At 38.5% G+C, this 238356-nt stretch overlaps 3 protein-coding genes and 1 non-coding gene across 10 annotated transcripts; 3 read left to right on the top strand and 1 right to left on the bottom strand.

The window, feature by feature from the left end:
* The first annotated feature begins 51660 nt into the window (after positions 1–51660).
* On the top strand, positions 51661–174921 carry XPO4 (exportin 4). 4 transcript variants are annotated; one of them, XM_004774332.3, is made up of 24 exons: positions 51870–52061; positions 54814–54857; positions 79087–79192; positions 84608–84749; positions 89210–89348; positions 100791–100907; positions 101646–101799; positions 124057–124169; positions 128848–129005; positions 129260–129434; positions 146823–146999; positions 147607–147749; positions 148258–148403; positions 149241–149418; positions 154315–154474; positions 154923–155092; positions 155915–156089; positions 158733–159026; positions 160084–160264; positions 164566–164684; positions 166233–166363; positions 166909–167026; positions 167555–167647; positions 170184–174921. In XM_004774332.3, exons 3-24 carry the CDS (start codon positions 79099–79101, stop codon positions 170379–170381), a joined length of 3375 nt encoding a protein of 1124 aa, XP_004774389.2. In that variant the 5' UTR covers positions 51870–52061; positions 54814–54857; positions 79087–79098; the 3' UTR covers positions 170382–174921. The 4 variants fall into 4 exon arrangements, with proteins under 4 accessions (XP_004774387.2, XP_004774389.2, XP_004774388.2 ...); XM_004774331.3 differs by lacking the exon at positions 54814–54857 and adding an exon at positions 84343–84497 and having other exon boundaries at positions 52044–52061; XM_004774330.3 differs by lacking the exon at positions 54814–54857 and having other exon boundaries at positions 51661–52061.
* A 4671-nt stretch (positions 174922–179592) lies between these two features.
* On the top strand, positions 179593–204101 carry EEF1AKMT1 (EEF1A lysine methyltransferase 1). Of its 3 annotated transcripts, XM_004774326.3 has the most exons (6): positions 179593–179701; positions 189049–189211; positions 192533–192615; positions 199917–200197; positions 202104–202246; positions 202616–204101. In XM_004774326.3, the coding sequence occupies exons 2-5, from the start codon at positions 189056–189058 to the stop codon at positions 202238–202240; spliced, it is 657 nt and encodes a 218-aa protein (XP_004774383.1). In that variant the 5' UTR covers positions 179593–179701; positions 189049–189055; the 3' UTR covers positions 202241–202246; positions 202616–204101. The 3 variants fall into 3 exon arrangements, with proteins under 3 accessions (XP_004774383.1, XP_012902259.1, XP_004774384.1); XM_013046805.2 differs by lacking the exon at positions 202616–204101 and having other exon boundaries at positions 192536–192615; positions 202104–202270; XM_004774327.3 differs by lacking the exon at positions 202616–204101 and having other exon boundaries at positions 202104–202270.
* On the top strand, positions 182491–182597 carry LOC123389811. Its single transcript, XR_006604461.1, has one exon. It is a non-coding gene; the product is annotated as a U6 spliceosomal RNA (small nuclear RNA).
* A 3320-nt stretch (positions 204102–207421) lies between the features above and the next one.
* IL17D (interleukin 17D) lies at positions 207422–229482 on the bottom strand. Of its 2 annotated transcripts, none has more exons than XM_045072400.1 (3): positions 227841–229482; positions 226771–227066; positions 207422–209046 (listed from the first exon to the last, which is right to left on the bottom strand). In XM_045072400.1, exons 1-3 carry the CDS (start codon positions 227853–227855, stop codon positions 208728–208730), a joined length of 630 nt encoding a protein of 209 aa, XP_044928335.1. In that variant the 5' UTR covers positions 227856–229482; the 3' UTR covers positions 207422–208727. The 2 variants fall into 2 exon arrangements, with proteins under 2 accessions (XP_044928335.1, XP_044928334.1); XM_045072399.1 differs by having other exon boundaries at positions 227428–229479.
* Between the last annotated feature and the right edge of the window lie 8874 nt (positions 229483–238356).

Here is a 238356-nt window from a genome sequence, read left to right as displayed (position 1 = left end):
GCTGGGTAATTTCTGTTGTTGTTTTAGTTCACAGATTCTTTACTCTGTCCCCTCTCTTCTACTCTTGAGCCCATCCACGGAGCTTTGTATTTCAGTTATTGTATTTTGGGGACCACAAAATAACATTTGATTCTTTATATCTTCTGCTGCTTTGCTGAAGCTTTCTACCCATTTTCTTTTCTTTTTAAAAAAGAACACAATTGCTCTTTGAAGCATACATTGTGATTTCAAATCTTAGGTAAGTCTAATATCTCAGCATTGTTGTCTAGTGATTTCTTTCAAAGATCTTCCTGATTCTTGGTGTGATCCTCAGTTGTGAACCTCACATTTTGCATTACATTCCGAGACTTTGGATCTTCTGTTTTAGCTGGCTGTCATGGGCATTGTTCCGGCAAGGAAAGAGGGACATAACTGCTTCATTATTGCCTGGTGCAGGCAGAAGTCAGCCTCTCAGCCTCTTTTTGATATGCAGGGACAGGGACGTTTCCTTGTTAACTGTTGAGCAGGGGTGATGTATCTGCTGTCCAAGTTGTGTCCACTGACATCTTGTTGGGGTGGCCTCATTATCACTGAGAAGTCCTGACTCTGTGCAAAGCCTCCTCTGACACCATCCTAGTGATGGGGGGAGAGAGATGCCTCATTATTGTCAGGTATCGGACACCAAAGTCCAGGTTCCCCATATTTTTCACTTAGACTGCCAAGTTGGGAAAGGCATCACCAGCCAACGGGGATGAATATCCCAGTCTCCTGCTTGAAGTTCTCTGAAATCACCCCAGCAGGAATGTTGAGGAGCCTCATTTCAGCCTTGCAAGAGTAGAATTGTAGGCTTCCACTTTGCCTTTGCTGGCATGGCATTTTAGGGTGAGCGTGTGGTGCCACAGTTTTCTCTGGCAGTTGGCTGGAGTAGAGAGCGATTATGGTCTAAAAGCTGTCTTGCTAGTCTACCCCACTAGCTAGAGAGAGCAGGCTTTTGTTGGGACTTTTTTTGCCTGTGCTTGTTGGCATTTCCAGGCTGTTGGCTTCTAGCTCCAAGTTTGGAACACTGAGGCAGAAAGAAAACCCAGAGAACTCACTACTATGTCATTCCTTGGAGACTGAGGTCCCTAACTGCTTGGCTACCACCTCTCTACCTTTCAGTGCTTTTTGTTTTATATGTAACGTCTAAGAGTTTTTGTTATATTTAACAGGAGGAATAGGGAAAAGTATGTATATGCCATCTGAAAGTGGAAGAGGGTTTCAAGTTCAACTTCAGTTTTAACTAATTAAAACTCAAAATTCAGTTCCTCAGTCATGCCAGCCTCATTTCACATGCTCAGTAGCTACACATGGTTAATGGCTACCATACTGGATAGCTCAGATCTGAGACAATAGGTTCTCTAGTTTTGCATTAATCCTTGCACTGACAAACATCTTGCTGAATTATTTTTTAAGATTTTATTTATTTCAGAGACAGAATGGAAACAGGGGGAGGGGCAGAGGGAGAAGGAGAGAATCTCAAGCAGATTCCACCCTGAGCACAGAGCCCCAATGCAGATCTCCACCCTGAGATCATGGGCTGAGCTGAAATCAAGAGTTGGATGCCCAACTGACTGAGCCACGCAGGTAACCTCTTGCTGAATTTTAAGATAAGGATAAGCTAGCCTTCATCTCTTATGCATCATTTACACTTGGGCAATGGAGAGACCACACCCTCTCTCAAGGAGCAGAGTCAACTGAAGTGAAGATCTACGGTGCAACCAAAACTACCTTTGGTTCAGCAGCATCATTGACTATTCCTGCTACACTGCTTTGACCACATGGTGTTTCCTAAAATCACCAGTTTCCTTTTCTTTAAGCTGATGACTAATGTCTCCAAAAGGATCATGATAGCTTATAGCAATAAGTCAAGACTAGAAGACATGCAGCATGTCTACTACAGCAACCTCTCACTTGTCTTGTCAGACATCACCAATCGATCAAGAAACCCATTCCGTCTGAACCCAGACCTGGCCTCAAAACCCAGCTCAGTGCTTGGAGAAGTTATTGATTGATCAAACCAGGCATCAAGATAATATCTTGTTAACACCCTTAGCACAGCAATGGCAACCTCTTGAATTCCCCTCTTTCTCCTTTGATCCTATTACATCTTTCCTCCTGTGAAAGCCTCGGTGCTCATTTATTCCTTCCACTGACCTCTAACTCTTACGTCAGTATGATCATAGGTGCTCACATTTTCCCTGTCCATAAAAATGAACCAGCTTCAGTGATGCCTCTGTCGCTTGTGTTTTTAAATTCTTGAAGCAGGGCCATATAAGAGAAAGAGTCCTGGGCAGGGAGTCCAGGGCCTTGATTCTAAGCCCAGCTTTGAATAACTTTGGGTAAGTTAGAACTTCTCTCAGATTTATTAGTTACACAGGTCAGAGAGAATCTGGCTTTTATGTTATTCTTAAAAGTCTTTTGCTTCTCTCATATACTAGTTGTGCTTGTATTTTGCATAGGTTTTCCCAAAAAAGCATTCTAACCAAAACAAGTTTTAAGACCACTAGTTTACATGATTGGTAAAATGTTTTCTTTGTTGTTAAAAGCTAATTTTAAGGTTTATAAACATAATAAATGTATATAGTTTTGAAGAGATTTCAAAAAAAGAAGTCTGTGTCCATCTCTTACCATTTCCCACTCCCCAAACACAACCAGCTATCATGTTTTTCTGTTATTTCTTCTAGTATTTCCTTTGTTGGTAATAAGCTTCTAATGCTATTTCTTGACTTACTTATTTCAAATATTTTTTATCAATAGCATATTATGTTCATTCTCTTACAGTCCCCTTCCCAACCTCTGTTTCCTACAGAGTTCTACTACAATTTTTTGTTAAATCAATTGTCAGTGTAAATACTACTGAGACTATGCTATGTACTCTTTGAGCCAAATACTATATTGTGATTATGTTTTTCTTTTTATATAATTTTTTTCCTCTTTGACCTAATTGCCTCACTTTTTCGTTTGCTCTGTTTTCTTTGAGCCTGCAGGTGGTTTTGTCTGTCCACACATCCTTTCCTCCTCCCTCCGTCTCCCCACCCCCGCTCACTCCCTTCCTCCTGCCTGTCCTTCCCTCCTTGCCTTCCAACTGTTGCAGTGGATCTGTCAAATGCCAGACTGTTTTCCAGGAGCACAAATGCTTTGTCCACCTCCTCCCAGTCCAGACTGGCCGCCCTCCAAACCTGACGAACAGCTCATCTTGGGGAGGAATTCTCTTTGTCACTTTTCTGTGTTGGATCCCATTTTTGCCAAAAGCTGTATCTTCCTTTTTCTTGATTTATACCTAGAAAACGTTTGGAGTCCTAGTTTGTCTGAAAATGTCTTTTTTCTACTTGATTGAAAATATGGGGAGGCATAAAATTCTAGGTTGAACATTCACATGCATTTGGAAGGCATTAATCCTTTGTTTACCTGCTTCTAGTCTTAGTGTCAGAAGTCTAATGCCGTTGGGATTCTCACTCCTGTGTAAGCGGCCTTTCCCCTCCCCACCTTTCTCTCCAAGCATTTAGGATCATCTCTGCATGCCCAGTGTTCTACATTTCATGATTATGTTCCTTGGTATACATTGTTTTTCATGTATTATCCTGAAAACCATGTAACTTTCAACCTAGAGGTTTGTATCCTTGAAAATTTCTGGGAAATTTTCTTTCATTGCTTTGAACGTTATTTGTTCTGTTTCTCTAACTCCGATATGTTGGATCTCCTCAATTGCTCCTCCAGTTTTCTTAAGTTTATATACTAACCTCCATGTCTTTTTTATTCCACTCTCTGGAAGATTTCATTGACTTTAGATTTTATATTAAACTCTTCAAGGGCTGGCAAGCAATATCTTTTTTAATTCCCAAGAGCTCATTCTTACTCTCTAAACAATCTATTCTTGTTTTATGTCTTCAATATTTGTGTTTATTAGCACTCTTATTATTTCAGGTTTTTTCTGCTGTTTGCCAAATTATCTCTGGGTATCTTTTTGCTATCATTTTTGATACTTGTGTCTTTGTTTTATTCTTTCTCTTTCATGTTGAAAGCTTTCCTCAAATGACTCTGGCCATCTTTTTTTTTTCAAAAAGTAGCTTTAGGGGCACCTGGCTTCCTAGTTGGTGGAACATGAGATTCTTGGTCTCAGGGTTGTGAGTTCAAGCCCCAAGCTGGGTGTAGAGATTACTTAAAAATAAATCTTTTCTTTAAAAAGGTAGTTTTAGGGACGCCTGGGTGGCTCAGTTGGTTAAGCAGCTGCCTTCGGCTCAGGTAATGATCCCAGTGTCCTGGGATCAAGTCCCACATCGGGCTCCTTGCTCAGCGGGGAGCCTGCTTCTCCCTCTACTCTGCCTGCCATTCTGTCTGCCTGTGCTCGTTCTCTCCCTCTCTCTCTCTCTGATAAATAAATAAAACTTTAAAAAAATAATAAAATAAAAATAAATAAAAAGGTAGCTTTAGGGGCGCCTGGTGGCTCAGTGGGTTAAAGCCTCTGCCTTCGGCTCAGGTCATGATCCCAGGGTCCTGGGATCGAGTTCCACACCGGGCTTTCTGCTCAGCAGGGAGCCTGCTTCTCCATCTCTCTCTGCCTGTCTCTCTGCCTACTTGTGATTTCTGTCAAATAAATAAATAAATAAAAAGGTAGCTTTAATGAAATATAATTGACACAAATACATAAAGTTCACCCATTCAGAGTGTAAAATTAAACAGTTTTCAGGATATTCAGAGTTGCACAAAAATCCCAACAACTTCGTTTGATTTTTTAAAAGATTTTATTTATTAATTTGAGAGAGTGTGTGCAAGAGAGAGAGAGAGAGAAAGAGAGCATGAGCAGGGAAACCAGGAGGGGCAAAGGGAGAGAGGGAAGCAGACTCCCCACCAAGGAGGGAGCCCAGTGTGGCGCTCGATTGCAGGACCTGAGCCAAAGGCAGATGCTTAATCAACTAAACCACCCAGGTGCCCCCAGACATCATCACAATTTTAGAACATTTTAATTTTCACTCCAAGAGAAACTCTGTTCCCTTTGGTGATCACTCCCATTTTTTTTTTTTAAACCCCCCTCCCAGTTGCCAACCTGAGGCCTGCTTCCTCCTCTCTCTCTCTGCCTGCCTCTCGGCCTACTTGTAATCTCTGCCTGTCAAATAAATAAATAAATAATCTTAAAAAATTTTTTTTTAATTTAACCCTTACATTTAGCTCTATGATTTATTTTTAGTTTATCTTTGTGAGTGGCAAGATGCAGGAGTATGATTTCATTAGTGTGCTTGTGAATATTGACCATTTGCTGAAAAGACTATTCTTTTCCCAATGGATTGTCTTAACATTCTTGCCAAAAATTAACTGACCATAAATTTAAGGATTTATTTCTGGACTCTCCATTGTATTTAATTGAACTATGCATCTATCCTTTTGTTATCCATTCTTGTTTAAAGTATCAAGCACTGACAGCTGAATAGGAGCCCCACCTGGCGGGGTCGGGGTGTGTTTTATTTATGACTGAGGTCTTTCTGTATTTGCAGGAAAGACTGCACTTGCTGACTGGTGGTCATACAACCAACTGCAGGCATTCTGTGGACTTAGGTCCCAGCAGAGATGGGCTCATAATGTGCACCCCTTTCTCTACCTTGAGATCTCTGCCTCTGTTGCTTGTACATTGGCCATGATCTCCCTCGTGAGTCAGGAATCTTCTGCAGTGTGAGAAGCTTGAAGTCTACCTAAAAATGGTTCCCCATTACTCAGCAGCTGGCACTGCCAGGATATTTATGATTCTTAAATAAACCATTGAACCCTCTTTACTCAGTGCCCATTCCTTTGCTTTCAGTTCGCACCAGGAGCACTAATTATTTCCTCAGGACCAAAAGTAACCAGCTTCTTCTAGTGTTCTTCACCAACCATAGACTTTAACACACTACTCTATTTCAATGTATTACACTGATTTAAACATCTAAGATGTCTGGATGTATCTACATTTTCTTTCTCCCCTAATACCACTAAAATGACAGAAAAGAGATTTTTTTAGGTTTATCTTTTTAGGGCACCTTTAGGTTCACAGCAAAATGGAATGGAAAGTACAGAGGTTTCCCATGCACCCTTGCCTCTACACAGGCATAGCCTCTCACATTATCAACATCCCCCACCAGAGTCCTTTTGTTACAATCAATGAATCCACATTGACACATCAGTATCATTCAAAGTCCATAGTTTACAGTAAGATTTGACTTGGTGTCATACATTCTATGGGTTTTGACAAAGGTATAATGACAGGTTTCCACTATTATGTTATACAGAATAGTTTCATGCCCTAAGAATCCTTCGCCTGAGTGACTCATCCTCCCTCCCCATAACCTCTAGCAGCCACTGATTTTTTTTTTTTTACTGTCTCCACAGTTTTGTTTTTTCCAGAATGCTATATAGTTGAATATAGATAGATTAGCTTCTTTCCCTTACTAGTATGCATTTAAAGTTCCTTCTGGGCTTTTCATGGCTCATTCCTTTTTTGTGCTGAATAATATTCCATCGTCTGAATTTACCATGGTTTATTCATCTACTCACCTACTGAAGGACATTTTGGTTGCCTCCAAGTGTGGGCAATTATTAATAAAACTGTTTTAAACACCCATGTATGGATTCTTGTGTGGACATACAGTAGTCTCCCCTTATCCATGGGGGACGTGCTCCAAGATCCCCAGTGGATGCCTGAAACCACAGACAGTGTATGAGTCCTAGATACGCTATGTTCTTTCCTGTACATCCACAGCCGTGATCATGTTTAATTTATCAAAGAGGCATTGTAAGAGATGAACAATAATAACTAACATTAAAATACAATACACATAACAATACACTGTAATAAAAGTTATGTGAACATGGTCTCTTTCTCAAAATATCTTTGTGTACTATATTCATCCTCCTTGTGTTGGTGTGAGATGATAAAAGGCCTATATAATAATATATAATATACATAATAAGACAAAGCGAGGTGAATGATGGAGGCATTCTGATAGAGAATTAGGTGACCGCTGACCCTCTGAGAGTATGTCGGAAGGAGGATTGTCTGCTTTAAGACCACGGTCGATGGGGGGTAACTGAAGCCACAGATGAGGGTAGACCACTGTACTTTTCAACTCTGGGTAAATTCCAAGGAGCACAATTGCTGAATCGTATGCTGGGAGGATGTTTAGTTTTGCAAGAAACTACCAAACTGTCTTCCAACGTGGCTGTATCACTCTGCATTCCCACCCGCAATGAATGCATTTCTGTTGCTCCACATTCTCACCAGCATTTGCTATTGTCAGTGTTTGGAATTTTGACCATTCTAATAGGTATGTAGTGTGGTATCTCAGTATTGTTTTAGTTAGCAATTCCCTGATGACATATAATATTGAACCTCTTTCCGTATGCTTACTGGCCATCTATATATCTTATTTGGTGAGGCTTCTTTTCAGACTGTCTATTTTAAAATCAGATTGCTTGTTTTATTATTGCTGAAATTTAAGAGTTCTTTGTGTATTGTGAATAACAGTCCTTTAGCAGATGTGTCTATAGCGAGTAATTTCTTCCAGTCTGTGGCTTATTGTCTCATTTTCTTGAGAGAATCTTATTGTCTTGCACAGTGAAGAAATTTTTAATTGTAACAAAATTCCACTAACCAATTCTTTCTTCCATGGATCATGCCTTCAATGTTCTATCTAAAATGTCATTGCCAGGGGCATCTGTGTGGCTCAGTGGGTTAAAGCCTCTGCTTTCGGCTCGGGTCGTGATCACAGGTCCTGGGATCGAGCCCCACATCGGGCTCTCTGCTCGGCGGGGAGCCTGCTTCCCCCTCTCTCTCTGCCTGCCTCTCTGCCTACTTGTGATCTCTCTCTGCCAAATAAATAAATAAATAAAATCTTTTAAAAAAATAAAAATAAAAATAAAATGTCATTGCCAGTCTATGACCCCACACCTCTGTGAACATGAGAACATGACTCTAGAAGCAGTGAGGAACTTGGGGGCTGGGGTACCGGGGGGCTGAGGACTGGCACCATCTGGAAGCTGTGCACATGCTCCACTCTGCTCTCTGTGCCTGCATTCACAGACAAACGTGACTGGATGACAACAGAAAATGGTATTGGACCAGTGGGAATCGGCAGCTTTGCACAGGAAGCTTTGGGAGATGTTTATTGCAATCTGCCTGAAGTTGGACCAGATTGAGCAAGGTAAGTTTGGTGCTTTGGAAAGTGTGAAAGCTATTAGTGAACTCTATTCTCCTCTGGTCAGAAATAACTGAAATGAATGAAGCTCTTGCAGAAAATCCAAGACTTGTCAACAAATATGTTATGAAAATGGTTGGCTGATCAAGATAATACTCAGTAATCCTTCAGAACTGGGTGAATTAATGAGTGAAAAAACATATGGAAAATACATAAAATCTACTGAGGAGTGAAAATGGAACCCCTAAATAAACTAGCATAAAGCGACTTAATCTAGTAGAGTTGTCTTGAATTAGTTGTGCATAGAGGTTTTAAAATAGCAACTTAACAATACGTGAAACTATATTAAAGGAGGAAACCACCCCTTAAATTTCTAATGATTGCATATAAACATGACGTGCATCTTTTTTGCAACACCCTATGATTTTTAGGCTAGACTCCAGTTATAACATTCAGAATCCTAAAATTATCTGTGTTTAAAAACTAGTTATAAAAATTACATAAATCAAGAACAACATTGTAATCTTAAACCTTAGGGAATATAGTCATTTGCTTATATCCTGGATTGCTTACCCCAGATTGAGGTGGAAATGCTCAAATTATCTTCCCATTAGAAATGCTAGCACTGGAGAAAGGTTTGTGAGTTGTGTAGTGTCAGATAAAGAGCAATACTGTCTTTAATTTTGCAATATACCGCCCTTGCTGGTGCTGTTTTTATGCAAAGAAGCAACGGGCTTGTAAGAAGAGAATTCGTTTAATCATAAACATTCAACTTCCTCATTAATTATGGTTTTTGTTTTGCTGTTACTATTTCATTCCGTGCTAGTATTTGTGACAATAATAATTTTAACTTAGGGGAAGTTAATTTTGTTTTTGTTTTTTAAAGTAGGCTCCACACCCACGGTGGAGCCCAACTCAGGGCTTGCACTCACCACCCTTAGATCAAGCCCTGAGCTGAGATCAAGAGTTAGACACTTAATCATCTGAGCCACCCAGGTGCCCCTGGAAAGTTATTTTTTAAGAAGAAATTTAAACCATAATAATGAAAATTTCCAAGAGAATATTTTTAAAAAGTAAATAAAATGTCACTGCTATACCCAAGCTCATCTAGATTTTCTCCTATTATATTCTATGACTTCCCTAATTTCATGTTTTATATTTAGGTTCATGATTTTTTTGGCAAAAAAAAATTTTTTTGTAGAAGAGTGTAAGGTATCTAGATTTTTTTTTTGTATGAAGATGTCTAATTGTTCCAGCACCACTTACTGAAAAGACTGTCTTTGCTCGTTTCATCTTTGTCAAATATCAGTTGGTGGGCAATATATATGTGGATTTATATCTGTGGTCTCAATCTCATTACACTGATTTATTTGTCCATTCTTGTGCCAATAGGATATTGCTTTGATTACTGTAGCTTTATAGTAAGTCTTGAACTTAGGTAGTGTCAGTCCTCCAACTTTGTTCTTCCCCTTCAGTACTGAGTTGGCTATTCTGGGTCTTTTGCCTCTCCATATCAACTTTAGAATCAGCTTATTAATATCTGTAAAATGATGTGCTAGGATTTAGATTTGGATTTGGATTGTACAGGATCTATGGATTAAGTTGGGAAGAACTGACACCTTGACCACAATTGTCCTATTCATGAATATGAAATATCTTTCCATGTATTAACTTCTTCGTTATTTTCATCAAATTTTGTAGTTTTCCTCTGTAGATCTTGTATATGTTGTGTTAGATTTATACTGGAGTATTTCATAGTTTTGTGCTTCTATTGTAAATGGCAATATATTTTTAAGTTACAAATTACAAGTTTCACATTATGCTTGTTCATTGCTGATATATAAGAAAGCCATTGTTTTGTGAAATATAATTGACATATATGCATATATATAATTGACATTTATACATTGTATTCATTTTAGGTATACAACATAATGATTTGATATATGTATATACTGGGAAATGATTATCACAATAAGTTTAACTAATATTCATCACCACACATAGTTACAAGCTTTCTTCCTTGTGATGAGAACTTTTAAGATCTATTATCTTAACAATTTTCAAATATGCAATACATTATTGTTAACTATCATCATCATGAGATACATTACATCCCCAAGACTTATATATCTTACAACTGGGACATTTTTATATGTTGACCGGTTTTACCCCTTACTTTTGTATATTAACCTTGTATCCTGCAAACTTCTATAATTGCTATTGGTTTCAGGAGTATCTGTATAGATTTTTTCAGATTTTCTACAGAGACATGTCATCTGTAAACAAAGACCAGTTTGATTTCCTTCTTCCCAATCAGTATAAATGTATTTCTTTTTTTTTTAATTTTTTAAAAGATTTTATTTATTTATTTGACAGAGACACAACGAGAAGAAACACAAGCACAGGGTGATTGGGCTTTCTGCAGAGCAGGGAGCCTGATGCGGGGATCGTTCCCAGGACCCTGGGATCATGGACCTGACCCGAAGGCAGATGCTTAACAACTGACCCACCCAGGTGCTCCAATGTATTTCTTTTTCTTATGTCAACTGAATTAGCTAGAACTTTCAGTATGACATTGATAAGCAATAGTGAGGGATATCCTTGACTTGTTCCTGATCTTAGCAGGAAAGCTTTGAGTTTCTTACCATTAATTATGATGTTAATTGTATGTTTTTATAGATGTTCTTTATCAAGTTGAGGAAGTTCCCCTCTATTCCGATTTTGCTGAGGTGTTGTTGTTTTTTTTAAATTTTTTAAATTGTTATCATGGATGGGTCTTGGATTTTGTCAAGTGAGTTTTTTCTTTTTTGTATCTCTTGATTATGAGCATGTGATTTTTCTTAAGCCTGTCGATGTGATGGACTACCTTAATTAATTTTTGAATGTTGAACCAGCCTCATCTACCTGGGATAAATCATACTTGGTTGTGATGTATAATTCTTTTTATACGTTGTTGGATTTGATTTGCTAATATTTGTTGAGGATTTTTACATCTATGTTCATGAGCGATATTGGTCTGTGCTTTCTTCTCTTTTTCTGTGCTGTCTTTGGTTTTGGTGTCAGGGTAATGCTGGCCTCATAGAATAAATTAGGAAATATTCCCTTGGCTTCTATCTTTTGGAAGAGATTGTAGAGAATTACTATAATTTCTTCCTTAAATGTTTGGCGAAATGCACCAGTGAACTCCTGTGGCCTGGTGCTTTCTGTTTTGGAAAATTAACATTGATTTGATTTCTTTAATGGATATAGGCCTATTCAGATTTTCAATTACTTCTTGCGTGAGTTCTGACAGATTGTGTCTTTCAAGGAAATGGTCCATGTCAACTAGACCAAATATATTCTTTTTCTTAAAAGATATTTATTTATTTATTTGCTTATTTACTTAATTTAGAGGAGTATGTGGAGGGGCAAAGGGAGAGGGAGAGAATCTCAAGCAGACTTCCCACTCAGTGCAGAGCCCACCACAGGGCTTGATTCCACCACCCTGAGATTATGACCCAAGCCAAAATCAAGACTGACTGAGCCACCACCCAGGCACCCCCCCAAAATGGATTCTTTTAATGTCCATGCTCTATTGATGTCCCTCTTGCATTTCTGATATTGGCAACTTATGTTCACTCTCTTTTTTTCTTAATTAGTTTGGCTGGAAACATACTGATTTGATCAATTCTTTCTAAGAACCAGCTTTTGGTTTTGTTGATTTTCTCTTCTGATTTCCTATTTTCAATTTCATTGATTTCTACTCGAATATTTATCATTTATTTCCCTCTTCTTCCTCCTTCCCCTTCCTCTTCTCCTCCTCCTCCTCCTTCTTCTTTCTTCTTCTTCTCCTTCTCCTTCTTTCCTAGGGTAGAAGGTTAATGCTTTCAATAGTATACATTTCCCTCTTATCACTGCTTTTGCAGCATCCCACAAATTTTGGTAAATTGTATTTTCATTTTAATTGGCTTCAAATATGTTTATATTTCTACTGAGCTTTCTTCTTTGACCTATGTGTTATTTAGAAGTGTGTTGGTTAATCTCCAAGTATTTTGGCATTTTCCAGCTCTTTCTGTTACTGATTTCTAGTTTATTCTATTTCTGTTCTCTTAAATGTATAAAAATATGTTTTATAGCCTAGATTATTGTCTATTTTGATGAATGTTTCATGCAAAAATAAAGAGGATTTGGCTGAAAGTTTGTGTTAGAAACTACTCAAATCATCTCCCCAACTGCCCTTCTCCCAACTGAAAAAGCCAGGAAATTATTCTCTGAGTACGATAAACTAGAGGGCTGTGATGTTACAAGGCATGGTTTCAGACAGAGCTATAGGACTGTCCACAGTGGGATGAAATGGATGTATGTTCTGTTCTCACTCAATTTTCAGAATACTGGCCACAAGGCCATCATCCTCTGGGCAGGAGATTGGTGTTCTTCTCCAGGCCCTCTCAATAGTCTAGAAGGAGTGACATGAATATACTGATACTGAGATTCCCCAAGTAGGGGGTCAAGCCAGATTACTTTACACTGAAGCTTTACCACACACTCAGAGCTTTTGTCGGCATTTTAGTGCTTAACTCTTATGTATGAACCTTTGAAGAATAATGTGAACCTGAGGAAAGCTTCTAACTTGGAAGATGCAGACAGAAACACACAGACAAAAAAGCAACCAAAAAGAGAGAAAGAGAGATTGTGTGAGAAGAAATTTTCAACAAATTATCACTAATATTTTCAAAATGATAAGAAAAGATATTGCAACCCTGAAAAGGAACAGGAGGCTGTATATTATTTTTTAAGATTTATTTATTTATCCTAAAGAGAGCGTGCTAGGGGATGGGGGGCAGAGAAAGAAAGAGAGAGAGAATCTCAAGCAGATTCCCCACTGAATGCAGAGCCTGATCACATGATCCTGACATCATGACCTGAGCTGAAAATAAGAGTCATATGCTCAACTGATTAAGCCACCCAGGTGCCCCCAGGATACTGTATATACTTCTTTTAATTTCAGAGAATAAAAGAGAGATCTTTGATACTAATAAATAAACAAACAAACAAACAAATAAATAACAATCATAGCAAAAATGTATAACTCAGGAGAAAGTTTGAATAATAAAGTCAAGGAACTCTTCCAGAAAAAAAAAGATCCCAAAGATGAAGACATGGAAAATAAGAGAGAAACATAAAGAATTAGAAGATATGCCCATGTCTAATTTCTGAATCACAGGAGTTCAGAAAGAGAAAAAAATAATAATGGAGTTGAGGAAATACTCAATGCCATAATTCAGAAAAATTCCCTAGAGCTAAACAATATGCTTCTAGATTTAAAGGAAATGAAGTGCCCAGAAAAACGGATAAAAAATAGGCCCATACATGGGATGCCTGGGTGGCTCGGTTGAATGTCTGCCTTTTGCTCAGGTCATGATCCCAGGGTCCTGGGATGGAGTCCCACATCAGACTCCTTGCTCAGTGGGGAGCCTGCTTCTCCCTCTGCCTGCAGCTCCCCCTGCTTATGCTCTCTCTGACAAATAAATTTTTAAAAAATAGACCCATACAAATGTATATCATCACAATATTTAGAATATTTGGAACAAAGAGAAAATTCAACAAGCTTCTAGAGAGAGAGAAAACAGTTACTATACAAAAGATCAAGAATCAGAATGGCTTTGAATTTAACACCAATTCTAGACATTAGAGAATAATGGAACAAGGTCTTCAAAATTTGTAAAAAATAATTGTTTCCAACCTTTTTAAATGTTTATTTATTTATTTGTTTGAGGGGTGCCTGGGTGGTGCAGTCAGTTAAGCATCTGACTCTTAGATCCAGCTCAGGTCATGATCTCAGGGTCATGAGATGGAAGCCAACATCAGGCTTTGTGCTAGGCAGTGGAGCCTGTTTGGGATTCACTCTCTTTCTGTCTCTCTGCCCCCACAACCACCCCTGCTCTCTTTCTCTCTCTCTCTCAAAAACAAAAAAAAAAGACATTTCAGATATTGAAAAATTCAAAATATTTTCTTCCCATACAATCTTTCTCAGGAAGTTACTAGAAGGTGCACTTCACTGAAAGAAGAGATTAAACAAAGCTAGAAGAGGACATACGGTCCAAGAAGTAGATCCAATAGAGGGAAAAAGGAAAGGGGATAATTGGGATGATGTTAAAACAATCCAGAATGACAGCCATGCACCATGTGCAGATGACAAGTCATTCATGTGGGATAGCTCAGAAGGCTCTAGTACAGACTTCTGTGGGAGAAGTTCTTTCACCCATCTGGAAAGGAGATTGTGATACTTGGTGAATAGTACAGGATTGGATTTTGGTTAAGTATGTAGAAAGCTAAGCAAGTATTAATTCTAGGGAAAACTAAGGGTTGTGCATAAAAGTAAAAATACAGTGGTTCATTTGAAGATAATACTTACATAGATATAATAATGACATGTTAAATGTTGATTGTGATAATACTGTATTAGGAAGATAAGGGAATGGGAAGAACATGTGTGGATAGCAGGAGAAAAACATTTTTATCTTCCATAATGGGAAATATTTGCATCATACCTAAGATGGCAAAGAGATGCTGCCTTACAAGGACGCAATTTGGAAATAAGTCCACTGTCAGATGTATGTATTGAGAATATTTTATCCTATTTTCTTAAAGGTGTCTTTTAAAGAGCAGGTTTTAGTTTTGATGAAGCCAAATCTCTTATTTTTTTTTCTCTAATAATGCTTTTGTTGTTCTATTTGAGAAATCTTTTCCTTGTCCAAGATCATTCACCTGTGCTTTCTTCTACAGTCTTTTAGCTTTAGCTTTAGCACTGGGATCTGTCAAAGTATTTTTTGTGTTTAGTGGTTTTTAAAAATATTTTATTTATTTATTTATATGAGAGAGAGTGTGTGGAGGGGAGAGACAGAGAGAGAGAGAGTGAGAGAGCACACATGGGGGTGAAGGGGCAGATGGAGAGGGACAAACAGACTCTCTACTGGGCAGGGATCCTGAAGTGTGTGGGACTCAGTGTGGGGCTCAATCCTAGGATCCTGGGATCATGATCCAAGCCCAAAGCAGACACTTAACCAATTGAACCACCCAGGCATCCCCTGTTTAGTGATTTTTGTTAAAGTGAACATGTCTTCCTCCCCCATTGACTTCCTGTGCCTAGCACATAGTGGGCACTCATATTTTTTGTTAAATTCACATATTCATCTACAAGCTCTTTCAGAGCAGGCCCTGTATGTGACAGGGTTGGTTTCTCCACCCCCCCCCCCCGGTCCATCAAGACCCAGTGCCAAACACAATGCTATACACAATATAACCCTCAATACATAAGTTCTTAAAGAAGCCAAGGGCAGAGGCCATACCTATGTTTCTCTTGTGTCTGTGAAGCCAGGACAAGTCTCTGTTCTACCCCAGGACCTCAGGATGTGGTAGGTGGGTTTCCATAGATGAAGATAAGAGTCTCATCCTGGATATACTGCATATGGCTGGAGCAATGAACATGGGGTGGAAGTTGGCCCTAGGGTCAATCTTCTAGTCTTATCTTCCTGGGACTTCATATGCTGTTCAGATGCTCATTGCTGGTCTTTGGTTTGCATGCTCTGAATTTTAAGGACAGCTTAGCTTGTAAGCTGAGACCATTTCTTTTCTCTCTGGTAAACTTTGATCTTGAACTTTATCTCACAGTAGCTTGGAGTCTCTTTTCAAAATAAACACCACGTGGGAGTACAAACAAAGTCAATATTAGTAAATCGTTAATGGTTGGACACAAATTTTTTACTTTCATCAGCTAAAATACAAGGTAGAAAATCAACCACAATCATATGATACAGCCACCAGCTTCCTGCTAAGAAAAACTAAATCTCCACTGGCTCTAGTCACGGTCAAGCAAGGTCAGGAATTGGAGGAATACTGAAGGTAGAACCAGGAAGACACAAGTTCTACCATCCCAGATTTCCTTGTGACACTTGGCAGCTTTGGATTTAAGCAGGGCTTTCAGACCACAGTATGTTCTTGTTTTTGTTTTCATGGAAGAAGGAATGATATGAGAAACATAAGAAATGAGAGCTGTGGGAAGTCATCACTGTCAATCAGCAAGCCAGGACTTGCTTTTTGCTGGTGGCTTATATTTGCCTATATTCTGCCTTCTTCCCTCAGCGCTATCTGGTGTGGCCCTTTTTGGGGCCATTGACCAGAAGTCAACTGCATTTTAATTCCTTCTGGAAACAGTCCCAGTTTGACACCTTCCATGATTTCACATTGTCCAAAGATAAGATTCAACATTGGTCCAGCACCAGAGACCTTTAGAATCCCACTCCAAATACTGCATTGTGGTGATGCAATGGAATAATCAGAAGCTCTGGCTTCAGGAGGACCTGAGTGTAAGTTGCTGGTCTGTCTGAAGCTGCATGATCCTGGGTGATTTTTTAAACCTGAAAGAGTTGCTTAACACTTCTGAGGCTCAACCTCCTTAATATAAAAATAAAGATAATAGTACCAATGGGAGAATTAAATGAAAAGCATAAGCAAAGTGCCCAAGACATAACAGATGCTACCTAACAAGGAGTCAGACCCCTTCCTTTCATCTCTGAACCCTCTTCCAAACACCTGTGCTGTAACGATACCAAAATCTTTTATGAATCTTTAAATACACATGTTCCTTCAGACTTCCATTATGTTTGCATACATTTCCTTTACCTGAAATGCTGTTTTTTCTAAATTTTCATTCTGAGAACTACTGCATGCACATGAACACCCATCTCAAGTTCTAGCTCCAAGATGAGGTCTTCCCCATGCATGCCTCAGATGCATGTTCTCTTTTCAAGGCTCTGTAGCAGTTGTGTTCCAAGTGGGAAGTTTATAGCAAGACAGGCCTACCTCAAGAAACAAGAAAAAAATCTCAAATAAGTATTCTAACATTACACGTGATTAAAAAAATTTCTAAAAAATGAAACTAAGAGCTTTGAAAAGACAAGCAAAATTGATAAACCTTTATCTAGACTCATCAAGAAAAAAAAGAGTGAGGACACAAATAAAGGAAATCAGACATGAAAGAGATGTGACAACTGACACCACATAAATACAAAGGATTATAAGAGAATACTATGACAAATTATATGCCAACCCAGAGGAAATGGATAAATTCATAGAAACATATAGTTCTCCAAGACTGAAACAGGAAGAAATATAAAATCTGAATGGATCAGTTACTAGTAATGAAATTAACTCATTATAAAGAAGAACTCCCAACAAAATTCTGGGACCAGATGGCTTCACAAGGGAATTCTACCAAACATTTAAGGATGAGTTAACACCTACTCTTCTCAAACTGTTCCAAAAAATATAACAGAAAGGAATGCTTCCATATTCATTCTATATGGCCAACATTACCCTCATACCAAAATCAGACAAAGCTAGTACAAAAAATAAAATTCCAGGCCAATAGCCCTGATGAATATAGAAACAAAAATTCTCAACAATATTAGCAAACTGAATTCAACAATAAATTAAAAGGATCATTTGTCATGACCAAGTGGGGTTTAGTCCAAGGATTCAAGGATGGCTCAACATCCAAAAATCAATCAGCATTATACACCACACTAAAAATCATATTCATCACAATAGATGCAGAGAAAGCATCTGACAAAATTAAAAATCCATTCGTGGTAAAAACTCTCAACAAAGTGGATATACAGGGAACATATCTCAGCTGAATAAAGACTATGAAAAACTCGCAGCTAATATTGTATTCGACAGTGAAAAGCCAAAAGCTCTTCCTCTAAAACCAGGATCAAGATAAGGATGCCCATTCTCACCACTATATTAAACATAGAACTGGAAGCTAGCCACCACAATCAGACAAGAAAAAGAAATAAAAGGCATTCAAATTGGTGAGGAAGAAGAGAAAACTCACTATTCACAGATGACATGATATTACATCAGAAAACCCTAAAGACTCTACTACTGCTAGAACTGATAAATGAATTCAGTAAAGTTGCAGGATACAAAGTCAATATAGAGAAATCCACTGCATTTCTGTATACTAATAATGAAGAAGCAGAGGAGAAATTAAGAAACAATCCCATTTACAATTGCACCAAAAATAATAAACTTAAACAAGGAGACCTGTCCTCTGAAAACTGTAAGACATTGTAGTAGAAAGAAATTGAAGATGACACTAATAAATGTAAAGATAAACCATGATCATGGATTGGAAGAATTAATATTGTTATAAGGGCCCATATTTGGGTCCATACTACCCAAAGCAATCCATGGATTCACTACAGTCCCTATCAAATTATCAGTAGCATTTTTCACAGAACTAGAATAAAGGATCCTAAAATTTGTATGGAATCACAAAAGACTTCAAACAGCCAAAACTGTCTTAAGAAAGAATGAATCTGGAGGCATCACACCCCCAGGTTTCAAACTGTGCTACAAAGCTACAGTAATCAAAGTAGTAAGGAATTGACAGAAAAATAGACATAGAGGTCAATAGAACCGAATAGAAAGCCCAGAAATAAACCTGCATTTATGTAGTCAATCAATATATGACAAAGGAGGCAAGAATATACAATGTGGAAAAGACAGTCTCTTCAATAAATGGTGCTGGGAAAATTAGTCAGCCACATACGAAGGAATAAAACTTGACCACCTTAACACGCCATATACAAAAATAAACTCAAAATGGTTTCAAGACCTAAATGTAAAACCCAAAACCATAAAACTCCTAAAAGAAAACATTGGCAATAACTCTTTTTTTTTTTCTTAAGACTTTATTTATTTGACAAACCGAGATCACAAGTAGGCAGAGAGGCAGGCAGAGAGAGAGGGGAAAGCAGGCTCCCCATCAACAGAAAGCCCAATTCGGGGCTCGATCCCAGGACCTGGGATCACGACCTGAGCCGAAGGCAGAGGCCTTACCCCACTGAGCCACCCAGGCGCCCCAGCAATAACTCTTGAACATGGGTCTTAGCAATATTTTTTTGGATCTGTCTCCTCAAGCAAGGACAATTAATGCAAAAATAAACAACTGGGACTACATTAAATTAAAAAACTTTCACACATCAAAGGAAACCATCAACAAAATGAAAAGGCAACCTACTAAATAGGAAAGATATTGGCAAATGATATATCTGATACTGGGTTGATATCCAAAATATATATAAAGAACTCACATGACTCAACAACAAAAAACAAACAATCCAATTTTTAAAAAATGAGCAGAGGGACTATATAGACATTTCTCCAAAGAAGACATGCAGATGACCAACAGATACATGGAAAGATGCTCAACATCATTAATCATCAGAGAAATCAAAATCACAACAAGATAGCACCTCACAGCTCTCAGAATGGCTTGTATCAAAAAGACAAAATGTAGTAAGTGTTGACAAGGAGAGCGCCTGGGTAGCTCAGTCAGTTAAGTGTCTGCCTTCATCTGAATTCATGATCCCAGGGTCCTGGAACTGAGTCGAGTGTCAGGCTCTCTGCTCAGTGGGAGTCTGCTTCTCCCTCTCCCTCTGACACTCCCCTGGCTTGTATTTCCTCACTCTCTTTCTCTGCCAAATAAATAAAATCTTTTTAAAAAAAGATGGAGGTAATCGATTGATTAATGAATGAAGAAGATGTAGTAGACTTATATAATGAAATATTACTCAGGTCGTAAAAAGGAAAGAAATCTGACACATGCTATTAAACAAATGAAATTTGAACACATTATGCTAAATGAAATAAGCCAATCACAAAAAGACAAATACTGTATGAGTCCACTGATACGAGGTACCTATCGTAGTCAAAATCATAGAAACAGAAATTAGAAGGGGTTGGTTGCCAGGAACTGGAAGGAGGGGGAATGGGGACCTGTCCCTTCCTGGGTACAGAGTTTCAGTTCAGGAAGATAAACAATTCCGAAGATGGATGGTGAAAATCCTTAACAGGATTGAACTGTACACTTAAAAATAACTAAGGTGGTGAATTTTATAGTGTGTGTGTTTTACTACACTTAGAAATAAAATAAATCAATAATCCTCCAGGGGACACAGGTGTGTGGAGGAGGAGTTGTGGTCACCTTCTTATGGGCCACAGTCATCATGAGCCTTCAGTGGGGTCAGATCAGCTACCCAGAATCCCGTGTCAGCGTTGCTGGTTTCTGGTGTCTGATACCGAAGGGTCAGGCCCCTTCAGAAACTCAGACCACTTTTGTGCCAGAGGCGTACCTGGGAAGTGTCTCATGCCACTGTGCACAATTGGGGACCCAGCTGCTGTGACCTCACAAGGCAAGAAAAGCGAGAATGAGCAAACAGAATATGTAGATGGGCCAGAGTGTGTTTTTTGTGGGCAGAGGATATCTTAGTCTGTTTATCTTCTTGTCTCTTCTAATAAGACAATGCCTTTTCTGACTATGCTGTTGGAAAAGTCTCCCCACCTGCTCACTATGATCTTAGAATCCAATTACTCAGTCATTGTTCCTCAGTCTCTCCTTGTTTTATTTCCTCTTTCCTTGGGGTTGAATCTGTGCTTAACTGTGTGTCCTGAGAGTCAATGATTAAGACTGCCTGTGTGAAGAAGGAAATGTTTTCCTTCTCTTGACAAAATTATCATGAAAGATGTTGGAACAAGGATATTTTGGTTCAAGTCTCAGATCTGCCACTTTTTAGTTCTGGGATGCTGAGCAAGTCACCCCATTATCAAAATTAGGCCAGTATCTTTTTTCATTTTACTGGGTTTTGAATATCCTGTTAAGCATATTAGTGTTTTTGGTTCAGTTTAACAAGTGCTTATTGATCACCTACTATGTGACTGGGATCATCCAAAGGAAGTTGTCCTCCCTTGGTTTCTTCACTCATTTGATAAATATGTTCTTACACACCTTCTATGTACCAGAAAGCATTCTAGGTGTTGAGGATACCCATGAAAAAGGCAGACATGTTTCTTGCCTCCCGCAACTCCCAGTGGAGTAAAGCATTTAGAAAATGATAATGCAACAGTCTAAAAAGTGTGCCAGGGTGCTGTTGGGAGCACAAGAGATACCTGGTACCTGAGCCAGACTGGAGAAGTGAGAGAAGGCAGGTCAGCAGAAGTGATGTCTGCACTGAGACCTAATGACAACTAGGAGATGACCAGCTAAGGGGGTATGATGTGGGATGGTAGTGTTATGTCACATTATGGCTGGAGCTTTGTAAGGCCAACAGAGATTTAAGGCCAGAGACACAGGCAGGGGCCAGACCTTATGAGTCTCGTTAAGGAAACTGAGCAGGGTTAGTCAACGTTGATTTCTATTGCAACTCAAGAACTCTACCAGATTCCAATTGAACCACAGATCCATACATCTCAATGCCAGCGAGAAGCTCCAGAGATAATTGATTTGGAACCAAACCTTTGGGCAAGTGAAGTATTATTAGCCCTATTTTGTGAATGGAGTGGATCGCTCAGGCTGAAGAAGCATAAGAAACCCATCCAGTGTCACAGTGAGAGAAGACAAGAACTCAGGACCAGTGAGTCACTCAATGGACCAGTGAGTCACTCTGTTAGGGTCCGTGATCAAAGGAACGAGACTGATACAAAGCGAAGGTCAAACAAAACTTTATTTCACGCCAAGCATCAAGAATCAAACTGACTGGTCAGGGCTATCTCTTACGAAAAGGCGAGGACGATGTTCCTGACAAGGTCACTCCCAAGAAGGCCGCTCCGGACGAGGCTGCTCCAGATGAGGCTGCTCCGCAGATGAGGCCGCTCCATGATCGGAGCCGCTCCCAAGAAGAGGCCACTCCCAAGATGAGGTCGCTGCTCCATGAGGTTGCTCCCCAGACAGGGCCGCTCCCAAGAAGAGGCCATTCTGGACAAGGCCGCTTCCCGGACGAGGCCGCTCCCAACGTCAAAGAGGCAACGATGACAGCGATGATGACAAGGAGGACAACCCGGATGACACAAACCCTGCTCCCCACGATACCACTCTGACAAGGCTGCCACCCAGAGGAAGCCACCGCTGCAGACAAGGCCGCTCATGGCTCGGGGTGGTGAGGCATTTTGCGGCAAGGCTGCTGGCAGCTAGGGGCCATTGGCATCTCTGGACCACTGGCGTCTTGGGACCGCTGGCATCCAGGGGCTGCAGGTGTCAGGATCGCTGACCACTGGGCCGCTGGACTACTGGTGTCTCGGCACTGCTGACGTCTAGGGGCTGCAGGCGTGGGGACCACTGACCACTGGACTGCTGGACCACTGGTATCTCGGGACCGCTGACCGCTGGGCCGCTGGACCACTGGAGTCTCAGGGCTGCAGGCGTCAAGGGACCGCTGACAGCTGGGCCGCTAATGTCTGGGCAGCTCGGGCGGCTGCTCGGGACCCCCGGTGGCTGGAGGCTGCAGGGGGCGGCTTTCGGGGCCACTGGAGGCAGGACCGCCGGAGGCAGGGCCTCAGGCGGCTGGAAGCTACAGGCCGGCTGGAGACTGCAGGCGGCAGCTGGGGACCCCGGGAGAATGGAGGCTGCAGGCCCCGGCTCGGGGCGCCGGAGGCTGGACCGCCAGAGGCGGTTATAGCTCTTACAAGAGCTGTTACAGCTCTACTACTCTACTATTCACTGTTGACTCCCCTGCTCTCCGCCGACTCTCTGCGGACCCTCCTGCAGCAGCAGCCCCCTGACAGCCCGGCCGGAGTAACCTTTATGGGGGTGGTTGAGCCCCGCCCCTACATAGGCGGCCAATTGAATTCCAATTTCCCCAGTAGATATACATACGCCTCACTGATTGGATGTCTCCACTCAGTCGGCCCCACCCTTATATCCAGGGTCCACAAGCAAGTTCCTCTGGGAGGGGCAGACCCTTACAACTCCACTGCCACCGTTTAGTTATCCCATGTGTTTTTCAGTATAATACCTCACTTTGATAACAGAATCATTTTAGTAGAGATAGTAATACAGAATTTAAGCCTATGAGTTGAAAATAATGAGAGAAGAAAGCCATGTTCACTGATAAGAGAGGGAAAGTGCCAAATAGTACTTCTTCCAATATTTAGAACAACCCTTTGGAATTTTCTACATTATTCTCCCCACCTCCCCACCAGGTCAGAAAATAGTTCTCACCTTTCTCAAGAAACAAACAAAGGAGCATAGGGAAAGGGAAGGAAAAATAAATAAGATAAAAACAGAAAAAAATGCAATTCTGGAGGAAGACAACCATGAGAGACTCTTGACTGCAGGAAAAGAACAAGGGTTGCTGGAAGGGAGGAGGGCGGAAGGATGGGGTAACTGGATGCTGGGGATTAAGGAGGGCATGTGATGTGATGAGCACTGGGTGTTACATGCAACTAATGAATCACCGAACTTTACTCTAAAACTGGTAATATACTATATGTTAACTAAATTGAATTTAAATAAAAAATTAGAACTAAATAATTCTGATCTTTCTTAACTTCCCTTTTCTTACAATTCCTCCTCATACCCAACAGATGCTTCTCTAGTGTTGAACCATCCAAAGAAAGTTACCCTCAGGGACTTCAGCAGCTCAAACCAGGAACTGAGGGCCCTGGGATGGGTGCTTCTAGAAAAGCCTGGGTTGGGAGCCATCTTGTGGTCAGGGCGCTGCAGAGCATAGCTATTTAATGAGGCAAATGCTTTTGGTTTAAAAAAGGAACAAGCTGTATAGCTAAAACATTTCCCAAAGTGATAAAAATGTTCAGAGGAGTTGTGTGGTTTACAGCAACTCCCAAGAAACCCTTTTTCAAACAGAATTTATCTCTGGTCTCTGTGGAAGGCAAACAGTCTGGGTTTCTGCTAGAGCACTGTTGCTATGATTGAAGAAATCATGACTTAGGCCAGACTAACAGTTCTCAAAGTGTGGTCTATGGGAGCAGGGAGGCCCAGGAGGTCCCCTTTTCCAACTACATATCTGGGGGAGGCTGAACTTTTCCATCCACGTCAACCAAAACAACATAGCACAACAGATTGAATGTGGGGGCAGAAATAAGAATCCAGCTGTCTTCTCTTAAACCAGATATTCAAGAGATTTGCAAAATATGAAACAATGATATTCACCCCATCACCATAACTTCCCCCCCCCCCTTGGAAAAGATAGGTATTTTGCAGAAAGCATGTTGTTTATGTTAACATGTAATGATTTTTTAATTTTTTCAATTAATATTTTTAAAATTTCTAAATTTTAATTTCTACATGATAAATATTGATAGATACAACGCTTTTCCACTCCCTCACTCGACCACACACAAAGTTCTGCAGGGTTCTCGCTAATTTTTTAGAGTGCTTAGGGGTCCTGAGCACAAAAAATGTGAGACCAGCTGGACTAAAGCAACATCTTGTCATCCTGAGCATTCAAAACACCTCAGAACACGGAGGTTCCGAGTGAGTGGTTCTGCACTTTTTGAGGCCCTGGCCCAAAACCACATAAACGTGGAGCATCAGGTTAATCTGCTGTGGTCTTTCCACCAACCTATGCTTTGAAGGCCCAACATTTGACGTTTGGGTTGTTCCCTGTGAGACACTGCCCGTGTCCCTAGAGATGTTTGCCCCTCCCCGTCCCTGGTCCTGTTGGGCACATGCTCCCACTTCACTGCTCCAGGAGACCAGCTGTGTGTGGACTCCATGGCCTCACGTGGTACTAGTGGGCCTTGCCTCACACCAGCATCCTGGGACTTCCGGCCCCCACGCCGCACGACCCAAAAGAACAGGGAAGTCAAACGCCTGGAGGGAGGCCTTTGATCAATGAGATTTAGGAGCAAGCAGACGCCATTTCCTTCCTCCCTACCTGCGGTGGATGTGCTGAGTAACGTAAGGGGCTTTCTAGAGACTGCCCCGGAGCTGGAGTAGTGGGGTGTGGTGGGTGCCAGTGGTCCCAGCTCCTCGGCCACCACAGTCAAGCCTCCACTCAAAACTCTAGTTCTGTGAAGCCAGGCTGAGGCCGAGTTTACTATTTCACATTCTCAACATTCTCCATATCCACCAAATGCAAATGACCCACAAAAGAGAGCCGCATTTTCCTTAGTTTGCCATTTTTTGACCCCAAGTGACAAAAATTAAAGCAGCAGCTTCTAACACTACTATCACCTGAGAACAAAGGTTTAAATTTCCCAAAGTGACATTCTTTTTTATTATGCAAAATATTATTGTTTACTGAGCTGGGTATCCAGGTTCTCTCAAAGCTCTCAAAATGGAATGTCTTTATCCTTAAAGGAAATTTTTTAAAAAGATTTTATTTATTTATTTATTTGAGAAAGAGAGCATGCACGCACAAGCAGGTGGGGGGAGGGGCAGAGGAAGAGGGAGAAGCAGGCTCCCTGCTGAACAGTGAGCCCAACTCCAGACTCAAAAACCCAGGACCCTGGGATCATGACCTGAGCTGAAGGCTGCCGCTTAACCTGAGCCACCCGGCAACTTCAGGAATTCCCTCTTTTTTAAGTTTTTATTTATCCCATTTACATTTTTTTAAAGATTTTATTTATTTATTTATTTATTTATTTGTCAGATAGAGAGAGAGAACACAAGTAGGCAGAGTGGCAGGCAGAGGCAGAGGCAGAGAGAGAAACAGGCTCCCTGCTGAGGAAGGAGCCTGATGTGGGACTCGATCCCAGGAACCTGGGATCACGAGCTGAGCTGAAGGCAGTGGTTTAACCGACAGCCACCCAGGCATCCCACATTTACATTTTTTTAAAACCTTGAGGTATAACATATAATTGTCATGTCACAAAAACTCACCCTTACAATATCCCATTCACTGCTTTTAAGAAGTTTTTCTAGTTGTGCAACCATTACCGTAATCCAGCTTTAGGATATTTCCATCACCCTAATAAATTCCTTCACACCCATTCACCATCATCCAACACCTACACAATAGTTCTGTTCCATAGTTCACCCTTTCGCTTTTTCTTTCTCCTCCCTTTCATGTCCAGGTCCACTGTGTTCCAGTGAATGGTCAGTTCATGTGAGCAGCAAGCATGGCTGTGGGGCTATGGCCACTGGCAGAGCAATCTCTCTAAATCACCTCCAGGTCTGTGTCTCAGACACTCAACAGAGAGTCACAAGCCTACTCTCCTCTGTGGTTGAAGAGCCTTATTGATTGCCCATGGAGTAAAGTGCCCTTTCATCTGAGTTGGGTCAGCCTCTCCTTGTCAAATTGCTCTTTGCCAGTCCATCCCCTTCAGTAACAGTGGATGCCCTGGTGGGCTCAGCTGTCCAAAGACTGCTTGCTAGACAGCCCTTGCTCAGTCCTCAAAAGGCTTACTTTTCCTTGAAAAACAATTCATTCCTTTCCCGCTTCTTCTTGCTCCTCGTCCTTCTTCTATTTTTCCTCCCTCTCTTTCCCCTACTTCCCTCCCTCCTTCAACAAAGCTACAGAGCACCCACTAATGCCAGACCTGGTGCAGGAGACAAGAAAATGAAATAACTAAGGCACAGTCCTGCTATCAGGGAGCTCACACTTAGGGAAGACAAACACATAACCAGTTACTTTTTATAAAATCTTTTTAAAGATTTTATTTATTTATTTGACAAAGAGAGAGAGAGAGAGGGAGCACAAGCAGGGGGAGCAACAGAGGGAGAGTGAGGGGCAGACTCCATGCTGAGCAGAAAGCCCAACACAGGGCTTGACCCCAGGACCCCGAGATCATGACAGGAGATGAAGGCAGATGCTTAACTGACCAAGCCACCCACCTGCCCTGACAGTTACTTTTTTTAATGTGATAAATTCTGGGATAAAAATAATCAGGGTATTATGGAGATAATGAAAAACATTTTTAATATTTTGTAATTTCCCTTTTAGTTTTTATTGGAGGAATAAATGAACAAATTTTTAATGTACAGAAATTTAAAAATTTTTATGTCAATTGAGATGTTTAAATATGTGTTCTCATCTGTCCAGAAATTAAATATTAATTAATGTTGCCTTATTTTCATGTTTACATTTAACTCATTGATGCATCTAAAACATAGTCTCATGTATGATATGAGAAGACACTCCAACTTAATTTTTTTCTAAGAACTTATGTGTTTAGTATACAATGAACAACTGCAAAGTGACAAGAAAAACAACAGCATCCTGACATGAAAAATGGGTGAAGAATATGAACAGGAAGTTCACAGAAGGAAAACAAGGCACTGATAAATACATGACAAATACTCAACCAAATTGTCACCATTAATTGAACAAATGCAAATTAAAACACTAAGGTACCACTTTCCCCCTACTGTTATGGCAAAGACTAAAAACAGTGGCGTTCAGATTCTAGCATGGTTATATTGAAATGGACACTCCTGCCCTATTGATAAACATGGTTACAACTTTTATGAACACAGATTTGGTCATAATTTCAGGGTCCTGTGATGGAGCTCCACGTCAGTCTCCCCACTTGGCAGGAAGCCTGCTTATCCCTCTCCCACTCCCCTGCTTGTGTTCCTTCTCTCGCTGTCTCTTTCTCTCTCTGTCAAATAAATAAATAAAAAATCTTTAATTAAAAAAATTCATGCACATGGTAGTTATTTTAACACTTCTTTAGCAGTATTTTTGAAAAGCAATTATATGTCCAGTAATATGAGGACAACTGAAAATATTACGGTGTGAGTCTTCTGCCATATTGAAATTTCATGAATCTTTAGAAATCCTGTTTCCAAAGCTTTTTTTTTTGGGCCAAAGTCTTAGTTATAAAATATATAATTTTATAAATATATATATGTGTATATATATATATATATATATATATATATATATATATAGTGATATATAATCACTATATAATGTTAAGTCTTAAAAAGGCAGAATATGGGGTGCCAGGGTGGCTCAGTGGGTTAAGTCTCTGCCTTCAGCTCAGGTCATGATCCCAGGGTCCTGGGATTGAGCCCCGCATCAGGCTCTCTGCTCAACAAGGAGCCTGTTGCCTTCTCTCTCTCTCTGCCTGTCTCTCTGCCTACTTTTTATCTTTGTCTGTCAAACAAATAAATAAAATCTTTTTTAAAAATGCAGGATATAAAGTTATAGATGTATACTGTGATCTTAATAATGGCATGTAGAGAAAAAAAGAGGAAGAAATATATCAGATTTTTCAATGTTTGAAAAGAAATATGACAAAGTTAAAAAATGGTTGTATCTTCGGAATGGTACAATTGTGGGTGGTTTTTTTTTCTTCCTCCATCTTTATATTTTCTATCTATTTCTAGATTTTCTTTTTCTTTTAAGATATTATTAATCTAGGGGCACCTGGGTGGCTTAGTTTGTTAAGCAGCTGCCTTTGGCTCAGGTCATGGTCTTGAGGTCCTGGGATCAAGCCCCATGTCTTGCTCCCTGTTTGGTGGGAAGTATGCTTCTCCCTTTCCCTCTGTGTTCTCTCTCTCGCTCTCACTCTCATTTATTTGAGAGAGCAAGAAAGAGAGTGTGCATGCACAAGCCTGCTTCTCCCTGCTGAGGAGGGAGTCCCTGGATACCAGGACCCTGGAATCTGAGCCAGGCACCCCCAGGCACCCCACAGTACATTCTTATCACTAGGTTTTTTTTACTACCTCACTGATAATAGCAGAGTATATTGCACATTTGCAGTGTTGTTTTGGCATGTCCTTGCCAGAGATTTCTAAATCCTGGACAAGAGATCAATGTTGTCTGTCAAGCCAAAGCACAAGGTTGTGATCTATGAAGTCTGTCAATGCTGCCAGAAGACTGACCCTCAAGACAGTAATACAAGTAGAAGTTAATAAAATTTTACTTATAAATATGACATTACCAGTAGTAATGCAGTTAATGCAGTAATTAATCATCCAAAAGGCATTTAGCCTCACTACATTATTATAAATCTTGTAATAATTTCTTTAAGACAAGGAGATAAGCCCAGTCTACTCAGAATGATAAACAACTAAGTATAAACTAGTGCATTGGAGTGTGTGACAATATGTTTGTCACACTCAAATCCTTATCCTTTGTTCCTTCCTGGGGAGAAGGTATACATGAGTAGGGAATGAAGTGTCTCACTTCTGGGCCTCCAGTCTGCTCAAGGGAGGAGTAGGAAGTACCTCAGCTGGTGAGGGATCTCTTTGAGGCATAAGCTGGCCTGGAATAGATCAAGTCTTCTGGCGGTCAGCTGTGGGGCAGACATTCATTTCTCTGAATCACTGTGGGAAGAACTGGCTGAGGCCCCAGGCTGGCTCCTCAGAGTGGCTCTTGCTTAAGTCAAATCATGGCATATAGTCAGCTCCTGGTGGGCTTCAAATGCAAAGCCCTTCAGGTTCTTGAGTATTGTCCCTCTCTTTGCCCCCACATTCAAGACAGCAAGGACCCCTTCTGAAACAAACATCCTGGATCAGGTGCCAGGCTTTTGGTGACCCAACCCAGAAGTTTCTGATTTGTTCCTCCTCTTTCTCCATCTGTCCCATCCTTTTTTACCCACTATGCAAAAGCCCCTTTCTTCGTCTTCTTTCCCAGAAGACTTTAGATGATCCCTTAAAACCAGAACCCAAATCTTTAGCAACCCACACTACCATGGATTCCTCTCTCCTCTTGAGCAAGGATGGCTCAGACGTGTGGGCACATCACTTCCTTTATGATAGGTTGGTACTTCTGCCAGTCAACCCAGGGTCACAGACTTGTGTGAAAGCATAGGTCCCCTCTATGCCTGTCCAGGAGTTCCCTACTGAAACCTTAAGTGCTCAGCTTGCCACTGAAGTTTGGTCTGCAGCTCCCACTGTGAAGGCCACTGAAAGGGTTGGAACAACCACTGAGTATCTTAAGCTGTTCTCCCACAGGCTCAAACAGAAAATAGAAATAAGGGTAACAGAAAATAGTTTCTAAAAAACAGAAAGGGGCGCCTGGGTGGCTCAGTGGGTTAAGCCGCTGCCTTCGGCTCAGGTCATGATCTCAGGGTCCTGGGATCGAGTCCCGCATCGGGCTCTCTGCTCAGCGGGGAGCCTGCTTCCCTCTCTCTCTCTCTCTGCCTGCTTCTCCATCTACTTGTGATTTCTCTCTGTCAAATAAATAAATAAAATCTTTAAAAAAAAAAATAAAAAAAAAATAAAAAACAGAAAAAGTCATATCCTTGTACACAAATCCTTTTTCATATCTCTATATCCTTAAGAACATTTTTAAGGCTCTCATCACATATTTTTGAATTGATTTCCCAGAAGGGTTGTGCCAATTTATATTCCCATGGAAGTGTTAATTTTAAAACATCTCTTGTAAATGCTGTCTTTATCTTACTCTTAGAGAATTTCATTTCTTCATTTTGAGTAAATACACATGATGTTTCATGTAGGTTTTTCTTTTCATTCTAGAATTGTAGCTGAGGCCCAAAGCCATGGGCAAAGTTTGTTAAGAACTCCACATTCTATGTTCAGGGAGACTTCAAAACCCCTCTGGACCTCCAAGAAGTGCCAGGGGGCAGTCCACCTCATCACTAGTCAGCTCTCCAAACCTTCTTACTTCCCCAGTCAGCATAAACCTTTTTGTTCACCTGTTGGGCTTCAGTTCAACCAGAGTTTTGCTCATCAGGAAACTGTGTCATCTAAGCAGAGCAGAACAATGAGGAAGAGATGAAGGGTGAAAGAGGGAAGGCAAGAAGCAGTTCACAGTGATCGCTTGGCTGGACTTCTCCCCTTCAGTGAAGTAAGACTATGTTGGTTGAGTGGATGACAGCTTAACCCGAGACGGCCTAGTCAAGAAGCTGCCCACTGGGCCAGGCATAGGAGGTGTGGAGGACCAAGGAGAGCAGGAGCTGGACTTCTTGTACAAGAAGTTCAAGCAGGAGCTGAACTTCCCATGTCAGGGGCTTGTGCAGATTCAGTCCTCCCAGGGTGTGAACCTCTTGCCACAGAACCCCTCCCATGCACCCATGCAGCCCCAGGGTTTGGAGGGCCACCTCGAAGAGCTCATGTCTATCAGTTTTGAGCAGAGAGACAGTGGTGACCACCAGAAGGGGAAACTTAGCATGAAGTAAGAAGTGAAACCCAAGCACCCCTCACCTGAATGAGCCCATTCCAATTTTAGTACTCAAGGGTCTGCAACATTCATAAATGTTTATAAGCTTCAGCTCTGAGTCCTGGATCTGCACCTAACAGGCAGTCACAGAAGGAAACCTCTGTCTCTTATACTCTTCTTTCTTTCTCCAACATCAGAGATGCCAGCAAAGAGAAAAGGTGGGGCTAATGCCCCCTTTACCCACTGCCCATCTAGGGCATAAAGACATTTGGCAGCATGCATTGAAAGTAAAGAGTTTGACCAAAATGTCTTCAAGGGACTGGCTACCCAGGGTGAAAGGTAACTTGTTTTTGGTCAAATTACTTGGGGATGGGGGGGGAGGCAGGCATATATACATATATTTTATGTTATGTTCTAATGGATTGAAATCAACTAGATTATAAAGTTATGAAAAGGTAGAACATTTGGGTGGCTCAGTTGGTTAAGCTTCAGACTCTTGATTTTGGCTCAGGTCATGATCTCAGAGTTGTGAGATAGAGCTCAGCATCAGACTCCTCGCTCAGCCGCAGACTCTGCTTGGGATTCTCTCTCTGCCTCTCCCTCTGCCCCTCCCCTCAGTCACACATGCATGCTCTCTCTCTCTCTTAAGTAATAAATATGTAAAATCTTTTTTAAAAGTTATGAAATGGTATATAAACATGGTTCTCAAACTGTGTGTTGAGGTGCCCAGTGCACAATCAACTCCTAGGGTCAGCAAGGGGAATTCAAAGTTTTCTCTTATTGAATTGACAAATTGATAGGAAAACAGAAGTGATGCCTGTTGGACACCACTCTGCTAACTCAGGGTAGCTCATAGTTTGAATATTAGATCACACTACCTTCCTTGCAATGACATATATCTTTGCAAAGCTGGGAATTTGGGGAAGTGCCATGATGAAAAACAATAATCTTGTGAAGATCAGTGTGGAATGGGAAATGAGTGGCAGCAGCATCCGGTCTTTTTCCAAGATTTGAGGAATTGTGCAGTGCCCAACAAACACACACATCCATTGGCAATTGTGGTTACTTAAGGATAAAATAAAAATAGCACTTTTTCTTTCAATTTAAATGAATTTTTTTTTCAAATGGCTACTGGGATTTTAGAACACAAATGCTAAATTGCTTGGAACTAACTACATAATAAATGGTACTATTAGGTATTTCTTTTGGCAGGGGAGCACTGAGAAAATATCACTGAAACACTAGTGTACACAGACTAGAAGGTACAGTAGTAAGTAGGTCTCTCTTGCACCCAGAGAGGCAACCACAGACACTCATTTCTTGTATGTTCAAAAGATACTTAATACACATAATAATAATTAACTTTTATTTAACTTTTACTTCATGTCAAGGACGCTTCTAAGTCTTGTATTTATTAGTGAGTTTAATCTTCTATGATACAAGTACTATTATTACTCCTATTTTAAGGACACAAACGCTCAGAGAGGCTAAGTAACTGCCCAAATCCCACACCCAAAAATGGCTTCAGGGTCAGAGCTCTTTGATCTACTCTATATTACCTTTGTGCCAAGTTTGGCTATTATCTTAAAGATTTTATTTTTAGGTAATCTCTACACCCAACCTGGAGCTAGAACTTATAACCCCAAGATGAAGAGTTGCATGCTCTGCCAACTGAGCCAGCCAGACACCCATCCCATGGATATTGTCTTTTTTTTTTTTTTTTTTGGACGTTATCTTTAAAAATATGTCAACTTGATAGGGAAAGAAAATACCAGTTGTTTGAGTATTTGTAAAGTTAAGCATTTTTTAGTTTAACAACAGATCAAAATTAATTAATTAATTTAATTTAATGTCTAACATGGAGCCCAATGTGGGCATGAGCTCTTGACCCTATGATCATGACCTCTGCTGAGATCAAAGGTCAGATGCTTAATTAACTGAGCTACCCAGGTGTCCCTTGAGCATCTTTTTCATATGTTTACTGGTCATTTATATTTATTCTTTCTGTGACTTGCCTTCTATGTGAGCATTTTTAAATTTTAAAATGTCACCACTTTCTAGGGTGTCTGTAAAAACATTAATGTGCTAATTACTTTGAAGTGCCCAATCAGGCAGAAATGCCAATTATTGTGCTAACTGGAATCGTCGGCTCCTCTATATTTCAGTAAGCCAAATTCATTTTTTTCAAATTAGAAGTTTATTTTCTAGGGGCACCTGGCTAGCTCAGTTGGCAGAATATGTAACTCTTGGGGCGCCTGGGTGGCTCAGTGGGTTAAGCCGCTGCCTTCAGCTCAGGTCATGATCTCAGGGTCCTGGGATCGAGGTCCGCATCGGGCTCTCTGCTCAGCAGGGAGCCTGCTTCCTCCTCTCTCTCTCTGCCTGCCTCTCTGTCTACCTGTGATCTCTCTCTGTCAAATGAATAAATAAAATCTTAAAAAAAAAAAAAAGAATATGTGACTCTTGACCTTGGGATTGTGAGTTTGAGCTCCACATCAGGTATAGAGAGTATTAAAAAAATAATAAAATCTTAAAAAATGGTTTAGAGGAACAGTTACTTTCCAGAGACAAAAATTAATCTTGAGCTTTTCCTTTATCACTTCTAATTTAAAACGGTTATTTGAGAAAAATAGAAGAATCTCCCTACTTCAGAAAAGAAACCTTAAAACATTTGTCTCTGACAATTAAAGATTGTGAGTGCTGCAGGAATCACTTAAGGCTACTTGTTTTTTTAAGAAGTGATTTTTCTTTTCAAAGTCTGAGGAAGAAATCAATGTTATGTGATATTTTCTTGTGTAAGTTTCATTGCTATTTATAATTTATCTTTGCTGATTGTTCTTTATTTCTCCATGTGGGAATCTTATTTCCATGTCTTAGTTGAACTGAAATAGTTTTAAATTGGCATTGCTGAGGCACAGATCTATTTTTTTTTAAGTTTATTTATTTATTTATTTATTTATTAGAACTTAGTAATTTATTTATGAGAGAGAGAGAAAAAGATTGGGGGGAGGAGCAAAAGGAGAGGGGCAAACAGACTCTGCACAAAGTGTAGAGCTTGATCTAAAGACCCTGAGATCATGACCTGAGCTGAAGGCAGATGCTTAAGCAACTGAGCAACCCAGGAGCCCCAGGCTTATTTATTTTAAGTGACCTCTACACTGGACTCAAACTTACTTACCTGAAGATCAAGAGTCACATGCTCTCCCAACTGAGCCAGCCAGGCACCCTGGATTGAGGCCTACATTTAGCAAATAGAGGCCATCTGAGTTCCAGTAGAGAAAGCAAACGAGGACCTCAACAATTATTGATATATGTAAGGAATTGAGTCCTGAAGATAAAAATAATTTAAATGAAATTTTTTCTAAATATTATTTTAAAAAATTTTTTAAAAAGATTTTATTTATTTATTTGACAGAGATCACAAGTAGGCAGAGAGGCAGGCAGAGAAAGAGTGGGGGTGGGGTAGGGAAGCAGGCTCCCTGCAGAGCAGGGGGGCTCAATCCCAGGACCCTGGGATCACGACCTGAGCCAAAAGCAGAGGCTTTAACCCGCTGAGCCACCCAGGTGCCCCCTAAATATTATTTTTAAACAGTCTAACAGACACTCCCCCCTTTAAAAAAAAAAACAGTCTAATGGACATTTCCTTTTATTATGTTACTAATTGGTCCAATTAACTAACCTGTAGCACTAACAATCACATATCAGTTGTGATCTAGACTTTCAAGGAAAGATTGTTCCAGAAAAGCAGGCAGGGGGTGGGGGGAAAGAGGAAAGATTGTTACCATAGAGATTTTTCAGATAACTTCTTTTTTTAAAAATCCATTTGCTTTATAAAAATATAAAAGATTCGTTTTTCCAAATAAATCTGTCTTTCCCAATTCAGTCTGTGGACTTTAGGAACCAGTAAAATAATGTAGGTGAGATCACCAGGTATATAAATACTAGGAAAGAAACTATGATAATGCAGTTTATAGGTGGATCCATGAATTTTTAAAAATTATCACTTATTTTTATTAAAAAGAAATAACTAGAACCCACCTGTGAGATTTCAAGAAGGCTTTAGTACTTAGAATGAGAAATACTTTAAGGCTAGGGAAAGAAAATAAAATTGTTGCCCCAAATATAACTGCAGGTTTTCTTCCTAGTTAAATTAGTTGCCTTTCACCCCAGGTTTTGAACTTAAAGAATTGCTGAACTAGAGATGAAGTTTCAGTTAGAGGCAGCCTGGTGTTTACCTCCTCCAGCAGCCTGGGAGATATCTACAAAGATTGTTAACCGTTTTGATAAGTAGGGATTCAGAACCAAAGTCTTTAGAATGCCCTAAATGGCATTCGTTGTTTTGCCCTGTACTTCTGGCAAATAATTTTTCCAGAGATCACCTGAATTTTGTTGAGTAGATTTTTTTTTTTTTTGCTTGTTTCTCTTCTGTGCCATGGAGGTTTATGCCAAATAAATACCTGTAAATAGAAACCTGTTACAAATCTTCTTTCTTCACAATAGGTTACATGATCACAGCTGAAACAAAAACAGAGATACTAATATAATAAGAATACTTGTAGAAATTCTTTTATGCAGATATATTTAGTGGTTTGATTTCCTTTACTCTAGAATATACAGATAACTGTTACCCTTACCTACTATCCACTAGGTTATTTATACTGAATTCTATTTAGTATTTTAGTCCAGAAAGTACCATAGTTTCTCTGCGAGCCAAATCAAAGCAATAAACAGCAGAGGGAGCTGGTGAAGTGCCTTTGCAAGTAAGATCTGTGCTCACTCTAAGGGTACACGAAATTTTTTGGCATGACATTTTCATGGAGTGGAAAATAGGAATTCTTTATTAAACTACCTGCAAATTGCAATATTTTCTTTTAGGTATTTTCTTTTATATCTATATATTCTAAGAAGGTGCTGTTGAACCTACATTGTCAGAAAAATACTGTGCAGATTTTTGTAATGTTAAGGCAAATCTGCATCATATCCACCACCACCACCAAAAAAAAACCTGCACAATTATTAAGGGACCTTTGAATGCCATGGCTTACTCTGTCCTTGAGCCATTATGGGCACCTAATGTTTGTTCATTTCAGAATGAATCAATAAAAACATACTGAGCAGCCTTATGTACAATGTATGTATTGAGCATCACTTTGCACATACTGAAAGCTTAAAACTGAAGATTGAATATAAAATCCATGGGTGTCTCTAAATAAAGGTATCATAAGTTTTTTCAGGACAACAGTATAAGGCAGGTAGGCTTATCTGATTCTGTTCATAAACTCTATAGATCATTACTTTCATCAAAGTTGAAATTTGTAGGCGTGCCTGGCCAGCTCAGTCAGTAGAAAATGTGGCTCTTGATCTTAAGGCTGTGAGTTCAAGCCCCATGTTGGGTGTAGAGATTACTTAAAAGATTTTTTTTTAAGTTGAAATTTGTCATATTTACCCTCCAGAATTAGATGAACTTAGAACTTTGGAGAGAGAATTACTTTGAGATTACAGAAAGAACACACTTTTACTTCAAATAGGACTCCTCCTTTTAAGTAAATGTGTAGGGACTGAGTCAGGAGAGCTGGCTGGGGCCATCTTTGATAAGAGGTGGACTTGAGCTCTGTTGGAATAAATAGAGTGAAAATCTTCACAGGAGGCAGAGAGGGTGTTACATGTGAGGGGAACAAGAGTCAGGGGGTGGAGGCCCACATGCATGTGGTGTGGCTGGTCTCTGGGACAGTGGGACCAGCCTGGCTGAGGTAGATCATGACTTCGGTAGGTCAAAACAAAGAAACGAGCTCTTGCCAAATACCATGTTCCTTCACACTAGACTCATCTGGAATGTATTCACTAATGCAGCAGTCCTCAGAGTTTGTTTTGTTTTTGTTTTTGTTTTTGTTTTTGTTTTTGGAATGCCTCCGCATTCTTAAAAGAGTATTCAAAAGGGTCCCCCCTGAAAACCAAGAGACCCTGTCTCCATGGAAAACTTTGCTTACAAACTTTGTTGGCATCAGGCCCACAGTCATGAAACAGAGCTTTCCCCAGCGTGTAAAAAATCAGACTCAGAACACCCTGCCGTGTGGAACTCACTCTCCCAGGAACCACCGAAAAAATTAATGAATGGAGAGAAAAACAGAAACAAAATTAGAGAAAACAGAAAAAACAACAACTGCTTTGTTGTTCAAAAAACCTTGCCATGGTTGTAGGTCCTTCTCAGTGCCTGTGTGACCCGGAGGCTTTAAAAGGATCAGAATATTTAGGGGCTGCTCAGCTATATATTTAAATTTGCTGTGTATATGACACATCAGGCTCCAGAGTCTCCCAGTGCTAGCGTTTGTGTCACCTGCTTCTGGTATGAAGATGCTCTCAGGGCCCCCAGGTGTGATGTTCATATAGTGAGGCTGACTTACATAAGCAGTGTTGCACCTGAGGTGGAGATTTGTACACCAGCGGTTCTCGTAATCATAAGCGATGGGGATTTGATGATGACAGTGGGCAGCAGTGGGAAAGAATGGTCTTTCCCAAGCTTCTCTTTCACTTGGAAACACTTTAAATGTTCAATTCCTGGCAATTCCTTTATTTTTCATGAGAGCATATTAGACTATAATTTTTGTTTTATTTTAATCATTTGAAAATGTGGTATTTTAACTTTAAAAATTAAAATCATGTTCCCTTCAATAATCTGAACATTAAAAAAAAATCAAGCATTAAACCAATTAAAATGAAAGGGGGCAAAACCCTTATTGATGAATCCAAAGAGCTTTTGTGTATGTGGATTATATTTATTGGTATCTACTATGTAAAGAAATTAAAATTAAGAAATGATTATTATTGTTATTTTCTTTAGGCAAAGGAAAAGAGAGAGAGAGAGAGAGAGATTGGATGAGCAGGGGAGGAGGAGCAGAGGGAAAGGGCATGGAGCCTGACTCAGGGCTCCATCTCACCACCCTGTGATGGTGACCTGAGCTAAAATTAAGAGTTGGAAGCTTAACCAACTGAGCCATCCAGGAGCCCCAAAATTGAGATGTTAAAAAAATACTAATTTATTTTTTATTTTTAAAAATAAATATTTTAAAACAAAACATTTAGTGAGGAGTGACATTATTTTTTACATTTTTATAAGTTTCTTTAAGTCTGACTTAATAAAAAAGAACTACATTTTCATATGTGTCCCTACATTCAATGCACAGGGATATCACATACTCAGCCCTTGGAAAACCTCACTGTTCACACTGACAGAAAAAGAGTAAAAAGGCAAATAATGTCTCAGTTTTATTATGAAAATAAATTTTTCCAATTATTTTGTTTAAGCAAAATCATCGAATTTCACATGAAAAATGGGATGTTTAGATTGATCTTCTAAAACAGAAATTCAGGGGCGCCTGGGTGGCTCAGTCGTTAAGCATGTGCTTTTGGCTCAGATCCTGATCCCAGGGTCCTGGGATCCAGCCCCACCTTGGGCTCCTTGCTCAGCAGAGAGGCTGCTTCTCCCTCTCCCTCTCCTCCTGCTTATGTTCCCTCTCTCCCTCTCTCTCTGTCAAATAATAAATAAAATCTAAACAAATACATACATACATACATACACACAATAAAAAAGAAATTCAATTATGGTTTAAAAAAGAACCCATAGGAACATAAAATTTACCATCTTAAGTATTTTAAGTATTCAGTTCAGTAATGTTAAGTATGTTAACAGTGTTAACAGTGTTGTGCAACAGATCTCTAGAACTTTCCAGTCTTAAAAAACAAACTCTGTGCCCCCAACAAACAGTTAGCCATCCCTCTACTTTGTTTCTGTAAGTTTGACTACTTTAGGTACCTCCTATAAGTGGAATCATACAGTATTTGTCTTTTTCTTCTCTTTATTTTTTAAAAGACTTTATTTATCTGTTTTAGAGAGGGAGAGACAGAGAAAGAGAGCTACCATGAGCAGGGGGAGTGGCAAAGGAGGAGGGAGAGAGAGGAAATCTCAAGCCGACCTCATGGTGAGCACAAAGATTGCACAATCACGACCTAAGCTGAAACCAAGAGTCAGATGTTTAACTGACTGAGCCACACAAGCACCTCAGTATTTGTCTTTTTCTAACTGGCTAATTTCACCTGGCACAATGTCTTCAAAGTTCATCCATGTTATAGCATGTATCAGAATTTGCATCTGTTTGTTTGTTTGATTTATGCATTTACTTCAGAGAGTGAGTGCACGACTGGGGGGCGTGGAGAAAGAAGAAGAGGGGAAGCAGACTCCCCACTGAGCAAGGAGCCCTATGGGGGCTAATCTCCAGACTCAGGGGTTATGACCTGAGCCCAAACTAAGAGTTAGATGCTCAACCAACTGAGTCACCTAGGTGCATACCAGAATTTTCATCCTTTTAAAGGAGGATTAATATTTCATTTTATGTCTGTACTACATTTTGTTTATCCATGCATACACTTTCTTTCAAGAGTTTTAATGCTTTTAGGTCTTCAATCCATTTTAAGTTAATTTTTGTATATGGTGTAAGAAAGTCCAACCTAATTCTTTTTTGTCCCCAGCTTTATTGAGGTATAAAATTGTGCAAGTTGAAGATGTAAAACATGGTGATTTTATATATGTATGTTTATATGTATATATATCTTGCAAAATGATTACTACAATAAAGTTACTTAACACGTCCATCCCTCACATAGTTACAATTTGTGTGTGTGTGTGTGTGCAAGTCAACTTCTTTTTTTTTTTTTGCACGTTTTTCCATCCAGTTTACCCAACTCCCATTTGTTGAAAATTGTCCTTTCCCCATTGAAAGATCTTGACACTCTTTTTTTTTTTTTTTTTAAAGATTATTTATTTAACAGAGAAAGAGAGAGAGAGGTCTCACAAGTAGATGGAGAGGCAGGCAGAGAGAAAGAGGGAAGCAGGCTCCCTGCTGAGCAGAGAGCCTGATGCAGGACTCAATCCCAGGACCCTGAGATCATGACCTGAGCCGAAGGCAGTGGCTTAACCCACTGAGCCACTCAGGCGCCCAGATCTTGGCACTCTTGTCAGAAATCATTTGGGGCACCTGGGTGGCTCAGTCAGTTGAGCATCCTACTCCTGGTTTTGGCTCAGGTCCTGATCTTAGGGTCATGAGCCTGAGCCTAGCATCAGGCTCTGGATCCTGCTTGGGATTCTCTTTCCCTCTCCCTCTTCCTCTCCCCCCTCCACCTGCTTGCACTCTCTATCTCAAAAAAAAAAAAAATCATTTGATCACATATATGAAGGTTCATTTCTGGGATCTCTGCTATATTGTGTTCATTTACATGTCTGTCTTTGTGCTCGTGCTTTGTGATTAAGTTTTGAAATCAGGAATTGCTTTGCTTTTTCAGGACTGTTTCAGCTATTTGGGATCCCTTGTGATTCCAGGGGACTTTGTGATTAAGTTTTGAAATCAGGAATTGCATTGCTTTTTCAGGACTGTTTTAGCTATTTGGGATCCCTTGTGATTCCAGGGGACTTTTAGAATGGGTTTTTCTATTTCTACAAAAAAAGTATTATTGGGATTTTGATAGAGATTACATTAAATCTATACATCATCTGGGTATTACTGACAACTTAGCAATAATAGGACTTCCAATCCATGAACATTCCCATTTATCTGTGTCTTCTTTCTTTCAGCAGTGTTTTGTGGGTTTTAGTGTATAAATCTTTCACTTCCTTGGTTAGGTTTACTCCTAATTACGTTTTTCTTATTGATGTTATTGTAAATAAGTTTATTTTCTTAATTTCCTTTTTAGATATTTCATTGTTAGTACATAGCAATGCTGCTGAGTTTTTATTGTTGACTTTATATCCTGCAACTTTGCTGAATCTTTAGGATTTTCTTTATCTGACATCATGACATCTGTACACAGAGATAATTTTACTTCTTTCTCACCAATTTGGGTGAAATCCCAGTTCTGCTATTTCTTTTTTTTTTAATTTTAATTTTTTATAAAATAATATATTTTTATCCCCAGGGGTACAGGTCTGTGAATCGCCAGGTTTACACACTTCACAGCACTTACCAAAGCACATACCCTCCCCAATGTCCATAACCCCACCCCCCTTCTCACAACCCCCCTCCCAGCAACCCTCAGTTTGTTTTGTGAGATTAAGAGTCACTTATGGTTTGTCTCCATCCCAATCCCATCTTGTTTCATTTATTCTTCTCCTACCCCCTTAAGCCCCCATGTTGCATCACCACTTCCTCATATCAGGGAGATCATATGATAGTTGTCTTTCTCTGCTTGACTTATTTCGCTAAGCATGATATGCTCTAGTTCCATCCACGTTGTCGCAAATGGCAAGATTTCATTTCTTTTGATGGCTGCATAGTATTCCATTATGTATATATACCACATCTTCTTTATCCATTCATCTGTTGATGGACATCTAGGTTCTTTCCATAGTTTGGCTATTATGGACATTGCTGCTATAAACATTCAGGTGCACGTGCCCCTTCGGATCACTACGTTTGTATCTTTAGGGTAAATACCCAGTAGTGCAATTGCTGGGTCATAGGGCAGTTCTATTTTCAACATTTTGAGGAAACTCCATGCTGTTTTCCAGAGTGGTTGCACCAGCTTGCATTCCCACCAACAGTGCAAGAGGGTTCCCCTTTCTCTGCATCCTTGCCAGGATCTGTCATTTCCTGATCTGTTAATTTTAGCCATTCTGACTGGTGTGAGGTGATATCTCACTGTGGTTTTGATTTGTATTTCCCTGATGCCGAGTGATATGGAGCACTTTTTTCATGTGTCCGTTGGCCATCTGGATGTCTTCTTTGCAGAAATGTCTGTTCATGTCCTCTGCCCATTTCTTGATTGGATTATTTGTTCTTTGGGTGTTGAGTTTGCTAAGTTCTTTATAGATTTTGGACACTAGTCCTTTATCTGATATGTCGTTTGCAAATATCTTCTCCCATTCTGTCAGTTGTCTTTTGATTTTGTTAACTGTTTCCTTTGCTGTGCAAAAGCTTTTGATCTTAATGAAATCCCAATAGTTCATTTCTGCCCTTGCTTCCTTTGCCTTTGGCGATGTTCCTAGGGAGATGTTGCTGTGGCTGAGGTCAAAGAGGTTGCTGCCTGTGTTCTCCTCAAGGATTTTGATGGATTCCTTTCGCACATTGAGATCCTTCATCCATTTTGAGTCTATTTTCGTGTGTGGTGTAAGGAAATGGTCCAATTTCATTTTTCTGCATGTGGCTGTCCAATTTTCCCAACACCATTTATTGAAGAGGCTGTCTTTTTTCCATTGGACATCCTTTCCTGCTTTGTCGAAGATTAGTTGACCATAGAGTTGAGGGTCTATTTCTGGGCTTTCTATTCTGTTCCATTGATCTATGTGTCTCTTTTTGTGCCAGTATCATGCTGTCTTGATGATGACAGCTTTGTAATAGAGCTTGAAGTCCGGAATTGTGATGCCACCAACTTTGGCTTTCTTTTTCAATATTCCTTGGGCTATTCGAGGTCTTTTCTGGTTCCATATAAATTTTAGGATTATTTGTTCCATTTCTTTGAAAAAGATGGATGGTACTTTGATAGGAATTGCATTAAATGTGTAAATTGCTTTAGGTAGCATAGACATTTTCACAATATTTATTCTTCCAATCCATGAGCATGGAACGTTTTTCCATTTCTTTGTGTCTTCCTCAATTTCTTTCATGAGTACTTTATAGTTTTCTGAGTATAGATTCTGTGCCTCTTTGGTTAGGTTTATTCCTAGGTATCTTATGGTTTTGGGTGCAATTGTAAATGGGATTGACTCCTTAATTTCTCTTTCTTCTGTCTTGTTGTTGGTGTAGATAAATGCAACTGATTTCTGTGCATTGATTTTATATCCTGACACTTTACTGAATTCCTGTACAAGTTCTATCAGTTTTCGAGTGGGGTCTTTTGGGTTTTCCACGTATAGTATCATATCATCTGTGAAGAGTAATAGTTTGACTTCTTCTTTGCTGATTTGGATGCCTTTAATTTCCTTTTGTTGTCTGATTGCTGAAGCTAGGACTTCTAGTACTATGTTGAATAGCAGTGGTGATAATGGACATCCCTGCTGTGTTCCTGACCTTAGCGGAAAAGCTTTCAGTTTTTCTCCATTGAGAATGATTTTACGGTGGGTTTTTCATAGATGGCTTTGATAATATTGAGGTATGTGCCCTCTATCCCTACACTTTGAAGAGTTTTGATCAGGAAGGGATACTGTACTTTGTCAAATGCTTTTTCAGCATCTATTGAGAGTATCATATGGTTCTTGTTCTTTCTTTTATTGATGCGTTGTCTCACATTGATTGATTTGCGGATGTTGAACCAACCTTGCAGCCCTGGAATAAATCCCACTTCATTGTGGTGAATAATCCTTTTAATGTACTGTTGAATCCTATTGGCTAGTATTTTGGTGAGAATTTTCGCATCTGTGTTCATCTAGGATATTGGTCTATAGCTCTCTTTCTGGATGGGATCCTTGTCTGGTTTTGGGATCAAGGTGATGCTGGCCTCATAAAGTGAGTTTGGAAGTTTTCCTTCCATTTCTATTTTTTGGAACAGTTTGAGGAGAATAGGAATTAGTTCTTCTTTAAATGTTTGGTAGAATTCCCCCGGGAAGCCGTCTGGCCCTGGGCTTTCATTTGCTTGGAGATTTTTGATGACTGTTTCAATCTACTTACTGGTTATGGATCTGTTCAGGCTTTCTATTTCTTCATGATTCAGTTATGGTAGTTTATATGTTTCTAGGAATGCATGCATTTCTTCCAGATTATCAAATTTGTTGGCGTAGAGTTGCTCATAGTATGTTCTTAAAATTGTTTGTATTTCTTTGGTGTTAGTTGTGATCTCTCCTCTCTCGTTCATGATTTTATTTATTTGGGTCCTTCCTCTTTTCTTTTTGATAAGTCTGGCCAGGGGTTTATCAATTTTATTAATTCTTTCGAAGAACCAGCTCCTAGTTTCGTTGATTTGTTCCATTGTTTTTTTGGTTTCTATTTCATTGATTTCTGCTCTGATCTTTATGATTTCTCTTCTCCTGCTGGGTTTAGGGTTTCTTTCTTGTTCTTTCTCCAGCTCCTTTAGGTGTAGGGTTAGGTTGTGTACCTGAGACCTTTTTTGTTTCTTGAGAAAGTCTTGTACCGCTATATATTTTCCTCTCAGGACTGCCTTTGTTGTGTCCCACAGATTTTGAACCATTGTGTTTTCATTATCATTTGTTTCCATGATTTTTTTCAATTCTTCTTTAATTTCCTGGTTGACCCATTCATTCTTTAGAAGGATGCTGTTTAGTCTCCATGTATTTGGGTTCTTTCCAAACTTCCTCTTGTGGTTGAGTTCTAGCTTCAGAGCATTGTGTTCGGAAAATATGCAGGGAATGATCCCAATCTTTTGATACCCATTGAGGCCTTATTTAGGACTGAGGATGTGATCTATTCTGGAGAATGTTCCATGTGCACTAGAGAAGAATGTGTATTCTGTTGCTTTGGGATGAAATGTTCTGAATATATCTGTGATGTCCATCTGGTCCAGTGTGTCATTTAAGGCCTTTATTTCCTTGTTGATCTTTTGCTTGGATGATCTGTCGATTTCAGTGAGGGGAGTGTTAAAATCCCCTACTATTATTGTATTATTGTTGATGTGTTTCTTTGATTTTGTTATTAATTGGTTTATATAGTTGGCTGCTCCCACATTAGGGACATAGATATTTAAAATTGTTAGATCTTGTTGGACAGACCCTTTGAGTATGATATAGCATCCTTCCTCATCTCTTATTACAGTCCTTGGCTTAAAATCTAATTGATCTGATATAAGGATTGCCACTCCTGCTTTCTTCTGATGTCCATTAGCATGGTAAATTCTTATCTACCCCCTCACTTTAAATCTGGAGGTGTCTTCGGGCTTAAAATGAGTTTCTTGTAGGCAGCATATTGATGGGTTTTGTTTTTTTTTATCCATTCTGCTACCCTGTGTCTTTTGATTGGGGCATTTAGCCCATTAACATTCAGGGTAACTATTGAGAGATATGAATTTAGTGCCACTGGATTGCCTGTAAGGTGTATATTGTGTCTGTTCCTTTCTGATCTACCACTTGTAGGCTCTGTCTTTGCTTAGAGGACCCCTTTCAATATTTCCTGTAGAGCTGGTTTGGTGTTTGCAAATTCTTTCAGTTTTTGTTTGTCCTGGAAGCTTTTAATCTCTCCTTCTCTTTTCAATGATAGCTTAGCTGGATATAGTATTCTTGGCTGCATGTTTTTCTCGTTTAGTGCTCTAAATATATCATGCCAGCTCTTTCTGGCCTGCCAGGTCTCTGTGGATAAGTCTGCTGCCAATCTAATATTTTTGCCATTGTATGTTACAGACTTCTTTTCCCGGGCTGCTTTCAGGATTTTCTCTTTGTCACTAAGACTTGTAAATTTTACTATTAGGTGACGGGGTGTGGGCCTATTATACTGATTTTGAGGGGCATTCTCTGCACCTCCTGAATTTTGATGCTTGTTCCCTTTGCCATATTGGGGAAATTCTCCCCAATAATTCTTTCCAGTATACCTTCTGCTCCCCTCTTTCTTCTTCTTCTGGAATCCCAATTATTCTAATGTTGTTTCGTCTTATGGTGTCACTTATCTCTTGAATTCTCCCCTCGTGGTCCAGTAGCTGTTTGTCCCTCTTTTGCTCAGCTTCTTTTTTCTCTGTCATTTGGTCTTCTATATCGCTAATTCTTTCTTCTGCCTCATTTATCCTAGCAGTGAGAGCCTCCATTTTTTATTGCACCTCATTAATAGCTTTTTTGATTTCAACTTGGTTAGATTTTAGTTCTTTTATTACTCCAGAAAGGGTTTTTATATCTCCCGAGAGGGTTTCTCTAATACCTTCCATGCCTTTTTCGAGCCCAGCTAGAACTTTGAGAATTGTTATTCTGAACTCTAGATCTGACATATTACCAATGTCTGTATTGATTAGGTCCCTAGCCTTCAGTACTGCCTCTTGTTCTTTTTTTTATGGTGAATTTTTCCACCTTGTCATTTTGTCCAGATAAGAGAATATGAAGGAGCAAGTAAAATACTAAAAGGGTGGCAACAACCCCAGGAAAATATGCTTTAACCAAATCAGAAGAGATCCCAAATCATGAGGGGGGAGAAAGGGGATAAAAAGAGGTTCAGAAAAAAAGAAAGAAAAGAAAAGAATTAAAAAAAGAAAACAAATAAAGAAAAGTATAAAAAAGAAAATATATATATATTAGATGAACTAGTTAAAACACGTTAAAAAAAGAAAAGGGTAAAAGTTAAAAAAATTTTAGCAGAAGAAGAGAAAAAAAAAAGAAAAAGAAAAAAAATTAAATTAACTGCAAGACTAAAGAATCATAGGGAGAAAGCCATGAGTTCTGAGCTTTGCTTTCTCCTCCTCTGGAATTCTGCTACTCTTCTTGGTATTGAAACTGCACTCCTTGGTAGGTGAACTTGGTCCTGCTGAATTTCTTGTTGATCTTCTGGGGGAGGGGCCTGTTGTAGTGATTCTCAAGTGTCTTTGTCCTAGGCCGACTTGCACCACCCTTACCAGGGGCCAGACTGAGTAATCCACTCAGGTTTGCTTTCAGAAGCTTTTGTTCCCTGAGCACTTTCGGTAGAGTTCCGGAGGACGGGAATACAAATGGCTGCCTCGTGGTTTCTGGCCTGGAGGAGCCGAGATCCCAGGGCCCCACTCCTCAGTGCACCCTCAGAGAACAGCGCCCAGTAACTCCCGTCTGCCTGACCTCCAGCCGCACTCCAAGCTCACCCAACCTGTGACAGGTTCAAGATAACCCCGAGCTGTGAGCTTGCTGTCGGCTCTGTCTCTGTAGCCGGCTTTCCCGTTCCAATACCTGCAAACTCTGTGACACTCAGACACCCCCGATCCTTCTGTGACCCTGCAGGACCTGACGCCACGCTGACCCCGCGTGGGCGTCACCCCGGTTTAGCCTCTGGAGCGATGTTCCTCAGCGGAACAGACTTTTAAAAGTCCTGATTTTGTGCTCCGTTGCTCCACTTGCCGGGAGCCGGCCCCTCCCTCGGGGTCTATCTTCCCGTCGCTTTGGATTCACTTCTCCGCCAGTCCTACCTTTCAGAAAGTGGTTGTTTTTCTGTTTCTAGAATTGCTGTTCTTCTCTTCGATCTGCCTATGGATTTGTAGGTGTTTGCAATGTTTAGATAAGCTATCTAGCTGATCTCCTGCTAGCTGAAGTAGTCTCAGCCTGCTACGTCTCGGCCATCTTGACTCCTCCCCCCCCCAGTTCTGCTATTTCTGAGGCAAGTAACTAGGGTGCTTTATGCCTCAATTTCCTCATCTGAAATTTGTGAAAATAATAGAATAATTATTATATCACAGAGTTATTGGGAGTATTGAATGAGTTAGATGAAAACAGCTTTAAAAAATAGCTTTGTCCTTCATGTAGTAATAGTTTGTAAACATTAACCACCATTTTGTAATATTCTTAAATTGATTGGAATGTTTACTATTTTACAATGTGAAAATTCTTATATATTTAAATAATCCATATGAGACACCAACTGTGTGTCCTTCAACTCTTTTTTTAAAAGAATTTATTTGAGAGAGAGAGTGAATATAAGAGCGAGAGTGAGAGAGAGCATGAGTGAGCAGAGGGAGGACAGGGAGATGCACGCTCCCCACCGAGGAGGGAAGCCGATGTGGGGCTTGATCCTGGGACCCAAGGATCAAGACCTGAGCCAAAGGTAGATGCTTAAGAACTGAGCTACCCAGGCACCCCTACAATGCTATTCTGATATAAGTATTCAGAATTAGTGCAGACTCCACAAATCAAGGACCCAATCCCATACGACTGCCTCTACTTTAGATGCCTGTTTCAAGTCTTAGGAACAACCCATACTTTTGACCCACTGGGATTCCTACAACCCTCTGATTAGATTCAATCATTTGCTAGAATGGATCACAGATCTCAGAAAAACACTTTACTTACATTTACCAGTTTATTATAAAGGATACAAGTGAACAGCCAGATGAAGAGGTACATAGGACAAGGTCTGGAAGGTCTCTATCACAGGAACCTCTGTCCCTGTGCAGATGGGGTGTGTCACTGCAGGTGGATATATTCACCAACTTGGAAGCTCAGCAAATCTCATTGTTAAAAAAGTTTTTATAGTGTTCAATATCCAGCACCCCTTTTCCTCCCTGGAGGTTGAAGAGTAGGTCCAAAACCAAAAGAACCAAAGTTCCTAACTTTTGCACCTTTAGGTGACCAGCCCCATCACAGGGCCATCTGGGGGCCCCACCTTTTCACCTCATTAGCATAAACTCAGGTGTGCTTGGAGGAGGCTTGTTATGATTAAGGGAAGACGTTCTGTCACTGAAGAAATCGAAGGGTTTTAGCAGCTTCTTGTCAGGAATGAGGGCAAAGCCCAAATGTATTCTTTATTATACTACAGTTGGAAAGAAGTAAGAGAAAATGAATTAATTAATGACTGTTATTTTAAATAGCCTTATCTCAAACTTTTCGGAAGCAAAGACCATGACTTCAATTTTAATTGTCCTATAGTGTCAACCATTGTGCCAAACAAGTAATCAATTGATAATAGTATTACCTTACAATCATGAAATGCTTCATAGCTTTATAAGTCATCTCAAATGTATTATCTTCTTTGAATCTCACATACTAGTAATGGTCAACACTTTACAGATGATCAAACTCAGGTCCTGAGATGTTAAGTTACTTAGCCAGTAAATATACCTTAGACGAAGCAGAGATAAAATACAAATTCAATTCTTCTGATTTAAATTCCAGCCTTTGTTTACTTCACAACAAAAGATACTAAACTATAAGATAGGTGACTTGTTCTACCTGGGTTGGTCCTAGATCATTTAATTTCTCTGGGTCTTATTTTCTTTATCTGAGAAATGATCATTAAAGGATTTTCATTTCCAAATCTTAAGATTCTATTATCTCTAAATTATCTTCTGGTTTTAAAGTTTTAATATCATTTAAAATACCACAAAAGTTGGTTTTTCCTTTGCACTGAAATGTCAACAGTGGAGATAATAACCATATTTCCACTTGAGAAATATTCCTGGAAAGCCACTAATTTAGGAAAGACACAACATTTAGTAACATTGGTAAATCCCACTGGTTTCCATTAAAAAAAAAAAAAAAAGCAAACACCAAACACCTGTGTTTCTAAGAAAAAGTATGTAATATACTTTACTAATAAGTTTTGGTGAAGAATAAGTAGGGATAATTTTGACTCCCATGACATCATACTTGTTAAAGGAGTACTCTAAAAGTAGAGGGGATGTATTTGTGTAATATTCTTGATTTCAGGAACATTTCAACCAGACATCTACTTCTTTTTAGACCATTAACATTTCTCTCTTAGAAATTATTTGAATCTAAAAAAAAAAAAAGAAATTATTTGAATCTGCACAACTTTCTTCTCCTTTTTTATTACAGGATATGAAAAGCTTGTGGTAGGCTGGAATACTACTTCTTAATTCTCTGCAAGAGAGCATTATTATTGACTAAATAAAGAAATAACACGAGCCAGGCATTGGAGGGGAGGTTAAGCTGGTAAGTAATTTCTACTGTTTTCCAACATTGAGATTCTACAATTTCATTTTTTACCCCCCCTAAAATTCATGGTCCTCAGTAATATGAGATGTCTATAATCCATTTTATAAAGCCTAATATACTAATTTGAAAAGAAGCCTACTTATCTCCACATTTGATAAAATACTTTCTACCCTCCTTTTAAAAAAGTGTCTCCATGCAAATTTCTTATGTAATTACACAAAACAAATGCTTTGGAACAGAAGACTCAATCTGAAGCATTATAGGCCTCAAACATTTAATGTCACAAACTATTCATTTGCCTACACTTTGCAGATAGATCACTGATGTACAGTAATTACTCTTGCAGTGACATTCTGTAATCCTTTTCTGGACTGCTATACTTAGTCAAATATTTATTGAATGCCTACTATATGTCATGCAGTATGTTAATCATTTAGCTTCACACAATTCTTAAAATAAAAAAGGCCATTCACTGTATTTTGGTTAACTTTACCCTTTTGTAATGAAATAAAAGCTACTTCCTTTATTTCTCACGCAATAAAAACCTCATTAATTCACTTTCTCAACTCCCAAGTTGCAGATATCAAATACAAGAAATGTGTTTTTTAAAAAACAACCTGTTTTGCTTTTTTTTTTTTTAAGATATTATTTATTTCAATCTCAAATAGGTGGAGAGGCAGGCAGAGAGAGAGAGAGAGAGAGAAAGGAGGAAGAGGAAGCAGGCTCCCCACTGAGCAGAGAGCCCGATACGGGCTCGATTCCAGGACCCTGAGATCATGACCTGAGCCAAAGGCAGAGGTTTAACCCACTGAGCCATCCAGGTGCCCCAACAACCTGTTTTTCAATGGCGAAAACAATGCAGTTCTGTTGCAGTGACATTAAAAACACAACACAACACAACACAACACAACACAACACCCTGGGGTGTGGCTCAGTTGGGTAAACCTCTGCCATCTGCCTTTGGCTCAGGTCATGATCCTAGGGTACTGGAGCCTGCTTCTTCCTCTGGCCCTCATTCATGCTTGCTCTTCCTCAAATAAACAAAATATTAAAAAAAAAAATTCTCAGGGTGCCTGGGTGGTTCAGTCCGTTAAGGGGCTGCCTTAAGCCCAGGTCATGATCCCACGGTCCTGGGAAGGAGCCTCACATCCAGCTTCCTGCTCAGAGAGCTCCCTCTCTCACCTGCTGCTCTCCCATTTGGGCGCTCTCTATCTCTCTGTCAAATAAATAAATAAAATCTTTAAAAAAAATCTCAAAAGTACGCTTTACTTATAACTAGGAAGAATAAATATAGAAAGATTTCAACTGAGGAAAACTTACAAACACTGAAATGAATTTGACTTTCTGCACAGTCCCAGAAAGCAGACCAGCACCAAAAGATCAAAGTCATAGGAAAGTAGGTATCAGCTGAAAACAAAATAAACCTCTCTTCTGAACAACTTTTCTAATAGTTAAAGCTGGTTTGAATACTGAAATAGCTGCTCTCAGGACTACTTGCTTGGATGTTGTAAAGGAGGCTGAAGCACTAGAGGGAAAGTTATATCACTATATAAAGTATCCATCAACATGGATTCCGTAACTAACATTGCTATTACAACTTTCTTAAACCCGACAAAACGGTTGACGAGGAGTTCTTTCTGAATTCAAGAAGCAGGGTATTCAAGGTTAGGATTCCTGTTATTTCACTTTCCCGTATGACATAGCCCTTGAAAAGAGCTCGCAATGATCTCCTGTCCAAATAAATTTGGAGGAATCTCCTGCAGGACCTCCCATTAGGAAAAACAACCTTACGAACCTTTCTATCTTGGAATGCTTCCCCCACCCCCGCCCTTTCTTTTTGGCAAGGAGAGACGGAGAATTAGGACTTGGGAGGACAGAGATGTTCTCAAAGGCGCACTCTTAGGAGAGGAAGTAGGGAGAGCAATTCCAAGTGAGATCCTACACTGTGTGGAGAGTGGAAGGGCCGGGACGAAAGGAGTGAAGGGTAGAGAACAGAGAGCGTGCCGCCGTCGCGTAATAATGCCTGGTGATGGGGCGGGGTGTGTTCCGGGTGGAGGGAACCCAGACGCTCGTGGGCACAGGGGCTGGAGAGGCGGAGAGGACCGGGCGCCGGACAGCACGCATGCGCGGGCCCGAAATCGCGGCCGTCACGGTCTGGGTCAACGGCCCGGGTCTTGCCTGGCGCCGCTCTGCGGGCGCCTTCTGCTCCAGCGAGGCGGCTGGGCACAGCCTCTTCTCTTTCCCGCCGCCCAGGCCAGGCCAGGCCCACGGGGCCGTAACACCGGCGTCGACGGCGGCTGAGACGGCCTCTGGGAGCGCGTGAGGCTCCGGGGTCGCTGCGGCGATTGGCCGGCCGCGGCGCCCGCTCCCATAATGCAGCGCATGGCGCGTCATTGAAGAGAGACCATGATGGCGGCGGCGCTTGGGCCCCCAGAAGTGATCGCTCAGCTGGAGAACGCGGCCAAAGTTCTGATGGTGAGTACACCGCGACCCCCGCACCCCAGTATCTGCGAGACCTTGGCTGGCACTGCCGTGCCAGGCGTTCCCGTCCCCCGGGCTGGCGACCGGCAAGGGCCTCCAGGGAGCCCTGGAAGTGGAGGAGGTGGCGGTGGCGTGGCGCAGGATTCTCCATCCTACTTTCCTTCCCTCTTGGTTCCCCCTTCTTCCTGGGGCTCTCCACTTCCTCTAGGTGTCTGGCACTCCGGTCGGGCGACGGAATAGGGTGTTGAAGGAAAGAGGGTTTCCTGTGCCACGGTCTTCACGGTATACCCTGTCCCACAGACTGGGTCGAGAGCGAGGCGCGGTTGTGAGGTCGGGGTCATCTCCGCAGGGCTTTGGTCGGGGGCAGTGTGTGCGCCGCCGAGGAGTTGCTGCCAGAAGGGAAGGAAGGAAGGGATGGCTCAGCCCAGGTGCTGTTAGCAGTCCTTGTTTCCTTCGAGGATGTGGGTACTCAAGCTCTTTCTCCGACCTGCAACCACCTCTGGGGTAACCGCAGCCGCCAGCACGTGGAAGGACCGGCAGGAGGAAGGGAGGGGAATATTTGGGACCAAGGTCATTGGGGCAAAACTTTATTAAGTACCAAGTTCCCTGTGGGTCGCGCATTGAGAGCGGAGTCTAAGGGGCTCCTTAACACTATTCAGTGAACAATTTGATGAGTATGTTATTTGCCCAGGGAGTTTAAGAAGGCTGAGTTAAAGGATAAAAAAAGTATTCCACGCAGGGAGTAGAAGTAAGGATAAACTATATTCAATAAACTGTATTTTCTGGCTCGGTTTTGTTTTTGTAAATTTTGGTTTCCGTGTTCGTAGTTGTTTTTTTTTTTTTGGAAGTTTGAGGCTCGGTTGATTGCTTGAATTGATCCAGCCTTTCTAAGAATCGAATATCGAGTGCGGCTAGCTTCGTTTTATTTTATTGATTAATTGAACTTTTTTTTCCCTTTTGGTTCGTTGCTTGGATTATATGTTCGAGCATCACGTTTAAAAGTATTTGAACTAATTCTAGCATAGTATGTAGTACCACTTATCAAGTTTTGTTTTCACACACAACATCAGATAGCTTAGGAAATTTAACTAACGAAATTGAGAAGTCTAATAAAAGCAGGGTTTGCTTGCTTCCTTATGAGCAAAGCTAAGTGAATCGTTTTGTCACAAAACTGAGTAAAATTTTCAAACTCTTCCAAGTCCAGAAAAAACTAGCTAGTGTTCTCAAAATTCCTGACGTGGTATTTCCTGAAATATCTGAAAAATTTCTGGGAGCCAGGGACCCTATTTTCATTAGACTCTGGAAGCAGTATGTGACCCCAAAAAACACTGCCTTTGTTCTTACATTAATAAGATAAAATTAGTGTCCTTCATTACTGGCCTGAGTATTAATTAGCACTTGAGTTTGCCAGCACCAGTACCGTCCCTCTTCCTTGGCAAAGCTGTTTTATCATCTGTAAGGGAGTAGCTGAGAAGAATAGCAATAAGTTCTGTTTATTGAGTGCATACTACATCCAGATACTATGTGCGATGGTTTTACATACTTTATTAATCCCTGCAACAGCTTTACAAGGTTGAAAGAGAGTTTACGTGGCCCAGATTACATAATTACTAAGTTGATGATTTAGGTTCAGAAATGAGATCTGCCTGACTCTAAAGCTGAGTCTGTTTCTGCTGTACCTCACCACCTCTTAGATATGTTGTGTAGATATCCATTTACATACTTTTTATTTAATCATTCTAGAGGGTAGTATTAAAAAAATTATTAAAAGTAGGAAATTTGTTTTTTGAAGTTTCCACTTTATATTCACAAATGTGGACTACAAATGTGTGGGAGTAACAATTACTGCATTATTTCTAAGTATGAAAGCTGTATTCCAATTTATTATTAGTAATAACAGCTCACATTTATTAAATGCTTACTGTGTGTGGAGCATTCTGCTAGGTGCTTTTACGTATGTTGCCTTATTTAATTCTTACTAACTATAAGGTGGTAATTTTTTTTTTTTAAGATTTTATTTATCTGCTTGACAGAGATCACAAGTACGCAGAGAGGCAGGTGGGAGGGGTGGGTCCGGGGGAAGCAGGCTCCTTTCCGACCAGAGAGCCATACTCAGGGCTCCATCCCAGGACCCTGGGATCGTGTCCTGATCCGAAGGCAGAGGCTTTAACCCACTGAGCCACCCAGGAGCCCCTGTGATGTGGTAATTGTTAACTTTCATTTTCATTTTATAGACTAAGGGGCAAAAACATGTAAATGCTAAGTAATTTACCCAAATTTGCAAGCAAAGTAGTTAAATCTTCAACTATTAAGCATTAGAATATTTTTAAAAAGGTTGAATGATTTTAGCATTTATCCATCTGTGGGTCAGATGGATAGCCATCTGAGGAAATCTCATTTATAGGAAGTTGCTATATATTTTAATTGTTAATGTGTTTTGGGATTCAAAGTAATTACTGATATCTTTCACAATCGTTTTGCTTAATTTTTCCATTTGGTATCCATATATTTCTTTTATGAAATTTGGCATAGAGTTTTAGTGTGCAGAATAAACTCAAGACATCTCTTAGTACAGAGGTCAGAGGTCTTAGTCCACAGTGGATATCAGAAGGAAATTGTAAGCAAATTTTTTGATGCAAGCATACATATTTGGAAATAGGGTTTATAGTTTTATCAGCATTTCTAAGGAAGTAGAGACCCTGAAAAATAAGAACCTAGTCTAAGCATTCTCCCTTCCATTCTACAGATGGGGAAACTGAGGTTCAAAGAGGTAGAAGTGACTTGCCGAAGGTAGGTCACAGAACAAATTAGTGAGAAGAGTGATCCAGAACCTAGATCACCAGACTTCTGTTTCGGAACTTTAAAAATTTTTTACTCACCCATGTTGTTTCTCGAAGTCAGTATATTATAATACTGTAAATGTTACATTTTATTGCTTGATGGGAAATTTTGAAATGTGTTTTTGGATATTGCAGTTGCTTCATTGTAAATATCTACACTCAGTCCTATTTAGGTTATTGGGTAAATTGCCAAATAGTGTATTAGACCTTTATAGTGAAAAAAAATATTTATTGATTTTATAGATCTCAACATAAATGGTGATTATCCCCCCACCACCTCAGTTGTAATAGGGAGTATTTTCTGTAGATGCTTGCTAGAAAATATATTTGAAGGTGAACAAACTAGGAGGAGGATGGACTTTTGTAGGTTAGCAGTTGTGCAAGTGAAGTTATCTATTTTGAAAGCATTGTGCAGTTGGAAAGTTAAATAGGTCCTGAACATTTCTTCTGCAAAGAAGATTCCATTTGTTGGCTTTTGGTTAAGACACCTAACCCTAAATTTTTGAGAGTATATTAGATATATACTAGAGTAAGTTAAGTTGACCACACTTCAGTGCTAACAATCTTATCAGTGAGAATCTTCTTTGTAACTGCTTGAATTTAGTAGGTTACATTATAGACCTGAAAATTTGGTGGTGTAGACACATTTTCTGTTATTTAAAACTATAGCAGTAATACCGGAACATATTATTTTAAAATACAGCAACAGCACACAAATACACAGAATAAAAAATGAATCTCTCTCTTCTTCGTTCCCCACTCTCAGTCCGCCCTCCCTAAGCAATCTGTATTAAGGTTCAATATACCCTTTTTCCTGTGTTTTTATAATACACATTATATAGTTTTCTTTTTTTCACATGAATAAGAATACTATCAATATCCATAATTTAGGAAATCTTGCAGATACCTTTCTGAATAGTAAGAAATTCAAGCTGTGCAGAAAGGTGTATAGGGGAAAGTAAAAGTTCCCTAAGGTCCCATTTGCTTTTCAGACATGACTGTTTCTTGAGTACACATATTAAAAATCTCTAAACAGGGTACCTGGGGGGTACAGTTGATTAAGTGTTCCACTCATGATTTTGGCTCAGGTCATGATCTCAGGATCATGAGATCGAGCCCTGAGTTCATCTCCTTGCCCAGCGCAGAGTTGGCTTGAGATTCTCTCTCTCTCGCTTCTGCCCCACTTGTGTGTGTGTGCGTGGTGTGTGTGGGCGTGTGTGCTCGCAAATGCCCTCTCAAATAAATAAATCTTTAAAAAAAATCTCTAAGCATATAAGAGCATACATAACATTTTTATTTTTTATTTTATCTTTTGATTTTAGAGACATAATGGAAAAGTTTAGTGTCCTTTTAGTATTAATATCATATTTGAACAATAAACCTGAAAAATGGTTTATTTTTTTCAATTTCCTTGGTATTGTTTTCCTGGCTTGCTCGAGCTGTTAGGAATTGTCCTTTGTTGAGTGTGTGTGGTGCCAATATGTTGCAGAGTACATATGTTAACTGATACTTCAAAGAAAAATAGTTTACTGTGGTTGTTTTAAAACTAAAATTGATTTAATACATGTAAATGCAGCTTTAATGGGAGTGATTTTATGATTGGTTTTCATGGTTTTTATTGTAGTAGAATCTGGTTACTATTTTGAAAGCTTCTATAAAATTGTAGTGAGATATAAAAAATTCCTATTTCATTCTCCCATCAATTCTGTGAAGCAAATAGATATAAATTTTATAAAGAAGTTCTGAGATTCAGAGATGGTAAGTGATTTGCCTGTGTTCCCATAGCTGGTTTGGATTTGGAGTTAAGTCTGGTCATTCAGTCATTCTAGAGCATTTCTTCCATATGTATTTGCTAGGCATAATGCTATGTATGCTAAGGAGATAGGAGAAAGACATTGTTTTGAGTATAGTCTAATGGGGGAGAAAGGCAAAACTATTAGTTGTTAGATGGCATTATGGAAGTATATACTAGTGCTCTGAGGGTACAGAGGAGGGACATCTATCGCAGACTGAGTTGGGGATGTAGAAAGGGCTTCTAGGTGATCCTTAAGTAACAGGTGATCTTTAAGCTGAGTAGTCAATGAAGGACAAGTTGGAATTTTCCAGTTGGGTGAGGGGTGAGATAGATATTTGTATAAAGGCCCAAGAGAACCAAATGCCATGCTTGGGGAATATTTGAGCATTTATTTATTTATTTAAGATTTATTTATTTTAGAGAGAGCATGAATAGGAGGAGGGGCAGAGGGGGAAGGAAAGAAGCACAGTTCCAGCTGAGTGCGGAGCCCGGTGAGGCAAGTCTGGATTCCATGACCCCAAGATCAAGAGTTGGACGCTCAACTCCCAGGCACCCCTTGTGCATTTATTTAGTAGATATTTCCTGAGCCCTCCTATGTTTAAGGTACAGTGCTTTTATTTTTTTTGTAACCAATCATAAATTTAAGAATTTTGATTGTAGCACTTACTTTTATTGGAAAGATGCATTATATTGAGTAAGCATTTTTCTTTCTTTTTTTAAAAGATTTTATTTATTTGAGATAGAGATAGTGAGAGAGCACAAGCTGGGAGGAGGGGGAGAAGTGGGCTCTCAACTGAGCAGGGAGCTCAATGCCGGGCTCGATGCCAGGACTACGGGATCATGACCTGAGCCGAAGGCAAACACTTAAGCAACTGAGCCACACAAGCACCCCCATTTTAATTTATTTCACTTTTGTCTCTGTTGTGGCACTAGTAATTTTTTCCAAAAAATTAGTGGGGAATTTTTATTTAAAGTTCAATTAAATATGTATTTTACATTTGGACTCATAACTCCACTAATTGAAACATGGCCAGTGATCCAGAGAAATGTGAAAAGACCTTTGAAAAAGGCAGTTGATAAAATTTAACAGCCTTGGGCGCCTGGGTGGCTGAGTGGGTTAAAGCCTCTGTCTTTGGCTCAGGTCATGATCCCATCAGGCTCTCTGCTCAGCGGGGAACCTGCTTCCTCCTCTCTCTGCCTGCTTTGCCTAATTGTGATCTCTGTCTGTCAAAATAAATAAATAAATAAATAAATAAATAAATTAATTTAACAGCCTTAAAATTTAACAGCCTTAAAAATTCAGTAAACTAGGAATTGACTTAAAAAATACAATAAGTTATTTCAGACCACTAGTAAATGGTGATATTCTTAAGAGTTGAAATAGGGAGTTGTAATATAATTATTACTTAACACTTGGAGAGCGAGCTGATACAGTAAGATAAGAAAAAGGAGTAAGTGCAAATATTGGAAAGGAAAGTAAAAAAGATAGTTATTTGCAGGTGATATCCAGAAAAAGAAGTCCAAGGAAATTAAACTATTATTGGAGTATGGGGACGCCTGGGTGGTTCCGTTGATTAAGCAGCTGCCTTCAGCTCAGGTCGTGATCCCAGGGTCCTGGGATCAGAGTCTCTTATCTAGCTACTTCCTCAGTGGGAAGCCTGCTTCTCCCTCTGCCTGCATTGCCTGCCACTCCCCTTGCTTGTGCTCTCTTTCTCTGACAAAGAAAGAAAATCTTAAAAAAAAAAAAAAGAAAGAAACTCTTAATAGTTGTTTGGTAATGTGACCAGATATAAGAGAAATAAACCAATTGTGAGATTTCTTTTATATCAACAATAATCAAGTTAAAATTGGGAAAAAAAAAGACTATTACTTCAGTTATAAAAAACCGTGGGAATAAATTATAGGACACTATTAAACATTAAACACTATTAACCATGCAACTTTTTATGAAGAAAACTAAATAGTTTATTTGAAGAATACAAAAGGAAATCTGAATTAGATGAAGGCTATGTTCATCATTTCAAAGAATTAATTTGGTAAGGTGGCAATTCCTCCCTCATTGATCTGTAAGTTGCATGTAATGTCAATCAAAATCTTTCTTTCCTCTTCACCCTTTTTTGAGGTGGGAGAAAAATGTGACTAATTAATTAGAAAGTATATCTGGAAGAACAGTTGTATGAGAATAACATTTTTAAAAAAGGAAAATGAAGAGTTGGGGGGACTTGATGTATAGTTATTAAGATTTATTCAAAAGCAATAGTAATTGAGGGGCACCTGGCTGACTCAGTGCATGGAACCTATGACTCTTGATCTTTAGGTTGTGAGTTCAAGACCCATGTTGGGTGTAGAGATTACTTAAAATCTTTAAGAAAATAAAATAAACAATTTTTAAAAAGTTACAGTAATTGAAACTTTGTAGTGCTAGCATGGGAAAAGAATAGAAAATTGAAAGACTGGTCTAAAAACTACTTTAATTAAAATGATATTTCACATTGTGAAGGTAACATAAGAAAAAACAAACTATGCTTTAATGCTAGCAGAGGTATAAAAAGTTACAACTTTTAGGGGCACCTGGGTGGCTCAGTGGGTTACAGCCTCTGCCTTTGGCTCAGGTCATGATCTCAGGGTCCTGGGATCCAGCCCACATCAGGCTCTCTGCTCAGCAGGGAGCCTGCTTCCTCCTAGCTCTCTCCACCTACTCGAAATCTCTGTCTGTCAAATAAATAAATAAAATCTTAAAAAAAAAGTTACAACTTTTTGGTAGATCGTTGAATCTCAAGAAATGTAGGTCGAATGTATTGTAGTGTTACTTTTTTTTTTCCAAAGATTTTTATTTATTCATTTGACAGAGATCACAAGTAGGCAGAGAGGCAGGCAGAGAGAGAGGAGGAAGCAGGCTCCCCGCCGAGCAGAGAGCCTGATGTGGGACTCCATCCCAGGACCCTGGGGATCAGGACCTGAGCCGAAGGCAGAGGCTTTAACCCACTGAGCCACCCAGGTGCCCTGTAGTGTTACTTTTTTATAGAAAGATCAAAATGGACATGGGAAGAACCTCAAATTGGGGGTAAAAAATGAAGGACAGAATATATGATCTTGTTTTTGCTTTCTAAATAAAATCTCTGCATATATCTGTATATGTATAGAAGCAGAATTGGAAGATATATACTAAATTTTTAAGAATGGGGGTCTAGAGAATGGGATTGGAAGTGGGAAGAGTCCTTTCTACATTTCAGTATAGTCTGAATTTTTTACAACATAAAACATCAGATCACACATAATTAATATGTCATTCTGATAAATTTGAATGTTGCATGTATTTTTAAAATCTGTGATTACTTTCTTGACTATTCTGTATTTATCTCAAAATTAAAAGCTGTCTCACAGCTGAAGCTGAATAGAAACCGCATTTGTAAATCAGGTCCCATTTCTGCAGTTTTCTTTAATCAGTGCTAGTTAAGGATAATCTTGCTAGCAAATAAAAGGAAAAAAAAAAGGATTTTGAGAAAGAGCTATTAGAAAATCAATAAACTTTATTTTGGAGAAGGGATATGGATTTATTCTCATGCCAAGTTCTATTCACTTACAGTCATGGGAAAAATTAGGCCCATTATAAAATGACAAAGAGAATATTCTAGAGTAGGGACTTTCAAAATTTAGAAGGTGCATAATCATTCTTAGGGTGTTTTTTTTTTTTTTTTAAGACTTTTATTTGATAAAGAGATTGACAGCAAGAGAAGGAACACAAGCAGGGGAGTGGGGGGTGGGGAGTGGGAGAGAGAGAGGCAATCTTTTTGCTGAGCAGGGAGCCCTGTGCAGGGCTCCATCCCAGGACTCTGGGATCATGAGCTGAGCTGAAGGTAGACGCTTAACCGACTGAGCCACCCAGGCACCCCTAGATTTATTGTTAAAACTAGAATGCTGTCTTCTGTGTAAGGGTACTGATTTACTAGGCTATGTCTCATTTCACTCTCCTATCTTTAATGGCTTCCATAATAGGGGTCTGAAAGCTCAGCGTGGTTGTTGGCCCCAGTCTCATCTTCCAGCCATAAGCCTGATCCTGTCTACTTTTTTTTTTGTTTCCCAGCCAGGGATGGCTACATGATTTGTGGGGCCTCATGTAAAATGAAAATGTGGGGCTCCTTGTTCAAAAGGCAGGGAAGAGGTGCCATTAGAGGCTTTAAAATACAACGCTCTTTCCTTTATGTTTTATACTCACAAAATGTAATAGTAATAATGCTTTCTGGGTAGCAGCAAATTTATAAATTGTAAAAGTATTTTCGTTTAATTTTATGTGAAATTGTGATTGGTCATAAGATATTTTTGGCTTTTCTACAAATTTATTAGGTCATCAAAATTTTTACTTTTAGCCATTTTATTTTCAGTTGCTATAATTGAAAGTGATGTCATTCGCTCTTGGCAAATGCAAGATTGTTAATCTTAAAAAATATTTTATTTATTTATTTATTTATTTAAAGATTTATTTATTTATTTGACAGAGATCACAAGTAGGCAGAGAGTGAGAGGGAGAGAAGCAGGCTCCCTGCTGAGCAGATAGCCTGATGCAGGGCTCGATCCCAGGACCCTGGGATTATGTACGGAGCCGAAGGCAGAGGCTTTAACCCACTGAGCCACCCAGTTGCCCCTTATTTATTTGACAGAGATCACAAGTAGGCAGAGAGGCAGGTAGAGAGAGAAAGGAGGAAGCGGGCTCCCCACAAAGCAGAGAGCCCGATGTGGGGCTTGATCCCAGGACCCTGGCATCATGACTTGGGCCGAAGGCAGAAGCTTTAACCCACTGAGCCACCCAGGTGCCCCAAGATTCTAAGTGTTTTGAGTAGGATCTTTTTATTGTTGCAGCTATTACTAGAGTTAAATTTTATAGGCTGTGACAACTATGGGATACATTTCTGATTAATTATAAATACAAATTTTAGCTGATGATTCTTACAGAACTTTTTTTTTTTCTTTAAAGATTTTATTTTTTTCTTTGACAGAGACACAGCAAGAGAAGGGTACACAAGCAAGGGGAGTGGGAGTGGGAGAAAGGGCTTCCCGCTGAGCAGGGAGCCCGATGCGGGGCTCAGTACCAGGACCCTGGAATCATGACCTGAGCCTAAGGCAGGTGCTTAACAGCTGAGCCACTCAGGTGCCCCAGAACTTTTTTTTTTAAAGACTTGGTACTGAAATTAGTTTTAGATGTAACTTTATACAGTATTTTAATGTTTCTTTTGACAGTTCTTGTTACTTGTAGAAGTTATAGAAGAAACCAAAAGTAGCTTGCTTAATGGTTTATTTATGATTAAATTTATATACAATGAAAGATGTGTTTTTATGCATCCTGCCGTAGTATCCTTCAGTTATAAAAGAAAATAAAATTGTCTCTCTGATTAATACATGGTCTGTCCAGAGCTTTATACTAAAACAGTGCCTTTTCTGTTGAATGCAATGATTTCTAAATTTAATTTTTATTTCCAAGCCTGGAGATGCTTGCTTTGGTGTAGAAATTTTGAAAACCAGAGACTCTAAACTCTGAAGGATTCTAACAACTCCCTGAAATGCTTTAGTGTAGTGTCTGTTTGTATAATTTTCTTCTGTAATTTGCTGACAAAGTTTACTCCTTGAGTTCTTGTAAGTTCTTAGACTGGAAGGTTATTGTTTGTGTAGGTATCTTAGGGACAGGGTTGGGTCATGAGCAGGCAAGTGACTTCCCATGATGGTAGGTCCTGGAGTAGCTGCTAGTTGGGCCCAGCTTTGTCCATAGCCACTTGGGGCTTGCAGCACTCCACAGACTGTCTTGAGGCATGTGCATGTGTCCCAGGCCACCATCCTGTCTTCACATCTCCTACACATGCTCTCTTGTCCCATTGGGCTTCACCTAAAACACAAGTTCAAAAATAAAATTATTAAGAATTTCAAAATGGCAGGCGCCTGGGTGGCTCAGTGGGTTAAGCCGCTGCCTTCGGCTCAGGTCATGATCTTGGGGTCCTGGGATCGAGTCCCGCATCGGGCTTTCTGCTCTGCAGGTAGCCTGCTTCCTCCTCTCCCTCTCTCTGCCTGCCTGTCTGCTTGCTTGTGATCTGTCAAATAAATAAATAAAATCTTAAAAAAAAAAAAAAGAATTTCAAAATGGCAGCAGCAGAGTATCATGTTAAACATAGATCACACACTCTTGAAGCTAGCCTTAGGCTACAGCTTGCCAGGCATTTTGAGTTACTCCTTTCTTCTGGAACCTTACATGTATGTATTCCCTTCTCTTGGAACATTGTTCTCCCCATTCTGCCTAGTTAATGTTAACTCCAGATTTTAATGTAGTTGTTTACTTTCTCAAAGAAGCCTGACCACTCTTAGGTCAAATTGGTTTTTTCATAACATCGTCTGCTTTAGTAATACTTATTTATACCTGCCACTTTATGGTATTTATTTGATTGTATGACTGACTCATCTACTGGATTGTAAGCTCCATGAGGAAAGGGCTTCTATTTGTTTTTGGTTGTCATTGGCTCACTATTGTGTCTGAAGCATCTAGCACATTGCTTGCATATAGTAGGCATTTGGTAGTAATTTATGGACTGAAATATAGGAACAGATTACTATAGGGGAAGGCCTAGAGTTTAGCAGTAGGTTTCAGAGACAGATTATGCAGGTTTGAATTGGGGTTTTATTGATGCTTGCTTTTTGCAAGGTTTTGAGTAAGTTTTTATCTTTCCAGCTTCTTAAAACCCTTCTTCTATTGCTTTTTTATTGTCTCAGCCATACCAGCCCTCTTTTCAGTCTTTCGCTTTCCTGTTCTTCATCCTGCCCCAGGATCTTTCATATGCTTTTTTTCTCTGCCTAGGATGTTCTTCACTTTCACCTAATCCTTAAAGTCTCTCCACAGTCACTTTGAGGAAAGCCTTTCTTAGCTTTCCTGAAGTGAGATTCATCTGTCCTACACTTAGATACTGTGTAGTTCTTTCATAACATCTACCATATTTGAAATTTTACATTTATTTGTGTGATTAACGAATACATGTTGGTCTCCCTAGACTCTAATATGTATTAGTTCAAGGACCTTGTTTACACATACTATTTGCTCAGTAGTATTTTTTGAGTGAAAAAAAAAAAAAAAGGATGAATAAACGAGGGAGTACTATGAGATGAACCTAGAGAAATAGTCAGGGAGTGGGTTATCATAGGCCCTTACTTGCCATAATAATTTAGCTTGAATTCACCCAGTAGTGATGACTTGACAGACCTCTGGTTTGATATGTGAAAATCTGACTGAGGGAAGCAAGATGGGAGGTAGAAAGACCAGTTAGGAGGCTGATGAAGTTATTCAGCAAAGACTTGATGAAATTCTGAACAAAGGGTGGGGGAGGATAAATTAATATTTTTTAAAAAGTTCTAATGCCACAGTGACTCTAATGGGAAAGGAGAATGACTACATATTTGGGGGAAGCTGGGAATACCTTGTTGTAGAGCTTGTAGAAGCTCAAAATTTCTCAACTTTTTTCTTAAAATGGTCAGTGGAAATTTCATTCTAATTTGTAATATATCCACATTTTAATATAAAATTATTTGACCCCAATCTTTGAATAAGATTAATAATGTTAAAAAGCTGGCCTGTCTTTGTTCTTTGGTTTTGTGGCAGGGGTTAGAGAAACAATTAGAAAACAGCAGTAGTATGGGTAGTGAGCTACTCAGATGAGATATTAGAAAAACCACTCTGTTGCTTATATTAGTAAGCACATGTGGAAAATTATTGAAATTTAGAAATTGAAAGGCAGTATAACAAAGAGGTTGTAGAGCCAGACTACTTGTATTCTTCTTGGCTTCCGACCAGCTGTGTGACATTTGGCCAGTTGATAACATTGCATCAAAGCACATAAATCAAGGCAACCTTAGGGTATGCACTTAATAAGTATATTGTTGAGTTAATTAAATTTCTTATAGAGTAGTGCTGATAGAACTTTCTGGTTGATGGAAATATTCTCTATCCACACTTTCTAGTATAGTAGCTGGTAGCAACATGTGACTGTTGAGCACTTGAAATGGGCTAGTGCAGTGGAGCCACTAAAATTTTAATTTTAGTTAACTTAAATAGCCACACGTGGGTAGTGGCTGCCATATTGGGCAGCATAGATCTAGAGTGTGGCTGGGTGTCTCTTTGCATTCAACTTCTGATTGGTAAATATTGATTCCAGATTTCAAATAATTCTTGGAGTCTGTCATTACTTCTGGTTGTTGCATTCCTACTGTTAAAATGCAATGTACACTAATTTAGATATCAACCGCTGCATCTTTAATAGATTTTACCTTGTGTCTGGGTGGCTCAGTCAGTTGGGTGTCTGCCTTTGGTTCAGGTCGTGATCCCAGGGTCTCAGGAGCCAGTTCTCCCTCTCCCTCTGCTTGCAGCTCCCTTTGCTAGATGTGTGCATTCTCTCTCTGTGTCAAATAAAATAAAATCTTTAAAAAATATATAGATTTTACCTTGTTATCCTGATTCTTGCACTAGAATCATCAAAACACATACTTTTGGAAACATTAGTGGTACATAACATTGATGAAGAGAAGATGGCCAAATTCTTTGCTTCATAATTATAATTTTCCTGTTTAGGTTTATAAACAGCAATTAGAATGATCAAAACAATGAATTTTTCATCACCTTTACATACATACCTGCCTTTTAACATTTGTCCACTTATGAACTATATCTTTTTTTTTTTTAATGCAGACCTCATAAAAGAGTAAGAATAAAAAATAGTGTCACATATCCACCTAGCAAATTTTTTTTGTTACAGAATATTGGGTAATGAGGTAGTTCCTCTGTAATGACTGGATGAGAATACCATCATTTCCTTTTGTCCTTGGAAGTATATGGTTCATTTACTGATTCTTGTGTTTGAGAGAACTAGGGTAAGGTTTCTCATCCTTGCCATTATTGATATTATTGTGGTCCGGCATGTGCATCCTGGGAAGTTTGGCAGCATCTTTATCCTTGATCCGTAGTTACCAGTAGCACCTCCCAGTTATGACAACCAAAAATGTCTCTAGACACTCAGGCAGCCCCTGGGGGATAAAAATTGCCTTAGGTGAGAGCCAGTGATGTAGAATATCATCATCTGTAGACTCAGGGTCTGAGATTATGTTTATATGATCAATTTTATCATCAAACAGTCTATCTGTTAGAATTTTCTGCAGTGATAGGATTTGCTTTGCCTAATCAGCTAGCCACTAGCAACATTTGGCTATTAAGCATTTGAAATGTAGCTGGTGCAACTGAGGAACTAAATTTGTAATTTAAGTTAATTTAAACTAATTTAAACAACCACATGTGGCTAGTGGCTACTGTATTGGACAGTACAGGCCTAGAGTGCTGTTATTGTGTCTTTTCTGTTCTGTTGATGATGCTGTTCTGTGCATCATCTTCTGATTCACCTCATAATTGTGTCTTGTCTGTTTTTTTCTCTTTCTCATTTTGGGTGGAAATTTTAAAATTCTGAATTCTCAGGACTATTGAATGTAATGTTAAAAAAAGACTTAGGAATGTGGTGTTTCCATATTTCTTTGATATGTTCTTGAAAGGTCATGCTATATCTTGAGCAGTGTAGTAAAAGAAAAATAGAGGCTAATGTAATAGGGTTGATTTGTTTTGCTATTGGATTATTTTTCTAGGTGATTTCACCATTTCTTGTTTTTAATTTTGTTGTTAGTTTAGCTATAGTATAGTTGACAATAGTTGCTGAGTTCTGATGAAATAGTCCTTAGAATGGTGAAAATGGGGGCACTGTGCATTAAAGCCTCTGCCTTTGGCTCAGATCATGATCTCAGGGTCCTGGGATCGAGTCTGTCATCATGCTCTCTGCTCAGCGGGGAGCCTGCTTCTCTCTCTCTCTCTCTCTCTGCCTGCCTCTGCTTACTTGCGATCTCAATCTCTGTCAAATAAATAAATAAAACCTTAAAAAAAAAAAAGAATGGTGAAATGGTAAAATGTTTCAAGATCTAAGAAAATATTATTACTAAGATTCCATTATGAATCCTAGACTTATAAAAGGGTCTGGTGGGTTCATAAATGAGTTCAAATCAGAATGAGTTTTATTCTGTTTTTTTTTAAAAATAAATTTTCTCTTTAGTCTTTGAAATACCTCTTAAAAAAAAAAAAATCAGGGTGCCTGGGTAGCTCAGTCAGTTAGGTGTCAGTCTTTTGATTTCATGTCAGTTTATGATCTCAGGTCCTAAGATCTAGCTTTTATTGGGCTCCTTGCTGTTCATGGAGCCTGCTTGAGATTCTCTCTCACTGTCTCTTTCCCTTTGCTCCTTCCCATCAGGTGTGCACTTACTCACACTCTGTCTCTCTTGCTCTCTCTCCCCCCTCTTAAAAAAAAAAAGGAGAGAGAGCAGAAATCACAAAATACCAAGCATTATAAATAGTTATTTAAAAAAAAAAACAACAAGTTTGCTAATTAAGGAAAAAAACTCCAAAAATTAAGTCCACAAGACTCTGATGGTATACTGACAATTATGGATAGTTTAAGGGAGTGCCTTCATTGTCTCAACATTATTGTGATGTTTGCTCTTTTTTTTTTTTTTTTTTTTGATTCTTTTTTTTTTCAATCTGGTTAAGGAAGTTTCCATTCCTATTTTGCCAAAAGTTTAGTCATGGATCTTATTAAACATGTTTCTGCATTTTTTTTATAAATACCTTTCTCCTTTAATATGTTAATGTGGTGAAAGACGTTAGTTTTCTGATGTTAATCCAACTTTGCAGTCCTGTGATAAACTAAGTTGGTCATAGTGTACATTATTTTTATTTTTAAAAAATCCATTGTTAAAAAAAATCCATTGTTGTATTTGGTATGTGAACTGTCTTAAGATTTTTTCCATCTCTGTTCATGAGTAAGCTTGGCCTGTAATTTTCTTTTCTTACACTGTTCTCATCTGGTTTTGGTATCAGCATATTTGTGATGATATATGCTGACTTCCTAAAATAGGTTGAAGAATGTTCCCTCTTTTGTATTCTCTTGAAATCTGTGTAAGATTGGAAAGATTTATTCCCTGCTGTTTGGTAAAATCTGGATTAGGGGCTTAAAGAAAAAACATTTAAAACTGATTCAATTTATTTAATAGTCGCAGGACTGTTTAAGTTTTCCATTTCTTCATAAGTTAGTTTTGCTTTATTTTTCTAAGAATTTGTCCATATTACATAAGCTATGTTTATCAGCATAATGTTATTCTTTTGGTATCTCTTTATTATTCAAGACCTTTGTAGTTACAGTTTCTTTAATCTTGCCTGCTTAAATTCTTGTGTCTCTTCACCCCTCTTGCCAGAGTTTTATTTATTCTTTATTCCAAAGAATGGCTAATAAAACTAATAAAGAAGCAACTCTGAGCTTTTTTTGTTTCTATTTATTGTATATATAATTTCTGTTTCATCATTTTTTGCTCTTTGTTATTTTCTTCATTTTATTCTTTTTGGGTAGGTTCTGTCATTTTTCTAAGTTCTTAGGTTAGAGGTTTAGCTTACTTGTTTTAACCTTCTAAAATTTCCAATGTAAACATTTAAGGCTATGCATTTTCCTCTTTTACTTGATTTACATATCACAGATTTTTGATATGAAGTATTTTGGGTCAGTGTTTTCTATTATTGTTTCTTCTTTCATCCTTAAGTTTTTTTCTTTTTTTTTTTTTCTTTTAAGGTTTATTTATTTGAGAGGGAGGGGAATGGCTGCAGACTGAGAGGAGGAATCCTCAAGCCGACTCCTGGCTGAATGGGGGCCTGATTAGGGCTTAATCCGAAGACCCTGAGATTATGACCTGAGTCGAAATCAAGGGTTAGACACTTAACTGACTGGGTCACTAGGTACCCTGTCTTTGAATTTTTTTAGTTTTCATTTTTAGGCAGGTTCTAATTTAATTGCTTTGTGATAATGTGTTACATATGTATCAATTATTTAAAATTTGTTTGAATATGCCTTATAGCCTAGTATGTTGTCAGTTTTTATTCAGCATGTATTTGAAAAGAATATGTGATATCCAGTTAAGGGCCAAGGTGTTTATGCCTCTTAAATTAAGCTTGTTAAGTCTTTTTGTCTCCATAAACTAGCAGTTACAGACAGAGATATATTAATGGATTTGTTGGTAGTCCTCTCATTTTTGCTTTATATATATTGGAGGCTGTGTATTTACATACTACTTCAGTTAACCCTTTAATGATTATTAGATGGCCCACTTCTTTTTAGTAATACTTGACTTTAAATTGTTTTTTTTCCCTTTTGTTATCATAGTTATATCAATTTCATTAACTTCTGATGATAATTTGCTTGGCATGTTTTTTCCCAGCCTTTTCTTTTCAGCCTTTTTATGCCCTTGGGTTTTTTGTATGCACGAAGTTGGATTTCCTTTTATCTAGATTGAGAATCTCAGGGGTTTTTTTTTGTTTGTTTGTTTTTTGTTTTTAAATCTACAGTTAGTTTATTTATATTTATTTGTGATTGCTGATAAGTTATATATTTTTGTTATTTTGTGTATGTGTATATGGTTCTTCCTTTTGCTTTCTTTTGAGGTTTGAGAATCTTTTGTTTCTCATTTCATAGTTTGGGTGTTGTAATGTATATATTTTCTATTTTCTTGACCATGGCAGATATTTTAGTATGCATACTCAATTTAATCTGTATATGTTGTCCCAGAACAGTGCAAGAATTTAGAACTACCTCTCCTGATTTATGTTCTGTATATTGTCCAAAATCTTAAGCACCTTTTAATTTCATAAATTAATCATTTAAAAAATATTAGTATTCAGATTTAGTCCCCTAATTAATTTCTTTGTCCATAGTCCTTTGCATTCAAGACTTTCCATCTGGGATTCCTTTCCTTCTTGGAGTATATCCTTCAGAATTTCCTAAAGGAGGAGTGTTTCCATAGTTAAGAGTTTTTATTTAGGGAGCCTGGGTGGCTCAGTGGGTTAAGCCACTGCCTTTGGCTCAGGTCATGATCTCAGGGTCCTGGGATCGAGTCCCACATCAGGCTCTCTGCTCAGCGCGGAGCCTGCTTCCTCCTCTCTCTCTGCCTGCCTCTCTGCCTACTTGTGATCTCTCTCTGTCAAATAAATAAATAAATTCTTTTTAAAAAAAAGTTTTTATTTAGCTTTTATTTGCATGACCATGTCTTCAATTTCATCTTAATCCTTGAAAGATGTTTCCTGGATCTGCATTTCTAAGTTAATAGTTACTTTTTGTTAGTACTCTGTAAGTGTTACTCTGTTTTCTCTCTAGTCTGGTTTTTCCTTGCTTTAAGAAATCATTTTCAAACTGTTACTTCTTTGAAGATAATCTTTCTTTTTTGGCTGTCTTTCAGATCTTCTCTTTAATTTTTGATTCTTCAGTTTCACTGTGGTATCAGTAATATGATTTTTTTTTCTTTTTTTATTCTGTTTGGATTCATTGGGCTTTCTTACTTTGAGCTTTAGTGTTTCTCATAAATTTTGAAATTTACTTACCAATTTGGAATACTTCTGCCATTTTTGAATCTTTATTTTTCAGTAAAGATCCTGGCAAAGGAACACTAAAAGGAGTAATTGAACAGTGTTACACTGGGGTAAGGTCTAAGGGAATCGCAGTGTTGCATTGGGGTAAGTTCTAAGGGAACCGCAGTGGATAGGGAAGCTTTTGTTAGGCCCTGAATGTGCAGGGAGGGAGAGTGAAGAATTTGAGAGAGCTGCAGCTGTAGTAGAGAGCAGCCTGACTGGAGTTGTGGCTTTTGGTGAAGAAAAGGTGCCACATGCTGGGGCTAGGGGAAGAGGGTGAGGAAGCCTAGATGATATGGTTTTGTGTAGGTTAGTTTCCTGGGGCTCTAACCTTTACTTTGTCCTCCAAGACTTTTAATGTTTGTACCTCTCTACATTTTGAATAATTTTTTGTATCTCTTTTCAGTTTTCTCCTATATTTAAAAAAATGCCTTTTTTTTAATATATATATGTGTGTGTGTATATATATATATGGATATATTTATTTATTTATTTTAAAATATTTTATTTATTTATTTGACAGAGAGAGAGGTCGCAAGTAGGCAGAGAGGCAGGCAGAGAGAGAGGGGGGCAAGCAGGCTCCCCATTGAGCAGAGAGCCCAATGCGGGCCTCAATCCCAGGACCCTTACTGAGATCATGACCTGAGCCAAAGGCAGAGGCTTAACCCACTGAGCCACCCAGGCGCCCTCTTACGTGCCTTTTAATCTATCCATTGAGTTTTTAACATTTTTTGAGGCATATACAATAAAATTCACAAATCTTGGGTGTCTAGTTTGATGAGTTTGGGCTGTTGTATATACTCCCTGTAACCACCATCTAAGTGAGATATATGTTTATAAAATGTTGAAATTTTTCTTGTATGTTGTTCCTAAGAGATCTGTTGTGTTATCTTGCTACTTACTTTTACCATTTTTAAGTACTTTCATATAGTTGTACAGCCTTCACCACTATCTCCAGAATTTTTCCATTATCCCAAACTGAAACTCTGTACTCATTAAATAATAATTCCCCATTTCTCCCCTCACCCCATCCAAGGCAAGCACTATTCTACTTTCTTTCTCTATGAGTTTAACTGTTTTAGATACCTTATATAAGTGGAATTATATGGCATTTTTCTCATTTCTTGCTTATTTCATGCATCAGATTGTTTCCAAGATTCATTCCTGTTGTAGCATGTATCAAAAATTCATTCCTTTTTAAGGCTGAATATATGCCATTATCTGTGTATGTATACTACCTTTTGTTTATTTATTGCTCCATCAGTGGACATGTGGTTGTTTACACCTTTCGGCTTTTGGGAGTAATACTGCTATGGACATTGGTATATGGTCTGTTTGAGCCCTGCTTTTCATTCTTTTGAGTATATACCTAGAGGTGGAATGCTGTCTTGTGTGCTAGTTCTGTGTTTAATTTTTGAGGAACTAACATACTATCGTTCATAGTAGCTGCATTAAAAAAAAAATAAATGTTGGGGTGCCTGGGTGGCTCAGTCAGTTAAACACCTGCCTTCGGCTCAGGTCATGATCCCAGGGTCCTGAGATCAAGCCCTGCATCCAGCTCCTTGCTCCATGGGGAGCCTGCTTCTCCCTCTGCCTGCCACTCCCCTTGCTTGTGCGTGCATATGCGCGCGCTCTCTCTCTCTGTCAAGTAAATAAATAAAATCTTAAAAAAACTAACAAACCAAACCTACATGTTTTACATTCCCACCAGTAATGGACAAGGGTTCCAGTTTCTCCACATCTTTGTCAACAACTGTTCCTTTCTTTCCTTGTCTTTCTTTGTCATTCTTCTAGATGTAAAGTACAATCTCATTGTAGTTTTGATTTGCATTTCCCTAATGAGTGATGTTGGGAATATTTTTATGTGCTTACTTGCCAGTTTGTATGTCTTTGGAGAAAATGTATATTCCTGAGGTGCCTGGGTAGCTCTGTCAGTTAAGTATTTGCTTTCTGGTCAGGTCATGATCTCAAGGTCTTTGAATTGAGCCCCGAGTCAGGCTCTCTGCTCAGCAGGGCATCTGCTTCTCCCTCTCCCTCTATGCTTTCTCTCCCTTTCTCATTTAAAAAAAAAAAAAAATCTTGAATATAAAAGAAATATATATTCGAGTTCTTTGCTCATTTTTAAATTGAGTTCTTTGTTTCTCTTTTGTTTAGTTTTAGGAATCCTTTATAGATTCTGGTGGTTACTCGCTTATCATATGTATGATTGGTAAAAAATTTTCCCATTCTGTGAATTGATTTTTTGTTCTGTTGATAGTATCATTTGATATACAAAGGGTTTTTTAATTAGGTTTGCATCATATAGTTTTAAGTTATTTTAAACATTTGTACTGTGTTTCTGAACGTTTCCAATATTTAAGAGTTTTGTTGGTTTGATTGCTTAATTTATTATTTTGCAGACTCATGGTGACATGTTTTCTCACGTGTTTAAAAGTTTTTGAATATTAGCTGTGGGAGGTGTTTCTAGAAAAGTCTGAAACCTGGATTATAGTGCATGACCAACACAGGACTACTTTAAATTTATTGGCTTGAAGTTTTTGGGCCACATGGGTACTGTTGAAATGAAGCAGAAACTTGTTTGAAGGCTTGTTCATGGTTATCAGTTGTAGTAGTTTTCTACTTTTACCTATCACTAAGATCCAGGCTAGGAAGTTTCTTTCTCCCTCTCTTCTTCCTCCCTCTCTGTTTTTCTTTTTGTTTTTAATGGTTTACCTGTACTAAGTTTTATGTTTACCTGTACTCAGGTTTTGTTTTTTAATGGTTTACCTGTAATAAATTTTATGTTTACCTGTACTCAGGTTTTTGTTTTTTAATGGTTTACCTGTACTCAGTTTTATGTGGAGGGATGTCCTGTTAGTTCCCATCTTAGGAGATTCCTGATTATATCTTGTGTCTTTTTTACCTTTGGGCAGCCATCAGAATGGAAATTCAAGGTCACCTGGGATTGGCAGATGTCTCTTGGGTAAATGCATAAGTGCCGTTTTTAATCTTTGGATCACTGCTTTGGTTTAGTTTTAGCTTCTGAGGATTTCTTAATTTGTTGTAAGCTCAGGAGTACATTAAAAATGTAGAGATACTTCATCCACCATTTTTATTTGGTTTTAGCTGGAGAGGAGTTCAGAGTATCTTGAACTGTTGGGGCCCAAGGAAGGCTCCCTCATTTTAAAAATGCAATGTTTCAAATAAATGGAGAAATATGAGCAGTTTAAATCATAACCATGTACCCATCTCCTGGATTAACAAAGGTTAATATAGTCATTTTACATATAATCTTAAAAATAATGTCACAGATATAATTGAAGCCTCCTTTGGGTCCCTTTTAGATACTGTTCTCCAGCCTCTGCTTCTTCATAATCATAATTTTAAAATTGTTTGTCCTTACCATCCATGTTTTTACATTTTGCCCACAAAGAAAAATAAAAACTACCATAATTTAGAGTTTCTGAAATTTTATATAGATGATATGTTATATATATTCTGTCATTTGGTCTCTCCTCTGTCAATTTCTATTGTGAAATGATCACAATTAATATATGTCAACATACATAGCTACTAAATCTTTTTCTTAAGATGAGAACTTTTAAGATCTATTCTCTTAGAAACTTTCAAATACACAATATTATTAATATAGTTACCATCCTATACATAGCATCCCCATAGCTTACTTATTTTATAACTGGAAGTTTGCCTTTTCACCCCCTTCACCCATTTCATCTTCCTCTTCCTCACAGCCACCAATCTGATCTCGTATCTATGAAGAGCTGTTTTTTGTTAGAGACAACGTATAAGTGAGATCATTCTCTTTAAGTAAATGTCTTTCTCTCTCACTTCACTTAGGCATACTGCTTTCAAGGTCCTTTTTCCTAGTTAATTTGACTCTTTTGGGCCTTTTCCTTACTTGTCTTGGGATCTCCTTGTCATATTCTGAGATGAACCATATGGTTCATCGGTATTTAAATTGGAATTGTATTAATTATCATAGGTTAATTTGAGGAGACGCATGTGTATTTTTAACTGCAGTTCTCTTACCAATTATAAGATGTATTCATCAGCGTCATTAGATGATTTGCCTGGAGAGATCCTTGACTGGAAGTTTCCCAAATACTGCGCTACAGAGATAGGATTAGAAACCTGGGGATTTTAAGTCAGTATCCCATTCTTTTAATTAAAGGGGACTCTAAGATTGTTTAAAAGGATTTTTAAGGTAGTGTAAACCTGTTTGTAAGCAGAAAGCACAGTGCCATTGCTTAGCATAACTTTAAGATAAAAAGAGAGAAGAGAGGAGGGAGGAAATGAGGTGATAAGTGAGCAGGGAGCCAGTGGGACAGGAATGGGAGAAGGATTTAGATTTCAGAGAAAGTTGAGGGGGAGGGAATATTTTGTTAGAAATTGGAGAAGGATATAGGAGATCAGTCCTTTTGAAAAGGAAGATACATAAAGGAGCTAGTTAATCATACAGGAAGGCTTTCACTTTGGGAAAGAAAAGAAAGATCATTTTCTGAGAGATTGGAATACTGGGTATCATGAGATGAGAGGTTTGAGAGAAAAACAGATTTGAAAGGACAGTTTTTGGGAGTGTGCTAGGAAATCACAAGAGATTAATTAGGGCACATCTCTCAAATGAGTTTAGCTGGAAAGGTCCAGTATCTGGAATTTAGTCTTTGTGGAACACTTGAAATATTGATATGATAATATCATTATGTGTTATGGTTTTAAATTTAGGTAGGAGCATTGGTAAGTTCCAAAGGTTTAAGGAAAGATTGTAGATAGAAAACTAAAAATTGAACAAATTCTTAACTTAAAGTCTTCCGGGAATGAATGAAAAGTTGCCAGTAAACATGTTTTTAGGTAGTACATCTGTGATTTTCTCTTTTTTAGTGTATGTGCTGCCAAAGGGAGCACCATCTGTGATTTTCTAATTTGAACATTAAGCCATGCTCTCTCTCTAACAAAAAGAACAATTAGAGCTAAGAAAATTCTTATTATGAGCTCTATGACATAGCTTCCAGTTTTGTTTTCTACTTTTGTTGCTTGTTTCCTTTCTACAAGTTGTGCCTGATTTTTCAATCTTTGACCATTTTTTTTTTAACACAGTCCTATAAATGTTGGTATTTATAGTAAGCCAAGAATATTACTCAGATTTCTCTAATAGCTATCTGATAGAAATTAGTCTCAATCATGTCTCCTCATTAGTACTAAAAAAGAGTCAAATAATGGGCTTTGATATCACACAAATGTAAGGTGAAATTCTGGTTATGATATTTATTGTGATCTTGGGTATGTGACGATCTGCAAATATAAGTTTCTCCATATGTAAAAGGGAGGAAATAATTTGTACAGGGATGTTGCGTGATTAAATAAGAGCGTATGTATGTAACTTAGCAGTCTGCATGAGGAATAATTAATGCTTTTGTTGTTAACCAGAATAAAAGTTACTGTAGCTGCCCAGGGAAAGAAAAAGTCTGAAGGTCTCATAGGATTTAGCAAGTGGGATTTTTTGAGGATAGATTAGCATGATGACAGAGAAACCAGAATGCAGTTAGTGGCAGAAGTGATAGACTGTCATAATTATTTGCGCGATTATTTGATCAATGTCTGTCTTTTCTAAGACTCAGAATTCTGTAAGGGCAGGGGTAATTTTCCCTGTTGTTACACACTCAGTTTCTGGCATGGTGCTTGAAGTTTAGGTAGCCTTAGTAAATATTCTTTTAATAGAAATTATTTAGGTACTTTGGTTTTCCCAAACCCCTCATATTAAATATGTCATTTAATCCATTTATTAGTGTATTTTGAGTTCTAGCTTCAGATGCCCTTGGCTGTGTGCTACCAATGGTGTTTTCTCAGGGTTTTTTGTAAATTGAAGGTGGCCTGGATAGGCTATGGAATGAATGGTGCAGGCTGGGCGAGAAACACCAGTATATTGCGTTAGGAATTTGTGAGCTTCAGGTTTCTTGCTAGCGTGACTCCTTAGAAAAACCTCAATTTTTCCCTGATGTTGACTTTGTTGTCCTGAAGAAACCCAGAATTGCTCACCTGCTGTTTCCTCTTACCATTACTGTACTCTGCTACCACCTACTATTTCTTTCAGCTCTTCTGATTCATTTGACCACACTTTGTAAGTGTGAGCTTTTTAAAAGTTTTTACTATTTATTAATGACAATGAAAGAACATTAATAGACAATACAAAAAGACTCTTTTATTTTACTATTATTTCTTTACTGAAAGTTTACAAGCTATGTAAAACATCTAGCATTGGGTGCTAGAGGAGGACTTTTAGGGGGAATTTACTTCCTTTCTATCTCCATGCTTTAAACACAGTAAGTCTTACATGGTACTGAGCCATCTAAGTGTAGTTTCTGTTAAAGAGTTAGGGCACTAGGTTCAGTTTCCACCTCTGTTTCCTCTTTGACCGTGAGCAAATTGATTACTCCATTCCTCAGTTTCCTCATCTGTAAAATGGGGATAATGATAGTTTGTACCTCGTAAGGCTGTTATTAGGATTAATGAGATTATATATGTACGTTCCCATCCATCTATTTGAAAATAATGCTTTGCAATGCTGAGTACTCAGTCTTGTTGTGTTGCCTCTCCTTTTGGTATGTGCAAGGCTCTAGGGCTCTAGGAATTTAGAGATGAGTAAAGTTAAGTTTCTGGTATCAGAAAAGTCAGAGAAAAGGAAAGAGGGGGAAGCAAATACTTGGGAGTACATTATGGTAAGTTGGGTAGTAGAGATACACCTGTAGTGTATCCTACAAGGTGAGAGAGACACATCATTTGTGTTCAGGCTGACTAGGGAGAGGTCAGAAAAAGCTGATGAAGGAGAGACTGAAGCAGAATTTGAAGGATGAATTCTGATTTCTTTCTTTCTTTTTTTTTTTTAATTTAATTTTATTTTTTCAGTGTTCCAAGAGAGTTCTGATTTCAAAAGAGGAAGGAGTTTACAGGTGGAGGTTCCATAGGTCATACTATGTAGGGACTTTGGAGGGAAAAATGTATATTTTTGGTTTAGGCTCCCTGCCTGCTGAATCTTTAGGGGCTGGGAATCTGTTTTGTGTTTTGTTTTTAACAAAAAAACTTCAGCACTCAGCAGTGCATAGAACTTGCTATTTGGAAACCACTGCCAAGTCATTTTCAAAAAGAATTAAAAGCTTTGGTTTTGGGAAACTAAAGTGAACACCATATTGCCATTTAATGAATCAGTTGATGATTTTATTGTTTTTATGATAATGTTCAACCAGGTGATTGAGATAAACCAACTTTTAGATTATACTTCACTACTTAGGAAATCTGATACTTTATAAATGAAATAGTTAAGTTATATTGAGACCTGTACTTTATTAGAGTGTCTAAAGGTCATTAGCCTTAGGAACTATTTTTGTTTGTAGAGTAACTGGCATGATTATTTGCAAAATTGTATATGTACTGCTTTTCAAGGGTGATGAGATGAATGTTTAAATCAGAATTACCTGGGCAATCCATAGTTGTTGATTTGTATTCATAGCAGTATAACATGTTGCAGTGATGTTTAATAATATGCCTGTGTTTCTGGGGTATAGTCAGCAGATATTAATGAAAATATATCTTGCGAAAACACAAACTTGTTGAATTTAAAAAGACGGTGAGAATGAAGAATTTGCAAATGGAAGGACAAAAATATTTATATTTAGCATAGATTTCACAGTATTTTATTAATAAAGACTTTTTTCAAAAAACATTAAGGAATTTAACACAATTCTTTAATAAAAATATTTTCATTTTTATTAGAGAGCTGTAGAGGGTGCTGTATCATTGGGAATAGTATCTGAATTGGTTTTAGCTAATTACAAGAATTCCTTTAGGCCAGACTATCAAAGTTGGTTAATTTCTCATAGATACACATTTCTGCTCACTATTTTAACTAAAATTATAGTGACTAATGTTGCTATAGTTTATTATAATGGTCTAACATACTTTATTGCAAAATGTTTTTTATCTTCCAGATTATTTGAATCTAGTTGAAATTTTGATCTCCCCATTTTCTATTGGTTACAGTAGCAAAGGTTTATTTTCCTACCATCTACCCTGACTCTCCCCGCCCAAATTGCGAATTCTGGTATTTAATTGGTAGACTTATTTAAGCAATCTCTTCTCTTCAGATGGGTCCCAATCAGTCTAAGATAACCATGCCATATAATGAGAATATATATATTTTAGGTTCAAAAGAATATTTATCTTTAGAGAAAAGAACAAAATGGAATTTTAGAACAAAATGGAACTTTAAAACCTGATAGACTTTACAGGTGGTTTTTGTTAAGCCAGAATTCTGGCTTTTTCTGATTTATTTATTATTCAGATAGGAGTTTTATAAATCCCAACTTCACTGTTCCCTAGTTTTTCTGGTTTAATGGTGATTTTAGAAAACTTGATATGTAGAATTATCTGGTAATAACTTTTATTTTAAAGGATTGCTGTTAGAAAACACATTTTTAGTAACTTAAGGATTCATTTTCACCAGTGCTGAAGAATTTAGAGATTATTTGAACTTGATGAAGTGATATATTTTAGAATAAAAAGCAGTAAGTTAGCTATGTTTAAAAGATAAGGAAAATGTTGGGTAAGTATCTTCTAAAATGTAGGCATCTTTAAAGGCTTCTCATCCAAACTTTGCCAGGAATTTCTTCCTTTTTCCTGAAACTATATTTTAAATATTTATTAAGAAGTTTTATACTATAGTTTCTTTAAAATAAGAAGCAGGAATTTGTCCTTTCATTACCACCACCCATCCCAAGTGAAAATATTTTCTCTTTCTGTGGGTTAAAGGTTTGCTGCTGTTCAAGCTTTCTTATTAAACAAGTGTACTCTGTTTTTTTGTTTTGTTTTGCTTTTGTTTTTTTAACTCTCAAGGCACCACCTTCCATGGTTAATAATGAGCAACGCCAGCATGCAGAGCACATATTCTTATCATTTAGGAAATCAAAATCACCATTTGCGGTTTGCAAGCATATTTTGGGTAAGTATTCGTTTTAAAAATAATTTTGCAGAATCAGATCTCATTTTTCTGTCTTGAATGTTTTTAAATTTTTAAATTTAAATTCCTTTTAAAACAAGCAGGTTTGTATAGTTAAAATTTTCCATTAATATTGATTCTATTGAAGTGGCTTTAAAGATATTCCATAAAGCCAGACAGAGAAATTTGTTTTTACTTTGAATTTTCTTCCCCTGAATATAGTATTCAGTAATTTATTATTCAATAATTTATTCAGTAATTTTTTATTGACCATAACACAAAGGCTATTAATGGTGGTGGGGGGGGGGAAGTCTAACAGTTTTTCAGTTGTTCAAGCGTGCTGTCACTTATCATAGGAAATGTACTATAATATAGCTTACCCTAGTGTTTTAAAATTATGATTATTTTGGAGGTTTCAACAGTTTTTCTTTTAGTTTTTTTCAGAAAAAATTTTTTTAACCATGTAGCTTATACTCAGCTTTCTTAGCAAATATTAGTTCTGTGTAGGTTATCACTGTATATTTTTAAATGAAGCATTTTTACTCTTGTAAAAATATTTTACGGGTACTCTTTATCTGACATATGTACAGAAATGATCTGTTTCCTTTAAAAATAATCACAAAAGTTTTAACTCTTGTCCAAAAATGGCATTTTCTTAAATATTATACACACAGTTTTCTTCCTCTTACATGTTTTTCAAAAACAGTAAGAGAAAATTTCATTGGTTATTGTTATTTTATAACTTAATTATTGTTGGCTCTTTTGCTTAATCGGAGCTATTTTTTATAACCCATATTTGAGGCTCTGAGCTATCCTTGACTACAAAGTTGATTAGTTGTGTATTAAGACCTAAAATTTATGACCTTTTATTCTTGTGCTTTTAGAAAGACTCATCTGTTAGCCACCAGCACTCTGGTTTCTAGATTGAAATAGCCTATAATTAAAATCATGTTAATAATGCTTTATGTAAAGGGCTTATAAATAAATTGTCAGATTGTAGTAGAAAGAGTATTGCTGTAGGTATGGTGAGATCGGGATACCTGCACAGTATCAACTTAGGAAGTCATTTAGCCCGTTTTTCATCTGTAAGAGGAGAACATTGGTACCCTTTTCCTTCATGGACTTGGTTGCCTTAAGCTGTTAATGAGGCACAAATGTAGTAACATTTAAAACTGCTTTGTAAACAGTCTAAGTGACCCCATTACCTGATTACAGAAGGCATTTAAAAAATATGATAACCTTAAAAAAGTGCTCTGTTCTCTTTTTGCAAGGAGCTAGCAGTGGTGGTGAAGGTGGCTCTGTCTCATTCAGGAGTTAGATCTTACCATTAGAGGGACAGTTTTAATAACCACCTTTTAAATTCTAAATGAGGCAGTTTTGGTCTTTTTTTTTTTTTTTTTTTTTTTAATGGTCAATTTTTATACTTTGGGGTGAATTTGTTTCTGGCACTAAGAAAATTTGTTACCATATGCCCATGGAGAATATTTGATTTCATGTTAAATTATAAAAAGCAAAACTAAACATCACTATTAAGAATTTAAGGGAGGCTTCATCTTTACTGCCTTGAGATTGTCCAGCATTTAGAAATTAGATTTAGAAAGCCATCGTATTAAACTAGTCACCTAAAATAAATTGAGTCTGGTTTTTATGGCTTATGCCTTAACTACATTAATTAGGATTCCATCATTTTCATCTGACTTTCTGTTGTAATTCAGTTGTCATTCTGTACTAGTTGGGAAATAGTTGATCTAAGTTTTAAGTATTTTATTAGAGTGTATTTATTTATACAATTCTTTCCTTTTTAGAGTATGTATTTTATGAAGTACTATTGCTTTGTTATGATTTGAGCTTGTTTTAGAATACTTTTGTTTTCCTGATAAAAATTTCTAAAGAATAGTATTGCTAGTTCTGGCTGTGCTTTTAAAATCAGTTTGGGTTTTGAGACATTAACTATTTAAAAGGTTGAGTGCATGTATTATAAGCATAATCTAATCATTAATGTACTGCAAAGCCCTGTGTTACATTAATGTTTACATCTGAACTTCACAGAAAATCTTTCAACTCCTTACTCAGTTGCCACCAGCACAGAAGGGTTAATTCCTCTAAGAAGACTTCTCATACACGTGGCAGTCAATCGCAATTCAGAATTTTCACATTCTTATTTAGGGATAATATGTCATTTTTATACAGTGGGTAATATTCTGATAAAGGGGAGACTTTCTCTTTGATGCTTCCCTTCTCTGGCCTCTTAAAATTCTTCCTTCCTTCACTTAAGTTTTATGTTGCTTGTTTTTCCCCATTTCTTTCTCTTCTACACTTTTATTTTTATTCTAGGTTTACTTTTGCACTCTTCTCTGTGTGTGTGTGTGTGTGTGTGTGTGTGTGCGCGCGCACACACACGCGCATGCGCGTGTTCATGTTGCATGCCTGTGCATTTTATCAGAAGACTTTTAGACTTCAGAAGTCTGGCACTTAAGGTTTTGCTAGTTTGGTCTGGTCGAATGTGTGTTCCCAAATCCTGCAAGTTCTGTTCTTGTTTAAGAAATACCTCCAACCAGTGAGAGATTGGTTCAACGCTTCTGGGACTAACTTTGTAGCATTCTTCTATCCTTCCCTCAGAGAGAAATGGATTTCTTTAATTTCTTATCTCAGAAGTGGTTGAAACAAAACAAAGTGAAACCCAAGACTTACTGTTGTTTGGTGTGCCTATGTATCATTAAGCAGACTCTGGAGCTTCTATTGCCTGTGCTTTAGACAGAAATCTTTAAGGCTAGAGGTAAATGTATATAGTAGCTGATTATCTCGGCCTTGACTATTACGGTTTTAGTATTCCTCTGAAAATATTTTTGATCAGAATGTAGTGCTCTGCCTCTCATTATTTACTTCAATTTATTTCACCTCTCATTATTTACTTTAACTTTTGTCTTCATGGTTCTGTGTAGTTTCAGATGGCTGACATGATAGAAATTAATTTTATTTACATAATTATTATTAAAGAAAGTTACTGTGGTGGGAAGTGAAAGCTTCCTGCCAAAGTGGCCCAAAATAATTATCTAGACAGTGTCCTGGTCAGTGGAGAATCATCCTACAAGTATCAGAAATTCCAAGTAAATTGTGATTTCCTCATGAAGACTTTGCAATTTCAAGCATCTTTAGAGCAGAGAGCAAGAATAAGAGCTTGTTTGTCCAAGTGAAGTCCTAATCTTCTGCTGGTAGCTTCTAGAGTTCCATAGAGCTTCTGCACATTTATATTACGTGTACATACAGTTTATGAAGGCTAATCATAAGTTTTACGAGAAGGTATAATTCATTAGGTTAGGAAGATTCTTCCTTTTAAATTTGGAATTCAGCTTTCTTTTTTTCAGATCCTCCATTCTTAGAGACAGCTTCTTATGGGAGTAGTAATTTAGCTATGCCTATTTAATATCAAACAGAGGTATCTAAGAGTTATCTTGGAAACTTTTGAATGTCATTCACCTTCTGCAGTTATTTCCTCCCCCAACCCTTGCAAAAAAAGGAGGAGGAGGCAGGAAAAATGGATTGGGTATAAGTACAAACAGAAATAAGCATGTTTCATTGCTTATGAAAACAAGAAGGTACTTGCTTGGTCTCTCTTCATTGGCATATGCCTTTAGGGGCGGGTTAGTATAGCTCCAGAAACATTTACCAGCCATGCTTATTGAATTTCTTCTCTTAATCTCTTGGTTCATCAACACTTTCTTTAGCTGTAAAATGCAGAAAATGAATTAGATGATCTTTGGAATAGTATTTCCAAAATTCTGTGAGTCCGTAAGATTTTGCTTCTTTGTTAAAACTCATAGTTAAGGATTTCAGGTTTCTTGTCTTTAAAATTTTTACCATTGCAATAGAAAATGAAATTAGGCCATCAATCATCATTCATTTTCAGGAAGAGGTTTATAATAAGAGACTACCTAACTTACCTTTATGAAGCAGTACCATATTTTTCCTTAAGTGATCTAAATAGATAGAGCTAGTTTCTGTTTCAAATCCTCTTTGAATAAAACATGGTTTGTTTGTTTTTTACTCCTAGAACTTTAAACATCTTTTTATAATAAGTTTACATTTTTGGAAGCTATTGCTTTATTTATTGATAATTTTTTAAGGTTTCTAAATTTTTGTGAGTTCTGATTATCATCTCAATTAGAATTCATGTTAAGATAGCATGGAATAATCAAACTTAAAAAGAAGAAAGTCCGAATTGGTTCCTCTTATTAGTTTTTATAGGTTCAAAACTCATATGTAGTAGTCTAAATTGATAGAAATTTATGTAGGATATACCTTTTCTCATGCATTTTTATAGCTTATTGTGTCAAGATCACTTAAAGATTTTTAAATGACCTAAGCTTGAGTAGGAGAGAAAATGATGTGCCTGACTATATCTTCATGCTCTTCTAATAAATTCTTGAAGGTGCCATTCTATGCCTAGAGTTAATTTCTCATGGCTTTCAGATACTTATGTCTAGTGATCTTGGCAAATAACCTGCAGTCTAATCATAGACTTTTCATGGATTTCACATGATGGTTATTTTTTAGGACTTCACAAAATTTCTATTTTTTCTTGACTTCATTTTGACTGTTTCTCCCTTTTGATAATGCTGTTTGGAAACCGATTGTAGTGGTATTGGTGAAAGAAAGAAAAAATAGAAGATTAAAATATTTCTTATGGATGTTAATTTTCTATTTTTTCTTTCCCTCCTGATTTAGTTTTTAGTTCAGAAACTATAACTTGCTAGTTAAGGCTGGGTTTTTCTAAGTGTAGCTTTGGAATTTTACTCAGTTTGAACAATATTGCAATCAGAAAATTCACAAGAACTTCTCACCTTGTGTAAATGTGACTCATTTTTGTTTTCTTTTCTTTCTTTTTTTTTTTAACATTTTGAGAAAAGTAAGCTGAACGTGATAGTGTTTATTTCTGAACTTGCTATTGGAGATGGGCCATCCTGCTGAAAGCTCAGTCACTTAACAAATATTTTAACAGCATGGCTCATCACAAATAGTGATGTTCAAAGACTAGTTTAAGATATTTTGCAGATACAAAGCTCTATTTTGCACAGGGTGAGAATCTCTTAGGAAATTTTCTGATTGCTTTATATTTTTATTTTTATTTTTTTTAAAGCTGTGTTATTTTTTAGTTCTTCATGCTTTGGAAGTAACAGTTGAAGAGAGGTGAGGAAAGTTTGTGAAAATTGTGATCGGTGATTAGCTGCCACCTGCCTGGGGTGTCTTCTGAGAGGAACTAACCTCTTTGTGGTGCTAGAGCAAGGTCACTGGATTAAAAAAGGAACAGGTAACCATCTTATTCCTTGTCTGAAAAGTTCTGTTTTTAAATTAATAAATGCAAAATGTTCAAAGGAAGATGAACTGCTGTTTAAAGAAAGTTTCTAATTTTCTCCTCAGAAACAAGTAAAGTGGACTATGTCCTCTTTCAAGCTGCCACAGCCATAATGGAAGCAGTTGTCCGAGAGTGGATTCTCTTGGAAAAAGGTAGCATCGAGTCACTGCGAACATTCCTTTTAACATATGTCTTACAGAGGCCTAAGTAAGTATGTGGTGGAGGTACTGCTAAAATACTTGTGCTGTGCTTCTCTCTCTCTCTGTTTTTTTAATGATAATGATAATGATGTTTATGGTTAAGCTCTGTTTGGAACTCCTATTTTAAAAATCACATGGTTGTGAGTTGTTTTTGGTACTTAATGAAATACTACTTTTTCTTTACGCTTACAGTACTAGGTTTTGTTTCTTTGAAAAGATGATGCTGGATGTTAGGGATTTTTTTTTTTTTAAGAATTTATTTATTCATTTGGCAGAGAGAGACACAGCAAGAGAGGGAACACAAGCAGGGGAAGTGGGAGAGGGAGAAGCAGCAGCCTTCCTGCTGAGCAGGGAGCCCGATGTGGGGCCGAATCCCAGGCTCATAACCTGAGCCGAAGGCAGAACCTTAACGACTGAGCTACCCAGGTGCCCCGGGTGTTGCGTTTTTTTTGATGTTGGTTTAGTTCCAAAGATTTTGATTATAAATAAAAGTTGATCTTGGGCTCAAATGAAAATACTTTGTACTTACTTGTTCTTTTGGTACTTAGTAAGTATTATAAGACATAGGTGAGTATCCTAAGACAGGTGAAGAGGGAACCATCTGTGTTATGTATATATGTACATAGAAATGCACGTTAATAAGGCTGTAGAAGAGAAAGAACCAAATTTTAATAGTTTCTTTTGGAAAATGGATCAGTTTTAAGAAATGGGGTAAAAGTAAGTTTTCTTTTTGTGTCATACACATTCTGTCTGAATATTTTATAAGATTTGTACATTCATTGCCTATATGACTTTTTTAATATGATGAAAATTGTCAGTCACACTATTTGGGGGAGAAATTCATATACCAGGGTGCCTGGGAGGCTGTTAGGTTAAGCGTCCGACTTGATTTCAGTTCAGGTTTTGATCTCAAGGTTATGAGTTCAAGGCCCGCATTGGGCTCCATGCTGGGCATGGAGCCTACTTAAAAAAAAAAATGAAGAAGTAGCAAATGCATTCTGCTACTTACCTTTTTTTTTTAAGTCCCCCAAACACCAAGTTGTCTTTTGAGAAGAGGCAGTGCACATTGTATGTATGCCATTTGCATAACTGGACAATTGAATTCGAGGAAAGTGTTATGTAATCAGAAATGTTGGTAATTAGGAATTTCAATTAGTGGCATTAAACATACATAAAGCTTTAAAAGTAGAACATACATTTGTTCCTACTGATTGTTCACTAGCATTCTCTGAATTCATAATATTTAATAATAATTACTGGCACAAATTTAGCACACAGTTAAATGCTGGTTGCTTTACAGATGCAAGAATGCATGAGAGAAAAAAGGCAAGATTTACTTAGCCTATAAACATTACAGGTGTAATGGGTAATGTTTTCTATAGATGAGTGAATATAGATGTGTGTAAAGGGAGAGTTTGGCTTGTTTTTCCCCGTTTTAATAGCACAAGGAAAAATTGACCAGTTTTCAAACCTTTCTCTTCTCCTTCACACTGGTTTTCTTTATTTAAATTTTAATTTGTGTGATATGATGAGGCCATTTGGGTGTGATATGATATTGTCTTGCCCTGGGGCTGCTCATTGATCCCATCCTTCCCACTTGGGAACCACTGAAATCTGAACCACACACTTAATATATGGTAGACTTAGAGAGAGAGAGTGAGTGTGTGTGTGTGTGTTTACACGTGCTCACATGTGATCTCTTGTATTATCCAAGAATAATCTCATTCTTATTTTTTTTTTAAAGGAATTTATTTATTTATTTGAGAGAGGGAGAAGAGAGAGAACAAGCACAGAGGGAGAGGGAGAAGCAGCCTGCCTGCTGATGCCCGCTGAGAGCTCGTTGGAGGGCCTGATCCCAGAACCCTGAGATCATGACCTGAGCTGAAGGCTCAACTGACTGAGCCACCCAGGCGGCCCCCACATAATCTCATTCTTAAATAATTTTCATTAGTTCAGAAGCTGTTTTGGAGCTGATTGTAGGGTTCTACATTGGTTCACTTACATATTTTCTCCCAAACTGTTTAAAAACAAAACTCTCAGCGAAATTGTAAGAAGAGTACAGTAAACACACACATACTCTTTTCCTAGTGGGGATTCAGTTAACATTTTGTCACATTTGATTTCTCTTATATATGTGCATTCCCCCCCACCAACCACCTGAAAGTATGCCACAGAAATCGTGGTACTTCATCTTTAAATATTTGAGCATCTCTCCTGAGAGCATAATCTCAATACTCTTGATATAATTGACATATCTGTGTTAATCTAATGTAATTCTGATTCTACATTTTCATTTCCCCAGTTGTCTGAATTATGTTACTGATATTCTTTTTCCTTTATGTTACTTGTTTGATCCAGAATTTAACCACAGATTATATGTTGTATTTAGTTGTCATGTCTCTTCAGTCTCTTTTAATCTGGAATAATTCTACCCTTCTTTTGTTTCTCATGACACAGCCATTTTTGTCTCGTAGAATTTCCTACAGTATGGACTCAAGTCAAATGAAAACCATTGGTATACTGCATAGGTAGAATGAATATTGAATATGAATATTGTGTTTATAATGTTACATACTTCTCATTTGGTGCACAGAATTTTTTCTGTTTTTTTTCCTCCTAATTGAGATAACATTTGCATAGAGTAAAATGGAAGGTACACTTGACAGTATAGCAGAGTGGTTCAGAAAGGGACTGATTTCCACTTCTGCCACTCTGCACTGGCAGATTACCCTCTTTGTGCATTAGTTTTTTTAATTGTTGTTGTTTAATTAACTATTAGAGTTAATACTATTTTACTCAAAAGATAGCTGTGAGGATTAAATGTATGTATTTCTGTGAAGGTGGTTTATAGGAAGCCTTGCATACTGTAAGATCAACAAACATTAAACATTATTATTAATTTTCCTATTAACTTACAATTTTTGCCAATGGACTTCCTTCAAACTTGCTTTATGGGGGCTCCTGGATTGCTCAGTTGTTGAGCATTCGACTCTTGGTTTTGACTCAGCTCATGATCTCAGGGTTGTGGGATCAAGCCCTGCATCAGGATATCTGCTCAGTAGGGAGTCCGCTTGGAGATTCTTTCCCTCTATCCCTCCCCGCAATTATACACACACACATGCACCCCCACCCTCAAATAAATAAAATCAGCTTTATGTACATTTCCTAGGAGTAATCAGTGTATTTGAAATTATTGTATTGCTCCAAAAGTACAGAAATTCACTTTGATCAATTCATATTCTTCCACATAGTAGGATCTCTGCATTTATTTGTTTAATGAATACTTCAAGTCTGTATTTTGAAGGAATGCTTTTCACTTCAGTCTTGACAGGGAGACATGTTTGTTTGTAAATACCCATCATGTGTTGGGGGAGTCCTCCTTAGTAATGGGCCCCCAACCATGTTCAGGGAATGTTTTTAGAGAAAGTGGCATCACAGTCTTGGCAGAGGATATCAACATTTAGAGGCCAGGAACTGCATGTGCATTGTGCCAGGAATTGAAAGAAGCTCAGTATTTCTGCAGTTTGGAGTATGTGTGGGTGGGGGGAGATTAGAGAGGGCAGCAGATACCTGACCATGAAGGGCCCCAATCGGGACACTTTCCAGGGCTAAAGAAAACACTATTTGTAAGTAATGATGTGAGACAACAGGTAAATTGGGAGTGTTCAAAGAAAGCTGGGCAGGATCCCACTGCTTATAAGCCATATTAAGGAATTTGGAGTTTATCCCAAGGGCACATGGTTGTCGTATCCTATGGCATTCTAGAGTCTGGATTACAAAGTTCAGAGTTAGTTTTCTGAACCTTACCTTTAAGAAGAGATTGCAAAAAGACAGATCTCTGTTTCCTTGTGGTCTAATAGACTTTGTAGAATGCCTCTACTTGTGATCAGTCAGTGCTTCTGCCATCACACTGAGGAGCACAGTTTAGATAGGAAATTTTAAAAAGTTTAAAAAAAATTTGTATGTGTCCATAATGTATCATGAGCAGCTAGCATGTTGCCTTTTCATATTATAGGGAATGAATTTAAGATTATACTACTGGTTGGAGATGGATATAGATCAGAATTTCTGATTGACAGAATAATAAGCTGGCTCTTAATGAACTGACTTGCATCTATTGAACACTGCCTAAAGCAGCTAACACTTATCTAGCACTTAGTATGCACTGGACATAGTTTTAAGAACATTTAATCCTAGTGACACCCCTGTTCTGTTTACCCCCTTTGAACAGATGAGAAAGCTTGAGGCTGTGAAGCTATCTTGCTTAGGGTCACATTGCCCGTAAAATAATAAGTGCAGATTCAAATCTAGACCTTACGGCTTTGGACACTGTGCATAACCAATAGGCTATACTACCCTCATATATAAGCAGTGCTATTAGTAGCTTCAGACATAGTGAGAAATTCGGGAGTATCTTTATAGTAGATTCACGTAAAGATTTTTCACAAGGATTTTTATGTTTTACAGCCTCCAAAAGTATGTTCGGGAACAGATTCTATTAGCAGTAGCAGTAATTGTAAAACGAGGATCCTTAGATAAATCAATTGACTGCAAAAGCATTTTTCATGAAGTCAGCCAGTTGATAAGTAGTGGCAATCCCACTGTGGTAAGTACGCTATCTGTATTTATAAATATTTAAAATTTTTATTTTGTATGATATAACAGTAATGAAATCTGTGTTAAAGAACAAGTGCACAGTCTAAAAATCAAGCAATTTTCATTTGTTCATATTTTCTTTTAGTCCTTTGTGTTTACATACTATTGATATAGAATACTTTGCTTTTTCCTTTGACTCTGTTTTTCCGTGTTGGCATTGTTCATAATCATCATTTTAATGGTATAAAATACTATAAGCCTTTACACTGTAATATTCTTAAACGTTTCTTTTCTGTTGAGTGTTTTTCCTCATTTAATAAACTGTTGACAACTACTAATGATAATAGAAATGTTTGAATAAAATATAAAATGATATGTCATATAACAAAAATTATTTAAATGTTGCTGTACTAATGAATCAAGGTATGCTTTGACCACCAGGTGTTAATTGAACACATTTGAGATCCCTTTTTCTTGACTTAATTACTCTGGGGAACGTGTTTTTTTTCCCTTTCAGTATTCTGTCTACCTTTTGAGAACTAGTCATGCCTAGAGAGTGACTGGTGGTAGCCTCCTGTCAGAGGCAGGAGGAGTTGGAGTTGGTGTTAGTGATCAGCTGTGATCTGTGGTTAGAACTTTTGACTGCTTTAGCTGAAGGATATTGTGGAGTTGGGTTTTGGTAATACCTGGCTCTTCTGATTTTCACGTGTAAATCTTGAAATGTTTTGGGCGGTTTTTCATTTTACCAATATCTTTAATCATTGGGAAGATACCTATGTGAGGCTATACACGTTAGAACTTCTTATGAATTACTTTACATCTTCAGTGGCCCCTCAGGGAGCGGTACGATTTTAATAATGTATTTGATGTATGAGGTTAGGGTATAGGTACATTTTTGGAGGACTCTAACATTGTCACTTACTTTCTGTAGTATCTTGGATCTCCTGCCCCTCACACCTCTTACCATAAACCAGATGCGCACTCTTCTCTTTGCTCTAGTCATCTGTCCCCCACAATGGCTTGGATCGCCAGCCTGATACACCAGGGTCTCAACTGAAGGACTGCAAAAGGAAGTTGTCAGGACTTTGGAACTTCCTCTACATGTCCAAAGTATATTTTGTTTTTCCTTTGGAATACACCAGTGGTTATATGTCTGTTCTTTTTCCTTATCAACTTTATTGAGGAATAATTTATTTAATGTTACCTTATTCATTTAAAATGTATACTTCCAGGGACGCCTGGGTGGCTCAGTTGGTTAAGCAGCTGCCTTCGGCTCGGGTCATGATCCCAGCATCCTGGGATCGAGTCCCACATCGGGCTCCTTGCTCAGCAGGGAGCCTGCTTCTCCCTCTGCCTCTGCCTCTGCCTGCCATTCTGTCTGCCTGTGCTTGCTCTCTCCCCCCCCCTCTCTCTGATAAATAAATAAAATCTTTGAAGGAAAAATAAATAAATAAATAAAATGTACACTTCCATAGTTGTGACAGCTGTGTATGAACTACCATCACAGAACAGATACAGAACAATTTTGGTTGTGTAGATACCATGTTCTTTGCCATTTTTGCCTCAGATTTCTTAAAGTACTGCTCTCCAGTAGAACTTTCTTTGTTGATGCAAATGTTCTGGATCTCTACACCAATATGTAGCCACTATACCAGACACATGTGGCTTTTGAACATTTGAAATGTGGCTGGTGTGACTGAGGAACTGAATTTTTATTTTGTATTAGTTGAAATTCAAATAAACAGAGCTTGTGGCAACCATATTGGACAGTGTAGTTCTAGAGACTTAGATAATCCAAAAGTCTAATTTTATGTTTTTTTTCCCACTTAATCTTAGTATAGGAAAGTCTAATTGCTTACATAAAACTGACAGCTTCAGAAATGTGCATGTGTGAATCATTACATTTTATGAGTCATTTTGGCTTTTATTTTATGTAGTGCAAAGCTCTCTTGAACATAGTCCTCAAGATTCTGTTTAAAATTTTTAGATAAAAATGATTGGGAAGCTACTTTTTAACTGTGTTAATCTTTATACTTTCAGAATCTCTGTTGGTAGACATGGTCTCCATTTTTGATGATGAGCTTTGCGCCTGTCATGCTGATGCCTCAGGGTTGCCTACATTAGTTGTGTAATGGTAATCTTGTTATTTGCATGGATTTTTGTTCACATTTGTTGCCTAACTAATGGCCATGTGTGCAATCCAGTGGTGGCGGTCATTGATATCTGATGGGAAAGCAACTAGCCATAAGTGGTAGGGAAGGGGTATGTGCGCTCCAATGTTTATAACAGCGTTATCGACAATAGCCAGACTATGGAAAGAGTCCACATGTCCATCAACTGACGAATGGATTAAGATGGTGTATGTGTACACACACACACACACTGGTATATTACTTAGCCATCAAAAAGAATGAAATCTTGTCGTTTGCAGTGACATAGATGGAGCTAGAGTGTAATTGTGCTAAGCAAAAAAGAGAAAGATTTCACTCATATTTCACTCATATGTGGAATTTAGGAAACAAAACATGAATATTTGGGAAGGGGGAAAAAGGGAAGCAAACCATAAGAGACTCTTTTTTTTTTTTTTTTTTTAAAGATTTTATTTATTTATTTGAGAGCGAAACAGTGAGAGAGAGCATGAGAGGGGAGAAGGTCAGAGGGAGCAGACTCCCCATGGAGCAGGGAGCCTGATGCGGGATTCAATCCCAGGATTCTGAGATCATGACCTGAGCCAAAGGCAGTCGCTTAACCAACTGAGCCACCCAGGCACCCAGCATAAGAGACTCTTAACAATACAGAATAAATAGGGTTGATGGAGGGAGGTGGGTGGGGAATGGGCTAAATGGGTGATGGATATTAAGGAGGGCAGTTGTTACGATGAGCTCTGGGTGTTAATGTAAGTGATGAATCACTGAATTCTCCCAAAACCAATATTATTCCACTATATTGTTAACTAACTAGAATTTAAATAAAAATTTGGAAGGAAAAATAAAGTAGTAGGTAAAGGTTTAGAACTAAAGCTACTGCTTAGAAATGTTATCCTAGACCCTGCTGCTCTGAATCAAGTTACTCTTCATATTTTTAGATTCTACTTGAGGATGTATTGTTTAATTTGCTAATCTGCACTAAAGGAGTCCAGCTCATTGTGATTGACCAGGATTTAACCTTCAGGAAATTAACTAGTAATTCTGGGATCTATATGTTTATGACTAATGCTTTTTCCCTTGTTGATTTGGTGATCATGTTAGCCTAGGATTTCAGTGTTAAGGTAGAATTTCTGTATCCTGTCCTCATCCGCTACGAGTAGTTGCTTGGCTCCGGATACTGAAGGCACAGGAATTGCGTTCTCTTGGGTAATTTGACCCACCGCAAAAAGTAGTCCCAATGCAACCTGACATTTGGATCTTTTTGAGCCACTGAAATAATTGATGTTCTAAGAATGTTTGGAACAGATGTAACTGTTTAGTTAGAGAAGATTTTGCTCTATTCACAGTGTGTGCACTCTGAGAATAGTGGGTAAATTTAATATCCTCATGAAATATTCCAAAACAAAGTTTGTTTGTTTTTTTTTAAGTTGAATTTCTACTAACAAGATTAACAACTTAAAGTAGTGGGGAGTGAGTAGTGAGAGGTAGAATTTAGTTTTCAGGATTGCTGGATGAATTTACTTCAGTGACCACACTGGAACATTAAACTAGAAAAGTACTCCTACAGTTACACGACAAGTTAAATGCCCACCATGCCACCATGTGGCCATCCCGATTTGTCCTTGCCTGGTAGTTTAAAACTAGCTGATTTGACAGGTCTATAAAAATGAGGTTAAGACCAGTACAAACAACATTTTAATATATTTTCTTCTCTTTATTTTCTTCTGAGACTAAGAATTTGTGGGAATGCTGTAAGAATTTACTTAACATTTTCTTAATCTCAGAGAATTATTAGTAGGAGGGAGGGTAAAGTAGAATGTTAAAATCAGAACACTGAAACTTTCTTCATGAGAGTAATTTTAAGAGCTATTTGAAAAGAAGAGCTAACTGACTGATCGTTTTCTATAGATAAAAGAGTTGATCTCATAAGTTTACTAACTTTCCCATCATACCTCTTCTAGAATAATGTTCCCATCAACCTTCACTGGTCAGAAACTGAATGTAGTCTGGCTTTCCCACGTCCCTTTTATATTTTGTGGTGGTCCATCCCCTTTACTAAAGTACATATTCAAATAAGTTTTGGGGCAGTATAGTAGAATAGAACACCGATTCTGATTTTGGATTCACATTTAGGCTTAAATCACAGCTCTTCTATTTATTGTCTTACCAACTTGTACAAATTATTTACCATCTCTAGGCCTTGATTTACTAATACTGTGTGTAAAATAAATGTGATTAATGTCCATTTCTGGGATTCCCCAGGCGAGGAGAGACGATGTTAAGTAAATTAGTTAGTAAGCATTCAACAAATGTAGCTTTTATCTTCCTAGTGATCTAACACCTTTGCTTATAGAACTTTGGGACATATGCTCTTCTAATAGATTATCTCTTTTAATGGAAATAATACTTTTTAAGTGCTGAAATTAGAAGAATATATTTGTCCTTTTACTCATGAGTGGAAACTAATTGTATATTTTTAAAATTATATATTTAAAAAAAATCCAAGGCGCCTGGGTGGCTCAGTGGGTTAAGCCGCTGCCTTCGGCTCAGGTCATGATCTCAGGGTCCTGGGATCGAGTCCCGCGTTGGGCTCTCTGCTCAGCAGGGAGCCTGCCTCCTTCTCTCTCTCTGCCTGCCTCTCTGTCTACTTGTGATCTCTCTCTGTCCAGTAAATAAATAAAATCTTAAAAAAAAAAAATCCAACATAATAACTTTCCTTTAAATGCTTTTAGGAGGTTTCTTACAGTGTTCATTCTTTACAGATAGTAATAAAGTGTTTCCTAAGGAGATTATATTTTTAAAATACAGTCCATTTTCCAGGTGTCATGATGTATTCTCAGAGTAATTGTGTTGGTACAATTATTAAATAATATGTTGTTTCCTGCCTGTCTTTGTGGACAGGCTGTTTTCCTTCTGTGGTTATAAAGGTTGTCATGGTTACTTCATCTTGGTTTGTAATTGTATCAAACTCACTCTACTAATTTGAAAGGGATAGGCCTGGAGACTTCAGTTCCTAAGGAAATTAGCTAAGTTTTTTTATTTTAAATTAATATTTAAGCTAAATATTTAATCTATTTAATGTTTATTTCCTTTGAAAGTAGTAAGCATATGTTAAATCACTTTTAAAGCTGTTTAATTTAGCATTTAAGCCTCCTGTCTTCCTCTTTGCCATGCTAGAGAGAAGTGGGTGAGAAATTCACTTATCTACAGCAGTGCTGCCCCTGGATCTGATAGCCAGCCTAATCTCTCTTATCACAAGTCTCATTGATGTTTGCTTAGAAGAGCAGCTGGAAGTCTGCTTTATGTATGGCAACCTTTCATAAAGTTTATTCTTGGTAATAAATCTCCTGGGGTAAGAGCCAGGCTATTATAAGAGACAATCCTCTCTCTGAACAAGAGTATTTTATTTTGTCAGCTGGAGTTAGTATTTGAATATCTTGTGCTTATGACAGTAAGCTGGAGAGTAAGGCAAGCTGTCTCTGAAGGGTATTTTTACACCATCATGAAATTATTGGCTTTTGCTGGAAATGAGAATGCTGCTGTAGGATTGTGATGTGAAGACAACAGTTACTTAAGTTGTTAGTGAACTTAACTTGTGAATTTTTAGTAGTTCAGTGAAAGAAAACATTAAAACTCATTTATAATGTTAAGACCTCATTGAATTTCTTCTGTTGTACATATTTACATCTTATTTTTGAAATTTATTAACTGCTAAAAAATGGTGAACACATCATGTATTCGTTTTCTACTTGCCTTTTGTTAATATGGTATTAGGTATAGAAGCAAATGTTGATTCATCAGTTCAGCTAAGATTTACTGAGCATCTGCTATGTTGCTTTAATGCTTTAGTTATAGCTTTCTTTTTTTAACCATTATCTTGTAGTTTTAATTTGATGCAATGTACTTAATAATCAAGAAATGGAACAAAAAAAGCCAAAATATGTATTTTTTATGATAATGATAAAAATACTGTTGTTGTTTGACCTTATCAAATCATAAGTTACTATGTATACATAATACTTCTACATGCATTATCTAATTGGAACCTTTGGACAGTCATATGAATTAGACAGGGCAGAGGGTGTTAACCCCTTTTATAGATGAGAAAACTGAGGCTAAAATAGATGAAGCGATTTGCCCTCAAGTTACTTGAAGTGGTAAATCTCGAAGTGTTAAAACCCAGATTTTCTAATTTCTTTGTCAAAACAGGAAGATCCTTGTACTAGATTCCCTAAAGAGTCCCATAGAGTATTTTCATTTAGAGTTTATTTTAGACATAGTTTTAAAAAATTTTATTATTTGGTTTCTAACTTGCTGAAAACAAAAATGATCAATTTAAGACTACATGTTAGTGCTAGTCAAATTGCCAGCAACAGTGAGTGATAAGACACCAACAAAGGATGGTGGAGAAAAACTGGGGCAAACATAAATCAAAAAGCATTGAGTCTGGTGTCACTTGGTCAAAGGATGTAAAGCATCATATGTTTTAGTAGATTCCAAGTATTCTCTTTATTACAACATCTTATAATAATTCCCTTAGAAATAATTCATTTGAAAAAATTTATGTGAAGGAAGTCGCATTAAAAATAAAATACTAAATTCTCTATGATCTTGGATAAATGAGACATTACTGTGTTAACCTCATGCTGCTAATATTTGTACAAGTGATATTTTATACTAGTCTAATCACTGCTAATTTTAGTTTGACAGTCTTATAGTATACTAATCAGTTCACTTTGATCTGTTTTCATTGAAATTCACCACTTTAAATTATTTACAACAGCTTTTGTTTCTGACCCTCTTAAATATCAGAGTCCCTGACTTTGGTACAGAAATAATTATCTAGCCCTGACTATGACAAAGGGCCAAGAGGCAACACTTGAAAGTACTGGTCATTAGAGAGGGGTTAAGAGGTAATACCCTTGGGATGACCATTGAGACCTGAAAGTCTGAAACAGGCAGACAGGAATCTTCTACATGTGTAAGAAAAGGAAAAACTCGTTATCTCTCAGAGGCAGATTTTATGCTTTTCTCCTGCTTTCCTCTTTGTTTGTCCTGAGAAGGAGTTGTCCTCTTTTTCCCATAGGTTATCACATTTGGCTTGCTTCCCTAGTTATCTTCATAACAGTGCACTGCAGCTGCTCTGAAGGTAACTTGATTTTAATGAGATTTAATTGATAACCAAATATCGAAAATGAGCAATCAAGTTAGGAAATGAATCCTGGACACTATGTGATATGTGAGCTGTGAATAGGGAAAAATAATGGTTTTGATAATGTATAGAAGTGCTTTGCCTTACTGCACTACAATCAGTGCTTAATTATTCATTGTTCTTGAGGAATTTTTATTAATCTTGCACCTTTGAACCCTAGTGGTGTGGAATATTGAATGTATGTAATGTTAATCTCAAATCCTTACAGAGTTTCCAAATTAAGGAGCAATTAAACTGGTATCTTTTAATGATGAGACTATCTTACTGAATTTTAGTTCTTTGAAAACTGGTAATTTTAGGTAGGTTAACACCAGAATATTTGGTTTCTGATAATACTTGTAACCATGCTGCATAATACATTTTTATGTATTTCTTACATCTTTTATTAGTAATTTGAAAAGAACTTACTTTAAAAAATTTTGTCTTTTTATTTCATAAGTATAAAGTGGAAAAAGGAATACAAAACAATACATACAGGTGATAGTAATGATATATAAATGATGTATGCCTATGAATGAAAAAATTAGAAAACTGAACAGATGTTCAAAGTAGTAACCTCTCTATGGTAGGATTGTGAGCAGTTTTTCTTTGTGCTTTTCTGTACTTTCTAGTTTTTCTAAGATTAAGTATTTTTATAGGAAGAAGTTAAAAACAATATTATGTTCAGAGAATTGAGTATATAATAAGACTCTGTTTTGTTTTTAATTATCATTTGTTAAGAATGTAATTTTCTGGGGTGCCTGGCTAAGTGTCTGCCTTTGGCTCAGGTCATGATCCTAGGATTAAGCCCAGTGCCCTGTGTTGTGCTCCCTGCTCAGCAGGGAGTCTGCTTCTGCCTCTCCCTCTGCTCCCCTTCCCCACCCCACTTGTGCTCTCTTTTCATGCTTTGTCTCTCTCAAAAAAAAAAAAAACAAAAAACACCTTAAAAAAAAAAATGAATGCACTTTCCTTTAAGGGTGAAATTTACTTCAGTAACATAAAAGTTTGCTCTTTTGGAGAGATAATCTTTATTGAGACATTACTGTGTTAACCTCATGCTGCTAATATTTGTACAAGTGATATTTTATACTAATCTAATCACTGGATGAAGCCATCCTATCCCCCTGTGGCTCCTTGTTTATCTGGTGATGTTTGTAGTTAAAGGAGACTTTTATTTTTAAAAAATTCTCTTTGGGGTGCCTGGTTGGCTCATTTGGTGAAGCATCTGACTCTTGCTCTCAGCTCAGGTCTTGGCCTTAGGGTCATGGGTTCAGGCTCCTAGTTGGGCTCCATGCTGAGCGTGGCACCTACTTTAAAAAATGATAAAAATTCCTTCCTCTTTCCAAGTAACATTAGCTTCATAAAGTCTTCAGCTTTCATTGTTTTACCTTTCTTCTTCACTCATTTTTTCATATCTTGACTTCAGACACATGCATGTACTGCATTCTTAAGAAATGTTTATTTCACATAAAAATAAAGCTTCATTGTGAGTACAGGTTGTTTCATTAATTAGAGGTGTGTTACTGAGAATTTGAATGTGGAAATCATTTTAAAATAAGCCATTTTGTGGTGAATAGAGATTGATATTAATAGTTTGGGAATTTATAAATACTTGTGTATACTTTTATAGATAATAATTTAAGAATGATAAATTTGTGTTTGATGAGAGCTTCTGGGTTCATAATGTTCTATTCACTGAAGTCTTATTTAGAAAGGATGAGATAAAAACCAAGGTTAAAAGACATAAAATATAGGATGCTATAAAATGTTTACAGAATCAGAGGATCTTGTTGTCTTAGATTTCTATGTGCTAACTTTTTGCTTTGAATTTTATTAATTTGAACTTAATACCTTTCTCTCCTAAAGCCTAGGTATATTAAAAACTATGTTCATAGTTGGTCCCAGTGTTATTTAAATGTATCTGTGAGGTTTTGGTTCCTTGCATTTAAATTATTTAACTATTTTAAAAGAGACCTATTTTTTAAAATACGATTTTCTTAACTGGGAAAAAAAAAATGATGGGATTGTACTAGTGAGTTTCCAAGAGTCTGTTAATGTATAAAGTGAATTGAGTTATGTAACAGACTATTTTTTCTATGAGAGGTTTTTAGTGCTTCATTTTTCAGACCAGGTTTCTTTCTCTATGTGCCTCGGGCAGTTAAGCTTACACAATTCTCTTGATGATTTGGGGACATTTTTATATTAAATGTATTTTAAAGTAAAATTAAAAAGTGAGTGTGCATGTGTGTATTTGTGTGTGTGTGTATGTGTGTTTAAACCAGGCATATTAAGAGTACTTTTACCATTGTTGAAGGCAGCTTGGTCTATACCCCCAGATTCCTGAAGGAATTTGCATGTATTCTTTATTGTTAGGGCCTCCTGGTGTGGCAAAGTCTAAGAAACTGCTTGAATGGATGGGTTGGTGGTGCCATCCATAAATAGTAGTTATACAGTCATGCTTATTTTAATTGAGATTAAGAGACAAATATGAATTTAATTCTTTTTTTACAGTTTTTAGAAGAAAGTTTCAGACATCTGCAAAATTAGACATGTAGTATATTGGTCATCCATGTAACCATGATTGAGCTTCAGCAAATATCACCTCATGCCAATCTTTAGGAATTTAATTTTATGTATATTTGCTCAAATTTGCCAAGATAAGCATCTGTAAGGTCAAGGTACTGACATCAGAAGCATTTCTGAACAAAGATGTTGCAGTTGGTGGGTGGGTATGACTGTGTTCAGCTGTTGTATAAGCTTGCATAAATAGTATCATCTTGACTTTAATCTTTCGGTTGTTCAGAGGTAGCGTGCATATTTCTGCTTAACCCCTGGAAACTTGCCAAAATCATTTGTATCCTCTCCATCCTTGTTACCTTAACCCTGAATAGTTTATGAGTAAAAGCAGTAAGTTGATGTTAGGAGCCTGTTGAACTAGAAGAGATTATGCTGAGTGAAATAAGTCAAGCAGTCACTTATCATATGGTTTCACTTACTTGTGGAGCACAAGGAATAACACGGAAGACATTGGGAGATGGAGAGAAGTGAGTGGGGGGAAATCAGAGAGAGACTGTGGACTCTGAGAAACAAACTGAGGGTTTTGGAGGGGAGGGAGGGTGCGGGGTTGGGTGAGCCTGGTGGTGGGTATTATGGAGGGCACATATTGCATGGAGCACTGGGTGTTGTGCATAAACAATGAATTTTGGAACACTGAAAAAAATTAAATCAAAAAAATAAAATCACTAGAAACTTGTTTAGCGTACAAAGGAATAAAACTCTTACCAAAGAACTCTAATGTTTAAGTCCAAGTCACAAAAAGAGATTTTAGAATTTGACCATGTTGTTCTACTATAGGGGATTAATACTTTGAGAAACTTCTGAGAGACTAAAAGTTCTCAGAAGCTAACCTTTCCAGCACTCTGGTTCACCATTGTTTCCTCCAACCAAATATTACACTTCTTGTGATGGCCTAAATTTTTGCAAAAACAAAACAAAAAAGGGAACATCTTCATTTTCAATTTAAAAAACTTCTGAGAATTATCTCGTTAATGTTTTGGATGCTGTAAAATCTGTTTCGCTTTACAAACATGAGAACATAGACTCAGAGAGACCTGAATTCAGATCTTGGCTGGCCTTACTTACTTTATACACTTTATAAACATGAGAACATAGACAGACCTGAATTCAGATCTCAGCTGGCCTTAATTACTTATCCTCTCCAAATCTCACTTGTTCAAATGTAAAATGGGGATATGGATTGTTGTGTGAAGTAAATGAAATAATACATTTAACTTTTGTTATCTTGAGGTGTAATTTGCTCTCTATGATTGAATAGATGTATATCCTGAGTTAAGTCGTGGATGGATTTGTATAGCTGAAATTGGGAAAGTACTATTTATAATTACTAGGATAGTTACAAAGGAGAGCTAATTTTTACTTTGTTATAACTAGTTTTCTGACTAGTAGGTGTAAGATGGAAAGATATAATAGAAGATCTAGAGATATAATGGAAGATCTAAAGATAGAAAATGTTCTCTGAACAAATAGTGTATTGGAACAAAGCATTGGAAAAAAAATCATGCCTTACGGTTTGTTTCTTACCAAATAATTACAGCAAACTCTGGCTTGTTCTATTCTAACTGCACTATTGAGTGAATTCTCAAGTTCAAGTAAAACTAGCAACATTGGACTCAGTATGGAATTCCATGGTAACTGCAAAAGAGTTTTTCAGGTACTGGTATTTTTATGTTTTATTAGATTGTTAACATTTTACCATCTGTTCCTAATGGAGTGAGAACATTTATTTTATCTAATTGAATGGTGGCCTGTACTTGAAGATTTGTGTTATGATTTCATAGCATTTAATAAAGGATAAAGATAAGATAGGATAAAGATTTGGCAAACATAGTTGACAATTTTAGATTTCTTGTTTAATTCTAGTCTTTAAAAAAAAAGGAAATACCACTCCAAAGATCCTTAGATTACTTATTTTGTTCTTATTGCATTTAGACGTAACTAATTCAATTGGTAGGATTTTGCTGGCCTTAAAATAGGCCTGGCAGAATGCCAATGAGGGCCATGTATTTAAAATGTTATTGCAGATGGTGTGGGCTCTTTGTCTCATATGTATTGTTTGGCTCTGAAGTAAAGTTATGTGAAGGCATTGGCTTAAATCCGAGGGCTCTGCACTAAACAACTGACCCATCCAGCTCTCTAGTAGTTGTCAAAGACTGAGCTTCTTTATGGAGTAGCATTTATATTATAGTAGATGCATTCAAACGGGTGTTACTTGAAAGCATACTTGTGATATAAATTATGAGCAGGCCTGAAAATGGAAAATGTTCTTAAAGAGGTAATGTTTTTCCTTGAAAATTTTAAGGTTTTTGTTTATCTCACTTTATGGTTCTTAAATGGTATACATTTTGAATAAGCTTTTGATTGAAAAATACATGTGATTTATTTATTATAGGAAGAAGACCTTCGTCAGATCTTCATGTTAACGGTTGAAGTTCTTCAGGAGTTCAGCAGGCGGGAAAACCTCAATGCTCAGATGTCTTCGGTATTTCAACGTTACCTTGCACTCGCCAATCAAGTCTTGAGCTGGAACTTTCTTCCTCCAAATTATATCCTTTTAACAACTGAAGAGTTTATTTGTGGTAATTTTCATAGATGACTTAATTTTGGCTAAAAGACTTCATCTCTGTAGATTTATAAAGCATGTTGTTGAAAAGAAATGAGCTTTTTTAGAAATGGAATTAATTTTTTTTTTCATTTTCCAGTACACAGTGCAGTGGACTACTTAGAGGTTTTAAAATTTCATTTATAACTTTGTAGAAGAGAGTCAAATAAATGGAAGCATTTAGTGGATAAGGGTGTTATTGCTAACTAAGGAATAGCAGTGTTCCTTAGGAAGGAAAAGGAAGAAGGTGGGAAGCAAATTTTTGTCAAGAAACTGAATCATTTCCTCCATCTAACATGTGATTACATTGGATTTTTTTGGCTGACTTTCCTTAAGTCTAATTTGGCATTCTCTAATTTGATCTTTTTGGTTGCAGATGTAAATATTAAGGTAGTGGTATGTTTATTCTGTGAAGACCTTTTTTAATGTAAAAATATTAAACTTTTATTTCTAGATAGTTATGAATAACACAAAATAAGTTTAAATGGGTTATGTTGTATGTACGTGTGTGCTTTTTAAAAAATCAGTTACTGAAGTTGAAAAATTTGTATTTCTGAGTTTAAGGTTTATGATTTGCTTTCTAGAACATTTGCTGCCTATTGATAGATTGAAAGCAGTAATAGCTGGTGTCTCTTCATCTTTATCATAATTGAATCAGACAAATCTAGGTTCAGCAAATTTAAGCGAATTATTTAACATCACTGAGACTTGGTTTTTCCAGATATTAAATGGGGATATGGAATTGTTGAGTGAATTGAATGTAGCAATACACTTAAAACACTCAGGAGTTAGCTAGTATTTATTCAGCTTTAATAGTTTACTTAAATGAAGACGCTCATCAGCTGTCTGTGTTATGTTCCTTTTTCTTGACCTAATATATAAGAAATTTAATTTAACTTCTACATGTCTTTAATAAGTCTTTTCTTGGGGGCCTGAGTATAGGGGGTTAGGGAATCTATTAAGGAGAAAAAGACAAAATGACAAGCATATAGGAAATACATATTCACCCATACCAGAAATTTAAGATGAGACTCATCTTTATTCCAACAGAGCCAACAGTTGCTACATTCATATACTAGAAATTACCTACTGTTTTTGGCTGGTAATATTGTGGGATTTTAAAGGGGCTAAGTGGGGTTAGGTACAACATTATCTTCTATTTTCAAGTTAATACAGTTCTGTAGAAAACTAACTAAAATATATAGGGTATTGAGTCTCTGACTCAGACCTTGAGTTCTCCAGTTTTCTTTCCTCAAGGCAGACATGGTCAACTACTGCTCTGTGGGGCAGAGCTTACAGGGATGTTAATCACTTTCTGCTTTTATCCGTGTTCTCTAATCATTTTTCTACTCATTATTAATTTTATATCTTCAGTACATTCTTTTTGGTTGTTAAAAAGGCACATATTTTCTTAGGTTTACTTTTTAAAAAATTTCCCCTATGAGTGTTGCAATATAATTTTTGCTCCAGTTTTTGTTAGTAAAAAGAAAGATGTTGAAAAACTTTGAGACAGATTTAAAAAGTAGCAGGCCATATGGAGCTATCAAAACATTAATTATATATGTAGGGAAAATCAACAAAAGTTACACTGCATATATTGGAGCCAATTTTAAAATCTCTGTTTTAGGGGAAAAAGTAGTTGGCTGAAGAGTGACTATTTTGTAAAGGGAAACAGTGCTGTGGGAGTTTGGAAACAAAGTTTGTCTAAAGATACACACATAAAATATTTTCATAAAGTATTTAGATAAAGCTTTGGAAAACCTGTCATCTGAAAATAATAAGCACAACTACAGTGTTCCCAAAGGAAATAATTCCTTGTTTAAAGAAAAGTAGGTCTTGATCTTGACCTTCAGATATTCTACTTCATGGCATACAGATAAATTCATATCTGATCAGAGATGTTTGCATAGTAGCCATTTGTTGGCCACTTGAACTCTAGTCCAGTATCCCTTCCTGTAAGTGGATTAGTTTTAAATGTAGGAAAAAGAGCATGGCAATGGAGTTAAACTAAGCTATACTTTTAGTGCTAATTAGGGATCAGTTTCAAGGAACCCAATTCTAATATAATTTCTAATCTTGGCTATTCCTTGGTAATCGATTTAATCATTGGGAAGGGAACTGGATAATTATTTAGCTTTGTACCTTGAAGAGGATCTACAGATGAAATTTAACTTAGTTAATATAAAATGGTTGGCTTTTTAAAAAATGATTTATCTTTTAAGGTAGAAGAATAGCTAGTAGACCTTGTAAAGTGTGTATTATGTATCAAATATATTCTATCATTTAGAATGGTATCACGTTAAATGAGGCTATGTTAAATTGCCAATATCAGTCTCTATTCATAATTTTTTGTAATATGCTTTTCTCTTTTGCGTCCTTTTATTTTGATGTAATTCTAAACATACAGAGATACTGTAAGAGTAATTCAAAGAATTGGCATGTGTCCTAATACCAATATTCACCAGTTGAGAACATTTTGTCCCTTTATTTTTCTTTCTATTTCTTTCTGTTTCTACATAAGCATAATTTTCTATTGTAAGAATATACCACATTTCTATGTAATCACGGATCAGTTGATTCATAGTTGGGTTGTTTCAGCTTTTTGGTTATTATGAATAATGCTGCTGCTATGAACATTCATGTTTGGACTTATATTTTCATTTCTCTGGGATACCTGGGGGATAGAATTGCTGCTGGATCATATGGAAACTCTGTGTTTAATCTTTTTTTTTTTTTTTTAAGATTTTATTTATTTATTTGACAAACAGATCACAAGTAGGCAGAGAGGCAGGCAGAAAGAGAAGGGGGAAGCAGGCTCCCCGTTGAGCAGAAAGCCCGATGTGTGGCTCGATCCCAGGACCCTAAAATCATGACCTGAGCTGAAGGCAGAGGCTTAACCCACTGAGCCACCAAGGCGCCCCTCTGTTTAATCTTTTGAGGAGTTGCCAAGCTGTTTGCTAAAGTGGCTGTACAATTTCACATTCCCACCGACATTATATGAGGTTTCCAATTTCTCCACATCCTGGTCAACACTTGTTATTTGTCTGTTTATAGCTATCCTATTTTATATGAAGTGGTATTTCATTGTGATTTTGATTTGCCTTACCCTGATGGTTAATGTATTAAACATCTTTTTATGTGATTGTGGGCCATTTGTGTATCTACTTTGGAAAAAATGCCTATTGAAGTCCTTGTCTGTTTTTTAATTGGCTTATTTGTATGTTTAAATTTGAATTGTAATAGTTCTTTATATATTCTGGATACAGGTCCCTTGACAGATACATGATGTTCAAATATGTCCTCCATTTCTCAGAGGACGATATCCTTTGAAACACAAGTTTTGAATTTTGATGATGTCCAGTTTATTTATTTTTTATTTTATTGTCATATCTCATAGCCCAGTCCAAGGTCATGAAGATTTATGCCTGTGTCTTCTTCTACGACTGGCTTCTTACATACAGACTCTTCATATTGAATTACATACAGACCCTTCATATTGAAGACTTTGATCCATTTTGAATTAAGTTTTATGTATGATATGAGAAAGTGATCAGGCTTATTCTTTTGCGTGTGGATATCCAGGTATCCCAACAGATAACTGACCATTGATTAGAAAGATAGAAGAGTCTGGGGGAGTAGGAAGTACCTGAGATATGTCATGGTGGTGAATGATGACTATATCTATTAATATGTAACTTAATTGCCCTAACATGAATTTTTAACTTGGAATGCCAAAAGGATTGATAGGAGAAATTATTCATATCAATCTGTAAGGTTAAATATGCATGCTTAACCTCTAAATTTGTATTTACATAGATATTTGTTGAAAAAGGAAATGATTGTAGACCAAAATATGTATTAGATTGCCTGGAAGGAAATTTTGTATAGTCGGCTGCTGAAGCTTTTGGAAATTTCTTACAGAGAAGTACGTAAATTTTGACTATAAAAATGTTATCTTGAAAGCCAGTTGAGGCTAACTCAGCAGTGGAGCTAGGATATTCAGAGAGGTATTAATGAAAAGAATACACTAATTGAATATTTAGATATTTATTCATATTTAAGAGTATACAGTAATTTATTTTGCAATGATCTTAGGTCAAGATTAATGTACATACATAGAGTTTCACTGAAGAAATCATAACTCTACAGCAGTGGCTCTTAGTTGGGGTGATTTTGCACAGTTGGGACATTCGGCAATGCCTGGAGATGTATTTGGTTATCACTTCTAGGAGAGTGTTACTGGCAGCTGGTGGGTAGAGGCCAGGGTTACTGCTAGACATCTGCAGTGCACAGGATGGCTCCCACAGGAAGCAGTTATTGTGCTCAAAATGTGATCAGTAGTGATCCCTACAAAAACATTTATGTGAATGTACTTAGCAGTATTATTTATCATGGGCAAAAAGTAGAAATGACCCAAGTAGCCATCAACTGATGAATGGATATATGTGGTTTACCCACATTATAGACTATTATTTAACAACAAAAAAGGAATGCCGATAACTGATAAATGCAGCAGCATGGATACAGCTTGGAAACAACATACATCTTAAATGAAGGAAATCATTCACAAAAAACCACATGTGCAATTCCAGAGTAGGCAGACCTATGGAAACGAAGATTAGTGGTTATCTAGAGCTGGGACGGTTGGAAGGAAACAGGAAGTGATGGCTTAAGTGGATGGGGCTTCTTTCTAGATGATGAGAATGTTCTAAAATTATATCATGGTGATGGTTGCATAACTCTGAATATACTAAAAACCACTGAATTGTACCATTAATGAGTAAATTATGTAGTATGTAAATTAAGTCTCAAGGCTTTAGAAATACCAGTCATGCCAAGGGTAGAAATCTTGCCATACAGGTTGACTGCCTACTGTCGTAGAATGTTATAGAGGGAGATTAATGATAAAGTCTTGAGAGATACTCCTTTTATGGGACCCTTAAAGGGAATGAGAATGATTGAAAGAGAAGCAGAGTAGATTGATGGTAGAAATTTTGGGTACCACAGCAATAGTAAAAAACAGGAAGAAGCAAAAGAGATTGAGCAGGACAGTTCAGACAAACAGAGGGAATAGCTAGGCAAGGGAGTCTGGGAAGCAAAGTTAGATCAGTGTTTCAAAAAATAAAGGTTGTAGACATGCTCTGTTACTGATAAGGAAGATGTAGATTGGGTGTCAGGGCACAGATAGTCATGTGGAGATCTGTTTATTTGAGTACCAGGTGGGTGGGGTATTGCCCAAAAGCCGTTTTGGTGATTGACTAGTGATTGGTAATTGAGGTAGAAAGTGTAGGTATTGGGTGTCTGGGTGGCTTAGTGGGTTAAAGCCTCTGCCTTCAGCTTAGGTCATGGTCTGAGGGTCCTGGGATCGAGTCCCACATTGGGCTCCCTGCTCATTGGGGAGCCTGCTTCCCCCCTCCACTCTCTGACTGCCTCTCTACCTACTTGTGATCTCTGTCTTTCAAATAAATTTAAAAAAAAAGAAAGTGTAGGTATTTCTTGGACCGTGAACTGTGAGAAATTGAGTGACAGTTTGAGACAGTTAAAGGTTTGAGACAGTTGAATGTTTAAGACAGTTGTACTTGATGCTTTGGAGAGATGAACCTGTTTATTACCCAAGGGGAAGAAATAAGAATTGAATCGTAGTGCTAGTGAGGCCAATGATAGGAATGTTTAGATAGCCCAACCTGCAACTGAGGTAGTGAGGAAAATAATAAGGTGGAGGATATATGGCATGCCTACCATCATGATCCAAGATTCTTAGCCATTAAATGCTGGTTTGATCAGCTTTGTCCAGGTTTGCTCAAAAGTAGAGGAGTAAAAGTGGTAGAAATCAGTATATGATGAAATTTTTAAGTGTGTGTGTGTGTGTGTGTCTGAAAAAATGTATAAGCCATTGTCAAGTTTCTTCTTCGGTCCTTTTTTTTTTTTTTTTTTTTTTTTTTTTTTTTTTTAAAGATTTTATTTATTTGACAGACAGAGATCACAAGTAGGCAGAGAGGCAGGCAGAGAGAGAGAGAGAGAGGAGGAAGCAGGCTTCCTGCTGAGCAGAGAGCCCGATGTGGGACTCGATCCCAGGACCCTGAGATCATGACCTGAGCCGAAGGCAGCGGCTTAACCCACTGAGCCACCCAGGTGCCCCCCTTCTTCGGTCCTTTTTTGTTTGTTTGTTTGTTTGTTTTGTTTTTTCCTCAAACTATTCTCTGTTTATACCTGATATTTTCACTTTAAAAGAAATTCTGGCACACCTGGGTGGCTCAGTGGGTTAAAGCCTCTGCCTTCGGCTTAGGTCATGATCTCAGGGTCCCTGAATCGGGCTCTCTGCTCAGCAAGGAGCCTGCTTCCCTCTCACTCTTTGCCTTGCCACTTAGCCTACTTGTGATCTTTGTCTGCCAAATAAATAAAGAAATAAACTCTTAAAAAAAAAAAAAAAAGGTCAGTCTGTAAAGTCATTAATCAGCGTATGAAGTAGTTTATGTATTATCCTTCCAGCGGTATTTCTGTTTTACAAGGAACGTATCTAGGAGAATCAGCAAGAAGAATTTCTGACTTCAGGCTGTTGGAAGGGAAGGTTATGTTGAGAATTGTCCCTCAGTCCTGGGTGATAATTGAGTCTCCTGAATTACATGTTAACCTATACTATAATATTTTGAAAAATATTAGTAGTTGAACTTATAAACTTGGTAGTTCTTATGTCTGTCTTCTTGCCTGTGACATCCTGTTATTACCCCATTATACATAACTATAGTTACTTAGAACCATGATAGCCAGTAGAGCTTTTGGCTATAGGAGAAAGTTAACTTTCTCAGAAAGCAACTGCTTTTCTGATGTCAGCCTACACGTGATTAGAGAGCAAACAAGGGAAGGTCTGGGCCACTAAGTTGTTTGCTACTGTCAGAGCAAGGCTGTGCAGTTTTATTTTCTCTTTCTAACCCCACAGATTTTTCACTCACTCCTTTTTATAGTTTAAAGCTATGCAGGAGCAAAGGAGTAATGGAATGAGCATTAGAAAAAAGTCTGCCAAGAGGAACCTTAACTTCTGCATTTTTAAAAAAATATTTTATTTATTTGACAGAAATCACAAGTAGGCAGAGAGGCAGGCAGAGAGAAAGAGGGGGAAGCAGGCTCCCCGCCAAGCAGAGAGCCCAATACGGGGCTCGATCTCAGGGCCCTGAGATCATGGCCTGAGCCGAAGGCTGAGGCTTAACCCACTGAGCCACGCAGGCGCCCCAACGTCTGCATTTTTAAACTTAATTTATCTTAATTGCTTAGTAATTTCAGGCCATAGGCAACTTGAAAGTTGAATCTTACATGCCAAGAGCAGTGTCCTTTGGTGCCTCTTTAGCTCAGTAAGTTACATCATTTATGTAGGTGTCTGTTGGACAGACCTTACTTAATTATTTTAAATGCTGTATTTCTCACTAGAAAATTTCCTTTAAAATTATGTATTTATAAAGAAATATATCCATTGAGTTCTAAATTCCATGAACTAGCTGGGTTATCAGTTCAATAACTTCTTTTTTTTTTTTTTTTAATTTTATTTATTTATTTGACAGAGAGAGAGAGAGGGAGCCCAAGCAAGGGGAGTGTGAGAGGGAGAAGCGGGCTTCCTGCTGAGCAGGGAGCCCCATATGTGGGGCTTGATCCCAGGATGCTGAGCTGAAGGCAGACGCTTAACGGCTGAGCCACCCAGGCACCCCAATAAATTCTTAATGGATGCCACTACTTACAAGGTAGTCTGGGATGTACTCTGAAGCATGGAGTTTAAGATTATATTGTTTGCAAAATGATGTTGTTGGGAAGATGGTAAAAGAGTTGCCCACTAAAGTACTTGTTTTCCCCATGTATTAGTTTTAAGTGAATAGTGAATACTCAAATTATAATTATGTGGAGAGTTTTGGTTTATTAATATCTAATGTGAATTCTTGAAGGCCATTCTATACATTTTAATTTTGATGGCAGGATTCTTTTGTTCATATCAGACAGCATTAAGACTATGTGGATTTAATCTTTTTCTTGGTTAAAGCAACTTTGCTTTTGTCATGGGTAGAACTGTACTTCCTACCCTGGTCGGTTGTCTTTAGCAGATTTTGGTCATTATTTGGACTGGGGAAAAGTGTGCAAATGTGTTACCATTAGTGCAAAATCATTGTTCTACTGACAGTAGGCTGGTAGCATGAGCTTTATATATAAAGATTATACAGCTGCCCACCCTAGACAGTTCTTGTGATAGATCAGACAGTGATATTAACATTGTGGCCCGACACCTTAGCTCAAGTTGGATTTTTAAGTTTCATGAAAGAGGGAATGACACCTTTTCTCTCTCTTCACATCAATGTTGGTTGACTAGCCTAGCCCTATAGTAGGATGGGTAAGCAACCAACATACTGGAATAGAATACAAAAGAGGGCTTGATAGCCTGAAAGTTCTCTGACCTAATCACCAAAACATATATCCACGCCTAAATGTGTAGCATTGAACTCCATGAAAGTAATGAGAATGTCATCTAATTGGGGTAAACTTCACTTGCTATATCTTTTGAATTTTTAATATTTGGTTTTCTATTTTTTAATCCACTTAGGGTAGTAAATATTCCTCATTATACATCAGGTTTCCTTCTCAAAGAAGGAGGAAGTGGGGAATCATCCTATATGGAAGACTTTGATTTTACTTAACATTTTAAGTCATCTAAAATGTCTGCTTGATGCATTATATCTTTTCATTAAAACGGCTGTATTCTTAATTGAGGATTCATGTTGAAAAATTTATGTTTGACATTGATAAACAACAGATACATGTTGACATAGTTTAAACGTTGAATTAAGAAATACTATGATATTTTTAAAGGCAGTGCAATATAATTCACAAACCATACAAGCCATATATTTATTTATTTATTTATTTATTAAGAAAGAGAGAGGGTAGGGAGAGAAGATTTCAGGAAGCCTCCATGCTTAGCATGGAGCCTGATGCAGGCTCAGTCTCACAACCCTAAGATCATGACCTGAGCCAAGATCAAGAGTCCGATACTTAACTGACTGAGCCACCTGGGTGCCCCACAAGTCACACATTTAAAATGTAGAATTAAATTTTTTGCTTAAAGTTTACTCAAGAGCTGTACAACCATTACCACCATTGATTTTAAGGAATATTTATCATCCCAAAAGAAACCCCATACCTTTTAACATTCCTACCTCCACTGCATTTCAATGGCAACTACTAACCCATTTTCTATCTGTATAGATTTTTGTATTCTGAAATTTTTAAAAAAGATTTTATTTATTTATTTGACAGAGATCACAAGTAGGCAGAGAGGCAGGCAGAGAGAGAGACGGAAGCAGGCTCTCTGCTGAGCAGAGAGCCCAATGTGGGGCTCGATCGCAGAACTCTGGGATCATGACCTAAGCCAAAGGCAGAGGCTTTATTTAACTCACTGAGCTACCCAGGTACCCCTGGATGTTTTGGAATCATGCAGTATGTGTTTTTTTGTTTGTTTGTTTGTTTTTGTGGGTTGTCTTTTTGTTGTTGTTGTTGTTTTGGTCACTTTTATGTAGTATGTTCTTGAGGTTTATTCATGTAGCATGTATTGACATTCCATTCCCCCCCCCTTTTTTTTTTGCCAAGTAATATTCCACTGTGTGGATAATACCATGTTTTATTTCTCAGTTTATCTGATCAGTTGATGGTCATTTGAGTTCTTTCCATTTATTTATTTATTTAAGATTTCATTTTTTTCATTTGATAGAGATCATGAGAGAGAGAGAGCATGAGCAGGAGGGAAGGGCAGGAGAAACAGATTCCCTGCTGAGCTGGGAGCCTGATGCAGGGGCTTGATGGCAGGACCCCAGGATCATGACCCAAGCCGAAGGTAGATGCTTAACCAACTTAGCCACCCGGGTACATCAGTTCTTTCCATTTTTTAAAACCAATTTTCAGTATAGAATAATGCTGCTGTGAACATCTTTGTACAAGTTTTTCCTTACTTGGGATTTGTGTTCCCATTTTTCTAGAGTGTATCTGTAGGAATGGATTTCTGGGTCAGTATGGTAACTATATATTTAACATTTTGAGAACTGTCAGACTGTTTTCCACAGTACCTGCAGTATTTTCAATTAACATTGTGATGTACAAGTCTCCCATTTTGTTTGCACTCTCACCAACACTTACCTGGTTTTTCTTCTTGTTTATAAACCATCCTGTTTCATACAAAGTGGTATCTCATTGTGACTTAGATTTGCCTTACCCTAATGGTAAATGCTGTTGAGCATCATTTTATGTGGTTACTGACCATTTTTGTATCTTTAGAGAAATGACTGTTGAGGTCCCTTGTCCATTTTTATTTATTGTTTATTATTTTAATTTTTTTAAAAAATATTTATGTGAGAGAGTGCATGAAAGAGCACAAAAGGGGTGGGGGAGAAGGGCAGAAGGAGAAGCAGACTCCCACTGAGCAAGAAGCTGGACATAGGGCTTGATCCCAGGACCCTGAGATCATGACCTGAGTCGAGGACAGAGGCTGAACTGACTTAGCTACCCAGGCACCCCTCCCTTGTTGGTTTTTAAATTGAGTTGTCTTTTTAAAATTTTTGGGTTGTAAGAGTCATGTATATATTATAAATATATAAAACAAATCCCTTGTCAGATAAATGATTTTCAAATATTTTCTGCCATTATCTGAGTTGTCTTTTTACTTTACTGATAATGGCCTATGAAACATAGAAATTTTAAATTTTTTTCTTTTGTTTTTTTGTGCTTCTGATATATTTATAAGATTGTTTTGCATGACCCAAGGTCAGAAAGATTTTTTTAAAACTGACTTTTTTTTTTTTTTAAGATTTTATTTATTTATTTGACAGACAGAAATGACAAGTAGGCAGAGGCAGGCAGAGAGAGAGGAGGAAGCAGGATCCCTGCTGAGCAGAGAGCGCAATGTGGGGCTCGATCCCAGGACTCTGGGATCCTGACCTGAGCCGAAGGCAGAGGCTTTAACCCACTGAGCCACCCAGGTGCCTCTAAAACTGACTTTTTTAGAGCAATTTTAGATTCATAGGACTATTGAGCAGAAGGTACAGAAATTTCCTGTATCCTCCCTTTCCCCGCACATGCATAGTCTCCCATTATCAATATCCCCTTCAGAGTTGTGCTTGTCATCATTATCTCTCAAAGTCCATGGTTTACATTAGAGTTCACTCTTGGTGTTCTGTGAATTTTGACTAATGAGTAATAACGTGTATCCACCAATCTTTTTTGTTCCAGCTGTTCATCCCTACCTCTCCCTGAACCCTTGTCAGCCACTGATTGTCTTACCATCTCAGTAGTTTCTCCTTTTCCAAAATGTCATGTAATTGGAATTGTATAATATGTGACCTTTTCAGATTGACTTTCACTTAGTAATGTGCATTGAAGATTCCATGTCTCTTCATTGCTTGATAGCTTATTTCTTTATTACTGAATAATATTATGTTGTCTGGATGATGGTTTACTTACCCATTCACCTACCAAAGGACATCTTGCTGCTTCTAAGTTCTAGCAGTTATGATTATACAGCTGTGTGCAGGTTTTTGTGTTGACACAAATATTCAACTGCTTTAGGTAAATACCCAGGAGTATAATTGCTAGATCACATGGTAAGAGTAGGTTTAGTTTTTTAAGAAACTGCCAAACTGACCTTCAAAATGGCTGCATTGTGCATCGCCACTGGCAGTGAATGCATGTTCTTTCAGCTCCACATTCTTATTAGCATTTGGTAGTGGTGTCAGTGTTCAGATTTTGGCTGATTTAGTAGGTGTGTAGAGGTATCTTATTGTTTTAATTTGCATTTCCCTGATGACATAATGATGTAGAGCATCTTTTCATGTGCTTACTGCCGTCTGTGTATCTTTGGTGAGGTATCTGTTAAGGTCTTTGGCCCATTTTTTAACTGGGTTGTTTGTTTTCTTATTGTGGAACTTTAAGAGTTCTTTGTATATTTTGGATAATAGTCTTTTACCAGAAATATCTTTTGCAAATACATTTTACTGGTGCTTGTCTTATTTTTTTAATATTGTCCTTCACAGAGCAGAAGTTTTTAATTTTAATGAAATTCAGCTTATCGGTTTGTTCCATCATAGGTCATGGCTTTGGTATTACATCTAAAAAAATCATTGTTGAATCTGTCATCTGGAACATCTAGAACATCTAGATGTTCTTCTGTATTCTAGCAATTTTAGTTTTTTGTTTTACGTTTAAATCTGGTTATTTTGAGTTAATTGTTGTTAGGGATATAAAGTCTGTCTAGGTTCTTTTTTTTTTTTTTTTTTTTTTCATTGGATTGTTCAGGCACTATTTTTGGAAAGACTGTCTTTACTCTGTTGTATTACCTTTGCTCCTTAATCAAAGATTATTGGATTACATTTATGTAGGTCTGTTTCTGGTCTCTTTTATTTTGTTTCTTTGATCTGATTTGTCCATTTTTCTCTCCATTACCACCCTGTCTGGATTATTGTGGTATCATAGTAAGTTAGTGTCAGTACTGTCACTTTGTTCTTGTTCTTTTTTTTTTTTTTTTTCTTAAGGCCACGAAGATTTAGTTTTATATTTTTTCTGAGTTTTATGGTTTTTTCAGCCCATATGGTTAGGTTGGTCATATATTAGGTCTATCATCATTTTAAGTTAGTTTTTGTATATAGTATAAGGTGGAGAGCCAGCTTCATTTTTTACATGTTGAATATCTTCACAGGAACAATAACATGTTCCTAGACCATTTGTTGAAAGAGATATTTTCCAGTTGAATTGTCTTATCTCCACTACCTCCCATTCTGTGTAAAGTTAAAATGTGACTTCTCAATTCTGTTCCATTGGTTTCTATGTCTGTTCCTTTGCCAGTGCCAGACTGTCTTGATTATTTTTGTAGCTTTGTAGTAAGCTTTGAAATCAGGAAGTGTCCTTCAGCTTTGTTCTTTTTTTTTTTTTTTTTGAAGATTATTTTGTCTTCTCTGTGTCCCTTGTGTTTCCATATGAAAAACAGAATTAGCTTATCAGTTTCTGCAGAAAAGGCAGCTGGGATTTTGATAGATACTGTGTTGAATCTGTAGATTAGTTTGGGGAGTATTGCCATGTTTAATAGTGTTAAATTTCCTGATCCATGAACATGGGATATCCTTCCATTTATTTAGATCTTTAATTTCTTCTCACAATGTTTTATAGTTTTCAGAGTAGGAGGTTTGGAATTCTCTTGTTAAATTTGTTCCTGATGTTTTATTCTTTTTAATATAGTTGTAGATGGAGTTGATTTTAAAATTATTTTCATATTCATTGCTAGTGTATAGAAATAGATTTTTTAAAAGATTTTTTAATTTGAGAGAGAAAATGAGAGAGAGAAATAATGAGGGGGGAGGGTCAGTGTGGGACTTGATCCCAGGACACTGGGATCATGACCTGAGCCAAAGTTGCTTAACCAACTGACCATCCAGGTTCCCTGGAAATACATTTTTTTTTTTTTAAAGATTTATTTATTTATTTATTTGACAGAGAGAGAGATCACAAGTAGGCAGAGAGGCAGGCAGAGAGAGAGGAGGAAGCAGGCTCCCCGCTGAGCAGAGAGCCCGATGCGGGACTCGATCCCAGGACTCCGAGATCATGACCCGAGCCGAAGGCAGCGGCTTAACCCACTGAGCCACCCAGGCGCCCCCATTTTTAATGTTAATCTTATACCATGTAATGTTGCTGAATTTACCATTTAATGTTACTGAATTTACTGACACAAATAGTATTTTTAGTGGATTAAAATTTTTTGTATATGGGATGTCATTTGTAAACCATTATCTTTATTAAGGACTTATTATATGTAGGTTTTATATGTGTAGAAAGTAATTCATCCAAGTATCCTCCACCTCAGACCTAGGTGGAACAACATATATAGACAGCTCCTGGGATTTGGTAGATGTTAGAATCACTCCTTGGCCCAATGAGCTTTTTACTTACTGAATGTGCCCCAGTCTCACCTTGTTGAAGGAGACTGACATGAAAATTACCTGCTTTCATTCTGCTTCAGATCACTGCTGTCTAAAGAAAGTGTCCCTGGTTCCATGATTCTCTGGTCATATCATCATCCCAGTTTAAAAATGGCCTCTGTGGGATGCCTTGGTCGCTCAATAGGTTAAGCCTCTGCCTTCGGCTCAGGGCGTCATCTCAGGGTCTTGGGCTCTCTGCTCAGTGGGGAGCCTGCTTCCCCTCTCTCTCTGCCCATCTCTCTGCCTGCTTGTGATCTCTTTCTGTCAAATAAATAAAAATCTTAAAGCCTCTGTGAACCTGCATGGTCTGATCTCTGCCTCTTCCTCAAAACTTTCCTGTGCTATTTTGTTAGAGCTGCTCTCACAAGCTGTTTCCTTCTGCGTTGGCACTCTTCACATGGACTTTCTCTGCCTGGACACCTTCTCCCCTTTGCCTAATCACCACCTGATTGTGCCTGAGATGGGTACCCTAGATCAGGTTTCTTTTGCTATGCTTTCTCATATGTATGTTATATGTGATTTTCTCCCACTTTGCTCACTTCTCATTTGTAAATTTTCATTTGTAGCTCATTTGAATAAATATACTTACCCCTCATTTGGAAGCTCATGAAAGCATAGGTCATATGTTTGTTCACTATATTGTTTTAGCACCTTGCACAGTCTAGCATATAGTAATAGATGCTTAACAAATATGTATTATTTAATTAGTGAGGTAAGATGATTTGATTCCAAAATACTATTTTATTTCTTGGATGTTTGTTGATGCTGCTAAGATTATTTAGCTGGGAGTTCACCTGGTGTCCATAAATGCTTAAGGGTTTTGGCAATACTTATCAAAAATGACAGTATCATTTTGTAATAAGAATGTTTGGCAGGTATGTTTGGTGTGTTGACTTTAATAGTACTTCTTTTTTGTTTGATTACAGTGCATTTTATTGATACTCTATTTTTGTGGATCTGATTTGGTTTTAGTAAAAAAATTCAACTCCGTTTCTTGGGGAAAGGTAACTGGATCATAAAATAGTAATGGGATATAGAAGCCTTCACCTAAATTAGGATTTCCAGTAAACCCACTGTTACTATTTGCAGGCAAGGCTTGGGAAAACATTCAGGTGAGGTCAGTTCTCCTTTATTTCAGAAGACTTTTGGTTACTTGGACTAAATGCTATCTGTGAGACTGGGCTTATTGGTTCTGTGGTGTGCCAGAAAGAGAAATAACAGTTTTTATTGTTAGAAAAATTCATAGTGACAGAGATTAAATGTTTAAGAAGAAAAACTTGGCTTTCCCTTTGCCTCTGAAACTTCGTTGTGCTAATGAAGTAGCTTAAGAATATGGGAAGATGGAGAAATTTAACTTTTTATTACTTTTGTGAAATGTTCATGTTGCTATATTATCTTCCCATACCATAAAGTATTTATAAGTATAAGCTATGGTAATTTTCATACTCTCTGTGTTTGTTTGAGGATGATTTGTAGTTACTGTGTAACTCAATGTTTTTTTACTGTCAGTTATTACCACAAAATGATACCCTTACTAAAGGTGAACAAGAACTCATTTGCATTTGTAAGGACCAGTGTATTTCTGAGGATGACTTTTCTCCCCTTTATTAAGATATATGTGCTTACTGATAATACTGCTTGCTGTTTGAGACCTTAAGACTTGTTCAGGACAGAAGACTTAGGATTTATCCAGTGACAATCAATAGCAGGGTGCATTCAATTCTGTCCTAGTGTGTTTCTCTCTGATCATGCAGTTATAAAATAGGGCAGGTGGTACTTTTATATAAAGTTATTAAATGTTGCTGAGCTTTCCTAAGCAGAGAATTTTAGAGCTAGATAGGATCATTGTGAAACAGACAGTAGAGAATAGAGTTAATTATTCACTGTTCTGAGGTACAGTTGAATTTATGTCTAGTTGTGGCTGATTTTCCAGAGGATTAAGATAGTGTTGAACTTAGAGGACTGCTTGGGTTTTTGCATCAAAGAATTGGAACCCTTGCTGGAACCCTTGCTAAGAAGGGAGTGGGCTTATATTTGATACAGTGACAGAAATATTGTACTGCAACTTGTGTTTTTTGAATTTGGTGAAAATATGGGAAGGTAAAGTAAGATTAGATGGGGATGACATTTTTAAAAAGACAGGATTATTAAAAGACAAAGCTCTGGATGACTGTTTTACTGAATTTTTGTTCATTTGGGTAGAAATGAATTTTCTGATACAAAATATAAATTCCTTGAGTGCAATATTTATTATAGATAAATGTTTAAACCCAGAGGCCAAGGGGTGTCTGGGTGGCTCAGTGGGTTAAAGCCTCTGCCTTTGGCTCAGATCATGATCCCAGGGTCCTGGGATCAAGCCCTGCATTGGGCTCTCTGCTCAGCAGGGAGCCTGCTTTCCCCCTCTCTCTCTTTGCCTGCCTCTCTGGCTACTTGTGATCTCTGTCTGTCAAATAAGTAAAATCTTAAAAAAAACAAAAACAAAAAACCCAGAGGCCAGGAAAATTCTTGATTTAAAATGTGATTCAGCTTTTGGTAAATGCTAGCTATTTAACTAGTATCAACCAGTTATAACTTGTAGGTCTCCTAAAACCTGATAGGTGTATAATATGTATAATAAATGATTAATTAGTAAGTAATCACTTCATTGTTAGACTCCTCTTTCATTGGTAATACATTTGGATAAAAAGACAAAGCAGTATAATGTGTAGATATGGCATGTTAATGTAGTAGTATAAATGAAAACTTTTTTTTCCACTTAAAAATTTTTTTAATTAACATATATTTGTTTTGGGGTACAGGTCTGTGATTCGTCAGTCTTACACAGTTAACAGCGCTCACCGTAGCACATATCCTCCCCAATGTCCCATCACCCAGCCACCCATCTCTCCCACCTAAATCAAAACTTTAAATCATTTTTCAAATGTCTTAAGAATAGAAGTGCTTGGAGCACCTAGGTGGCCCAGGCAGTTAAGTGTCTAACTCTTGGTTTCAGCTCAGGTCATGATCTCATGGTCGTGGGAGCAAACCTTGCATCAGGCTCTGCTCATCACGGAGTCAACGTGCCCATCTTCTTTCTCCTCTGCTCTTCCTCCTCTTTCTCTCAAATAAATAAAATCTTAAAAAAAAAAAAAAAGTAATGCTTGATTTTTGAATTTTAGAGGTGGTCTTTTTGATTTGTTTTTAAAGTAATCTACACATTGAATTATCTGGGAGAGAAATGATATTTTGGGGTATCTTATACAAACATACAGAAATAGTCAATTGGCAATACCAAATCAAAAATTGAATTGCCCTAATTTTTTACATTTTGAATGTATGGATATGATCCAGATCTATATATGACTGTTCTATTCACATTGTGATATGCTTCTCACTGTTTTTTTTTTTTTTTTTTAAATTGAAAAGTAATACTTGTACATTCATAGTAACAGTATTTCAGGTAATACAGAAGAACCCTCATAAGCTTTTCCTCTCTTTTTTGAAGATTTTATTTGTTTGTTTGGTTATTTATTATTTATTTATTTGAGAGAGAGAGAAGAGAGAGAGAACAAGAGCAGAGGAGATTGAGAGAAGCAGACTCCCTGCTGAGCAGGGAGCCCAGTGTGGGGCTGTATCCCAGGACTCTGGAACTATGACCTGAGCTGAAGGCAGACACTTATTAACTGACTGAGCCTCCCAGGGGCCCCCACACCAGCCATAGCCTCTTAGAAAGGCAACCACTTTAGCAGTTTCACAGCATAGTCTGCTAACTAAAACATGTATTTCTTGTCAGAATAACTTTGTTCTTACAAATTTGTCTCATTCATTATACTGTTCCTTTTGTCTCCTTTAATGTGAAGTTTTTGTTAAAATGCTTTTGGAGTAGTTACATGTTCTTTCAGTAGAGATATTTTTTTTTTTTTTTTAAAGATTTTATTTTATTTTATTTTATTTATTTGTCATAGAGAGAGAAGCGAGAGCAAGCACAGGCAGACAGAGTGGCAGGCAGAGGCAGAGGGAGAAGCAGGCTCCCTGCCAAGCAAGGAGCCCGATGTGGGACTCGATCCCAGGACGCTGGGATCATGACCTGAGCCGAAGGCAGCTGCTTAACCAACTGAGCCACCCAGGCGTCCCGAGATATTATTTATAATTAAGTTACATGGTTGTATCTTACTATACCAACAAGAGTATGTGTGTGCTTTTACTGTGCAAAAATGATGGTAGTGGTTGTGCTGGGCTGCTTTATAAGGAGAGGGTAGTTAAGTTTGCAGTGTTACAGATTAATTCTTCAAAGAACAATTAAGGTAATCTCTGAGCGAAGTGTGTTATAAATGAGCTTTCTAGTAGAAGGCAAACATGTCAGAGATAAAAGTCCTTTCTAGGTTCAGAGTGGAAAACAAAAAACTGACGTGAATTTTAAGATAATTACAGGATCAGGGTGCCTGTGTGGCTTAGTCAAGCATCTTCCTTCAGCTCAGGTCACGTTCCTGGGGTCCTGGGATCAAGCCCTGCGTTGGGCTCCCTTCTTAGTGGGGAGTCTGCTCCCACATCCTCTGCTGCTCCCCCTGCTTGTGTTCTCTCTCTCTCCCTATCAAGTAAGTACGTAAGTAAGTAAATAAATAAATAAAATCATTTAAAAAAAGAAAATAATTGGGGGAAAATATTTTCTGATAGATGTCAGATACAGAACTCACAGATCTCCATGTGGTGTTAGCAAAATGTAAGGAATTAACATTTTAAAAATATGCATGTCAGGTTTTAGAGGAAATTTGGCTGTGCATACTGGCACTAGGGGAAGTATATTTAAAAACAGACCAGGATCAGGGAAGCTGAAACCAGAATTTTTTTTTAATTTAAATTTTTTTTATTTATTGTTATTATTTTTTATAAACATATAATGTATTTTTATCCCCAGGGGTACAGGTCTGTATCGCCAGTTTTACACATTTCACAGCACTCACCATAGTACATTCCCTCCCCAGTGTCCATAACCCCACTCCCCATCCTGACCACCCCGACCCCCCCTCACCCCCAGCAACCCTCAGTTTGTTTTGTGAGATTAAGCGTCACTTATGGTTTGTGAAACCAGAATTTTAAAAAATGAAAGATTTTGGGCGCCTGGGTAGCTCGTTTGGTTAAGTGGCTGCCTTCTGCTCCAGTCATGATCGCAGAGTCCTGGGTCGAGCCCCACAACGGGCTCCCTGCTCAACAGGGAGCTGCCTGCTTACCTGCCTGCTGTTCCCCCTGCTTGTACTTGCTCTTTGTCTCTCGCTCTCTGTGTGTCAAGTAAATAAATACAGTAATTTAAGAAAAATTAAAGATTTGAGAGTTATTTTGAATGTGAGGTTTAGGTGAGCAATTGCAATTAATTCATTTCCTATCTGGAAAAAAGCCCTCTCCTAAAATTAGGTGTTTCCATTTTCTCTTAATACAAAGCCTTGATATCCACAAGAATTTAAGGAGCATACACTTTTTCGAAATACAAAAAGGGTAGAAAAGAAAAACAAGTATATTGGTTTAGATTTTGTTTCCATTTGTAATACTTATTAATCTTTGCCGTTATCACTGTCCACTCAATGAAGAATGTTGGCAACCCCTTGTTGAGTATGACTAGCAGGCTTAGTTCGGATGCAGGAGATTCATCGCCTTCCCTTGAAATGAGATTTTGCATTTTTCCAAGACTAGTATTACTCCTTTTACTTTTGACTGTATTCTTCCAATATTCTTCCTCTTTGCTTGAATTGTGTAGGGTTCTTGGAGGTTTTAGATTTTAGCTTTCTCTTACAGGTACCAGCCTTTGAAGTATTTGTCTGTCTTATTCTGAGAGAGAACAGCTTGTGCATGCTCACTGCCTGGATGGCTATATTAACAAGAAAATTGATAGATGGTTTGTTTTGAGATGAACCATTTTACTACAGTATGTGAATCTGTCTCATATCCCACCTAATTTAAAAATAAATTGATACCCAATAAATAAATAAATAAATCGATACCTTTTCTAAGCATATGAAGTACTAATAAATTGTCTTATTTTTCTGGTTGAAGATATTTAGTAAAATTATACACATATATTTTGTTAGATGGCCAACAAAATAACAGTTTGTTACCATTTTAATGTGATACTGCAGACTCCCCTAAAAAATTGGAATGAGATTGTCATGTTTTTCTTTATGCATCTGCTCAACACAGTACTGAGCGTAAGTAATAAATATAAATGGGGTGTTGAAATTTGAGGAAAACAGAGCTGGAAAAAAAATAAGTGGAATATTTTTATGAAATACAAAGAATTTTTTGCCTCACTCTTGGGTACTTTATTTCATATGCTCAAGCCTTATTTTTTAATGCCCCAAAACTTTTTTATTGTGGAAAATTTCAAAGATGTGCAAAAATAAAATACCCAGCTTTGTTAGCTCTAAGTTCTTGTTTTAAGCTATACTCTTCCATCCTCAGATTATTGTAAAGCAAATCCTAGACATCCTATGATTCCATCCACAGATATTTCTCTAAAAAATAAGCCTTCATTTTAGACAACATGTAAAAATACTAGTTTTCAATTGATATATTCTGAATGCAGAAGACAGTGTTAACAACATAAGATCAAAATACGCGCCTAGTGAGAAAGTGGAATCATTTAAAAAACTATCAACCATTGAAAACTCTTATGGGGCGCCTGGGTGACTCAGGTCCAAAGCCTCTGCCTTCTGCTCAGTTCTTGATCCCCGGGTCCTGGGATCAAGCCCCTGCATTGGGCTCTCTGCTTAGCGGGGAGCCTGCATCCCTTCTCTCTCTCTCTCTGCCTGCCTCTCTGCCTACTTGTGATCTCTGTCTGTCAAATTAAAAAAAAAAAAAAAAACCTCTTTGTACTCATGGGCTGATTTTTTTTTTCTCCCTTCAAAAAAAAAGCCAGGCTTACTTCATTTTAACTGTTCGTTTTGTGTCTTTTGACTCTTTCTCTGCACTTCCACAAGGGGGCAGATAAAGGAAGAGAAAAGTGAAGTAAGTGACTGACTTGAATTTCACTTTTATTTATCAATCAAATGGAGTTGCAGAACAATTTTGGAGCAATTTTTCAGAAATAAGTAGACTTCTCTTCTGAAACAACTTGTAGTCCCCTCCTTGCTCTTCAGAGACAAAATACTAGATATTTCAAAAGGGGGTTAGGTAATAATTTTTTAAAAAATGATTTCCAAAGCATTGTTGTACCTTTAATGTTCTCTTAATGATTTGGGCTTTAATGAAAATACAGCATTTGAACATGGGTCTAATTTTTGCAAGCTATAGTTTTAGATAACTATTTTTGAAATTTCTCATTGAGTGATGAAAATGTTGCCTAGTTGATGTATTTAGCTGGACATCTGATTAGCAATGGAAGGGGCAGAACTACTGTCTTTATACCCAGACATCTTTCTCTTTTCTTAAAAACCTCAGTTTGTACATCAGTGTCATTGAGTGAATTATATTCATGGACACTTACAAATATATTATGGTTATTTCATGTATGGCAAAGATAGTATTATATTTGAAGCATGCTTAATATTGAAACACTTGAACACCATAAAAGTAGGTTTTTAGTCTGTGGGAATTTTAAATGAGTATCTGTAGCGTTGTGCATAAACTGATTATTTCTCTATCTGGAATTGGTATTTGCATAATCTAATGTGTGGGAGTTTTGCTGCCTCAGTATGAGGCATGTTTTTTTTTTTTGCCTCAGTATGAGTATGTTTTTTTTTGTTGTTGTTACCTAGTGAATATATTTCTTTGGGAAAAATACTATTTTTCCAAGTAGTCTATTATGAGACTCACATTTTGTATATGTAGTTTTAGTTGTTACAAGATATTAGGGGGAAATGTGGGATAAATACTTAGAAATTGATTGTTCCTTTTTTGTATATATTTTGGCATCTGTTTTACATCACGTTTTTTCTTTTTGTTGCTACTGTTAAGATCTCTGATTATCAACATTTTTATATCCCTACAGCATGACATGACATGTAATTCTGATGAAACTGTTCTTATATTCCTGTAGCATGGTTTTGGGCTTTTTGTTTTTTGTTTTTTGTTTTTTAGCACTTAATGCCTTTTATTCCTTAGCTTCATTCATGAATTATGTAGCATATGTGAAGAGGCTTAAACTGTTTCCATTACATTCTTTTGGATGGCTCCTGTTATATTTAGGATATACTTAAACTTTAGACAAAGTAAGAATGTTGTTGTTGTCCTTGACACCAGATAACTGGGCAGACATTATATAGCTATGTTTGAATCCTCACAAAATGTGCTGTTAAAGCCAACAGAATCCTGGCGGGAGACTCTTCTGGATAGCAGAGTTATGGAGCTGTTCTTCACAGTAAGTCTTGCTTTTCATCTCTGGTGGTAAAGGCCGAGGGAGAGTGCCACTGAAAAGAGTACATGTTTTGTATTTTTCTTAAGTAAAACAGGACAGATTGCTTTCTCCTCTGAAGTGTTCTCTTCTAATCAATAAATCTGCTTAGATAGAAATTATATAGAAATATTCTTGCTAATTTATAAAAATGTCATGTAAGTATGAAGACTTGAATATTCTGGAGCTGAAGTTCTCAAACATTTTGGTCTCAGGGCCGCTTTACATTCTTAAAAATTACTGACAACTCGAAGTAGCTTTTGTTTATGAGTTTATACTATTACTATTTACTGTATTAAAAATTCAAACTGAAAACTTTAAAAAATAATTTAGTAATTCATTTAAAAATAACAATCTTTGAGGGGGCGCCTGGCTAGCTCAGTCAGTTTAGCATGCAACTCTTGATCTGAGGGTTGTGGGTTTGAGCCCCATGTTGGGCGAAGAAATTAGTTAAAAATAAAGTCTTTAAAATATTGACACCAAACTGTTATATATTGACATAAATAACATTTTAGTGAACAGATAGCTATATTTGGGGGAGGGGGAAGTTTACTGAAAAGAGTGGCATTGTTTTATATTTTTGCAAAACTCTAATGTTACACTTAATAGAAGATAGCCAGATTCTCAGATCTGCTTCTGCATCCAGTTGGTTGTAATATTACAGGTCAGATAACCTTGAGGAAACTCCACTGTATACATGTGTGAAAGTGACAGTGAAAAGGGCAAATACTGTGTTAGTATTAGTATGAAAATAGTTTTGCCCTTATGGACAACCTGACATGGTCTTAGGAATGTCTCAGGATTCCTGGACCTCACTTGGAGATCCACTTTAGTAGAGTAGTGTACTTTTTTATGTAGTAATTTATCAGTCATGGGTTAAGTTAGTGTTGTTGAATAGCAGTTTATTTCAATTATAACTTTAAATAGTCCTGTTTATTACTTGCTAAATATCAAGAAGTAGGCAGTATGTTCCTATGTTTGCACATGAGGATCCCCACCGTAATAGTCCAAAGCTGGTAAAAACATGTATATGGAGTGGGGAGGGATGCTAATTTGCTGTTAATAGTACAGGCACACAAGTTAGTTAGATAAAATGACTGGAGTGAAAGTCCAAATAAAGACCAATTAAGAAGGAAAAAAGGAAGCCCTTTTACTTAATCTTAGCCATTTTAGTTTCTTACTTTTCCATTTGTTAGAAAAACATTTACTATCCTTACAGCTGCCTTCCTGTTCTGATCAAACCATTTAAAATATTGTAGTTTTGTGATATATATTTTACAATACCTAGAATAGGTTATTCATCCATGGTTATACATAAAAATGTTTTCAGCAGAAATGTTTAGACTAAGTATTATCTTCCATTTTATTCTTTAAGTCAGAGAAATGATGACTAAAAACACTATCAGTACCAAAGAGATGAGTGTGACTAAATTAACAAATTCTGTTGCCTGCCATATCTGACAAATTGTTTTGATACGTATCCAAGTTCAGTTCTTTGTGTTCTTCATTTAACTGAAAGAAGATCCCATTCCAGCAGTTTTTGAAAAGGTGAAAAACTTGCTGGCAGTACTGGAAACAACTCCCCCAAATCTGAACAGCTGTCTAGACAAACTAGACAGCTGCTTCTGTCAGCTGTGAACCACCACATGCAAATAACTTCTGAATTTGAAAGTTTAACCCTTTTTACTGTATTATTTTAACAGTTTTGTGCTTTTGGCCTATTGCTTTCATTTAAGGGATTTATAAAAAGTTTTTAATTTGTAGTTTGTTATAAGAATGACAGTGGGTAATCTTTTAATTTCATTCAGTTTTTGTTAAATTTGTTTTCAAGTTATGTGAATGCATTACCTAATAGAAAGCATTTTTCTATTGGATATCCTTATTTCTCTAGAGATTTGAGTAGATAGACATAAATGTACTATGCACGAACTTAAGACTTGAAATATATTGGTCACATCTGAATTTAGGAGTACTCTAGGTTTCATTCTGCCCCTCAAAAAGTTTTCAAATGTCTCAATTTTTCTTTATTCCATAAGATATTAGAAAAACCACTCTCATTAATTTTTCCTCCTACCTTTTTGACTGATTCTCCTTGACCTCATTTATGGCCTCTTATTTTCTCTGCTTACTGAAAAAAATCATTAGTGTTCTATCTTAATTTTGAGTTTTGCTGACTCTATACTCGTTTCTTGGGCTGTCTCTTCCACACTTTGGACTTCAAGCACCGCTTCTGCACCGATGACTCCTAAATCTATATTCAGCACAGGCTGCTCTAGAGTTCCAGAGCCTTATAATCCAAGTGCTTACTGGGTGTTTTAATTTGGATGGCGCACAGACATCTCAGATTCAGCATGTTCCAATAGAATTTATCTTACTAACTTGCTTCTCTTTGCTCCTTGTCTTTCTTTGCCATTTACGTCCTTGGGTGTTCTGCTGGACTTTCCTTCTCCTTATCCCTCTGCTTTCCCTGTTCAGGTGATGAATTGAGTTTTTAATTTGGGTGATACAGTTCAGTTGCGGTAAAACTCCTGTGTAATGCTGACATTGGAAGAAGGGCAAGAATCTGCCATATTATACAAGAATTCATTGGTTTATCATGAGTTTTATATGGTTCATATTTCAGAGAACATAAATTAAGTGTAAACAGTGTTCCATGCAGGCTCTGAGGCATATCCTTATTTTTATTTCATTTTATTACATAATCAATATTAGCTGTTTTGGTCATCATATCTTTTGATTCCTCACTTCTTGCCCAGGAACAAGCAACCATTTAGCTCTATAGAAAAGAAACCCTCTGTTGTCCGGGATTGCATTGTATTCACTGGCAGAATGTACCCTTGGATAACTTTGCTTAAATGTTGATTAGGTTAAATGGTATGACGACAGAAATTTAGTTAGTTTTCAGATCAGGAATTTAAGAATGAGTTGTTGAATCTCGGACGATGTAGATGGATGAATTTGTGTATTATACTTTAAATTTACTATTTAAAACTTAAAATGCAATGGAATATATTTTGATAAACATTTGTGTTATTCTAGACCAGGGATTGGCAGAGTTTTTCTGTAAAGGCCAGGTAGTAAATATTAGGCTTTGCAGGTCATATGTTCTCTGAGGCAGCTGTTTAGCTCTGCCGTTGTCATACAGAAGCAGCCATGGATGATAACTAAACAAAAAAGCGTTGTAGTGTTCCTGTATAACTTCATTCACAGTTATTAAAATGTGAGTTTTGTATAATTGTCTTATCTTTTGAAATACCATTTTTCTTTTATTTTGTTGACCTCAACCATAAAAAAAAAAAGTAAAAACCGTCTGAATAGGCCATACAAAGTAAGTAGGAGGCCAGATTTGGCCATAAGCTGTGGTTTGCCAACCCATATTCTAGACCAAAGAGGATGGAATATTTTAAACATGTCAGTAGATCAATTTTGTGACTCTTTAGTATTTTAAATTTCTTAGAGCCTTAAGAAGTTCAAGGTTTTAAAGATTAATGAAATCAATCTGTGAATAAGGATTTGAGTGTCTGTTCACTGTGTCCCAAAAATGTACCTGTGAATACTTAAGAGAAATATGCTAACTTCAAGTAATTTATAAATGATTTGCAGAGTCAGAGTGAACATAATTTGAAACAAATAGAGAACTAATGTTTAAAATTCTGTGACATTCAGAAAGCAAAGAGATTTGTGTAAGAAAAGAAGGGCTGGATGAGTCTCATGCTTGTGGAAAGTAGAAAATGGTTGCCATTGAATGTGGTTGGTGGATTAGGATAAAAAATTACCTGCATGATATTTCTGAAAATAAATAAATTAATTTAATTTTTAAAAAGTACCTGCAATTTCTTTACAAAGTGTATTTTTCTTTGGCATTTTAATTATGTCAGATCACAGAAATGAAACATCTTTAAAATCTGAGAATATTAACACTGTAAAATGGGGAGCAGTGTTTCAGGAGCATTTCTTTTTGTACAGAATACCATGGACCAGGTGTTTCACATCAGTATTGCATCATTGAAATAAGATCTAGATGAGGTTTAAATTGGATGTAAATATAATTTAAATAAAATAAAACATTTTAGCCATTATTAAAAGCAATGGTATAGGATAAAATGAAATTCAGGCAAATTGTGGGCAATCTCAGAGTAATGAAAGAGTATGCTTATATACTGGTTGAATTAGCAAATGTCTAGGGATTGAAAGGTATATTGGTTTTCTAAGTGTGCAACTGTTTACTTCTGCTAAAGCAGCATCTATATACTCTTGATTGAACTTGTCTGCTAACTTTAGCAAGAAGCTGAAGCTAGGCATAGTTAGCATAATACAGATGACTGTCGTTGTTGCTGTTTTTAGAAGAAGCAGTATGTCTGACTGGCTGGCATCTGTTTCTCTCTTTGTCATAACATGCTGGAGACAGTTCAATTTTCAAAATGTAGGTAGCCCTCAGTTAAGAATTACTTGATAAGTTTAAAATCATGGCCTATAATGTAAAATGGACTGAGGGACAATTTTCAAATTTAATTAAGTTCAGGAATTAATTTTCTAGAAATAACCAGCTACAGTGAATTTTTCTCTTACCTCATTCGGCATGATAGACACGTGACCCTTACAAAAGAAGAATTTATTTTTATGGATTAGTAATTCTTTCTAACAGGTACATCGAAAAATCAGAGAAGATTCAGATATGGCACAAGATTCTCTTCAGTGCCTTGCCCAGTTAGCTTCTCTTCATGGACCCATCTTCCCTGATGAAGGATCACAAGTTGATTATCTAGCACACTTCATTGAGGGATTACTGAATACTATCAATGGGTAGGTATATTTGCCCTTTGTAGCTGAAAAAGAACCTTCAGTTTTTTTCTTTGTTTAACATTAGAGGAGAAAAAGAAACTGGTGATTTTTTTTCCCTGTTTATATTCTGAAGTATAGTTATATGGGTAATTTGAAATAATACACAGAGACACACCTTTAAAAATGAATGGATGATAATATTTGCATGTTTGGAAATGAGTTCTTGGGACTTTTCTTCTACTACCACTTAATAATACTCATTACTTGACTTGTAGAATTGAAATAGAAGATTCAGAAGCTGTGGGAATCTCCAGCATTATCAGCAACCTGATAACTGTGTTCCCTCGAAATGTTTTAACTGCCATTCCAAATGAACTTTTCTCGTCCTTTGTTAACTGCCTCACGCACCTCACTTGTTCTTTTGGGCGAAGTGCTGCATTGGAAGAAGTGGTGAGTGCCTATTCTAAAATAAATTGTGTCTGTTTTTTACAAGGAAATTTGCTGTGCCTTTGCAGCATTTGTCATGACAAATAAGGAAGTGCTACCTATTGCTAAGACTGCATTTTTGTTACATGTGCAAACTATTTGTAATCTGTGTTTAGAAACAATATTTTAAAATCTTGTGGATTAAAATCACTTTAGTAGATTAAATTTATTGTTAAGATTTTAATTTTGAGAAAATTAAATTGGAATGAAGTGTCTGTATTAAGAATTATGTTGCAAACCCATTTTAACAAAATTTTAAGTTTAAAAATTGCTAATATGGTAATTTAATATTTTTTGAGGATTAAAAAATTTTGGACTTATTTGGAATTTTGGACTTATCTGGAAATTACAGAAATATAATTTGGTTCAAATAATTATAATCATGCTGGTTTTAACTGAGCCGTCCTCTTTCATTTTTTTGATGCTATGGTTTAATAGTATATTAGAATTTAGTTTTCTTTAAGATCAATAGCAGTACTAAAGATGTTTTTTGGTGGAAGTTTTCGAATGTATATTTTCCAAATATAAAATTTAATTTAAGAGATTAAAATTCCTTGACAGCACAGCTGTGTTACTAAGAGTTACTGTGAATAACTACATTAATCATGGGAAATAATTGATTTTTTTCCTCTGTAGTGGTTCTTAAATTGTTGGAACTAATTTTTCTTTTTGTGAATCAGAATGTGAGTTTTTTTGAAAGATCATAATTAAAAAGAATATTTATAGTTATCTGTTTGAATTTTATGTTAGATCCCATCTGAGTTGTTTTGTTGGGGGTCTGGCAACATCTGTATGAGTTTTTGTATCCCTTTAAGGGTGTTCAGAAGATAGAGAACTCGAGAATGGTTTATGTAGTTGGACGCTTTAGCGTTTTGATGAGTAAAGGAACCAGGTCAGGCAGATATTTGCGTGTTGGAAAAAAATGTAGGTAGTAGAAGAATAGAAGCATAAAGGCATCATATGTGAGATTTGAATTTCTCAGAGGGAAAAATTATGTACTGAGCATGGAAATACGGGGAAATTTTAAGTATTTAACTTGATTCAAACCCTTTTCAAATTATCACAAATTCTGAATCATTCAGGTTTCATTGAACATAATTTCATTGTGCTTTTTCCCCCGCTTGGTTGGTTTGTTCTCTCTTCTAAACCAGGTGGATTAAACAATATGTTGATCACATATTTAGAAACATAGCTATTTTTTCATTTCTGTTTGTGGGTTAAGGAAGTTCCTAGACATTTTATAGAAGAATTGCTAGAAGATATATAACATTCTTGGTTTGCAGATTTTAAGTTGAGAATTCATTTATTTTGACCAGGAGACTGACAACTTGGAAAATAATTTTCTGTCAAGTTGGATAGAGAAACTTTAGAATATGGAAAGCCTAGATACACTTTCTGAGATGATGTATATTGTGCTTGTTTCACAAAAAGGTGTGCTGTAGATACTATATATACTATATACCTCATAGATTTCATTTAAGAAAATTGTTACTTCTTTTCATTTGTTTTAATTAATTTAATTGTTCTGTTTATGGTGTTGGAAAATGATTTTAAAGATAATTGGTTGCCGGAGCATGGGGGTGGCTCATTCAGTTAAGTGACTGCCTTCTGCTCAGGTCATGATTCCCAGGTCTTGATATTGAGCCCCACATCAAGGTTCCCTGCTCAGTGGGGAGCCTGCTTCTCCCTCTCCCTCTGCTGCTCTCCCTGCTTGTGCTCTCTCTCTCCTGCACTCTGTCAAATAAATAAACAAAATCCTACCCCCCCCCCCAAAAAAAATATATTGGTTACCTGCCTCTGAAACTAAATTGAAAAAAAAAAAATGGTTACCTATTTAAAAAGGCAGAGGGGAAAGATTTGCCTAAAGCTTTGTATTACTCAGAGGCAAGATTTGGTGAGGTGGAGGGCTACGAGGGAGGCCCCTCAGGATGAGTTGTCAGAGGACTGGACAGATCCTCCTAAATATCATCTCAACCTCATGTGGTTTTCACTGTATCTTGTGTGTGCCAGGGGAGGGGAGCCTGGGGAAAGTGCAGCTAATATCAAAGTACATGAACAATTCTAGCCAAACCAGAGTGGAAGTTCTAGGATTCAGGTCCCATCATCTTTTGTTTCCTTGGGTACCCAGTAATGGTAGTACTAGTACATAATACCTATTTGTCAACCTCAGATGAAAAAATGTATTTTTAAAATGATCTTTTAAGTAAAAATAGAAAAATTGGGGCAATTAAAAAAACTGCTTAGAGAGTCAGCATGATACAGAAAGATCATGAATGTTGGAAGGAGACAGTATTGTCATGAGCCAAGTAATTATAAACTACAGAACCTTGAACAAATTGCTTTACCTTTTTTGAGCATGTTGATATAGTTAGGATAATAATTCCTTCTGTTGTTCTGTGGGGTGGATTAATTATATGGAAGTGCCTGAAAACTAGACACAATAAAATGTGGAATAATAATGTTAAAATTAACCTTTATAATAATAGCACTTATTGAGAGCCTGTGTTGTGTATACTGCCTTACCAAGGTAAGACAAGTTCTTGGGTTTTGTGCATACTAACAGTTTTAATAGTACTTTTCTTCACAATTTTAATTTTGTGAAATGTTTTGTTTTTCTTTAATAGTGAAGGAGGTTTTTTTGCTCCAATAGGAAAATAGACTCAGCATATACACCTCTGTGTTACTGTGAGAATATTTTTTCAAAACTCTATTTTATTTAGGAATACATACAGATTGTCTCCTTTTTAAGAAGTTTATGTCTCCAATGGTGATTATGTGGCTGTAGCAAGGGAAAAAAATCTACATGGGAAGAGAAATTTTTGATATTCATAATGTGCATTTCATGAAACGTGTCTTTACTTAGTGACTTTAGCTTGTGTGTGAAGACAGTTATTTATGACTGCTCTTCAACTTGCAATGAACTGAAAGTCTGTGCTGAAAAAGAATAATTCCAGTCTTCAGCCAAGTCGTTCTCTTGGCTGTCAAAATTTCCTGGTATTACTTGAGGCTTCCTGAAGCCAAGAATTTTTTCATTGCACCCCAGAAATCAGATACTAACTATTCCTGGACTAAAGAGGTGAGAATGACTGTAGAGATGGAACCGTTGCCTTAAAAATTAATATTCTAACAAAATAATTGTTCCTATTATATCAGTTGTTTTATAAAATGTTTATAATACTAGTATATCCATTTGAATCAATTCAGTGAAATTTGAAGAAGACTGTGACTTGAACTCTGTACTCTAGTTTGCTTCTTGGTTTCTTTTGTTAATAGAAAACTTTAAGTTCAACTCCCAATAGGTTCATCAGACAGGAGCCACATAACTTGTTCAGTTAATTGAGCACAGCAGCCAAGCATGATGCTTAAACCTTGAAGTGTATGAAGTGTATACATATGTGTTTCACAGTGGGTATGTAAAGGAGGTGGTGTTAGATAAACTTTGTAAAGAAAAAACTTTAATTGTAGTACATCTGTAGCCTAAACTCAAGACCAGCAGGACAAGGTAGTAAAGAGAAAGATACTTGATAAAGTTGTTAGGAAGTTCATTATAGAATGTAACATGGTAAAGTAACGTTGCAGTTTGTTGGGTGAATGAGTGAAGGTGAAGTTCAGCATTCTTCATTCAGAGTCTATTTTCTCTGGCTCAGTGGATAATTACATTGTAGGGAGGAGATGTAGTGAAAAGGAAAGCATTTAAGTCAGATTACAAATTGAAGTTGAAAAGTGGGGAGCATGAATTTGAGATATTTCAGTGATAAGAGGGAAAACTACTAACTCACTTTCTGGAATGGTGATATCCATACAATAATACACATATAGTTGGCCTTGCCCCTTAACTCACAAGAGGATGGGACTGTTTGAGAAGCCAAGACAGAGAGCAAGACAGCTGTCCAGCTTCATTATGTGCATTCATTTCATCTGCTTGAAAGAGTTAAAAAAAAAAAAGAATTAGACAATGTGCATGAGTATTTTTTAAACCTTGCACGTTTTAAATATACTTCTTTTTAATACTAACAGTTTTACCTCTCTTAGGGTATTTGGAAGAAAATTGGCTATTACACCTTAAATAAAGATTCTTATTAAAACAGGTCTTTAAAAAATAATTGCACTGTTTTGTTTAATCCTGGTTGGATCATAATTTTATGAATGCAGTGTTTTCCTGACTTGTACTTGAATCACCTCCAATTTTTTCAATTTGTTGTACTAATCCTAGCACAGAACCAGTGTTTACGTTTTACAGAATTCTTGCACTTGAGGTGCGGAATAGTTGGTTGAGAATAAAGCTTACCTATTGTCATAACTGTTGTTACATATAATATCCTTTGTATTGTTTAAAACAGTATTATTAGCACTAGAAACATAACCAGATCTAATGTGCTGGGGGTTTAAAAATGAACACAGAGTGAGGTAGAAAAAAGGGATTGCCCGTCTACCCCTTGTAAGCCAGGCAAGTCCCGGAGATGTTGGCACATGAGGATATTGCTGGAGTAATTCAATTCCATCAATATTTATTGACACCTACCATGTGCCAGGCATGGTGCTTGATGTATATACATTACTTAGCACTAAGAATTTGAAAATTCATGTGCATTTCTAAAAGGAAGAAACTATTTTAAGGAATTTGTAATGTTTAAGCACTCTGAAAATTGCAGCTCAGACTCTTGGTGTTTTTATGGGGGCAGATTTTTTCCCCCTTGTGATCTATCTATAGGATTCTTCTAACAGCTGCAATACTTGTCCACTAAATCAATTTATCTTGGGGTCTTTTAGAAGCCAGGAATACTGTCAGCTGCATAGGTATGCTGAAGTTAAATTAATTCTATGCCTTTAGGGCCAGCTAGAAGAAAAAAAATAAGAGAACGAATTAATTCCTTTTGCATTGAACATTCAGAGGCTTCTGAAGTTTAAGTAGAGTTCATGAAGTTTTATTTGTGACATTTCTGTTATTTTTATCTATGTTATCGTATTTGCCTTAAATAATGCTACACCAGGAAAAAAATCTAAATTCTTCCAACAGATAAACAACAGCATAAACTAGTAAGAGTTCTTTGAGTCTTTAATCTTTCATTTTTCCTTTCTTACTAGTGTTTTACACTTTGCACTACATCATATATTATTTGATCTGTCGTTGGATTCGGGGGTTGTCCCCATACCTATAAATTTTAAACTTACTGTGAAATATTTCATTCATCCAAAGTAAAAAATTTCATATGTATATGTGTATATATGTTATAAAATAATAAAATGAGTCACTGTATACCAACCTCCAGATTAAGAAATAGTATATCGATAGAACTTTTTTTTTTCGATAGAACTTTTTTTTTTTACCCTTACATTTACCTGGAGTCGTCCCCCCCCCCCCCCCCGTCTTTTATTGTAGGCATGTTTTTGTCTCATCAGTTAATTCTTTCAAATGGTTTTTTTCATCATGTTTGCAAAGGAACACTGCTAGTGAACTTCTGGTCAGTGTTGGCATTTTTTTCTCCAGCTTCTACAATCTCTGATTGTTTAATTTGTTTTCACTCCCAAGTCCATGTAAAGAGTAATACAGTAACAACAGCCTCAGGCCAGAAATATAGAACACAAAGTTAAACCAGGTCAAGGAATTTCTTAAAGAATATTTCTTAGAGGGGCGCCTGGGTGGCTCAGTGGGTTAAAGCCTCTGCCTTCGGCTCAAGTCATGATCCCAGGATCCTGGGATAGAGCCCCGCATCGGGCTCTCTGCTCAGCAGGGAGCCTGCTTCCTCCTCTCTCTCTTCCTGCCTCTCTGCCTACTTGTGATCTCTGTCTGTCAAATAAATAAATAAAATCTAAAAAAAAAATATGCCTTAGAAATAAAATTTTCTGTGTGAGAATGAATTATCCATATCCATCTTCTTGCATTTTTTATGTCCGAATCATATTCTTCTTTTGACTAACTCATGTAATTTATGTTTACATATGAAGAAAATACTGATGATCATTTCAATTTCATGGACTTCTTTTTAATATTTGGAGTCTTCATGTTGGTTATTTGCTGTCTGTAGAAAAAAGATCTATTGTAGTGGGATGGATCATACTAAATATCTGATAGTAACTATTGTCCTGTTAGGAGTAGGTTTGGAGTTGTTTACAGCATGACAATCAAATTTAGAACTACTCTAGCACGAGATGTATTTTCAGTGCAAGAGTTATCTTATGTACTTTTATAGTATCTCATATTAGGTATATACATACACACATACTTTATTATTTAGGACAATTTTAGATTCATAGCAAAACTGAATGAAAAAATCAGAGTTCCCTTATTCCCCCTGCCCCTACAAATGTAAACAGCCTCCCCTAACATCAGCATCCTCCACCAATGTGGTAAACATTTGTTACAATCGATGAACCAGGACTGACACATCCTTATCCCGCAAAGTCTATAGTTTACATTAGAAATCACTCTTGGTGTTATATGTTCTGTGGATTTTGACTAATGTGCATTGATATGTATTCACCATTATGGTATCATACAGGATAGCTTCAGGGCCTTAAAAATCTTTTGTGTTCTACCTCTTTCCCCTATCGCTGGCAACCACTGATCTTTTTACTGTCTCCATAGTTTTGGGGTTTTTAAAAACATTTTATTTTTTTAAAGGTTTCATTTATTTATTTGACAGAGAAAGGGCACAGACAGGGAGCAGCAGGAGAGGGGGAAGCAGGGTCTCCGCTGAGCAAGAAACCTGACATGGGGCTGGATCCCAGGACCCTCAGATCATGGCCTGAGTCGAAGGCAGATGCATAACTGACTGAGCCATCTAGATGCCCCTAAAAACATTTTATTTATTTTACAGAGGGAGAGCACAAGCAGTAGGAGAAGTAGGCAGAGGGAGAAGGAGAAGCAAGCACCCTCTGAGCAAGGAGCCTGACATGGGGCTCGATCCCAGGAATCCTGGGATCATGAGCTGAGTTGAAGGCAGCTTAACCAACTGAGCCACCCAGGTACCCCTACTATCTCCATAGTTTTTGCCTTTCCCAGGATGTCATATAGTTGGAATCAAACAATATTGTTAGATTTTAATTCTGAAATTCAAAGTCAAGAAGGGGGAGCAGATTCACATATACATATTTACTTTAGAAAGCCTTCTTTGGCAGCATCTTCATAAATGAAATTCACCACTATTTTTTTTTTTAATATTCACATAGACGTAAAAACAGATACTTTTCTATGGCTGAAGGGCTCCAGATTCACTCCTCTGTACACTTCTAAGTTAATTATGAGCTTTGAAATGTAAGTGCTGTTATCACAGTTTGATTACCTTCTCCACCCTCCATTCCCAAATGGAGTAAAGTGGGGTCAAGTAGTCTCATAAGCTCTAAGCCCCTCTCCAAAGCCTTTCTGGCAGCAGGCCTGACAATACTTATGGCATGAGCACATAGTGTCTAGCTTGGACTCCTTGGTCATCTCTGTGCACGTGCTCTGGCTTGGCTGTTGGGTGTTGGCCAGTGTGGCCATGGAGCAGGGCCAAAGTATTATGAAAAAAGCACTTGGTTAGGTTTCAGTTCTCCATGATTAGACTGAAAGATTTAGTTGCCAATTGTCATCAACCAGATTTCTCACACTTTGCCTGATGAGTTACTTATATTGGTATTCAGGAGGATCCAGAAGGCTGTTTAGAAGTTTTTAGTTCTTATTTTCTATCACCATCTAATGAATAGGGGCTCTTACAGTCTGTGATTTTCTGCTTTGTTTAGTATCAGGATTATTGCTCTTTCGATAATAAAAAAGCTTATAAGGCTTTTACATCTAATACTTTTCTATATATGAATAATTAAATTATGATAAGATTCATTATATATGTACTAAAGAACAACAAAGATAGTTTTAAGAAAATGTCCTGCTTCCTTTTGAGATACCAGAGGTTAGAGGATGCTATTCCATAAGTTCCTCTTAAGATATGTTACCAGTCTGTTTGTTTTGGCAAGATAAACTGTTAAGACTTAACAAATGATGTCTGCAAAGCACGTGCTTTATTAAGTATATAAACAGGCCGCAGATGTTTCTTTGGGAAGAAACTATTTTATTCATCTCTGTATTCCAGTGCTTCGCTCTTAGCATTCAATGTATTTTTATTGAAAGAATAAAACTACCCTTTTTTCTTGCTGCTGATAACACATTGAGCACTGTGCATGGCCATTGTAGCATTGTATTTGTTCATCTTAAAGATCTTTTCTTTAGTCCTCAAAACCATCGCAGATTATTTTATTATGTCATATTTGATACAAAAAATAAAATGTTACTTTAAAACATCAGATCACCATAAGTGAACCCATGACCCAACCTAAGATCACCAGTACTGTGGTCAGTGGTACCAGTGTAGTCATCCCAATCCTATGACCCCATTTTCTCCCCCTTGCAACCCTGCAAGAAAAGTGACCACTGTTCTGAATGTGTCATTCTCTTGCTTTAGAAATTTTCATCATTTCTATGTATAAGATACATCATCGTGTGAATGTTATGCCAGATTTCCTCTGTTCTGCTGTAAATGAACTTTTGAGGTTCCTTTTCTGCCATTACAAACAGCATTACAGCAAACATTCTTCTGTGTGTTTCCTGGCATACATTCATGAGAGCTTTTGTAAGGTCTAAACCTAGAAATGGAGTTTTTGGACCATAAGATAATGTGAATGTTCAATTCTACAAGATAGTTTCAAATTGTTTGTTGAAATGATGGAACCAGTTACTTGTTCAGTAGTGATATGTGTGAGTTTTCATTGGTCCATGTCTTTCCCATCACAGTTTTGTTAAACTTGTAAGTACACGATATGGTCTTACATAATTAAGGTGCTAGTAAGGTGAGCATTTTTTCATATATATGATTCCTGTGGTTATTCCTTTGAATTTCTTGTTCAGTCCATTCCCCATTTCCGTGTCAAGTTGTTTTTTTTGTACTGTTTTATAGAAATTCTTTATACTGTACACTAGTTTTTTTGTCAGTTATTTGTTGCAGATCTATCCTCCCAGTTCTGTGGCTCTTCTTTTCAGTTTATGATATCTTTCTTCTTATAATTAATTTGGAGTAATTTTAGATTTACAGAAAAGTTGCAAAGCAGTACCTTTTACCTAGTTTGCTCTAATTTTACCATGTTATATAACAATGGTACATTTGTCAAAAGTAAGAAATTAACATTAGATGAATTATTATTAACCAAACTTTCATGCTTTATTTGGATTTCACTAATTTTCCATCAGTCATTTTTCTGTTTTGGAATCCAATCCTGAATACACTATTGCATTTAAGCTTTATGGTGTCTTTTGATGAACAAATGTTCTTCGTTTTAGTGTAGTCAAACTTACTGTCATTTCTTTTATAATTAGCATTATTGGGGTGCCTAGCTGGCTCAGTCAGTAAGAGCAGTGTGGCTCTTGATCTCAGGGTTGTGAGTTAGAACCTCATGTTGGGTGTAGAAATTACTTTTAAAAAATGATTTGCATTATTAGTTCCTTGTTTCGGACAGCTCCCCTTCCTGTGTTTTCTTCTAAATGTTAAAAGTTTACCTTACATGACTTGACCATCTTAGACTTCAGGTTTTTTTTTTGTTTGTTTGTTTGTTTTTTTTGACTTCAGGTTTTAATATGGGATCAAGTAGGGATCCAATTTCCCTTTTTTTCATATGGATAACAAATTTTTATTGATTTATATTTATATTTTTTCCCATTTTTTTTTAAAAAGATTTTATTTATTTGACAGAGATCACAAGTAGGCAGAGAGGCAGGCAGAGAGATAGGAGGAAGCAGGCTCCCTGCTGAGCAGAGAGCCCGATGTAGGGCTTGATCCCAGGACCCTGAGATTATGACCTGAGCCCAAGGCAGAGGCTTTAACCCACTGAGCCATCCAGGCGCCCCTATTTTTCCCCATTTTTATTGAGAAATAATTGACATACATTGCTGTGTAAGTTTAAGGTGTACAGCATGATGGCTTGATTTACACATATGTGAAATGATCATCACAGTAGGTTTATTAACATTTATATATCATAGATACAACAAAAAGAAAAAATTTTTCTCTTTGTGATGAGAACTTTTAGGATCTACTCAAACAACTTTCCTATGTATCACAGAGGAGTGTTAACTACAGTCATCATATTTTACCTTACTTCCCCAGAATTACTTATAACTGAAAGTTTGTGCCTTTTGACCACCTTTTTCCAGTTCCTCCTCCTCATTCCTCTGGTACAACAAATCTGATGTCTTTTTCTGAGTTTTGTGGGATTGTTGTTGTTGTTCTTCTGGTGCCATATATAAGTGAGATCAGTGTTTGTCTTTCTCTGACTTATTTCACTTGGCATAATGCCTTCAGGGTCCATCCGTGTTGTCACAAATGGTAGATTTTCCTCATTTTTTTTTTTTAAACGGGAAATTTTCCAGTGTGTATATATACCAGAGTTTCTTTATTCATCTCTCAGTGGACACTTGGGTTTTTTCCATGTCTCGGCTATAATGCTGTCTATAATGCTGCTGTGAATGTGGGGTTGCAGATTATCTTCTTGAGTTTTTATTCCCTTCGGATATATTCCCAGAAGTAGAATTGCTGGATCAAATGGTAATTCTGTTAATTTTTTGAGGGTCCTTTGTACTAGTTTCCATAGTGGCTGCACCAATTTACAATCCCACCAACAATGCACAGGGGTCCCCTTTTCTCCTAATCCATGCCATTATTTATTAACTTTTGCTCTTTTGATGATGGCCATTCTCACACCCATAAAGTGATAATCTCCTTTTGATTTTGATTTGCATTTCCCTAATAACTAGTGATATTGAGCACCTTTGATGTACTTGTTGACCATTCCTATATCTTTGGAAAAATGTCTTTTCAGGTCCTTTGTTCATTTTTAAATTGGATTATTTGTGGGTTTTTTGCTATGGAGTTATATAAATTCTTTATATTTTTTGGATATTAACCCCACATCATATCTATGCTATCGTATATGTAGTTTTCACATAAAAGCGGTGTGTTTCCAGAACTCTCTAATCACTTCCATTGGTCGGGTTTCTATTTCTGCACTTATATTTTGCTTTATTCTGAAGGGGTGTTTAGGTATTTGATAGGACAATCTCCCACCCTCACCCCCACTCCCTTCAAGTTCTTCAGAACAGTCTTGGATATATTTGGCTCTTTATTTTCCATATAAAATTTGTGAATTTGTTAAGTTGGATTGTGGTCGGGGTTATGGGGAATCCCCTCTCTCTCTTTTTTAAAGATTCCATTCATCATTTTGACAGAGAGAGAGTGGGAGAGGGAGAAGTGGGCTTTCTGCTGAGCAGGGAGCCTGTCACAGGGCCCAGTCCCAGGACCCTGGGATCATGACCTGAGCCAAAGGCAGACACTTCTGAACCACCCAGACACCCCAACTATGGGGAATCTTAAGTGAGGAATGGATATCTCTCGATACTAACACTATCCATAAAAGTGGTATTTCTCTGTACTGATTTAAGTCTAATTCATTGTGCCTAAATAAAGGAATACATTTTTTACTAACTTATATTTTTGTTACTATTGTAAATAGTATTTTTAAACTTCATTTTTCACATTCCTGCTAGCATAGAAAAAAATGCAGTCAGTTTTTGTATATTGCCGAGTTTTGTATCTGCCGAGCCTGGTATTTACTAACCCTTCTAAATTTTTACTGGTTCCAATAATTTATCTTTAGAATCTTTTTAGTCTTCTGTGACAATTACATCATTTATAAATAATGATAATGTATTCAGACATTACAATCTGTGTTTCTTTTTTCTCATAGTTTAATACATTTCTTTTTCTTATTGTACAGTATTGAATACAAATGGGAACAACTCATCTTTTCTGGTTTATCATTGGGAATAATGTCTGCTCTAGGTTTTTGAGCTGTTCTTTATCAAAATTGCTAATAGGTTTCTGTAAAACTTGACTGACTATTGGATATTATTAAATGAAATTCTGCTTAATAATTTAATGAACTGAATTGCTCTTATGGATATTTCTAATGGTAAAATTGCCTTTGAATTTCTGAGCTGAACCCAGCTGGATAATCATGTATCATGGCCTTTTATGAATGGCTGGATTTGTTTGTTGTCAGAATTATAACAACTCCACAGATCACTCTCTAGCCCATTTTTTTCTCTTCACTCGGTCAGTTTGTATAAGATTAGTTGTTTTTTATTTTGCTTTTTTTGGCTAGTTCACTAGATCTCACCTGTAAATCTGCCGAGCCTGGTATTTTCTTCTGGAGAAAAATTTAAACTAACTAAAAATTTTAAATGGTTGGTTGTGAGAATATTCAAGTTTTCTTTTTTCTTTGTTTTCCTTGGTCCAAATACTAGGAGTGTGTCCATTTTTTTTAATCAGTTAAGTTTTTACTTCTACTTTTTTCTTCACATTTATCATCTTAATTTTGTTACTTGTATCATTTCAGAATATAATTTTAATGTAAAAATGGAATATGCTAACTGGTAAAAGTAACCCAAACGGTGCATAAAAATTAAAATTCTTCAAAAATCCCATGAATTGCCCACTTTCTTGGCATCTCTTTATTCATATATAGGGTTATAAATACCTTTTCCCCTCCTCAAAGTATGAACATTTAATACTCAAAATTGTTTTAAAATTTTTTTGATTAATGAGAAGTAAACCAAATCACTTGTAGTTTCACCTTCTGAAACTTATTAATTTTTTAATGTATTTTTTCCAAATTTTAAGCCATACTTAGACTTAAATAAAAATAAAATCATTACTTTTTATTTATATCATTAGCATTTTTTCATGTCATTAAAATAGTACTGGAAATCATGATTAGGGAAATGGTTCATAAATTTGTTAGCATGTGTTTAAGTAATGCTGCAGTAGACATTCTTACATGTAAATCACCATATGACTCTGCTGTTAAGTAGACATTCTTAAGTCAGTTCCATTTTCAGTTAACCCTTTGAATGTTGTCTTGTTCTACATTAGGCCACTCTTCACAGCTGCTCTTCCATTAATCAGGCTTTAGAATAGTGGCCATGAGGGAAAGAGGAAAGGTATTTAACATAGCAGTTGAAACTATATTAGAGATTATTTTATTTTTTCGTTACCTTCTTTGTTTCATAGATTTCTGGTGGCATTTAAATGAAATAATCTTTTAAAGTTAAGATTAGAGAAAAAGAGCAATGGTGATATGCAAGCTAGAAGCTTACTTTGTAGGTAATAATAAATTTGATTTTTTAGATTTGAATTTGAAGGACTTGAAATGGGATGGGAGGTAAGGTTCCTTAAGAGGGTCTCCTGCAAAAAGAGGGAGCACAGCTGCTCCTCAGAGGAATTCTTTCTAATATTAAGTAAAAATAAAGGTAGAAAAAGTTTCTTGCAAAGCTTTATATAGGAGGCAGTGAATGATGTGGAATCCTCCGTCCCATGACAGCAGATGATGCTTGAACAGATTTTATTTGGCTATTTTTTGCAACATTCTTTAACTCTCAGTATACCACTGGGGTCTAGATTTTCAGTTTCCTTTAAGTTCTTTTTTGTTTGTTTGTTTGTCTTTATGTTTAATTGGATCCTGTTTGGAATTCAGAATTTTTCATTTTCTGCCCATAGTAACAAAGAGGAGGAAATTGCCAGAATAAGACCGTTTACAGTGATAAAACAAATTAGAAATAAATGTAAAGAGATGGCATGCTAAACTCCAATAATGATGATGAAATTGATAGTATAAGTGAAATTAAAGATTGAGTTTAAGCTGATATCCTAGGTAAATTTTTTCAAATTCATCAACTTGTGAGAAAGCAATTTATTTCCAAGGACAATAGGAAAATAAAGCGTTCTTATCCAGTCAGTAATTCCACAGGAAAAATTTCAAGTATTTTGTGACAGGAGTTTTGACTGAGTTGACAATATTCCTTTATTTCTTTTAATATTTGTGCTGCAGAATTTACTTATTGCAGTTTATAATAGCATTGGTGCTGAAAGCAGTATGTACAAAGGTGGAAATAATGGTGTAGAAAATAAATGATACAGAAATGAAAAAAAAATTGGTTGACTTGATCATTTTCATAAGTATTTGTAAATCTAAATGAATATGTTCTCGCATTTATGGAACCAAGAATATGGATAGCTGTCCTTCAAAAAATTATGAGTTATGAAAGTTTTCAAAAGTGTAATGCATTTTGATGATACCTGAGCAAGAAGAACCAGTGGTCCTCATTCGTAAGTTCTGTGTTTACAGCAAATTCTCCCCCTTGCTAAAACTGTATTGTAACCCCAAAATCAGCCCTTGTGACATTCTCATAATTCATGGACATGTACATGCAAAGATTTATGAAAAACAGGAATTGCATGACATGCTTATTCCCAGCTGAGGTCAAACAAGGCAAATGCTCTGCCTTCCTGTTTTAGCCTACATATTACAAACAAATTTTCCTGTTCTCTAGAGCTACATTTTTTGCATTTTTGTGTGAATTGGGGTTTTCTAAATTTTTCTCAAAAAATACTGAAGTTCTTGGGGCGCCTGGGTGGCTCAGTGGGTTGAGCCACTGCCTTCGGCTCAGGTCATGATCTCAGGGTCCTGGGATCGAGTCCCGCATCAGGCTCTCTGCTCAGCAGGGAGCCTGATTCCTCCTCTCTCTCTGGCTGCCTCTCTGCCTACTTGTGATCTCTCTCTGTCAAATGAATAAATAAAATCTTTAAAAAAAAAATACTGAAGTTCTTCCTGTGCAGTGACTGCCAGGATCATTTCACTATTTGAGATGGCCTCTGAGTGCTATGTTGAAGTGCTGCCTAGTGTTCCTGTGTGTAAGATGGCTGTGATGCCTTATGGAGCAGATACATGAATCAGATAAGTTTCATTCAGGCATGAGTTATAGTGGTGTTGATCACTAGTTCATTATTAGTAAATGAATGATGTATATTAAATAAGGTGTCTGTAAACAGAAAGACATAAAACTAAGTTATGCATAAGTTATGCACAGTTATGTATTGATCTGTTCACCTCGACGTGGTAGAAAAATGTAGTGATGGGAGAAGGACCCTAACCTGTTTACTAACTCAGCGTTTGTGGCATCTTTATAGAATATAAATACCACAGATAATAAGCAGTAACTGTTCATGAAATGAATAAGTTCCAGTTGGTTTCATTCAAAGAATTGCTCATTTTTGGTAAATATGCTTTTAGGGCCAGGTAAATATATAGTAAGAATTTGGGTTTGCTCTGTTTAAATCCTTATTAAATTATCTAATGACACTCTTTTCATTTTTTCCTTCATTCTTATGTAAATTTTTCACAAAACGATTTAAAATTTTTATATATTTTAAAAGGTCCATTTTAAGGGTGCCTAGGTGGCATTAATTGGTTAAAGCGTCCAACTCTTGGTTTCAGCTCAGGACTGATCTCAGGGTCATGTGATCGAGCCCCATGTCAGGCTCTGCACTCAGTGCAAAATCCACTTGGTTTCTCTCTCCCTCTCTCTTTGCCCCTCCCTCCACTTGCACGCACATCTGTATTCATCTTCTCTCTCAAACAAATGAATCTTTAAAAATAACTAAGAGGTCCATTTTACCTAGAAAATGACTGGCTTTTTTGTTTTGTTTTTGTTTTGTTTTTAAATACACTGTGGGTAAATAAAAGCTGAAGGCATAAGAAAACAGTTTATCTGAAGTAGTTCCCATAAGTGCTTAGGTACTATGATCTGGGGGCACAGGGTAATCTGGAATACTTGAAATAGATTTTCCATTACTTCCCTTTTTTAAGTCATTGGCAAATTGCTAGAATAACAGTTTGAGATGATTCTCTTTGGCAAAGGTTCCAGAGTTCTGTATTTGTAGGATGAATGCCTGTTTGCTTTAGAACCCAGAAAAGCCAAGTTTTAAATTAGACCTATTGACCTTCAGTATTCGTGGGTTCACTACCTAATATCAGAATACCAGAAACCTAGTAACAAAATGGTGAAAACCTTTTAAGTGAGTATATAGTTCAAAACTCTGTTCTTTTATTTATAACAAATTTCTTATGAGAGACACCATTGTTAAAAACTGACCCTAAAATGTGTGTTTATCCTTCATGGCCTTTAGTTATTTTTTGTTTGCTTTTTGCTCTTCCCCATTGGACTGAGTTTAAAAGCATTAAAGGGCACGTTATTTATGTTTCTGTACTAACCAGTAGTTGGTTGACACTAAGTGTTCCTTTCATTGAATTGTGCTAATCTAATGAGTTTGTGGGTGAAGAAATCAATACATAGGTAAATTATGTACCCATATTAGTAATTGATGGCAAAATTAGGATGTGGATTCTTACTAGAATGTGAAAAATGAAGTGATACGTTAAATGTTAAAGACTTTGGGCTCCATAGAGGTATCCTTAATCTCTACATATGGACTTCCTCCTCAATATGACAGAATACTTTACTGTGAAGTTCTTTTAGTTATACATGTTGTAAAACTTAATACCCAAGCCTGCATAATTGTTAGTACCATTCTATTCTACATTGCTTACTGTCCATTTGGCTTCGCCACTTACTTGTACTCACATACTTTGCTCATTCACTTGTACTCACATACTTTGCTTTTTGTGAGTCCGCAGGCTTCTGGTGTTCCTCCCACCTCAGCATCCTTTCTGGATTCCTTCCTGTGTAGGCCCTATCCTTGTTTTCCTTTTTTGTTCTAAAATGTTAGGGAATAGCTATGAAGTTCTCCCCACATATTCTTAAATATGCTGATTAAACCAGTCTGTTTTCATCATCCTTCACTTTTTCTAAAATCGTTGAAAGGTGTATATTAAGTACACATTTAGTATTTTTATTCTAACAGTTCTCTTGACTACAGAAAAATACTGTTTTAATTTTTACTTGCAAAGCACATGTTCCACAAAGTACTGAGCAGCTAGTCTTCTGAAAAGCATTAATTCCTTTGTGCCTGAGAATTCCTTAGATTAAGGGGCACTTGGGTGGCTTAGTGGGTTAAAACCTCTGCCTTCAGCTCAGGTCATGATCCCAGGGTCCTGGCATTGAGCCCTTCATCGGGCTCTCTGCTCAGCAGGGAGCCTGCTTCTTCCTCTCTCTCTGCCTGCCTCACTACCTGCTTGTGATCTCTGTCAAGTAAATAAATTAAATCTTTAAAAGAAAAAAATTTTTTAAAAATTTAAGAAAAGAATTACTTAGATTAAGTTATAAAGATTTTAGAAGGTTTAACAAAAAGCCTATACATTTTTATTGTAATGTTTGTTTAATTTTAAAATGGGCTCAGTTAGCTCTAGATTATTAAATAATTGGGAACCTTTGCTAAAGGAAAAATTCATTTATATGTATAACTCTGTAACTCATGTTATAATTCCCATCTTATTTCTCTGACCACCTGTTTTATGAGTGTTCTTTTCTCTTAGCTTGATAAAGATGACATGGTATACATGGAAGCATATGACAAATTGCTAGAGTCCTGGCTAACTTTGGTTCAAGACGACAAACATTTCCATAAAGGCTTTTTTACCCAACATGCTGTTCAAGTTTTCAATTCCTATATTCAGTGCCACCTCGCTGCTCCAGATGGCACAAGGAATTTGGTAAGTTTCAAGCTAGATTGTAAGTAAAAATCCATTTCATTATAATTCTGTTTTGTCTATTTTATCCTATTATACATTGTATAATACTAGATATTTAGGAAGAGCTTCTTAAGAAGATGTGCTGAGAACATTAGAACAAAAGTTATCCCATTTTCTAAATGAGTTCAGTGTTTTGTTTTCGTAGTTACCCCATTTTTCTTCAGTTTTCACTGAAAACCTGTGTCTTCCACCTGTCTTCCTAGTTGTCCAGTGATACTTCTGTATAAAGGACCAATATATCTTAAAGATTGTCGGATTTTTCAGTTACTGAAGTTAAATTCTCTGGTGTGGGGAAGTGGGTTGTGAGTGCATTTTACTGTTTATACATGTGCACCATGGTGGGGTAATACCCTCCATTTCTTTCTCTTCTGTGTCTCCCTTACCCCGTTCTTTTGTAACTGCTAGCATTATCAAGCATAGTTAGTAGGCCCTAGACCGCTGGGTTGGCTCTGTCCACCTCTCCTTTTCCTGTGATATGCTGAAGTTATTTTACAGTGCAACAGAAATGTATGATTCATTGAACAAAGGAATGCAGTTCCTCACTCTCTATTTCCTTCTTCAATAATAGACTGCCAATGGTGTGGCCTCTCGTGAGGAAGAAGAAATAAGTGAACTTCAAGAGGATGATCGAGACCAGTTTTCAGATCAACTAGCCAGTGTAGGAATGCTAGGAAGAATTGCTGCAGAACACTGTATACCTCTTCTGACAAGGTACACACAGTCCAAAGAAACCCCATGGAGCAAATATTCTCTATTCACAATTCCCTGGAGAGCACTTAAAGTGTTTAAAGACTTTAAACACCCCCACCCCGTATCCCAGCACACTGGAACAAATGGACAGAAACATACTCATGATTGCATTCCTTGGCTTGTACATTTGGAGCCCAGGCACTACAGCATAGATGGCAGAGAGATTGTGGAAAACATGGTATGAGAAATGATTTGACCCATATCAATATAAAAACTTGGAATAACCAGTTTTCAAATGCCTGTTGTAAACCTTGATTGTTTGTAAAGCAATGTTTTAATTCTATGTCATAAATAATAAATCACAATTCCTATACTGCTATGAGAACAGTTGTGTACTATAATATTTTCATATATGTGTTTTTGTGCTAACTTCTTAATTTATGATGTCTAATAAATGGATATTATGAGTTGTTCTAGATCTTTGTTTATTGAGTTTTATGAAGCTTTGGTTTTTTTTCCCCTCTTTCAGTTTATTAGAAGAAAGAGTAACAAGGCTCCATGGTCAGTTACAACGACATCAGCAGCAATTACTTGCTTCACCTGGTTCAAGCACTATTGACAACAAAATGCTTGATGATCTGTATGAAGATATTCACTGGCTTATTTTAGTTACAGGTTGGTTGGTTGTTTCTTTTTAAAATGTAGTTGCCAACTGAGCAGTTTAAACTTCATATGTTAGAAGAAGCTTCATATGTTAAAAAAAATAAAAGTCCATACATGAATTGGATAAATTGGATGAAATTTGAATATAGCTTCTGTATATCACAGAGCTGTGGATGCATTTTTAAAAAATACTGGCTAACATGTATATTTAATGCCTTTTGCTTACCCAGTGACATGTGGAATTCATTGCAACCCACTGATTTAGTTCTATTTTTTTTCTGTTTAGTACTATTAGCAGGTTTTATTATTGTTACTGTTATTATCCCCATCTTATAAATGAAGAAGCTGAGAGAGAGTTTTACCACAGAGTAGCCTGTGGTCACACTGCTATTAATTTTTGGAGTCAGAATGCAAATCTAGGCAGTCTGACTTTTAGGGTCTTATTTTATAAGCATATTATCAGTGTTTTTGTATTTTAAATAATCAAGAAAAAGAAATCTTACTTTTTGAAAAGGCATGCCCAAATACTGATTTTGATAGAGATAATAGTAGAATTCCTATTATGTTTATAGATATATTACTGAAAATTATTAAAAGGTAGATTAAAAAGCCTACATGTCAGTATGAATTATAAAATTGATGAATAAAACATTTGTCCTTTGTATTTTGAGAGTTAATTATCTGAGAAATAGAAAATTTCTCCTCAAACTTGAAATTGACATTTATAATTTATCTTCACATCAACTTAATATGATGTATGTAAATCAGATAAAATTGAAAACATTTATAGTACGATTTGATAAATGTAGATTTGTTAAGTGTTCATTTTTAATTTTTTTTAAACTGAAGGCTACCTCTTAGCTGATGATACTCAGGGAGAGACTCCGCTAATACCTCCAGAAATAATGGAATATTCCATTAAGCATTCATCTGAAGTTGACATTAATACAACACTTCAAATTTTGGGATCTCCAGGAGAAAAGGCTTCTTCCATCCCAGGGTACAACAGAACAGATTCTGTGATTAGGTAATATGAACTCTATAGCTGTGCTCTTGTAATTTATACTGTTTTATAAATTCTGAGTTGATGGGTAGATTACTTGAGTGTTAGGCACGTTGTAAATCTGATACATGAAAGAAAACTTGGAGAAGCCTTGAAATAAACAAGGATGGCAAGTACTCAGTATATATAAGTAATGCCAATCTGGTGAGAATTGACAGCTATATCCTGTACTGGGGAAAACAAATGTAAAATTATTCTGAATACAGTGAGACTTTGAAGGGACATTTGACCTAAAGTACTCTGAACATATCCCATGTCCATCAGAAAACAGTGCTAACACAGTACAGGCACCCTAAATGAATGAAACAAAGTATGTGAGATTTTTAGAAACCGGGGGAATATTAACAAGCATTTTTTTGTTGATAAAGCTAAAACTACATTTCAGTGGCTTTCTTAAGGAAAACCAAGATTCTTACTTTATAAAACAGAAATAGCTGTCCTGAATATGTGAAACTTGAGAGTCCTGTCAGGTGAAGTTAGAAGACAGTAGTGTGCCTAGATGAGAATTGACTTCGATCTTCCTATTAGTAGTGGCAAAATTTTCATTACTTTTTAATGGTGAAATTAAGGAGGGATACACCTAGACAAATATTCTCCTAAAAGGGGATTTGAAACAGCATTTTGGATTTCAGTATCTTTAAATTTAGGTTTCAGGCAGAAATATCAATAATGAAATAACATTGGTTTTTGCCAGTTGCAAAATCAGTAACTCAAGCAGGGTGCTGTCCCCCCTCATCTTTTTATTTTTAATGCAAAAATACATGGATATCATTTATGCCTGTGCAGTAGAAAGTGATTTTTTTTTAAAAATGAACTATTAAGTTAATATCAAGGAAATGTTTGAGAATTTATTTCCTTTATTGTTTTATTCTCTTGTTTGAAATAAAATATCAATGCTCTATGGAAAAAGTTTTATTCTTTATGGGATTACTATATGCATTAGATTAGGTGCTTGTGGAAATCATCACTTTTGCTTTGGCTTGATTCATGGCGAATGTTAATTTCAAAGGCAGTTCATTTCAGGGTGCTGTCATATTATATTCTTTGTCACATTTCTTGCCTCAGCAGTACCATCAGGAATGCTTTCCTTGTATTTTCAGTGCTTTTTCAATTTTTGCAAGTCTCAGGTATCAGTGTGGGAGCAAAACATTTTTGTATCTGAGAGCACAGACTATGGAGGGTTGAGATGAGGGTTGGAAACAAAAATTGTCTTCTCCAGTCCAAAGAATTAATTTGAAATTGAAGGCTATATGAGAGAAACACTACTAGTTTGACTAAAAAAAGTTCACATTTCTTGAAGAATTTATCCTTTAACAAATAATTATTGATTACCTAATATGTACCAAGTACTGTTCTAGGCATTTGGGATACATTAGTGACCAAAACCGACAAAAATCAATCCCCTTCTAAAGCTCTTTATAGGGGAAAGATAATAAATAAATCATATGGTGTGTTAGAAGACCATAAGACTGTGGGATAAGAAACTGAACAGGGTTAGGAGAATCAGGAGTGCTGATTTCAGAGATTTCTATAATTTTTAATGTTGTGATCAGTATAGGCTTTATTTAGAAGGTGACTTGTGAGCAAAGACTTGAGGGTGGTAGGGATGAGGCCATGATGTCCTAGGGAAGAGCATTCCAGGCAGAGTGAACTAACTGCTAATACGAAGGCCCTGTGGCATGCCTGGCATAATCAGGCAACAGTTGGAACTGCCATTGTGGGTTGAGCAGAGTGAGATGGAATTTTGTCAGAAAATGGAAATAGAAGGGAAAATAGAGGGAAATCAGATAAAGTCTTTAGCCTTTGCTGTTGTAGGGTTTTGAACAGAGAATGTTTGAAAGGTTACTCTGCTACCTTGAGAGTAAACTACGAGTGACAAAAATGGAAGCAGGGGGACCAGTGAAGAGGCTAATTGAAGTAATCCAAGGCAAAGATGATGGTGATCCAGATTAGAGTAGATGTTGCAGGAAGTTAAAGAGAGCTTTCTTGGACCCATTTTGCTGACTTTTGGTTTATAAACTGAAAAGGTAATCCAAGATTAATTTGTAAAGTATTGGAAAGTGTGAGTGCTGTCTGAAATACAATGTTTAGATAGCTTACTTAAGAATTAAAGTAAGATTAGGAGTTTAAACTATCAACAGTGAAAAAATATTTGAGTGTAACATTGTGTGCCCACTATACTTTAATGAAAAAAATGTGACATTTTCATCAGTTCAACTCCCCTATGTGCCACGATCCAAGGATACAGTAGAAGTCTGATAAGAGTGATAGAGGAGCACCAAGGTTTACCTAACCTCTTACTAGGGGAAGAATTAAGGGGTGCTTTTGGGAAAGATGGCATTTAACCTGATAGTTGAGGGCTGAATAGGAGTGCAACATACAGTAGAAGGTGAAGAGTATTCCAGGCAGTGACAGTAGCCTAGGCAGAGACCTGGAAGTGAGAGTGTGGCGTGAAGCAGGAGGCATTTTGTTGTTGCTTACATGTAAACGTAGAGGGAAAAGGTCTTTGTGGAGATGAAGAAGTAGGGATGGTCTTTGTATTGCGTGAGAAAGATTGGAAATAGGGAGGTGAAGTGATCAAACCATAGTAGTAAGATTATACTGTGGAAAACGGATTTAAAGGATGACAAGGTAGGTTAGGCAGCATTTCCATTAGTAGGGTGAAAGAGGCAGATGGTTCTTTCAGAAGAAACCCTATGGGGTACAGTGGTGAGGATATAGGAAGGCTTCCAGGGGAGCCTCAGCGAACTGCCTGTGCTACTTTTCTTTACCTTGCTCCCGCTTTACAAAAGAAAGGCAAAAGCTCTTATTCATTCTGAATCTTATCATAATGGATAGGCAGATATGTAAAAATGTGCAGAGTGCCAAATAAAGGGACAGTTCCAAATAGTATGGTGTTGGGAGTGAATGACTGAGGAATAGAGAACCAGTAATTTTACAAGTCAGAAGGTTTTCAGCCCTTTGCATTAAATGACATTGAAGGAATCAGGTTGTCAGTTAACAGATTGTTAAAAGTAATTTTTGATGGTGGATTTCTCTGATTTTTGGCATATAACTTGGAAGAAGTTCAAATAATTAAGGAACCCTGTTATTTTAAAAATGCTTTCCATTTATGTGAATAGATTTTCCCACTGTTTCTATTTAAATGAAATCGGATTCAAATCAAATTATGTTCAGTTCTGTCTTATTCTAGCAAGACATAGTATTTTTTCAGATATATGGACTCATTTGGAAAAACAAAATCCTGCTACATTAATTTCAATTACAAATGCATAAAATTTTATTTTTACATTTAATAATTTGTTTAAATTTGTGTTGTACTTTGCTCAATTGTGTATTAGTATTACATCGATAGATAATTCAAAAGATGTTTTAAAAATAGTCTTATGATCACTGAGAATATTTTAAAATTCTATTTCAATAACCAGACATACTTGTTTCAGATAATTAAATGGTGTGAGCAGTAAATGAGTATAAAAATATATTAAGATAATCTGGGGAAATGAAATTGAAATGAAAATTTAAGGAGAAAAAAAATTTGAGGAAAAAGAAACAATGTAAAGTTTCCAACTGTTAAAGAAAAATGTGTTTATTTTTCAAATGGATGATGGTGGGTATCAGAAAGAACACTGATAAATAAATTCCTGTTTATAATTTAGAAAGTTACTGTAATTATTTAATTCAAATTCTGCTAGGCTGCAAGTTATATTATTTAAAACCATTCATTCTTATGAGAATAATCTGATACATTGACTTAAATGTCTTGTGAAGTCATGGGGTATTTTTGTTCATATCCACCCTAAATTGAAATTCTTGATATAGGGAGTAGGTAATATATAAGGGAAAAGATGTTCTGGGGGTAGAAACTTAAAAACTACTGGTTTGGTGCAAGGAAAGAAATTATATCAAAAGGATGGAGTGATAAATAGTAGCTAGTACTTTGGAGACATCCAGTTGGATAAAGAACTGAAATATAAGATTTCATTACAAGGAGATAATTTCAGTCATCTTGAGAAGAACAGTAAGGAAAAGTAGCAGAAGCCCTACTTCAGGTGATTAGAATCTCTGCTTTGGCACAGTCAGTCATAAAATGATTTTTAAATGGATTCTTTCAGTTACACCCTTTCCTTCTTTGTGTTTTAGCTAAAGTCAAGTTAAATATATATCACTTCTGATTATGTTCTCTCCTACTCCCACCTCCAGAACGAAGACTTTCCAACTTAACTGCAGATCATGCTCTTTTATTGAAACCATATAACCATATGAATTATGTAGTGTAGGAGATGACACTTTCTTAGAGCACATCATTACAGAGATAAATTTTTTTAGCAAGACTTTTTATTTTAAAATACCATTAAGAATCAAGTTTTTGTTAGGAAGTATTTAGGACTATCGGATTTAGAGACAAGATTCAGCATTCAAAGTGTTTTAGATAAGTTGATTTCCAGATCCTCTACCATAAAATGACAAATGTATAAAAACAGCGCTAACCCATGGGAGGTTTGAGTAGTGATAAAGTGCTGAAGAATTTAGCATTTACTCTGAACTTTTAATTTTATGTATTTCTCCATTTTGAATGTGAAAAACATCTTTAGATGGTAACACTGAGACTTGCACATGCAGTACCACTTGCACAGAAGGTTGTCTCTATCCATGACTCTTCACTTTGTCTTGTTTCTTGCTTCCTGAAAGGTCAGCAGTAAAACAGGGCCTTTATGTACAACACAGTTGACGAAAATTTCAAGTGTAGCCTGGCCTAAATTCAGAGAGTTGAGAAACAGAAAAAGGACTTTTAAGAAAAAAACAAGATTAGACAGTCAATAAATAAAAGAATAAATGACTTCTTTTTTATACCTACAGGCTGTTATCTGCTGTTCTGAGAGTTTCAGAAGTTGAATCTCGAGCAATAAGAGCAGATCTCACTCATCTACTAAGCCCTCAAATGGGCAAAGATATTGTTTGGTTTCTAAAACGCTGGGCAAAGACTTACCTCCTGGTGGATGAGAAACTATATGATCAGGTCAGAATGTAAAACTGACTTCGTTTGGATTTATGATGATAACAATTTTCTTGGTGATTTTCTCATCAACATAAAATTAAGAGCTGAACATCTTCCACATTGAAGAGAACCATATGAATGGCGTGCAATTTTAATAACTTTCTTAGAGCACATCATTTGATTCAGCTTATTTTAACTGTATTAATTTACAGATTACTATTGGGAATGGATTAATTTATGTTCTTTGTATTTGGTGTATTAATATGAAAGTAAAGTTGATGGGAAAATCACATTGGAAGATTAAGTGGATTGAGTATGTCTTTTTTGGACTTAATAGAAATGAATACATTTAAAATTGATATAAGTAGTACTTCAGATTTAGATGCTAATTTCAGTTTGACTTTTCAGTGGATTTCTTTTGAAGATGATCTTTCTTTCTGACTTTAAAAATTTTGTTTTCTCTCTTAAGATAAGCCTGCCATTCAGTACAGCATTTGGGGCAGATACAGAAGGTTCTCAGTGGATTATTGGCTACCTCTTACAAAAAGTCATCAGTAACCTCTCAGTGTGGAGTAGTGAGCAGGACCTTGCAAATGACACTGTGCAGCTCCTTGTCACTTTGGTGGAAAGAAGAGAAAGGTAAGCTGATTATAGGAGGAAGACTGTGTGTCTGTTGTCTGTAGTCTTTCAAGTGGCAGTTACCTGGTCCTAAAGTCCAGATAGGCCTTGCATTTTGGAGCAGTGTAATATATATATATACATATATATATATATTTATTTTTTATTATTATTATTATTATTATTATTATTATTGCTGTAAGTACAAATACAGCTTTCGCATGTTACAGTTGAGGATTGTGTTGACTATTCAGGGATTTGGCATTAAAGAATCTTATGAGAAACATGTTTAATTCAGTAATTTATAGTTTTAAAAACACTAATACAGAATAATCTTGTTTAATTTTCTCAGGTATCCTGTTCCATTTTAAAGATAAGAAAAACTTGATAGTTTAATTATTTTGCAAGTTAAGAGCTTAGTGTTTTCTACAACTCTGGAAGAGTTTCTCATTTTTCTTACTACATAAGAATGTGATTGTACTACTCCTGGCATTGACTAACTCTTACTTAATTGAGTTTCTTGTAATTTACTAGGTATTGTTCCAAGCATTTCAACTACAGTATTTTATTTAATTATTGTATTAGTCTCAACCATGAGAATTAGGTCTATTATTATTGTTATTCCTATGTCATAGATGTGGAAACTAAGGAGAGTAAATAAATTTTAGAGTATCAAATAACTAATGGGATTTGAGCGCAAAATTGTGTGACTCCAAATTCTATACCAAGTTTATTATACTGTACTTCAATAACTAATTAAATTTGGTTACCTTCCATTTTTGTTTGCTTAGTATAAATATGATGTAAGTAATGCGTCTTGTGTTTTGTTCTTTCTGCCTGTAGGGCAAACTTAGTAATTCAGTGTGAAAACTGGTGGAACTTAGCTAAGCAGTTTGCAAGCCGAAGCCCACCTCTGAATTTCTTGTCAAGTCCTGTGCAGAGGACATTAATGAAGGCTCTTGTTTTGGGAGGTTTTGCACATATGGACACAGAAACCAAACAGCAGTATTGGACAGAGGTAATAGTTCCCTTTATTTTGATAGCATCCTCTTATATCTTTCCCTGTGTGTTGCTGTAAAATACTCTGTGGGGACATAAATATGTCAGTTATACCTTTTTTTGATACTTTTCCCTTATAATGAATAGGTTAAAGGTTATTATTTTTACAAATATCATCTAACAATTTGTCCATATCTGCATTCATGAAAACTTTGAATAGTACTAAGTATTTTGTGGTTTGGGCACATTTAGCCCACAACTCAAATGAAAGCCTAAAAAATCCGTGAAATAGCCCCTTGTTTTGAATGTGGAGATGCAAATTAACCACATATTAGTTTGCTAGGACTGCCGCAACAAAATACCACAAATTTAGTGGTGTAAAAACAGAAATTTATTGTCTATAGACCAGAAATCCAAGATCAGGGTGTTGGTAGGATTGGTTCCTTTTGAAGGCTGTGAGGGAGAAGCTGTTCCAGGCCTCTCCCCAAATTTCTGGTGGTTTCTGGCCGTCTTTGGCATTCCTTACTTTGTAGAAGCATCATCATAATCTCTGTCTTCATCTTCACATGACATTCTCCATGTGTGCATGTCTGTGTAAAGATATCAGTCATACTGAATCAGAGGCCCACCCTAATCATCTCTTCTTAATTTACTTATATCTGCACCATCCCTGTTTCTAAATAAGGCCTCTTTTTGAGGTACTTGGGGTTTGGACTTCAACATGTCAGTTTGAGGGGGGTACATAATTCAACCAATAACCACTGTGGATACATTGCCTTATGTAAATTAGCTTTAAATCAGGAACCAAGAGTTAACCAGTTTATGTAGGTGGATGGCCTGTAGTCCTTGTGACTAGAATGCTCTTAATGTCTGAGAAGGGACACAGTAACAGAATTAGACTTCAGACCAGAATTTAAATAATTGTGCTCTCATATATATAGCTTTAAATAGAATTAAGATATCTTCCTAAATATACATTTTCACTCAGGACAGGACTGATTATCTGAAGTTATGTTCTCTGCTAAGAGGAGTTAGAAAAGAGAAAAACAGGCAAGAGGTGCATGTTGGATTTGACCTGTAAAACAGAGGCAAATTGGAACCCACCAAACCAGACCAAATCTGGCCTGCTTTCACTTTGTAAATAAAGTTTTATTGAAACTCAGTCATGTTCAATTGTTTACATTTGTATCTCCGGCTGCTTCTGTACTATTGTACAACTGTAATTGGATAATTGGGCCAGAGATGACATGTTCTGCGAAGTCTGTATTTACTCTCTGGCCCTTTGGAGACTTAAATTTAATCTTTGGGGGTGGGGGCAGTTAACGAATTAGAAAGAGATGATCGTGACAGAATTCTGTGAATGGCATTGACTAAGTCATGTTCTGTGATTGGTGGTTGTTGGAAACTAAATTACTTCAGGAAGTGGTTTGACTTACATATATTGTGAAGTAATTTCCATAAGAAGTTTAGTCAACACCCATCATCTCATATAGATACAATAAAAAGAAAAAACAAAAAAAATTTTTTTCTTGTGATGAGAACTCTTTTAAGAATTTTCATATATATCATACAGCATAATAATATGTATTAACTGTAGTCATCATGTTGTACATTACACTTCTAGTACTTACTTATTCTTAAAACTATTCCCCTCCACCTCCACCTCTAGTAACTACAAGTCTGTTTCTTTTTTACAGAACATTTTTTTTAACAAATCTTTTTCTGAAAGTTGGAATTTTTTGTTACTTTATTTTACTATTTTATTAAAATTCCTCATTTTAAGTAAGATCATATGGTATTTTCCTTTGTCTGAGTTACTTAAGATACACCCTCAAGGTTCATCCATATGGTTGCAAATGGTAGGATTTACCATTTTTTATGGCTCAGTATTCCGTTGCATATGTACCATAACTCTTTATCCATTCATCCATTGACGGACACTCAGGTTGTTTCCAGGTCTTGGGAATTGTAAATAATGCTACAGTGAACGTGGGGGTACAGATGTCTTCTCAAGTTGCTGTTTTTATTTCCTTTGGGTACATATCCAGAAGTGAAATTACTGGGTCATGTAGTAATTCTGTTTTTAATTTTTTGAGGGTCCTCCATACTATTTGCCATAGTGGGCGGCACCAGTTTACCATCCCCATTAGTAGTGCCCTGGGATCCCCTTTTCTCCACATCCTTGCTGGCATTTATCTCTTGTCCTTTTGATGATGGCCATTCTAAAATGAACGAGGTGATATCATATTGTGGTTTTGATACCCATTTCCCTAATGACTAGTGCACTGTTACTTCTTTATGTAGGCCAGAATTTATGATGACCCTCAAAATGGGGAATGTTGGGATCCCTGAGTGCCTTAGTCAGTTGAGTATGTATCTTCATTTTGGCTCAGGTCATAATCTCACGGTCGTGTGATGAAGCCCCTTGTTGGGCTCTATGCTTAAGATTGTCTCCCTCTCCTCCCCTACCCCTACTTGCACATGCACACACATGCTCTCTTTCTCTGCAAAATAAATAAAGTCTTTTAAATGGAGAATGTAACATGGTACAGTTTGTAATGCTTTATAAAGTGAGTATTTATCCAAGTTGAGGAAATAAAGTTGAAATAAATGAAACATGTGAATTAAACTTTAGAAAATTGTGTTTTACTATCATTGATAGGTTCTTCAGCCACTTCAGCAGCGATTCTTAAGAGTGATAAATCAAGAAAACTTTCAGCAGATGTGTCAACAAGAGGAAGTCAAGCAGGAAATCACTGCCACACTGGAGGCCCTTTGTGGCATTGCTGAGGCTACCCAGATTGACAATGTAGCAATTCTTTTTAATTTTTTGATGGACTTCCTTACCAATTGCATTGGATTGATGGAAGTTTACAAAAATACCCCAGAGACTGTCAATCTCATAATAGAAGTTTTTGTTGAAGTTGCACATAAACAGATATGCTATCTTGGAGAGGTAAGTGCTTTCTAATTTTATCCCTTTAGGATTAGAACTCCTTAAAGTATAACAAAATAACAGATACTTTACTTTAAATTCAGTGAATACTATCTGAAATATTTTTGTGCCTCCAAAAGAGTTTTCAAAAAGACTTCAGAATTTTCCAGAAGAACTCAGAATTCAGAGGAAGGCTTATTGAAGGAATATAAATTACTGACCTAATACTGTTAGTAATAAGTAATTTTTTATATAATATGTTATTCTGTCAAACTCAACCAAATGAGGAATATTTGATAAGACAATAGTAGAAAAATTTAATCAGTTTCTGTCTGTTGAAACTCTAAAGCTTAAAATTTTAAGTGGCAATTTGTGTCTTTGCTTTATAAATCAAATGGATATTTAGACACTGAATTCTTTTATGATCAGTAAGCAAAGGTGCATTTTTTAATCCTTAGAAGTTATTTGGAAAGCTGTTTTAAAACTGTCTTAAAGGAATATATTTGTATTTGCCTGCAGATTAGTATAAATCTTGTTTTAAACTATTTCATAATGGGTTCCTGATTTGTACATTTTTTTGCTAGATCAAAGACACCTGCTCAAAAGTAAGATTTTATTTTATAAATATTACAAATCAGTCACAGATGCATGACTGAGAGGGCAGGCCATTGCCATTTATTCTGATGTTTAAGACCACTGTTTGGTACTCTCTGCTTTTGCAAGTTAAACAGTGTTAAATCTTAAAATAATAAATGTTATATAAGAAATTGAAACAGCAAAAGTACAGCAGTTCTGCTGCCAAAATATTATTATCTCTCTAGTATGTGTTATGAAATGAACAACAACAACAAAAAAAGATGTCAGATTTTGTTAGAAACTGCTAATTTTTAAAATACAACTGCAATCTTTAAGGTATGCTTTTTCATTTTTCTTAATGTTTTATAATAGTTTAAAACAAGTATTTGAGCTACTCTTGGGATTCAGAGTAAATTTGTTAGATTATAGTTTCTTTTAGGGCTTATATTTTTTCCAAACTAAGTTCTTCTTAGTAGTGTAATTTATGCACATTCTCTTACAGTCCAAAGCTATGAACCTATATGAAGCCTGCCTTACTTTGCTGCAAGTATATTCTAAGAATAACTTAGGGCGACAAAGAATAGATGTTACAGCAGAGGAAGAGCAATACCAAGACCTGCTTCTCATTATGGAACTTCTTACTAACCTTCTATCAAAAGAATTCATAGATTTCAGTGATACAGGTAAGATGCAGTGTAATGGTTTTAAATTTTTATTTTTTATTGTTTTTTTTTTTTAAGCAAAGGAATATTTTTAAGTGAAATTTTATGAGAAAATTCAGTTTATAAAATCATGAAAGTTGGTCTTTTTGGTTGAAGCAAAGGGGTAGGACCAACATCCCTTCCTGCTTGGTGCTTCCCTTATAGGAATAATAGTAATCATCTTGTATTTATTAGGTTCTTAAAAATGCTAAGCACTGTTTATATCACAAAGGCAAGAAATAAGTATCATTGTTACACTCATTTTGTTGATGAGGAAACAGGCACAGAGAAAGTCATGTCATTTGCCTGCAGATCAATAGCTAGTAAGTTGCAGGACTGGGATTCACATCCTAGCATCTGAATGGGATGCCAGAGGCCAGTCTTTTCTGAGGTACGCTTTATTTATTTATTTTTTAAGATTTTATTTATTTGAGAGGGAGAGACTGTGTGTGTGAGTGAACATGAGCAGGGGTGAAGGGGGGCAGAGGTAGAAGATGACTTCCCACTAAGCAGGGAGCCTGATGTGGGGCTTGATCCCAGGACCCTGGGATCATGATCTGAGCCGAAGACAGCTGCTTAACCGACTGAGCCACACTAGTACTCTGGCGTTATATTTATTGACCAAATCACTCCCTTTTGGTAGCTATCAGCCAGAAGTGTAGCACTTTCCAGATTGCAGCTTGGTTTAGAATCCTTGTTGGGATGAGTAACACTGAATTCTGGAGCTGAAAGGCCATACTTGGAAGACTTAACTTAGGGTCTCACAGACAGCCTGACCTTGGGAAAGTCAATTAGCCTTCTTCATTTATTCTGCTAAAGTGGGTATGTGATAAATGCTTTTTGAAGTGTCTTCAAAAGCTGCAAAGTATCATGGTGCCTAGCATTGTTCCCCGCAACCAGAAGGTTAAGCAAGTTGTTATTACAGGGAAGAACTTCATTACTAATTGAAACATCACTTATTTACATAGTTTTCCTTCACTTGCCTCTTAACCCACTGCCAACCTTGCCTTAAAACCCAAGGGATCTTGTTTTCTTAGAGAAAAATGAATCCTGTTTAGGGCCTTCTTTCATACTTTGTGCAGATATTCACAATTGTGGACACTTCTGATATCCTTGTAAGATTCTCTTTCTGAGTTGGGTGCTGTGACATTCCACTTTAACCCAGTACTTGAGATTCTTCCTTCTCTGTTTCCTTTATTAATTTATTTTCCTTATTCCCTGAACAATAGGTTTTTGTGATGTCTGCCCCTACCCTAAACACTACCAGTTTTATAGTCCAGAGGGTTTACTCTCCTTCACAGTTAATAAGGCGTATCTAGGAAAGAAGCACTATCCTGCACTTCCCCTCAGTGAATTCTTTCTATACCAAAGCCTCAGCTGCCCGTCTGTGTCTAGGCCCAGCCTCTCACCAAGTGTCATTCCTATGTTTTCTGATTTGTTCAGGTTGACGCTTCTCCATCCAAGAGTTCTTAACCTTTTCTAGAGCACATGTTCCTTTAAAATCTGAAGTAGTTATTGAGCCTTTCCCTTAAAAAGTGTATGTTACATCAGCCTCAGAGCTTTACCGAAGGTTAATAGTTGGTTGTGAACTCTTAGGAACTAAGCTATAGACTTTCCAGGGCTATAAAGCCCTAGGTCAAGAACCCTGTGCTCTGAGGAGTCTGACTCAAAGTTAAGAGCTTGTATTGAAAGGGTGGAGAGGGAAAAGGCATCCCAGTTACCAGTTTGAGGTGCAGTCTGCCATTCTAAGAACATATTATATAGATGAATGGCAGATTTTCACAATAAAAAGTCAAAAAGATGAAAAGAAACAGCATTAGCCGATAAAATAGGTGACAAAAAGGAAAGTGATAATTTAAGTAATTATTTTAAAAATAAATATAATTGAGATAAAATAGAAAATACATTAAATATTATGAAATACAACTTATATTGTAGGTTGGAGATTAAAAGCATAAGTGGAAATGGGCTTCTGCTCTATATTCTTTAATCCTTAGGAAAGCTTGTGGCTGGAGAGCTGTGTCCCACCAAGCACAAAGCAGGATGTTTTATATAGTCCTGAGAGCCCTATCTTTTAGGAGCAAGCCCTGGGAGTTGGGTAGGAGTTTGAGGATCAGCTTCCCAGGGCTCCAGAGCAGGTACAGGTTTCCTGCTAGATGCAGTTGAGGTTCACCAGTGCCTGGCTTCAGAACATGCCATTTTTCCAACTGGAAAGGAGACTCCTAGGGAAGAAGGTCACAGGCTGGAAAAAGTCATTTTTAAGTAGAAATGCCTTTTTTTTAAAAAACCTGACTTTACCCTTTTTTTTTTTTTAATTAAAGATTTTATTTATTTATTCGACAGAGAGAGATCACAAGTAGGCAGAGAGGCAGGCAGAGAGAGAGGAGGAAGCAGGCTCCCCGCTGAGCAGAGAGCCCAATGCGGGACTCGATCCCAGGACCCTGGGATCATGACCTGAGCCGAAGGCAGCGGCTTAACCCACTGAGCCACCCAGGCGCCCGACTTTACCTTTTTTTTGTTTGTTATAAAGTAATTTGCTCTTAGTAGAAAATTTTGAAGTTCAGAGATAGAAAAATCATCCATTCTTTGACATAATCTAGAGTCAAATATAAATGGCATTGTGGTCATTGCCCTTTTAGTTATTTTGTATATTTTGTGATCATACTCTAAATAGAATTTTATATTCTGCCCTTTTTTGTCAATGTGTTGTTAGCCTTTTTCTTGTCATTAAGATTTTTCATGGCTGCATGGTGTTCCACATTTTGGAATTTAACCTGATTTCCCTAATACTGGACATTTGGAATATGTATGATTTTGCTCTTATAACTGGTAATGCAGCAACCGCTTCTGTGGACAAATCTCTTTCTGAATTTCTGATTATATCTTTAGTATATACAGTGCTCAATAGGCTTTTAATGAATTACTTTTGAAGGTAACTGTTATACTGTATCCTCACCAACATTTAAATGTATTAACATTTAAAAGTCTTTTTAAGGGGGCGCCTAGGTGGCCCAGTGGATTAAGCCACTGCCTTCAGCTCAGGTCATGATCTCAGGGTCCTGGGATCAAATCCTGCATCAGGCTCTTGGGACACCTGGGTGGCTCAGTTGGTTAAGCAGCCGCCTTCGGCTCAGGTCATGATCCCAGCGTCCTGGGATCGAGTCCCACATAGGGCTCCTTGCTCAGCAGGGAGCCTCCTTCTCCCTCTGCCTCTGCCTGCCATTCTGTCTGCCTGTGCTCGCTCTCCCCCCCCACTCTCTGATAAATAAATAAAATCTTAAAAAAAAAAAAGTCTTTTTAATGAATCAGAAGTAGTATCTTTTAAAAATTTGCATTGTTTCATTAATGAGTAGAATGAACTGGGTTTTTTTTTTTCTTAAACTTTGTAAAAAGATATTATTTGTTTGTTTGAGAGAGTGTGAGTCTCAGAGCACAAGCAGGGGAGAGGGGTGGAGGGAGAGGGAGAAGCAGACTCCACCCTGAGCAGGGAGCCCAGTGTGGGGCTCTATCCCACGACCCTGGGATCACGACCTGAGCCAAAGGTAGACACTTACAAGCTTGAGGTACCCAGGCACCCGAATGAACTATTTTTCACTGGGCTTCTGGTTTTGTTAGGTGTTTGTGGATTTTGCTCACTTACTTATTTAGGTCTTAGGAGGATTCTTAATTTATATGCGTTTTTTTTTTAAAGCTTTTATTTATTAATTTGACAGAGAGAAATCACAAGTAGATGGAGAGGCAACCAGGGAGAGAGAGAGATAGGGAAGCAGGCTCCCTGCTGAGCAGAGAGCCCGATGCGGGACTCGATCCCAGGACCCCGAGATCATGACCTGAGCCAAAGGCAGCGGCTTAACCCACTGAGCCACCCAGGCGCCCCTATATGCGTATTTTTAATAGATTAAGGATAATAACCCTTTTTCATATCAGTAGTTATTTTTGACTGCTTTTTTTTTCATGTAACATTTTAATTTCTTTGTTTTCCCCCATAGCTTTATAGCATAGAAAAATTTCATACAGCTAGGAGATAAAATAAGTATTACTGTGGAACTTGTTTAACTTACGGTATAGTGTGTCAGTGGAATAGGTTTTACTTTACTTTTATCATTGTAGAATAATAACATAAACACAGAATATCCTCATATCCTCATCATGTACTCAGAGATCTTAAAAAGTAAAATATAAAAGGATGACCCAGGGCAAAGTAGGATAGAATATATCTAATTCTATTGGCTTATTGATGTTGCAATTCTAAGACAGCTTTTTTTTCCCCGCTCCCCCCATAGATGAAGTGTTCAGAGGACATGAGCCAGGGCAAGCAGCAAACAGGTCTGTGTCTGCAGCTGATGTTGTTTTATATGGAGTGAACCTAATTCTGCCTCTGATGTCACAGGATCTTTTGAAGGTAATTGAAGACAGTGAATGTGAACATCCAAAGTGTGTATGTTTGGAGTTAAGATGTTTTAGATAAGAATACACCTGATTTCATGAAGGGGGTGAATGTGAACATCCAAAGTGTGTATGTTTGGAGTTAAGATGTTTTAGATAAGAATACACCTGATTTCATGAAGGGGGTATAAGTACCTGTTTATCTGTTAAGTACACATGAAAACTAGAATTTTAAGTTCCTAAAATGACAGGAGTGTCATTCACACTCCTGTATGCAGCTCAATGTGCAGTTTATGTCCTCATTTAATCATGGCCCAGAGTCCTGCATTCACTGATGATTAGTGACAGAAAAAAGTGGTTCTTTTAGAAACTTAGTTCTAATGTTGGCAGTTCTGATTCCCTCATCATTAAATTGTCATTAGACAACTTAAGTTATATGTTTGGGTGTATTCACTGATACTTCTGAACATTATTCTCAGATGTGAGGGATTGAGCTGTAGAAGGCATTTTCTATCCACCCCATGTAGAAGTGGGATGGTAAAAAACCAAGAGTACCACAGTTTTTAAATTTGTGTACGTTCTGATAACCGCATGTCTTGGTTTCAGCAGTCAATATCAGTGGTGATGAGTCCGTCTTTTCTTCTTCCTTTAAGTACCACAGGGGAGGAGAGTCTCTTTTGTGAGTTGTCATAGACGGTAAAGATGAGAACAAAGATGTGGATGGGAAGGAAATGGGAAGTGTGTGCATGTGCGCATGTTTGGAGCTCACACAAGCTGGAGTGGGAGAGGAAAAGAGAAGTCAGTCATGGGAAGGAAGAAGATAGAGGTTGAGAAGTGGTTGAAAGTTGGGGTTTAAGAATAGGAGGTTCTGCCAGATTCCCACAGTGGGCTGGGACCACATACTTCTTTCCTTGAGAAATGTTTTTAGGAGAGGATTCTGAAGCCCTGTTAGCCAAGTATTCATGTAGCTACTAGTAGTAGGGGGATGTTTAGTAAGTTCTGTATATTGCTTTTCTTTTAGGATTTTTGGTTTGGTTTTGAGAGTTTTTTCTCATCAAATAGACCGTTAAACAATTAGATGTGTATTAAGTGTACATTGCCTGCTTTTTACTTCAGTTTTCCAGGACTGTCAGCCAACTTTTGGAAGTGTGAAGGAGTGAATATTCTATTCTATACATAATCTTAACAATTTGTATTTCTCTAACATGCTGGAATGCAAATAAACACATTTGCAAAAGGGTTTTAATCATAGGTCATTTAATAATTTGAAATTTGGCTGTTTTGTCTACTTTTCAAGGTAAAGAGGCTATCTGCAGTTGGCTGTAGCTTTTATTAACTGTCCAGAAGATAATTGTTCCTACTATGTATTACTTTTGTATACTAAAATATTCCCTTTATTATAATTTATTTTTACATTTAATTTGATCTTCATGTTTTCTATATCTTGAATATGTTTTCAAGACATCATTGTACTTTAAAGTTTGTCAGTTATTACTTTATTTACTGCATTAATGAATATAGAAATTAGATACTAGTAAGCATCTAAATAATATTTCTTTTTCAGTTTCCAACCCTTTGTAATCAGTACTACAAATTAATCACATTTATCTGTGAGATTTTTCCTGAAAAAATACCACAGCTTCCTGAAGATCTTTTTAAAAGTCTGATGTACTCTTTAGAACTAGGAATGACATCATATCCTTTAACTGAGCGTCATTATCATTTGTCACTTGGGGAAAAAGATCTTACCTTAAAGAAGTTTTTTAAATTGGTGTTTTTTAAAAAATTTCTTTTGTGTTTTAGTTTTATTTCTTTAGAAAGCAGTCATCTCTCTAACTATCTTAGTTCTGTGTTTCTTTTGTTAGTTTGCCTCACCTTGTTCTCCTTTCACAGATCCCACAGGTGTTTGGTGCCTGATCCCAAAGTCACTCTTTTCGTTAAGAGCCCCAGTTAGTAATGTCATATACTGTTGCTGAGTCTCTGATCTTAGCTACCGGATAGGAGAGAAAAGTAAGACTTTTTATCAGTTGTGTCCTCTTGATCAGAAACACTAGAAATCTATAGTCCAGCTCCCATTCAGAACCACTGGAAACCTTTTCTCACATAATGGTGTATAGACATACTGCACGCTAACCTACTCCCTTATCTGTATTCAGTCCTAGAATTTGCTAATAGCTATAACTTTTTAATCTTTAATTAAAGTCAAATATATCTAGTTTGTCCTTGACCTTCATGATCAGAATGAGTTCGGAGGTTTGCCAGCTTTGCCTGGAAGCTTTGACACCGTTAGCTGAACAGTGTGCTAAAGCACAAGAAACAGATTCACCTCTTTTTTTAGCAACACGGCACTTTCTTAAGGTAAGAGGTTTGGGTGGCCTGTCGTGAAAAAATCTGCTTTAATAATTAAGGTCTTAATTTAATAATTATGGTCTTAATAAAGATAGGATTTTGAGGCCTTTCATGTTACTTAAAGACTCTATAGACTTCCTATGCGACCTGCACCCCAGAGTGCATGTAAATCTTCATTCAAATGAGGAAATGCTTACATCATTCATAAAGCAGGAAATCATTACTTTTTGTTCACTGTGCTTTCTGGCTATAATTCCCTGAATACATTATTCTCTGCTATTATTGTGTATTTTTGAAAATCAGAGTGGTTAAAAGTAACAGGGAATTTGGTCACTTGATGATTTCGTTTATCACAGCAAGAGGTAACAGCCCCTTTATGGTTGGATTTTTAAAAAACTTTTCTTTAATTTTCAGATTTATTTAATAAATAAGAACAACTACCACCCCTCTTTTTTTTTTTTTGGAATGGGGAGGGGCTGGAAGACTGTATGATAATCATGTGTTTTTATTTAGATGTTTTATGTTGTATACTTTCAGCTGGTTTTTGATATGCTGGTTTTGCAAAAGCACAACACAGAGATGACCACTGCAGCCGGTGAAGCTTTCTACACATTGGTGTGCTTGCATCAGGTACTGGACATAAGTGTTTTCATGGGACTCTTTAGCAAGGAGATTATTCATACAGACAGTGGGCCTTTAATACTTGTAGTTCTTAGAGAATCTGTGACTCATTGCTTCCGTTCTATTTCGGTGAGGCTGTATTTATTTCCTTGTTACTTCTGACTTTCTGTGTTTATTTGACAGTCTGTTTGTCAGTTAATAAGGACTTCTTTTCCTTTCTCCACTGTTGTGAATCATCCTTTGCATTGATTGCTGCCCTTAAGCTTTTCCTTAAACAAGTGCTAGAAACCAGGAATCAGCCTGAACGAATAGTAGTGACATGGTTTTTGTTCTTGAGGAACTCATAGTACAAGGGAGACCAGAGGAGTAAGACCATGGACGCAGAGGAGTCTGCCTTAGGAAAGCATGGAAATCAGCAGTGTGTATTTTCTGTCACAGTATTCAAAGTGTATTACTTCATATTACACTATGGAAAAGAATATATTGTTTCATTTTATTTTGTTCAGCCTTTAAAGACTCTGAAGTACTCATTCACTGGGGGTTAATATAATGGAAGAAAAGTTACGCTAGCTCACCTATCCCTTCCCTATTTCAGTATTCCAGTATTCCAATATTTCAGTCCCTTCCCTAGTCCCTTCAGGTATATGAGAAAAACTATATTGGGTCATCAGCTGCCTTAGTTACCCAACACTCCTTTCCCCTTTTTTGGTCTCCCCACCCCCACCACCAAGCACATGTAAATGTCCCTCATGACTAAGTGATTTACTTTATTATTGTTATTACAAAAAGGCTTTGGCTTTTTTTTTTCTTTCCTTCCTTGTTTAGAGTCCATAGTATTTGCTGTGAGTGGCACTTGGAGTTTGATTTTATTTACCTAATAAAGATAGGATTTTGAGGCCTTTCATGTTACTTAAAGACTCCTTATAGACTTCCTATGCGACCTGCACCCCAAGCTAAAGTTATTCTGGGACTTCAGGTCTTGTTGTGTTCTGTAGGTACTACTTTCTGCAGATGGTGCCTACCTCAGGTCTGTGGCCTTTTGCTGTCATCTTACTTCCGTATTGCTTAGTAAGAGGATAGGTGTCTTTTCCCTGTAGATATAAGCCATTGCATTTCAGTTGCCTTTAAAAAAAAAATTTACACATTGTAGAAAGGAGAGCAGGGCTTTAGGTTTGGCTAATATAAAATCTTGCTGGGTCTGGCCCTAGAAGGACTATCATTTTGGGAAATGATTTGAGTTTATACTTACTCCTCTGTGAGAGGCCTGTTCCTTGGATAGAGCACTTCAGGTGGCCATCCTGGTTTCATGCTTGTAGGTCAAGGATGGCTACTGTGCCTTACTCTTCCTTTCCAAACGTAATTAACATTTCATTTCATCATTTGGTCTATTATGATATCCCAAGGAGCTAATGAAAAGTAGTGTCAGGTCTACTTTTTTCTTGAAAAGCTATTTTGTTTGAATGTCCCTTAACCCCACACCTACTCCTCTATATAAGGCTTTATATAGAGGGCATTAGAACCAGACTCTCTACACGTACACCCCCACCCCACTCCCATGTTCCTGTGTTTCTTATGCTCTTTCTCCCAGAGCCATTGGGTCCATTACTGGTCCATTACATTTGGTCAAAGTGTCCTGCTTCCACCTTGAGAAAGGACTGAAATACAGTCCTCCCACTATGCCACCTCCTTACAAACAACTCCTGTCTGCCTTTGTGTGACTCTGCTGTCCTCAGAACTGAGTCAACAGGATGTCTATAGAAACCTCTGGAAAACTGTTGAAAGTCAGGTTGCAGACTTAGGTTATATATAAAATCCAAAATAAATATGAAAAATGTGCTTGGAAAACAGAGAAGAGGAACACAGCAACGTTGGTAATTGCATGACTTCTGGAGCCAAGCAGCCTGGATTCTTGCTGTAAAAGCAGTGCAATCAAAAAAAAGGGGGGGGGGCGCCTGGGTGGCTCAGTGGGTTAAGCTGCTGCCTTCGGCTCAGGTCATGATCTCAGAGTCCTGGGATCAAGTCCCACATCGGGCTCTCTGCTCAGCAGGGAGCCTGCTTCCTCCTCTCTCTCTGCCTGCCTCTCTGCCTAACTTGTGATCTCTCTCTCTGTCAAATAAATAAATAAATAAATCTTTAAAAAAAAAAAAAGGGGGGGGGGATGCAGTGCAGTCTTGGACATATTACTTCTATCACTGTATGTAAGAACTTCATCTATGGAACAGAAGTATAAACAGTACTTACCTCATAGGATTGTTATAAAAAGTGATTTATGAATGTAAATGACTGGAACAGTACTTGAAATATAAACTTTCAGTAAATGTTAACTGTTAAAAAGAGTTGTCATGATCATTTCACGATGTATTTAAATATGGAGTTATTATGTACATAAACTAATATAATGTTATATGACAGTTATACTTTAATATAAGAGAAAAGATCTGTTATACCCTGCTTTCAGAATTCCACAAGGCAGTACCTGATGTGATTTATTGTGTGACATTTGAAGAAGATAAATGTTCTTATGTGTACTTTATCTCTTCAATAGGCTGAATACTCTGAATTGGTTGAAACATTACTGTCAAGTCAACAAGACCCAGTTATTTACCAGAGATTAGCAGATGCCTTCAACAAACTCACTGCAAGCAGCACTCCTCCTACGCTGGATCGGAAGCAGAAGATGGCCTTCCTAAAGAGTTTAGAAGAATTTATGGCAAATGTTGGTGGTCTCCTTTGTGTAAAATAAACAACAAAACTTTATGCATAATTTAGATCTTTCTGCAAAGTGCACTGAATTGCTAAAAGCTGACTTGAGTCTTGTCCTGTTCTTCAGTTCCTTGGCCATTTTGGATTTCAGAGAGCCTGAAAGTTTGATATTTAATGCAGTGAAACAGGAGAGGTCACTTTGAATCAGCTTCTGCTGTTGGGTGTTAGCCACAATATGTCATATATGTCTTGTAGATTTTGAATGGTGATTTAGGATTTTCAATTCCATATATGTGCAAACAGATATGGCACCATGAAATGCATATTCAGTGCCTTTCCCCCCTTATCAAAACATTAGGTGGCTAGCCAAAGTTTAGAATTTTTGTTAAATTAAATATTAGATGGACATATGCTCCCTGTTATTTCTCAAAATGTTGTCCATAGATCACCTGCATCACTCAAGGAGCTGGTTGAAAAGGTAGTTCTTGGGTCCAACTGTAGATCCTCAGAGTCATAATTTCTGTATGTTGGGCCTTGGATTCTTCATCTTAATAAGCCCCTCCCCTTTGCCACCCCAAAAGTTTTGAATCAATGCAGAAGACATTGGAAACTCCTAAGAGGTTTTGTGCTTTCACACTTTTCCTCCCTTTGATGATAAGGTTTATAATTGAGCAGGAAGAAGACACACCGGGTGTTTGTTGGCTTCTTATAGCACACGCTCTCGCTCTTTCTTTTTTGTAACATCCCTGGTGTCGCAGGTTTTGTATAATGCAGGTCTCTAATCATACTCTGATGCCTGAACTTAAGGAGGAAAATACATGTATATTTTTGTTCCATAAAAAGAACTTTAGGAACTGTAGCCATTTCATTGCCTTAATTTTAAAAAGAAAATACAAAAAAGAGCAGATTTGTTTTAGTAAGAAATCAAGTCTTGATGCTTCAGAGTTGGTTTAGGGTGTTAGCTGCTATGAACCTGGTGCCCTTTTGATCGTGTATTTATGTGGGTTTATGAGTGAAATGAAAGGCTCATTCATTTGTAGTCTAACTTTTTGAGTATGTATCTCTTCAGCCATGTAGCCATGGCTAATAATCTACTCTGAATGGCTTGCTTAAGCAATAACTATTTTAAAGGATGTGAATTACTGATTCATACAGACTATTATACATTGGGGCATTAGGGGCAATAATTATGCTAGAGTGGACATTCTCCTCATTTCACAGGAGCCATGTAAATTTAATTTAAGAGATTAAAAAATTCCTATTTAGATCCTCTAGTTTGACTTTTCTAATCAGGACTTTTGTACTGCTGCCATGCTCCACTTAATTCTATGTGCCAGCTTAAATTATGGAAATGTAAGCTAATTTATAAACTGCAGCATATGAAACTCTGCCTACTTCAGTGTCAGAAATCCCACAGCACAGTGACAGAGGACTGTGGTGCAGGCGCACTCTGCAGCTGTGCTTCCAAGGGGTGGGCTTTCTCCTTCTGTGTTCTTGAACACGCTCAACTGTCCTTCGAATGTAGTGTTGATATCTGAATTGCATATAGTATATGCACCTTCACATGAGATGCTGTGCAAAACTTTGTATGACTCTGTGCTACTAACAATTATAGTTAAAAAAACTGGAGCATCAAAATTACACCTACCCAGTGCATGTGATGTTAGACACGAGTGAATGAAAAGCCTGGGGCCGTAACTTTGTAAGGAACATTACTCTTAATCCGATCACTGTTAAATAACAACTGAGGTGGAACAAAAATATCTTAAAAGACAGGTAGGAAAAAACTAACATCACTCTTCATGAAATACACATACTGTATTTTTTAAAATACTTCAAACAAGTGCATTTAATTTCTTCTTCTTTTCTCTCCTTAACGTGAAGTCTGATGTGGCAGTGTTCTTGGTGTTATATGTTTCCCAGCTCCCTAATGCTTTCTCAGTAGTTATATCTGTGTGTTAAGTAATATAGTCCCTTTGCCAAAGGATGCTGAAATATGCAACTAACTGGGTGGGTCTGCTGGCCATGACAAAATTATAATCAAATTGTTAAGAGTAAAGATGAGTAGGAAAGAAATGACTTGTTAAATAAAAAGGCATCAGTATTTAATAACTTTTCTATAGACAGAAATGTATCTGCTGAATTGGCCCAGGTGTTATTACAATACTGCAGTTTCATTAGATCAGTTTCAGTTAAAGTGAGATTTACTTCATATTGGACCAAATGATACTTCAGTATCTCCAGAATGTTGTTTAGTGGCAAATGGGAAAAACAGCCCCCACCATTTTCTAGGTAATGGGGGAGCAACTTTAATTGTAATGGCTAAGACTTCTTTTCAGGGTGTTTGTGTATGTTTGCCTGGTTGAATATTTGCTTAGTTTGGGTCCTTTGTTTTACTTTGTCCAGTTTTGTCTTTGGCTGTGTTTCCTGGCTCTGGTTTTGAGGGTTTTTTGTTTTAATGCTCTTGGCCCAGTGGATATAACGAACATTGGCTTAATTCCAGTAAATTGGTTCATAGTATTAAACTAAGTTGTTAAAAAGTTTTAAAAACAAAAATATTACTTTTGCCCCCCTTTTAATATGTTAAAGGGACACTGTTGAAGATATGATTTTTAGAATTTTGTGTTTTACAAAATTTCTGTTCATATATAGTATCCTTTAACTTACAGTTTTCAGTTTATTCTTTATTTGACTTATTTCTGTTTTTATTTTCCTTTCCCATTTGTTTCCCAAACAGAGTCTCTACAGAGTCCCGCCGCACAATCACTAGGGACTTGGTCCTTTCACAATTTGTATCCATGTAACAGCACCTGTAGCTGTGTTCTTTGTAGCTCTGTTAAAAAGATTAGTTTGTCTTTACAGTCCTTCTGGATAGGTGGCTGCCTGGGTAGCTAAACTATTTGGCAGTATTTGACAGTGTCCTTCTCAACACATTTATCCCGGTCTTTCTGCCTTGCTGTCTCTTAATCTCTTGGAAGACAGGGGGAGCATGTTAACATCACTGCATTGAGTTTTTTTGTCTGGTATAAAGTATGACATGTTAAAAAAAAAAACAACTTTGCAATAGTTTTCAAATTTTAAGAATTTAGTCTTATTTCATTGTAAACCATGTATCTAATTACATTACATTGCTCTGTTCAGATATGATGGTTACACCTTTTTTTTTTTTTTTTTTTAAGTTTTTACTTCACAACCAAGCATCTCTATTATTATAACTCCCCCCTCCCCCGGCCAGCAATATTTAACACTACCCTTACAGTCTTTGATTGAATTTTCTCTTTTACCAAGACATCAAGTCTTTGTCTTTCTGATGTCACCATATTTCCCATTTCGGTTAATACTTATATGAATCCCTCAAGTATTGAAGAGAACTAGCTTTCAGTTTCAAGGATTTCAGGCTTGAGTATCCTAGTATTCACTGTCAGTTGAACCCTTAAAAAACCCTTTTAAAACAGTTTTACTTGTTTCTGTTTGCCACTTCCATCATTAGGGGTGGTTGTCATTAGACCTTATAAGTTAGCTGTCTCTGACAGATAATTATCATTATTGGTTCCTGAATAAAATATTAACTGTTAAAGCAGAAGGAACCTCAGAACTTCTTAGTGTTTGTGGTTTTTTTTTTTTTAACAGAATAAGGAACTGACTTGATGTAAGTTTTTTAACATAATTTTCTATAAATTCTAATACAAAACAGCATAGCTGATTTGAGGATATAATAATGTTTTAAATTATTTTAAAATACAAGTGGGTATTCTCTGATTTGGTAAAACACTACATTTAAGAATTCTTCAGAAGTTGATTTTCTAAAATTAAAAAATGTCCAAATTAGGTATGTTGCTGAGCTCAAATTAATTTGAAGTACCCTGGTGAAAGCTGAACTTTAAATACTTAAATTTAGATGTGAGAAGTATGAAATATTCCTCATTGATGATAATGGGAACCCATAACATACTTAGCCAAAGAATATATTTGGTTCAGGTAAAGATACCTAATAATGGGCATCCATTCTTTTTTAAAGAAGATGGATGAAGTAATCTGTTTCTGGCCTGTAACTCTCTCTACTTTGGATAGACTGAAATATTCCACAACCGCTTCAGTGGTGCTTGGGAGGTGCAGCTGGCGCGTTAGACTTCTTAGACTCACATCAGAAACCATCTTCATCCACCTCACCCACTGGGGTTTGTACTTCACTTATTCCCAGGCCTTTCCAACAGTAGAGAGAATTTGTTGTTTCTTTTTCAACATATATTCTTAGGCCTCTTAGCTATTAAGAGCTGTCAGATTTGTACTAATAGCATATTTTCCTAACCTGAAATTAAAAATACTGCATCTGCACCATGTACCTGATGGGGATCTGACCTTAAATGTGTTCTGAGCCTAGGCTTCCTGGCGTGGTGTCTTTTTTACCACATAAGATTATGACAGATTGCAAATACTGGTATTATGATTTGGTTCTCTGTACAAAGAAAGAAGCTCCATGCAGTGAGTTTGTGGTTTAATGGTCACAAAATGTTAGCACTGCTACCATTCAGCACGTGTAAAATTTTTTAAATTTATAAATATTAAAATTTTAAACTTCACTAAGACTTTTCAGTTTTTTTAAGAAACCCAGGGATGAGTATACTGTTTAAATATTTACCTCTATTAACATTACTGAAGGTATAAAGTTGCATTTAATTTTTCAAAAGATGCTACAGTATGATTTTAGGAAATAAATCAAGGCTATGTATTGAGTCAGTTACAAGCTGAATATCAAATTGATAAAATTTTATTTGTATTTTTAAAATCCATAAATGGGAGTTAAATGTGTCTTTTCACTAAATATTTTTATTACATTTTTGTTTTGACCATGTGTGTTTTGTTCATGGGTATTTAGCTAGACTGTTTTATGAAGCTTATTGAAATGGTGCTAGTTCATTTACAATCATAGGATGTTTGACACTGGGAACATTACACAGTCATAAGGTAATTTTGAAAAAAAAACACGAGACATATCTGTATAGACAAAAATTTGCATTACCTTTTGGGAAAACACCCCAACCCTAATAGAGTATTCAGAATTCAGAAAGAAAAAGTTTTGTTTATATTCTGTAATATTGAGCATATTTATTTTTTTATTTCACTTCACAGTCTTACAAACATTTCCAGAGTTATTAGTCAAATCACTGGATTTGGGCATATTTGTAGTAAATATTATTAGTATTATTAGTAGTTTGGGTCATTCTTTCTGGGCTTTCAGGGAAAGTGGAGAATTACCATCCTGTTCTGTGTTAGACTTAACAGACTTTCACCCTTTCTCCAGTCTTAAGTCTTGTAAACATGTGCGGTGGAAAGTTAATTTTTTTAAAGAAAAGCAAATGCTTGAAATATATTGATTTTAAACTTGATTTTTCTTTGAATATTCATTGATTTATTATGGTATTTCTTAGATTATGTTGAAATTTGATTCTTCTCCAAGGGTAGATAAAGAAAAAGCAGGTTGTTTAAGGGACAGAGTAGGAGTACATGTTGAATTTTTGTTTCACCCTCTTTCATTATTAAGGAGGGACGTTAGGCACAGACTAATCACCTGTCATTTGAAGAGAGCCATAGGTGATATTTAAGGTCCCATATATAAAAATTAGTTTTTTTAAAAAATCATCTTTAATGATTCTCTCTAAAAATAGTCATTTGTGAATAATGCCTCTGGTGCATTAATTAGATTATGTTACATTTTTCTTTATGTTTTAAGCATAGCTTCCCAGATTGGGTCTTTTTTTTTTTTTTTAAAAGATTTTATTTATTTATTTAACAGAGAGAGATCACAAGCAGGCAGAGAGAGAGGAGGAAGCAGGCTCCCTGCTGAGCAGAGAGCCCGATGCGGGCCTCGATCCCAGGACCCTGAGATCATGACCTGAGCCGAAGGCAGCGGCTTAACCCACTGAGCCACCCAGGCGCCCCCCAGATTGGGTCTTGTGCATTCTTTGTAATCTCAAATGGCAGTTCAGTTTGACTTTCTTTTAAAGCTAAGTGAAAGCAAAAACATGTTCAGTGAAACCAACGAGAAAATCTTTGGCTCAGAAATTCCATACAGTACTAATAGCGTTATGTCTCACCTCCTATTGACTTCTTTCCGGGTAAATTAGTTTTAATGACTAGCATGACTATGAACAGAGGTAAGTCACTGATGATTCCTGGAGTCGAATGAAAAAACTGAAGTGAAGCACACTTAAATAGGGATGTGCTAAATATTCTTTCCACAGTAGTCAGTGGTTTTAAGTTTTGATGGTTTTCATGTCTGTTTACTTTGCCAGGTGAATCTTCAAATATTCCTATTAGTAAGCCTAAGATCTTAGGCTGCAATACTCATTTGTACATCTGCTTATAACTGCATTGCCCTGGATGGTCCTTTCTGAGGACTCACCTGGTAAAGCCTTTTGAACTGATACAGTACAGGGGAGAGGCAGAGAGACTTAGATTCAATTCCTAACTAAGCTATTTAGGGTTTATGTTAATTTCCATGGGCCTATCACTTATATCATAGGACTATACGTGTTGTTAATTCTTCCCAATGGAAAAATTTTAAACATGGTAATGGATATAATAGTAGATGCTCAGCAGATTCCATTATATTTAAAGATTATTTCCAAGAACACATTTTGATCAATAAATGTGACCTAATACAAAGTCTAATACCTGATTGTCATTAATTACTTTCAAATACTGTGATACCTACACATCAATAAAATGTGACCACCTAGCCCTAGCCAAACCACCATGTTGATACTGGGATAGAGTTCACCATAGTATTTACTGTTTCTTCTTTTCTATATGATAAAATCGATTAATTTAAGTCGGTGGTTTCATTTCTGTTGAATATTCAGCTTCTGTTCCTACAACAATAACAATCCTAAAGTGATTCCTAAAGTAAGTTTTACGAATCACTAATTCTTTATGACTTAGTGTTATCAAATAAATTGGAGAAATAAACCAAGTGGGTTTTTTTTTTTTTTGGTTGGTTTTTTGTTTTACTATGTGAAGCTAAAGCTTTACTACACTAATGCACATTGGAAACTAGAAGATCTTAAAGAGATTTTCTTCAGCTTATTTAATGGTTTCTTCTCAAAGCATCTTATGGGACTAGAATTCTAGTGAACATCCTTTGCAACATGGTTAGGTTGAATAATCTGGTTATACAGTACTTGAATGGAAGAAAAAGACTGCGTTCTTGTAATTATGGGTAATTACTAGTTATTTTTTAGAAAGGGAAAAACGAAGCTAAAGTTTATCTTACAAAACATTTTCAAAGTAATCTTCATTCCTTTTATGTACCATTTCCGAAGAGTAGCAAGATGAACAAAAATAGTTTCTGAATACACAAAGGAGTAATTCCTGGATTGAAACTGATTTGAAAGCATCTTTAAGTTTAGTTTAACTTGACAGATAATCTTCACTTTACTTCAATAATAAATTGCCTTTGATGTTTTACATTTCTTTTTTTTTTTTAATTTCATTTATTTATTTGACAGAGTGAGAGAGAACACAAGCAGGCAGAGCAGCAGGCAGAGGGAGAGGGAGAAACAGGCACCTTGCCAAGCAAGGAGCCCGACATGGGGTTTGATCCTAGGACCCTGGGATCATGACCTGAGCCGAAGGCAGTTGCCTAACCAACTGAGCCACCTAGGCACCCAGATGTTTTACATTTCTTAATGATTTTCAAAAACCATTAAATTACAATGCAAACATTTCACCAGGAAAATTCTGATCTTCATGTAGTAGAGATGTGCTGTCTGGGCAGTCAGCACTCTTGGTGAAGGTATAATTACATGAACTTCCTGACATATAGGTCACTTTATTTATAAAAATAACACGTACCTGTACACATCACATGAAGCTACCTTGTGTCTCGCAATTGAAACTTTGAAAGCTTAGAAAGATGTTTCTTTTCCTTTTTTTAAAAGATTTTATTTATGACAGATAGCAAGAGAGAGAACACAAGCACAGGGGAGCTGGAGAGGAAGAAGCCGGCTCCCACTGAGCAGAGAGCTTGATATGGCATTGGATCCCAGAACGCTGGGATCATGACCTGAGTCGAGGTCACTTAATGACTGAGCCACTCAGGAGCCCCTAAAAAGATGTTTCAAACCAAAAGTGATTTGCTTTAGCATAAATTTTCTGATAATTTACAAGCCAAGGCAGTCTCATATGTATGGACACTACCTCTAAAAATGTACTGCCATAAAAGTCGGTTATTGTTTCCTGGTTAATGTTACTGATTTCTTTTAGTTTTATATATTTTCTTTACAGCCTCTTTGTTAAGTTACAACTGATTTTGAAATATTTAGTAGATTTGTCTTAAGTTCGAAGCATTCAAAGTAAATAAAGCATGTTACAGACCTGCAAATAGTACTTAAAATTATGGTACTCAACAAAGTTGTAAACCTCTTTTATGAACTACTGAATGTCATCATTTGGCAGCTGAGCAATTTATTTATATCCTCATCCAAAAAAAAAAAGGACTTAAAGCTATTTGGAAAATACATAACTTAGCAAGATCATAAAATTGATAAAGGAAGGTAGGAACATAACATTGATTGCCTTGGGGAATGGAAAATTATCTCCCTTGAGTTTCGGTGACAGTGAAGCTGGAAGGGAACCTCTTACACTATGTGTTATGTGGTAGGTACTGTATGCTAGATGTCTTACACATTGAAGGCACTCAACTCTGAAGGCTCTGAAGGACTGGCAGGTCAGCTGACCAAAAAGTATCTGTTATTTTCATGGATAATGTTGTTGCCTCATAATTACATTGTTTGCCCAATTAGTAGCGGGTCTTATTTCAGCATGTCATCGTTCACCAATCAGATCTTGCGCTCATTTATATCTCTTGCATTCTATAGTTAACCCCCAAATGAAAAATGCCTCTAAATCTGTCAATATTACAAAGCCTCAATTTAATGTCTTAGTGCCTCTATTTTAAAATTTTTTTTTAAATTTCTGTATTAAGACTGGGTAAACTAGACAGGTTTGAATTTAATGTTTGTAAAACGGACATCTAGCTTCAAGGGCAAAATAAGCTACCTGGAATACGTTTAATTTGAAGGGAATCTAAAACCTTAAATCTTGTCTATTGCCACCATTCTTAGGTGTAATTTATAAGATAGAGAAACGAGAGGAAACAGTTCCATCAAGAGTCAGGACTTGTCTCGTAAAGCGGGACTTGGAAGGCCTGGAACAAACTGCGTTCACCCGCTTCCCGGAAGCGCCCTCGGGCGGGAGGCTGTGCGCGTGCGCGAATGCAGCACGGCCGCCCCGCCCGTCGCCCTATCCCGGAGTGACTGCGCACGTGTGGCCTGTGAGAGGAAGGTCCCGGTTGCCAAGGTGGGGTAGTCTCTGCGCTGTTCGGCGGCTTCGGAATCGATTGTGGTTCTTTTTCTCTTGTGGCTCTTTCCCCAGTGCAGTGGAGGAGGAGGGGTTTCAATTAGTGGTGTCTGGGGATGGCTGCCGCGCTGAGAGGGGAACCTGGTTGCTGCTGTATGAGACCCGGCCTCGTGGGCCCCGGCCCGGGAAGGTCCGCGCGGCTGGGCTTAGGCAGTCCAGGTGCGGGGAAGAGCCAACCCCCAGGCCAGGGCAGCACGAGAGCTCCCCTCCGGCCAGAAACGGAACTGGGCCTACTGCTCTTCACTCCTTTGTCCCGGACGTTCAAGCCTCCGCACCTGTCTCCTGGGGCCTTAGGAGGCAGGTCTGCTGGGCGCAGGGTGTTGAGTGGCGTAGACCAGGCCCCAGCTCCCCGGGACAGGCGGGAGCACGGGAAACTTACCGGTACTAAAGGGCAGTAGCGTCTCCTACAGGGATCCCAGTAAGGGACCTAGCTGGGATGGGGGACACTTTCCAGGGGAAAGAGGATGTGTAAGATCAGAAGGATATCTTGACGGGTGGTGATTTCGTGGAGGTACACACAGCAGTTCATCGTGTTGTACGTTTATGATCTGTATTAAACTGTAGGTAAATTTTACCTTTTTAAAAGTTAATTTCTTAAAATAACAGGATAAATAGAATTTTAGAAAATGAGAGGGAAGAAAGCATCTTAGGCAGGGTAACTACGTATACAAAGATGAAAATGAAAGATTTTGGCCCTTTTCTGACAGTAAATGGGATTAAGGATAGAGTCGTGGGGCAGTATGCAAAACTATTTAGGAAACATCTAGGCCATTCTTACCCATTTTCAGAGGGAGCCTTACAGACTACCTCAGGTTTCCTTTCCCTCCCTCCAAACCCCCTACCCATTTACTCAGGCTCTGAGGTGAGCCCTAAACCTGGGGGTTTCTCCTAGTGCTCTTTCCACTGAATCACACTGCCTTGACTACAATAGCTTGCAGACGGCAATATGAAACTGTATGAATTTATACAGTGGGGGAGGGAGTGGCTTGCTTTAGTAAATTTAATATATGGAGATTGAATTTTATATATTTGAAGTGTAATTGGATTTACACATTACTTTTTAGGATTACATTAGTTACTTTGAGTTAAATACTATTTAAAGAAATAGAAAGAAACCACAGTCCATTAGGAGCCTGCTAATCCCTACTGATGCTGTAAGTTAATGTTTCCAGCCCTTTGTTCATGCTGTTCCTTCTGCAGTCCTCCCTCTTCATCTTTTCTTCTCCCTCAAGGCCAAGTTAAAGTGCCACCTGCTGTTTCACTTTTCTGTTCGCCCACTCATGCTCTTCATTCCCGTCGAATTTATTTCCTTTTTAAGGCTGAATAATATTCCTTTGTATATGTATCCATTCATCTGTTGATAGACACTTGGGTATTGATCTCTTAGATCATGTAGAAAACAAAAAGTAGAGTTATAAATTGACATTACAATAAAAGTAATAAAGTTACTTTCATAATTGCCCATATATTTACCTTTATGAGATCTTTATCTCTTCTACATACGGCTTTGAGTCACTGTCTAGAGTACTTTCTTTCTTTTTTTTTTTTTTAAGATTTTTCTATTTCTTTATTTAACAGAGAGATCACAAGTACGCAGAGAGGCAGACAGAGAGGGGGGAAGCAGGCTCCCTGCTGAGCAGAGAGCCTGATGCGGGGCTCGATCCCAGGACCCTGAGATCATGACCTGAGCCGAAGGGTTAAGCAGAGGCTTAACCCACTGAGCCACCCAGGCGCCCTGTCTAGTGTACTTTCATTTTAACTAGAGGACTCGCTGTACCAGTTTTTGCAGGGGTAGTCTAGTGGTAACGAACTCCCTCAGCTATTGTTTATCTGTGAATGTCAGTTTCTCGCTCACTTTTTTTTTTTTAAGATTTTATTTATTTATTTGATAGAAATCACAAGTAGGCAGAGAGGCAGGCAGAGAGGAGGAAGGAGGCTCCCCACTGAGCAGATTGCCCGGTACAGGGCTCAATCCCAGGACCTTGAGACCATGACCTGAGCCGAAGGCAGAGACTTTAACCCACTGAGCCATGCAGGTGCCCCTCTCCCTCACTTCATCAGATAAGCGTTGTTGGCTGATTTTTTTTTTCCTATTCAGCACTTTTTAAGTATATCAGTCCACTCCTTTCTAGCCTCCAACATTTCTGATGAGAAATTTACTAATGATCCCTTTTGGTGATCCCTTTTATGTGACAAGTACCCTGTCTTGATGCTTTCAAGATTCTATTTTTGGCTTTCCATAGTTATTTTTATTATGTGTGGGTGTTTTGAGTTTATTCTACTAAAGAGGTCATTAAGCTTCTTGGATGTTTATAGTTCTGTCTTTCACCTAATTTGGGAAGTTTTCAGCCATTATTTCTTCAAATAATTGCTTTGTCCCTTTTTCCTCTCTTTCTGAGACTCCCACAGTGTGTATTTTGGTCTACTTGGTATATGCCCTTAAGTTCTGTTCACTTTTCTTTGTTCTTTTTTTTTTCTTTCTTTCTTTTCCTCAAACTTAGTAGTTCTAATTATCTTATCATCAGGTTTGCTGATTCTGTCTAATTTGCCTTCGAATTCCTCTAGTGAATTTTTCATTTCAGTAATTGTAATTCTTAGCTCTGGACCCTTTAAATTTCTTTTTATGTTTCCTGTCTCTATTGATATTCCCATTTTGTTCATACATCATTTTCTTAGCTTTTCCCACATCTTCCTTTAGTTTCTTTAACATGTTTTAAAGTCTTTCTCTAGTGCTCGCTTCGGCAGCACATATACTAAAATTGGAACGATACAGAGAAGATTAGCATGGCCCCTGCGCAAGGATGACACGCAAATTCGTGAAGCGTTCCATATTTAAAAAAAAAAAATAAATAAAGTCTTTCTCTAGTAGGTCCACCATCTGATCTTTCTCAGCGATGGTTTCTCTTGATTTACTTTTTCCCTTTGAATGGGCTATACTTTCCAATTTCTTTGTATGCCTTGTGATTTTTTGTTGTTGTTGTTGAAAACTGTTGGTAACTCTGGAAATTAGATTCTTCCCCTTCTCAAGGATTTGCTGATTTTATTGTTGTTCTGTTTATTGTTTTGGAGTTTTGATGTTGTAGGGCTGTCTGTGCTGAGTATCAGCCTGAGGTGTAAACTTAAGGTCTTCTCAGGTTTTTTTCTGTCTACCTCTTCCTGGGAAGATTTTAAGTGACTTTCTAAATTCCCCTGTATATGTAGTTCCTTTTTATAATGATCTTGTCCTTAAATGTTTGGCTTCCCAAAGGAGAACAAGAGAAAAATAAAGTGAAGAAAGAACTGCTGGCCCTTTAAATCCTCTCAAAGTTTCTTGAACTGGAGGTGGAACTAAGGACCACAGTAGGAGCCTTACCCTAATGGCTGCTTGACTGTGTCTGTGCCTCCATATGCAGAAGCAGCTGTTACTGATCAGTATACAGATCCCCAATATTTGAAGGACAGAGCCCTTATTCTCTACCTTGTTTCCCACAATTGCATACAAACTACTCCTGGGACTTTGTGTGCTCTTAAGCTTTGTATTTGTTCATTTGGCATCAGCTAGTTACAGGGCCAAACTAGTGGCCAGAGTTGTTTCCATCTTCCCTGCAAACCAGTTTTCATGGGCACATCAAGGTCATATCACAAACCTCCCAACCACACACTGTAAAATGTGTGTTTTTACTTTGTGCCCAACAGGGTACATCCCCACCTAATTTCTTCCCACCCACCTTAGCAGTAAAGACGAGTTCCAGGTCTCTCTCTGCTTCTTTGTCCCCACATGTGACAAGTTTTGTATGGCCCTTTATGGTGCACTATGCCTCTCATTTCTAGGGAAACTGAATAGTAAACACTTCTTGTAAGGACATTGATCTCTCTGTGCCCTCACTCAATCTCCTTGATATATTAGGACCAAACACAAAACAGAATCCTGTACACAGCTTCCTGACACAGGAATAAGGAGTGGGGGATGGGTGACCACCGCAGAGCTAAGTGCCAAAACTGACTGAAATTAATTGTACTTGAGCCTTCCTTTGGAAGTTGAAAGCCTTTAAATAAACTCTACAGTTCTAAAATAGTTACATCAGACAGATTGTACCAGTACAGTTGGTCTAGTCTTCCCAGAATCCTCTAATAACCTTTATACACACCCTTTTTCACCATTGATTCCACTGGGACATTGTCAACTCTCAGAACAGTTTCATCTCTTTCTGACCACTTTATGTAGAGGATACAAAATGGTGGATCTGCTGCATGGATGATTCACTGTGTTGCCTACAGTTGTTACAGTGATAACTATATTTTATCAAATCTGAGATACCATGGATTATAAGAATACCATCACTTTAAGAAAACATGCCCACAGTTAAATTTATACACCATCATTTTTAAAGTCATGTCCTGATTTTAAGTTGTTAGAATGAGAAAAAAAATAGGTGAGGGATACTTGGACCTCAGTGTATTAGTTTTGCCACTTCCTCTGAATTTAAACATTTCAAAATATGAAGTTTAGAAATGAGAATTGGGTCAGAAAGTAGGAATATCCTTAAATGCAGAATATCTGATTCTTTCCAAATAGAGCTGATGCCAACTTAAATTATTAACCAGCTTAGAGTACCAATATCCCTACATTCTCATCAGCATTTCCATTCTTTCGATTTACTTCTTTTATCTGCCCAAGCTTATTTTGGCCATTTGTTTCTAATACTGAGGATATAGAAACTAATCAAAATATTGGTAAGTGGTTTAGTGCTATGATTTGTTTGATGTTCATATAAACAAAGCTTTAATCCAAAAAAAAAAGTGTAATTGTACACAGATGTTTATAGTATTTTATTCACAATAGCCAAAAACTGGAAGCTATCTTAATTTCCTTCAATGAATGAATGTTTAAATAAATTTTAGGACCAGTATATCAATTTCTATTTTAAACTCATAAGTGCATGCAGGTGCATGCACACACACACACACACACACACACACACCCTGCTGCTTGGATATTTTGAATGTATTGATAAATCTGGGGAGAATTTACACCTTAATAATACTAATTCTTCTAGTTCATGAGCGTGGTATGTCTCTCCTTTTACTTAGGTCTTCTCTAATTTCTTTCAACAGTGCTATGGAATTTTCAGTATCGAGGACTTAACAGTCTTTATGTTAAATATACTCTTAAGTATTTTTTATGCTATTTTATAGGAAATTGCTTTTAAGCTTAATTTCTATTTATTTGCTGTTAGAATACAGAAATGCAATTTACTTCTCTGTATTGATCGTATACTCTTAGACTTCGATAAACTCATTTATTAATTCTAGTAGTTTTTGTTGTTGAAGTTGGTTATGCTTCCTTAAAATTTTCTGAAAATAAACTTTGTCTTAGAATAGTTTTAAGTTTACAGAAAAATTGGGAAGATATCAGTGAGTTCCTATGTATCTATACCCAGTTTCCCCTATTATTAACATCTTCTACTAATAGGGTACGTTTGTCACACCTAATGAACAATATTGCTACATTATTACTAACCAAAGCCCATACTTTATTCTGATGTCCTTAGGTAATACATAGGCACTTCTTGGCAGTGACTGTTGTGTTTTTCTTGTTTTTGATGACTCTTAATCGGGGTTTGTCTGATTTTCGTTCATGCTTACACTGGGATTATGTGTTTTGTGGGGGGAAGACCATGAAGTACTGTTTTCATCACTGTATATCAAGGCTACAGGCCACTGATAATCAATTATCACCATTGATGTTGACCTTGATCACCTGGATGAGAGTAATGTTTCCTTAGGATTTTCTCTGTACATAATCATGTCTACAGATAGGGGCATTTCTTCCTTTCCAGTCTTGATGCTTGCTTGTTTTTGTTTTGTTTGTTTGCCTTCTGGAATTAATGAAAAGCCAGGATAATTTTAAATGAAAGTGGTGACAGTGAATATCCTTTCCCTTGTTCCTGAGCTTAGAGAGAAAGCATTTATTGTTTCACCACGAAGAAAAGTATGAAGCTTATGTGTTTTGTAGGGACTGCTTATCAGATTGAAGTTCCCTTTTATACCTAGTTTGTTCAGTTTTTAACATGAATGGGTGTTGAATTTTGTCAAAAGCTTTTGTAGTATCTATGCAAATGATCATATGGCTTTTCGCTTTTAAACTGTTAAACTAGGGGACGCCTGGGTGGCTCAGTGGGTTAAAGCCTCTGCCTTTGGCTCAGGTCATGATCTCAGGGTCCTGGGATCGAGCCCCACATCCGGCTCTCTGCTCAGCAGGAACCTGCTTCCTCCTCTATCTCTGCCTGCTTCTCTGTCTACTTGTGATCTCCCTCTGTCAAATAAATAAATCAAATCTTTTTAAAAATAAAATAAAAATTAATAAACTGTTAAATTAGGAGTCAGCACACTTTTTGTAAAAGACCAGGTAATAAATATTAAAATATTTACTAAAATAATAACTTCTTTTTTTTTTTAAGATTTTATTTATTTATTTGACAGAAATCACAAGTAGACAGAGAGGCAGGCAGAGAGAGAGAGAGAGGGAAGCAGGCTCCCCGTTGAGCAGAGAGCCCGATGCGGGACTCGATCCCAGGACCCCGAAATCATGACCCGAGCCGAAGGCAGTGGCTTAACCCACTGAGCCACCTAGGCGCCCTAAAATAATAACTTCTTATAATAACTTATGATAATAACTTATCATAAAAACAACTGTAAGACATATATCATAAAAACAACTGTAAGACATATATAAACCAAATGGTGTGGCTGTGTTCCCAGTAATCTGATTTGCAAAAAAAAGCCACAGGCCTGATTTGGACTGCAGTCCAGAGTTTCCTGTAGCTAAGATTGTTTGCTTGATCAAACTTGAGTCAGCCTCCTGAACCTTCTAGGCCCATCTGTGCACTTCTTTATAAAATCTCATTTTAGCAAGAAGTTTGCTAAATCACTTTCACCAGAAACCACCATCCCTCTCTGCCTCTGATATCTGATCACCCTCAATCAGGAATTGAACCTGGTTGTATACTGACATGTTTTTATGTTAGATTTAATCTGGCTTCATTAAACAAGTTGGGAAGTACTTCTTCTCCTCTGTTTTCTGGATGATAAAATTATCACCATTTCTTTTTAAACGTTTCTCATCAGTAAATTTTCTCAGCCTCGAGTCTTCTCTTTGGGAAGGTTTGGTAATAAAATTAGTCTATCTTTGATAAATATAGGTTGATATGCTTCTTGAAATAGTTTAATTTTACTTGTTTTTGAACTTTCTATAAATATGTTATAGTGTTTATACCTTTGCTTGGCTCCCTCTCTTCCTAGAGGGGTAACTGCTTGCTCATAGAGGGCTTATTTATGTTCCTAGATTAAATTGTGTGACCAGATGTTTTATTAACAAGACTTTACAGTTGAGTCTTTGATGAAGAAAGGAAAGAAGAAATCAATAAGCTATTTATACTTCATGAAAACACATTGGTTTGTCAGTAGTTGATACATACAAGGTTTTTGGTTTGGGTTTTTTGTTTATTTGTTTTGTTTTGTTTTTTTGTTTTTTTGGTTGTATTTTTGGATCCTAGGTAGAATGGCTAGCTCTTTGATTTTGAAAAGTAGAACAAAAGCAGCATCTAGCAGGCATTTCTCCTTTAAAAAAAAAAAAAAAATATATATATATATATATATATATATATATATATATATATATATATTTAAAGAGGGAGCATGAGTGGAGAGGCAGAGGGAGAGAGAATCTCAAGCAGACTCCATACTGAGCCCATCAGGGGGCTGGATTCCAGAACCCCGAGATCATGACCTGAGCCGAAACCAGGAGTCATAGGTTTAACTGACTGCACCACTTGGGCATCTTGGCATTTTTCATTTTAAGTGGCTGCTCAGCATCTCTTGAACCCTTTTCCTAAGCCTGGTGAATTTGCCAGGTTCGAATGCTATTTTACCAGCTGCCCTTGGTGGCATAGGCAGGGGGCCAAGATTGTCAATCAGGTACACCTCCACAGGCCTTGGAGGAGGAAGGGAGCCATGTGACGAAGCTATTGAATAATCTTTGCTGATTTTCAACACATCACTTGCTGTACACTTTGGGCATATTTTAAAAAGCAAATAAGATGCTGTTTTTATGCTCTTAGAAAAAAAAAGTTATCTAACTTTTGGCTTAAAAATATGTTTGGTACTGTGTAGTAAAGAATTTGACCTCAAAGAGAGGTTTGAGCTTTGCCAAGGCTCTTGGGAGGTAACCTGTAAAAAGGTAGACTGTCCCAGGTTGTGGGAAAGTCTTTGTTATTTATCAGGGCCATGAGGCCTTATCAACCCTACCTCCTGGTTGGGACAGCTGGAAACTGACTTCATCCAGGTGGGCTATCATTCAGTCACTCATACCAACACAGTGAAACCTTAATAATAGCTGGACACTGAAACTCTGAAGAGCTTCCCTGGTTGGCAGGACTCCATGCATATGATCCCGTATCTGCGCCAGGAAGGTGATGCATCCTGAGGGCAATGGGAGCTTCCTGTTTGGAGCTCTTCTTGACGCTGCCCTGTGCATCTCTTCCTTTGGCTGGCTCTGATTTGTATCAACTGTGAGTACAGTTGTTCTCAGTGAGTTCTGTGAATCCATCTAACAAATTACTGGACGTGAGGGTGGTTTTGGGAACCCCCCTGAACTTGAAGTGGTCAGGAGTCTTGGGAAGACTTTTCTGTCTGGACCAGAGCTGTGCCTTAATCTCCCAGTCTGGCTAACTCCATTGGTACCACAAGAAGTGATTGGCCTGGCCATCAGTTCCTGCAAGACCCCTTCTTTTTCTCCCTCCCTGTGTTTTACTTCTTCCCCTTCTCCTTGTCATTCCTTTAAATTTCCATACCTCTTTCTATTCCCCTCCTTTATATGTCCTTCACTTACCCTATCAATAACACCCATGAGCCTTAGATCACCTGAACAGTGACATTCAAACTCAGAATGATTTCTGATTCGGGGATCTACTGTGAAATGTCCACATATGGCTATTGGGGTGCCAGAAGAAAGCAAAATGTCTTTCGATATTTATGGTAAAAAATTTCATTCTGCTAGGAGTCTTAAAAATGCAAGAATCTCATTTGTAAAAACTGAATATGGATAAAGGAAAAGCCTGCATTTGTTGAGCTGTATTTCAATAGGCGACTTCTGTAGATGTTTGATCTCAGAAATTTTAAATATGAGTTTCTCTTATAAAACCCACTTCCAGTTTGGACCTTTGCTGTGAGATAAAAAATTTCTAAATTGTTATTTGATGGGAGAGAGGAAAAATACCCCCACAATACCTTTGCTTATTTATTTGCAGATTATAGATGATTTGTGAAATGAGTGACTCTGATGATGAAGATATCCCCCAGCTGTCTTCCCATGCCTTAGCAGCCCTCCAGGAATTTTATGCTGAGCAGAAACAACAAAGTGACCCAGGCAGAGATGATAAATATAATATTGGAATAATAGAAGAGAACTGGGTAAGTAAATGCATTCCACATCCCTCCAAAACTATGGGTGCGATGCCGATTCCGTACTTGTCCACACCTGTCGGTCCTGCCCTGAGTTTGTATCCTACTTCATATCAGTGTCTGTCTCACCTGCCCCTCAGAAGCTGATAGCCTGTCCTGGGAGCTGAGACAGAGTTCAGTCCATGATCATCTAAGACAGCATAAATGCAGATTTTCCTGGGTCTGACCATCAGGCTAGTTGGTGGTCAGACGGGGACAGAATGTTCATTTGGGACCAACACAAACTTGTGCTTCCTTCTTGTACATGGATGGTTTCTATTGGTTTTTGTGGAACCCAGCATCCTAATAAAAGGGGTAAAATATATCATTGCAGTAAATAGGATAACTAAACATAAGCATGCAATGAAAAAAGATGAGAGGGAGTTCTATAGAAGATATTAATAATTTCTGGTGCATAGAATGTATTTTAATTATATATTTGTGGTCTAAATAAAAATAGGAATTAAAAGGAAAAAAAAAGTGAGTTGAGGGAAACCAAGCTAGGATGGAGCCTGGCAATTTAAATTTTTGAGGGAGATAGTTGAGAAATAGATGAAGCTTGTATTTTCTCTCTGTGCACACCCCTCAGTAATGGATTTGTGTGTCTCTCTCTCTGTCACTTTGGAACTAGAAGGAAGGTTTTGTATGCCTTTTTTTTAATAACCTTTTTATAACCTATACATTTTGTGTCAAGTTTGGATCTCTTAAGTTGTATAAAATTCTCCTATATTACCATCTGTTTGAAACTGACTGATAAAAATATTTCTACACTAAATTTTCTACCAACACAAAAGCCTTTTTCTCACAATTTCCCTTCTTTACGTGTCTTTGTCTTCTGGTTTGCTGCTTCTGTAAATGTCAGAGACTTGAAGTACCTCATTCTTTTCTTTTCTCCCTGCTTAATGTTTGAAACACTGTGTGTTTTTTTCTGATTTTAAAATTAATCCATGGTTGTTTTAGAAAATATATAAAAATATGAACACAAAAGTAAGTTATTCCTAATCCCACTACTTAGAATTAAGTATTTTTATAATTTTGACTCTTTGGTTTGGTTTATCAAGTTGAGAAAATTTCTTAGGGACCAAAAAAAAAAAAAGAGAGAGAATGATGCAAGTATTGGAAAGAAAACATTATAAAACTAGAGAATAAATTCAAGAGGCTCAATATTTAACTAATTGGAGTTAGAAATACTGAACTGAAAACAAAGGGGAGAGGAAATCTTCAAAGATTAATATTAGAAAATTTTCCAGAACTTCAGATCCTTACTAAGACACATGGTTACATGACTGAAAATTCTGTATGCAGGTTGACAAGATCTTAGAACCTTCCAGAGGAAAAGCAGACCACCTACAAAGACTCAGGATGAGTCACATTGCACTTTTTGATAGCTTTGTTAGAAAACTAGAAAAAAGTGGAGCAATGTCTTCAGTATTTGAAGTAAAATTGTATTCAGCCTAGAATTCTGTACTCAGCTGAGCTATCAAACATGAAGATAAACTAAAAAACATTTTAGAAATGACAAGTCTCATGGCATTGACCACCCATGCACTGCTTCTCCAAGGCTGCCAGAGGATGTGGAAGAATTAGAGGTGAGTTCAAAAAAACAAGCAAATGACACATGTATTGAGTCTAGGAAAAAGAAAAGGTAACATACTAGAAGGAAATGGTAGCAAAATATGTTACCTGCCCCCACGGTAAACACTGACTGTGATTTTAACCAAAACAGGTTATAATTAATATGGGGAGGTGAAGGGTAGGAGAGGGTGTGCATGACAGAGTGAAATTCTCATCTGCCATAATGTAAAGTGAATTAATCAAGAGATAGCATTTAGAGACACCTGGCTGGCTCAGTCAGAAAAGCATGGGACTCCTGATCTTGGGGTTGTGAGTTTGAGTCCCACACTGAGTGCAGAGATTACTTAAAAATAAATAAATAAACTTTAAAAAAATAAAAAAGGAGCATTTAAAGCATAATATTTGGAAATGTGGGAACAAATGACAGAAGAGCCAACACTTCAGAAGATGCTTTTGAGGAGTGGGGGCAGGAACTCTTGTTTTTCTTTGTAAGTTTAGTAGTGCTTTTGACTTTTAAAGCTATCTTCATGCAGCACACTGAATAAGAGAAAGACTTTTATTTTTTAGAAGGGTATGAGGAGAGCCAAAATACACAGCTGTGCTCTGACAATGCTGGAGTAAGAGAGAAGGGCAGCTCGGTAGCCAACTGCCAGAAATAGTCACCCACCTCCCAGTGCAAGTCGAGCAGACCCCCTTGCATATCCTGTGTATTAGGGGCTTTCCTCCAGCTTCTTAAGCACCCACTGAGCCACCCAGGCACCGCACTTTTTCTTTTTAAAAAGTAATTATTCTTTGAAATTATTTTACAGAAGGCTCTAATTAAGCCCCTGAGCATCAGGGGCTGCTGACATCACAAAAGGAGACAACCAATCAGTGTTTCTACTGATGGAAGAACACACTTCCACCTTTGTGTGATTCTTGCCTAAAAACTAAATTTGAGTCTGATTAAGCTTCTAGGTTCAATTACCAATTAGCAGCATATGTTAACCAACACCACAGGGATGAGGACAGCAAAACCCAGTCTGTGATCCTTTTTCTCCCACGCCTGGCCTCAGCCTTTACCTTATGAATGTTTCTTAAGTTACTTGTTTTTTCCTCAAGGTGTAAGTTGTTTGTCATCTTGCTCTTTGTCTTTCTTTCTTTCTTTTTTTATAACAGCTGTCATCTATTCAGCATTCTTTGGTGCAGTCTTACAGGCTCAGTGGGTGCTGCTTAAGCAAAGAGAGGTGGAGCTTGGCATTTTCCTGCAGCTAAGAATGGTTAGACACAGACATAGTTCATTTATATCCAAATGAATAAGTACATTCTGTCTTTGGAAACATTTATCGACCTTGGTATTTTCTAGGTCAACAGTCACAAAATGTGCAGAATAAAACAGATGTCAGAGAAAAGTAACATAAAAAGTGTGTGGGGAGGTGCCTGGGTGGCTCAGTGGGTTGAGCCTCTGCCTTCTGCTCAGGTCATGATCCCAGGACCAGGGTCCTGGGATCGAGCCCCACATCGGACTCTGCTCAGCTGGGGGCCTGCTTCCCTCTCTCTCTCTCTGCCTGCCTCTCTGCCTACTTGTGATCTCTGTCTGTCAAATAAATAAATAAAATCTTAAAAAGAAAAAGAAAAAAACCTGAAGAAAATGTGCACACTGATATGGTAGATATAAATTAAAGGACAGCATTTATGGTGGTTCTGAAATGACTTTGACTCATTGCTCTGTTCCAGCAGCTGAGCCAGTTTTGGTACAGTCAGGACACTGCTTTGCGACTTGCAACAGAAGCCGTTGCAGCTGCTGGAGAACGTGGCAGGTAAGATCCAGAGTTGGTCTCTCTTTTGCCTTCTGATCTAAAGTAATGTTTGAAATGGCCTTCCTTGTTGAGCAATAGTTTGGAAGAAGTCTGAACCCTAATCTGCAAAAGTGGTAAACCGTGGTTTGCAGAACATGACGAATTAAGAACTGCTCCAGGACTGAGTTTAGGGACACAGAAATCCACTCATAAGATATCCTACCTCTGTTATTTATTTCAGTGTTCTGTAACCTGTTTCTTACATTTATACCCCTAAAGTTTGCTTTAAAAGAAAAAAAAAATCTTTATGTTTGACTTTTGAAGTTTTAAGAATACAGGTTTTCAGGGTGCCTGGCTGGTTCATTCGGTGGAGCACGCAACTTTTTTTTTTTACCATTTGTATTTTTTTTTAAGGATTTTGTTTATTTATTTGACAGAGAGAGATCACCAGGAGGCAGAGAGGCAGGCAGAGGTTGGGTTGTGGGGGAATGCAGGCTCTCTACTGAGCAGAGAGCCTGAAATAGGGCTCGATCCCAGGACCCTGGGATCATGACCAGAGCCAAAGGCAGAGGCTTTAACCCATTGAGCCACCCAGGCACCGTGTATTTTTTTTTTTTTGCTTAGAATTGATACATTTATTTTTTATTTATTTTTAAATTTTTTAAATTAACATATAATGTATTATTAGCCCCAGTGGTACAGGTGTGTGAATCATCAGGCTTACACATTTCATAGCACTCACCATAGCACATACCCTCCCCAATGTCCATAACCCCACCACCGTCTCCCTACCCCCTCCACCCCCCAGCAACCCTCAGTTTGTTTCATGAGATTAAGAGTCTCTTATAGTTTGTCACCCTCCCAATCCCATTTTGTTTCATTTTTTCCCTCCCTATCCACCATGACCCCCCTTCCTGCCTCTGAAATTCCTCATATCAGAGAGATCATATGATAATTGTCTTTCTCTCATTGACTTATTTCGCTCAGCACAATACCCTCTAGTTACCTCTACATCGTTGCAAGTGGCAGGATTTCATTTTTTGATGGCTGCATAGTATTCCACTGTATATCTATACCACATCTTTATCCATTCACCTGTTGATGAACATCTAGGTTCTTTCCATAGTTTGACTAAATTGTATACATTGCTGCTATAAACATTCAGGTGCAGGTGCCCTTTTGGATCACTACATTTGTATCTTTAGGATAAATAGCCAGTAGTGTGATTCTGGGTCATTGGGAAGCTCTCGTTTCAACTTTTTGAGGAACCTCCATGCTATTTTCCAAAGTGGCCGCACCAGCTTGCTTTCCCACCAAAAGTGTAGTAAGGTTCCCCTTTCACTGTATCCTCATCAACATCTGTCATTTCCTGAATTGTTAATTTTAGCCATTCTGACTGGTGTAGGGTGGTATCTCATTGTGGTTTTGATTTGTATTTCCCTGATGCCGAGTGATATGGAGCACTTTTTCATGTGTCTGTTGGCCATCTGGATGTCTTCTTTGCAGACATGTCTGTTCATTTCTTCTGCCCATTTCTTGATTGGATTCTTTGTTCTTTGGGTGTTGAGTTTGAAAAGTTCTTTATAGATTTTAGATACTAGCCCTTTATCTGATATGTCATTTGTGAATATCTTCTCTCATTCTGTCAGTTGTCTTTTGGTTTTGTTAACTGTTTCCTTTGCTGTGCAAAAGCTTTTGATCTTGATGAAATCCCAATAGTTCATTTTTGCCCTTGCTTCCCTTGCCTTTGGCGATGTTTCTAGGAACAAATTGCTGTGGCTGAGGTCGAAGAGGTTGCTGCCTGTGTTCTCCTCAAAGATTTTGATGGATTCCTGTCTCACACTGAGGTCTTTCATCCATTTTGAGTCTATTTTTGTGTGTGGTATAAGGAAATAGTCCAGTTTCATTCTTTTGCATGTGGCTGTCCAATTTTCCCAACACCATTTGTTGAAGAGACTGTCTTTTTTCCATTGGACATTCCTTCCTGCTTTGTTGAAGATTAGTTGACCATAGAGTTAAGGGTCCATTTCTGGGCTCTCTATTCCGTTCCTTTGATCTGTGTGTCTCTTTTGGTGCCAGTACCATACTGTCTTGATGACCAGAGCTTTGTAATAGAGTTTGAACTCTGGAATTGTGATGCTGCCAAATTTGGTTTTCTTTTTCAACATTCCTCTGGCTATTCGGGGTCTTTTCTGGTTCCATATAAATTTTAGGATTATTTTTTCTATGTCTTTGAAAAAAATTGATGGTATTTTGATAGGGATTGCATTAAATGTGTAGATTGCTTTAGATAGCATAGACGTTTTCACAATATTTGTTCTTCCAATCCATGAGCTTGAAACGTTTTTCCATTTCTTTGTGTCTCACTCACTTTCATGAATTCTTTGTTTCCTGAGTACAGATTCTTTGCCTCTTTGGTTAGGTTTATTCCTAGGTATCTTATGGATTTGGGTGCCATTGTAAATGGGATCTACTCCTTAATTTCTCTCTCTTCCGTCTTCTTGTTGGTGTATAGAAATGCAACTGATTTCTGTGCATTGATTTTATATCCTGACACTTTACTGGATTCCTGTATGAGTTCTAGCAGTTTTGGAGTGGAGTCTTTTGGGTTTTTCACAAAAGTATCATCTGCAAAGAGTGAGAGTTTGACTTCTTATTTGCCATTTCGGATACCTTTTATTTCTTTTTGTTGTCTGATTGCTGAGGCTAGGACTTCTAGAAACATGTAGAATAGCTGTGGTATAGTGGACATCCCTGCCAGAGCATACAACTCTTGATCTCAGGGTTGTAAGTTCAAGCCCCGTGCTGGGTATAGAGATTACTTTTAAAAAAATTAATAAGAAAAAGAATACATGTTTTCTGTTTTGTTATTTCAGTTTTTATTTTCATCAGAATTTTGTATGTATATAATTTAAAGCCAAATGGTGCTGCAAGGCTTGCTCAAAAAAAAAAAAAAAGAATCAATTGCTTATTGCCCGCTGTGTGCTTCCTTCCCTCTGCTCCCTTTCCGTGGATGCATTAGATATTTACAGCCATATTTCTCAATACCTGTTTATATTGGCACTTCTTGATCTGTCACTTGTAGACATTATTTCTTGACTTCTTACTATGGAGTGTGACGATTTAGCTCTCTCTCAAACTCCACACATATGCATGCTTTCTGTCTATATTCCTGATTTATGTCTTAATTTTGGTGAGAACAGGGTTTATATTATGCCACCACAAATGTCCCTTAAAGCTGAGCCTTATACTCTTCCTTTTCTAGTATGATTTTTCATTTTCCTGAAGACAGTAATTCTTACATTTTATGTGTATCTGTATTCATATCATGAATTCATGCTCAGGCTCTCTTCCAGTTATGTGAACCTCCTATCCATTAATGCAGACATGTTTCAACTCCATGAAAAAAGTCACTTCTGAGGCTTTACAAACTGCTCTTACCTAGACTAGTTGATTTCTAGCTTTGCTGTCGGTCTTACCTTGGTATCTTCCTTCACCAGAGCCCCTTTACTTCTCTTTTCCTCTGGATTCCTGTTTCCTGTACTCCAGTTCTTAGTGTACAGCCTTATCTAGGTTGGTACATCCTTCGATAGCTTCCACCAGAAAGGTACACTGGAGGAAAATGTTTAAACCTTTCATATATGTAAGCACTTTTATTCTGTCCTTCCTCTTGACTGTGTTGGTGTTGCTGGGTATCTCTTCTAGGTTTTGAGGGCATTGGCTCACTGCGTCTGGGTTTCTGTAGGTGCTGTGAGAAACCCAGTGCCATTCTGATTTCTTGTAGGAAACCTGTGTTTTCCTGTCTCTGTCCACAGCAAGCTTCAGGTTTTCTCTTATTCCCATCCTTGGTGCCTTGCTGTGGCGCTTTCACCTTCTGTACTTTTTATTTTCTTCTTTCCTTTTTTCTATTTTCTTAACTCAGGCCCTTCAGTTTGGGGAAAGGTTTCTGCCACAGTTTTGGAGGCGTGGGTTGGGGAAGAGAATCCTGGGAACGAGTTTCTTCTTTATTAAATAGACTTTCAGTGAATCTTCCTGTTTTTAGCCCCGCCTTCTCCCCCAGGTCTTCCCTGAGCCTTTGGGGGTGCCCTGATGTAAACCAGGATGCTTCTTAGCTTACCTGGCTGCCAGTTTAGGACTTGGCTTGTTGGGTCTGCTGAGCCAGATTCCACCTATCCATTTGCTTTTATGCTTCTTAAGGGGTTTTTGGTTGGTTGGTTGGTTGGTTGGTTTTTATAGTTTTAGGTCTTCTCTAGAGTTCTCTTTGCTCTTGGCAGTTCATGCTTAAGCAACAGGATGAACTTAAACTTATGTTTTATTTTGTAGGCTTTAATGAGGGGCAAATGTAAATGAGTGTGTTATATCTGCCATCTTTAACTGGAAGTCCTAAGTTTTTCATTTTGCTGCTCTTTTTCTTTTAAATTATATGTAGATGCTTATCAGCTTTTTCTTAATGACAGTGTTTTTACACATGCTTTCTTTTTCTCCATTAATGTATGGGCATTGGAGGAAGTTTTTTATTTGCTCTGAAAGGCATCTTCAGTATTTTTAGGAAGTGTCTCATAATATTCCAAATTAATAATAATGGTAACATTTATTGAGCTCTACTGTGTGCCCTGTCCACTATATACATGCTTTACAGGGGGTCATCCCTTTTGATGATCCATTATACTCTGCATTGTAAAGAGAGACTCTCAGGCTCCCCAGATGGTGTCTCCTGCGGAAGATCACCCACCAGCAAGTGGCAGAGCTGGGTCTGCTGCAGGATAAATGACATTGTCTCCCCCAAGTTTCTCACCATTCTACTCTCAGTCCCTCTTGCGCCTCAGACCACTTTCCTTTAGCCCTCAGTACAGCTCTGAAATTTCATGGTGGAGATCTGCTGCTGACAGACTCTCAGATTTCGATTGTCTGAAATTACCTGTCCCTCACCCTCTTTCTCAGAAGATACTTGCATTGTGTGTGTAAGCCAGGGCCACTGCGTGGTATCTTTGAGCACAATGAGGACACCATTCCATCCCCTGCCTCTCTCTGGCCCCAGAGCTCTGGCAGCAGTCTGAGCTGGGGGTTCTGATGGCCCTTGTCTGTTTGGGCTGGGACATGCGTGTTTCTCACAGAAGTATATGTGACATCAACAGGGTGTATCACACACTTCAAGTGCACTGGGGCTGAGAAGCCCTTTTAGGGAACCAATTGGTACATGGAACACGGGTCTCTGTTCAGAAATGCATTTCATGAGGCACCTGAGTGGCTTAGTCAGTTAAGTATCTCCCTTCAGCTCAGGTCATGATCCTGGAGCCCCACATTGGGATCCCAGCTCAGTGGGGAGTCTGCTTCTCCCTCTGCCCCTCACCCACTTGTGCTCTTTCTCTCTCTCTGTCTCTCTCACAAATAAAAAAATAGAATGTTTTTTAAAAATGCATTTCACAGTTTTAAAGCTGTGTCTACTTTTTAAAAGGAGTACTTTTTTGAATGATAATATAAATGATGAAAATCTAAAAGTTACAAAGAGGATCGAGGAAAAAGTCAACCTCCAGGGTCCTGGTTCTCCTCCATGTGGGGAGGTGGGGAGACCACCTCCAGTGGTCTCTGGCTCTATGCATCTCCCAGAGACCACCAGAGCAACTGTAAGCATATGTTCTTATACCCATGGAAGCTACAGCAACTTCTTGCTAGACATCTATCCAAAGGCAAGGGAAACAAAAGCAAACATGAACTACTGAGATTTCATCAAGATAAAAGGCTTTTGCACAGCAAAGGAAATAGTCAACAAAACTAAAAGGCAATCTATGGAATGGGAGAAGATATTTGCAAATGACATAACAGATAAAGGGCTAGTATCCAAAATCTATAAGGAACTTATCAAACTCAGCACCTAAAAAACAAAAATCCAGTCAAGAAATGGGCAGAAGACACAAACAGACATTTCTCCAAGAAAGACATCCAGATGGCCAACAGACACATAAAAAAATACTCAACATCACTCGGCATCAGAGAAACAGATACTGTGAAGGTTGTGGAGAAAGGGGAACCCTCTCATACTGTTGGTGAGAATGCAAACTGGTGCAGTCACACTGGAAAACAGTATGAGGGTTCCTCAAAAAGTTGAAAATAGAGCTACCCTATGCCCCAGCAATTGCACTGGTAGGTATTTATCCAAAGGATACAAACAGTGATCCAAAGGGGCACCTGCACCCCAGTGTTTATAGAGCAATGTCCACAATAGCCAAACTATGGAAAGAAGCCAGATGCCCAACAGATGACATTCAAAAGAATGAAATCTTGCCATTTGCAATGATGTGGATGGAATTAGAGAGTAAAATACTAAGCAAAATAAGTCAGAGCAATACAAATACCATGTGATTTCACTCATATGTGGAATTTAAAAAACAACAGCTGAACATAGGGGAAGCGTGGGAAAAATCAAATAAGATGAAAATTGAGAGGGAGACAAACCATGAGACACTGGACTCTAGGAAACAAACTGAGCTTTGCTGGAGGGAAAGTGGGTGGAGGGACGGGGTAACTGAGTGATGGGCATTAAGGAGGCATGTGATGTGAGGAGCACTGGGTGTTCAATGAAACTGATGAATCACTAAATTCCACCTCTGAAACTAATAATAATAAAAACGTGGTTTACACTTATTCCTTCAGTATCTTGCAGGGTAATGATATGTACCATTCCATTTTATTAGATGTACCACAGTCAACTCAGTAATTCATATTTAGGTTACTTTTAATTTTTTGAGTAGTTGGTTTTAAAGTTAAATGTTGGAGTACTACCCATTTGTAAACTAGGGACTGCTTATAATGAAACAAATTCTTTGATTTCCTTATATAAAAAAGAAACAGAAATTCAAAGTAGCTTTTTGGCACTGATGTTGAATTTTACGATATCTTATTGAGGCAACCGTTTGGGGTTTTTCTCTCTAGATTATGAATATTATAAATTAGCTTCAAAATATTTTAGACTTAAGGTATTGGAAATAAATATTAAAACAAGGACCAACGTGAAAATAACAAGCAAATTTAAGCCTTGGGCTATCTAACTTTCTTCCTAATGTGTTCCTAATGTTTTACATTTTTTACTATAAAAAAGCAGTTATTCTTTCACATACCTTAAAATTATGAGTTGCAGAATTTTTAAATACCAGATTCCTTAAAAGTGAGGTAGTATAGTTTTCTCTTGAAATTTACTGCCTTTACATTAACTTGGACTCCGATTAAAATCTGAATGCAAGGACCTGTATTCTCTTAGAGAAGTAGTTGTTACTTAACACCATAAGCTATGGATCTTTCAGGAGTTTTTTCCTTTTCTTTTCTAGAATAGCCTGTGTGAGCGCCCCCAGTGTTTACCAGAAACTGAGATCCCTACACAGAGAAGACATTTCTGTATACATCTTTGAATATGACAAAAGATTTGCCATATATGGAGAGGAGTATATCTTCTATGATTACAATAATCCATTGGATTTACCTGAAAAAATTGCCACACACAGTTTTGACATCGTAATAGCGGATCCCCCCTACCTTTCCAAGGAGTGTCTCAGAAAAACGTCAGAAACCATCAAGTATCTGACTCAGGGCAAGATTCTGCTGTGCACAGGTAGGTACGTCTCTGGAACAACGACCAGATATTCCAGCCTTAGGTTTCAGGAGCTGGAAGAGATCTCAGAACTCAAAGCCTGAATCCATCTCCTGTGTAACCCTACACAAGTTGCATAGCCTCTCTGTGCCCGGATTTCCTTATCTGTAAACTGGGACTGGTAATATGTCCTGCCTTTCAGCATTGCTGGAATTAAGTGATATGATAAATGTGAGATGGGGTCTGGCACTTGGTGAGTGGACTATGTTTTTTTTACTCCTTCTCATCAGGAATCGTAGCAGTATTTGATCCAGCCTCTCCACTTGCTGAAAGAGAAACATGGAATCGATAACATTAAAATGAATTGCATAGGGTTACAGAACTAGGCATTGGATTAGATTTATTTAATCAGCAGATTTTCTTACTGGTGAGAGTCATGCATGTACTTTCTAAGGTGGATATACAGAGGGTTGGTGGAGAACTAGCATGTTAACTCCTGGTCAGTTACGTTGGGGGGCTGTTGTCCAGACCCCAGGGTGCCCTTGGGCTGCTGATGCCCCTCAGGCTGGGCAGGAAGCTGGAGCTGCAGGGAGTCTGTTTCCCATTGTGTTGGAGAATTGTCAAGAAGTGACTTTTTCTCCCAGCTCATGTTTACTTAAGGCTTATTACTTCAGTAGTTTGCTAGCCATCTGTGTTGGCTGACAGGCTGGCGCTCTGAGCTCATGGACCGTACCTTTTAGTTTTAGGGGATAGGTCAAAAACTAGCAAAACAGACAGAAGAAATGAATGACCAGTTCTGGTAAGTGTAGTGAAAAAATGAAAGAATCAGAGAAGGGTGGGGCAGGCACTGAGACTGACCAGTGCCCTTAAGATGGGGCTGGGAGAGCGCTCCTGGAGGAGCAACATTCCAGTGGAGACCTCAAGGGGCACCCCCGCTGGGGTGGGAGTGGGGAGGAAAGAGATTATAATTCCAGGAACCAGTGTCAGAGCCCCCTGGAGTTTTCCTCCTCCCCCTGGTTCTTGGAAGGCTGTAGGGAGCACAACCCAGCACTGTGCAAGTGCAGGGAGCATCGCTGGAGTGGGGGGAGGGGCAAGAGGAGCCCTACAAGTGATGGACCCTGTTGGGGCTATCCTTTAAAGGCAGCAGCCCCCAATGGACAGGACCCAGTTGGCCTAAAGGAATGTGCTTTCACTTTGTGCTGAAAGGGATTGAAGGACAGAAGTAGAAGCAGGCCCCCCATTGAGGGTATGTCCAGCAGAGAAAAGACATGGTGGGGACCAGGTATGACAGTAGAAAGGAGGGCAGGGAATGGAGTAAAGATACACTTTGAGATCAAAGTGGAAGAACTCACTATGCTCAAGATGTGGTGGGAAGGGAAGAATCTAGGATGAGTCCTGGGTCTCGGGCCTGGGCTGGCTGGAGAAGTACTTCCTGCAATGGGGTGTTCCAGGAGAGGTGCTCCGAGGTCCCCGGGGCATGTCCACAATGGTGGCCACATGCCAGGCAGCAGGTGAGATACCGGAGCACTCAGCCAGAAGCTGGTGTGAATGTATTCCCCTGAGTTTGAATGTATTTCCCCAGGTATTACTGAGAAGGGGGGTTCTTGACTCAAAGTTGGAAAACACTAGTTCTTAGTAATTATTTTCACTTATGTTACTTTGTGGAATATAACTTCATTTCTAAATTTTTCTAAGTATCTCAGTTTTGCAGAAATATGAAAACCATTTATTAAATGAAAAAGGGAAAAAGTAGGTAATTTACAAATGTGTTGAAGTAAAAAGGGATATATCCAGAATTGACCTTCCCCTGTATTTGCTGAGCGATATTGTCAGCTTCACGTATTCTAGTCAAGAATCCCTTCACTGCTGGCGATGGCATTGTAGTTGGCATTTCAGACTCTGGGCTCACTGGGTTTTTTCCCTTCAGGTGCGGTCATGGAAGAAGAGGCAGCAAAACTTCTTGGCGTGAAGATGTGCAAGTTTATTCCAAAACACACCCGGACCTTGGGAAATGAATTTCGCTGTTATGTGAATTACGATTCTGGGCTAGACCGTGAAATCTAAATGCAGGTAGTAATATAATATGGTAAAGGATCCTGTATGACATTTCTCTCTTATTATTTCCTTGATAGACTGAAGTTATAACCTCCGCCCCTCCCCTGCGAAGTGGGGCTATCCCTGGCCTAATTTTCAAAATAAAGAATATAGGGTGCCTGGGTGGCTCAATGGGTTAAGCCGCTGCCTTCGGCTCAGGTCATGATCCTGGGATCAAGTCCCGCCTTGGGCTCTCTGCTCAGCAGGGAGCCTGCTTCCCTTTCTCTCTCTCTCTGCCTGCCTCTCTGCCTACTTGTGATCTCTCTCTGTCAAATAAATAAATAAAAATATTTTAAATAAATAAAATAAAGAATATAACTTCTCACTATGACTTCCTGACTGCAGGTGCCTCTAGAGCTTGGGATGCTTTTGCCAACTTGAATCCATTGAATTAGAGTGGGAGAAATCTTAGAACCTATCTAAAGTCTGCTCTCCTCTCCTATGAATACGTAAAAAACTGAGGTACATACAGCTTAGCGGCTTGGCCAAGACCTGAATTAGGACCTAAGCCTCTGCCTCAGGCCATCTGCCCCCTTCAGATGGGCCCATTCTGACTCCACCTAACGGCCTGCCAGTTCTTCACAGCCGCTTTCCTGGGGTATCATAGGACTTGTGAAGGGTCCCATCATCTGCTCCAGCGCCTCAAGGAGGAACAGCTTGTCTCCATGAGAGAAGTTGGTAATCCTTAGAACTAGTATCTGAAAGCCTCCTGGATGTTTCCTCCTCTTCAAGGCCCAGGTGCCTTTTGCACACATAGCCCCTGCACCCTCAGCAAAGCCACAGCAAATGCTCCAAGCCCCTAAGAAACGGAAACTGCCATCTACAAACCAGACGCTACAGCAGAAGGAGGTGAGAAGCATGCTAGACTGTTAGATTTCAGAAATGAGACATCATTCATCCCCACCACAGAACAGTAATTACTGATACCTGCAACTTGGATTTCAAGACCTTGTCCTGAGTGACAGAAGCCAGTCCCCAAAGTTTCCATACTTCGTTTCCATCTATGTAATATTCTAGAATGGTGAACAGATTGGTGGTTGGCAGAGGTTAAGAGGCGGTCCGGTCCAGGGAGGAGGATGGGTGGGCCCAGGAAAGGGAGAGCTTAGGGAAGCTGGAACACGTCTGCATCTTGTTTGTGCAAAGCTTACACACAGCTCCACAGATGGCATTACTCAGCACACACACTTGCACACACGTGTGAACTCTGAGTGAGGTCTTTGGGCAGTTTGCGATGTCCAGCTCCTGGTATTCTGTGCTTGGTTAAGATGTTCTCATTGTGGGCAAGTGGGTAAAAGACACACAAGACCTCTCTGTAGTGTTCTTGCAATTTCCTGTGAGTTTAGAATCATTTCAAAATAAAAACATAAAAAGGGGGGGGGGAATAACACTTACCTACCTCAGATGACTTGCTTTGCTAACAAAACATGAAAGGAAGTGCCAAGTAGAGCTTTCATTTTCTGACATGACTGCCAACGATTTTCCACACACAAGCGCTCTGGCTGTCTAGGTGCTTGAGTGAACGGTGGGCCTGCAGTGGATGTGGGGAGGGAGCAGGAAGTCTGCTCTTGAAAATCAGACACTGTGGGATAGTTACTGCAGTGAAAACCCAGCCTGTCCTGGAGAGTCTGGTACCCCGGCACCTGTGCTCAGGAAATGGGGGTGGGGGGAACCTGCTTACTGTCTGTTCGTTCTTACCCTCGATGGTCCTACTTTGGGATAATTTTCAATTTACTTTAAAAATCACTTGGTATTTTTATGAGACATTTATATTTTATCAGTATGTCAGCACCTGGCACATGTGAAGTATTCAATAAATGTTCTTTAAAAAATACCCCCTTATTATTTCTTCATGAAGTCAGTTCACTAAAAATTACTTAGGCCAGTAACAAATTTTAGTAACATGTATGGTAATGTCATGTGTAACTTAGGAACTGTGGGCAAGTAGCAGCCTAGAAACAGAAAATTGTAGTTACCTTAGAAGTCTAGCGTTTAGATGAGGAGAAACCTTATTTCTTCATGGAGGGTGGGGGAGGGAAGGACCAAGCTCAACTCATTAAATGTTTGTATAATAATAAGCAGCCAACATGTGTTTTATTACTTTGGACCCCTTGTGATTTTAGCAAACCCGTGTTCACATGTAATCCACTTCTGGGTCTCATAAAAGGTCTGCCACTCTGCCTCTGCAACCCTGAGGAACCGGAGTCACAGCTGAGGGGCTGCCCAGCCCGCCCAGGGAAGGCAGGTGTGTGCTGCATGGCGCGTTTGACGTAAGCTCCCTGACTTCTTAGGAGGCAGCCTCACCTCTTCCACTCGACCAAACCACTTCAAAAACTCAAAAGAATATTCTAAGAGACACCTTTTTAAAGTCCTTGCTAATGCAGAGATTTCCACTGAGGCACAAAATAACCATAGCATGAGTGGAAAGAGAAAGGATAATAATTTCCACGTTGCTGACAATTCAGAAGTCTATACAATGACTTAGTCGGGTTGTTTGGGGGTCATGGGGAACCCTGACAGCTGAACACATGAAATCCCAGAGTCAGTTGGAAACCCCATTTTCCATGGGAACATCATGCTCTTCCATTCCTCTCTCAAATCAGAGCAGACTAAGCAATGACCCCTTTCTCCCTTTGCCTTGCTAAGAGACCTACAGCAAACAAGAAGTTTGGGTAACTGGACCCTGAATGTGGAACTCTTGGCATTTGTGATGTGTTTTGGTTGATATTCCCAAATGATTGTTTTTATCAAACAGTAGACATACTGTCAGTTGGCTGGAGAAAAATCTTCAATAAGCAGCAAGGTATGCCCATCCCCAGGGCCACCTCAGAGCCCTCCAGACAGAGTTACTTGAAGGAAATGTTGGCAGCATGGCCTTTCTTGGAGAGGAGGGAAGAAGCTGTGAAGGTCCCACTAGCAAAGTGTGCCATTCCGTGAAGCCTGGGACTGAAATGGTCTGGTCAGCGTGGTGCCACTCCATTCACTGTGGGCGCCGGGGAGTGGGGTGACTAAGACCCGCATGGGAGGGGCTGATCCTCACCTTGGGGGGTGTGGGTGGGCAGAATTGCTGTAGCCAGCACATTTCCCCAGATGTTTGATAAAACACAGTAACTACCTCTCTCAGCTCTAAAACACCCCTTTAGTTTAAGAAGGGAACAAAATTCTGTCCCAATAAACTCTTTATTATTCCCTGAAACAGTATCTCCCTGGACTGCATCACCACCCTCTGCCTCCAACAAATATTTTTTTAAGTTATTTTAATTCCTGTTAACATTCACTCCAACATATTCTATCGGTTGCTGCTCTCTAGTGATAGATTTTTTTAAACTTTTATACAAAAAGTCATTATGATGATCAAAGCAATAAACATGAAAGAATAGCTTGATATTTATTTTCAACGTAGCTTATAAATTACCGAGGCCAATATGTTCTCCTACCTCCTATGTGTCAGGCACAGCATCCATGTATAAGTGAGGAAAATGCGGCTCCGATTCACAGGGCAGCATTTGTGAGAAGTGGCCTGCCAATGCCTGACTGCTCACCAGCCAGTGCAGGGTCTGCTTTTGGCTGAGGATGGCGACTGTGCCTGCTTCACATGTGGTTCCCAGGGGTTTGGTGCCTGGAACAGGGCAAGTGCTCAATACATATTAAGTGCATGAATATTCCATTCAGAGAAAAAAACAAAGGTTGCCTGTCTGGTTCTGTAGAATGGAAAGCTAAATTTCTTCCGCAGGGAATGTGCTAGCCTTTCACAAGCTAATTCGTTAAATAAAAATAAAACAGTGGTAGTTTCCTCAAATGTCTACTCTCTTTAAGTCTAGTCTTCTGTGATGTTTCCACTATTAGTATTTGAGGAGTAGCTGGAAAATGTTACCCAACAGTGGCAATGACTAGAACGATTATCCAAGCCACTGGTTTGACAGCAGTTTTTCTTTTTAATTTATGGATTTGATGTTATTTTTGAGCTAGCAATGAAAGATTGCTCTGGACAGGAATGTATTCCAGATATACTACCACTAGGGATACCTTTTTTCCCCCACACACACCACTCCCCCAGAAGTTGAATGCAGAAGTAAAATTTCTCAGATAGTACAGAACTATACATTGTACATAACTAGCATTTTCAATTCTGAATTTCTGAATTTATGGAAAATTCTGGATTTGGCTCAATAATGTATTTTTCACGTACAAACTTCCATCAGTACAAGTTGAAAATTCAGTGAACCCTCCAACTAGATCAAAGTAAGGCTGATACTTTGTAACTAGAGAGCTAAAGCCCTGTTATTGAGAGCTGAAGTTTGAGAGTGAAATACATATAAATAAGGTAGCCTTGGTGGCTCAGTCAGTTAGGCATCTGCCTTTGGCTGGGGTCATAATCTTAGGGTTCTGGGATCGAGTCCTGCACTGGACTCCTTGTTCTGCAGGGAGCCTGCTTTTCCATCTGCCTCTGGTCCCCCTGTTTATGCACATGCTGACAAATTTTTTTAAATCTATTTTTTTTTTTTAAGATTTATTTGTCAATAAGAGGCAGATTGAGAGAGACCACAAGCAGGGGGAGCAGCAGAGAGAGAAAGAGAAACAAGCTCTCCACTGAGCAGGGAGACTGATGCGGGGTTTGATCCCAGGACCCTGGGATCATGACCTGAGCCAAAGGCAGACACTTAATGACTGAGTCACACAGGCACCCCTCAATTATAAAAAACAAACAAACAAACAAAAAAAACCCAGGGCGCCTGGGTGGCTCAGTGGGTTAAGCCGCTGCCTTTGGCTCAGGTCATGATCTCGGGGTCCTGGGATCGAGTCCCGCATCGGGCTCTCTGCTCAGCAGGGAGCCTGCTTCCCCCCACCACCCCCTCTCTCTGCCTGTCTCTCCATCTACTTGTGATTTCTCTCTGTCAATAAATAAATAAATAAATAAATCTTTAAAAAAAAAAAAAACCCAAAACATATAAAAAAGGGACACTTCTTGGCTTGGTTGGGGTGTCACACAAAAGAGACACTGACTTACAGGAGTAGTTGATCTTTCAAAGACCAAATCAGATCTTAATTTAAACTTCAACCATAAAATTAAGATAAAGTGAAAACTAAGATAGTTTCCTCTAAAAAGTCAAGTCCATCAAAGCCGAGTCCAGAGAGAAATGCACACGGCCAACATGCCCTTCACCTACAATTGCTTTAATGGTTTAAAAAGAACTTCTCACTTTTACAAATAATTGTGTTCATGGACAAACTTTCAGCCTACAGAAGGGAGTATGGTTTTAGCTCGCATTGCAGGATGTAAATAAAGAGGCCCCTGATACTGATTTCTGGACATTGTAAGCTGGCTGGCTTCTCATGTGGCTAGTTCTTGAAGCCCTTAAAACTAAGCTGAAACTTGGACTCTACTGAGAATTGGCAGAGATAGGACATTCCACCTCTAGCCTTATCCACCACATCTTATTTGGTCCCACTTACTTTCAAAAGTGAAAAAAATGTTTAATTATATACATCTGTGGCCCTTTATAGAGTCATGAACAAACCACATTTGAGGCTTCTGGAATCCCTGGCCAGTCTGGGGTGAGCTAAGCCTCCTGCACTTCCATTTTACTCATGTAGCAGCCTGTGAAGATCTTTACCGAAGGTCACATTCAGCCCTGTTTTGTTATGGTCAGCAACTGATGACAGGCTGAATTCCGGGACTCAGGCCCCAGTACCCGCTAAAGAGTTTATCTGAGGATTCCAGTTGTGCTTTTAAAAAACCTTGCCAGAGGAGGAAGGGAGAACAGAATGGTTATAAAATACTTATATGTCAAGTAAAAATTTTTAATATATGCAAAATTCCTAATATAAAAATAGTTTCTGCGTCATTGAAAACATTGAACAACAAAAAAAGTAGGTATATATGCTACTTAAAAAAAAAAAAAGATTTCTTTTAGAAGCACCCATCTACCCATCTGTCTGTAGAGGCTGGCACCTCTTCTGAGAGCGTCCTAAAAGCATGGCACTGTAGCGGGGGCGGGGGGGGGGGTCTGAGCACTGAGGACCACGGAGGGAGGGCCACGGAGGGAGGGCCACGGAGGGAGGGCCACGGAGGGAGGACCACAGAGGGAGAGCCACAGAGGGAGGACTACGTAGAGAGGACTACGGGGGGAGGGCCTCGGAGAGAGGAACACGGAGAGAGGACTAAGGAGGGAGGGCCCCGAAGCCACTTGGCCACACACCAGGCTCCGGCTACATGCGGAAGGCCCTGGTGCTATGCTCCCGACCTGCGGCCGTGTACCGGGTAACTTGCCGGCAGCCTTCACCAGCCCCATGCCTTTGCCTAGAAGAAAACCAGGTGATGCTGTGTGAGAGCAAGCCGTCAAGCAGTCGGTCGGAAGCCCTCTGCCGTTGGGCCGTGTTTCCTTTACTGCTCTCCGTCGAGTCCGCTCGGGGGAGGCGGCTGAAGCAGCCCGCGCTCCAGGAGAGGGGCAGCAGCGCCTCAGGGCCGGCCTGGCTTGTCGCTGGGGCTGAGCAGGAGCTTGGCGCCCTGCTTGTCCATGCTGGAGTTGATGCTGTCCGCTTCCTTCTCCTGCTCGGGGACGCACGTGCAGCCCACCGGCACGGTGACGTACTCCTCGGCGTACACCGAGCGGCCGCCCGCGCACGCCGCGGTGCGCCGCAGGACGACCGTGGGCACGTACACCGGCGCGCTCCGGAATCGCAGGTCCTCCTCGCCGAACAGCCCGGTCAGGCAGCCCCTGCACAAGCAGTAGGCCTCGGGCAGGTACTTCGGGTACCTGGCAGGGTCGTAGGAAATTCTGCGGGGAAGAGAGCACAGCTTTAGTTCACGCTTTGCGGCAAGAGGAACGCACTGCGCGCTGAGAGAGGGCGGCCAACAAGGACTTCCACTTCTGGGTTCAGAAGGTGTTGAGACCATTGATTAATGGAGCAGGAAGAAAGGTGGGGCCGGACAGGTCATCCCGCAGTTAGCGTCCACGCAAGATCCCAATCTTAGACGCACCATGTGACTGCCGCATGTTAAATGCTGAAGACAGTTTATAACTGTCAGTACATTCCCTAAAAATGCTCTCAGAGTCTGTGCTAATATACACAGAAAAGTAAAATGTATCTATTCACGTTAATGACCGAAATTCGTTGGCAAAGTGAAGAGATGTACAATGAAGCAGGCTCAGAGCCTGGAGTTAGAGCCTGGCGGAGGCGGCTGTAATCTGGAGCAGCCTGTAAGCGAGCCACATGCACACTGATAGGCGGCCACAGGGCCACCAGAATGTGAGACGCCCTCCCTGCTTCCCAAGGAAACAACAGCCCTCAGCCCCAAAGCCCTAAGATCCCAGATCTGCCTCCCCTTCAGACACTAGGCTCTGTAGCCCCAGGGTACCACCCACATCCTTCCCCAGGAAGGTGCCACCTCTGCAAGAAGCTAGCTGGCCCAGGTGCCAGACGGTGCAGGCACCAGCCACATGGCCTCTAACACAGCTATCAGCAAAGGCAGCTGCAAGACACCTGTCCAGAAGGTCACAAGGAGGGCCCTGTGTCTGTCAGGGTCTGTGTGCCCTCCTCTGTGAAGGGGCCAAAGCCATGCTGGGGAGGGCAAGCTGGCCAGCCTGGGACATTTGAGAAACTAATGCTGGTTTAAATGTAATCACTTCCACCCTCCTCCAAGGCTATTTTCTGGTCAGATGCCAAGAACCAATGTCAACACCTACAAAACAGCCCACTGCCACAACGCCAAGGGAATCTAGGGCTTTCACTGGGCCGGATGGCTCCCTGGGAGGGGAAAAAAAAAGCACATTCTGGCAGGATTCTGCCCTCTGCCACCATCCCCTGCAATGAGCCAAGAGGTCAAAGCTGTGTTTGGTCACTAATGGAGATCCAGGGCTCTTCTGTAATGTCCCCTTGCACAGGGAAGGATGATCCCCATTCCTCATGGGACTGCCATTTCCCATGGCAATGGGAATTCTCATTTCCACGAATCTCCCCCACTTAAAACGTGTGCAATCCTCTTACAAATGTTTCTCTTGCTTCTGGAACTGAGTCTTAGGGAACCTAAACTCTCAGAGCCAGAAGTCAGGACTTCTGGCCTCTCAAGCAACACACACACACTTGTAGACCCACAATGTGCCAAGTCCAAGAAGGCCCCAAAATTGCTGTGCCAATGAGAGCTTATGAAATAAATTTTTTTTTAAGATTTTTATTTCTTTATTTATTTGACAGACAGAGATCACAAGTAGGCAGAGAGGCAGCCAGAGAGAGAGGAGGAAGCAGAGAGCCCAATGCGGGACTCAATCCCAGGACCCCGAGATCATGACCTGAGCCGAAGGCAGCGGCTCAACCCACTGAGCCACCCAGGCGCCCCATGAAATAAATTTTTAAAAATAAGACATTCCTAGAGGTCTTTACAGCCAAGAACTTGGGATGTATATGGTTTCTCATCCAGGTTTCTGGACAGCAGAGTGTGGCTCCATGGAGAGGAACAGCGGCCCAGGCTGGCCTTCACCCTCTACGGCTTGCACAAGTTTTATATCCTTCTGCAGAAAACCCCTCTTGACTGGTTTTCTTATATGTCCCCCTGCTAATGACTAAAGTTCATTCACAAAGTTAAGAAATTTCCAGTTAAGAAGCATGCTCAGACCATCCAGTTAATGGGGCAATGGGGGGTAGGAGGCTTTGGCAAGGTAAGGGACAGGTCAGCGAGCAGTGGGGTGTCCCAACAACAGAGCTGAGGATTTCTTGCAGAGAGGAGCTGAAAGGTGGACAGACCAGCGGTGCTTACTGGGGCCAACTGGGGGCATCTCAGGGGTAGGAAGCAGAAGCCTGAATGAACTTCAAGCATGGGAGGGACAGGGTTGTTACACTGATTGGCCAAGAGACTTCTCTACTGAGAGCTCATGTCAGAGGAAGTGTTAACTCTCAATGGCAGGGTGAGGGTGGGCGGTTCCAGGTATGTAGGGAAAGTACATGGGTCTCTTTTTCTGTTTGGATCCAACATCTTTAGACATTAGTAGACGGAAGCATGATTGGGTGGGAAAGAGTCTAGAAATTGTCATTTTCACACAGCACCAAATTTACTCACTGCGAACTACATGCCAGGGACCATGCCCCCTTGAGCCCGGAGCTGGGGGGCCCACCCAGGCACAGCGGTGGGGGAGCTGGGTAACACCTGCTGCACGCAGAAAGGCCAGTGAGGCCGGGAGCCAACAGTCAAACTAGAGGACCCAGCCCAGCCTGCCACTTGAGCATTCTAAAGCCAAGAGGGACATCTGCAGTACTTGGCCAGTCTGAATGTGGGGGATAAGGTCAGAGGAAAAGTCAGCAGTGATTCCACAGCTTCCTGTTGGGGTGACCAGAAAAATGGGAGTAGCAACAGGGGGAGGGGGAGCTAGGAGGCCTCAGGCCTGGCCATGCCTACTGGTGGTTGAACGCTGAGGCACAGATATCTTCACCTCCCTTCTCACTGTTATAAGGCAAAGGCAGAGTCAAGGGTGAAGGCTATGAAATCTGTTGTGTGCAAACAGGAAGAGGGAGGGGTGGGGACTGTCTACACAATGTAAGTCATCTCTGAAGCCAAAACATTGAAATTTATACTGATTTTGTCTATTCATCTTTCCCTCCAACAGAAACACAAAAATAGTGGTTGAAAAAATATTTTTTAAGCGTCTCATTACCACTTTTTCCTCAGATCTGCCATGAGGAGCTTTTGGAACAAATGAGCTCTATCCTTGCAAGGACTGACAAAGTTGACCACCCTTACCATTCCAACTTTTTCAACCTCCTCTGTAAAGACTTGTTCTTATCCCTCATCTGAGGTATGCAGAGGCACAACACTGGGAGGACAAGTCAGGACAAATCCAAACTCTTTGTTTTGCCTTCAGAGGCCTCTGCAGCATGGTCCCTACTCCATTCCTTTCCAGCATTGCCTCAAGGTCTCCTCCTTCACACATCCTAGCCTACAGTCATCCCAAAGAGGAATGCCCCTTGCATGTGCTACAGCTCAACTTTTACTCAAGATGCCCTCCCCCCAAAACCAATATTAAATCTTGCCATATTTTAAGGTCCAATTCAAATCATTATGAGTTTTCAAATTTCCTTAGTCAAATTCATTCTCTTTCTCCCCCAAGTCCTCACAACACTTGGTGCCTGTGAAACAAAGCTACACTTTTTCTATGTTTTCCCCTGGGAGGGAAGATTCAGAGCTGTACTCTTACTCATCCTTTCCCCTAACATGAGAGAAAGAGTTTGGTAGATGGTGAGCTGCTGATGGTGAGTCTGGACTGCAGAGCTCCCTGTCCTTCATACCCTTAGGTCCATATAAGGCCCTAACTTAAAGTTTGATGAAAAAGGAATTTATACTATCTCTGGTCACCTTCAATATTTATTCAGCAACATCTGAGTGTAAGTGTGATGTTTCAGCCAATGAGGATAGAGATGAAACACAGATCTACTAACCAAGGACTCACCATTTCTGGGGATAAACACTTAGAGAGTTCATCCAGCTGTGGCAGCTGGGAAGGCTTCCTAGCAAAGGTGGTTCCTGGGTGGATTCATCCAGATGAGGACGGGAGAAAGGGCAGTTAGGACAGAGGGCAGAGCCTAGAGCCCAGGGATCATGTCAGTATTAGGGAACTGCGGAACAGGAAGGCAAGTATGAGATGATGCAGGGGTAATCTGTGGAGGCTGGGTCATTTAGGGGCCTTAAATTCATAGGGAGGAATTTGGATTGGACCGTGAAGGCAAAGGGGAGGATGTTAAAAAGGGAAGTGACCCAATCAGATGGAATTTTAGATAGATCTTCCAGCCTACACAGTAGAATATGGTCTGGAGCCCAAGAGAGAGGTACTGGCTGAAGGTAGAGATTTTTTTTTTTTTTTTAAGATTATTTATTTATTTGACAGAGAGACGATACAACGAGAGAGGGAGCATGAGCAGGGGGAGTGGGAGAGGAAGAAGCAGGCTTCCCACAGAGCCGGAAGCCTGATGCAGGGCTTGATCCCAGGACCCTGGAATCATGACCAGAGCCAAAGGCAGATGCTTAATGACTGAGCCACCCAGGCACCCCAAAGGTGGAGACTTTTAAATTATTAGCATATAGGGAGGCCTGGGTGGCTCAGTTGGTTGGACGACTGCTTTCGGCTCAGGTCATGATCCCGGAGTTCGGGGATCGAGTCCCGCATCGGGCTCCCAGCTCCACGGGGAGTCTGTTTCTCCCTCTGACCTTCTCCTCGCTCATGCTCTCTCTCACCTCCTCTCTCTCAAATAAATAAATAAAATCTTTAAAAAAAAAATTATTAGCATATAGATGGTAGTTAAATAAGATAATTCAGGGAAGTATAGGGAGAGACACAAAATGAAAGACAGGGAAAAGCAAGGGGAGGGGCAGCGGGAAAGGGGTAGACAGGGAATCTTAAGCAGACTCCCCACAGAGTGTAGAGTCCGATGTGGGGCTCCATCCCACAACCCCAAGATCATGACCAGAGCTGAAATAAAAAGTCAGATGCGTAACCAAATGAGCCACCCAGGCTTCTGGGAAAACCAATTTTTAAGGGAGAATATGTCTTACTGTGAAGATTGACAGAATCAGGAGTGGCAATCCCTGAGCCAAGGAGGGTGACGCTAAAGAGGGGCTGGCCAAAAATTGGAACTGAGGGGGCCAGTTTACTGGAACTGGAGGGATGGAGGAACATGTTAAATGGCACTATGAGGATATGACCAACAGCATACAGAATGCTGGAAATTCAGCACATGTTTATTCCAAGGGAGAAAGGGAGGGAGGGAACCCCAAAGAACACTGAGGAGACTGACATGGATACAGGGGACATGGGGCACCGCTAGCTGCTTTACATCCACTGTTTCTGTGCAGTTGTGAATCGAGCAACTTTTTACTTGTAAGTGTCTCCGTTTGGATGAAAACTTATGATTGCTTAAAAAAAAAAAAAAAAATCAGGGGCCCCTGGGTGGCTCTGTGGTTAAAGCCTCTGCCTTCGGCTCAGGTCATGATCCCGGGGTCCTGGGATCGAGCCCCGCATCGGGCTCTCTGCTCAGCAGGGAGCCTGCTTCCTCCTCTCTCTCTGCCTGCCTCTCTGCCTGCTTGTGATCTCTGTCAAATAAATAAATATCTTAAAAAAAAAAAATTAAACCCAAACTAAGGAACTTTCCAAAAAACAACTGAAGGTACTCTTTAAAAGTGTCACAGTCTCAAAAGACAAAGAATGAAAAACTGCCGCAGACTGAAGGCCGCTAATGGGTCTAACCACCAGAGGCTGCGTGTGAGCCCGGGTGAAGTGCTGGGGCAGACAAGGGACTTAGTGGACTGGCTCTGAGTAAGGACTCTGGATTCTAGGATTGTTATCAAGCATTTTCTGATCTTGATAATTCTACTGAGTTTTGATGCTGCCGTTTAGGGAATCTGGGTAAAGGGTACACAGAAATTCTTTGTACTAATTTCATAAAGGTTTTTGTTAGTTTGAAACTATTTCAAAATGTAGACTTAAATAATATAATAGAAAAAAAAGAGAAAAAATTTTAAGGTTCTAAAAAACCACTAATAAGGTAATTAGGGAACTATGAACCTGACTGAATATTTGAAGATATTTGGGAAGTATGAACTTCCAGGTGTGTTAATGGTATTGTGTGGTTTTATTTAACAGAGTCCTTATCTTTTAGAGATGCACACCAGATACAAGAGTGTACACAGACATACATACACAAACAGTGCTAAATGCTTGCGAAGTTACAAAGTGCCCTGGGAATTGGCCAACTGGAAAGTTAGTCGTGATCATTACTTTTCCAGCTCTCACGGTGGCCACTGGGCAAGGGTATGGCCCCTCCATGAACATTCATGCCAGACCATCAGGACAAAGTAACGCAAAGTATACACAAACCACTGCGAACACGTGGGTGCCTGGAGGCTACGGCCCCAGGAAAGTCTGAGGCAGGTTTAGAAAAGGAGTGCTGAGCAACCTACACCCAGGCAGGAAAGCAGCAACCACATGGGTAGGAAACTTCCAGCAGGTCACCGTAGCTGGAATGACATGAGTGCAAGCTCATGCGTACAGGGGGCAGAGATTTAGTAAGACGTATAAGAAGTGGACAGGATCTTTGAAGACCAGCGCAAAAAGTCTGGATTTTATCTTCCAGATCACGGGAAGCCATGTGAGGATGGTAAGCATGTAGAAACCCGATCAGTGGACGTTTAGAAAGACCATTTTGATAGTGGCGTAGACCCAACTACAGGCCAAAATCGGGGCTGGGGCAGGAAGGTCAGGCACAGCCTCTTCACACTCAGTTTCCTCCAATGCTAGTGTGACCTGGGGGCATCCAAGATCCCTTTCAATTCCAAGTAGTTGGGATTTATCTTTATCTATGCACTCCTGTATGCAGGTAACAATCTGTGTAACAATCCTCATACCATCTGTTAATGATAGGCAGAATGAACAGTCACTTAGATGCTGTGATCATCAGAAGGCTCATCATCTGACTAAAAATATCTACTCCACCCCTACCAGTCGGCCCCCCAGGACTGAAATTTCCACTGGCACAGTGACACTTCTGGGCTAAGGCATTATGACAAAGAGACATCTGCCTATCCCCACTTCTGCCCGGTACATGGAACATAATAACAAGGCATATGCATTGTGGCTTATGATCAAGAGGTTTCTCTTAAAATAGAAATGTGCTACCAAGGGGAGGGGTGCAGATACAATGCAAATCACATCCTAATACCCAGTATGGTGGGTATCAATCCCAGCAGGTACCATGGAAGAGAGAGAGCACAAAGACGGACATTCTGAAGGACACTAGTTGGGGGGAGGTGGGGAAGAGATCAGGAAGAAAGGTCTAGAAGCTTTGGAGACACAAAGTTAAAGCCTGTCACCCCAACCTCCTGGCTTAAGAGTCTGAGGAAATTATCAGCCTGGAGTGTTTTCTAGTTAAAGAAAGCTACCACGAAAACAAGACATCAAGAAACTCCAACACAGATCCTTTTCTCTTACCAAACATGGAAATGCAATTGAGTAAGAATCCTGCACGGCTGTCTTGCCTCCTTGTGAGCAATAATTCTTTTGTCTTTACATTTTCTGCATGCTACACTGTGGAAGCTTGGCACCGGAACATACTTGAAACAAATCAGGTTTTCCCCTCTGATGGGATCCAAAAGTGTCCCTGGGGCCACGTGTGAAGCCTGGCTTGAGTGAGTGACAGCTGGCCCAGCTTAATCCAAGAACAAAGGACAAGTCCTCCAGGGATGATTAGAGGTGATGGAAACTGAGCTTGGAGAGGAATGTGAGTGACAGCAGAGACAGAAAAGAGCACTGCCCCTGGGACCCTGAACTTGGTAGGAAACAATTCGAAGCTGTTCCCCAAAGACTGCCACCTGGAGAACAATGCGTACATTCCGGCAGACAGAACCGCAGCCACCCGATGTGCTCTCCATCCCATGCCCAAGTATAGCTTGGTATTTACTGGCACAAACTCACCAGCATGGCTCACCTTCCCACTTTGCAAAACATACAATTATTTTGATCTCAAGACAGCAGAGGCTAAGTATGATTGTTTCACAGCCATTCCAAGATCCCAAACTAATGGAACAAAGTTGGGGAAAATGCCTTCTCTGGTTCAGATTGGAGACCCACAAGGACTGAAATAGTCTAAGTGGAAACAAAATTGTCTCAAAATTGTCTTGCCAGATCTTAAGGTCAATGTGTTCAACTCATTGTCAATTACTTTTTTAAAAAGGGCAGGATGAAAAAAAGGTGGGGGGGGGGCCCAGGATGGAGTCATAAGCCTAAAATTTCAGTCCTATTTAGTTACCAATATCATTGCCTCTGCCTGGTCTTTGCTGCAGAGAGGATGAAGCTGATGACTAGGCTACTTCCTCCAGCTTCTTGATGGCAGGACTGTTAATGTGGTATTTTTTAATCCATGTTTTTTGTTTACAAAGGACAGCTGTCATCTACTGAGTTTCTGAGATTCCCTAAATTAATCTATAAAGTACAGTTCTAAACAAAATCCCAGTAGAGTTTTTGTAGAACTTGGCAAGCTGATCCTAAAATTCATAGAAAGAGAAAAAGTCCAAGAATACACAAGATAATTTTGCAAAGGAAAGAGGGGGACTCACTTTACCAGAGATTAAGATCTTCTGAAACCATGGTAATACATGGCAGCCCTCTGGGGAAACTGAGGAGAACCAATTTCCCTTCCCAAGAGCTAAGATTCCTCTGCAGAATACCTGTCTTTTTGCCCAGCAGGTGGGCAATAACAAAAGGCAGAAACAAGATTTCCAAACTGTGGTTTTCCGACCACGTGCATAAGAACCACAGTGGGAGTTAAAAGCAGAGATTCTCACCCTTGACCCCCTGAGTCAGGATTTCTGCATACCAGCCAGCTGTGCATGTGACTTGTCTTGCTCACTTGAAGTGGGGAGTCACTGACGGTCAGCAGGAGCCTGTTCCACAGCACAGCCAGCAGTTTCTTCAAAAGGTAGCCACATATATATTGACTGCAGTTGATACAAGTAATTAAATGATTGCATTTTCCCCAATACACCCAATTTTCATGATCCTACCAGTGTAGCACTCCCTACACTGAGAAATCTAGCTAATGCAGAAGGTCAGTGTTAACCAAACAAGCAACTGGCATTGTAGAGAGGATGGTGTGCGGATCTCAACTGTGCTTCACTGGAGGCCCACAAAGGAGCTTTCAAAACTAGTGATAACTATTCCCCCCACCCCAGAGATTCAGAATTCATGGTTCTGGCATGGGGCCAAGGTATTGGGATTTTTTTTAAAGCTCCCCAGATTATTCCAACATGCGACCCTGGTAGAGGCTGGTAGGTCTCCAGATATGAGAGATAATGAGTCACTGAGATGGGGGTTTGTATAACCTTCCAATTTCTTTTTCCCTTTGGAACCAGCCCTGAAGCTAGGTGGTTATGAGACTATCGGGGAAAGAATGGTGCATGACGAGGCTCAGAGCTGCTATGAGAGGGCTCTGTTTGTAGGCCAGGGAGTAGCCAGGGTCATAAGGACCACAGTTTCCCTCTGCTGTAAAGCTGCGGCCAGCAGCTCCAACGGTTCCACCCTCTCTCTATTCCCTAAGGCCTGAGAGAGCCAAGATCTTCAATACATGCTGCCAAGGAGCTCTGAAAAAAGTTCTTCTGGCCCCTGCAAGAAAACAGCAGTTGTGCATTTCTCCTGAAAGAGGACATGGAAAAATCAGCCTGGGAGAGCAAAGTCTGAGCTGGCACTGATGCCCTGGAGTCAGAGCCCCAGTGGATTTCACCTGGCCCTCTTCACTGGCCAAGGAGAGCTAGGGGTCAGCCCTACCTCCCTGTGGGGACTGAAGTTGACTTTGGTATGATCCTGAACTTGGCATCAAGGTCAGTCCTGAAGCTGAGCCAGTGAGGCAGGCTCCAGAACTGACCAGGCTCTCCTGCCAACCAGGCTGGCTCTGGACTACTGGGAACCTGGAAGGACTCACAGCTTGTCCGTCCTTTCCCTTTCCTGAGAAGGAAACTGAGGCACTGATAAGGCGAGGGGCTTGTCCAAAGTCTTTCAGCTCACCTGGCTTCGTCCCATCCACTGCCCCACCCACAAAGCCACGCCACGGTTGGGGTATTCAGCTGGTAGCCAGATGCTTCGTAAGTGCTAAATCTACAAGCAGGAAATCCACTGATGCCATGTAAAATCTGTTTTCTGGAAGATCAGGGAAGATGAGAGAGACTCATGGCTTGGAAAAGAATTTGGAAGATAATTTGGAAAAAAAGCTTTCCCAGAGGGAAAGAGAGAATGAGAAATTAGAATGAGGGCCAGAATTTCTCAAAGGGTTTTATTCTTTTGTCATGGCAAATGCCACACATTCACTGCAGCTGGGAAATATCTCTTCAAAGGAAAAACATAGCTCATGCCCACGGGGTGGCTTAACTATCTTTCCAGGGGAAGCTGCAGAATTTGGGTTCAAAGCCATCTTTGATGTGTCCGTCCTTGAGGCAGCCGGGTGAAGCACCTCCGTGCATTAAGGGTGGAGCCCACCTTGATCTGAAATGAACCAGCTGCTGCCTTACAGTGTTCAGGAGGAATAATTCATACCAAAACATTAGCCTAGGCTATTTAATTCTGGAAGAGTCCTTAGCAGATTATTTTCTCTTTGACCTCATTACTTTAGTGAGCAATGTACTCATTACCATCCTTCAAAATCTTCATGTGCCATTTCTGGAAGACAGGCACCATAAGGAATTTCACTTCGTGGTATGTGTGTTCCTTCCAGGACTTGGCCCAATTCTTCTGTTGGTATCAAGAGTACAAACATTCTATTCAGGTGAGGACATTTGGAAGAGGTGACGATGGATGAAATATTATCATTATCCCTGGTTGCTCTAACAATGCCAAAGTAAAACCCAGGCAGTTGAAGAAAATAACTATCAAAGCAAAATGAACATATCTGTTTTCAGAAAGAGAGACTTTAATCCCATGACAATGCTCTTATTTTTACTCTGTGAAACAATGATATGTGCAGTAGAGCCCGTTATACTGAGCAGCTCAGAGAAAAAAATCCACACAGTACTTCGGCCAATTAATTTCACTTATCCATAAAAAGTTTTCCAGGGTTGGGGCAAGGGGAGGGGCGGTGCTCTGCTGGTTAAGTGGTTAAAGGGCTGCCTTTGGCTCTGGTCATGATCCCAAGGTCCTGGGATCTAGCACGACCTCCCCCACCCTCCCCACAGTCAGGCTCCCTGCTCAGTGGGGAGTCTACTTCTCCCTTTCCCACTGCATTCCACCCCACCCCCACCCCCCACCCCCGCTGCCCCCGTGCTCTCCCTCTAATAAATAAATAAAATCTTAAAAAAGTATTTTGGGGTGAGGTGTATCAACATTTCATAAACAAGCTGCCTTGAACCATGAGTGTCTCCTTTTCTAGGACAATGGGTTTGGTTAGCAGTGCCCTCACCCTCCCTGCAAGCTGTAACTGGAGACTTCCCCAGCGGGCAATCGGATACTACTTCTGCTCCGTCCGCCCTCCCCTGTCCCTTTCCCCAGCCCTTCCTTTCTTGAACAGAGAGGTACCACAGTGAGCGGGCACAGAAAGGGCACAGCACCTGCGCTGCTACACCATATACAGATATTCCTTGAAGGCACGCACATTCCTAGTTTGTTCTTAAGCCGTTTGCAAAAGCTGTAGATTTGAATCAGGGACCGAGGAAAAAGTGCACTTGCTAAGGAGAATTATAAACAGGAAAGGACGCTTCTCCGTTCCAAAGATCACAGGGCCCGGCCTCCCCAGGAGGAAGCCAGGCAGGTCCGCCACGGCGGCCGGGGAGAAGGCGGGTTGCCGCGGTGCTGCCCCCTGTCGGTCACAGTGGACGCAGAGACCCCATTGAGGCCCCCTCCCTGGGAGAAGGATTGGAGCGGATGCACTCCTACAAGGCTTTGGGGTAAGGGAACCACTGTGCTTAATGCTGGGACACAAACATGCAAGTGCGTCAGGGGAAAGGGGGCATTTAAAAGGAAATATTTTTAAAGGGGGCTCAGTGCAGCAGAGAGAACTTCAACATTATACTAACTCCTCTCACTATCCCTGGTTAATGTTATATTCCCTTCACAATTTTACAAATGACATGATGAGGGGAAAGTGATGTGATCGTTGCCCTGAGAATGTGCGAGGAAAGCGGCAGGTCTGTGTTCTGAGCACTGCCCTGGCTCGGGCAGTATGTGGGGAGTGGACGCAGCTGTTTCTGCAGTGGTGAAAGGGAATAGGTGATGGACAGTCCCAGGGGAAACAGGATGTTTGGGTTAGCTGAACTGAAAGGTTAGAAGAGGGTGAAGCACAAATACCCTTTTTATTTCAACCTTTCCTGACGAAAACCTTTCTAAAGTGCAGTGTTGCTAAATATCCGATGATAGATTTATCATGAAGAACATGAAGTTCATCCCTGTAAATGGGCATCACTGGTCTGGCCCAGGGGACGGTGGTGACCTTGCCTGACTCACACATGAGCTGGAAGCCATTGCTGTTGCTGTGCCCCTCTTCCCCAAAAAAGTCACCTGTTGAAAGTTCTGGTAATAGGGAGTGGTGCCAATTTGGGTTCTGCATGGGAAAAAAATCAGCCTATCCAATCTGGTGATTGTACTATTGGACTCTCCTCCAGCCTGTCCCCCTGCTGAGACAGCTCCTCCTCCCCCAAGGCTCCTCTGCCCTGGGAGGATTTGCCCAGCTGTGGGTGGTCTCACCCCTCTTCCAACTCCCTGCTGGCAGCTGCCTTTATTTTTAAGTCCCTCACCCTCCCCATGCCCTTTCCTCTTTCTTCTCTCTTCTTCTCTGTTCTGTTACTTCTTCTTTCCATTTATTTCCCTTGCTGTGTTTGCTACCCATGAAGTTGTTTATTGCAAAATAAATTTAGGTATAGTCTCTTAAATTCACAGGAGGAAAGAGTTATATGGAAAAGTAGCAAAACCTAAAATTAAATTGTTGTGCATTAATCATAACCCAGAGAAAAGTTATCTTTAGACCACGACCCCAAATTGAGAAATATAAACAATTTAAAAATCAGAGTATTGGTAGGTGTTTATCTTTGGGGTTTCAACATCAATGAGTGATGTGTACCTTTAAACCTTAATGAACCTCAGTGTTCTTACAATGTATTTCTTACTATGTCAGTTTGGCTTAAAAAAGTTAATGTGCAATTACATTGATTTTATTCTTGGCATTTTGTTTCTAAAGCTAAAGAGAAACAAACATGATGCCACAAAGTAAATGAGAAAATATTTTTATATTCTGGAAGTTGAATGCTGCTTTTCTACTAGCACATTGGTCAGGAGCATGGGCCAGATGGAATTAAAGATCCAGGATGAGGTCCTGGCTCTACCATTTAATGCCTAAACTCTTGGCCCAATACCTTCATGTCTCCAGGCCAAGTTCCCCACCCATAGCAGCTTAGCTGTGGGGGCACAAGCGGCCCCAAAAAGTACAGTGTCTCTCCTGTCAGCCAGAACAAACAATTCTCTTCAGACCAATGCTCAGGGAAAATCAAGGCTGTAGTTACCTGTTAAGTTTTGTTTCTTCACTCTCTGCTTTTTCCTCATGGTTGGTGAATTTCCCTTTCTGCTCTCAATTTAAAAAGGAAGATGTTTTTGAAATCAGTAATACATGCACATAGTAGAAAATTCAAAAGATATGAAGGAGAAAAAGTAAGTCTACTTCCTCCTCCATCCCCAGCCTTCCAGTTCCCTTCCTGACAGGCACCATGATAACCATGTTCTAAAGCTGCCCCTAAGTGTGTGGGGGTGGTGTGTGTGTGTTTGCGTGTGTGTGTACATTTAAAAATAACATATGTATGTGTTATATAATAGCTTCTCTTTAACATGCAAATAAAGCTATTACATAGCTTCTCTCTAACATATGACACTGTACTGCAACTTGCCGTGTTGCCCTCTATGTTGGTGATGGACTGGTCTCATTTCGCAGGTTTACAGCTGCCCCATATCTCTTTCTGGCTGTTTTATGACATTTTATTGACCTAGTTGCCTATTGGTGGGTGTTGGGATGGTTTCCAATGCCCTATTACCACCACGGACACGCTTGTACATACATCATTTGCTACACAGACAGGTGTGGCTGGTGGAGTAAACCGGTACCTAGAGCTGCTGGGTCAAAGAGCAAGTATATTTAAAATGTGAATGGCTAATACCTGGTTGTGTGGTTTCATACCCCCTGCTGTAATGAGACTGCCTTTTTCCTCACCCCTTTGCCAACAGAGCCAGGTTTCTCAGCCCTGTTTTAATATGCATTTCACTTTAGGTTGCCTGAGTTTCACATAACTGACTCCTTTACCAGGAACTACTCATGATCTTTGTTCCACCCTATATTACATCTCTTTCTTTCTTTCTTTCTTTCTTTCTTTCTTTCTTTATTTATTTCTTTTTTTTTTTTTAAGATTTTACTTATTTATTTGACAGACAGAGATCACAAGTAGGCAGGGAGGCAGGCAGAGAGAGAGGAAGGGACGTAGGCTCCCGGCTGAGCAGAGAGCCTGATGCGGGACTCGATGCTAGGACCCTGGGATCATGACCTGAGCTGAAGGCAGAGGCTTTAACCCACTGAGCCAACCAGGTGCCCTTCTAATTTTATTTTATTGTTTATTTTACCAAGAAGAAATGGCATATAACTGTGTAGGTGAATGTATCAGTCTTGTCTTTTATGGCTTTGGGGGAGTCTGTAAGCTACTAAATTGGCCTCTCCACTCCAAGACTGTAAATATAATTGATTGTGTTTTTTATGGGTTTGTGGTTTTATTTTTACATTTAAATCTTTCAGTCATTTGTTATTTATTTGTATATAGAAGTGAGATACAATCATGTTTTTCCAGTTGGTTACTCAGTTGTCCCAACACCATTTTGAATGATCCATCTCCCCCTTAAAAGTAGGAAAAGTCACCTTATAATCCAATTTCTATTTTAAATCCTATCTTATCCACCTAAGTCATCCTTTCCTTGCCTTCCTGTATTTCTTACTGGCAGTCTGTTTCCCCATCCTTCTTCCTTTGGTGTTCTGACTCGTTTTAGACTTAACACACTACTTCTAATTCTATACTTAGAGTTGCAGAGGCGAGCGTACTCTTCCCCCCAGGCTACACAGGTCCCACAGTGAAACCACTAAGAAACCAGTCCTGTCCTTCTACACACTGCTTTAGAAGAGGTTTTGAGCTTCTATGAGAAATTTTTTTTTTTCCAGTCTTCCAGTGACTCAGGAGCATTGAGAAGTGATCAGAGGTCAGGAGAGAAGAGAGGCCACCTCCTGGTGGGAGAAGGCAGGGCTTGCTTTAGCACCCAGCAGTTTGGAGTCCTGGCCCAGTTCCCATTCCTAAAAGACTGTCCTTCGTTCAGAGAGTGTAAGCCTCCATTGGCTCACAGGGGAGTAATGTCATCGGTATTTCTAAATAATAAGAAAACTAATGCAGATGATACCATCATCAGCCACCTGATACAGATATAGCTCCTGCTGCCAGGCTCCATACAGCACAACCTGGGCAGCTTAGACCCGGACTGCTCTATGCTGTGTGTTGTTCTTTTCCATGACCTACCTTAGCCACTCCCTCCTCCCTGCTGCTCTTAGAACTTTCCCAGGAGACACAGGTAAGGTAGTAAAGGCAACTCAACTTAACTTACTATGCAGAATTCTAGGGCTGACACCTCCTGATCTGTACTTCAGTCCCAATCTTTCTTCTGAGACCACATTTCCAAGTCAAGTTGGATATTCATATCTGTGTTCCTCTTAGGCATGTAAAACTAAACTCAACAGGTCTACTACTGAATTTACTTTCACCCAAAAAACTCTCCTCATTCATTTTCTCTGTTTTGCTTAAATACCATCAACAACGCAAGCCAGAAACACAAGAGATGCCCAAGGGTCTTGAAAGGTCACTGCTGTGTGTTACTCTTCTGCCTTTCAGACCACAGCCTAGCCTGGGAGACATCTATTTGCCAGGAGAGCTTAGAATTCATTAAAAATTCTCACTTTGCAACTTCTGCCTGGAGAAGACAAGCTCTTGTTTTGGGAGATCTTCCAAGCTTCTTTAATACTATTTAGCATATCAAGAGTGTGATATGAGGTTGGAGGAAAAAGGATAATATAAAAGCCCATCCTTTGGACTGTGGATATGATGGGAAGAAAGAGGAAAAGCAAGAGAATGAAGGCATCAAAAGGAATGCTTCAATATGTGTGTCCTGAGGGCATCAGACGAATGAAGAGTCAATTAGGGCAGGAGGGAGTTCTGGGCCTGACTTCCATGGTGGGAGGGAGCTCAGCCACAAGTGAACCTGATCCTCAGCAGAGCGGCCAGGAAGAGGGGAGGCCCCTGACTAGCAGGTGGGGGCTTGGAGAAGCCTGGATTGGTTTCAGACAAAATCATTACATTCTGCATATCTTAATAGCAGATATGCACTTAAAGGCTTAAAGACACTTAAAGCCTCAAGCCATTACATGTTTTACACTCTCCCTCTCCCTCACTCCCACATACAATCATCATGCACCAAATCTTGTCACTTTAACTTCTTTAAGTAATACCTTTCAAGCTGACCCTAGTCTCACTTTTTCCACTGCCGCACTGCCTCAGTCCAGACCCTAACTACCTTTTGCCGGAAGTACTGTACTGTGTCCTGTGTCTCCCCTCAGATCCATCCCTCATCAGGGGTGCCTTACCAAAACACAAAGTAGTCACATGACTTCCTTCATCAAAAAACATCCTACAGGATACATATCAAACTTGTAGCATTGCTTTTTAATTTTTTTTAAATTAACACATAATGTATTATTTGTTTGAGGGGTACATGTCTGTGATTCATCGGTCTTACACAATTCACAACACTCACCATAGCACGTACCCTCCCCGATGTCCATCACCCAACCACCCCATCCCCCCCCCCCCCAGCATTGCTTTTAAGGCCAAATCTAGTTTCTGCTTCCCTCTGCAGCCTCCTCTCTTGCCACTCCCAGCCACACAGAAACACACATGCGCTTGCCATTCTTCCATCTCTTCCCTCTCGTCATAAGCACTCCCTGTGAACCACACTTGTCCTTGCTTTTTCACTGAGGGCTTTTCCAGGTCTGTGGCAATGTGAAGGCTCCCTCCTTGTACAGAGAACTTTGAGTCCTTGAGGACGGTGGTACTCAACAGTTAACAGCAGGGAAGGGGACAGTCATAAATGTGTGCTGGGGACATTCCTGCCACACTATACCCTACCCAAGCCCTAGAACACCCCAGCCTCACTACTTTGTATGTTATTCCTTTCTTCTGAGATGACCTCTTTACCAGGCCAATCTCCGAGTTATGCCCATTCTCCAAAACACATTTCAAATGCCATTTTGATCCCCCTCACCACTTCACACTATCACACTCTTAAGCTTTCCTGTCAAATAGTGTTCTGCCTTGTTTCTTTCCCAATTATCTCCACTTCTCCCTTAGACTATAAGCTCAGATGAAGGGCTTCTTAAGGTTTAATGCTCAACAAGTGTCTGGACCACCGCCACAGGCACTCAGAAAATGTCTGCAGACTGCCACACTAGAACTTCACAGGTCTCCTGTACAAAATTCTAATGACGGATCACTCGGGTTGGTCCCTTGCGGAATCTACTGAACTATATACCTGGCAAATAGGTACTCAAGAAACATCTGCTCCGTATTCACTAGTGAAAGGGTAAATAACGGGATGCAGGTTTCCTTCCAGCGAGAGGTGATGAGACCTTTGCGGGAATTATTTATTCCCAGCCCAGTCTCTGCACTTGGTCCGCCCGCCTCCCTACCTGCCCTGCCTCGCTACATCTGCCCATCCCCGTCCCTCTCCGCGACCCACCTAGCCACTCCCGACCGCCCCGCCCTGCCCCGCCGCACCTGCCCTGGCCACTCGCGCCCAGCCTGCCCCGCCCGGCCCCGCCCTCCTCACCACCCACCTCACTTTCGCAGGCCCCACCCGCCGCATCCCACCTGCCTCGCCCAGCCCCGCCCTGGCCGCCCCCCCCACGGCCCCGCGGCTCACCTGTAGGCCCACGGCGACACGCTGCGCAGGTTGGTGGGCGGCCGGAAGCGCCGGTCGCCCGGCCTGCCCCCTGCCGGGCAGCTCGCGTTACGCGCTTGCTCGCGCGGCCCCAGCTGCAGCGTGTGGTGGAAGGCGCCGAGCACGCCCGCCGCCAGCCGCCCGTACAGCTGCTCCAGGAGCTCCTCTGGCCGGTCGGCGCAGCCCCGTGGCCGCGCCGGGCGTCTGTTCGCCCTCAGGGCACCTGCGGCCCGGCCAGGCCCCAACGCCAGCAGGACGCCGACCACCAGCATCCAGACCTGCAAGACAGGCCGCGCTCAGCGTCCGCCCGCGGCGGAGGAGCCCGCGCCCGCCCGCGCCCGGCCCGCCGCGGTCTGGGAGCCGGTGGGCGCCCCCCGTCGCGCAGCGGACCGTGAGGCGGGCCCGGAGGATGGGTGCTGACCAAACGGGCCCCCGAGCGCCGCCCCCGCCCGCCCGCCGCCCTCGCGGGCCCCGGGACCCTGCCCTGCGCCGGCCCGCGCGCCCCGGGCCGCCGCCGCCGCCGCCGCCCCGAGCCGGGGGCCGCGGGGGAGACGGCTGCGGGGTGCGCGTGTGCGTGTGCCTGCCGGGCTGCTGCGCCCTGGGCTGCGAGTGCCTGTGACGGCCGTCCGCGCCACTTACCCCCGCACGCGCCATTCCCCCGCGGCGGCGACCTCGACGCTCCGCTTGCAGCGCCCGGCCGGTCAGCGACGGAGCCTGCCGAGCCGGCGCCCGCGCTTGAGACGCCGGAGCCCGCCGCCCTCAGACTCACGCCCCCACACCCTCGTCATCCGCCCGCCTCCCTCCCGCGGGGGCTGCGCGGCCGAGGAGGGGCCCGCGCGGGGTCTCGGCGTGGACAGCCCTGGGTGCCGGCCGTCTTAGCACCGGACTTGGCTTGAGTGAGTTCCCTCGGGCGATTCCTCCTCTGCGTCCGCGGGCGCGCACCGACGAGCCGGGGCCACGAGGTCGTTGCCCGGGTTCTCAGGAACAAGCCGGGGCTGCACCCTGTCCTTCTGGGACTGGAGCACATTTGCCCCCTGATGAAATGCACTCACCAGTAACCCCGGCATCCCCCCGGTTGTCAGGAGAGACCCGCGCCACCTGAGGGCTGGCCAGCCGCGTTGATTCGCGCCCGACGAAAGTGGCGCCTCCCGAGGCCCGGGGAAGAGCGAGCTCGGAACTGCGTGCTGCGCGGCAGACGGGGAGGACGAGCGAAGGTGCTGCGGCCCGGCCCTGGCGCGGGCCTGTCTGGCTGAAGAAGGCCTGGAAGGATCTGGGCAGATCTGCAGATCTCCAGAGTTCAAAAGTGGGGCCAGCTTTGTGAAGTTAGGGGAGACAGATTCTGGCTCAGGGCAAAAAGATTCTTCTAGTATTTAAAGCTCTCCGAGAATAGAACAGACCATCCGATCCGGAAAAAGCTAAAACCTAGAAGATTCTGTTCTTTAGGACGACTTCCTCTTCTGAGACTCCATAGTTCAAAGAAATAAATTTATTAGAGATTAAAACATTTCTTTTTAACAGGGTGAGAGGAGGTCGTTTCTCCTTTCCCCTCAACACTCACGAAACGAACCTTCTGTGCCTCTTCTAGCGACTCTAAAATCGAAGTACTAAAATCCCCCAACTTGCATTTTTACGTCTGTGAGTGGGCATCACTTGATCTATTACAGTGTTGGATAATTCCTACTCCATGATATCTGTAAGTGCAAGCAGTCTTGTAAAATAATATTCTGTGAATAAATTTAAAAATATATTTAAATGAAGGGACTCTATTATACTTCAAGAACACAAGAAAACGTGCTCATTTGTTCTACAAATTAATGCTTTTTAGATGGCAGGCTAATGAATATGGCCATTTTACAGCAGTCATTCTTTGAAAATGAAAATGAAAGACTGATACCTTGAAAGTGTAGAAAATAGGTAATTTATGCTTCTCTGAATGGTTTGAAGCTTTGATATTTGACTGCCTTGGTTGTCTACAAGGTATTGGTCTCCTTGATTAAATGACATTTCAGTTGTGCTGTGTAGAAAAAGCAACACTTTTACATGCCTTGAACATTATGTAACTGAAGAATTTCAGAATTACTGCTAAAAATCCACTGAAATCTCCAATTTAAGCAATTTACAGCTCTTGGTGAGTAAACGTTTGAGGTTATAAAACACTTCTTTTCTGACTAGTAGATAAATTGTTCATGTTCTTTGTTATCTTTCTGGTAAAATGGGAATAAAGATCAGTATTCTAAATACTGCTTATTTTGTATTTGATAAAAAGTGTGGGAGTCCTTTAGGAGAATGAGACCGTCATCACAAGACATACTCAGTATGTCTCATTACAATATCCTTTCATATGCAAGGGGACACAACTTAATTGTGCCAGGCTGTTAATTCTGTATGTTTTTCAAGAAAATACCTGTTGTTGTCTGGTAGCAATTTCTCTCTTCTTTCTTGGTTGGAAATAGAAAGTATTTCCTTCCCAACAGTTTCACCTGAAAATGCTTACCTATTTGATAGAACATAAAATTCATCTTTGTGAGTCTAGACAGAGTTGAGAAAATTTCTCAGAAACAGGTGCAAAGGAATGCCTGGGTGGCTCAGTCAGTTAAGCTTTTGCCTTTGGCTCAGATCATGATCTCAGGATCCTGGGATCCAGTCCCATATCAAGCTCTTTGTTCAGTGGGGAGCCTGCTTCTCCGTCTGCCTGCTGCTTCCCCTGCTTTGTGCTCTCTCTCTCTCTCTCTGACAAATAAATAAAATATTTTTTAAAAAGTGCAAAATGTTTTGTCTAATTTTTCATCAGTTACCCTCAAGTCTGAACATATGTATGCACATACGAAATAAACATGTTAATAATTAAATCCAAATTTAAGAAAAATGGGAAAAAGGCAACCAACTTCCTCATGTTCCCTTAGAAATTAATGCTTCTCTGGTGTTCTTTACTGAAGATGTCACCATCCTTGTAGTTACAAAATCTTGATCTCAAGTCATCCTCAGTTCTTCCCTCTCAACACCTCGTCCACTCAACCATTCCAGTTCCAGACACAACTTAAAACAGACCAAGCTGTTGGGAAAAATCTTTTAGGCACAATAACTCTGAAAGCCAGCACAAGGTTGATCACTCCTATAGTTAGCTTTTGGGTTACCCATGCTTCCTTCCTTCCTTTAAAGAACTGTCACATTTTTCCACCAGTAGTGCTTTTTATTACTACCACCTTCTTGGTTAGCACCTGGATCTACCATCACTCCTACTTATCATTCCTGGCACCTCTAACATCCACACAAATAATTTATTCAAATTAATTCTAAAGGACTACCTCCGTTCCAATTGTCTTTTCCATTTTATCTCAACTATCAAATCATATGGTTGTACTCCAGATATTATCATTACCAATAACTGCACTACATGCAAATATAGGATTTCAAATAGCTACTCCCTGATACAATCACTATTCTCTGATCTCATCAGTTCTTCTAATCTTACCACTTTTCTACTAAGCATCCCATTCTTGAGTCATTTCCTTCTTTGTCTACTTTAGAGTTCATGGCTCAGCACTATTACCACACCCTTGCAAACACCGTTAATCCCTTGTTCCTTTTTTCCTCTTAATATTTGCTCACAATAATCCCAACTCCATTAAAATCATACAACTTGGTTGATTAGACTCCATTCTAATTTCTGACCACAAATCTCAGATAAGCATTCAACATACACATCCATTACATTTTCCCAGTTCTATTCCCTTTTACCAAGATCATTAATTTACATTTCCTCTCTATCAAATCTCTACTACTCATTTCCCTCCTCACCAAATGTTCCATACCCACAGATGAAAGCTATTTTTTTCTACCACTGAATACTAACCTATTTTCATTCACTTTCATATATTCTGCCTTCTTTCCTGATACATTTGATAAACCCTTGACCCCAGTTCCCGCTCTAACAACCATCTAATTTCCTTACTTTTTAAAAATATTTATTTATTTGACACAGAGAGAGAGCACAAGTGGAGGTACAGCAGGCCGAAGGTGAGAGAGAAGGATCCCCGCTGAGCAGAGCGCCAGACTGATGTGGGGTCTAATCCCAAGACCTTGGGATCATAACTTGAGCCAAAGGCAGCCTCTTAACTGACTGAGCCACCCAGGTGCCCTTAATTTGCTTCCTTTTATAACAAAATGTTCTGAGTTGTGTCCCTTCTCTGGCTCCAAAACCTCATTTTTTACTTTCTGCTCAACCTCTCCTAGTTGGCTATTTATCCGCAACACTTCATTGCAATAACTTTTAACAAAGTTGAAGTGATATAATTATTGCCAAAGTCAATTGTGTTTATCTAATTATTAGATTTTTTTTTGCACACTTTCACATACTTAACCACTCCCTTAGTCCTTATTCCTTTTGATTAATATTTGTATAGTGTATCTTTTCCCATCTTTTCATTTTCAACCTGTCTGTGCCCTTATGCTTAAAATGTCTCTTGGGATGCCTGGGTGGCTTAGTTGGTTAAGCATCTGACTCTTTTTTTTTTTTTTTTAAAGATTTTATTTATTTGTTTGACAGAGAGAAAGAGAGATCACAAGGAGGCAGAGAGAAAGAGAGGAAGCAGGCCCCCCGCTGAGCAGAGAGCCCTATGCAGGGCTCGATCCCAGAACCCTGAGACCATGACCCAAGCCGAAGGCAGAGGCTTAACACATCGAGCTACCCAGGTGCCCCAGCATCTGACTCTTGATCTCAGGTCAAGTCTTGATCTCTAGGCCTTGAGTTCAAGTCCCACATTGGGCTCCAAACCCAGCATGGATGTGGACTTAAAAAAAATATATGTCTCTTCTAAGTAACATATAGTTTGATTTAATTTTTAATCCAGTCTGATAAGCTTTGTCATTTAACTGGAATATTTAATCTTTTTACATTTACTGTATTTAACAATATAACATAATTATTAATATAATTAGTACTTACTAATTATATAATTATTTATATAATTTGGTTTACTTTTTAATACTTACTAATATGTAAATACTAATATAATTGGGTTTACATAAGTTATATATAATAACTTAAAATGTGTTAGTATAATAAGTATTTACTTGTAAATTATGTAATTATTAATATAATTTGGCTTACTTTTTTATACTTACTAATGTGTAAATACTAATTGGGTTTAAGTCCTACTATCCTGTTACTTGTTTTCTATTTGTCCATCTGTTCTTTTTTCCTTTGTTTTTCCTTTCCTGCCTTTTTGGATGAATCAAGTACTTTTGTTATATATTATCCTTCATTAGCTTAAAAAACTTCTATTCTGAGATAATTTCAGATTTATAGAAAAGTTGTAAGAATAGAATAAATAACTCTATTTGCCCTTCACACAAATCCATCAATTGTTAACATTTTTCCACATTTATCATTACATTTTTTTTCTGACATCAGGATCCTTTGTTCCAAAATACTTTGGTAATGTATTACGGAAAAAGGGCATTCGGTTATGTAACCACAATGTGATTATCAAAATTAGGAAATTTTACAGCTAATAGTCAGATTGTCTAATAGACCTATTCATATATAAAGTCGTCCCTATAATGTCGTTTAGAACAAATTTCCTCCAATCTAGGATCTGAATGAGGATCATGCACTACATTTCATTGACATGTCTCTTTGTCTCCTTTAATCTAGAGCATTTTCTCTGATATTTTTTGTCTTTCATGATCTTAACTTTTTTTAAAGATTTCATTTATTTATTTTTGACAGAGAGAGACACAGGAAGACAGGGAACACAAGCAGCGTGGAGTCGGAGAGGAGCACAGGATTCCCACTGAGCAGGGAACCTGATGTGGGGCCTGATCCCAGGACCCCGAAATCATGACCTGAACTGAAGGCAGATGCTTAACCCACTGAACCACCCAGGCACCTTATGATCTTAACATTTTTGAAAAGTTCAGCCAGTGATGTTGTAGGATATTCCTCAATTTGGGATCCTTCTCATGATTAGGGATTGGGTTAGGTATTTTTGGCAGGAAGATCACCTAAGAAATCTTGGGCTCTCTCAGTGTATCCATCAGGAGGCACATGGTTTTAGTTTGTCCTATTATTCGTCATGTTAATTTTGGTCACAAATTAAGGTTGTGTCCAATGAATTTATCTTCTACGAATTGATCTTCTCTTTTGTAATTAATAAGTAATTTGAGAGGAAATACTTTGAGGCTGTGTAAATATACTACTCTCATCAAACTTTCCTCCACTTGCTTTAGAACAACAGATTCTTGAATCAGTTACTGCCGTGGTTGCAAGATGGTGATGTTCTCAGTCTTTTTGTGTTTGTTAGTTATTCTATTAGATTTTTAATCATATATTCTTTTATTTCAGTTGTTACTCTAGAGACTTCAATATGCATCTTTGACATTATGGTCTGCTACTATCTGAACGATATAGTAACCTTAGAACAACTTAATACTTCTTCCCAGTTTTTGGGTTACTATTGTTATATATTTTATTTCTAGATATGTTAAAAATCCCACAAATCATTACTATTGTTGTTTTAAGTAGTCATTATTCTTTTATATATCCCCCTACCTCTTTGGTGTTTTTCACCGTCTTTCATGGTTTCCAGGATAATTTTCCTTTAGACTATAGAAATACTTTTAGTATTTTCTGTAGAGCTAGTCTATGGTAATCCATTTTCTCAAATTTTATTTGTCTTAGAAGTCTTTAACCTTAAAGATATATTGAAACGATATATTGAAAGATATATTCACTGGAATAGAATTCTAGGTTGGCAGGGTTTTTGTTTTCTTTTAGCACTTTTAAAGATGTTATTCTATTGTCTTCTGGTTCCATAATTTCTATGGAGAAGTCAATCCTAAGTAATATTATTGTTCCTCTGGAGGTACTGTGTCCTTTTTTATTCTAAAGCAGTTCTTTGTCTTTGTTTTTCAACATTTAAACATATTTTTAGGGTGTAGTTTTCTTTGAATCTACTCTCATTGTGTTCACTGAGCTTCCTGCATCTGTGGGTTGATACCTTTCATCAATTTGGGATAATTTTAGACACTGTCTATTCAAATGTTACTTTTACTCCATTCTCTTTCTTTTCTGAGAGCCCTATTATGTTTATTTAAATTTTCTGCTTTTTAAAAAAGATTTTATTCATTCATTTGAAAGAGAGAGAGAGCATGAGCAGGGGGTGGGGGAGAAGCAGACTCCCCTGCTGAGCAGGAAGCCAGAGGTGGGGCTCGATCTCAGGCTCTGGGATTATGACCTGAGCTGAAGGCAGACACTTAATAGACTGAGTCACTAAGGCTCCCCTGCCTTTTTTTTTTTTTTTTTAAAGATTTTATTTGTTTATTTGAGACAGAGAGAGAGAGTACAAGTGGAGAGGAGTTCTAGAGGGAGCCCGATGAGCATGGAGCCTGATGGGTGGCTCAATCCCAGGACCCTGACATCATAACCTGAGCTGAAAACAGACGCTTAACCTCTAAGCCACCCAGCTTAAATAATGATGATAAAGCTTAAATAAGGTGATAAAGCAGATGATTATCTTACATTTTTTATTCTTATGATATTATTCTTATCATTTTTTATTTTTATTTTTTATTCTTATCTGCTCTTACCATCTGCTTTATTCTTTTTTCTAATTTTTCTAATTGTATTTAAATTCAATTAATTAACATATATTACTCATTTCAGAGGTAGAGTTCAGTGATTTATCAGTTGCATATAACACCCAGTGCTCATTACATCACGTACCCTCCTTAATGCCCATCACCTAGTTATCCCATTCCCCCATCTACCTCACCTCCAGCAACCCTGTTTGTTTCCTGTAGTTAAGAGTCTCTTATGGGTTATCTCCCTCTCTGGTTTCATCTTATTTGTCCCTCCCTTCCCCTATGATCCACTGTTTTGTTCCTTAAATTACACATATGAATAAAATCATATGATAATTGTCTTTCTCTGATTAACTTACCGTAATACCCTCTAGTTCTATCAACATCATTGCAAAAGGTAAGATTTCATTTTTTTAATGGCTGAGTAATAGTCCATTGTGTGTGTGTGTGTGTGTGTGTGTGTGTGTGTGTGTGTATCTATCACATCTTCTTTATTCATTCATCTGTCAATGGACATTTTAGCTCTTTCCACGGTTTGGCTGTTGTGGACATTGCTGCTATAAACATTGGGTGCAGTTGCCCTTTTGGATCACTGCATTTGTATCTTTGGATAAATACCTAGCATTGCAATTTCAGAGTCATAGGGTAGCTCTATTTTGACTTTGACAGAACTTCCATACTGTTTTCCAGAGTGGCTGTACCAGCCTGCATTCCCACCAATAGTGTAAGAGGTTCCCCTTTCTCTGCATCCTTGCCAACATTTAGTGTTTCCTGACTTGTTAATTTTTATCATTCTGACTGGTGTGAGGTGGTATCTCATTCTGGTTTTGATTTGTATTTCCCTGACACACATGTGTTTGTCGGCCATTTTTATGTCTCCTTTGGAGAAATGTCTGTTCATGTCTTCTGCCCATTTCTTGACTGGATTTTTTGTTCATCTACTTTATTCTTTCCATTCTTATTTCATTTGTGCTTCAATTTTGATGTTTTCTAATGATGGCTTCACTAATTCTGACTTAAGCTGTGTCCAGTACTTTGTTAAATCCATCCAAATAAGTTAATTTCAAACGTTGTATTTTTCAGTTCTAGGTTATCCTTGATTCTTGTTCATAGATTCCAGTATCCTGATGAAATTCTCTTTTCACCCATTGTGTCCATCTTTCTCTATTTTATTTAATATAATAATCATATTGTAAAGCCTGTTAGATCTATTATCTGGATTATCTAAGGGCCTTCTTCTTTTCTTTTGTTTATTGGCTATTTTCTTACTCTTTATTTCTTACTGTATGCCTAATGTTATATATATAAGAACCATGGGAACTACAAATGATATTGTTACCTGAGGAAGTTATTCTTTCTTCTGCTAGTCAGAGATGATTTGGTACTAATGATGTCAGTCCAATCAGGGATTGAGCTGGGTTGGGGCTGGTTGCAGTTTTTGTAAGTCAGTCCACCCCTGGTTCATGTCTATCCTTCCAGGCTTTTGATCAAGAGCCTGGCAGATCTATCTCCTCAACTGTGAAAGACAGCAAGAGAGTCAAATCAGCCCCTGGAGGTTTTGAATTTAGACCATTAGCCTCCTACCCCACACAGCTCACAAAATAGCAAATGTCTTGAGGGTGGACAAATTGTGTTATTTGTGGAAAGCCCTTCTCTTTAGTGGAACTTTGTCCCCTAAGCACTCTAAGATTGTGGGAGATTTAACTTTAAATCTCTTTCTCAGACTTTTAAAACTTTAAAACCCTATAGCTTCCAGTACAATCACAAAGTTCAGCAAATGCCCATGGTGGAAAAATGGTCAGAAATTTTGGATTTCTTGAAGTTTTTAGTATGTTGTGCCAACCACAACCACATAACTACAAGTTCTGCTAGTTTCTTTTTTTCCTAGAAGACTCCCTTTTTCTGGCCAACCCCAATTTCAGCCCATGCTCAAAATTGACAAATGTCTCTAGAGATGAAGACAGCCAGATCATCAACTCATCTAGAATGAACTCTTTCCAGTCTGGAATTTTAGTTTAATCTTTTTGCTCCCATAGCTTTCCAGTAATTTTTGCAATGATTTGTTGCCCCCCCCCCACTTGTTATAGTAGGAGCATTGGCCTAATATGACCTATTGCATCCTCCTTCCAGTGGGACTGGAAGTCCCACTCCCCTCAAATGTGAAACTTCCCACATCACTTACTGCTCCTTTCAGTCTTTTTTTTTTTTTTTTTTTTTACCCCCTGACCTCATCTTTCCTGACCTCCAGGGCTGGTTGCTTAGACTTCTCCATCCTCACTTTCTCTAAGTGGCCTCATTCAATGGCAGTGGTGTTGAATACTATCCCTACACTGAGAGTTCCCTACCTTGCATCTCCAGCCCCTTACCTCTTCCAGTTTCCAAGTTTTGTAAATCTAACTGCACTATTTGTATCTCCAGTTGGATGCTGAAGAGACATCTTGAATTTAGGATGGTTAAATCATGGCTGATGCCTCCCCCCAACCCCCATCCACACCTCCCGGTTCCTCATAGTTGCTCATCCTTTCTTCTCTTTCCCATATCCCCATATTCAATTCATTAGTAAATATTTCTGATGTCTGCCTTCAAAATGGATGCTGAATTAACCAATTCTCATGTCTATTGCTAAAAACCTGGTCTCGGGGTGCCTGGGTGGCTCATTTGGTTAAGCATCTGCCTTCAGCTGAGGTCATGATCCTGCAGTCCCAGGATTGAGCCCCTGCATAGGGCTCCCTGCTCAGCTGGGGAGTCGCTTCTCCCTCTCCCTCTGTCTGTCTCCATGTTTGTGCTCTCATCCTGTCAAATAAATAAAAATCTTTTAAAAAATAAAAAATAAAGGATGCCGGGGTGGCTCAGTCAGTTAATCATCTTCCTTTGGCAATAGTCATGATCCTAGGGTCCTGGGATTGAGTCCTGCATTGGGCTTCTTGCTCAGTAGAGAGCCTTTCTCTTCCTCTGCCTGCTGCTCCCCTGCTCGTGCCCGCTCTCGCTCTCTCTCGTAAATAAATAAATAAAATCTCTAAAAATAAAATAATAAAAAGAAAAAAGTAAAACTTGGTTTCGTCACCTTCATCTCTTGCCCAGGCTACTAGTAGTTCCAACCATTTCCTTCCCTTCCAACCTGCCCACCTGTTAATTCATCTTCATGGCAACTGGTGTGATTGTCAGTCTCTAAAGTTTAGTCAAATCCTATCACTCCCCTTCCTTGCGCAAAACTTTCTAAGGGCTTCTCTATTATTGTTGTTAGAGTAAGACCCAAACTGTATAGGTTCTATGTGATCTGGCCCTTGCCTACCTCTTGGTCCTCACCTCCTTTCACTTTCTTGCTTATCTTGTATACATCACCCACCATGGTGGGCCCCAAGTCCTCTTACTATCACTCTAACGGAAATAACCTCTAACATAGACAAATCATTCTAATTTCAGTGTTCGTCATTTCATCATTCTTGTGTTAATACAAATGCCACCTGCTTGAAAGGTCTTCCCTGACTCATCCATCTAAATGAGCTCCTCCCTCTACTACCATCACTCCCTATTCCATTATTCCAGTTAATTAACTGCACTTAGCAACATCTAAAGTCTTTGAAAAAATATATTTATTGTCTGTCTTCCTCACAGGATTTAAGCTCTTTGAGGGCAGAGTCTTGTTCTGTCTTGTTCACGGCCGTATCCACAGAATCTTGCACATAGTAGATGTTTAGTGCCCTTGTTGAATGCCTCCCCCATTAGATCATAACCATCTTTTTTTTTCTTTTAAAGATTTTATTTATTTGACAGACAGAGAACACAAGTAGGCAGAGAGGCAGGCAGAGAGAGGGAGAGAGAGAAGCAGGCTCTGCACTGAGCAGACAGCCTGATGCAGGGCTCGATCCCAGGACCCGGGGATCATGACCTGAGCCGAAGGTAGAGGTTTTAACCCACTGAGCCACCCAAGCGCCCCAGATCATAACCATCTTGAGAGCAGGGACTGTGATCTAATTTTGGTTT

Source organism: Mustela putorius, unplaced genomic scaffold (assembly GCF_011764305.1).
Source record: "Mustela putorius furo isolate JIRA1106 unplaced genomic scaffold, ASM1176430v1.1 tig00004035_pilon_pilon_pilon, whole genome shotgun sequence".
Classification (NCBI taxonomy): Eukaryota; Metazoa; Chordata; class Mammalia; order Carnivora; family Mustelidae; genus Mustela; species Mustela putorius.
Note: the sequence above shows the minus strand (reverse complement) of the source record. Positions and strands in the feature narration are given on the sequence as shown.

Coding starts and splice junctions, on each gene's coding strand:
- EEF1AKMT1 (XM_004774326.3), top strand. CDS start 189,056: ATGATTTGTGAAATGAGTGACTCTGATGATGAAGATATCCCCCAGCTG. Junction 192,616..199,916: donor GCTGCTGGAGAACGTGGCAG/GTAAGATCCAGA, acceptor TTTCTTTTCTAG/AATAGCCTGTGTGAGCGCCC. Junction 200,198..202,103: donor CAAGATTCTGCTGTGCACAG/GTAGGTACGTCT, acceptor TTTTCCCTTCAG/GTGCGGTCATGGAAGAAGAG.
- XPO4 (XM_004774330.3), top strand. CDS start 51,993: ATGATGGCGGCGGCGCTTGGGCCCCCAGAAGTGATCGCTCAGCTGGAG. Junction 84,750..89,209: donor TATGTCTTACAGAGGCCTAA/GTAAGTATGTGG, acceptor TATGTTTTACAG/CCTCCAAAAGTATGTTCGGG. Junction 164,685..166,232: donor TGTCACAGGATCTTTTGAAG/GTAATTGAAGAC, acceptor TTTCTTTTTCAG/TTTCCAACCCTTTGTAATCA.
- IL17D (XM_045072400.1), bottom strand. Junction 209,047..226,770: donor GTGTCGCCGTGGGCCTACAG/GTGAGCCGCGGG, acceptor TCTTCCCCGCAG/AATTTCCTACGACCCTGCCA.